The following is a 274,527-nucleotide window of genomic DNA, read 5'->3' on the forward strand; positions in this document are numbered from 1 at the left end:
TTTTGGGTACTTGCCTGTGAGATGGCCATGATCCTGCCAGTTAAAAATCTTTGAAAAATGTTAATTAGGCAGGGCAAGAACATTAGTCCTAGGCATATTATTAGGAGAGGGCCCAGGAATGGGTTTACCCATGCTATGATTTTGTTTTTAAACCAATAATGTATTTGGTTGCTTTGGTATTTCCTTAGCTCTTTAGCCCCCCTTTTATTATTATTATTTTTAGTTTTTCAGCAGCATGTTTTACTAGGCCCAACTGGTTGAGATAGAAACATTCCTCACCCAATGAGAGGCAGAGCCGCATGTTTGGAAAGGCCCGTGTGTTATTTTTTGTTAGTAACTGTTATTCCTGCTATGAGGCTAATAATTAAGGAAAATGCTACAGTAATTGAGATTTTCTGATATCCCACCCTGAGGGTGCTACAGCATATAGTCCTACTGCAAATAGTAGAGTGAGTAAAGCAATTCCCACAAGGGTGGCATAGTAAATACTTTCCATTAAAAAGGTTTTAATATTTGGCTTAAAAGGAGAGAAACGACAAAAAGTATTTGTAGGGGTGAGACTGAGTAAGATGAGTAATTCTCACTCAGTTACTTATTTTTTATGATTATCAGCTTAAGATTTCTTATTTCTTTACATTGATATTTAGGATGTTTCTCTGGGCTGTTAGGGGTTGCTTCCTTAGCTTTTTAGGCTTTGACTTGAGTGTGATGTAACCAGGAGTTGGTGGTTTTTTGTTTTTTTTTTTAATTTATTTTTTTTTTGAGACGGAGTCTCGCTCTGTGGCCCAGGCTGGAGTGCAGTGGCGCAATCTCGGCTCACTGCAAGCTCTGCCTCCCGGGTTCAAGCAATTCTCCTGCCTCAGCCTCTCCGAGTAGCTGGGACTACAGGCGCCCGCCACCACGCCCGGCTAATTTTTTGTATTTTTAGTAGAGATGGGGTTTCACAGTGTTAGCCAGGATGGTCTCGATCTCCTGACCTCGTGATCCACCTGCCTCGGCCTCCCAGAGTGCTGGGATTACAGGCGTGAGCCACTGCGCCCGGCCGGAGTTGGTTTTTGTAACGGATATAATTTAAACTGTAGCAAATGATAAAAATTGAAAAACATCGGGCAAGGCTAGAATTTAACAACAGGTGTGCTACAGTTTTTGAAACATAATTTTCATTGTCCAGTTTCCCATTTGTATTAAAAGGCAAGTTATAGTAGGACTGGTTTGCTTTATTATACTTGGCTTAATTATTTGTATACAGTGCAGCAAGAATAATTATTTGCTATACAGGCCTTTTAAATTGGCTTTGATGGAACTTTGTTTCACAGAAGGAATTCGGGATAAGACTTTTTAAAGCCGAGCCCAGCCATGGATTTGTACTATCAAATACCTATGAGTTGGGCAAATTCCTTTTCTCTTGAGGTTTTAAGATAACTTGCGGTTCCTGGCCTGTTAGAAAGTGACATTCTTTACTTACTACAGATCAGAAACCCTGTACAGGGACTGTGTACACAAAATATGAGGCCAGTTTTCCAAGGGCTTTATTGGTTCCATAAGTTAAGTTTGATTCCTTAAAGGAGAGCACACCATTCCAGTCAAAGCCTTGGTAAAATAACCAGTTTTTCCAATTGTGTTCTGTTACAAAAGAAAACAGATTCTTATTGCACTGATGCAAACAACTATACTGTTGTAATTTAAGAATACTTATAACTAGTTTTCAAATTGTAGAGGAACTAGGTAGAGAGAAACAAACACGCTTTAAATCCTGTTTACAAGACTATAATTTACTTAGTTGTTAAAGGCTGTAGCTAGCTTAAGACAAGTTTTCTTGACTTTGAAAAGTAAAATAAGGATTAGCAGTGTTCTAAGCAAAAGGTAAAAACTCGTTTTTGTTTTTATTAGTTTAGTCCATTTTATTAACTTTTGTTTTGCTTGATATCTTGATATTTATAAACATTTTAGCTTTTTATGAGTTCTGTACTTCTTTTGTGTGTGTGTGTGTGTGTGTTGTTGTTGGAAACCTGCATTTGAGAGCACCTGTTAAAGCCCCACAGCTTGAATATAAACCATGTTTTGAAGAGAATTAAAACAAAATAACAATTGTCTGTAAATAACAAAATGTCCAGTTTGGATACAGTTAGAAACACAATTGACAAAGAAATTTGGTTATTTTTGTGGTTTACAATAACCCAACATATACAACAAATACTCTATTGTGTTCTGTGTTGCCAGATAATTTTGCCCAACTGTAGGCTAATGTAAGTGTTCTGAGCGTATTTAAGGTAGGCTGGGCTAAGCTGTGATGTTCAGTAAGTTAGGAATGTTTAAGTGCATTTTTGACTTGTGATAGTTCAACTTATAGTGGGTTTATCAGGACATAACCCCATCATAAGTCAAGGAGAATCTGTATTTTGGGTATATACCTAGGAGTAGAATTAATGGGTCATATGATAATTCTACACATTTAATGACTGAGGAACCACCAAACTGTTTCCTCAGAGGCTGTACCATTTTACATTCCCACAAACAACGCATGAGAGTTCCAATTGCTCCACATCCTTGCCAACATTTCACAACATATAAACTCTTCCAGAAAAAAGAGGAGGGAACACTTCCCAATTCATTTTATTAGGCCAGCATTGCCCAAATACCACAACCAGAAAAAGATACGACAGGAAAAAAACCTGTAGACCAATATCCCTCATGAGCATGACATAAAAATCTTCCCCCAAATATTCTTTTTATACATAGATATATGTAAATATGATTTTATATATAGATATGAAGACATATCACGACAGAGGGGCTCATGCCTGGAATGCAAGGCTGTTTCAACATTTGAAAATCAATCATTGTAATTCACCATATTAACAGACTAAATACGACAAATCATGTAATTATCTCAGTAGATGCAGAGAAAGGATTTGACAAAACTGAATATCCATTCGTGATTTTTAAAAACTTATAGCAAACTAGGAATAGAATGCAAATTATTTAACCCAATAAGTGGCATCTACAAAAACCTACAAGTTACATCATACTGAATGAAGAGAAATTGCATGCATTCTTCCTAAGATCAGAAGCAAGGCAAAGGTGTCCTCTTTGATCATTCTTATCCAACATTATGCTACAAGTTCTAGACAGCGCACTAAGATAAGGAAGAGAAATAAAAGGCATTCAGATTGGAAAAGAAGAAATACAACTCTATTTCCAGACATTATTGTCTACGTAGAAAATAGTACAAATCTACAAAAAATTACCCACAACTAGTAAGTGAGCTAGCAAAGTTACAGGATACATTGTCATATACGAAAGTCAGTTGTATCCTATGTACTATCTATGAACAATCAGAATTTGAAATTTTAAAATATGACATCTACAATATTGCCAAAAATGAAGTACTTAGGTGTGTGTATGTGTGTGTGTGTATATATATATACATAAATATGTGTGAGATCTATATGCTGAAAAATTTAAAAAAGAAAAATAAAAGATCATTGAAATTAAGCTTGTCCAACCCACAGCCTGCAGGCCACATGCAGCCCAGGATGGCTTTCAATGTGGCCCAACACAAATTCGTAAACTTTCTTAAAACATTGTGAGATGTTTTTGTGATTTTTTTTTTTTTTTTTGGCTCATCGGCTATCATTACTGTTAGTGTATTTTATGTGTGGCCCAGTACAATTCTTCTTCCAATGTGGCCCAGGGAAGCCAAAAGATTGGACGGACACCCCTGATCTAAATAAATGGAAAGACAGACCATGCTCATGGAGTGAAAAAGGATGAGTTCATGTCCTTTGTAGGGACATGGATGAAACTGGAAAACATCATTCTCAGTAAACTATCGCAAGGACAAAAAACCAAACACCGCATGTTCTCACTCATAGGTGGGAATTGAACAATGAGAATTCATGGACACAGGAAGGGGAACATCACACTCCGGGGACTGTTGTGGGGTGGGGGGAGGGGGGAGGGATAGCATTAGGAGATATACCTAATGCTAAATGACGAGTTAATGGGTGCAGCACACCAACATGGCACATGTATACATATGTAACAAACCTGCACATTGTGCACATGTACCCTAAAACCTAAAGTATAATAAAACATATATATAGTTGAGATAGCAGTTCTCCCTAATTTGATCTATAGATGCAACATAATCTCAATCACATTCCCAGAAAGCCCTTTTGAGGTACCAACAAGCTGATTTTAAAATTAACATGATAAAATAAAGGAGCAAGAATAGCCAAAACAATTCTGAAAAGAGAAAACGAAGTTGGAGAACTCGAACTACCCAATTTCAAGACTCACTGTAGAGCTACAGTAATGAAAAAAGTGTGGTATTGACAAAAAGCCAGAAATAAAGATCAAAAGAACAGAATAGAGAACCCCCAAATAGGCCAACAGAAATGTAGTCAACTGTTTTTCTTTCCTAACTTATGGAGAAAGAAGTAAAATAAGCAAGGGCAGGGAGAAGGCTAGAAGGAACCCTGTAGTGCTGGGTTTGAGTTGGAGATGTCAGTATGAACTTATGTTTTATTTATTTATTTATTTATTTATTTATTTTGTTTTTTTGAGACAGAGTCTCGCTCTGTCGCCCAGGCTAGAGTGCAGTGGCATGATTTTGGCTTACTGCAACCTCTGCCTCCCAGGTTCAGGCGATTATCCTGCCTCAGCCTCCCGAGTAGCTGGGATTACAGGCGACCGCCACCACACCCGGCTAATTTTTGTATTTTTAGTAGAGATGGGGTTTCACCATGTTGGCCAGGCTGGTCTCTAACAACTGACCTCAGGTGATCCGCCCGCCTTGGCCTCCCAAAGTGCTGGGATTACAGGAGTGAGGCACCGCGCCCGACTATGTTTATATTTAAATGTATACAGATAAACAGCTAAAGAAATAAAAATAGGTATGTGTGCACACATGGATTAGAATACATACATGAATTTCCTAGCTCTGTGACGCTCCTAGCAGCGACACACCAGTAACAATGAACACACCTAATCTTAATAGCTTGATTTCCAAATGCCATTTTCCAGCAAAAGGAACCAGATCTCCTTGGAGAAATAAATAGCGGATTCTTTGTCTGGGACAAGGAAAATACAAGATGAGCGTGGACCACCTTATAGTTCCAGGAAGTAAGAAAGTGCCCCCCCAACTACCAATAAAAGGATGTGGTCATGTAAAAGGAACACAAGAACCAACCTGAAAGATCTAACAATAGCCAAACCTGTAACAATTTGTGCCACATAATTAATAATGTAGTATTCGATTATAATACAAAGAATAAAATAAATGTCCCTTTATCCATACTGACATAAGTAAATGTCTGAATAAACAAATAAGCAGGGGAGACAGGACATATCTTCCTTACAGAAGAATCCCAATTAACAATTGTGAAAGCAATGAAGGAAACAGAAAATCACTATTAGAAAAACACAGTAGTTGCTGAAGGCATGATTCACTGATGAATGCTGAAATTACTGGGCAAAACTTTAAGGAGAAACAGATTATCTGTGTAACATCAAAGCAATTCCCCTGTGGCAGTTTTAAGATATGACCGCAAAGTCTTTGATACCCCTCTGTCCAGAAGGTGGAGCTTAATGCCACTCCCCTTTAGTATGAGTGGGACTTTGGCTCACTTCTAATGAAAAGTATGGAAAGAGGAAAAGTAATAACTTTGCAACAGAAAAACTCAGGAGACAACACCATAACAAAGTGATCAAGATTAACATTACTAGTAATAAATCATGTTGATATAATCTTGTTTCCTGAAATAATTCAATAACAAGGACTAAGATTTGGTGATATCCATCCCTCAAATTCATAACCTCAATCTGCTCATGATAAAAAAAAAAATCAGACGAAACCAAACTGAGGAACATTCTACAATATTCATGACTATTCCTCAAAAGCATCAAGGTCATGAAAGAGAAAGACCAAGAGCTGTCACAGATTGGAAGAGACTAGGGAAACATGACAACTAAGTGCAATGTGATATCCTGGATCGGATCCTGGAACAGAAAAGGGTCAGTATGCAGTAAAGGATTAATCTTGCTCAAAGAAGGTTTGGCTTTTTGTTCCTGGCTCCTAGGAGGTAACCTCTAAGCCCTTGGCATGTCCTGCTTGATAAGAATATCCTTGGTTACCTGGGGGTCTTCAGCCATGCAGTATCGCTTAACCTCTGGAGGATCTGGAGAATTAAGGTCAGCAATGCAGGCACTCAGTCATGTCTATGTAACCAACTCCCAATAAAAACTCTAGACATGGCTCAGGTAATCTGCCTGGTTGGCAATATTCCATGTGTATTGTCACACATCATTGCTGGTAGAAATAAGCGCTATCTGCATTACTCTACTGGGAGAGTACAACTAGAAACTCTATGCCTGGTGTCTCTAGGACTCTGCCTGATGTGCCTCTTCCCCTTGTTGATTTCAGTGTGTATTCTTTCACTGTAATGAACTGTAACTGTCAGTATAGTGGCTTTTCAGAGTTCTATGAGTCTTTCTAGTGGATTATTGAATCTGAAGGTGGTCTTTGGGACCTCCAAACTCACAGTCAGTAATAAAATAACAAGGGAAATCTCAATGAAGTATGTAGTTTAATTAATACTATTATTAATTTTGAGAAAATCTATCAGGATTATATATAATGTTAACATTAGGGGAAGATGACTGATGGGTATATGGGAACACTCTGTTATCTTTATAACTTCTGTAAGTACAAAATCATTTTAAAATAAAAAGATATGTAGATAGGTACTGGAAAAATACATACTTGCTAAAACTGAGAAAAAGAAAAATGGAGTGCCTTTTGTAATACAAGAATTTTACCAGAATAGTGTCATTCCATAGTGATAAAAGTGTCTACTTAACAAGAGGACTTAACAATCCTAAATGCTTGTGTACTCAATAACACAGCTTCAAAATAGACAAAATATAAACTGGTATAACTAAAAGGAGAAATAGAAAAAATATAATTTTAGTTAGAAATTTCAATACCTCTCCTTCAATAATTGATAGAATAAATACAGTAGTCCCCCCTTATCTGTGATTTTGCTTTCCATAGTTTCAGTTACCCACAGTCAATTGCAGTCCAAAAATATCAAAGGGAAATTTCCAGAAATTAAAAATTCGTAAGTTTTAAGTTGTGCACAGTTCTCAGTAGCATGATAAAATCTTACACCATCCCACTCTGTCCTGCCTGGGAGTGAATCCTCCATTTTTCCAGCATCTTCATGCTGTATATGCTATCCACTTGTTAGTCACTTAGTAGCCATATTGGTTATCAGATCAGAAAAACATAGTATATAGGGTTCAGTACTACCCACGGTTTCAGGCATCCACTCGGAGTCTTGAAACATATCCCCCGTGGATAAGAGGGGGACTACTGTATAGGAAAATCTGTAAGTCTATAGAAAGCTTGAACCACACTATCAACAATCTTGACTTAATTCACATTTATCGATCATGCCATACAATGATAGTAGAATACATATTCTTTATAAGTATGCATGGAACTTTTTAACAATACAGACCATATTCAGGGCCATAGAGGAAATCTCAGTTAATTTGTAAGTATCCAAGTCCTATAAAGTACGTTCTCTGACCACAATGGAATCAAATTATAAATCACAGGGAAAGATAAGTAAAAAATACTCAAATATTTGCATACTGAATAATACACTTCTAAATAACCTATGGGACAAAGAAGAAATCGTAAGGTAAGTTAGGAAGTATTTTGAATGAATGAAAATGTAAAAACAATGTAAAAATATCATTACAATACAGTATCAATGTAAAAATGTAAAAACATCAAAATATATGAGTTGCTACTAAATGAGTGCTTAGAGGATAATTTATATCACTAAAAATTTATACTACAAAAGAAGGAAAATCTCAAAGCAGTGACTGCAGCTTCAACCATAGAAACTAGAAAATGAGCACTTTTTTTTTTTTTTTTGAGACAGAGTCTCACTCTGTTGCCCAGGCTGGAGTGCAGTGGCATGATCTCGGCTCAGTGCAACCTCTGCCTCCCGGGTTCAAGCAATTCTCTTGCCTCAGCCTCCCGAGTAGCTGGGATTACAGGCATGCGCCACCACACCCGGCTAATTTTTGTATTTTTAGTAGAGACAGGGTCTCACCATGTTGGCACAGCTGGTCTTGAACTCCTGACCTCAAATGATCCACCCACCTCGGCCTCCCAAAATGTTGGGATTACAGGTGTGAGCCACTGCGCCCGGCCGAAAATGAGCACATTTAAGTCAAATAAGCAGAAAAAGGAAATAATAAAGAAAAGAGCATAAATCAATAAAATCCAAAATAGAAAAACAATAGAGAAAATCAAGGACACTAAGAGCTTCTTGAGAAAATCAATAAAATTGAGAAACCACTAGCCAGACTGATCAGGAGAAAAAAAGTGAAGACACAAATTACCGATATCAAGAATGAGAGGAGACATCACTTTCAATTCTACAGATAAAAAGGGGATGTGACAAACAACTTCATGTTCCTAAATTAGACAACTTATGTAAAATAGATAAGTTCTTTGAAATATACAAACAAAGCTTAATGAAGAAGAATATGACAACCTGAATAGTTTCCTAACTATTAAGGAATTGAATTTGTAGTTAAAAGCCTTTTCACAAAAGAATTCTAGGACCAAATGACTTCACTGGAAAATTGTATCAAACATTAAAAGGAGCCATAATACCATCTCCACACTAACTCTTTCAGAGGAGGTACCACTTCCCAATTCATTCTGTGAGCCCAGCATTACCCTGATACCAAAAGCGGACAAAGAAAATACAAGAAAAGAAAACTATAGACCAGTTTCCCACATAAACATATATGCAAAAATTCTTAACAAAATTTTTAGCAAAGTGAATCTAGTGAAATATAAAAATGGTAGTACATCATGACCAAGAAGAGTTTAATTCCAGGAATACTAAATCTATCAATAGTAAATATAATTCAAAAAATTAACAAACTAAAAAAGAAAAACTATATGATAATCTCGATGGAGAAAAAACATTTGACAAAATCTAACACCTATTCCTGATAAACTATCAACAAACTAGGAGTAGAGGCAACTTCATCAACCTGATAAAGATCATGTAAGAAAAACATATAGCTAATATCATACTCAATAGTGAAAGAGTAAATGTTTTCTTCTGAAGCTCAAGAAAAGGGCAAAGATATACACTCTGACCACTTCTATTCAACATTATATTGTAGGTTTTAGTCAATGCAATAAGACAAAAAAAGAAAGAGCGCCTATAGTGGAAAGGAAGAAGTGAAACTATCACACTTCACAGATGACGTGATTGTGTAGAAAAGCTTACAGGATTTACAAAATTACTAGAAATAATAAGTGAGTTTAACAAGGTTATCATATACAAGATCAACACATAAAAGTGAATTATATTTCTATGTACTAGCAAAGAAATATTGGAAATTGAAATTTAAAAATAACTAGTACCATTCAAAAGCATAGATATGAATTATCTAGAGATGAATTTGACAAGATATGTCTAAGGCTTGTACACTTGAAAACTACAAAACACTTTTTTTTTTTTTTTGAGACGGAGTCTCGCTCTGTCGCCCAGGCTGGAGTGCAGTGGCACAATCTCTGCTCACTGCAAGCCCCACCTCCTGGGTTCACGCCATTCTCCTGCCTCAGCCTCCCGAGTAGCCAGGATAAATTAGCCAGTAAAAAATTAGCCAGGCACCCGCCACAACGCCCAGCTAATTTTTTGTATTTTTAGTAGAGATGGGGTTTCACCGTGCTAGCCAGGATGGTCTCGGTCTCCTGACCTCGTGATCCGCTCACCTTGGCCTCCCAAAGTGCTGAGATTACAGGCGTGAGCCACCGCGCCCAGCCACTACAAAGCACTTCTAAGAAAAATTAAAGACCTAAATAAAAGGAATGATATATCCTGTTTATGGATAGGAAAACAATGTAATTAAGATGTCAATTCTCTCCATATAGATCTATGAATTCAGTTCAGTCTCAAAATTCCAGCAGGCTTTTAATAGTAACTGACAAGGTGATTCTAAAATTTATATAGAAATTCAAAGAAAAACCAGAATAGCCAAAACATCTGTGAAAAAGAGGAATAAAGTTAGAGGATTTGCATGATCTGACTTCAAGACTTATGAAGCTACAGCAAAGAGTAATGCTACAGTAGTACAGAAGCTACAGTAATGGTGTAGTACTGGCAGTAGTGGTATTGGCATAATAGAAAACTAAAGCAGAAATAGAACCAACCAATTAATTTTTTGATAAATATATCAAGGCAATCCAATGCATTATCATTTTCAACAAATGGTTCTGGAACAACTGGACAGCCATATGCAAAACAAAATCAACCTAAATCCTTATCTTTGGAAAGGATTTACATCATATACAAAATTAAATAAAAATGGATTAGGTAACCAAATATAAGAGCCAATATTATAAAACTTCTAGAAGAAAGCATAAATCTTTTTAAAAACTTTTATCTTAATGACCTTGAGCTTTGCAAAAATTTATTAACCATGACCAAAAGAACATGAACTATAAAAGAAAACAAAAATGAATTGAACTTGTTAACATTAAAAACTTTTGGTCTTCTGTTATTTAGATGAAAAGGCAAACCTAGAAGAAACTGTTTGCAAAATATACATCCAACAAAGGACATATATCTAGGATATATAAAGACACTTACAACTCAATAATAAGACAAATAACTGAGTTTACAAATGGGCAAAATATTTAAAAAGATACATCAACCAAGATGGTGTACAGATGGTACATAAACACAAGGAAAGATGCTCAACAGCATTACTTATTAGGGAAGTGTAACTTAAAACCACGGTGAAATACCACTACACCCCCATTAAATGACTAAAATTAAAAATAATAATCATACCCAATGAAGCAACTGCAGCACTTATATACTGCTGGTTAAAATGTAACATAGTACAACCACTTTGGAAAGCAGTTTGACAATTTCTTAAATAATTAAGTATATACCTACCATATGACTAAGCCATTCACTCCTATGCATTTACTCAAGAGAAATGAAAACTATGTCCACTCAGACTTGTAAACAAATGTTCACATCAGTTTTATTTGTAATAGCCAAAAGCTGGAAATACAAATTTCCATCAAAACATGAATGGATAAACAAATTCTGGTATGTCCATATAAAGAAATAACACTTAGCAATAAAAAGGAATGAACATAGACGCATATAACAACATGAATGAATCTCAAACTTATTATGCTGAATGGAAGGAGCCAAACAAGAGTACCTATAGTATTATTCCATGTGTAGAAAATTGTAGGAAATGCAAACTAACCTATAACAATAAAAAACAGATCCATGATTGCCTGTGGATGTGGGAAGAATGTGGGGAAAGAGGGCTGAATGACAAAGAGGCATAAGGAAACTTTTTTGGGGTGATTGATATATTCATTATTTGTATTGTCATGATGGTTGGAAAGGTGCACGCGTCAAAACTCATCAAATTGTACACTTTAAACAAGTTCCACTTTTTGTATGCTAATTCTACCTCGTTAAAACTGTAAAATATGTTTTGGGGACAATGGGAGAAATTTGGAAATGGACTGGATATATCATAGAGTTAGATTGATAATGATATTCCAGGTATGTGGGAGAATGTCCTTATTTTTAGGAGATGAATGCTCAATTATTTATGGGTGTAATGTTGTATCTATAACTTACCACTGATATTTCAGGAAAAATTACATATAAATTGTTAAATCTAGATGGATGTTATATACGTTGTACTGTGTTTTCAATATGTCTACATGATTGAAAATACATATAATTAAGATGTGAGGGAAATAATGTTATATTGTTTTATTGTCCATCTTCTTCTTTGAGTATATATATATATATTCTTTATTAACCTGGAATGCAACCAAATCTCTGGGAAAGTCTCCAGGGAGGGAGACATTCTCTGTCTTTACTATCCTGGAATGTAAATAAATCTGAGCAAATTGCTTGTTAATGTCTAAACATGAAGAACATGAGATTCAAGAAGAATTGTCTCTGAAGACAGAGCTAGAGTCAATCACACAAAACTGAAAAGAATAATGATGTGAAATGAATGTTGATTGGTAGAAAATGAATGTAGAAGATGACAAAGACATCTTACATATGCATAATTGGTGTCCCTGAAGAAGAGAAGAAATGGGTCAGAAAAAATGTTAAGCAAAATAAAACTTCCTTGAAATGAATGATTGGAATGGCTCACTATAACTCAGGTAAAATTAATACACAAAGATCAGGACCAAAGCATATGCTTCCATAGATCCTTAACTTCAAGAATAAAAAAAGAATCATATGGCAGAAAGGCACATTATATACAAGAAAAAAGAGAGCAAGTTTGTCTAAGACTTCTCAATAACATCACTCAATTTTAGAAGAGCAGCATCTATCAAATTCTCAGGAAAAAAAAGTGTAAATATGTCAATCAGGGAAGCATAATAACTACGAGTATTATGGAATAAGGGATGCATGCACAATTTATAGAAGTAGCTGGGGAAGATTTAGAAGGGGGAGTTAGAAGACTAAAGAAATCACTAAACCAGCCCTTTTGAGACATTAGCATGGATGGATAAATCAGAGCTTTCAGGAAAATCTGAGAAGCCAGGCATATCTAGCTGCTGATGTGGGACTGCCAAGAGAAGCTGATGGAGAAGTCCATGAGAAGCTTTTGTGAGCCTGCAGCCAAGCATCTGGTGGTAGACCTGGGGCTACTATTGGTCAGCAGGGCTGGAAGATGGAAAGAAGGGCTGGATATAGAGTGGAAGATAGGAAAAATTGGAACCTGCTGGGTACCTCTGCATCTGTCCTTCACTGTCTCTAATTTCAAAGACTTTCACAGCAATAGTTGCTCCTTCCCTTTGACCTTCCAAATCTCATGTAATTTCTACTTTAGCCAACTCTTATTTCTCAGTATAACCCAAACAACAGAATAATCTAGTCCAATGGCTTGATATTTTTCTATGAGAAAAATTCCTTCATGGTGAAGTAACACTACCTGAATTCAGAAATTCCTCTGAGTTTGCTCAATTGCTTTGTTTAAATTTACTTCCAAAATAGCATTCCTCAAAGCCAACAACAACCTCTGTGTCATAAAATCAAGAACCAATTTTCCATCCTCATACGAATTGATGTCTAATTTGGACAAGTCCTCCATTAAAACACTCGTTGGAAACACTGTTCTCTATGAGCCCCTTGCTTACCTGGTATGTTTTTACCTCTCTGGCTGCTCCTTGTCATTATCTTCTATAGACATATCCTTCTCGACCCAAAGCACAAGCTTTGGTCTTAGGCCTGCTTTTCCTGTTACTCCCTACATTTTCTTTAGATAGTTGGATGACACTAAGATGCCGGAAACAAGCTCTCAAATCCCACCTCAGTGTCCCAAGCACAGAGAGTTGTAGGGGGACCTATGCGGGCTCAGGAAGTGAGGTGTATCTAATACCCTTTAAGAAATTCTCTCCATGCATAGTTCTAAGAGCTCTACACAATATGCATTAACTTCTTGTTAATGAACTGTGTACCTGCAAAAAAGATACGTGGAAATCCTAATCTCTAGAACCTCAGAATACAATTTTATTTGGAAATAGAGTACAGAGGTAATTAAGTTAAAATGGGGCCATTAAAGTGAACCCCAATCCAATATAACTAGTGTCCTTATAAAAGGCGAAATTTGGAAACATAGCCAGACACACAGAGGGAACATGATGTGAGGAAACACAGGGAGAAAACAGCCATCTGACAGGAATAATGCATCCATAAGCCAAATAACACCTGAGGCTCTCAAAAGCTAGGAGAGAGGCATGGAACAGTTCCTTCCCTAGCACCTTCAGAGGGAGCATGGCCCTGCTGACACCGTGATTCGGATCTCCAGCCTCAAGAACTGTGAGACAATTTCTGCTGTTTCAGGCTGCCCAATTTGTGGTATTTTGTTATAGCAGCCCTAGGAAAGAAATATGCTTCTTAGTCAAATCTATGATAGGTGCTAGTGTGTACCTCTTTTATAGATGAAAACCATCAGGACAGAGAGGTTAACTAACCTTCCTAAGGTCACATAAACTAGTAAATTGGTAGAGCCAGGATTGAAACCCTGGCAGATGGGTTCCTGAGCCTATCTACCTAACCACTATGCAAACTATCTTTTAGTATTTTTAACAGCATTGTTCCCAGTGACAAAAAAGGGTTGAAAATGGGAGTGAATAAATTTTAACAATGCAAATAGTTTAATACATTATTGTATATCCACCCCATAAACTATCATGCAACCATTCAAAAGAAATATTGTTGAATAATAATAAAGCAAGCTGCAGAGATGGTTGTATGTTATGATCCCATTTTTGAAAATCAAAGGAGGAAACAATCTTATATAACTTCTGATTACAAGCATGGGAACGTATGTATGTCTATATATGATTATGAGCACAGAGTAGAGATTAAAACATGAAAGTGTTCACAGTAGTTTATTAGTATTGGTCATCTGTTAGGGAAGAATAGTGGAGGAAGAAATGCAATAAATAATGAATATATCAGTTAGCTTTTTGCTGAGTTGTTATCATGCCGCCCAAAACTTAGTGACTTAAAACACTTAACGTTTTAATCCATTATTCTGGTAGTTGTTTGGGATGGCTGGGATGGATGGCAGAAACTTCCTAATCTGGGCCAGTGTATTATTAACCTATTACTGTGTAACAAATTACCCTAAAATTTAGCAGCTTAAAACAACATTTATTGTCTTGCAGTTTCTGTGGGTCAGGAATTCGTGTGGCTCAAAAGATGCCTCTGGCTGAAGGTCTCTCATGAGTCAAGCTATCTGGCTTACAGTCAAGCTATTTGGCTGTGGTCCTCATCTAAAGGTTAAACTGGGGGAGGTATGCTTCAAAGTTCACTCATGTGGGCCTTTCCACAGGGCTATCTCATGATGTAGCAGCAGGTTTCCCCTATGATGAGCCATCCGAGAGAGTAAGCAAGCACCCAAAATGGAAGCCACAGTCTTTTTGTAACTAATCTTGGACATGACGTCCCATTACCTCTGCCTCATTCTATTCACTAGAACCAAGTCACTAATTCCAGTCCAAACTCAAGAGGAGGGGATTATATAAGAGTGAGAATACCAGGAGGTGGGAATCATTCAGGGTCATCTCAGAGACTGCCAGCCAAAGTTGCCCTGACCAAGACTGGATGCCTAGGATAGCTTCATTCATATGTCCGGCGGTTGAAATCTGGTTGGTGTAGGGTATCTCAGCTGGGATGGCTGGTCTTTGCTCCATTACTGCTCCATGTGATCTCTCTCATTTTCCAACAGCACAGTTCAGGCTTTTCCACACATGGGTTCAGGATTCCAAAGAGCTGCAAAAGTGGGCAAGCCTCATTGTGCAGGCACTTCTCAAGCCTCTGCTTGTATCATATTTGTTAATGTCCCATTGGCCAACAAAATAGCCAAGCCCAGTTGCAGGGGTTGAGGAAATAGATTCTACCTCTTGATGGGCGAAGTGGCAAAGTCACACTGAAAAGGACACATATTCTGATAGTAGGAGACAATGGAGACCGTCCAGACTTCTAGTTTCTGCCTAGCATGTAGACATCTGGAAAGAACACTGCTCCCATCTTTATAACAAGAACAAAGCTGGGTAATCTGCAAAAACATAAGTTTTCTCGAACCCATTAGAGAGCTAAGATTACAGAGCAACCAACTAGTTTGAAATATAATAAAAGACAAGTGCCTCTCCTGGACCATCCGTGGTACAGCAGGAAGGAAGATGAGGCCACTATACAAGCAGTAAGAATTCAACAAGAATTTTTAATGAATTGCTAAAGGCTGAGTGTGGGAGACTCATGAGAACTGTAGACCTAAGGGTAGTTGGTCTCTACTCGCAGGCTCTTCTCCATAGTCATCCACTGAGTGCTCTCAAGAAACACGGGGAGAAGGAAGAAGACTGGAGAAAGCCTACCTCTGTGGGGTAGGCCTGCAAGGGGGCTGCTGCTAATATAGGAATGGCACAAAGCTCCAATGAAACCCTACTCCCCTAAAGAACAAAATCCTTAAGCCACTGAAAGAAGTGCAGCAAACCCTGTTGCCCTCAGGACACAGGTAAAGATTCACGGTGACTAGAGTGAGGGAAATGGAAAAAAAAAAAAAATTCCACCCATGATAAAAGGGCAGGAAACCATCCTGGGCCCAGATCATTAAAGGCCTTCTACCAGTGGAAGAGGGCAGGATCACTAAAAATCCCTCAAGACCCAGGGATTCAGGGCCTGACAAAAACTGAGGCTGGCCCAGGACAACCCTGCCCCCCAACTCACCAGGTCAGCAAGAACCAAGTAATAACAGTTGTCTGCTACTAACGTAGAGGCAACAACATGGAGAAAGACCCTCCCTGAGATGCAGGCACACAGGAAAGGCCTACAGGCCTAAAGGCAAGTGTGGTCTGGGAAAAATAAAAATTCTCTGGACAAACCAGTGCCTACCTCAAGCATAAGATAACATTAGAGGAATTTTAAGTCTATGGTACAGCAAAGGTAACACTGGCAACAAAGAAACACAAACTCAGCCCAACTCCTGATTAGATGGATTCAATCTCCCCATGTTAATGGCCTATCAGAAGGGCAACCATGGCTATTTCCAGGAATAATTACTATTTACCTCAGTTTCTACTATCCCACATACAACATCTGTGACATTCAGCCAAAAATTATTAGATGCAAAACAGCAAGAGAAAACAACAACAGACCTAGACTCAGTTGACCTAGTAGTTGGAACTATCCGACAGGGAGTTAAAAATAACTATGATTAATATGTTAGAGGGTATTATGGGCTGAATGTTTGCATCCCCCCCAAAATTCATATGTTAAAATCCTAATCCTCAATGTGATGGTATTAGGAGGTGGAGCCTTTGGGAGGTAGTTAGGTAATGTGGGTGGAGACCTCATGAATGGGATTGGTGCCCTTATAAAAGGGATCCCAAAGAGTTCTCTAGCTGTAGACATGGGAAAATACAAGGAGAAGTGAGCAGTTTGCAACCTTGAAGAGGGCCGTCACCAAGACCTAACCATGCTAGATTCTGATCTCAGTCTTCCAGGCTCCAGAACTGTGAGGAATAAATTTCTGTTGTTTATAAGCCACCAAGTCTATGGTGCTTTATTACAGCAGCTCAAACTGACTAAGACAAAGGGTAGAGGGGAAAACATGAACATGCATGAAAAGATGGGGAACTTCAGCAGATATACGAAAACTGTAAGAATCAAATGGAAATATTAGAAATAAAAATAAAACACAACTGAGTTGAAGAATGCCTTCAATGGGTTCATCAGTAGACTTGACAAAGCCAGGGTAAGGGAAAAAACATCAGTGAATTTGAAGATAGATCAATAGAAATTATCCTAACTGAAACACAAAGAGAAATAAAGACTGAAGGACACATATATGGGGATGAAGACATCTGTAGCATTTTTCTACCTAACACAGTGTGTCTTCTGGTCACAAATTATTCACATTACCACCCCATGCAAAATATGTTCACCCCTATTCCAGGACCTCCAAATTTCTCATCCAAAATTGTGGCATCAAGCTCCAATCCAGAATCTCAAGTCTTCTGTATCAGGTTCAGCTGTGGCTGAGGTTCCTTGGGTACAGTTTTTCAGTTTCTTGATCCAGATACCTGTGAGCTAAATGACAAGTTATATGCCCCCCAACACACATCCAATATATACAATGGTGGGATAGGTACAGGATAACTGTAATAGACACTCCCATTAAAAAAGAGGAGGACCACGAGGCACGTATCAGTCACTGTTCCATAACAATTCTGAAACCCCACAGAGCAAATGTTGTCAGTTCCCTTGGCTCCAGGGGCAGATAATGTTTCTTGATTAGGGCACAGTTCTCCCTGGGAATGGCTCCCCAGTCCATTTTAATATATTGTTCTTGGGTCTTCCCTCTGAGATGCCCTTCATTTTCCATAAGAAATGGACCATGTTTGCATCTGAGTAACTTTCTCAGCTTGTATCCTATTCACAGAAGTTAGGGAGGGGAATCCAGAGGCCACTTTTCATTTTGAACTGTTGAAGTCCAACCTGGAGGTAGTTTTACTAGTAAAACTCTATTAAAAACTTTGTGAGTTTCCTAGGAATCTGGTTTGGATCTACTCCTTTCCCCAAATGCCACATCAGCAATTCTTTTTAAGATAGGTCTCTCTCCACTTTGAGTAGTATGTCAGGCTTCTATGGGACAATGTCATGAAGATTTTTAGAAGCCCTTAAGTTTAGCTGAGACGGTCTCCTAAGCACCAACTGAACTATTTCACACACTGTAATAAAGAGTCTTACAGACACAACCATGATTTGATCTTTACCCTGAGGCCATTTTTTACCTTGAGAATAGTTAGATAGCTGGAGAGACTAGCGATGTGAAACCATTATTTTTCAACCCAGCAATCCTTGGCTTTTCCGTATTTCTTCTGAATTCTGCTTGCCAAATAAACAGTTATTTCCTTAGTTCATTTCTCTCTTTCTATATCTTATCATATGCAGCTAAAAGAAGCAAACTGAAACTTCCCATATTCTGCTGCAAATCTCCTTAGCCAGATCCACCAGTTCGTTTGGTCCATTCTCTATCTTCCCAGAGTATGGTGACGACTGTTTTTCTATATTTTCCCTACTAAATAACATGGGTTGCCATCTATTCAACCTTTGTCATTTGAGGAAAAACAGTTTTCCTCACTGTTTTTCCAGTTTCTACGTGCCACTCAGACCCAAAGCCAATGCCACATGTCACATTTTGGTCCACTATGCCCCCTCCCCCAAACATATACTTTCAAATATTACTTAGCATTTTCTGTACAACAAACTACCCCCAAAACTTATGTTGCTTAAAACTATAATCATTTTATTTATCTCACAATTCCGTAAATCAGCTGGAATAACTGGTATGCCTCTTCTGGGCTAGGCTGGCTCAGCTGGTGCTAGAGGTCTTGGAAAACCTCACTCCCAATTCTGACAATTGGCAGGCTACTTGGTCTAAGGGGCCTCAACAAGGCTGGCTCACCACTGCTCCATGTGGTGGCTCCTCTACCCCCCAGTAGGGCAATTTGAGATTCTTCAGGTTTGCAAAGAGCAGCAAGAGAGGGTAAGCTTCAAGGCAGGCTTTACACAGTTCTCCAGCTTCTTATTGATTCTCTGCTAATTTCCATTGGCCAAAGAAAGTCACATGGCCAAGTTCAAAGTCAAGTAGTAGACAAAGAGACGCTACTTGGGATGGGAGGAATCTGTGGCTACTTTGCATTGTACCACAATGAAAGAAAACAAGATGCTATGTCATGGAAACCAGTACGAATGATAGGATTATATTTGTGTGTTCTTATAAAATTATATCTGCAGATGTGTGTATATATAAAACCAAAGTGACTTTTAAATTGTGGACTCACTTGATAGAAATAATCAGTAAGAAACATATTTGATAGACACATTCAGTAAGAAACATTTGATGGACATAATTATTCTAAATTTGAAAAAAATTTAATATTCCTCCTGTTATGCACTGTGTTCTGCCACAAACACCCTATAGAACTGGCAGTAGGTCTACTCATCAGTTACATTATTTTGCTGCACTACCTTTCATTTTGTTATCACTTTAAATTGCTTAATATAACACAGTAAACCTGACCATCATTTACATAATTTTGCACTCTCCTTCCTATAAAGAATTTGGTAACAATTTAACTTATAATACTTTCTATAGGAAGGCTTTTCCTAACACACCAAACTGACAACATTTTTCCCAGTATGACTTTTACTATATTTCATGAGGTTGTGCAAATTCTCTCTCCTTCAATGCATTTTTAAGAGAGTTTCTTCTGAATAATTTTTTTCCATCTCAAGTGACATAGCCTGATGCTTTTCCTTATACAACATATTCATATAGGATCTGTCTTGGATGAATTTTATAATATATAGTTAGACCTGACTTTTGTCAGCCTTATAAGGCTCTCATTTTCAAGAAACAGGATTACTTTCATGTATGAATATTGCGATGCATACTGAGAACTGATTTCTGGGTGAACCCTTTTCCACAGTCACTGCATTTATACGGTTTATCTCCAGTATGAATTGTCTGATGTTTATTGAAATTTGACCTATCAGTGAAGGCTTTCCCACATTCTGCACATATATATGGTTTCTCCCCTGTGTGAATTCGTTGATGTACTTTGAGATGTGGTTTCTTGGAGAAGGATTTCTCACAGTCAGGACATTTATAAGGTTTCTCTGTAGTATGAATTCTCTGATGTGTAATCAACTCTGACTTCTGGATGAAGGCCCTCCCACAATCAGCACAAACATATGGTTTCTCTCCAGTGTGAATGGTCTGGTGTTTATTGAAATTTGACCTGTCGGTGAAGGCCTTCCCACATTCAGCACATATATAAGACTTCTCTCCAGTATGAGACTTCTGGTGAGTATTGAGATTTGACCTGTTGGTGAAAGCCTTCCCACATTCAGTGCATATATAGGGTTTCTCTCCTGTGTGAATTCTCTTATGCATCTGGAGTTGTGACTTAGAAGGGAAAGATTTCCCACAGTCACTGCATTCATAAGGCTTCTCTCCAGTGTGAATTCTTTGATGTGCAATCAAGTGTGCCTTCTGGATGAAGGCCTGCCCACATTGAGTACAGATATAGGACCTCTCTCCTGTATGAATTCTCTGATGCATCCTGAGTGTTGATTTTTGGGTAAAGGCTTTCCCACACTCACTGCATTTGTGATGTCTCTCTCCAGTGTGAATTTTCTGATGTATATTGAGGGCTGAGTTCAGGGAGAAGCCTTTACCACATTCACTGCATTCAAAGAGTTTTTCTCCAGTATGAGTTGTCTGATGCCTGAGTAGAGATGACACCTGGAAAAATGATTTCCCACATTCATTGCATTTATAGGGTTTCTCTCTAGTATGAGTTTTCTCATGCATAATTAATTCTGAATTCTGGATGAAGGCCTTCCCACATTTAGTACATATGTAGAGTTTTTCATCTCTATGAACTCTCAGATATATACTGAGTAGTGGCTTCTGTGTAAAAACATTTACACATTTGCTAAGCTCATGAGGTTTTTCTACAGTATGAATTTTCTGAGGAGCAAAGAAATGTGACCTCTGGGTGAAGATCTTCCCAAATTCAGTACATGTGTTTGCCTTCTCGCCAATGGGAAATTTCACATTTTGACTGAGTGAGTGTTTGAGGCTGAGGACTTTTCCACATTGATTACGTTCACAGAACTTCACTCCTGTATGTGTATTTTCGTGGTGACTATAAGAAGAGTTCTGGGTAAAAACTTGACCATGCCCAATAGTTTTATCCAGGTTCTTTGCTGCATTGCTTTTATTATGAATATGTAAGTCTAAATTATGCTTAAAACTCTTCCCAAATGAATCACGTTTATGGGGTCTTTTCTGTGAAAGAATGAGATTTGGGTTTGGGTGAACAAATTTTCCAATGTCTTTATATTCATAATCCCACTCTGTATTCAATATTTTCTTATTGAGGAAAGTGGTGCGACTCAGAAGTTTGTTGTGTTTTTCCTGACATCTCTTTATCTGTTCAGCATCTTGCCACAATTCTTCTAAAATAGAGTATAATGAATCATCTCTTGTATCTTCACCCTCCATTTCACTATGAAATGTAGATTTTCCAGAAATTCTCGTCTGGGAAGGCTTAATTCCAAATTTCCCATCTAAAAAGAGAAAGAAAAAGTAAAATTGACACAAATAATAGACTGCAAGAGATTAAAAGGTACACATAAGCTAATACAAACTGAACACATGGAAATCAGTAAATCCCATGATGACAATGATGGCAGGAAATACATATATAGCACTTTTATGTGCCAAACTCTTACATGACACTTACAATATTCCAGGCACCATTATAAGAAATATATGCAGTCATGCATTGCTTGACAACAGGGATACAGTCTGAGAAAGCTGTCATTAGGCAATTTCGTTGTTGTGTAAACATCATAGAGTATACAGTACTTATAAAAACCCAGATGGTATAACCTACTACACATCTAGGTTGTATGGTATAGAATATTGCTCTTACGCTACAAACCCATATAGCATGTGACTGTACTGAATACTGTAGGCAGCTATAATACAATAGTAAGTATTTGTGTATTTAAACATATCTAAACATAAAAAAGGTAATGCATTGCACTACAACGCAGCAATGGCCATGATGTAAGTAGGTGATAGACATTTTTCAATTTCGTTACAATCTTAAGTCACTCAATATCATTATGTGATACATGACTGTACATATGAACTCATTTAATCCTTTCAGAGGTCCTATGAGGTATCTACTATTACTATCCACCTTTTGTAGATAAGAAAAGTGAAGCTCATGACAATTACATCATTTGCCATAAAACATGGTTATTAAGTGTTGGAGGCTGGCATTTAACATAAGCAGTCTAGTTCTATTTTGGTAGGAAACTTGGCTATTAGGTAGGGTGGACAGAAGATTGATAATAAAAGAGTTTTCAGGGGAAAGATCTAGGAGGGCCTAGGCTTGGAGTTTAAGTCCTCATTAGCTTTCAATTCTTTTTTTTCCACTAATAGATGATACTTTATTGAATCCTGGTATGTGTACAAGTCCAAAAATGCATACACATGTATCTTCTTGCCTAAATATTAAATATAACCATCAGATTACTTCTGACATTGTGTTTAAGAGTGAGAACCCTGATTGACAAGGATGAGTGTTCACACTTTGAATCTTGCTCTCTACAACAACTCTTCTCGATGGGTTTCAATTCTTTCAATTCTGTGGGGCTTCTAATATAGGTAGGTCCTTTGCTATGTGCTTGAAGGTTTTCTTCATAGGGACTAGAGGTGCATATGTCTTACTTTGTTGACACCACACTGTTCTCCTAACAAGCAGTGCTTGTAAAAGATAACAAAAAATGTTTATTGAATTTAATAGAGGGGATGATAACTACAAATTTAAGTGGTCATATTACTGTCTTTCATGGAGCTGGCTCAATACATAGTGAAGAATGAATATGATCAGAATACAATAAATGAATGAATTTTACTTCACCTTGATGACAAAATTCTCCATATTTTTCTTTTCTTTATTCTTTTTGAAATAGGGTCTCACTCTGTTACCCAGGCTGCTGGACTGCAGGCTGCTCACGGCAGCCTTGTACTCTTGGGCTCAAATGATCCTCCTGCCTCAGCCTCCCAAGTGTCAGGGACCATGCCCCACCAAGCCAGCTAATTTTTACATAATTTGTTTTTCGACATGGGGTCTCATTATGTTTCCCAGACTGGTCTCAAACCCCTAGCCTCAAGCCATCCTCCTGCCTCAGCTTCCTGAGTAGCTGGGATTGCAGAATTTTTTTTCTTTTATAACAAATGCTCTGGTATTTATACTCATTTTCAATTCTAAATCCTCACTAATCTTGCTTATCAGCAAAAATCCAAAATTTATGTGATAAAAATAATTTATTCATGTCTATAAAAATATTGTAGTCATAGCCATCCTAACCTATACAAACAATAAATAGATGTCTATACTCCAACTCTACATCCAGGTGTGATTGTTTTCTTGGACATACATTGTATATATATATATCTAACAAAAAATAGCAGAAAAGACAAGTCATCTCTGGTAGAGACTGAAAGCTACCCACTAGAATCTGTTTCCCCATTCTTTTGCATTTAACAGAGTAGCATCCAGGCATACAGATGCCCAGCCATAGAGCATTTCTTAGCCTCCTTTGAAATTAGTGTGGCCATGTGACAATGTTCTCATCAAGAGAATTTGAGAGAAAATGATGGTGCCACTTTCAGATGGGAGCACTGAGACCATAGGCATGTTTTCTCCACACCCACTTCTACCTTCTTGCTTACTAAAACCTGGACTTGGCAGAAACACAGAGTCAAGCACACAGATCCCACAAAAATCCTAAGAGATGGTGGAGTAATGTGTGTTGGAAGGAGCTTGGATTCCTGAACAATCATGAGCAATGAGGTTTCCTATAAGAGGGAAATACAATTCCTTACTATTTTAGTCACTATATTTGACAATCTATTCCTACAAATTAGCATTAGCATAATTCATACATTATTCTTGCCCAGAGTGGGAATTACAGATGTTTCCATTCCTAGTACAGTGCGTGAGACATACTAGATTATTGATAAATAATTTTAACATGAATAAATTATACCACTGACTTTTTCAATGAGATTTTTAGATACTGAGAATGCTCTGAGTCATCAAATCCACTTGTCCCCTTTTAGTCAGTTTGATACTGTACTTCAGACACATGTCCCATCCAAAATCTCATCCTCCTATTCTTAGGTTGCATTTGTATTCTCACACATCTGGCTTTCATTTATTCTGGAGATACTAAGCACTGGATTCCTGGGCATGGTTTCAGAAGCAGTTCTACTTTTTACTTTATTTAAATTGTAAATCCCTTGCTGTACCAGACAATTATTTTTTATGTCACTAGTACCAATGTTCATCGTAAAACATTTGCTTCTGCAATAAAAAGCTTCTTTATACCTCTCCTGAGCCCCTGATTCTATGAACAGTACATAAATGAAGAGTCATCAGTCTAGAAAAAAGAGCTGCTCACGTGAGCTTACATTCTACTTGTCACACACAAAGATGCCTCAAAAGAGTCCAGTTTATTTTCAAATCAAAGGACATATTCATGTCCTCTTTCCCCATTAAGCCTGCTTAGCATTTTCTTTTATGCCATTAAAAAAGGTATGTGTGCTTCATCAAGCAGTTTAAGAATTTTTACTTAGAAAATTAATCTAATCATATTGCTAGCAAGTTTTTTCTTCTGAATGTCAAAAGCAGGCACTCTCTATGCTATTCATTTTGCTAATCCCTGTAATAGACTCCTAATTATAACAGAAACACAATGTGTAAGAGGGTAAACTTTTAAATATTTGGTGCCATTGTGTTTACTTTCCAATAACAATCTTTGCTGAATTCCTCTCAGTATAATTTTTTGAAATCCCTCTAAAACACAGCAAAATTCTATTCTTATCCCCCACAAATTCAATTAGTTAATATTGGTAAGTATTTTCTTCATGCTCAACATTTGAATGATGAAAATAAGATACGAGCTCTTATTTTCAGAGACTTTCAAAAATTACTGGGAGCAAAAGCATCTGGGACATGGGGAAACAGAAATGGGGAAGAATAATAAATAATGGAGTAGTAAATCTGGAGTAGGTAAGAGCCATTTCATGGAATAGATGAAAGCCTGAACACAAAAGGAAAATGTCTATTACCTGGACAGGCAGAGCACAAAATAATAAAAAGCCCAGATACACAGACACACTTCATATATGACAGGCATTAAAGACCAGGCGAACAATTTGAAGGAAGCGTAAATTAAGGAAACTGTACAGATAAAATTTTAAACTGGGAATAATGGTAATCTTATAGATGGCATTGAGAGAAAAGTTATTGGTCATGTGTTATATAATATGGAGCAACTGTAAGATTACTTCATGAAGCTAATGACAAAGATAAATGCAATGTCTTAGGTAATGAAATCTATCAGTAGCATTTCAAAGATTAACTAGAAACAAGAATGGAATCTGCAGCTTCCATTAGGAACAGAATAATCCAAGCATAAGAAAATACAGACCTGTTTTGGAGTGATGTTACTGGAACTAAGATGAGAGGCTAAGTAGTATTCTTTAAAAAAGAAAAAATAGGAATTGCAGAGTAATTAGTAAGAAAAGACAGCTAAGAGGGAAGAAACAAGAAACAGCAGAATCTGACAAAATTTGGAATGTGAGGATTCCTGATTTGGGTAATGATGACGCCAATTCCTCCCATAGTGAGGATGAATAAAGTAGAATATTCAATGGGAACTGTGTGGTATGCAGGTAAGTAAGTACTAGAGCACAATTATAATACGGCACCTAGTGGTGTCAACATGGAAGTCATCAGAATACAAATAAAAACCTTAAGTGTTCCAAATGGAAGACCCCTTTGAGTTAATTACTATTAGAACAGATATCCTGGACAGTAAATGGTACCCCTAGCTAGTGCATCTTAGTTGGAAAAAAGCCTCTATGAAAAGTACATGAGACAAAATAGGAACAAGCAATTAACAGAGGGGAAACCTAAATGGATAGCAGATACTAGAAAGGGGGGAAGACAACACAATACCACTTTACATCCATTATATTGGCCACAAGATAAGAAATCTGAACGATGCTGAGTGTTGGCATAAATGTGGTAAAATAGGCACACTTGTGGATTGCACATATACTCTAATGATCAACCAATACCAATTCTATATAAACATCCCTGAGGAATAATCTCACAGGCTAATTATTTTTTATTGAGGTATAATTTATATATACTTTATATAGTAAAGTGTAGATATTAACTGTAAAGCTCAATGAGTGTATGCAAAGCTATATAGTATAGATCTTAGCTATAAAGCTGAACTCCAATACTCATATGTATACACCCATGTAACCACAACTCAGATGAAAGTAGAAAACATTTTAATTATCCCAGAAAGTTCTCCGGTGGCCCTTTCAATAATTGACTCTCAGCGGTAACCACCATTCTGACCATAGATTGCCAATCATTTATCATCAATATTATCATAACCATAGATTAGTTTTGCTTATCCTTGCTTGAACTTTATGTAAATTGAATCATATAGCATATACCCATTTGCATGTCTGGCTTCTTTTGTTCAACAAATTTTTTGAGGTTCGCCCAAGTTCTTGTAACAGTAGTTCATTCTTTTCATTGTTGTGTAGTATCACATTGTAAGAATATAGCATAATGCTCATCTATTCTCCTACTGATGGACATTTGAGCGGTTTCAAATTTTGAGCAATTACGCTAAAGCTGGTATGAGCATTCTTGTACATTTCTTTTAGTGAATATATTTGCTTGTTTCTCTTAAATATATGCCTAGGAGTGGCACTACTGGGCCACAGAATTGGTATACATTTAGTGTTAGTAGGTAATGCCTATCTTCCAAAGTGGTTGAAAGAATTTACACTCCTATCATCAATGAATGTGAATTCCAGTTGCTCTAAATACTCAACAACATTTGATAATTGTCAGTCTTAAATTTTAGCCCTTTTTTTGTATGTATGTATGTGTGTAGGGCTGCCACATTGTGGTTTTAATTTACATTCTTCTGATGAGTAATGATCTTTAGCACCTTCTCATATATATAATGCCCATTTGAATACCTCTTTTTACAAGTGCCTGTGTCTTTTACCTATTTTTTCTCTCTTGATTTGTGAGAGTTCTTTATATATTCTGAATATAAAGTCATTTGTCAAATTTATGTATTGCAAATATCTTCTCCCAGCTTGTGGCTTCCCTATTAACTTTCTTAATGATATCTTTCAAAGAAGAGTAATTCTTTATTCTAATATAGTTCAATTTACTATCAAATGAGATATGAAGTATTCTCTCTTTATTTCCTTCAAAAGAACATAAATAATATTGGTATTATTTCTTCTCTAAAAGACCAGAGTTCACCAATGAAGCCATGTGGGTTGAGAGCTTTGTTTGTGGATAGGTTTTAAATTATATGTTCAATCTATTTAATAGATAGAAATACTACTAAGATTTTAACCTTTTTTCTTGTGACATTTCTGGTAATTTCTGTTTTTCTAAGACTGTTCATTTCATTTTGGTTATCAAATGTTGGGGGATAAAATTGGTCATAATATCTTCTTAGTATCCTTTTAAGGCCTGTAAGATTTGTAATGATGTTTCTTTTCTCATTCATGGCATTGATAATATGTGTTTTCTTTCTCCTCCTTGATTGATCTTGCTAAATTTATCAATTGTACTAATCTTTCAAAGAAGCAAATTTTGGCTTTGGTAGTTTTCACTTTTGTATGTCCTGAGGTGCAAACTTAGATGGCCAATTTTTAATCTTTTTAATTTTCTGGTAGATAGATATAAAACAAGAAACTTTCATCATAGTGCTTCAGTTTCATCTCACAAGTTTTTTTTTTTTTTTTTTTTTTGATGGAGTTTCACTTCATTGCCCAGCCTGGAGTGCAGTGGTGCCATCTTGGCTCACTGCAACTTCTGCCTCCTGGGTTCAAGTGATTCTCCTGTCTCAGCCTCCTGAGTAGCTGGGATTACAGGCACCCACCACCACACCCGGCTAATTTTTGTATCTTTAGTAGAGATGGGGTTCACCATGTTGGCCAGGCTGGTCTCAAACTCCTGGCCTTAGGTGATCCACCCACCTTGGCCTCCCAAAGTACTGATTACAGGTGTGAGCCACTGCGCCCGGCCCCACAAGTTCTGATGTGTCATATTTTCACTATCATTTCACTCAATACATTTTCATTGTAATATCTTTTTTTGATTTATGGGATATTTGGATGTGTGTTGCTTACTTTTCAAACATTTAGATTTTTTTAGTTGTTTTTCTGTTCAGAGTTTTAATTTAACAGTGGTTAGAGAACATACAGTCTATGACTTCAATCCTTTGAAATTTGATGCAGACAGCTTTATATCCCAAAATAGTCTATTCTGGTGAATGTGCCATGTATACTTGAAAAGAATGTGTATTCTGTAGTTGTTGGATGTAGTAACCTAAGTATGTCGATTACATCATATTGGTTTATCATGTTCTAGGCTTCTACCTCTTTAGAGATTCTTTTGTGTGCTTGTTACAACAGTTAGAGAAATAGGTATGTTAAAATCTCCAACTATGATTGTGCATTTTGCCTACTTCCCCTTTAAATACTGCCAATGTTTACTATATATTTTGAGGCTGTGTCAAGAAGTACATAGAAAATTAGGTTTATATATATATATATACCTGTTGAATTGAAATTTTATCAACTTCAGAGAAAGAGGGTACACTGGCGAAGATACAAGACATTAAAGTGACAATACAGAAGTATTAATGAAAAAAACTTATGCCAAAATGTTGACATCTTAGATGGAATACACAAACTCCTTGAAGGAACAAATTATTAAAACAAGAAGAAATAGAAAACCTGAATATTCCTATATTAAAGAAACTGAATTTGAAATTAAAGACAGTCCCACAAAGAAAACTTCAGATGACCCAGATGAGTTCACTGGTGAATTTTATCACATATTTAAGAAAAAGAAATTTAAAGTAATCTTATACAAAATCACAAGAGACGTGAACACTGAAAAATTCTAGCAAATATAGCAAGTTTACACAAACTCTTTCAGAAAATAGGGCAGGCATGAAATTTCCAAACTAATTTTATGAAGCTAGAATTAACATGATACCAAAATCAAAGATAATATAAGGGAACCCCCCCACACAAAACTAAAGACCAATCTCTCTCAAAGACATGGAGATTAAGATCCTTATCAAATATTAGTGAATCAAATCAGGAAATACATAAAAAGATAATACACCATGATGAAGTAAGGTTTATCTCAGGAATGTAAGTTTAGTTTGACATCTAAAAATCAATAAAAATTCACCATATTAGTAGAATAAAATGCACTTTTCAATAGATACATAAAAAGCATTTGGCATTTAGAAAATTCAGCATCAATTCATGTTTAAGACTCTCATCAAACTAGCAATAGAAAGAAATTGCCACAAATTAATAAAGAGCATCTAAGAAAAATCACAGCTAATAACACCTAATGGTGAAAGACTGAAAGTTTTTGCCTTCAGATTGGGAACAAGATAAAATAAAAATAAAGAGCATATAGACCAAAAAGGAAATGACAGAAAGGCATGATAATGTTTGCAGAAAGTTTTATGGTATTTATTCACAAAAAGACCCACTAGAATTAATAAGCAAAATTTAGCAAAGTCTCAGAATACAAGGTCAATGTACAAGAATCAATGGTAAGAGTTCTACTTCCAGTATGGAGAAGTAAGCTTCTGAAAAAGACCCTTCTACAGATAGTAAATGTAATCTCTAGAAAAACAAACAAAAATAAAAAACCAAACAAAAGCAGGCACATTTTGGAGGGGTGTCAAAAGTTAGAGGAAGTGACTAGCATGTAGTGAGTTCCCCCTTTTCTTAGGTTTCTGTTGAGAGTAGCTGCACTCCTAGCAGCAATGTGGAGCAGCTAAAATTCTCATAAAAGCTTGTAATCCTTTTGCAAGAGGAATCAGGGGAAGAAGGCCTGGGTACCCAGGACCACTAGAGATTAAGGGGGCAACTCAAAAAGAAAGAATCAAAAAAAGCAAATTCCTAATTCTGTGTATAAAATCTGCCTAAGTCTCTGGCTGACCCCTCAACTTTACATGGGTAGAGCAAACTGAAAGCAGGGCTGAAGTGCACCTGAGTTGCCACTCGCCTTAGGTGAGACAGCATTTCCAGTGTCAATCTAACCTAGTTAATTGCCTGCTGTGATAAGAACACTGACATTCTTCAGAACAATATAACAGAATACCATGTTACCATAAACATTGATAATGTTCAGGACACAATTCAAAATTACTCAAAATATGATGGAGCAGAAAAATGTTCTTTTGATCACCCTCCAGCATCCTCAGTAGCTAGTTTTAAAAATATGCTTTCCAGGATTAACAATTTTTTATCTGTCTGGCAGGTTATTTCAACATAAACAATTCTATAATACTAGAACTTGAGTTAATTTTTGTATAGGATGTGAAGTATGGGTCAAAGTGTGATTTTTTTCCCCCAATACTGACATCCATTTGTTCCAGCACAATTTGAAAAGACTTTCATTTCTCCCTTCAAATTACATTGGCACCTTTGTCAAAAATCAGTTGTCTGTATATTAATGGGTCTATTTTTAGTCTTTCCCTTCTGTTCCATTTATATATTAGTCTGTCTTTACACCAATTCCATACTGTCCAGATTGCTATAGCTTTAAAGTAAATCTTAACATTCGGTAGTGTCAATCCTCCATACTTTTTCTTCTTTCTCAAGACTGTGTTGGTCATTCTAGGTCTTTCGCATATCCATATAAATTTTAAAATCTCTTTGACAGTTTTAACCCCCCCAAATTACAAATAATTGAATGAACAAGTAAAAGACAAATTAGTAAGGCATTAGCAGATTTCAACAACATGCAACCACCCTGAGTTATAGATTATAGAACACTGTACCCATCAACAGCTGAACATACATTCTTTGCAGGGACACACAAAACATTCCCCTAGGTAGACCATATGCTGAAATCATAAAGGGTGTGCTCTCAGACCACAACAGGATTAAATTGGACAACATAGAGGAAATAGACAAAATTCCTTGAAAAGTACAACTTACTATGTCTAGCAAAAGATGAAACAAAAAATCTGAATAGCTCTATGTCTATTTAAAATATTAGGTTTGTCATTAAATCCTTCCTGTCAAGAAAACTCTAGGTCCAAATGGCTTCCTTGGTTAATTCCATGAAACATTAAAAGAAATAATAATCTCACACAAAGTATTTCAGAAAATAGAGAAGGGAACACATCATAACTCATTTTAGTAGCCAGTATAACCATAATATCAAAACATGACAAAGACATTGAAAAAAAAGAAAACCATGAACAAAATCACTCATGAAAAATGCAAACTTTTAAGTCAAATATCAGTAAGTAGAGTCCAACAATATATAATAAAGCTAATACGTCATAATCAACTAGTATTTATCTCAGAAATACAACGTTAATTCAACATTTAAAAATCAATGAATTCACCATAATAACAGAACAAAAAATGCTCATATATATAATATCACTCCAATAGATGCAGAAAAAGCATTTGACAAAATTCAACACTCAATCATGATTTAAAAAAAATACTATGAAATAAGCTAGGATTAGAAAGGAACTTACATAGCCTGTTAAAGGGCAGGTACAGAAAACCTACAGCTAATATCGTAACTTAATGGTGAAAGACTGAAGTTTTTGCCCACAATATCAGAACCAAGACAAACATGCCCACACTCACCCCTTCCATTCAACATTGAACTGAAAGTCTTAGACAGTAAAATAATGAAAAGAAATTAAAACATGAGTTTGGAAAGGAAGATGTAAAAGTGTCCCTATTTTTAGGTGATAATGATTACTTATATGAAAAATCCTGAGGAACTTACAAGAAAACTAATAGGTAGATTTAGCAGTGCCTCAGGATACAAAGTTAATGCACGAAAATCAATCACTAGCAACTTATACTAGCAATAAACAATCTAAAAATAAAATTTAAAAAACTTTATATTAGCAATGAAAATCAAAAAATAAAACTAAAACAATGCCATGTAAAACAGAATCAAAAATATCAAGTACTTAGGGATAAACTTAATGAAGGTTTCCTATGACCTCTATGCTGAAAACTATACAATTCTGCTAAATGAAATTAAAGAACTAAATAATTGCAGAAATATGCCATGTTCATGGGTTAGAAGGCTCAATATTGTTAAGATGTCAATTCTCCTAAAATTGATCTACAGAGTCAACTGAACTCCAAACAAAATCCCAGTAGGCTTTTTTGTAAAAATTACAAACTGATTATAAAATGTATATGAAAATGCAAATGACCTAGAAGAGCAAAGTAATTTTTAAAAAGCAAAGTTGAAGGACTTATACTACCTGATTGAAGATTTACTATAAAAACTACAGTAATAAAGATAGTATGGGTTTGCTAAAAGGATAATGTATTAACTATATTTTCTTATTTTCTGTACCCTTGATGTTCTGGCATCTGGGGCTTAACTGATCCTGGAGAGACTGCCCCCTCCCAGTGATAGCTAATTCTAGAGATTAGGAAATAACCTGACCTTGAGGATGCCTTTCATATGCAAAGCAGCCAATACATAGCCCATACCCACAACTGCCTCTTTTACTGAGCTCTCACAGGTTGAGCCACTATCCCCCTGCTCTACTCACCCCAGGGCCAGGTACCAAGCAACTGGGGAGAGTTCCTGTACCCTAGAGCCCAGTGGAATTATTCAAACTAGCCAATCTTAAATCTGCCTAGCCTTCTGACCTTGCCTAGTCCATTCCTTCCCACAAAACCTAAATAATGGCTCTGGCCCATGCTTTCCCCTCACTCCTTCTAGATCCCAACTGACCTTGGTGCTTCCACATGTGTGGTATGCATGGCCCTGTATGGTGTGGTATGCCCCCGCCTCTTGGGAACTGTAACAAACTATCTTTCCAATGGCAGTTGTCTCCTGATCTGTTGGCTTCATCAAACCTAAATAATAATAAAACCGATCTTTTAAAGCAGACAGACAAGTAGATTAATTGAATAGAAAAGAGAGACCAGATACAGGCTCATACACATAAAGTCAATTGATTTTGATAAACACACCAAGGAAATTCAATAGGAAAAGGAAAGCCCCTTCAACAAATGTTTCTGGAACAATTAGATATCAGTATTGAAAAATGAATCACAGACCTAACTGAAAAAGTTAAAATGATAAAACTTATAGAAGAAAGTATGAGAAAATCTGTGTGCCTTGTGGTAGGCAAAGATTTCTTAAACAGATCACAAAAGGTACTAACAATAAAACAGCTGATAAATTGGACTTCATCAAAATTAAAATGTTTGCTCTTTGATGGGCACCAAAAAGAAAATGAAATTTCAAGCCACAGATTGGAACAAAATATTAGCAATACATATATCTGGCAAAGGAGTTGTATCCAGTAAATATATTAAAACTCACTAATAAGAAGACAAACAACCTGATTAAAAAGTGAGAAAGATATCTGAGTAGATATTTCACCTCAAAAAATGTACAAATGGTCAATAAGCACATAAAAAGATGCTTAACATCATTATTCTCATAAGAGAAATGCAACTTTAAATTATAACATCTGCTACAATAGCAAAAATAAAAGAGTTTGATGATAACAAGTGTTGACGAGGATGTGGAGCAAGAGGAATCCTTATGTATTGCTGCTGGGAATGTAAAATGGTACAGCCAATTTGGAATACAGTTTGGCAATTTCTTACAAAGGTAAGTATACACTTATTATATGACCTAGCAGTTCCAATCTTAGGTATTTACCCAAGAAAAATGTAAACGTATGTTCACACAAAGACATATAAGAATGTTCACTGCAGCTTCATTCATAATAACCAAATATTAACCACCTATCCATCAATAGGTGTAGAGATTAACGAATAGTAATATATTCATTCCATGAAATACTATTTGTCATTCAAAAGGAATAAACCAGAGATATACTTAATAACATGGATGAATTGCAAAATGATTATGCTGAACAAATAAAGCCAGACCCAAAAGAGTATGTAAGGTATTATTCCATTTATATAAAACCCTAATAAAGACACATCTAATCTAGAATGACAAAAAGCATGTCAGTGGTTGCCTGGGGCTGTGTGTACTGACTGCAAGGGGCATGAGGGAGCATTCTGTGTGAAGGAATGGTATATATCACAATAGGGGTGGTGGTTACACTGGTGTATACCTTTATCAAAACTCATCAAACTGTCCACTTAAAATAGATACATTTCATTTTGTGTAAATTCTACCTTAATAAAATGGATTTTAAAAGAAGAAATGCTAAGTGATAGTGACCATAAAGTCAGAAGATGGGAGAGAGGTACTAGGCCATGGGAAGGTGGAGAGGAGTGAGGAATCTGAAGGTGATACTTACAAAAGCAACGGGAGGTGAGGCTGGTTGTAGATGAGAGTTTGTTGGTACCTTAGAGTGAGAAGGTGAGAACCAAAGAAAGAATAAAGTGCGAGAGTGCTAGGAAGAACAGAAGCGAGGCAACCAATGGATTTTCAAAAAGTCAAATCCAGTAAAACTGAAATGTATGTGATAAGAATCTAAGACTCTGGGGTGTGGTTTAAGGAATTACACATAAAAATGGGACGGAAGGAAGGAAAGAATATCTAAGAAAGCAAGACCTCTAGTGAGGAAGCCTGGCATATGATCCAGAGTATAGGAATTGGGGCAATTCTCCTGGAAGAAAGCCAAGCAAAGAAGACAGGTGATAACAGTAAGAGAAATAAAGGGAGAGAACAATTTGGCACCGGAGAGGCCAATGCTACCTATCCTCAAGCAATTTCTAAAGTTTCCAACCTTTAAGCAATAACAGCATTTTAAAGGCATCGGTCTTCCTTAGGGAAAAAAAAAATTACTTCGTGTCCCCATCTGCCTGGGTCACACCCACTCACCTGAACAGCTCTGATGTGGGGCTTCCCCTTCCAATGTCCATGGCCCCTCTCCTTGCTCCAACTTGAAGATGACCTCTGGTTTAGGAACTTTGAACCCTGTCAACAGGACATGATAGAGAATTGGGTCCAGCAAATTGCTTTCCATTTGTTCTTTGGAGAAGTAACCACATTTCATTGGGAACTGAGTAATAATCACAGAGGTGAAAAGGGACTGAAGAATCTCAGACAAATCAAGGAGGACATCATCATAGGGTTCGGATGTCCCAGATAGCTCAGTGGTGGTGAAGGGAAACACAACGAGGCTCTATATTGGTGTCCTAAGGCTGCTATAACACAGTACCAAAACCTGGTGGCTTACAACAACAGAAATTTATTGTCTCTTATGTCTAGAGGCTAGAAATCCAAAATCAAGGTGTCAACAGGGTCATGCTCTCTCTGATGGATCTAGGAGAGAACGCTTTCAGCATCTTCTAGCTTCTAGTGTTTGTCGGCACTCTTTGGCATTCCTTGGCTTGTGAATACATCACCCCAGTGACATGTCTGTCTTCTACCTGCATATCTTCTTATTGTCTTCCCTCTACGCATGCTTGTAGCAGCAATACCCCAATTTCTGCCTTCATCTTCATATGGCATTCTCCCCGTGTCCAAATTTCCCCTTTTTATAAGGACACCAGTCAGATTAGAGTAGGGCCCACCCTAATGACCTCACTTTAACTTGATTACCTCTGCAAAGACTCTATTTCCAAATATGGTCACATCCTGAAGTATCAAGGGGTAGGATTTCCACATAGTTTTTGGGGAAGACAAAATTCTACCCACAAGAGTCTGCCCTCTAGTCCCCCAAAATTCATGTCCTTCTCACATGCACAATACATTCACCCCATCCCAACATCCTCCAAAGCCTTAGTCATTCTAACATCAACTTGTAAGTCAAAAATCACATCTCGACATCGTCAACTAAAAGTCCCAAATCTCATCATCTAATTCATCCAAATAAGTTATGGATGAGACAGGATATAATTCATCCTGGGGAAAAATTCCTCTCTATCTGTGAACCTATGAAACCAGACCACAAGTTGTCTGCTTCCAAAATACAATGGTGGGACAGGCATAGGATAGATATTCCCACTCCAAAAGGGAGAAACTGGAATGAAAAAAGAGATAGTGGGACCCAAGTCTGAAACCTAGCAGGGAAAATTCAATTAGATTTTAAGGCTTGTGAATAATCTCATTGTCTCCATGATCTGTCCTCTGAGCCCACTGGGTGGCAGGTAGCCCTGGGCCAGGAATGATACCCCTCACTATTACCCCTAATGGTCCACTAGCAAAATTTTTGCTACCTGTCTCTGTGACCTTACGCTCTGCTGTTCTAGAGGTCTTAATTCCAAAGGCAGAAATACTTCCACCAGGAAACACGCAATGATTCCACTAAACTAAAAGTTAAAACTCCCACCCGACCACTTCGGGTCCCTCATGCTCCTGAATCAACTGGCAAACAAGGGAGCTACAGTTTTGGCTGGGGTAACTGATCATGATTACCAAGGGGAATCCTTGCATTGCCTAATTTTAGCAAGATTCCTGTTAAGTCAGTTTAGCTAGAATCCCCCAACCTCAATATCTGATCACCCTTGATATCTGATCAAATTCCTCATCTTCTACTATCCCCCACATAATATTTGATCACCCTCACCTGCCTTCAGCAAGAATCTTGCCAGGTCAGTTTAGTAACAATCCCCCTTTACCCCTGATGTTTCCTCTTATTAGTCATTTTCCATCTACTGGCCCCACTCTGCTCCTGGGCTATATTTATAAATCCCCACTTGTCCACGTTGTATTTGGAATTGAGCCCAGTTCTATACTGAAGTATCTTTTCCCCTACTGTAATAGTTCTGAATAAAATCTATTTTCACCGCTTTAACTATTGTCTAGCTCTGGTTTTCTTTGACAGTTTTGGTGCCACAACTCGGATAAGATCAGATTGATCACTGGACCCCAGACTTCTCACCCAGAATCTGAAGTATGCACCTTTGAAGCCTTTGTCTTCACTCCTGACTGATTGGGGACCCATTGATGAGTCTGACTCCTGAGCCTCTGGATGACAGTCCATTGAAGCACAGTAAGGACAGATTTTGATTTTTTTTTTTTTTTTTTGAGACAGAGTCTCACTCTGTCACCCAGGCTGGAGTGCAGTGGTACCATCTCAGCTCACTGCAACTTCTGCCTCCCGGGTTCAAGTGATTCTCATGCTAGAAGGTAGGTTAAAGTTCCAGGTAAGCAGCTGTTTATAAGAAAATAAGTTAGAGTCTCATGCAAGGAAAGGCTGGGTTAGTCTCCTAGGCTTCTCTCTTTGTAAGAGGCTGGGTTCTGTAAGGAATAGAAGCTGGGTCAGAGTCCCAAGTTTCTCTATTTATAACCATAAAAGTACTATAGTTAAAAAACATGGGAACTTCTCAGTCTACCAAAATATCCCCTTTTGAACCCCTGCTGGCTATATGCTCCACCAACTTTACCTGTTTCCTGTCTTGTTGGCATGATTTTACTAAGGATAATTTGGAACTTCAGGGGTTTCCTTGGGAAACTTTACATCTCCCCCAACTGTCTCCTCCAAAACCTCTCCCTTCCCATTGCTTCTGCTCCTCCTTCTTCCTTTTACCACCTTTGATCTTCTCTTTAGGCTCTCTTGAATCCTTTCATAGGTCCCTCTTCAAACCCCTACCTCTTCCACCCCTCTATCCATTCCTGCCAGACCTTTCCCTTCCTACTTCAGTCTCTTAACTCCCTACAGTCACTTGAACTTTGGGACCCCTCCTCCCATCAGGGGCTCTCAAGAGACTGAGGGAACCCTAAAAGCAACCACCTGAGACTAGAAGAGAAAAAAAAACTAATTAGAAATAGACTGGACATTGAACCTTTAAATTCTTGAGTCTCCTTTTCCAGTAGAGCCAGCCCTTCTACCCTATCTGAGAAGATTAACCCTACTTTGCCTGAAGCACTTTCCGTGGCTTCCCCTGAGGTACTTGCCTTGACAGGCATTGCCAATTCCCTTAAGAGCCTATGCTCACCACCCTTCTTTGCTTTTAGACATATAACTGGACTCAAGTCAAAGCAGGTCCCAAAAGGTGAAGTACAAAGAATGACCCATGAGGATGTGTGTACACCAAAACTGCACGATTCATTTAATTTATGCAGACAAATCTAAAGACTATACATGGATATGGATATCAAGGGTGTATGATAAAGGTGGAAGAAACAAAAAGTTGGATCAGGCTGAATTGATTGATATGGGCCCACTAAGCAGAGATTCTGAATTTGATATTGCTGCTGGAGGGGTTAGAAAGGGCTCTAACAGTTTGGTTGGCTGGTTGGCTAAACATGGACCAAAAGGTGGCCTACGCTAAATGAAGTTGAAATGCCAGAACTGCCTGGGTACTCTGCAGAGGAAGGTATCCAAAGAATTGGACTGTTGGAGGGGATTTATCATGTGAGACCTGTCCATCTACTCTGGGAGGGTCCAGAGGACACACCTGTCACCACTGTGAGAAACAAATTTTTAAGGGGAGCCCGAGCATCCTTGAAGAGCTCTGAGTGCTCTTGTCTGTAGGCTGGAACTTACAGTGGGAACTGCAGCCTCTGAGTAGGGAAACCAAAGTGCAATGGGGGTAGCTGGATCCTGGGGTGGCAGGGGTTAAAGGGAGGTACTTAATCGCCAAATGCAAGGTGAACATGGCTACCACAGTGGACAGCAGAGTCAAAGCAACAATCAGAATAGTCTGATTCACAGAGACCTATGGCACTGGCTAGTTGATCATGGTGTCCTGAGAAAAGAAACAGATAGGCAGTCTACACAATAATAAGTTGATCTGTATAAGTAGAGGAGTTCTAGGTCAAGTGAACAAAACTCTAACTCGAATCATAAAAGCACAAAGTCACAGCCCTTCAACCAATTCCCAGACTTGAGCCTATTTACAGACTCAGACCCAGAACCCCTTGAATGAAGGGGAAGCCAGGTTCCCTTAGGGAAGGACTCTGGTACACTGCCAAAAACGTATACTATGAAATCTTTCTCCCAGTGTTCCCCAAAGGGACCTACGGCCTTTTATCAAGATAACTATGTATTGGGAAAAAAGAATAATCAGACATTTTGGGAATTACTGGACACTGGCTCTGAACTGCCACTAATTCCAGGAGACCCCAAACACCATTATGGTCCACCAGTCAGCATAGGAGCTTACGAAGTGTAGTGGTTAATGGAGTTTTAGTTGAGGTCCATCTCACAGTGTGTCCAGTGGGTCCCTGAACCTGTCCTGTGGTTATTTCCCCAGTTCCTGAATACATAATTGGAAGGACATATTCAGCAACTGGCAGAATCCCCATATTAGTTCCCTGACCTGTGGAATGAGGGCTACTATGGTGGGAAAGGCCAAGTGGAAGCCACTAGAGCTGCCTCTGCCTAGGAAAATAGTAAACCAAAAGCAATACCACATTCCTGGAGGGATTGTGGAAATCAATGCTACCATCAGGGATATGAGGGATGCAGGGATGGTGATTCCCACCACATCCCCATTCACCTTGCCTATTTGGCCTGTGCAGAAAATAGATGGATTTTGAAGAGTGACAGATTACTGTAAACATCACCAAGTGGTGACTCTAATTACACTTGCTCTTCAAGATGTGGTTTCATTGCTTGAGCAAATTAACACATTCCCTGGTACCCTATGCAGCTATTGATCTGGCAAATGTTTTTTTGTGATACTTGTTAGTAAAGACCACTAGAAGCAGTTTGTTTTTGGCTGGCAAGGCCAGCTATACACCTGTACTGTCCTACCTCAGAGGTATATCAACTCTCCAAACCTATGTCATTATTTAGTCTGCAGGCATCTTGATCACCTTTCCTTTCCACAAGATATCACACTGGTCCATGACATTAATGAGATAATGCTGATTGGACCTAGTGAGCAAGAAGCAGCAACTACGCTAGACTTACGGGTAAGATATTTACATATCAGAGAGTGGGAAGTAAATCTGAAAAAAAATTTAAGGGCCTTACACCTCAGGGAAATTTCTAGGGGTCCAGTGGTATAGAGCATGTTGAGATATCCCTTCTAAGGTGAAGCAAAAATTGTTGTATCTGGCCCCTCCTATAAGAAAAAAAGAAAAGGCACAATGCTTACTGGGCCTCTTTGGATTTTGGAGGTAACACATTCCTGATTTGGGTAAAGCTACTCTGGCCCATTTATCAAGTTATCCAAAAAGTAGCTAGTTTTCAGTGGGGACCAGAACAAGAGAAGACTCTACAACAGATCCAGGCTGCTGTGCAAGCTGCTCTGCTGCTTGGACCGTATGATCCAGCAGATCCAATGGTGCCTGAAGTGACAATGGCAGACAGGATGCTGTTTGGAGCCTTTGGCAATCCCCTCTAGGTGAATCACAGTGCAGATCTTTAGGATTTGGGAGCAAAGTCCTGCCATCCTCTAGTAGTGGATAACTACTCTCTTTTCGAGAAATAATTTTTGGCTTGCTATTGGGCCAGAATTTACTCTCCCACTGAATTTAGGCATATTAGTTAGTGGAGAAGAAACTTAACAAGGATTCCCTCAGTAACAGCAAGAGAACATGGAAGAGCCCAGTGCTAAACCTCTGCCCCACAGTGGGGGTGCTGGAAATGTGGCATAGAGAAGACCCCAACTGCTGCTCATAGCACCCAAGTCCTTCTGATTGAGGCCCAGCCTGATGATGGTATGAGGCCAGCAGCAGGCTCTGGTGCACTGGGCCTGGGCGTTATTGGGGCCATGTTGCTTGAGAATGTACCCCAAAGTGGGTAGTAAACTTCATCTACTAAGGCTAAATACCTGCACAAAATTGATAGTTAACAAGAACCATAAGGGAAAGTTAAAAAGATATATATATTTGGTCTTCATCACCTGATATGGTTTGGATCTGTGTCCCCTATAAGTCTCATGTCAAATTGTAATCCCCAATGTTGGAGATGGGGCCTGGTGGGAGGTGACTGGATCATGGTGGTGGATTTCTCATGAATAGTTTAGCACCATCCCCTTGGTGCTGTTCTCATGATAGTGAGTGAGTTTTCATGAGATCTGGTTGTTTAAAGGTATGCAACATCTCCCCCTCACTCTTGCTCTTGCTCCCACCATGTAATATGCTTGCTTCCCCTTTGCCTTCCGCCATGATTGGAAGCTTCCTGAGGCCTCCTCAGAAGCAGGAGCCACTGTGCTTCCTTTACAGCCTGCAGAACCATGAGCGAATTAAATCTCTTTTCTTTATAAATTACCCAGTCTCAGGCATTTCTTTATAGCAATGTGAGAACAAACGGACTAATACATGGTGTAACTAATACGTGGTGTAACCTCAGATCAGACATGATAACCCTGCAATCTTGGCCCTGCCCCCTCAGCCCTGAAAACAAAGAGAAGGCCCTGTTCTCTGAAACTAATGAGGCAATGGGTCCCCCCATCTCCCCAGCCTGTGCCTTCAGGGCCTGTGGTGGCAGCTGCAGCCCTACTAGCTTCTGAACTATCCTCAAAGTCATTCTTCCCTTTTCTTGAAGGATGACACATGTTCACAGTCAAAATAGCTTTACCATCACATTTCCTGCTTATAGAATCCCAGAAGTCCAACAGCCTTCCTTCATTTTCTCCTGTCTCTGTCCCCTTCAGTCCAACCTGGAAGCATTTCTAGTGAGACAGTTGATTGGATTCACAAGTCACACACCTAATCTCTTTAGTAACTGGTTGTCCAGACACACCCTTGGTGTTCTTTCCAGAGTACACTTTCTGAATTTTTGCCATATGGATAGGCTGAAAATTTTCCACATCTTCAAGTTCTGGTACCTTTTTCCTAACAATTCTTTCTTCAATTTATCTCTTTCTTCTCACATTTTACTATAAGCAGCACAGAGAAACCAGGCTGTGCTTTCAACACTGCTTAGAAATCTCCTCAGCTAAATATTCACGTTCATCACATACGAGTTCTACTTTTCACCCAACAGAACGCAATTCAGCCATGTTCTCTGATACTTTATAACAAGGATCGCTTTTCTTCCAGTTTGCAATAATATGTTCCTTATTTCTATCTGAGATCTCACTAAAAGTACCTTTAACATTCGTGTTTCTACCAATAGTCTCGTTAAGGCAATCTAGGCTTTTTCTGTCAAGCATATCAAAACCTAGCCCTTAGCTCCAGCCTCTACCCGTTACCCAATTCCAAAGCCACTTTCACATTTTTAAGGTATTTATCACAGCCACACCCCATTTCCAAGTGTAAAACTCTGTATTAGTTTCCTAGGGCTGTTATAACAAAGTACCACAAACTAGGGGGCTCAAAACAACAGAAATTTATTGTCTCACAGTTCTGGAGGCCGGAACTCCAAAACCACGGTGTTAGCAGGGCCATACTCTCTTGAAGGTGCTAGGGAAGGAACTGTTCCAGGCCTCTCTTAGCTTCTGGTGGCCTCAAGTGTTTCTTGGCTTACAGATGTATCATTCTAGTCACATTCCATCTTCTCCCTGTGTATCTTCATATTGTCTTCCCTCTGTGTGTGTGTGTGTGTGTGTGTGTATACATGTGCACGCACGCGCGTATGTGTCTGTGTCCAGTTTTCTCCTTTTTATAAGGACACCAATTATATTAGATTAAAGCCCACCCTAATGATCTCATTTTAGCTTGATTACTTCTGTAAAGACTCTATTTCCAAATAAGGTCACATTCTGGGGGGCTGGGGTATTAGGATTTCAACATATTTTATTTGGGGGACACAATTTTACCCATAACAGGCTCCTCACAACTTCACAGGATGGTTGTCCTTACCCACTGAGAGCAGGTGGCTGTAGTTCTCCAACATTACATCCTGGTACAGGCGTCTTTGAGTAGAGTCCAGTTGCTGCCACTCCTCTCTACTGAAGTCCACAGTCACATCCTCAAATGACACTGATACCTGTAACAACACAATCTTGTTCAAGGCAACATGATCAACACTGGAGGATGGAGAGAAAACAGATAGGAAGTTCTTTTTGATACTTTTTCATCATAATATACGATATGGTATGCCCATTAAATACTTAGTTTATATATACACACATATGTAATATTGTGTAGAATATAAAAATCTAATCATAAATTTCTGCTATTTATTATGCATGACATTTACTCTTCCATTTATTAAAAATTATAATTTTTAGTAAGGATTTGACCTTGATCTTATTTTGTTGCTCATTTTTATGAGAAATTTGTGCTCTATAACTTGTAGAAGGAAGCACATATATCCCTTCCATCCCAATTTTTAAAAATTTCACATAGCTCCCTCTCCTGTTGCTTTCATTTACTCTTCAAAAATATGGCCTCTTTCTCTTGATGCCCTTTTATTGCTCATTTCTAATTTAATTCCGTCATGGTCAGAAAGTATACTCTGTATGATTTCAACATATGGTCTATCTAGGATAATGGTCCATGTCTCCCTGAAAAGAATATATATTTGGCTATTGATGGCTGTATTGTTCTGTAATATAAAAACAAGTTGGTTGAGTGTTGTTGAAATTTCCTGTTGCATCACTGATTTGTTTTCTACTTGTTTAATCACTTATTTGTCAAGATTTTGGTAAAAACTGACAAATGTTAAAGTTTATATGGCTATGCAAAGGACCCAGAATAGCCAAAAGCAAGAAAAAGTATGAAGGATTTATACCCCCTAATGTTAAGATTTACTGTAAAGCTACAGTAATACAGGCAGTATGGGACAATGTATGCACAGACAGATATACCATTAGAACAGAATAAAGTCCAGAAACAGACCCACACATGTACGGAAAATTGTTTTTTGACAAAAGTGCCAATGTGATTCAATGGGCAAAAGTGAAGTCTTTTCAACAAATTGTGTTGGAAGAGATAGATATCAGTATTAGGAAAAAAGCATAAACCTTGACCCACCCCTCACACCATATACAAAAATTAACAAAAATTAAGTTTCAGTATGACTGCATTGCTTTTATCAGACCAACCTTCATACACATAACAACTATAAACTCTGAACAAAAAATATTTTAAAAACTATCTAAAGATACTAAGGAGCAACCCAAGTCAGGCATCTATGGGAGGAGAGCTGACACTTAGAAGAGAGGCTGGCACTTTAGCTTGTGAATAGGCCCAGTCAGTGCCATGTGGGGTAACTAAAATTCCAAGAGAAGTGGTACATGCTTGTGGTGCCGACTACTTGGGAGGCTGAGGCGGGAAGACTGATTAAACCTGAGAGGTCAAGGCTCAGTGAGCTATGATTGTGCCACTGCACTCCAGCCCGGGTGACAGAATGAGACCCTGTCTCAAAAAAAAAAAAGAGAGAGACAGAAAAAAGAGAAGAAAACCACCAGTGTTATTGACTTGAAGAATTGAAGGGGAGTTCTGCAGTCATCACTACCATTGGAAAATCAAAGGGGAATCCAGAAAGGCATTAAAAGAGAGAAGGGTGCCTAAATTCTGTGAATGAACTCTGCCCAGATTCAGCTGATTGACCAGCTGAATGAACTGGAATTTGAGCTACCACATACCACAGAGAAAACATTTCCTAGTTTGAGTCTAGCCAAGTTAAGTGCTCCCTACACAAAGCAAAACAAAAATATCAACAATAGTCAGAGGAATTAAACAGAATCAAGCATCTCTAATATATGTTTCACAACAAAGATACAATCCAAAACAATTCAACAGAGAAAGAGACAGAAAGGTGTGGAGAGAAAGGGAAGAGGCTCAAGAGAAAATGCACTCAGAGACTGACCTGAAGTGATCCAGATGCTGGAATTAGCAGAAAAGCACTTTAAACCAGTTAGTTATAATTATGCTCAAAAATATACAAATATGTTCATAATGAATGATTAAATAGGATAGGCCAACTAAGAAATATAAACTATTGAAAAAAACTGAAAAATACAATCTGAAACCAAAAAGTTCACTGGATGGGCTTGACAGAAGAATAGAGGTAACTGAAGAAAGACGTAATTAACTTAAACATAGACCAACAGAAATTATCCAATCTGAAAAGCAGAGAGAACAAAATTGAAAATAAAAACAAACAGAGTCTCAGGGATAATGCTATGGTTTCAATGTTTGTTATCGCTCCAAAATTCATGTTGAAACTTAATCCCAACACAACAGTATTAAGAGGTATGGCCTTTGGGAGGTATTTAGGTCATGAGGGCTCTTGAATGGGTTAGTGTTCTTTTAAAAGGGCTGGAGGGAACTAGCTACATCCTTCCTTTTTGACCTTCCACACTTTCCACCATGTGAGGACACAGAATTCACCCCCTCTGGAGGACACAGCAACAAGGCGCCATCTTGGAAGCAGTGAGCAGCCCTCACTGGACACCTAAGCTGCTGGTGCCTTTATCTTGGACTTCTCAGCCTCCAGAACTGTGAGAAATAAATTTCTATTGTTTATAAGATACCAAATCTCAGGAATGTTGTTACAGTAGGACAAACAAATTAAAACAGATGAGTAAGACAAAAATCAAAAGAGCTAACATACATGCAATTTAAGACCCAGAAGGAGAGAAGGGCAGAAAAGGTATTTTTAAAAATAATGTGCAGAAATTCCTCAAATTTGGTGAAAGACATACACTTATAGATTCAATAAGTTTTGCAAATTCCAAACAGAATAATCCACATAAAACCATTCCTAGGAGCATCATAGTCAAACTATTGAGAACCAAAGAAGACAAGATTTTAAAAGCAGCCAGAAAAGCCAAAAACAAACAAAAAATCCCCCCAAATATTACATACAGAGAAATGGTGATTCAAGTGACCACTTATTGCTCAACAGAAGAAGTGGAGGCTAAAACACAGTTGGATGGTACTTTTAAAATGCTGAAGAAAGTAAAGTATTACCTGGCTGGTTAAATGTTAGGAGTTATTTGATTAGGTCTCAAGGCCTAGGAATAATTCTTCATGGCTTTTGACTCCACACAAGATGGTGGGTTCTTGGCACCACCATCTGAGTCATCCTTCCTTTTTCATGAAAGGCAACAAAAGAGTTTGCTCAACCTGCTTCCTGCCAGAAGAATTTTGGGGGGCCAACATATTTTTCCATTTTTTATTGTTTATATCCCTTTCAGTCCAAAGTGGTAGTATTTCTGCTAATATAGTTTGCTCTAAAATTTTATTTTCTGTGAATCTCACTGGGTTCACACCATTAGACAAAAGCTATACACTCATAGCTCTCTCTGAAATTTAAGATTTCTCTAACATTCTCCTTAAAATCTTTTCCAGCCTCCACCAACTTCTCAGTTTGAAGGACATTCCTACATTTTCAGGCTGCCCCATTCCCAGTACCAAAATCTGTGTTACTTATCTATTTGATGCATAGCAAATCACTCTAAAACTTAGTAAGTTAAAACAACTGAATCACTCAGCACAACAGCCTGCAAGAAACTGAATCTTACCAACAATCACTTGAGTAAGCTTGGAAGTGGATCCTTCCCTAGTCAGTCTTCAAGATGAATGCAGCCCCAGCCAACATGGACTGCAGCCTTGTGAGAGACCCTGAGTGAGAGGATCCATGTAAGCCACACCTGGATTCCTGACCTACAGAAACTGTGAGGTAATAGATGAGGGCAGCTCACAACATGGCAGCTTCCTTCATCAGAGCAAGCGAGAAGAGCCAGAGAGAGTATGCCAGCAAGGTATCTTACAATCTCTTTTTTTTTTTTTGATGAAGTCTCACTCTGTCGCCCAGGCTGGAGTGCAGTGGCATGATCTCAGCTCACTGCAACCTCCACCTCCCTGGTTTAGGCAATTCTCTGCCTCAGCCACCCGAGCAGCTGGGATTACAGGCGCCCACCACCACGCCTGGCTAATTTTTGTATTTTTAGTAGAGACAGGGTTTCTCCATCTTGGCCAGGCTGATCTTGAACTCCTGACCTCATGATCCACCTGCCTCGGCCTCCCAAAGTACTGAGATTACACCACGCCCAGCCACAATCTCTTATAACCTAACCTCAGAAGGGCCATCCCATCACTTTTGCCATATTCTATTTATTAGAAGCAAGTCACTAGGTCCAGCCCACACATAAAGGGAAGTGGATTACACAAGGGCGTGAATACTGAGTAGTGGGGATCACTGAGAGCCATTTTAGAAGGCTGCTTACTACAGTGTATCAAAATTTGTGAGAAGCAGATAAAAGACAAATTTAGAAGGAAAGTTATAGCTTTAAACACTTATATTACAAAAGTCTAAATCAGTGTCCTCAAATTTACCCTCAAGGAGCCATTAGCTAATAGAAAATGAAGGATCAAATAAACCTAAAGGAAGTAAAAGAAAGGAATTACTAAAGAACAGAAATAGAAAACAAATCATAGAAAAAGTTAACAAAAAATTAACTTGAGCTAGATTATAGACCTAAACATGAAAGCTGAAACTAAAAATGCCCTAGAAGGAAATGTAAGAGGTTATCTTTGCAACCTTGACGTAAGCATGGATTTCTTGACATAGTACAAAAAGCCCCAGCCATAAAAGAAAATCTTCAAAAACTGGACCTTATCAAAATTAAAACTTCTGCTCATCGAAAGACGCTATTGAGAAAATGAAAAGTCAAGCCACAGACTGGGAGAAAATATTTACAATACATATACAAAACACCCATATTAAGAATGTAGAAAGAACTCCTAGAAAGTAGTAAGAAAAAGACACACAGCCCAATTTTTTTTAATGAGCAAAATACTTGAGCAGACACAAAACAGATATACAAATGGCCAATAAAGCACATGAAAAGATGTTCACCATCATTAGTTGTAAGGGAAATGCAATTTAAGCTATATTGAGAAAGCACTAGACACTCACTAGAAAAGCTAAAATTAAAAAGAAACTCAAAAATTGCTGGTAGGAATGTAAAACCAAGCCATCACTTTGGAAACTTGTTTGACAATTTCTTTTTTTTTTTTTTTTGAGACAGAGTCTTGCTCTGTCACCCAGGCTGGAGGCAGTGGTGTGATCTTGGCTCACTGCAACCTCTGCCTCCCAGGTTCAAGGGATTCTCATGCCTCAGCCTCCCTAGTAGCTGGGATTACAGGCGTGTGCCACCACACCCGGCTAATTTTTGTATTTTTAGTAGAGACAGAGTTTCGCCATGTTGGCCAGGCTGGTTTTGAACTCCTGGCCTCAAGTGATCTGCCCACCTCAGCCTCCCAAAGTATTGGGATTACAGGCCTGAGCCACTGTGCCAGAACTTGTTTGACAGTTTCTAATAAAGTTAAACATATACCTACCATATAATTTAGCAATTCCATTTCTTAGTAGTTACTAAAAAGAAATGAAAACATACATCCTCAGAAAACTTCTATAAGAATGCCCATAGCAGGCTTGATTCATGATAATCAGAAACTAGACACATTCTAAATGTTCATCAACACATGAATGTCTACACAAATTGTGGTGTCTTCATACAATGGAATACTCAGCAACAAAAAAGGAAAAATCCACGGATAGACACAACAACCTGGAAAAATCTCAAAAGCATTATGCTATTTTACAAACAGAAGCCAAACACTGAAGTCAGACACAGATGGTTTGATTCCATTACAAAGACAGGACAATCAAGAATTTTAATCTACAGGGATTTAAAACCTTAACAATGGTTGTTGCCTCAAGGGGAGAATACTGACTGGTCAAGAGGGAACTTTCTATATTTTAATTTGTATGCTGGCCACATGGGTGTGTATATACACACACATATATGTATGTATATACACATACATATATGTGTGTATATGGGTGTGTATATATATGTATATATATATATACACACACATATACTTGTCAAAACTCATCAAACTATACATTTAAGATCTGGGCAATTCAGTATATTTCCAATATAACTCAATTTCAAAAACCACAAAAAACAAAAGGGCATGTTAGAAACATATTCAAGGGGCTGGGTGTGGTAGCTCATGCCTATAATCCCAGCACTTTGGGAGATCACTTGAGGCCAGAATCTCAAGACTAGGCTGGGCAACACAGTGAGACCCCATCTCTTTAAAAAAATTAAAAATTAGCCAGGCATGGTGGTATACACCTGTAGTCCCAGTTGCTTGGAAGGCTGAGGAGGGAGGATCGTTTGAGCCCAGGAGTTTGAGGTTACAGTGATCTATGGATGCACCACTGCACTCCAGCCTGAGTAACAGAGTGAGACCCTGACTCTAAAACTAAAATAAAATAAAATAAAATAAATATATTGAAATACATTCAGGGTACACTGTGGGCCCCAAATAGAAAACAGTCAATTCTACTGGGGATACAAGTTTAGGTTCCATATAGTTGGTGCAGTTTAAACTGACTCTTGGGGAAAAAAATTAATTGAAAAGATAAGTGGGGGAAATACTTTCCAGAAGAGACAAGGAAAATAGTGTGGAAACAGGAAAATACATGGTGAATTAAGTAAAGAGCAAACAGCTCTGTAAAAAAGAGAGAAGACTATTTATATGTCAGTCCTGTGGTTTGAATATTTGTCCCCTCTGTCACAGGTAAGCAGCAACTATGTGGGGATGGTAGCACAGGGGTAAGAAGAATTTACCAAGACAGTTGTAGGTGAAGAAAGGCAGATTTATTAGAGAAAGTGGAAAATATGTTGCAAGGGTGCAATGGGCAGACCAGCAAGAGAGGAGCTAACTGCAAGGAAAGAAAGGCTTGCTGGGGATTTTATAAAATGGTGTTTATGATGTATGCTGAAGAGGGCTTTGTGCAGTACTGATAACACCAGCTGAAGGTCTGGTGATAGTTGGGCATAGGAAAATTGTGAGCTATTTGTGCAGGAGGACTATGTGTCCTGGACCATGAAGAAAGGCAGACTTGTAGCTTATCTGCTTTCTCTTTTTGCTTTCCTTCAGTCCCACTAGCCCAACTCCTTTTCCCTAATTAGGACTCCACACCCTCCAAAATGGATTAGTCCATTCATAGATTAATAGGTTATCACAGGAATGGAACTTGTGGCTTTATAAGAAGAGGAAGAGAGACCTGAGCTAGCACACTCAGTCCCCTCACCATGTGATACCCTGCACCATCTCAGGACCCTGCAGAGTCCCCACCAATGAGAAGGCCCTCACCAGATGTGGTCCCTTGACCTAGGATTTCTCAACCTCCATAACTATAAGAAATAAATTCCTTTTCTTTATAAATTACCCAGTTTCAGGTATTCTGTTATAAGCAACAGAAAATGGAAGAAAGACAATTAGGGAGGTGATTATGAGAAAAACATTCAGGTAAGTATGCTGGAGTCTGATCATGGAAATAGCAGGAATTCTTTTAAGTAACAGTTTGCCAATGAAGTGTTTTATATATCAAGAAAGAGGTATTACTGAGTTTTGTATTAAAATTATTATCCCACCCACAATTACTTCATTTCAGGGTACACAAATAGTTGATTTTGGAAATTTATTCTTTACAGAAGAATTCCAGCTGAGAAATGCTAATAAAAGCAATGATCACGAGGCCAGGTGCAGTGACTCATGCCTATAATTCCAGCACTTTGGGAGGCCAAGGTGGGCAGATCGCTTCAGCCCAGGCATTTGAGACCAGCCTGGGCAACATGGAAAAACCCCGTCTGTACAAAAAATACAAAAAATTAACCACGCATGGTAGCGCACACCTGGGAGGCTGAGGTGGGAGAATAACCTGAGCTTGGGAGGTCGAGGCTGCAATGAGCTGTGATGCATCACTGCACTCCAGCCTGGATGACAGAGTGAGACCTTGTCTCAAAAGAAAGCACTGATCATCAATGGCTGCTGAAACCACGGAGTGAAAGACTGCAGAAATTTTATAATGTATGGACCAGGCTGAGAACCCCTGAACACACAGACATACTTAGGTATTATGTGCCTCCTGGAGGGATGAATTAGCAAGTGTGTTCAACACCACCTATGAAGTATTCTTGCCAAAAAAAATTAAATCTGAATTGATCAAGCCTCTAGATTCATCAGTTCATATTAAAATAAAGATACAAGAACACGTTAAATAGCACCACAAGAATACAATTAGCCAATTCCAAAATGTGGGACATAGCACAGGGCAAATGGCCCAGTTTCTTCAACAAATAAATAGCAAGGAGAAAAACGAGAGAGGAGAATCTGGGAGATTTGCCATAGATTAAAAGGGACTTGAGAGGCTGCTGGGAGATGGCTCTCCACAGGTCTCTGCACATATTGAAAGCAGACTCACTGACTGCCTTTTTTCCAACTTATCTTTTCAAGCCTGTTAATACAGCAAGCAGCCCTGGAAGATAGAGTCTCCCTCCAGAACAAAGAGCAGGTTATACTAGAAATTATATTAAACATAATTTCTCCCTTCAGGACAAAGGAGAGGCAGACTTATTGCCCATTATAAAAGAGCTGGAATCCATAAACTTAGGCTTTCTCTCCTATAATGGAACCCACTGTATGTGCAGGTATCATCTAGCCCTCTGCATTGCCTTGTGGAAACTGAGGCTTAGAGAAGCAGCACAACTGCTAACACTCAGGCTACCACAAGTATTATAAAGTCCTTTATCTCTTACTGAGGAGTCTCGTATTTTTTGCCAGCATCCATGGTACTGTGCTGGGTTTTTATCTTGCAAGTAGGGTAAAATCTCAGACCCTTCACAGTTCTTGGAAATTCTGGTGATTAGGATTGGCCAGTCACAGAGATGCAGCTTTCTGGAAAAGGAAAGATGAGGGCCTTGTGGACCCCTGGAAGGAAAAAATAATCCCCCGAACTCCCTGCCATGGATGTCCATCATCTAATCCCTGGAACCTGTGAATATATTATACTACATAGCAAAAGGAAATTAAGATTGCATATGGTATTAAGGTTTTAAATCAGCAGACCTAAAATACGGAAATTATCATGTATCATCTAGGTGGGGCCAATGTAACCACAAGGATCCTTAAAAGAAGAAGACTGAGGAAGAAGAGAAGGTTAGAGTGACCCAATGTGAGAAGAACTGGACTCACTGTTGCTGGCTTTGAAGATAGAGGAAGCAGCCACAAGCCAAGGAATATGGGCGGCCTCTAGAGGCTGGAAAGGGCAAAGAAATGGAATTTTCCTTAGAGCCTTGAGGAAGGAATCAGCCTTGCCATCTTGATTAATTTAGACCAGTGAGAATCATTTTGGACTTCTGAACTACAGAACTATAGGATAACAAACTTCTGTTATTTTAAGCCACCAAGTTCGTGGCAATTTGTTACAGCAGTGATAGAAAACTAATATATAGGGCAATTAAGAGAATTTAAGGTGAATCAACAGTGAATATGTTGACTAAATTGTATGGTCAACTGTGCAATAAATGGTCCTCCACTTTATTGCTGTCAATGAGGAGGAACTGGAGAAATTATTACACACTAAGTGCCAGGAAGTAGGTTTAAAGAGTCTCCTAGTTATTCCAAACTCTCATCCAGGTGGGGGACTTCCTCACCAATCTGATGGTCAGTCTCAGGTTCCCCCCAATGGGGGGATGTCATTGAGGGGAATGCTGCCTGATACAGAGGTCTGGGCATACTGAAAACATGAGAGGTTCACTAGGTTGAGTCCCGAGCAGCTGCTGCATTGCTTGAAACTGAAAGCAAATGGGAAGACTTGCTTACTGGCATGGCACCGTGCCCTCTCACTCCATGCCTGGTTCCTCTGTCCCCTTCTACCCTTAGTAACAACCAGTATTGAGAATCATTGGTGGGAGGGGAGGAGGTGCAGTTCCCAACCGCTTTGTAGACAATAGTTACAGAAAAGAGCATCTACACTCAAGACAAAAAGAGGAAAATTCATGACTGGTAGGCACAGAAACCAGGAAAATGGTCAGAACATTGGCTGCTCTGGTTGCACGACACGCAGGAGGGGATGTAAAGTTTGTTAAGGAAGAATGGCAACAGCTGGGATGTTCACAGCTCGGCCCCTCCTACGGTCTATCATGCCAACCTTAGAACCCTTCAGAAGCAACAGGAAAAGGTCTCAGAGGTTTTTTGCAGTAGATCCTGGCTGCTGTCATTAGGCCTATAGTTAGCCCTCTTGGTAAGCTGCCTGAGACGAACTCTTGTGGGAAATCACAGATGAGGCATTGACTAGCATTGGGCTCTTACTGCCCCGTATTGGATCTATAATGCTAGGAAATGAGAAACTGACCCAAAGAATTCAAGATGTTTTTTAGGTCAGCTCACACTGTCCTGGAAAACTCCCCTCGTTTTTATGTTTAAAACTAAGCAACAACTTAAGGTATGCTATCAGGAAAATGGGCAGCAAATGTGCCAGCTTAAAGTGGACATCTTAAAAATAAGAAGTTGCTACTGTGCTAGTAAAGCCTGAGTTCACCAGTGGGCATGACCAGAAACCAATGTGGCCATGGCTGTAGAACTGAGGCATCCCCAAAGTCGAAACAGATGGTGTCAGTAAGGCTGTCCTCGCCACCCAATACAGAGTTCTGGGCATACTAAAAACATGAGAGGTTCACTAGTTTGAGTCCTGAGCAGCTGCTGCATTGCTTGAAACTGAAAGTAAATGGGAAGACTTGCTTACTGGCATGGCACCACGTTCTCTCACTACATGCTTGGTCCCTCTGTCCCCTTCTACCCTGAAATCAGCTGTTTTTAAGAAATGATTAGAGAGGGGACAGAGGCCTCCCTTTTTCCAAGAGGGACCAAAGGCCACCATACACGCCCCTCTGAGTGTGCTGGAGAACTTCAGGGAAGGGAGGGACTCGGACTTCTAAGGCTTGGGTGGATACAGTCGCCCAAGGGACCATCCTACCTGATCTCAAGGTGTGGAGGGTGCACCTAAATTCAACTGATGGGGTTTAGGCAGGGATTACTGAGGAAGGTAAACTAAAGTGACCTTGTGGATAGGGCCCTTTGGGCCAATTCAGTGTATGGTTACTGGGGCTTCCATGGTTGAGTGTATCACTGGCATGATGTTTTACATGCTTGTGCTGTGAATGCTCATCCAGTCCAAAAGGGATTCTCCTGTTCAGGGACTCCCATATGTAGACACATGGTAGTGAGACATGCAAGCCACTCCCCAACCCATCTCCCTTCCTCTCCCAGGTGGTCCAACAAAAAGGAGAGAGAGAATCACTGGAGGTGAGGTGGAGCCAAGATGGCCGAATAGGAATAGCCCCGGTCTACAGCTTCCAGCATGAGCGATGCAGAAGATGGGTGATTTCTGCATTTCCATCTGAGGTACCGGGTTCATCTCACTAGGGAGTGCCAGACAGTGGATGCAGGACAGTGGGTGCAGCGTACCATGCATGAGCTGAAGCAGGCAAGGCATTGCCTCACTCAGGAAGTGCAAGGGGTCAGGGAGTTCCCTTTCCTAGTCAAAGAAAGGGGTGACAGACGGCACCTGGAAAATCGGGTCACTCCCACCCTAATACTGCCAATGGGCTTAAAAAACGGCACACCAGGAGATTATATCCCGCACCTGGCTCGGAGGGTCCTATGCCCATGGAGTCTCGCTGACTGCTAGCACAGCAGTCTGAGATCAAACTGCAAGGTGGCAGTGAGGCTGAGGGAGGGGTGCCTGCCATTGCCCAGGCTTGATTAGGTAAACAAAGCAGCCAGGAAGCTCAAACTGGGTGGAGCCCACCACAGCTCAAGGAGGCCTGCCTGCCTCTGTAGGCTCCACCTCTGGGGGGCAGGGCACAGACAAACAAAAAGACAGCAGTAACCTCTGCAGACTTAAATGTCCCTGTCTGACAGCGTTGAAGAGAGTAGTGGTTCTCCCAGCACGCAGCTGGAGATCTGAGAACGGGCAGACTGCCTCCTCAAGTGAGTCCCTGACCCCCGAGCAGCCTAACTGGGAGGCACCCCCAAGTAGGGGCAGACTGACACCTCACACGGCCGGGTACTCCTCTGAGACAAAACTTCCAGAGGAACGATCAGGCAGCAGCATTTGTGGTTCACCAAGATCTGCTGTTCTGCAGCCACCGCTGCTGATACCCAGGCAAGCAGGGTCTGGAGTGGACCTCTAGCAAACTCCAACAGACCTGCAGCTGAGGGTCCTGTCTGTTAGAAGGAAAACTAACAAACAGAAAGGACATCCACACCAAAAACGCATCTGACGTCACCATCATCAAAGACCAAAAGTAGATAAAATCACAAAGATGGGGAAAAAACAGAGCAGAAAAACTGAAAACTCTAAAAAGCAGAGCGCCTCTCCTCCTCCAAAGGAACGCAGCTCCTCACCAGCAATGGAACAAAGCTGGACGGAGAATGACTTTGACGAGTTGAGAGAAGAAGGCTTCAGACGATCAAACTACTCTGAGCTACAGGAGGAAATTCAAACCAAAGGCAAAGAAGTTAAAAACTTTGAAAAAAAATTAGACGAATGGATAACTAGAATAACCAGTGCAGAGAAGTCCTTAAAGGAGCTGATGGAGCTGAAAGCCACGGCTCGAGAACTACGTGAAGAATGCAGAAGCCTCAGGAGCCAATGCGATCAACTGGAAGAAAGGGTATCAGTGATGGAAGACGAAATGAATGAAATGAAGCGAGAAGGGAAGTTTAGAGAAAAAAAATAAAAAGAAACGAACAAAGCCTCCAAGAAATATGGGACTATGTGAAAAGACCAAATCTACGTCTGATTGGTGTACCTGAAAGTGACGGGGAGAATGGAACCAAGTTGGAAAGCACTCTGCAGGATATTATCCAGGAGAACTTCCCCAATCTAGCAAGGCAGGCCAACATTCAGATTCAGGAAATACAGAGGACGTCACAAAGCTACTCCTCGAGAAGAGCAACTACACAACACACAATTGTCAGATTCACCAAAGTTGAAATGAAGGAAAAAATGTTAAGGGCAGCCAGAGAGAAAGGTCAGGTTACCCACAAAGGGAAGCCCATCAGACTAACAGCTGATCTCTCAGCAGAAACTCTAGAAGCCAGAAGAGAGTGGGGGCCAATATTCAACATTCTTAAAGAAAAGAATTTTCAACCCAGAATTTCATATCCAGCCAAACTAAGCTTCATAAGTGAAGGAGAAATAAAATACTTTACAGACAAGCAAATGCTGAGAGATTTTGTCACCACCAGGCCTGCCCTAAAAGAGCTCCTGAAGGAAGCACTAAACATGGAAAGGAACAACCGGTACCAGCCACTGCAAAAACATGACAAAATGTAATGACCATCAAGGCTAGGAAGAAACTGCATCAACTAACGAGCAAAATACCTAGCTAACATCATAATGACAGGACCAAATTCACACGTAACAATATTAACTTTAAATGTAAATGGGCTAAATGCTCCAATTAAAAGACACAGACTGGCAAATTGGAAAAAGAGTCAAGACCCATCAGTGTGCTGTATTCAGGAAACCCATCTCACATGCAGAGACACGCATAGGCTCAAAATAAAGGGATAGAGGAAGATCTACCAAGCAAATGGAAAACAAAAAATGGCAGGGGTTGCAATCCTAGTCTCTGATAAAACAGACTTTAAACCAACGAAGATCAAAAGAGACAAAGAAGGCCATTACATAATGGTAAAGGGATCAATTCAACAAGAAGAGCTAACTATCCTAAATATATATACACCCAATACAGGAGCACCCAGATTCATAAAGCAAGTCCTTAGTGACCTACAAAGACACTTAGACTCCCACACAATAATAATGGGAGACTTTAACACCCCACTGTCAACATTAGATAGATCAACGAGACAGAAAGTTAACAAGGATACCCAGGAATTGAACTCAGCTCTGCACCAAGCAGACCTAATAGACATCTACAGAACTCTCCACCCCAAATCAACAGAATATACATTTATTTTCAGCACCACACCACACCTATTCCAAAATTGACCACATAGTTGGAAGTAAAGCTCTCCTCAGCAAATGTAAAAGAACAGAAATTATAACAAACTGTCTCTCAGACCACAGTGCAATCAAACTAGAACTCAGGATTAAGAAACTCACTCAAAACTGCCCAACTACATGGAAACTGAACAACCTGCTCCTGGATGACTACTGGGTACATAACGAAATGAAGGCAGAAATAAAGATGTTCTTTGAAACCAACGAGAACAAAGACACAACATACCAGACTCTCTGGGACACATTCAAAGCAGTGTGTAGAGGGAAATTTATAGCACTAAATGCCCACAAGAGAAAGCAGGAAAGATCCAAAATTGACACCCTAACATCACAATTAAAAGAACTAGAAAAGCAAGAGCAAACACATTCAAAAGCTAGCAGAAGGCAAGAAATAACTAAAATCAGAGCAGAACTGAAGGAAATAGAGACACAAAAAACCCTTCAAAAAATTAATGAATCCAGGAGTTGGTTTTTTGAAAAGATCAACAAAATTGATAGACCGCTAGCAAGACTAATAAAGAAGAAAAGAGAGAAGAATCAAATAGATGCAATAAAAAATGATAAAGGGGATATCACCACCGATCCCACAGAAATACAAACTACCATCAGACAATACTACAAACACCTCCACGCAAATAAACTAGAAAATCTAGAAGGAATGGATAAATTCCTCGACACATACACCCTCCCAAGACTAAACCAGGAAGAAGTTGAATCTCTGAATAGACCAATAACAGGCTCTGAAATTGTGGCAATAATCAATAGCTTACCAACCAAAAAAAGTCCAGGACCAGGTGGATTCACAGCCGAATTCTACCAGAGGTACAAGGAGGAGCCGGTACCATTCCTTCTGAAACTATTCCAATCAATAGAAAAAGAGGGAATCCTCCCTAACTCATTTTATGAGGCCAGCATCATCCTGATACCAAAGCCTGGCAGAGACACAACCAAAAAAGAGAATTTTAGACCAATATCCTTGATGAACATTGATGCAAAAATCCTCAATCAAATACTGTCAAACCGAATCCAGCAGCACATCAAAAAGCTTATCCACCAAGATCAAGTGGGCTTCATCCCTGGGATGCAAGGCTGGTTCAACATACACAAATCAATAAATGTAATCCAGCATATAAACAGAACCAAAGACAAAAACCACATGATTATCTCAATAGATGCAGAAAAGGCCTTTGACAAAATTCAACAACCCTTCATGCTAAAAACTCTCAATAAATTAGGTATTGATGGGACGTATCTCAAAATAATAAGAGCTGTCTATGACAAACCCACAGCCAATATCATACTGAATGGGCAAAAACTGGAAGCACTCCCTTTGAAAACTGGCACAAGACAGGGATGTCCTCTCTCACCACTCCTTTTCAACATAGTGTTGGAAGTTTTGGCCAGGGCAATCAGGCAGGAGAAGGAAATAAAGGGTATTCAATTAGGAAAAGAGGAAGTCAAATTGTCCCTGTTTTCAGATGACATGATTATGTATCTAGATAACCCCACTGTCTCAGCCCAAAATCTCCTTAAGCTGATAAGCAACTTCAGCAAAGTCTCAGGATATAAAATCAATGTACAAAAATCACAAGCATTCTTATACACCAATAACAGACAAACAGAGAGCCAAATCATGAGTGAACTCCCATTCACAATTGCTTCAAAGAGAATAAAACACCTAGGAATCCAACTTACAAGGGTTGTGAAGGACCTCTTCAAGGAGAACTACAAACCACTGCTCAATGAAATAAAAGAGGATACAAACAAATGGAAAAACATTCCATGCTCATGGGTAGGAAGAATCAATATCATGAAAATGGCCATACTGCCCAAGGTAATTTATAGATTCAATGCCATCCCCATCAAGCTACCAATGACTTTCTTCACAGAATTGGAAAAAACTACTTTGAAGTTCATATGGAACCAAAAAAGAGCCCGCATCGCCAAGTCAATCCTAAGCCAAAAGAACAAAGCCGGAGGCATCATGCTACCTGACTTCAAACTATACTACAAGGCTACAGTGACCAAAACAGCATGGTACTGGTACCAAAACAGAGATATAGATCAATGGAACACAACAGAGCCCTCAGAAATAGTGCCGCATATCTACAACCATCTGATCTTTGACAAACCTGACAAAAACAAGAAATGGGGAAAGGATTCCCTATTTAATAAATGGTGCTGGGAAAACTGGCTACCCATATGTAGAAAGCTGAAACTGGAACCCTTCCTTACACCTTATACAAAAATTACTTCAAGATGGACCAAAGACTTAAATGTTAGACCTAAAACCATAAAAACCCTAGAAGAAAACCTAGGCATTACCATTCAGGACATAGGCATGAGGAAGGACTTCATGTCTAAAACACCAAAAGCAATGGCAACAAAAGCCAAAATTGACAAATGGGATCTAATTAAACTAAAGAGCTTCTGCACAGCAAAAGAAACTACCATCAGAGTGAACAGGGAACCTACAGAATGGGAGAAAATTTTCGCAACCTACTCATCTGACAAAGGGCTAATATCCAGAATCTACAATGAACTCGAACAAATTTACAAGAAAAAAACAAATAACCCCATCAAAAAGTGGGCAAAGGATATGAACAGACACTTCTCAAAAGAAGACATTTATGCAGCCAAAAAACACATGAAAAAATGCTCATCATCACTGGCCATCAGAGAAATGCAAATCAAAACCACAATGAGATACCATCTCACACCAGCTAGAATGGCAATCATTAAAAAATCAGGAAACAACAGGTGCTGGAGAGGATGTGGAGAAATAGGAACAGTTTTACACTGTTGGTGGGACTGTAAACTAGTTCAACCATTGTGGAAGTCAGTGTGGCGATTCCTCAGGGATCTAGAACTAGAAATGCCATTTGACCCAGCCATCCCATTACTGGGTATATACCCAAAGGACTATAAATCATGCTGCTATAAAGACACATGCACACGTATGTTTATTGCGGCACTATTCACAATAGCAAAGACTTGGAACCAACCCAAATGTTCAACAACAACAGACTGGATTAAGAAAATGTGGCACATATACACCATGGAATACTATGCAGCCATAAAAAATGATGAGTTCATGTCCTTTGTAGGGACATGGATGAAACTGGAAACCATCATTCTCAGCAAACTATGGCAAGGCCAAAAAAGCAAACACCTTATGTTCTCACTCATAGGTGGGAATTGAACAATAAGAACACATGGACACAGGAAGGGGAACATCACACTCCGGGGACTGTTTTAGGGTGGGGGGAGGGGGGAGGGATAGCATTAGGAGATATACGTAATGCTAAATGACGAGTTAATTGGTGCAGCACACCAACATGGCACAAGTATACATATGTAACAAACCTGCACGTTGTGCACATGTACCCTAAAACTTAAAGTATAATAATAATAAAATTTAAAAAAAAATCTTATCTTACTCTGAGCAAAAGACAAAGTCCTCATTATGTATAAAGCCCTCAAGACAGGGCCCCCAGTACCTCTATGACTCATCCCCTGTCCTCTCCTTGCTTACTCTGTGCCAATCACGGTTTCCTTGATGTATCTGGGACCACTTGGCTTGCCCCAACTTCAGAGGGTCTCTGCATTGGTTCCCTTGCAGGGAACCTTCTTCCCTTCACTTCTCTCCAGTTTTTATCTAAATGTCAACTTCTCAACTAGACCTTCTCTGGCCACTCTCTCTAACTGTAATAACCTTTCCCTAGGACATTTTGTATTCCCCACTCCCTATTTTTTCTCCTTAGCAGTTGTTACTATCTAATATTAATTTGTATTTTGCTTGCTTGTTAATTGTCTCCCCCATTATAATGCACACTCAGTGAAGGAAGAGATTTTTGTCTGTTTCATTCTCTGCTGTTTTTCAGCACCTAGAATCACGTCTGTTACACAGAAGATGTTCAGTAGATATTCATTGAATTGATAACTTTTCTAAAATAAAGTAGCATGAGAGCCAAATTTTACCATCTGGCACATATAAAAATTTCAATAAATATTCATAAAAAAAAAGAATCCCTGCAGGACAAAGAGCAATCACAGCTTCAATTAAGGACAGAAAGGCAGCAGGTATCGTGAGATATATAAGATGTCAATACAACAGCCCTATATGGCCAGTGAAAAAGATTAGCAGGAGCTGGAGGCTGACGGGATTCCTGCCAACTGAATTCAGTTGTTGCTCCCATAGTCTTGGCTGTTTCAAACATAGTGACTATAACTGAATACACTGCACAAGCAAATGACACTTGGGACACTGTGTTGGACATTGCCTATGCTTTCTTTTCTACCCCACTGGAGTTGGAAGACACTTCCATGGGTCTCTTGTGCTCCTACACATCTTGCTGGGTATGACTAGACAGCAAGGCCTGGACTGCTCTTGACCTGGACACGTCTCAGGCTTATATCTGCATCACGCAAGTTTGAGCCTTGCCTACAGGTGGCTGTTCAGTAGCAGGTTCCCTGGGCTTGTTCATTTCCTGTAGTGCACCTCACTCACTGCATGTGCAGGCACTCATCAAGGACAATCTGAGCCACTCCTGTGGGAATTGGGATTTGGAGAACCCCTAGCCTATAAGGTTAAAAAAGTTGAATTTTCACTGTTGCCAAGAGGGAAAAATGCCTTTTCTCTTCTTCCCTTTTCTAGAGTATTTCCTTGAGAAGATTTATATTCTCTTCAATATGTACATAAGTCTTTTTAAAAGCTAAATAAGTTTTTTGTCAGCATTACAATGCAGGAATGTTTTTCTTAAGAGCTTATGAGCCATCTCTTTGAATACCGATATCAAGAATCCTATCTCCTATCTCCCTGTAACCCTGGAGTTTAGCCTAGGCACTAGGCTCTAAGCTGTAACTACCTGCTTATCGCAGAGAGAGAAGTTTGACTTTTGCCTTTGTATAAAGGCAATTAACTAGCATATGTGGCCACTCCAATTACCAGGTAAACAGAACGAACCATAAAAGAATGTATAACAAATGGTGCTGTCAACTCATCTCACGTGAGGATGAGTTATCGTTTATCCTGAGAACACGTATGTAACGGATTGTATCTGCTTGGCTATATAAAAGGGTGAGATTTCCTGCTACCTTTGCAATCTCATTAGCAGATTGCCTGTGATGCAAATCAGTGGGCTTAATGCTTATTCAATAATAAAACTGTTTTCTTTCTTCCCTACATTTGTAGTCAGGATTTCCTGGGTTGCCAGATTTTACTTTTAATTTTCCCCTAGCAATTGGCTGATGAGGATGGGATGGCCTGCAAGTTCCTGAATTGAGCAGACCAGCTGAAGGTGAATTATAAAATGTCTCCCTTCTAGCTCTGTGCTATTTTCAAATACTAGCCAGACAAATCATCTTTTCCAAATTCCAGATTTTATGATTGAGAAGCATGTGTAATGCAGAACCTACAACTCCATCAGGATCACCACTAGTTTTGATGGTAGAAAAATATGGGAAAGCCTGCAGGGCTTTCTCTTAAAGGGCTAACATATCTGTACATAACATTTGGAATGAAATCCATTGGAATGAGAATCCAGTCTTATAGTGTGACCTGAGGATGATTCCTTTTATTTGGGTGAATTAGCTTATTTGTGGTGATTCTCAGAAGGACCTCACTGCAAGCAAATGCATTACTCATGTTTATGGGATGAATGTCATTCTAAGAAGAAAGTTAAAAATTATTTGAAGGATTGAGGAAAACAGAAGAGCAAATGGGAGAATGAAAGGTACTTTCTCTTTCACCAAACCCTCTTGCTCCTCCTTGCTCTGCTGTCCCCATTCACTGTTCTCCTTGCATTGACCTCTTTATCTCTACCCGCCCCCACCCCCATGGCCTCAAATTGACTCCTGGTAAGAAGAAAGCCATAATCTTTGAGATGGGTGGTTCCCTTAGGGGGTTTCCCTGCAAAGAGGGACAAAAGCCCAACTGTTTTCACCAGTAATGAATTATCTGCCCTGTGTGAGGTTTGTGTGCCCTGATTCCATTTCATGCTTAGCCTAGATTGCACCTCCAACAGTCCTTTATTATCCACATACCACATAGCTAGGGAAGCAGAGGTAATAAAGCAACAGCATCAGGGAATAACTGAGATACAAGACTGTGTCCCCCTGTGCAGGTGACAAGATGGACAGCAGTTGCAGTAGCTACTTGGAAAAGACAAACAAAAAAGGTGTGTTAGGCTGATACATACCAATATGGAAAAGGAATCCCAAGTGCTATCTAATTCTACATCTTTCTTAACTCAATGAGAGAACAGCAGCCCTTCCTATCTGCATCACCAATAAGGCTGATGCCATTACAAAGCTACCCCAGACCTACACAAGGGGAACCTGAAATGGTAAGAATCTATATGCCTTCAACTCAGCCAGTATTACTCACACAAGGACTTCCTTTCCTGTGCCCAGGCAAGAGCTACAGAAGTTTGCACAAGAACTTGGCTGTGTGTTTCCAGTTTACAACCCTGAATATGGGGATGTACCCTGGCTCCTGCATGGAATTCTGCAACCAGCAGGCTGTGCTTATTTGATGGGACAGGCATGTTAGGGATTGGAAGATGACCTGTCACAATAGGAGGAATAGTGACCAAAAGACTGCTACTATCTGCCATCCCCCATGGCCATGGAAGAACAAGGGCTTTAGGGATCCATTAAAAAGGGTTGCTAATGCCCATACTTGAACCCCTTTCTGCTAAAAGTGAGCTGGCAGAAATTACAGCAGTGAACCTAGAAGATGAGTGTGTTCCTTGTTGATTTCTCTCAGCAGTTTGTTGAGGCTTTCTCAAAACTTACCAGTGCAAATCCAGGGACAGATCAAAACCACTCTCTGGTCCTGTCTGCCTTTGTCTCAGCCAAGGACAGATTATTACTCAAATCTTAGCAGCAGCTACTTAGTTTTGGGACAAGTTAGAGAAAGACGAAGAGGAGAAGCAATTAAAACCCACTGTGAGGCCAGGCATGGTGGCTCGCACCTGTAATCCCAGCACTTTGGGAGGCTGAGATGGGCAGATTGCTTGAGGCCAAAGAGTTCAAGATGAGCCTGAGCAACATGGCAACACCCTGTCTATACTAAAAATACAAAAATTAGCCAGGCATAGTGGCACATGCCTGTAGTCCCAGCTACTCGGGAAGCCAAGGCAGGAGAATCACTTGTACCCAGGAGGTGGAGGTTGCAGTGAGCCGAGAGTGCTGCTGCACTCCAGCCTGGGTGACACAGCAAGACTCTGTGTCAAAACAAAACAAAACAAACAAACAAAAAACAAACAAATTCCACTGTGTTAACTGTTCAGTTACAACTATTTTCCAAAGGAATCATGCTACCCTGGACAATATATAAAGGGAGCCAAGGACAATGAGAAAACTGTCTTTAGAGTAAGAAGGCAGGACATTGGAAGAGGGATTGTAGAGACCCCAGAGGATGCAGAAATTGCAGGAACAGAGAGACATCAGGAAAGCCCTGGAGAAAACCCTCCACTAAGGAACAACTGGCAATTGGCTCAAAACTGGCAGATTGAGGGAGTTTCAGGGGTGGAAACTAGTGAATGGCAAGTGTCAATAACTTTCCCTCAGGCTAACCTATGCTTGCCTTTTCTGGTAGATACTGGTGCTACTTATTCTGCAACTGCCTCAAATTTCTCACTTGCCATCTGGTGACAGGTTAATACAGGCTGTTGACATTTCAGGTCAGCCTTCTACTTGTTTCTTTCCCTCCACAGTTCCCATAAAGATAGGTCCTCTGATAACGAACATGCTTTCTTACTTTCTCCTGATCCTCCTGTAAAGCTGTTGAAGAAAGACTTCTTGTAGATTTGCTGTGCAAAATAAAGGCTACCATATTCTCTGCTCCAGATGGAGTGCTTGTGGAGATGCCTAGAGGAAAAGGCACCTGATCTGGTTACTAGGTGCCTTTAGAAAGAAAAGGGGATGGCAGAGGGTAGCAGTCTCACACTGTGGTGGAAAAGTACCCCAAACTGAAACAAATCAATGGGCCCCACAGAATAATGATACTGGTTTAATTCAAGATATAAAATCAATAAAATAGCTTACCAAAAAGATAAGCTATGGCCATGTATAACACAATAACCTTTGTTGAGAGCTCAATCAGAAGGAATAAAACCATGTATAAAAGAATTAGAAAAACCAGGAATAATTTTAAAAGGGCACTCACCCTGTAATAGTCCCATATGTCTAGTCAAGAAAGGTACATTTGATGAAGACGGACAACCACTATATAGATTTATACAAGACCTTAGGGAAGTAAATACATTTGTTGCTCCATTAACCCCATTAGTTCCTAACCCTGCAACTACTCTGACTTCAGTGCCATTGTCTGAAAATTTTTCCTGTGTAGTTTATCCGTGTTCTGCATTTTTTTCTGTTCCTCTAGCTAATGAGTCTAAATTCTAGTTTGGTTTTACTTATGATGAAGTTCAATATTTATGGCAAGTGGTCTCTCAAGGGTTTCCAGACTCTCCTACTCTTTTTCTCGAGCCACTCACAGGAAAACTTAGGGAAATCTATCTCACTGGAGGGATCTGTGATTATTCAATCTGTAGATTATTTGCTGGTAGCCTCTAAAACTGAAGAACAATACAAAACCGATACTTTGGCTTTGTTCCAATTCCTTGCTTGGCTGGGATATATGGCCTCACTAAACAAACTCTAATACTGCCAAACTGAAGTGAAATATTTAGGGAATCTGTTGTCAGGTAAAGGCTGTAATTTTGCAGATGAAAGGGCCTACTACAATAAAACAACTGAGACCATTTTGGGAACTGCTAGGGGACTATAGAACAGGGGATTCCAGCTTCTGCAAAGAGCAGAAAACCTCGGATGGAGCAACTGCATGGTAACTCTCCAAATGTTCTGATTTGGTCCCTAGAATCCGAAGAGGCTTTTGAATAACTAAGATTGGCTATGGTCTCTCCCCTAGCTTTGGGGATTCCAAAATTTTTAAAACCTTTCCACTTGTTTTATCATGAAAATAAAAGTGCTGCTAGTAGAATTTTAACTCACAAGGCAGGGTTAGGCTATAGACCGACAGCTCATTTCCCAGTTCTTCTGGATGCTGTTGGGAATGTCTGGATGCCCCCGAGCAGTAGCAACAGCTGCCACACTTAGTGAAAAGGCTCAAACCCTTACCTTGGGTCACCTGACTCTTCTGCATACCCTTCATGCTATGACAACTATCTTACAAGTGCATAAGACCCAGCATTTATTGGTGCACTATCTGATTAATTATGGATCAGCATTATTACCCAATCCTAATCTTGTGCTTGGAAGATGCAATCTTCAAAAACCAGCTACTCTTTTACCAGATCCTAGTCAAATAGATGATCATGAGTGTACAACAGTAATAGAAGATACTAGGCAGCAACCTGATTTTTCTGATATTCCCATTCGAAATGCATATTTGATAAGGTTTACTGAGGGGCATATACCTGGGATGAGAAGGGCCACCTTCAGGGTTCTTATGCTGTGGTGACTGCTCAGGAAATCTTGAACGCTTATGTTTTGCCTGGAATTAAATCAGCACAAGCAGCCAAGCTAATAGCAGCTACTAGGGATCTACAACTCTTGGTTCAGGACTTAAAGTGAATCTATATACTGACAATAAACATGTGTTTGGTGTCTGTCGTATAATAGGGGAAATTTGAAAAAATGGGGGATTCTTGACTTCATGGGAACTAAAATATCTCATGGAAAATTAATATCCGAGTTATGAGAGGCTTCACAACTGCTGAGTAAGATAGCAATAATCCACTGTAGAGACCACATAGTGCAGAAAAACAAAATTTCTAAAGGCAATGATTCTGCTGATAGGGCTGTAAAAACTACGGTTAACACACGGCTGACACCCAGCTCAGAAGCCCCAATTCCAATACAAGAAACTTTCATTTATTTTCAAAAATATGCATTCCAAAAGAAAATGGGCAAATGGATTAAGGAAAGGGCTGTACTATGGGAATTAGCTAACAATATTCCTACTCTTTGATCTTTATTTACTTGGTTAGTATTGTGTCAGCAACAAAATCAGCTACATAAAAGATGGATTTTAAAGGTATCAGATTCTCACTATGCCTACCAAAAAGATGAATTTATTCAAAACATAGTAAAGAGATGTGCTATTTGTCAGCAAAAGTCTTCACAGACCACTCCCAGGGTAAGCACAGGAAGTTTTCCCCAATCAACATACCAGGAACCTGGTGGCAGCTGGATTTCATAGAATCAATGCCCACAGAAGGTAAGAGACGTTTGTCTAGTTATGGTGTGTATGAATGCCCTGAAGTTTTGCCCTCTTCAAAAGTCATTGCTCAGGCAGTGGTAAAGTTTTCCTTAATAAACATAATTCTCACTTTGGGGATACAAAAGCAGATTGAATCAGAGTAAGACCTTTTATTTTCTGTTATTCAGGAATTATGCAAATGTTTGCAGAATCCTATAAACTATTATATGCTCTATCAATCATTTTCAGTCCTCTGGACAAGTGGAGCAAATGAATCAAAGTCTAAAAAAACTCATTGGCCAAGATTCACTGACTTTCTGAATTAAAATGGCCAATGGCTTTACCACTAGCCTTGTTAAAAATTAGAGCAACTCCTGCTAGCAAGCATGGTATCACTCCCTTTGAACTTATGTTTGGCAGACCTATGATGTGGGTCTGAGACCATGTCCTAACTTAATTGAATCTTCTTATAATCATATTCAATATTTAGAAGAGTTCCTCTCTTCCTTAGGAACCCTAAGATATAAAGTCATAAAGATCTGGATGGACCTGCTGGAAGAAGTCTTCCACCTTTTTCAACTAGGAGATTTCATCTACATGAAAGTGTTCCTGGGTAAAGACAGGCTGTTGCTGACCTTTTCAAGTGCTGCTGATCACCCACTCTGCTATCAAAGTAAAAGAAAAATGCAGTTGGGCCAGGTGTGGTGGCTCAGTCTTGTAATCCCAGCACTTTGGGAGGCCGAGGCAGGCAATCACTTGAGTCCAGGAGTTTCAGACCAGCCTGGACAACATGACAAAACCCTGTCTCTACTAAAAATACAAAAATTAGCCAGGTGCAGTGGTGCACATCCATAATTCCAGCTACTCAGGAGGCTGAAGCACAAGAATCACTTGAACCCAGGAGGCGGAGGTTGCAGTGAGCTGAGATCACACCACTGCATTTCAGCCTGGGCAACAGAGAGAGACTCCATCTCAAAAAAAGGGAAAACAAAACAAAACAAAACAAACAAACAAAAAAACGAAAAATACAGTTGGATCCATGCTTTTCTTGTGAAGCCAGCACTGACAAAAGACTTGAAACTTAAGTTTTCCAAACTAACTTACACTGGTATTGAGATTCGACTGAAAAGAGATATTCTGGAAAATGTATTACTACTATCCTCAGAGACTGCCTTGCTCTCCTGTTCTTAATAGGCTTATTTTGATTACTTAAGAATCTCATTTTACTAGAAAACAAATCTGTGATTTGTTATGCTGCTTTTTTTTTTGTACTCCCAGTAATGGTCTCCACAATTACACAGACCATATCCTGTGCCCGTGCCATGTCCTGTTTTTCCTGATGAACTCCATATTATATCCTCAGAATACACATGATCTGGACTTTTAAGTCCAACAGTCAAATTATTGGCAGAGTAAAGGTAGAGCCATCTTCACTAGTAATGTTTGATAACACTAAAGTAACTTATATGCATCCAGATACTCAAGCCCTAAATTTGATACAAAAATGTTTTGTTAACTGGTTTGACTAGAAGGATCCTTAGAGGAAAAAAAGGAATCTGTTAACTATATGACAATCAAAATACCTATAGGAGTAAGCCTTATGATTTATTCTCTCACCTTTACTATGGTAGAGGTTTTGTTCTATAAAACTACCGATAGTTGTAAAGACAGTGATGGTAAATTACATCCATACTGGTGGGAATCCTTTCAACAGACTCCTCAAGATGTATATAAGAGAGATCCCCCCATCCCCCGCCACTATGTTGGGAACATGGCAATGCCCTGAACCTATTTTAATAGCCCCCAGGATTATAGGTAGATGGTTTTTCTTGAACTATCTGAGGCTGCTATCAGTCTTCACAGCTAGACATGTATCCTTTGAGCCTTCCCAATATAAAATTTATTAACAGGCCTGTTTGGGGACAGCCAAGGGCAAAAGGAGACTTATTAGAATACAATCCTGGGAGGAATAGGGACAGGTACAGATATACCTAACTCTTTTGAGATTGAGACTTTGAATAATAAACATAGTACTTTGGGACAACTACAAAAACACATAATACAATCACAAACTGGATGAATCACATCATGTAAGATACTTTAAAGCAAGGGGAGCTCAATAGGAGTGGAAATGGAAAACAGTATAGAATTGAACTATTTGGAGTAATTTAATGACGGAACCAAAAATCACCACGAAGGTCTCAGAGGTTCATTTGCACAGTCCAAGGCAATTGGTTATAAAATAGTCCCAGATACCATCACTAGTTCAGAATCACAGGGCTGTTCACCTTTAAGGAAATAGATAGGCATTAGACTATGACTATACCAGAAGAGACAGAAGAATAGTATATTAAAAAAGCATCTACTTAATAGACAAACAAATCTGGCAGTCACAGATAGAGACTAAAGCAAACAGGTTTAATGTCATTGGATTAATTTAGGATGCAAATTCTCTCCAGTCCCAGAGATAAACTGGGACAGATAAACACAGGTGGATGCCTGTTACTCATGGGGACTGACATGCCTGGTGTTACTATTGATTTAGACTAATGCAAGCAATGACCCACAGATTGGGGTTTTCCTCAAGACTTAAAACAATTAGAGCCAAGCACATTAAACACTGGAAGTTCAATCTGTACCCTTCAAAGAATGCCTCATAATAATATACTCGATAATAGCTAGGGGTATCTTTGTGTTCTGCATCTTGGACATATTATTTGGGAAGATGGAACAAGTACTACAGGGCTACGTTTTGTAAATGTGGTGTTACTTATTGATTGACAGGAACTCAGGAGAAATTTATTGGGTGCTATAAAACTCTTAATTAAAAATTAGAATATCAGGTCCCTGGAAAGCTACTCCTTAGACTTGGATTGGGTAAGACTTCCTAAAGAACTACAAAACAATACTTAAACAATCATCCTAAAGAACAAGGAATAAGGACAACACCAGCAATCTGTAAAAGTAATATATCAGGAAATGAGAATTTTTGCACTTTGCTAATCAAGAATGTGCTTTAACCATTCACCACTGGTAAGACATACTTAAAGGATTTTCCCCCAATGCAAATGTTGCACTGACATTTTAAATTCATCCTATGGTAATTTTCATAATTGCTTGCTTTGCATTTTACTATGGATTTGCTGGATCTTTAGATGTCTAACTGCCCAGAGAAAGGTATAAATGGCGAGTGATGGAGAAAAATAGAAAACTGTAGTGTTATTACAAAAGAAGGGGAAATCGTAAGGAGAAAAAACATTTAAATTTTCCTTATTACCAAAAGGGAAAGAGACCTTCCTCCCTCTTCCCTTTTCTTAGAGCATTTCCTGAAAAAACTTGTATTTGTAAATCTCTCCTCTGCCCTTTTGATATGTATATGAATTTTTAAAAGCTAAACAAGTCTTCTGCCTGTATTACAATCCAAGAATGTTTTTATTTTAAGTTCCAGCATACCTGTGCAGGATGTGCAGGTTTGTTACATAGGGAAATGTGTGCCATGATGGTTTGCTGCACCTATCAACCCATCACCTAGGTATTAAGCCCAGCATGCATTAGCTATTTATTCTGATTCTCTTAGCCTCCCCCTAACCCCCCACAGGCTCCAGTATGTGTTGTTCCCTTCCCTGTGTCCATGTGTTCTCACTGTTCAGCTCCCACTTATAAATGGAAACATGTGGTGTTTCGTTTTCTGTTCCTGTGTTAGTTTGCTGAGGATAATGTCTTCCAGCTCCATCCATGTCCCTGCAAAGGACATGATCTCGTCCCTTTTTATGGCTGCATAGTATTCCATGGTGTATACATACCACATTTTCTTTATCTAGTCTATCATTGATGGGCATTTGGGTTTATTCCTTGTCTTTGCTGTTGTGAATAGTGCTGCCATGAACACACGTATGCATGTACCAAGAATGTTTTTCTTAAGAGCTCAGGAGCCATCTCTTTGATATATAAACATCAAGGATCCTATCTCCCTGTCACCCTGGGAGTTTAGCCTAGGTGCCTGGCTCTAGTCTGTAACTACCTGCATGTCACAGATAGAAGTTTGATTTTTGCCTTTGAATAAGGACAATTAACTAGCACAGATGACCACTCCAATTACCAGGTAAACTTAGGATGAATTATGAAAGAATATACAGCAAATGGTGCTATCAGTTCTTCTTACATGAGACAAGTTATTTATCTTGAGAACATGAATCTGCCCGGCTACATACAAGGGTGAGATTTCCTTCTGTCTTTGCAATTTCATTAGCAGATTTCTTGCGATGCACACTGCAGTGTGGTTTAGTGCATATTCAATAGTAAAACTCTTTTCTTTCTATTCTATATTTGTGGAGAGGATTTCCTGGGTTGCCAGGAAATTTTATTTTTAATCTTTTCTCCAACATGCAGCCAAGCTGACGCTGGCTACATCTTTTTCTCTGAGTAATGGTCTTTTATCACTCACTCAGGAATCTGGTGACTTCTGCCAGCACACTTGCAACTGTGGCAAGCCCAGTTATTAGCTTATAAGTAGGGTAAAATCTCAGGTCTTGACACCAAGGGCCAAGATCAATTTTCATGCATGTGGCAAAGGCCTTCAACACAGGTTTGCAGTACTCTCCCAGGGGCAATGAGTACCTTGTCATTTAACACCAGTGAGTAGGTTAGGCTTTAGTGTGAACACCTCTACCCTCTGATGGACAAAATTTTCACTATAGAGATCAGTCTTCTTGGTTGCCAAGTCAGAAGCTTCCATCTCGGTGGCTCTGACGGTGGTATTAGCACGCCTTTGCCATCAGAGGTGGCTGGTAAATTCTGACGAAGTTCAGGGGCCTGCTCATCAAGTAAAGCATCTGGGACCTCTGGATGGATTCACAATGTTCTGTCCCTCTTTCAGTCAAGGAAAAATTTCCATCTCTTTGAACCTCACACCTAAAAGGAAGCCCCAAAAGAGACTATTCTGGATGCTTTAGGTATGGCAGACATTATGTGCCTCACTTGGACATTCTACTAGATCCTTTATATTGGATAAACTGCAAACCAATGTCCTTTGAGCGGGGCCCAACCCAACAGGCAGTGGAGGATGCTGTCCAGCAAGCTGTGGCACATTCTCTGCTCCTTACCTTCAGGGTCCCCAAAGCCTAAATGACCCTGTTGAGCTACTGGTGTTTGTAACTCGTGATTTTGCCTATTGGGATCTCTAACAAAGGGAGGCAACCTCCACCCAGAAGAGCCCTTTGGGTTTTGGATTTTTCATTGTCCTTACAGAGTCACCAGCAACACCCCTTATGAAAGATAGCTATTAGCTTTCTACTGGGCCCTTGTCGAAACTGAACACCTGACCAGTGGAGGCCTTGTGACTCTCCAGCTTGACTGACATTCCCACTTTGGGGTCGGCTGATTCAGACTTGATGACTAACAAGGTAGGAAGGGCTCAATAGTATATTCAAGAGTATAACTGGCCTGTCCCCAGTGGCGTCTCGGTTTTACATGAAAATGGGACAACTATCCCTTTGGGGGTAAATTTATTTCTCACTCTGCCAACTAGAGTAAGGCTGCTGGGCTTAATGGGGCCCTCAATTCACAAAGGTTCCCCTAAAAGCCTGGACCTGATCCACTAATGATCCGGCTAAGCTGAAACCTGATGGTTTCCACTGGGCCTTGTGGCTGTTCAACCTCAGTAGAACTGAGAATGGATGTGGGTGCTCTGCTCAGCAGGCAGAATGCAAGGCCACTGTCGTAACTCTGCTCAATATTCTCTTTGATATTTCTTAACTCTTGAGCTATTGCCAATGGCATAGCTTTTCAGTCTCCCACTTGGAAGACTACAGACTGAGATCAGTCAGCTCTTTTTGGAACTATGGACTGTAGAAACAAATTGTAGCTACTAGTTGAGTGGTCTGGGTCACCCCATAGATGCCTATGGTAAGGGTCCACTCTCTGATGAAACTGAGTGAAATCAAGCTACTGATTCCATACTATTCATACTACAGCCACTGCTGCCTGGATCCATCATCCATTGATGATGGCAATGCATCCATTGTCACAGACTGGGCACAAATTACAAGATTCTTAAGTTTCTGATGCAGAAGCTACCACTGCATGCCAAACTTCTGACTCCTTCTAAAAGATCACCCATTGTGATAAGAAAGGTCACATCACATGAGGTGTGGCCCTGCTCACTCCTGGCAAATTGATGGCATCATTCCTCAAGCCCATTCCAAGAGCTTTCACTGAGGTTGCACCACTGTTGACGTCTTCTCAGGTAAAAGTGGTGCTGTTTCAATCTGCTCAGCCAGTTCTGGCCTCATAATTGTGGCTATTTTCAGTTTTCTGGACTATTTGCAGCCTGAAAATGGTGTGCCTTTTATTGCAAAATCCATGTGACAATGGGCTGATGTCAAGGTATTCGACAGATTTCCATATTCTCTACTGTCCACAGGCATCTGGTATCATTAAGCATTGGAAAAGTCTCCTCAAAAACTGACTCAAAAGGACTTCAGAGTCTACCTCCCTTGCCTCCTCCTGGTCCACAAACCTTAGTAAGGCAGTTTGGTCATGAATATGCCTGACCCCAGAAAGGGATCATTTTCTTTCAGCTTCTCCCTGGGTAATGATCAGAACAAAAAGTGTCGAGGGTCATATGAACATGTTTTGAAAATCTGAGATTCTGTCTTGAATATTTCTGGGTATTATCTTCTTTCTTTCCCCTAATAGCAACCCCTGACTAGAGTGTTTGGTAACCCTCTGGGTGGCAGCCTAGCCAGAAGGGAACCAAAGGGATTTAAGTTTAATTCCAGTTCAGCCACCTGGATTCTCTGGTTGGACTGACATTGTCTTAGATCATAAGGATAGGTACCATTGATTCAGTACACTGCTCACTGTGTCCCCCTACAGTAACCCACATGGGCCAAAGGGAAGAACATAATGGAATTCTGTGAATTTTAAAAAATGGTCTTTTCCCTCCTGCACCTGATCCATTCAGATGAAAGGTCTAGGAACTACTAGGGAATGACTGATAGCTACTAGAAAGGGCCACAAAGATTTTGCCTCAGTAGAGGGAGAGCAAGAACTCAGCATCTGAAGAGGAAACACCTTCGACCCCACGAGGCACAAGACAGGGAGGAACTGTAATGACCTTTGTCTTTTGGACCACCCCTAGAGCCTTCTTCAAAAAGGAAAATGCCCTCATAAATCTCTCCCAAACTGTTGCAAGAGCCTTCAATTTAACTGACTATTGGCTGGGCACGGTGGCTCCCGCCTTTAATCCCAGCACTTTGGGAGGCCAAGGCAGGTGGATTACTTGAGCCCAGGAGTTCAAGACCAGCCTAGGAAACATGGTGAAACCCATTTTTCTACAAAAATTATCTGGGTGTGGTGGCACATGCCTGTAATCCCAGTTACTCGGGAGGCTGAGGTGGGAGGATCACTTGAGCCCAGGAGGTCAAGGCTGCAGTGAACTGTGATTGCACCACTGCACTCCAGCCTGGGCAACAGTGAGATGCTGTCTCAAAAAAATTTTTAAAAACTTTTTAAAAATGAAAAAAAAAGTAACTGTCAGCTGAGGCCAATCCCCACCCTCCCTCCACCCAGCTCCTGCATCTCACATGCAGAACAACTATCAACATCTCCAAATGTCTTCCCCAAGCCCTTCCCCCAGCTGTCACTAAGTCATTCTGTGGGTAGAAGAATGCCATGGGGCTAGTGGCATGGGCATGTAGGACCAGTAGGAATGACTGCCGTCAGGCAGTCTCTCCAATAACAAGAACTGGACTCAAGTTTTCAAACAGAAGTGAGAACACTCAACAACACTGAACTTCACCTAAGCCCTGAAAACAGTGAGTTAAGAAATCCCCCCACCTGTTTAAGTTCCTTCTTGAGAAACAACTTACCACAAAGAGCCATTCTTCCCTATATACCTGAGCTAAGGCTTGCTGTCCACTCTCTGTCATAACTCCTGTAAGACTTGCAGATGACTCCATTGTTTACCTGTGATGAGGCCAAACACACACCTTTCCCCTTTTGCTTGAACCTGTGGACAAAGCCTGACACAGACCCTCTAACTCCCCATTCTTTTCTCATGAATGATCAACCAAACTGTTATCCTTCTGAAACTAGCTAGATACAAAGATCAACATTTCCTGGTCAGCTGACTGACTGAGACTTCCCCTCATGGCAAAAACAATCTCCCCTGGAAATCTCTCCACTTACAACTTGTCTATCCTCCCTACAAAAGTATAAGGTAAAACCACCCTGCTGAGACTCTACTATTTGGATCTAGGGTGCTCTCCCTATTGCAACAGATTGAATCAAATCCACTTTGTTACTTGCTCGGTTTTTGTCTTGGACAGTTTGGTGCCATGACTTGAAGAGGACTAGAAGCTCGCTTCCTGACCGCCTCCTCCACCCAGGTACCGAGGCCTCCAGCCTATTGTGCTCCTCCCTGACTGGTGATTCGGGGATCTGGGTAAGTCCAGACCCTGATCCCTGTGCTCTGGACACTGTCTGTGGTAGCACAGTAGGCATGTGGTTTTCATTCTTTGAGTGCTCTTTTGGTTTTGTGTTATTGCTGGCTTTTGTTTAACCTTGGTACTCACTGGAAACTCTTGACCCAATTATCAACGCCTTCAAAAAACTCTTGGCGATTAAATGCTTTGCTCCTATGGCAACAATTCAGTTTGTGATCTCAAAAAATGCCATAATTTTACTAAGGATAACTTAGAACTCCAATGGCCTTTTGAGGCCCTCAGGATCTCCCTAAACTTACTTATTTGTGAAATGTTCCCAAACCTTGGAGCTCTACTGTCTCTTCTCACCAGTGGTCAGCTTGTTTTGTTTTTTATGAGGAGGCTGAAAAATGAGAAAATGTCTTCAATGTATCTTAAACTGCATAATCCCTTAAGAACTATCTCTCAACTACCAGTCCACTCCTCCTGCTCCTCCTTCACCCCCAACTAAACCTCAAAACCTTCTTCTCATCTGGAACCCTTCATGTGTGCCACCGAGCCCTTTCCCTACTTCTGTGGATTCCCCCTACTCCTCCTCTCTGGGTCTATTAAACTCTCCTGCTACCACGTCCCCATCCTAACCTGTATTATTGGCCTTTCTCAACCTGTGATGGAAGGTCAATGACCTGAGCCCCCATGTGAACCAAGTATTCTTTCAGCCTTGGTCTTGCTCATATATACATGAGACTGTTAAGGACTTTCTAAACCCCTATAAGAATGAAGAATTCTGTAATCAATTCAGAGTGTTCCTTGGGGCATATTTTCCTGAGCTCTCTGACTCTTTTCAACTTGTGCTACAGATAGTGGCCCTGCAGGTGGACCTTCAAATAAATCAGAACACCTTGAAGCAATCTACAGCCATAACTCCCTGCAAGCCCTGTCTCATCTGATCTCAGAAACTAAGCAGGATCAGGCCTGGTTAGTACTTGGATGGGAAAATACCCTGAGGCTTACATGCAAGTTAAAACCATAGGGGAGAGGCTTTTAGAATCTACTCCCACTGCCGGGGGCGGTGGCTCACGCTTGTAATCCCAGCACTTTGGGAGGCCGAGGCAGGCGGATCACGAGGTCAGGAGATCAAGACCACGGTGAAACCCCGTCTCTACTAAAAATACAAAAAATTAGCCAGGCGTGGTGGCGGGCGCCTGCAGTTCCAGCTACTCGGAGAGGCTGAGGCAGGAGAATGGCGTGAACCCCGGAGGCGGAGCTTGCAGTGAGCCGAGATCACGCCACTGCACTCCAGCCTGGGTGACAGAGCGAGACTCCGTCTCAAAAAAAAAAAATAAATAAATAAATAAAAGAAAAGAATCTACTCCCACTGTCTTCCCTCTCAGAAATTAAGGCACAAGACTGTACACAACAAAGAGATAAATACATCTCTAACTAAAGAGAGAGATTAGAATGTGTTTGGAAGGACTACTCTGGTCTTGTTCTTGAAGATGAAACCACATCTGCCTTGGTCATTAACTTCGTTAATAGCTTACAACCAGAAATTAGAGACATGATTCAAAAACATAATGTAAATTGCTGAAATACTCTTCTCTCCTAAATACACACACTAGTTCAACACCATAAGGACTTCACTACAGAAAAGACCAAATCAACACAATGCAAACCCATGGCTTTACAACTCAAACATTAAGAAGGGAATGAGCCAGAGCAATCTGCTCTCCCTGCAACCCCCACAGATAGGGTGGGGACGTTGGACTTGGAATTCCAAGCTCTAAATCACAAAAGGGAACAAGAATCCAAAAATTCATCTCCCCAGTGACTTTCCTTGGAGGGACCCTTGCCCTTGTGCCCAGAACTGACTCAGTTTGCAAGGGGAGAAAATCATCCCCAGCATAGACATCCTACCACCTTCCCAGCAGACACAAGGCCAACACTTTCCACCATTAATGTCTCTTATTTTCCCACCATCCTCCCCCAGAGCATCCAAACCAACCTGTGGTGGAACTTGATAATGTACTACATGACCTGACTTCCTCTAGACCTTTCTGTCTCACTAGGACCTCTCAAAACCCAGCAGAGCTTTCTGCTCAGCTCCACTGCCCCAGTAAGCCCACTGGGAAGAGAACAGCTCTTATATGAACCAGTGAGCTATAAGCTCTCTATTTTTGTCTGTCTGTATGTTTATGTGTCTGTGAGTAAGTAATATTTTCCTACCTCTGAGAAAAAAATGAATATTCCTAAAATTCACCCCCAATAACTTGAACTTCTAATACTTTTAATATGCTTTTTTTTTCCTTCGAGATGGAGTCTTGCTCTGTCGCCCAGGCTGGAGTGCAGTGGCACAATCTCGGCTCACTACAACCTCTGCCTCCCAGGTTCAAGCAATTCTCCTGCCTCAGCCTCCCGAGTAGCTGGGATTATAGGCACACACCACCATGCCCAGCTAATTTTTATATTTTTAGTAGAGTTGGGGTTTCACCATGTCGGCCAGGCTGGTCTCGAACTCCTGACCTCGTGATCCACCCGCCTTGGCCTCCCAAAGTGCTGGGACTACAGGCATGAGCCACCATGCCTGGCCTTAATATGCTTTTTTAAAAGTACAGTAGTTCCCCCTTATCCACGAGAGATATGTTCCAAGAAAGACCCTCAGTGGATGCCTGAAATTGTAGACACTACCGAACATTGTATATACTAAGTTTTTTCCATCTGATAACCGAAATGGCTACTAAGCGACTAACAGGTGGGAAAGCAGACAGCATGGATGTGCTGGACGGAGGGATAACTCACATCCCACGTGGGACAGAATGGGATAGCACGAGACTTCATTATGCTACTCAGAACAGCATGTAATTTAAAACAGAAATTATTTCTGGAATTTTCCATTTAATATTTTCAGGCCCTGGTTCACTGCAGGTAAGTAAAACTGTAGAAAGCAAAACTGCAGATAAGGGGACATTACTTATAGAGACTAACTCAAATGTTTTTGGAATTCAAATTCACATAATTGAGGTAAATCTTTGCCAAACAAGACTAGTTTAATGTTGTTCGTTAATAAAAATAGCCATGTCTTTTGCATTATCAGTATGAAGTATAATACAAGCATTTTTTTATTGCAATCAGCATAAATTTGTAACAAAATAGGGTAGAGGAAAAGAAAATATCCCAGTATATTATTTGCGAAGAGTATTGCTTCTAAACTTTTTTTTCTATCGCATTTGTGTGTGTGTGTGCACACGCGTGCATGTGTGTGTGTGCATCTGCCTGCATATACGAATGCACAGTGGGGAGATTATATATATATATATATAACCAGTTCTTGATTATTCCAGGTAAGAGTAGACAGGGCTGTGGCATAAAAGACTGAAATCCATAAGTGATGCAAAAATGTCCTTTAGGGTGATTTTCTATATCAAAAATTGAAACTAAACAGAAACATACATTTCTATTCCAGTTGGATATATTCTTTCTATATTTATACAGGTTTACTGGTTGAATATGCTATCATTACATCTACTAGATGTTCAAGATTATGAAAAATGTAAATGTATATTTGACCAAATAGAATCATTATTCTGACAAACTTTATTTCTATAGTAATTATATGTCCGTATGTCAGTTTGAAGACAGGTGCCAATATTTTTAGGTAACTTAAAGCCTTAGATGTATGTCAAATTAAGTTAATCATTATTCACCAGATACCTAGTTATTTTTAAGTAAGAAAGAAAACTAAAACATTAAGCATAATTTTAAGTTTATGTAACCTTTGTGACTTTTTTTTTTTTGAGACGGAGTGTCACACTGTCGCCCAGGCTGGAGTGCAGTGGCACAATCTCAACTCACTGTAACCTCTTCCTCCTGGGTTCACATGATTCTCCTGCCTCAGCCTCCCAGTAGCTGGGATTACAGGCACACACCACCATGCCCAGCTAATTTTTTGGATTTTTAGGGGTTTCACTATGTTGGCCAGACTGGTCTCAAACTCCCGACCTGGTGATCCGCCTACCTCGGCCTCCCGAAGTGCTGGGATTACAGGTGTGAGCCACTGCGCCTGGTCTGTGTCTTATTTTTATATGGTACAGAGAGGCTATACGTATTTGGGTCTGTTAATGAACATGTTAAGCTTTGTCATTTTGAGAAGTTGTACTATAAAGGATGTGTATGGCTATAAAAAATTGGGAGATGTATATTCATAAGCTCTGCTAGTCTGCTACAAAATGCTGGTGTATGACAGACAATTCACATTTATTCACAGTTCATAGTTTTCTCTGTGAAATAGAAGTTACTGTGGTTAAAAGTTGTAATCTATATATGTGAATGAGACTACCAGGAGCAACAGTGGCGGAAAGGAATAACTCTGTATGTGAGCTACACAGGATATGTTTTTATTGAGGAAAAAGTAAGTAGTTTTGTCCTAAAGTAAAATGACTGGTTGTTCCAGAATGAGAAAGAGAAAAATAGAGGGCAAAACTTGAATGAATATAGAAAGTTGTAGAAGGTCCACAGAAATAATTTTATTTGTTGTGGACAAAGTTTGCTAAGGCTTAATGAGTTTATTTGTAAGATTTTCAAAATGAGTTTTCGTATCGAATATTATACTGATATGAAACTAGAATTTGGTTTTTGCTCTGTTAAAATTATTTAGCCCCTGCCATCTTGCTTCTTTGTCTGCTCTTTGCCATATTTTTCCTTCTTTTCCATTGACCTCTGACCCAACCGTCCCCTTATGATCCTGTACTCTAAGATGGCTTTGCCCCTCACAGTACCTTCTGTCCTCTCCCTCCTTTATATTCCCACTGTACAAACAAAGAGGGGATGATATTCCCTTGTTCGGTTTTATTTTATTTTTTGTTGTTGTTGAGACGGAATCCTGCCCTGTCGTGCAGGCTGGAGTGCAATGGTGCGATCTCGGCTCACTGCAACCTCCGCCTCCTGGGTTCAAGCGATTCTCCTGCCTCAGCCTCCCCAGTAGCTGGGATCACAGGTGCCCACCACCACACCCAGCTACTTTTTGTATTTTTTAAATAGAGACGGGGTTTCACCATGTTGGCCAGGTTGGTCTCGAACTCCTGACCTCAAGTAATCTGCCTGCCTCGGCCTCCCAAAGTGCTGAGATTATAGGTGTGAGCCACCTCACCTGGCCCCTTGTTTGGTTTTCAACTATTGCTACCACTCGCAGTCTCGCCAGTTGTTGGATGTGTCAACCCTCACTTGACTTTCAGCACTAACATTTAATCACCATTCCCCTCAGCACATCCCATTTCCCCTTAATGGTTCATATTGGTATTTAAACCATCTCACCTCACCAACCCCAACCTTTTAGCACATAGTAATGACACCATATCTCCTAACATAATTAATGCTTCTCTTGAAATCTCCAGCAATAATTTGTAAACAAATAGGGTAGGGGAAAGGAGAAAATATCCCAGTACATTATTTATAATGGACTCTACTTCCTCAGAATCAGTCAAAGGAAAAAAACAAACATAGCAGAGCTTTAATCTAACATTTTCTCCTCCACCACTTTTCAATCAGCCTCATAGACTTTGTTCAATTTTACACAAAGACTCTGCCCTCCTGAGGGGTCCACCCCTTGACTAACTGCAACCATTATGAAGAATTCCTAAACCACAAACACTGTCTGTGACCCCTATGGTACTACTTTGTATGTGGCCAGTCAGTCTACACCTGCCTTCCCAACATTAATCTTTTCAGTGTCTTTGGAATCCTTGTCCAAGACCTCCGAATATTGAAAACCACCACCTCACCTGTCAACCCACATGTCCCTCTGGAGACTTAATTATTCCAAAATGACGCAACTAAAGGGTATTCAGGAGAACACCCCAGGGGAATCAGCAATTTTCTCTTTATGCACACTATAAGGATCATTTTACCCACTCAAGGAATTATGCAATTAGAAAAAATAGCTCCAAATCTCTCCTAAACCCTTGCAGAAGTAATAAATGATATGATACCACCTCTGCCCTACAACATAGCAAATAAGTTGAAACTCACTGGCTCAAATTAGTACAATCATGTAGCTCTTGCCTTCCTCCTAGCTGGTCAAGGAGGTGTCTGCACCATAGCCAACACCTCTTGCTCTACTTGGATGAACACCACAGGCCTTGTAGAATAGTCAATCACTAAACTCCAGGGAAAGGCTACTTGCCTCTCTAAGGTTCACATGAACGGCCTATGGGGCATGTTCTCCTGGCCAGAATTTGGAAGCAGAAGATCTTAGCTTTCAGGTAGGTGGCAGGGATTCTAATCCTTCTCCTGTGTATAATCTTACACTTTGCAATTGGGGATACAGCCTGCCTAGAGTCTTAGTGCCACGCTGCAGCCAGTATCGACAAATGATTCAACATATCACAATCCAACAGACCTGACAACAACTGCACTGCCAACTGACTTCGTGCCCAGAGGCCAAATCTGAGCCAACAAAGTTACATGTGGAGATCAAATCTAGACTGACAATGGTGTCGACCTGGTATCCCCAGTAGCCTCATTTCCAGACAGTTGTTCAAGGACAACCTTATAGCTGCCTTGAACAAGAAGGGGTCTGACAATGTTGAATTCCACCTGAACTCTGAAAATAGCAACAGTTAAGAACCACCCTCCCCGTTTCATGTTTTGGAAACACTGACTGCAAAAGACCCCTCTCCCCCACCTGGCTTAGATAAGGCTTGCTGTCCACTCTTTCTCATGACTCCCGGGTTTACCTGTGAAAAAGTCAAACACAGACCACTCTCCTTTTGCCTGAACCTGCCAAAACGCCTGAGACAGACCCTCTAACGTCCTGTTCTGTGTCTCATGAATGATTAACTGAGATTGGAAGCTTGTTTTCCTGAAACTAGCTAGCCACAAAGATAAACATTTCCCTGTTCAGCTGACTAGGACTTCCCCTGAATGTAAAAACAACAACCCATCTCCACATTGGAACTCTCCCCACTCAAACCTGTCTACTCTTCCCTATAAAAGTAAGATTCAAAACCACCCCTCCCAGACACTCTGATCTCCAGATCTGAGGCACTCTCCTTTTGCAGTAGCCTGAATACATTCAATTTCTTACACGGCTTGGATTTTATCTTAAATAATTAAAGACTATCAGTGGGCTGTGAGATCACATTGGAGGTACTCTCACCCTGTGTCCCTGGACTGCTGTGGTTCCTACTTAGGGAGCCCCCTCAGTTTTAAACAACACTTTCTTCCCAGGGTCACCCTGAGATTGTAGTTTTCTTTTTTCTTTTCCTTTTTCTTTTTTTTTTTTTTTTTTTGAGACGGAGTCTCGCACTTGTTGCCTGGGCTGGAGTGCAATGGCATGATCTCGGCTCACTGCAACCTCTGCTTCCCAGGTTCATGTGATTCTACTGCCTCAGCCTTCCGGGTAGCTGGGATTACAGGCACCCGCCACCACGCCCGGCTAATTTTTTTTGGTATTTTTAGTAGAGACGGGGTTTCACTATGTTGGCCAGGCTGGTCTCGAACTCCTGATCTGCCTGCCTTGGACCTCCCAAAGTGCTGGGATTACAGGCATGAGCCACCGCGCCCGGCCAAGATTGTACTCTTTGTGTATAAGTCAGACATTAACTTGTTCCCTCCCAAAATATGGTGATTTGCACCTTGAGTGGGGCTCATTAGAGACCTGCAAGTGTGTAAGGAATCACTACCAGGGGTTCACCTAACCCTCAAATGACTCTTGAGACCTCACCAAAACAAGGCTACCCATTGTTGCTAGGAGGAACTTCCTAGAGAGATAAACTGGCTTGTTATTTATGTGTACCCTGCAAGCAGTTATTCCCATGATAGGAATCATCCAGTTAGAAAAGGTGGTAGCAAATCTGTCCGATTTTAGCTGAGGTGATTAATAATGCTACCTTGGCCCTGGAAACATTCTGGTCAGCCTCAACTTGCTGTCCAAGGTCGTTATGGATAATGAAATTGCCCTTTGGGGCCAAGATAGAATTTGTGCGATTGCTAATATTAATACATCATGTTACCTGGATTAGTGCCTGAGGCCAAGTAGAAAGGTCAAGCTAGAAAGTTAAGGAGAAAAACACCTGGTTTTATCAGGGAGACAGACCTTAATGGTTTATGGGATTTGTTCAGCTGGTCGGGCCTGGGACCCTAAGGGTTATGGTTGAGGAAAATACTGGGGATTGGCCCAGTATTGCGGTATTGGCCCAGTATTGGCCAGACTGCTGCTTGGAGCACCGCTGATTAACCCTTAATTAAGTGCTGCATGAGACAACTTGCACAGATTTGGCCCTAGCCTCTGACAGAATAATTAAACTAACCAGTGGAGTAGTGTACTCATGGGAACATGTGAAGAATCAAAGACAGTGTAGAAACAAGGGGGAGATGTGAGACAGTTCTCTACGGGGCTCTCACATTTCTGCAGATCTTGTGAGGACAGGTACTGATTGCCTGAAAAAGGGAAAAAAAACAACTGTTTTTCCTTCCACTCACACAGAACACTTCTGACACCAAATGTGTGGGGTTTTCTACACCAAGCAATTCTTTGCAGACTCTAACAGGTGTTCCACACTTTAATACTGAACTAACTACCCAGTGTTGGAACAGACACTAACAGGTTAAGGCCCAGCCACACAAGACTGTCCCCACTTCAGACACCAATCAGACGTCCAGGTCTCCTGTACTTCTCACTGATTGGCTATAAATTGGGGATTCCCACAAACTCCTCCTCGGGTTCAATAATTGCTAGAATAGCTCGTAGAACTCAGTAAAACACTTATTTACATTTACTGGTTTATTATAAAGAATATTACAAAAGACACAAATGAACAGCCAGATAAACAGCCTGATTAGGACAAAAGATGCTCCTATCACCCAGGAAACTGCATGGGATTAGGAGCTCTGTGTCAAGAACCAGGGTCAAAGACCAAATGTTAGAACAGCAGATGTTCCTAGCACCCCTATCCACATACATAGGGCAAGGTATGTGGGAAGGGGCACAGAGCTTCTACGTCCTCTCCAGGCGTGCCACCCACCTAGCACCTCCATGTTCACCAACCCTGAAGCTCTCCAAACCACATCTTTTGCAGACTCCAACAGGTGTTCTACAATTTAACATGCCCACAAGTTAAGGTTCAGTCCCACAAGACTGTCCTACTTCAGACACCAATCACAAGTCCAGGCCTCCGTACTTCTGGCCAATTGGCTATAAATTAGGGGTTGGTTTATAGGGATTTTTATGGATACATCATCACATAGGCATGATGATTATCTCAATCTGCAGCCCCTCTTCCCTCCCCAGAGGATGAGGGTGAGGCTGAAAGTTCCAAGCTTCTAATCACGGCTTGAACTTTCTGGTGATCAGCCCCGCTCCTGAAGCTATCCAGGAGCCCATCAAGAGTCATCTCATGGTCAGGAGATCAAGACCATCCTGACTAACATGGTGAAACCCAGTCTCTACTAAAAAAAAGTACAAAAAATTAGCCGGGAGTGGTGGTGGGCGCCTGCGGTCCCAGCTACTTGGGAGGCTGAGGCAGGAGAATGGCATGAACCCAGGAGCCAGAGCTTGCAGTGAGCCGAGATCGCGCCACTGCAATCCAGCCTGGGTGACAGAGTGAGACTCCGTCTCAAAAAAAAAAAAAAAAAGTCATCTCATTAGAACAAAAGATGCTCCTATCACCCAGGAAATTGCATGGGATTAAGAGCTCTGTGTCAACAACCAGGGTCAAAGACCAAATATTAGAACAACAGATATTCCTGGCACCCCTGTCCACTCAGGAAATTACAAGAGTTTTCAGAGCTCTGTGCCAGGAACCAGCAGCAGAGACCAAATATATATATTTTTATTATGCCACACTGCCTTTTGTTCCAGGCCACCTTTTTGAGGATGTTTGAGCAAACAGCCTTGGATATATATATTGTGTCTCCCTCCGGAGCAAAGGACAAGTTTGCTTACTACTCAGTATAAAAGACTCAGGATACCTAAGCGACCCACTGTGCATCACCTGGCTCTCTTTACGTCACCCTGTAGGAATCGGGACTTGGGGAGCTGGCACAAATGTTAAGACTGTAGCTACCACGACTGCCATGAGTAATAAAGTCCTTTTCTCTAGCCCAGAGTTTCATATCTCTTTTGCCAGCATCCAGGACACTGTCGCAGGCTAACTCATTAGCTCACAAGTAGGGTAAAAATCTCAGACTCTTCACAGTTCTTGACAGAGACATAGGAACAAATGTGTGGACCTTATCTGGATTCTGATTTGAAGTCATCAACTTTGAAAAGACATTGACATGACCATTTGAAGTGATTAAAAGACCAAAAAGTCAATACAGATATGAATGTCTTTAACAGTTCCTATCAAAACAGGTAGGAACAAAGAAAGGATTATGGCCAGTAAACAAAATGAAGTGGAAATCAACAAATACTTCAAAATATAATAGGAAAAAAATGACAGAAATATGGAAGAGAGGAAAATCAGTATATAATTTGTTCTTAAAAATTGACCCAGGAAAGTTGAACTGATAAGCCTTCAAATACAAGGCTGAAGGAAAACTAATAAAAGAATTATTGAAATAACATATACAAATCTTGTCACTACTCAAGGTGGACAGTTAATAGATAGTGTTATAATAATTAGAATATTAATTATAATTTATAAAATTAATGTTATAAAGGTAACCACTTAAAGAACCAAAAAAAGAATTTAAACCTTTCTTTTCCTTTCTTTTCTTTCTTGTTTTTTTTTTGAGACAGAGTTTGGCTCTTGTTGCCCAGGCTGGAGGGCAATGGTGCGATCTTGCCTCACCACAACTTCTGCCTCCTGGGTTCAAGCAATTCTCCTGCCTCAGCCTCCCAAGTAGCTGGGATTACAGGCATGTGCCACCACGCCTGGCTAATTTTGTATTTTTAGTAGAGACAGGGTTTCACCATCTTCATCAGGCTGGTCTTAAACTCCTGACCTCAGGTGATCTGCCTGCCTCGGCCTCCCAAAGTGCTAGGATTACAGGCGTGAGCCACCACGCCCAGCCGACCCTTTCAAATTATTAGAAAGAACAAAAAACAAAGCAAAATAGAGCATATAGTGAAACATATTAAAAAGAAACATTAAAATTAGAAGGTATAATATAAAACACATCTTTCACATATTATATAGAAAAATGAACAAAGATTCAGAATGATGGTAAAAGGATAAGCAAAGGTGTATCAGAAAAAGCCAAAAGAAGGGAAGCAAGGCCTCCATCTTAATATCAACCGGAGTAGAATTCCAGGGCAAAAGAATGAAACAAGACAAAGGAAGACACTTTATAAAGATAAAAGACTCAATCTAAAATAAAGGATTCTGAACATCATCAGTGTATAAGGAAGTCCCAAAAGAAAGGAGTCATGGTCTCCATCTTAATCAGCCAGAGACGAATTCTGGAAAAGTATAAGACAAGACAAAGGAAGATGACTTATAAGGGACTCAATCCCAAATGAAGAGTTCTGGATGTTCTTAATCAGCCTTCACTACTTCAGTGACAATCCCTAGGGTGAGTTTGGGGAAGGAACTGGAAGTGTGGGATGCTTGACTTTGATACTTTTTAAAATCAACAATGGATGTTGAATTTTGTGACATTGCTTTTCTCTGATGATATGTTAATATGGTGGATTATAGATTTTATAATGTTGGACCATGTGGTCAGAATGAGTGACTTTTAAAGGAATTGATGGATTCTGCTTGATGATATTTCATTTATAACAGTTCCATCACCATGAGTGAGGCTGATCTGTAATTGCTGATGTTCTCTTTGGCAGGCTGTTATACCACATTAGGTAAAAAGTATGAGACCCTTGGTAGTAAGAATGGCAGCTAACAGAATAAAAGGGGAAGAATTGAGGGTCAGGGTTTGGCATAACTGAGATTCCCAGGGCCTGCAAAGAAGTGTACCACAGAGATCATAGGGGAGTAACCCCCAGCCTCGCCCCAGTTTGAGGAAACGTGTCCCTGGCCCAAAACCCACCTAACAGGAGAAGACATTAAACTGTTTTGCAAGTCACAGGTTTTGTCAGTGAGCTTGCAGGAATTACTTATTCCTCTGGTGAAACACATTGGCTGGGAGTGGATGAGGGGTCAAGGGCAGATTTTTTTCAGATGGAAAATATTTCTGCATGTTGCATGCTTGTGAGAATGGCCCAGCATAGAAGGGGAAAAGTGATGTGATAGGAAAGAGAGGAGATAACTGGAAGGGAGGGGAAAGGGTTCAGTGGAAAGATCATTTCTAACAGGAAGGAAAGTTCATGGGTATAGGAAAGGAATAAATGGACATTCAAATCTATAATTTTCCGTCCACCTGTAAGTTGAGCTTTACTGCATAAACCTTAAAATGTGCCTCTTGATGTTTACTTGTATGTATTTTGTAAGATGATTTATGCTTTCTCTTTAAACATATTTATGTAAAATATTGTAATGTGTGTAGAGAATATTTATTTTTCACTAGCTGCTTACTTTTTAATTTCATGCTTTCATGCTCTGTGTGATGATCCATATTACAGCAAAGCTTTAAAATTTTTTTTTCTTTGCTTCATCATCTAGTTTCTGAAAAAGGCTGGGTTAAAGTGGCTAGTGGTACAATTAACTATTTCACCTAGTTTTAATTTTACATAGTTTAAGGATATATCATTAGCTATATATGTGTTGATAAATGTTATAATTCTTGGTATTTCACAGTTTGAAGAACCATCTACTTTCATACCTTGCGACGTTTTTCACCTTATATTCCCTCTGCTCAGGTTTTAAAATTGCAGCCACAGGCTTCTATTGGTGTTTTTTGGCCAAGTCTATCATTTTCTATCCCTTCATTTTCATGTTTTCTGGGTCTTTTAATTTTTTTTTTTTTTTCGAGAAAGAGTCTCGCTCTGTCACGCAGGCTGGAGTGCAGTGGCATGATTTCGGCTCACTGCAACCTCTGCCAACCTCTGCCTCCCAGGTTCAAGCAATTCTCCTGCCTCAGCCTCCCGAGTAGCTGGGATTACAGGTGAGCGCCATCTAATTTTTGTATTTTTAGTAGAGATGGGGTTTCGCCATGTTGGCCAGGCTGGTCTAGAAATCCTGACGTCAGGTGATCCACCTGCCTCGGCCTCCCAAAGTGCTGAGATTACAGGTATGAGCCACCGCGCCTGGCTGGGTCTTTTAATTTCAAATGTAACTCACATTTATAAAATAATGCTGGACCTTGGGGAATTTTTCAGTTGTTTTTTCCTATCTGCTGACGATGTTTTTCTTTTAATGAATGATTTTAACCCATATGTAATTATTGGAACAGTAGGATGGATTTCTGCTATTTAAATATTTCTTTTGGTTTCCTTTAATTTCCTTGGCACATAAAATTTTTGGTGTTTTCCCCCTTAATGCTCATTTGAAAATTACTATTCATTCTACGTTTAGTCTTATCACTCATCCCAACATAAGACCAGAATTATATGCATGTTTCTCTCCCAAAGTCGATCAATATCTATATTCTTCTGAAAAAGAATAAGAGAATCATAGGATTCTTTGCTTTTCCTTTCACTTACTTTCTTTCAACTATCTCTTCTGTGGGAATAATTGTAATTTTAGTTTCAATTTATAATGATATACATTCATATATATTTGCATTTTTTCCATTTAGAAAATAGAAACAAAAACTGATGTCAAAACATATTTGAAGGAAATGTTAACACATTAACGGGAAATGCAAAGATTACCTGAAAAAAAGCAAACATACTCAATTCTTTTTTTTTTTTTTTTTTTTTTTGAGGCAGAGTCTCACTATGTCATACAGGCTGGAGTGCAGTGGCGTGATCTCAGCTTACTGCAACCTCTACCTCCTGGATCTAAGTGATTCTTGTGCCTCAGCCTCCTGGGTAGCTGGGATTACAGGCGTGCACCATCACGTCTGGCTAATTTTTGTATTTTTAGTAGAGACAGAGTTTCACTGTGTTGGCCAGGCTGGTCTCAAACTCCTGACCTCAAGTGATCCACCTGCCTCGGCTTCTCTAAGTGCTGAGATTACAGGCATAAGCCACCACACCCAGCCCATACTCAATTCTTTAGTAGGAAATCTGAATTATCATAAAGAAGCAAATGGCCCTATCTTAGATATAGGTTTAATGCAAGTTTATTTACAATGGCAATATAATTATTTTTAAATTTGGTAAGCAAATTATAAATTGTGTACAAAAAAGAAAACAACCAAGAAAACAGTAAATTCCTGAAAAAAAGGGTAATCAGAGACAGCCCTACCATCTATTAGAAGAAATAACAAATATAGAGGAATTAGAATAATAAAGATTATGACTATTAGCTCAATGGAACAGGATAAGGTCCAGAAATATACCCAATATACTCAGAGTTATATCTTGGAATGTATGTATAGACATACATGGTTTCATTGCACTTTACTGCACTTCAGAGATACTGTGTTTTTTTGTAAACTGCAGGTTTGTGGCAACCCTGATAGAGCAAGTCTGTTGGGACCATTTGTACAACAGCATGTGCTCACTTCATGTCTCTGTGTCAGATTTTGGTAATCCTCACAATATTGTAAACATTTTCATTATTATTATATCTGTTTCTTCTCTTTTCTTAAGGTGGAAGATTTGGTTATTTTCTATTTTAATTTAATTTTTTTTATTATTTTTTTAATTTGAGACGGAGTCTCACTCTGTCGTCCATGCTGGAGTGCAGTGGCGTGATCTCGGCTCACTGCAACCTCTGCCTCCCGGGTTCAAGCAATTCTCTGCCTCAGCCTCCTGAGCAGCTGGGACTACAGGCACCTGCCACCATGCCCAGCTAATATTTTTGTATTTTTAGTAGAGACGGGGTTTCACCATCTTGGCCAGGCTGGTCTTGAACTCCTGATCTCATGATCTGCCCATCTTGCATGCCCAGCTAATATTTTTGTATTTTTAGTAGAGACAGGGTTTCATCATCTTGGCCAGGCTGGTCTTGAACTCCTGACCTCATGATCTGCCCACCTTGGCCTCCCAAAGTGCTGGGATTACAGGTGTGAGCCACCGCGCCCGGCCTATTATTATATCTGTTCTGGTAATCTGTGATCAGTGATCTTTTATGTTAGTATTGTCATTGTCTCAGGGCACCACGAACCATGCCCATAGAAGATGGTAAACTGAATTGATAAATGCTGTGTGTGATCTGACTGCTCCACCTACTGGCCCGTTCCTTGTCTCTCCCTCTCCTCGGGCCTCCCTATTCCCTGAGACACAACAATATTGAAATTAGGCCAATTAATAACCTTCAGCGGTCTCTAAGTGTTCAAGTGAAAGGAAGAGTCACATGTCTCTCCCTTTAAATCAAAAGCTAGACATGATTGAACTTATTGAGGAAGGCCTGTTGAAAGCCAAGCTAGGCTGAAAAGCTAGGCTTCTTGCACCAGTCAGAAAAGTTGTGAATGCAAAGGAAAAATTCTTAAAGGAAATTAAAAGTCCTACTCCAGTGAACACAAGAAAGATAAGAAAGTGAAACAGGCTTATTGCTGATATGGAGAAAGTTTGAGTGGTCTGGAAAGAAGACCAAACCAGCCACAGCATTCCCTTAATTAAACCAAAGCCTACTCAAAAGCACAAGAACTGAACTCTCTTCAATTCTGCAAAGGTTGAGAGAGGTGAGGAAGCTGCTGAAGCAAAGTTTGAAGCTAGCAGAGGTTGGTTCATGAGGCTTAAGGAAAGAAGCCATCTCCATAACATAAAAGTACAAGATGAAGTAGCAAGTGCTCAAGTGCTAACATAGAAGCTGTATGCAGCAAGTTATCCAGAAGATCTAGCCAAAATCATTGATGAAGATGGCTACACTAAACAACAGATTTTCAATGTAGATTAAACAGCCTTATATTGGAAGAACATGCCAGCTAGGACTTTCATAGCTAAAGAAGAGAAGTAAATGCCTGGCTTCAAACCTTCAAAGGACAGGCTGACTCTCTTGTTAGGGACTAATGCAGCTGGTTACTTTAAGTTGAAGCCGGCCAGCCATGGTGACTCACACCAGTAATCCCAGCACTTTGGGAGGCTGAGGTGGGAGGACTGCTTGAGGCCAGGAGTTTGAGATCAGTCCTGGCAACAGAGCAAGACCTCATCTCTCAAAAAAAAAATTTTAAAATTAGCCAGGCATGGTGGCACATGCCTGTAGTCCCAGCTACTCAGGAGGCTGAGGCAGGATTGCTTGAGCCCAGGAGCTCAAGGTTACAGTGAGCTATGATAATGTCACTGCACTCCAGCCTGACTGACAGAGTGAGACCCTGTCTCAAACAAACAAACAACAACAAAAAAGGTGAAGCCAATGCTCATTTACCACTCTGTAAATCCTAAGATCCTTAAGAATTATGCCAAATCGGCAGGGCGCGGTGGCTCACGCCTGTAACCCCAGCATTTTGGGGGGCCAAGGCAGGCAGATCACGAGGTTAAGAGATCGAGACCATCCTGGCCAACATGGTGAAACCCTGTCTCTACTAAAAATACAAAAATTAGCTGGGCATGGTGGTGTATGCCTGTAGTCCCGGCTACTCGGGAGGCTGAGGCAGGAGAATCACTCGAACCCAGGAGGCAGAGGCGAGGTTGCAGTGAGCCGAGATCGCACCACTGCACTCCAGCCTGGCAACAGAGCGAGACTCCATCTCAAAAAAAAAAAAAATTATGGAACAATGAAGCCTGGATGACAGCACATCTGTTTACAGCATAGTTTACTGACTATTTTAAGACCACTGTTGACACCTGTTGCTAGAAAAAAAGATTTTTTACAAAATATCACTGCTCACTGACAATGCACCTGGTCACCAAAGAGCTCTGATGAAGATGTACAAGGAGATTCATGTTGTTTTCATGCCTGTTAACACAACATGATTCTGGAGCCCATAGATCAAAGAGTAATTTCAACTTTCAAGTCTTATTTAAGAAATACGTTTTGTAAGACTATAGCTGCCACAGATGGTGATTCCTTGGATGAATCTGGGCAAAGTAAATTGAAAACCTCCTGTAAACGGTTCATCATTCTAGAAGCCATAAAGAACACTCATGATTCATGGGAGGAGGTTAAAATATCAGCAATAACAGAAGTCTGGAAAGATTTGATTCCAACCCTCATGGATGACTTACAGGGGTTCAAGACGTCACTAGAGGAAATAGCTACAGAGATGGTGGAAATAGCGAGAGAACTAGAAATGAAGCCTGAAGATGTGACTGAATTGCTGCCATCTCATGATAAAACTTTAACGGATGAGGAGTTTTTTCTTATGGATAAGCCAAGAACATGATTTCTTGAGACAGAATCTACTCCTAGTGAAGATGCGGTGGACAGTGTGGAAACGACAGCAAGTGATTTAGAATATTACATAAACTGAAAGAAAGCAGCGGCAGGGTTTGAGACGATTGACTCCAATTTTGAAAGGATTTCTATTGTGGGTAAAATGCTATCAAACAGTGTTGTATACTACAGAGAAATCTTTCAGGAAGGAAAGTGTTCATTGATGTGGCAAACTTCATTGTTGTCTTATTTTTAAAAATTGCTATAGCCACCCCAATGTTCAGCAACCACCACCCTGATCGGTCAACCGCCATCAGCATCAAGGCAAGACCTTTCATCAGCAAAAAGATTATGACCCACCAAAGGCTCACGTGATTGTTAGCATTTTGTAGTAGTATTTTTAAATTAAGGTATATACACTGTTTTTAGACATAATGCTATTGTACACTTAATAGACTATAGCATACTATAAACGTAACTTTTATGTGGGAAGCCACAAAATTTGTATGACTCTCTTTACTGAGATACTCACTTTATTGCAGTGGTCTGGAATCGAACCTGCAATATCTCCAAGGTATGCCTGTATATGCTAATGTAGTATTGCATGTTAGTGGGGAAAATATAGATTATTTAATAAATGGTATTGGGACAAATGTGTAGGCATCTTGAAGAAAAATTAAGACAGATCCCTGGCTAAGGCTTTACAACAATAGCAAAAAGAATCCAGCTAGTCGCAGCAGTACAAGTAAAAAATAAAAACAATTAAGTATTAAATAGAAAATGTAAGAGCTTTTTTTCCCAAATACAGCTGAGCAATGAGGAACAATGAGGAAGGCTTTTCTAGTTATGATACAAAACTTGGAGAACAGAAAAGATTGATAAACTCAATGCACAGAGAAAACACTAACATTTTCATTTAAAAGACAAATGGGAAGTTAGAAAAAATAACTGGGACACATGTAACATCCTTCCATAAATAGCAACACCCTAATAGAAAAATGGGAAAAGGAAATTTTAAAATGTCTTAGAAAAAAAATCATATAAATGGCTCTTTAAACACAGTCACATATATTCAACCTCGGCCATAAGAGAAATGCAAATTAAATCTATACCGAGATACTGTGTTGTAACCTATCAGACTGGCCAAAAAGAAAAAATGAATATGACAAGACACTGTGTTGCTTGGGTATGGTGAAAACAGACACTCATACAACTGACATAACCCACAAGGCAGGCAATTTTTCCATATCCATTAAGAATAAAAATGTGTAAACAAAACAAAACAAAAAGAGTAAAAATGTATATATCATCTGTCCTGGGAATTCTACTTGGAGAAATTTCTCTTTAAACATACTCTGTCTTGTGTTAACTAAGATTTGTATAAGGACATTCATTGCAGTGTTGTGTACAATTGCAAAAGATTAGAAACCCTTTAAATGTCTATTAATAGAAAACTTGTTAGCATATTTTGATATATTCATATAACAGAATAAGACATAGCCTTGTAAAGGAATGAGGTAACTCATTACATGTAGTGACACTGAATAATCACCAAGCTTTATTGTTAAGGGAGAAAAGCAAGTGCTGGAAATTTTGTATGCTAATATTTCAGTTTAAAAATGGATATGAGGTGTTGGGGTGTGTGTGTGTGTGTGTTTGTGTGTGTGCCTGTGAATGAGTGCACGTGTTTGTATGGACAGAGTATCTGTAGCTGCCTTGAGAAAGAATATATAGGCTACTGGGGTCAAAATTGGAGGGTACATTTTTTTCTTTTCAAAAGATTATTATTATTAAATATAATATTCATGCAGAAAAACATCTGAAACAAATATTCACCTTAACTAATCATTCGAAGCAAATACCAACCTAATTACCACCACAATCTGGAAATAGAACATGGCCAGCTCCCTGGCCGGAAGCCTTACTCATGCCTCTTTCTCTCCCTCCCTGCAACGCCCCTGGTCAAGGAAGCCACTATTCTGCCTCAGATGGTGAGCACTTCCTCACTTTGCTTTCAAGTTTTATCACCTACAAATATACCCCTCTATACTATATGCTTCTGCTTTTCCTGTCTTAAAACTTCATATAAATTGAAATAAACACAACAAATTCTTTGGTGTCTACCTTCTTTCACTCAATATTATGTTCAATTTATTTATCCATTCTATTTTTAAAATTTTTCCTTCTTTTTTTTTTTTTTTAAGAGATGGGTCTCATTATGTTGCCCAGGCTGGTCTTGAACTACTGGCCTCTAACGATCTTCCTGCCTCAGCCTCTCAAAGTGTTGGGATTATAAGTATGAGCTGTCACACCTGGCCCCACTCTATTATTGATGGTCATTTGCATTATTTCCAGTTTCTGGCTGTTACAAGTAATGCTACAGTGAGCATTTACACATGTGTCCTGGTACATCAGCCAAGGATTTCTGGTGGGTGTTTTCCTAGAACTGTTTCCTCATATGGTCTACATATGTATGGATTAATAAGGCTAAAAGGTCCCCAGAGATTGTGCCAATTTACATTCTCATCAGCAGTGCTTCTCCTCCTGACACTTGTCATTGTACTTGTCATTGTCAGTGTTGTAAATTATAGCCATTCTAGTGGTGGTAGTAAGGGGTAGTTGTATTACATTGTGGTTTAAATTTGCATTTCCCTGATGAACAATGAGATTGAGCACTGTCTCACGTGTCTATTAGCCATCTGAATATCTTCATCTGTTACATATATGTTCAAGAAGACCTCTGACTAGTGGGTATTCTGCTTTTTCTTGTCGTTTTGTTGTTCTTGATACATTCTGGGTATAAGTCCTCTGTTGTTTATATTTTCTCCTACTCTGTGGATTGCGATCTTCTTCTTCTTCTTCTTCTTCTTCTTCCTCTTCCTCTTCCTCTTCTTCTTCTTTTCTTCTTCTTCTTCTTTTTTTTTTGAGATGGAGTCTCGCTCTTGTCACCCAGACTGGAGTGCAGTGGCGCGATCTTAGCTCACTGCAACCTCCGCCTCCTGGGTTCAAATGATTCTCCTGCCTCAGCCTCCCAAGTAGCTGGGATTACAGGCATCTGCCACCATGCCTGGCGAATTTTTGTATTTTTAGTAGAGACAGGGTTTCACCACGTTGGACAGGCTAGTCTCGAACTCCTGACTGACCTCAGGTGACCCACCAGCCTCAGCCTCCTGAAGTGCTGGGATTACAGGTGTGAGCCACCACACCCAGCTGTGATTTTCTTCTTAAAGGAAGTGATTATCATAAAAGTCAGAGTAGCAGTTAGCTCTGGGAGTAGAGGGATTGTGGAATGCTAACTATGGACTCTTTCTAGGCCTATGGAAGGATAACTCACTCAGCCATACATGTCTGTTCTGTAGGCTTTTCTGTATGTATGTTATATTTCACAATAAAAATCTTTTTAAGATGTAACTATGACTGATTAACTTCACCCCCTTGTATATATTTAAGAGAGGGTGTACACATGTGCATGGAGACGAAGAATGTTCCTAGGAGCATTGCTTATAATTCATAGTATATTTCACTGAAATATTTTAAATTAACAAACATTGATAAAAATTTATTTAATTGGCTACCTTCTGTGACATAAAAAGGAGAAAATAAGAATGTGTTCTCAGCTGCTGTTATTTGCATAAAGAAACCCTAATCATACAGAGAAAAACTAACTAACCTGGTTATATGTATTAGAGAGAGCTGAGCAGACAGGAGAAAGATGGATAAGTGAATTTAGACCATGGAGCTTGAGTAGCCCTTATCTGAAATGCTTGGGATTAGAAGTATTTGGGATTTTGGACTTTTTTTCAGATTTTAGAATATCTGCATTATACTTAGGTTGGGCATCCCTAATCTGAAAATCCAAAATACAAATGAGCATTTCCTTTGAATGTCATGTCAGTGCTCAAAAAGTTTTGGATTTGGAAGCATTTTGGATTTTGGATTTTTGGATTAGGGATACTCAACCTGTATAGCTTTTTATATGTCTTTAATTTTTTGAGCCATTTTTTCTATATTACTATTCAAAAAATTAAGTTGTTAAAAAAACTACTACTAATATCTTTAGAATGATATGATGCTGTATCCATAAAACAAAAATAGCACAGGAATATTCTGAAGACAAAAAGAGCTACTTAAAAGAAAAAATATAACAGCATTAATGAGAGACACAAAAGAAGATTTGGAAGATAAAGTTTTTAAAAGGTACTACTAGAAGGGAGAACAAAAGAGACAGAAATGGAAATCAGTAAAGCAAATAACTTTTACAAAGGAGCATCAACAACCAAATAAAAAGAATTTTAGAAAAGCAGAGAAAATGTACGTGTGAGTAGAAAAGGCCTAGGAAGACTTTGGAAACAGGCTTTCAAATTGGGCATAAAAATGATTTCTAGGCCGGGCATCGTGGCTCATGCCTGTAATCCCAGCACTTTGGGAGGCCAAGGCGGGCAGATCACGAGGTCAGGAGATCGAGACCATCCTGGCTAACACGGTGAAACTCCGTCTCTACTAAAAATACAAAAAAATTGGCCTGGTGTGGTGGCGGGTGCCTGTAGTCCCAGCTACTCGGGAGGCTGAGGCAGCAGAATGGCGTGAACCCAGGAGGCAGAGCTTGCCGTGAGCCGAGATTGTGCTACTACACTCCAGCCTGGGCGACAGAGCAAGACTCTGTCTCAAAACAAAACAAAAAAATTATTTCTAATCTAGAATTCTATTCTCAGCTAAAAACACAAATTTAGTGTCAGGATCAAATAGGTATATTTCCATGGCATTCATATTTATATATCTACACATAAATTTATACAGTTATATGTGTTCAGTAAATATATTTCTGCATGACATTTTCAGACATGCAAACTTTCATAAAATGTACCTGTCATGCATCCATTTGCAAGGATATACTGAAGGATGTGCTCCCCACAAAATGAAGGGGTAAGCCAAGAAAGATGAAGACACAAGCTCCAGGAAACAGATCTGACCCAAGAGAGAAGTCAAGGGGATTTCCTGGGAGATGGTGAAGGGAAGACACCAAGGTAACAGCTCTGTATCAAACTGAGAAAGCCACCAGTCCAGACTTTAGCAAGTCAAGCTCCAGGAGAGATTTCTTCAAAGAGAAGACAATGATGCTCAGAAGTGAGAGCAGCCCCACCTATTACTGGCTATTTACTGTGTAAACCTGGGCCAAATGGTTTTCCCCTATGCCCCAGTTTTCCCCTCTATGACATGGGGATAATAATGGCACCTACTGGACATGGCAGTTTGGACCTGTAGTTGCAGCTACTTGGGAGGCTGAGGTAGGAGGATCACTTGAGCCCAGGAGTTCAAAGTTGCAGTGAGCTATGATCATGCCACTGTGCTTCAACCTGGGCAACAGAGTGAGACCCTGTCTCTAAAGATAATAATGGCACCTACTTCATGAGGTTGTTGTGAAGATGGGTGAACACATGTAGAGTACGTGTAACAGTGCTTGGCATGCAGTAAATGTTGTATGACTGCTTTTAATTATTATCACTGTGATTAATACCTAATGTGTTTGAATATATAGAAAGGAGATATAAACACCAGGGAAGAGTTTGGAGTTGAATGATTGATGTGTATATAGTAATGCAAACAAATGACTGAGACAGAAAATTGTTAATTCCAGGGAAAAGAAAAAAGTTGTGCAGAAATAGTCATCACAGCATAGATACCATGGGATTCAATGATCAACACTGACCATGAATCTCACCAAAACAATGATATACCTATCTTAGGGAGGTGGAGTTAGGAAATGTGTGTGTGAGTGGGGGTGTAAAGAAAAGCTCAATCTCTATCTTCCGTAGTGGAAAGCCAATAGATAACACCCAAAACATTCTTTAAAACTATTAAAAAGAGTAAGGGTGCTTGCTTCTGGGGAGCTGGAATCTGTCAGAAAACAGCATGGAAGAGCTTTTTTTTTTTTTTTAAACAAGACTTAGAGAACTATTTGATACCTTTATCACTTGTAAATGAAACTAAGAGCTAATTGCAAATTACGAAGTGACAACAAATATTCATAAAAATATGCAAGAATGATAAAGGACTATTAACCTGAATATTTTCAAAAGCCTCTTTTAAAATCCATAAGCTAAGATAAATAAATCAGCAATGGACAGGAGAAGGAAATTCACAAAAGGGAAATAAATGACCAATAAAAATGGGGGTGGGGGGAAATTTTCCTGCCTGGTAAAAAAAAGTACTAGAAATGAAAACTATGAGATAGTATCTTTCCTTCGGGGCTCTGGATGAATTCCAACCCCTGGGCACCTCTTCCTCCTCCTCACCTCACAGGCACTGCCATGTTCCCCTGGCTGGGGAGCGTCCTCGTTAGCTGGCATGTTCCCGACGGACTTGGACTTCAGCCCTGGGGCTTTGTTGCTGACAACTCTATAATTCCAGTGGGATCGGTGGACTCAATGGGGACTGCTGGGGTCAGAAGGAAGATCCTGCAGCCTTCACTATGAGATCTGGCCCAGGGACTCCGCAGAGACTCCAAGAACTCTGGAAAGACAGTGTCCATATGATCAGAGGCAGATAGCACTTACTACACAGACATCTCCTGGGGGAACCAAAGTACAGTTCACTGCACTGGACACTGTGAAGCAGATAAAGTCCAAGAAACATATATTCTGCTTATCAATTAAAATAGAATATATTTTATATTATAAATATAAAATAGAATATGAGATTTGGACTAAAATTAATAAAGGTTTAAATTCTAGCTCTGCCAACTTTCAGCTATGAGAACATGAAAAAGCTGCTTCAGGTTTATTTTTCAAAATGAATTTGAAATATTTATCTCAAGTGGTTATGAAAATTAGATGAGATTATGTTTCAATGGTACTTAGTGCTGAACTGGCCCCAGGTAAACACTTAATACATGTTACCAAGTATTGTTACAAGGAAGCATGTAATATGCAGAAGCAGGTAATTTACACAACAATCCTTTCATCTGTGTGTTGTTATAATCATTATTATTTCATTTTATGCATACAGAATTAGAGGTTTAGTGGTGTTAAGTCAAACCCAGTCTACCAAGGTTCCAAAGTTCACGCTGTCAAAGTTATATCATATGACACTTTTTCCATGGTAGGTTCAAAATAAATGTGGTTCTGTTTAACAGATATTGAAAATATGACCCTGAATTCAGAATAAAAAAGTTAAGTAAAATTTCTTGAAACAGAAGAGACATGCTATAAGAAAAATATTAATAGCCTGGGACTAAAGTTTTTTAATTAACTCAAAAATATCCAGAGGTAAAACTGTTTCCTCGTTGAGGGAACTAGGGAGGAGAGGGTGTCTCTATGTCCAAGTTGAGGTACAATTTTATTCTGATCAATTATTAGAGGCACTGCAGATTTAGTCATTCTTGTTAAGAAAGGAAAAATAATCTACTTAGAAAAGAGGAACTTAAGACAACGGAAGTAAGAATGGGATGAAGAGGAAAAGAGAAAGTAAAATAAATAAAGAGTAAAATAAAATAAAAGGCATGAACAAGTTAAATTTTAAAAACATAAAAAGGATGTTATACCAAAACAAGAGGGAAAATATACTTTCTTCTCTTACAGGAATGGAACTTTTACAAAATTCCTTCAAATAACTTGGCCACCAAAAAATCTGATAAATGTTTTAATGTTGGGAATTGACAGGTTTACATTCTCAGATCGTAACATAACACGTTCAACAACATCAGTCATTAGGAAAATGCAAATCAAAACCAAAATCTTTCATGTATTAGGAGACCATGTCACATCCACTAAAATGGCTAACACAAGAAGAAAAGAAAATAACAAGTGTTGGTGAGCTGTGAATAAATTGGGGCTCTCATACATTGCTGGTTGAATTGTAAACTGGTGCACTCATTCTGAAAAACAGTTTGGCAGTTTCTCAAAATATCAACCATAAAGTCACCATATAACCCAGAAATTCCACTCATAGGTATCTATGCAAGAGAAATTTTTAAAAACCCATGTCCATTCCAAAACTTGTATACAAATATTTACAGCAGCATTATTCATAGCAGCCAAAAAGTAGAAACAATCCAAATGTTTGATGTCAATTGATGAATGGATAAACAAAATTTGGCATATATACACAATGGAATATTAAAACATTTGGTAACACAAAAGAAGTACTAATACTTACTACAACATGGATGACCCCTGAAAACTCTACCCTAAGTGAAAGAAGCCGGTCACAAAAGACCACATGTTTTGTGATTCCACTCATGTGAAATATCCAGAATAGGCAAATCCACAGAGACAAATAGAATAGTGGTTGCCTAGAGCTGGGAGTATGAGGTGGCATGAATGGTAAATGTCTGCTAATGAGGACAGGATTTCTTTTGGGTGTGTTGAAAAGGTTCTAAAATTAGATTGTGGTGATGGCTGCACAACTCTGTTAATATACTAAAAACCACTGAGCTACATACTTTAAGTGGGTGAATTTTATGGTATTGGAATATACCTAAATAAATCTTATTTTTTAAAAGGGGAAGAAAACTTTTTCCTAAATAACCCAGGATCAAAGTGGGAAATCAATACGGAAGCTATACAAATTTTACCAGAAGTTACGGAATACAGCATTGTATTTGGGCCGAAATTTACTGCTTTAAATAGCTTTGGTTTTAATTAAAAATAAACACAACCCAAAAATGAGCTATATATTCAACCTAAAACATTAGAATTAGAGAAAACAAAATTAAGCAAAACAAAAACCAAAACCGGAAAGTAATTAATAAAAATAAAACCTTAGCTAAATCAAATAAATATAGGAGGTTTAAAGAAAAAAAAGAAATGACCAATGTAGCCAGGCGCAGCAGCTCATGCCTATAATCTCAGCACTTTGGGAGGCCAAGGTGGGAGGATCGCTTGAGCCCAGGAGTTTGAGCCCAACCTGGGCAACATGGTGAAACCTTATCTCTACAAAAAAATAGAAAAATTAGCCAGGCATGGTTGTGTGCACCTGTAGTTCCAGCTATTCAGGAAGACTGAGGTGGAAGGATTGCTTGAGCCTGGGAAGTCGAGGCTGCAGTGAGCCACAGTTGCATCGCTGCACTCCAGCCTGGATGACAGAGTGAGACCCTGTCTCAAAAAAATAAACAAATGGAAATGACCAATGTCATAAAAAAAACTCTCTAGCAAATCAGATAAAGGAGTCAAGAATGTGTGTGTGTGTGTGTGTGTGTGTGTGTGTGTGTGTGTGTGTGTGTGTAGATATAGGAATAACATAAGATAATTATCATCATCAGTCATTAGGAAAATACAAATCAAAACCCAAATCTTCCATTTGATTAGGAGACCATGTCTATGCAAGAGAAATTAAAACATATGTCCATTCCAAAACTTATACACAAATAGTAACAGCAGCATTATCCATAATAGCCAAAAAGTGGAAATAATCCAAATGTCCATCAAGTGATGAATGGATAAACAAAATTTGCCATATATATACAATAAAGTATTATTATTATTTTTTTTTGAGACGGAGTCTCGCTCTTTCACCCAGGCTGGAGTGCAGTGGCGCGATCTCGGCTCACTGCAGGCTCCGCCCCCGGGGTTCACGCCATTCTCCTGCCTCAGCCTCCCGTGTAGCTGGGACTACAGGCGCCTGCCACCTCGCCCGGCTAATTTTTTGTATTTTTAGTAGAGACGGGGTTTCACTGTGTTAGCCAGGATGGTCTCGATCTCCTGACCTCGTGATCCGCCCGCCACGGCCTCCCAAAGCGCTGGGATTACAGGCGTGAGCCACCGCGCCCGGCCACAATAGAGTATTATTTGATAATAAAAAAGAAGTACGGATACCTACTACAACATGGAAGAGCCTTGAAACCATAGAAACCACACACACATACGCATATACATATATTCAAAATGAGAGGAAAATCTTTCCCAGATAGGAAGGTGTTTAAAGCAGTTATTGCAGAACATTATGCATAACTGTATAGCAATGCATTTTAATACTGCCATAAAACAAGTGCTTCCCTAGTAAAATGCAAATTAACAAAGTTAATATAAGAAAAGAAAAGAGACTGGGTGCGGTGGCTCACACCTGTAATCCCAGAACTTTGGGAAGCCAAGGCTGGCAGATCAGTTGAGGCCAGGAGTTCAAGACCAGCTTGGCCAACATGGTGAAGCCCCGTCTCTACTAAAAGTACAAAAATTAGCTAGGCATGGTGGCACACACCTGTAATTCCAGCTACTCGGGAGGCTGAGGCAGGAGAATCGCTTGAACCCAGGAGGCAGAGGTTGCACTGAGTTGAGATCACACAAACTGCACTCCAGCCTGGGTGACAGAGTGAGACTCTATCAAAAAAACAAAACAAAAAAAAACAGAAAAGAAAGAAGAAGTACATGTAGAAGAGACCAGAAAAAAAATTAAAACAACAAACACAAATCGGAAGACTCTGAAAGGTAGAAAGGTAAGGAGGACAGCTTGCAGACCTCAGGAATTGAACAGCACAGTGGTTGAGTTCCCTGGGTTTTCCTTTATCCTCTCATATGTCATCAAAAGGTACTGGAGAAACTTACAACTCAGAACAATCAACAGGAACAGACTCCCCCCGCCAAAACAATATGGCTCCAAGAAAAGCCATTCCTGTTAAACGACCAGGAAAAAGGTGACTTCACTGAACAGAAAACCTTTTTGAAGATACCCAGCCTTCTCCAGCCAAACACTAATGGAATGCACATTCCTTTCAAGCACCTGTTGAACATTCTCCAAATAGATCATACCGGGGGTCATAAAACACCTCCACAAATTGAAGTCGTACAAAGTATGTTCTCTGATTATAATAGCATAGAACTATCAATCAACAACAGAAAGATAACAGGAGAATCTCCAGATACTTTAAAATTAAATAATATATTTCTATATGATCCATGGATCAAAGATGAAGTCCCAAAGGAAATTAAAATGTGATGAATGAAAACGAAAAATGTAACATATCAAAATCTGTGGGGTACAGATAAAGCACTGTTGAGAGGGAACATTATAGCACTAAATGTTTATATGAGAAAAGAGGAAAGGTCTTAAATCAATAATCTAAGCTCCCACCTCAAGAAACTAGAAAAAGAAAACTCAAACTAAGCGGAAGGAAGTAATAAATACAAGAGCAGAAATCAATGAAATTGAAAAGAGAAAAACAATAGAAAAAAATAAATAAATCCAATAGCTGGTCTTTTGAAAAGAAAAATAAAACTTGTAATCCTCCAGCGAGATTGACAAAGATAAAAAAGACACAACTAGAAAGATGGCAGAGCAAGAGCAAAGAAAAATCCCTTTGGTTCCAGAAAATCTCCTGAAAAAACAGGAAGGCTTATCAAGCCCTCAAAGCCACCCAAGCAAAGCAGGCACTTTTGGCAAAGAAGGAGCAGAGGAAAGGAAAAGGGCTCAGGTTTAAGTGACTGGAATCATTCCTACATGATTCCTGGCGGCAGAAACGGGACAAGGTGCGTCTCAGACGACTAGAAGTGAAACCTCATGCCTTGGAATTGCCAGATAAACATTCCTTGGCCTTTGTCGAACACATCGAAAGGATTGATGGCGTGAGTTTATTGGTGCAGAGAACCATTGCAAGACCACCTAAAGAAAATTTTTAGTGGTGTCTTTGTAAAAGTTACCTCCCAGAACCTAAAAATGCTGCGTATAGTGGAACCTTATGTGACCTGGGGATTTCCAAATCTGAAGTCTGTCCGGGAACTCATTTTTAAACGTAGACAAGCCAAGGTCAAGAATAAGACCATCCCTCTGACAGACAGCACAGTGATTGAGGAGCACCTGGGGAAGTTTGGTGTCATTTGCTTGGAAGACCTCATTCATGAAATTGCCTTCCCAGGGAAGCATTTCCAGGAGATCTCATGGTTCTTGAGCCCTTTCCACCTGTCAGTGGCCCGTCATGCTACCAAAAATAGAGTGGGCTTCCTCAAGGATATGGGCACACCTGGCTATCGGGGTGAACATATCAATCTTCTTATCCACCAGCTGAACTAGACCCAGGTGCCAAACTGCAGTAAATTTGTATCAATGAAGTGGAAGCATGTGTTTTTATTTTTCGGGGGAATTTTTATCAAGTATTTTCAGAGAAGTTTATTTCCTGCTTTATCTTCAAAAACTGGAAAGGAAGGGTCAAAGAAAAGACAGTAGCTCGCCGGGCACGGTGGCTCACGCCTGTAATCCCAGCACTTTGGGAGGCCAAGGTGGGCGGATCACCTGAGGTCGGGAGTTCAAGACCAGCCTGACCAACATGGAGAAACCCCGTCTCTACTAAAAATACAAAAATTAGCCAGGTGTCGTGGCGCATGCCTGTAATTCCAGCTACTCAGGAGGTTGAGGCAGGAGAATCACTTGAACCTGCCTGGGAGGCAGAGGTTGCGGTGAGCCGAGATCGCGCCGAGCCGAGATCGCGCCATTGCACTCCAGCCTGGACAACAACCGCAAAACTCCATCTCAAAAAAAAAAAAAAAAAGAAAAAGAAAAGAAAGAAAGAAAAGAAAAGACAGTAGCTTATGTTCATGGCAAGCACCTCTCATCACAGTCCAGTTCCAAGGAAAAATTCCAGCATTTTCTACATTGGCTGCGGCCTCATCTGAAATCAGCACATTCCACGGAGGAAGGAGTCCTGCTTTGCTGCATCTTCTATCCTAGGGTTTAATGTTGGTTAATGAGTAACTCTAGCATTTGTATAAGGCTTCCTAAGAATCCTGCAGCAGTCGACCAAGCCCAGGGACATAATTGAATCTGGAGATTCCTGGGGCCTTGTTTTGAAAAATACTTGAAATACACATAGGAAGAAAGGCACAAAAATAAATGTTCACTTGTCTCTGCAAAAAAAAAAAAAAGAGAGAGAGAGAAGACACGAAGACACAAATTACCAATATTAGAAATGAAACACAGAGATGTAACTGCAGATCCTGCAGCCATTAAAACAGGGGTATCTAATCTTTTGGCTTCCCTGGGCCCCACTGGAAGACAAATTGTCTTTCACCACACATAAAATACACTAACACTAACGATAGCTGATGAGCTTTAAAAAAAAATTGCAAAAAAAACTCACAATATTTTAAGAAAGTTTATGAATTTGTGTTGGGCTGCATTCCAAGCTGTCCGGAGCCACATGTGGCCCACAGACAGCGGGTTGGACAAGCTTGCATTAAAAGGATAGTAAGGGACTATCACAACAACTTTGTGCGCATAAATTCAACAACTTGGATGAAACAGTCCAATTCCTTGTAAAACGCAAAGTACCACAGTTCACCCACTATTAAATGCGGGCTGAATGTCTCTTATCCAAAATGCTTGGGAACAGAAGTGTTTCAGATTTCAGTTTTTTTTTTTTATTTTGGAATATATGCATATACATAATGAAGTATCTTGCAGAATGGGACCCAAGTATACACACAGAATTCATTTATGTTTCATGTACACTATGTTACCTTATAACATGGCCTGAAGGTAATTTTATGTAACATGTTTAATAATTTTGTGCATGAAACAAAGTTTTCACTGCATTTTGACTGTGACCTGTCACAAAATCAGGTGTGAAATTTTGCTTGTGGCATTATGTCAGCACTCAGAAAGTTTTTGATTTTGAAGCATTTTGGATTTCAGATTTTTGAATTAGGGATGCTTAACCTGTAGATAGTCTAAAATGATATTAAATAGATCATCTGAATAGTTACATAACTATTACAGACATTGAAGCCATAATCAAAAAGCTTCCAAATGGAAGTTTCCAGGCCCAGATGGCTTCACTGGAGAAGTCTACCAAATATTTAAATATTTAAATAAAAATTAGTACTTATTCTACACAATCTCTTCCAGAAAACAGAACAGGAGGAAATAGTCCCCAACTCATTCAATGAGGCCAGTATTACCCTAATACTAAAACCAGATAAGGCCAAGAGCAGTGGCTAACACCTGTAATCCCAGCACTTTGAGAGGCTGAGGCAGGAGGACTGTTTGAGCCCAGGAGATTGAGACCAGCCTGGGCAACATAGTGAGACCCCGTTTACAAAAAATAATAAAATTGGTTGAGTGTGGTGGCGTGTGCCTGCAGTCCCAGCTACTCAGGAGGCTGAGGTGGAAGAATCACTTGAGGCTGGGAGGTCAAGGCTGCAGTAAGCCGTGATCACACCACTGCACTCCAGCCTGAGGAAGAGAGTGAGAGCCTGTCTCAAAAATAAAAAATAAAACCAGACAAAGATAGTATAAAAAAAGAAAACTATAGACAACTATTTCCCATGAAGTTAGATGCAAAAATCCTCAAAAAAGCATTAGCTAATCAATTCCTTCAATATATCCAAAGAATTATACATCACAACCAAGTAGGGTTTATTCCAGGAATGTAAGATTAGTTCAATATTCAAAAATCAATCAGCATAACCCTCCATACTGACAAGCTAAAAAAGAAACAAAATCACAAGATCATAAAAATTCAGAGTGTTGATGAAATTCAACACCCATTCATGATAAAAACTACTTTTGAAATTAAAAATAGAGGGGAACTTCCTCAACTCAAAAAAGAGGGTCCAAAAAAAGAAAGCCCTACAGCTAAAATCATACTTAATGGTAAAAGGTTGAATATTTCCCCCTAAGACTGAAAACAATGCAAAGATGTCCACTCTCTTATTCAGCATAGTACTGGAACTTCTTGCCAGTGTAATAAGGGAAGAAAAGCAGAGGTATAAAGATTGGAAAGAAAGAAATAAAACTATCCCTGTTTGTATATGACATGATTGCTCATGCAGAAAACCCAAGGAATCTGCCAAAAAAGGTGTAAAACCTAATAATTGAGCTCAGCAAGATTGCAGGATACAAGACCAACAGACAAAACTCAATTGTATTCCTATATGTAAGCAGCAATTTAAAAGATAACACCATTTATGACCATTCCAAAAAAATTACTTGGGTATAAATTGAATAAAACATGTACAGAACTTGGGTGATGAAAGTTAAAATACACCATTTACAGAAATTTTAAAAGATCTAAATAAATAGAGAGACATACTATGTACATGGATTGGAAGACTTGGCACAGTTAAGACTTAACTTCTTCCCGAGTTGGTATACAGGTTTTATGCAATTCCTATCAAAATCCAAGCAAGATGCTTTGTAGATAGAGACAAGATTTTCTAAAATACATATAGGAAAGGCAAGGGAACCAGAGGCATTAAAACAATTTTGAAAAAGAATAAAGTGAGAGGAATCACTCTATCCAATTCAAGACAGCAAGGTAGTACTGGCAGAGGGATAGACACATAGACAATGAACTGAATAGCAAACCCAGAAAGAGTCCACACACAAGTATGGCCAACTTATTTTTGACAATGGTGAAAGACAGGTCAATGGAGGAAAGAGTCTTTTCAACAAATGGTGCTTCAGTCTGGACATCCATAAGCAAATTAATGCACCTCGACCTAAGTCTCATACTTTATACAAAAAGTAACTCACAGAGGATCACAGACAGCAGTAAGGAGACACAGACAAATCACCATCACAGTGGAGAATTTCTCTCTCCTCAAAGTAATAGAAGAAGCAGACAAAAAAGGATAGATTTTCTATGACACAATTGACGACTAAATAATTAAATATTATTTTCAAGTTGTATACAGAACGTTTCTAAAAATTCACCACGTACTAGGCCATAAGTCTCCTTATATTTCAAGGAATGAGCTTCACGTAGATATTTTTCTAACACAGAAAACTAAGGTTAGAGATCCATTACAGAGATAAACTTTTGCACACTGAAACCCCACTTTTGAATAACTCCTGCGTAAAAGACAAATGAATACAAGTTAACACTCTTAAAAAACATAATGTTCCAAACCCAATGGGGCTTAGAATGAACTTTAAGACCTTAACGGTGATATTAGAAAAGAGAAAAGCCTGCAAAATGATGAGCGAATCATCCAACTCAAGTTAGATAAACGATTCCATCACTGGCCACACGGAATCGCCCAGCACTCACCCTCCCCGGCCCCCCATCACCTCCACATCCCTGGGCACTGAACGTCGAATCCTCCTGACAACTATCAAACCCCGGCTGAGAACCGGCGAGAACGGCAGCCGCTTCCGGTCACTACCCCTAGCACCGCCCTTTTTCGGGGTTTGGGACTTCACATGAATGAGGGAAAGGGGGGGTCCGCGCGTGCGCAAAACCACCTTTGAGGCTGCTGTTAGCCAGGAGTCAACATGGAGAAGTTACGGAAGTGGGTGCTTTAGGACGTTCGGTGCCCCCTCGGCGGCGTGGTCAGGTGGGGAACATGGCCGCGCCCACGTCGCCCTTCCCCATGGGGTACACCATGTTGGAGGAGTGTCCATCCGTATTGAGGATGAGGACACCTCTAAACTCACAGAGCAGGCTGTGAGTTTAGAGCTGTCTGCTCTAAACTCAGGTGGAGCTGTCCCGCTGGTGGCGGGGAGCACGGGTGGGGACGTTTTTCTGGGCGGGCTAACTGGAGGAGGGGTCTTTGGATCTGTAGTCTATGGATCTATGTGATACCGCTCAGAGAAACTGAAGGGCCTCTCGGAAAGAATCAGGGGCGGCCGCGGCCATCTCCTGGCGGATACCACAGGATGAGAAGGGGGGAGATGTCAGGCTGGTTACAGGCTTCTCCTAGGACATACCACAAGGGAAGGAGGAGGAGAAATCAGGGTTATGCAAGCCCTCCTAGGATATGCCATGAGGTGGAAAAAAGGGAGAACTCAGTGCTGGGTTCCCCTCCTGCTGTGCCTGTGGGGCTTGGATGCGGGGTTTGAATGCTCCAGCAATCTACGTTGTTATCTCCCACTCCATCTACCCCAGCTAAAAAGGGACTATGTAGTACCAATACTAATAATTTTTAATGTGTCCTTAGTCCAATGCAATATGTCAATAAAAATCTTTAGGAAACTTTATTATTTTTATTTCCTTATGAAGTAAAATATATGTGGTCATGATGCCCTTACTTTGGAAATGTAGCTTTAATACAAGGCTCTGCTTCTACCCTTCAACCAGTTTGCTGCCCCATCTCACCTCCAATGTGTAAATTCTGGAGATGCTCCTGCCCTCTGGGAGATGTCACTGGAGCAGAAGGGGAAGAAGTCGTACAGTCCTTCACCTAAGAATGCCTATTCATCATTCAAAACCCAGTTCAGATATCTCCTCCTCCAGAGAATCTTCCTGGCAGAGCTAGAAGCCTGTGTGCCCTCCTGAAAGCCTTTCTGAATCCTCAGGTGAAAAAAATATTTTGAGAGGACCTGGTGTAAGCTGAAGTGTGGACTTGCTGGGGGCTCTCAATCCAGTCTTATCCCCTCTGGCCCTCGGTTTAACAATCTCGAAGGTTAAAGGTGTCCTAGTCCAATTAGTCTCAAACTAATTTTTAGTCTGACAGATCCAGCAATCAATAAGGGAGACTGCACACCAGGGGCACCATGGGCAGCTCACTAAGCAAAGGAAAAGATAGAGTTCTTATAGGATTTTGAGGAGTAGTGGAGTTCAGATGAAATTAAATGAAGCAGTGTTTTAGTGGGCTCAAAGGAAAGCAGGGCTGTATGTAAAGGGTCATTGTCAGGTCTGAACTGTGAAGTGAACCCGGAGTGCTGTTTCCTTGGAAACAATTTAGATGTAGAATTTTGTGTCCCCAGATAACTCTTGCCTAAAGCTTTGCACCTGGGTTGAAAATTGAATCTTGCTTCTCTGTCTGGAAGTGACTTAGAATCTCCCATGAGAATCAGATGTTTCCCTCTTACTGATATCATTTCAAACAGCAAAGTTTCTGATAGTCTATGACTGTAGAGAACAAAGTTTCTCATTGACTAAGAAAGCAATAGGCACTTAAAGTAGGGGTTCTTTATGGCATTACAACTGCAGCATGCCCTTAGAAGAAATAATGTTTCCTGTGAATTCTGCATTTGGCTTTTTATGTGCCTGTTCTTCCATCCTGATGAATAGCAAGGCAGATTTTTATAGTCTGATTTTCATTTTAATTTTCTTAGAGAGTATCTTTGTCCATTTTCTGCTACTATAACAGAATATCACAGATTGGGTAATTTATAAAGAAAATAAGCTTATTTGGCTCATAGTTCTGGAGATTGGGAAGTCCAACTTGGTGCCAGCATCTGGTGAGGGCCTTATTGCTGCATTATTCCATAGCAGAGGACAAGAGGGCAAGCAAGAGTATGAACAAAGAGAAAGCACAAGGGACTGGGCTCACTTTATAACAACCCACTCTTGAGGTGACTAACCCATTCCCTCAGTGACAGCATTAATCAGTTTATGAGAATGGAGCCTCCATGACCTATTCACTTTTTAAAGGCCCCACCTCCTAATACTGTTACAATGGCAATTTCAATATGAGTTTCAGAGGAGAGAAACATTTGAACCATAGCAGTTGAACTTTGATTATCCCAGCTTGTCATTCTGCCCCTGCATCCCTGGTCTGGGCAAATGTTTGTTGAATGAATAAATGAAAGAAGAATGGAATCAGTGGAAGCATATTTGGCATGCATACACTTCTAATAGAGTGCCAAGAATACCATTGTTAGTGTTCTTGGATGTCATAATAGTACCAAAAAAAAAAAAAGTTCTGTTAGATCACTTCAGAGAAGAAGGAACTATGGAGCCAGCAAACATATAAAGAGATGTTCAAAGTCATTTGTGATTAGGGAAATACAAATCAAGACATGATAAAAATGACATTTTATACCCATTCAAATTGCAAAAACGTTAAAGTCTGACAATACCAAGAGTTGGAGAGTATGTGAGCCAACAGGATCTTTTTGCCCTGTTGAAGGAATGTAAATCAGTGCAACCACTTTAGAAAATATTTTTGCGTTTTCTCCTACAGTGAATATATACACACCTTACAATCCAGTGAGTCCACTCTCATGAATATAGCCAAGAGAAACACTTGCACCAGAAACCTAGGATATGCATGTTTCTTAGTCTGCTTTCTGTTGCTTACAACAGAATACCTGAAACTGGGTAATTTCTAAAGAAAAGGAATTTATTTCTTACAGTTATGGAGGCTGAGAAGTCCAAGGTTGAAGGGCTGTAACTGGTGAGGGCCTTCTTTCTGGTAGGGACTCTCTGCAGAGTCCCAAGGTAGCACAGGGTATCGCACAGGGTATCACACAGTGAAGGGGATGAGCATGCTAGCTGAGGTCTCTCTTCCTCTTTTTTTTTTTTTTTTTGAGACGGATTCTTTCTCTGTCGCCTAGGCTAGAGTCCAGTGGTGCGATCTCGGCTGCCTGCAACCTCTGCCTCCCGGGTTCAAGCGATTCTCCTGCCTCAGCCTCCTGATTATAGGCGCGCACCACCACGCCCAGCTAATTTTTGTATTTTTAGTAGAGACGGGGTTTCACCATGTTGGTCAGGCTGGTCTCGAACTCCTGACCTTGTGCTGGGATTACAGGCATGAGCCATTGCACCTGGCCTCTCTTCCTCTTCTTATAAAGTCACTAGTTCCATGATAACCTATTAATCCATTAACTCATTAATGGAGTAATCCATTCATGAGGGCAGGGCAGAGACCTCAACACTCAATCACCTCTTGAAGGCCCCACCTCTCAATACTGCTACATTGGGGATAAATTTCAACATGAATTTTGGAGGGGACAAATATCCAAGCCATACCAGCATGGCATCCTGTTCACAACAGCAAAACCTGGAAACAAAAATGGATGCTCATCAACAGGAGTCATAATGAATCAACTAGAACAACACCCAACAATATGGATGAATATTAAGGGTGAGGAACTGTAATCCCAAAAGATTATATAAAGCATAACACACTTTTATAAACTTAAAAGCTACTAATATAGGCTGGGCACAGTGGCTCATGCCTGTAATCCCAGCACTTTGGGAGGCCAAGGTGGGATGATCTCTTGAAGCCAGGGGTTCAAGACTAGTGTGGGCAACAAAGTGAGATCCCCGTCCCTACAAAAAGTTTAAAAATTAGTCAGGTGTAGTGGTGTGTGCCTGTAATCCCAGCTACTCGGGAGGCTGAGGTGGGAGGATCCCTTGAGCCTCTTGAGGAGTTCAAGACTGCAGTGAGCTGTGATAGTGCCACTGCACTCCAACCTGGGTGACAGAGCAAAACCCTGTCTCTTTAAAAAAAAAAAAAAGCTACTAATGTAAAGGATATGAACTATTTAGGATTTGTGTAGTTGCAATAAAATTACATTAAAAAGAAATTTAAAAATGACGAACTTGGGATTCAGGATGATATTTACCTCAGTTGAGGGTGGGGACAAGGCAACGAACTGGGGGACTCCATGGATAGATGGAGGTTATCATCAAGTCCGTACCTTTTCTTTTGGGTGGTAGGTGCATATATTCATTCATTCATTCATTCATTTTAGAGACTGAGTCTCACTCTGTCGCCCAGGCTGGGGTGCAGTGGCATGATCATAGCTAATTATATTATTAAAAGTAAATATTTAAATTAATTGGGAAAATTTAGATGTTAGATAATGTGATAGTTAATACTGAGTGTCAACTTGATTGGATTGAAGGATGCAAAGTATTGATCCTGTGTGTGTCTGTGAGGGTGTTGTCAAAGGAGATTAACATTTGAGTCAGTGGGCTGGGAAAGGCAGATCCACCCTTAATCTGGGTGGGCACCATCTAATCAGCTGCCAGTGCAGCTAGGATATAAAGCAGGTAGAAAAACGTGAAAAAGGCTACACTGGCTTAGCTTCCTAGCCTACATCTTTCTCCCCTGCTGGATGCTTCCTGCCCTCAAACATCGGACTCCAAGTTCTTCAGCTTTGGGGACTCGGACTGGCTTCCTTGCTCCTCAGCTTGCAGACAGCCTATTGTGGGACCTTGTGATTGTGTGAGTTAATACTGCTTAATAAACTCATATATATATCACCTACTAGTTCTGTCCCTCTAGAGAACCCTGACTAATACAGATAAATATCTAACTGATAAAAAGAAAAAATCTGTATGGAGAAAAGTGGCATCTCTTCCTTTAATGGGGCAAGAAAATATTTGGCTCCAGCCCAGAGATGCCACCTAGTGGTGGGATGAACAGGGAGGCAGGTGCTCAATGGCCTTGACATTTACTGCTGCCCCTGGCTCCATGGGTCACTCTATCGAGTCACTTACCTGCTCAAATGTCTCTTCTTCAGAGGTCTTTCTTCCCTGATCTATCCCAACACTCGAGCTTTTCGCCAGGCTTCAGTTCTCTTCATAGCCTTCCTTTGTATCAGAAATTATTGTATTTGTTTACTGTTTGCTCATTTACGTGTTCATGCTGATACTGCAGTGATTTCTGCTTCTTACTTATATGGAGTAATCAACTGCTTTATTTCTAGTATCTTTATTATACAATGTAGAGGGCAGCAAAATACACACATCAGAGTCATTTTCTTAAAATATTAATGATTTCCCCAAAAGACTCTGCAGGCATTTCTGGACGACATGACTGCTATAATAAAATTAATTTGGTATAAGTAATGCATGAAATACCAAAGAGATGGAGAACTTATAAATACTTGATGAATTGACCATCCGGCACCGTTCTTGGTACTTGATGTTTGGTGCAACAAAACAGCCCCCAAATCCCTAACTTCATGGAGTTAACATCCTAGCAGGGAATAGAAGCAATAAGCATTTTAAAAGAGCAAATTACAAAGGTGACAACTGCTAAAGAGGGGATGTTATAGGGGAGTGATATGAGTTGGAAATGCTGGGAGAACTGCCACTTTATGTTTTTAGTTTTTATTTAAAAAAAATAATTTTGGCTGTGCACAGTGGCTCACACCTGTAATCCCAGCACTTTGAGAGGCCGAGGTGGGTGGATCACGAGGTCAGGAGTTCAAGACCAGCCTGGCCAAGATGGTGAAACCCTGTCTCTACTAAAAATACAAAAATTAGCCGGGTGTGGTGGCAGGCTTCTGTAATCCCAGCTACTTGGGAAGCTGAGGCAGAGAATTGCTTGAACCCGGGAAGTGGAGGTTGTACTAAGCCAAGATCGTGCCACTGCACTCCAGCCTGGGTGACAGAGCGAGACTCCATCTCAAAAAAAATTATGTTTTAAATTGTTGTGGGTACATAGTAGGTGTATATATTTATAGGGCACACAAGATATTTTGATACAGGCATGCAATGTGACATAAGCACATCATGGGGAATGGGATATCCATCCCATGAAGCATTTATCCTTTGAGTTACAAACAATCCAATACACTCTTTATTTTAAAATGTACAATTCAGTTATTATTGACTATAGTCACCCTATCGTGCCATCAAATAGTAGATCTTATTCATTTTTTCTAACTATATTTCTTGTACCCGCTAACCATCCCCACCAGCCCCCCATTATCCTTCCCAGCCTCTGGTAACCATCCTTCTATTCTCTATCTCCATAATTGTTTTGATTTATAGCTCCCACAAATAAGTGAGAACATGCAATGTTTGTCTTTCTGTGCCTCGCTTATTTCACTTAACAATGATCTCCAGTTCCATCCATGTTGTTGCAAATGACTGGTCTCATTCTTTTTATGGCTAAATTGTATTCCATTATGTATAAGTACAATGTTTTCTTTATCCATTCATCTGTTGATGGACCTTTAGGTGGGTTCCAAATCTTAGCTATTGTAAACAGTGCTGCAACAAACATAGGAGTGCAGATGTTTCTTCCATATACTGATTTCCAAAACTGCCACTTTAAATAGAGAGGTCAGTCGGGATTCTTTACATTTATATGGGTACCCAGTTGAAAACCAAGAAGAATGCAAAGTCCGAGTATTTTTATATCTGCAGCTAAGGACATAATGATGAGCACCTGTGTCCTAGAGCAGATGCAAAAATTAATCCACAGCCAAGGTCTCCTGGTCACTCCTGTCTTGTGTGCCTCCCTTTAGTAGGGGAAAACATTTTACAAAGTCTTCCACTGACAGAAGTCAAAGAAAACTTTGTGAAAAGTATCAGGTTCAATGGCTGAGCAGGGACCTCAGGACCAATAACCACAACCATTTACATACTTCAGTAGATAGCAAGCAATAATACCTTATTTATTTTACACCCAGCTTTTTAATGGAAAATTTTCACACCTACACAAAAGTTGACAGAACTGCAGTATGAATATTCAAATACCTTCCACCTAGAAGTAACAATTGTTAATCTATGTCACATTTGCCTTATATTTCTGTTTGCATATATACAGGACCCATCATTTAAAAACAGAGTCAAAAGAAAATGATTGAAGTGACTGCTATAGAGCTTAAAGGCTTTATTCAGCTGAGGTGCATCAGGTAATGTCCTGATTGAAGCAGGGTCAGGGTTTTTATGAGGGAAAGTGGAGTATGTGTTCTTGCTTTTGGCTTAGGTAGCTGTATGTGTGTACACACACACACACACACACACACTAGAGAGAGACAGGGTCTCGCTATGTTGCCCAGGCTGGTACCAAACTCCTGTCCTCAAGCAATCCTCCTCCTCAGCCTCCCAAAGTGCTGGGATTATAGTTGTGAGCTACCATGCCTGGCCTGGGTAGCAGTTTTTGGCTTTGAGTGAAACTTGTAGTTGGTGGCAGGGTCGTTCCTGTTTTTGTGCCCCTTGCTCAATCAGAACCCTTCAGGACGGTATTTTCAGAGGATTACTTTTGCAAACATTGTGGCTTATCTGCTAGTCAGAGCTCACGGGGGCAGGGGAGAGATAGCAAAAAAGGATGAAAGGTGCAAGGTAGAAGGCAACAGAGAAACTGAGGACTCCACCGTGTTTGTTTTACAATACCTTTGTACAGTAAGCCGCAGACATCATGCTCTTTATACTCAGCAGGATATATACTCAGCATGTATCTCCTGAGGGACTGAATATACAAACAGACAATGGCCAGACCATATACAACAATAGAATCCTGACCTACAACCTCTACAGCAATAAGCGTGGGAAGCCAAACCACAACCGCAGTAGCAATCAGCCCAGATGGTCAGGATTTAGTTGATGACATCTAGCTTCTCAATTTTTTTAACCCAATTTCCAATTCAGGGCCAACCAGAAAAAGCCGAATCTACTTCCCAAATCAATCGCATAGGATGCCCCACTTCAGTTAGTCCACCTCCAGCTTGTGCACTCCAACACCCTCCAATCAGGACACACCTGAAGCCTTCCCCTTTTTCTACTGCATATAAAGCTTTCCCATTCTTCTGCCTGCCTTTGAGTCTTTGACAAACGCCAAGTGGTAATGGCCCAATACCTTACTATAGTAAGCTCTGAAAAGTCTCTGCTTTTTCTCATTGGATCATCTGTGTATATTTCCACTCTCCTAAGAACAAGGACATTTTCTTGCATAGCCACAGCCCATTCTCACCCCTAAGAAATTTGAGAGGTTTTTTTAAACGATTTAAAATTTTATGTTTAAATTATCATATAGTAACATTGACTTTTTGGTGTACAGTTTAATTAATTAATTACCTTATTTATTTATTTTTGAGATGGAGTCTCGCTCTGTCACCCAGGCTGTAGTGCAGTGGCCTGATCTCAGCTCACTGCAACCTCCGCCTCCCAGGTTCAAGCCATTCTCCTGCCTCAGCCACCTGAGTAGCTGGGATTACAGGTGCCCACCACCATGCCCAGCTAATTTTTGTATTTTTTTAGTAGAGATAGAGTTTCACCATGTTGGCCAGGCTGGTCATTAACTCCTAACCTCAAGTGATCCTCCTGCCTCAGCCTCCCAAAGTACTAGGATTACAGGTGTAAACCACCATGCCCAGCCTAATTAATTTATTTTTAAGTGGAGGTCTTGCTCTGTTGCCCAGGCTGGAGTTCAGTAGCTTGATCATGGCTCACTGCAGCCTCAAACTCCTGGCCTCAAGCAATCCTTCTGCCTTGGCCTCGCAAAGTGCTGGGATTACAGGCATGAGCCACCACACCCAGCCCAGTGTCATAAATTTTAATTCATGTGTAGATTTGTGTAACCACTGCCACCATCAGCATACAGAACAGTTCCATGACACCTCCCCCCAAAAAAAATCTCATCACACCTAAGAAATTTAACAATGATACAAAAATATTATGCAGTCCAAATTCCATATGTTTCTAGTTAGCTCCAATTTTTTTTTTTTTTACAACTTAAAAAAAAATCCTGTATCCAAACAGGTTCATGCATTGCATTTGGTTGTCATATCTCCTTAGTCTCTAATCTCTTCTTTAGTCTTAATCTATAATAGTTTCCCGGCCTTTTTTGTCTGTCACGATGTTAATATTTTTGAAGGGCTTATGTCAATTGTTACACATGGTTACAGTTACAGATGGTTCTGCATTTCTAACTGTTTTCTCAAAAACGGATTCAGGCCAAACGACTTGGAAAAGAAACCTACATGGGTGATGTGTCCCTCTTGGTAAGTCATATCTGGAGGCATGTGTCAGTTCACTCTGTTGGTAATATACTAAGTTTGACTTCTTGGTTAAGGGATGGACCACCAAATCTCTCCATTGCAAAAAAAGCCACCTCTGCCCTTTGTATTTAGCTGTGGGGTCATTCTTTGGGAACCCTGTGAATAATCTCTTCCCCAAGAAGCATTCACAAAAATGGTTTTAGCACTTATAACTGACAGGTCACATTTAGCAGGCTTCCAAATTAACCCACCCAGGAAAGTCTTAGAATTCATGGCTTACTTCCTGTCCCTGGAGTAAAAAATCTTATGAGTTCTTCAAACTATTGACAAACTGATTAATACATAACCTACTGACACTAAAAAGGACACTAATTTGTTTCTAAATCATGATGTTTTACAAATTTTTTGCTGAGTCATAAAGTTTTACCGATTGTCTTATGTGTAGAACATTTTAGCCTATGTGTTATAATCTGTAGTTAATGATTATAACCTCTATATTATACCCTCCAATAAAAAGGACAACTCTGACATGAAGAGTCCTTCTCCCTTCTTCTAAATTTTCCCATAAATGCCTTTCAGCCTATGGCAAACTTGAACATGATCAACTTCGTTCGTGTGTCTTCCTGGGTTGATCCTCACATTTGGCTTCCAGTAAAACTTTTCCAAATTATTTCTACCTCAACAACCTTAATTTGGGTCCATTGATGATCTTTGCCTAAAATAATTATTAACTTTAGGGTGGCAAAATGTGCTTCTCTAATTCTATTATTTTTCTGTATTAGCTGGCATTTTTTGTTAAAGAATTTTCCCTCCCTGTGCATGTAGGGTTTTTTTTGAGAATAATTATGTCCCAGCATCAGATTTACTGCCTTTCTGATTGCAGATACATTGCATAACACATAATTCGTGCTTAAGAAATATCAGTGCAATGAATAAATGATCAGTACTGCTATAATATTCTACTAGAACTCCTGGACACACAATCTGTACTCATCAATTCCAGTTTTCTTTCCCAATTGCAGTATGTCAGATATACTGGTCCTCAGATCTTTGTCTTGGCTCTGAAACCACATTTTTTTCTTATTTCTAATCTAATATCTTCATGCTTCTTGATTCTAGTGACTGGAATCATGCTGATGACTTGATTTCATTGATTTATTTGAGCTCTACTGAGAAACAACTGAACTATTGAATATTGCCATATTCATCTCCATAGGATTGTATTGTTTTTACTTACCCCAGCAATAGATGAGAGTATTAGTTTTCTCATAATTTCACCAAAAGTATGGGTTGTTAAGCTTTTAGATTTTGCCAATCTGGGAGGTGGGAAATGATATCTCAAGTGTAGTTTTAATTTACTTTTGTCTTAGTATGAGGGTGGTTGAGCAAGCTTTCATGTTATTAAAATCCTGTGTATTGGTTTTTCTCTCAATGAATTTTGCCTATGTTTAATTCAGTTAATATGACATTAATATACTGCCAAATTTTAAAACTTCCCTTTAACTGTAATATAGTCCTACTTAGTTATGATGTACTATTCTTTAAAAAAATTATTGATATATAATAGATGTACAGATATATTATTATTATTTTAATGTACTATTGGATTCTATTTGCTAATATTTTATTTAGTAATGTTTTTGTTTAATGTTCCTAAATTAGAATGCTCTAAACTTAGTGTTAGCATGATATACCTTTCTTTATCCCCTTTGCTTTTAAACTATCTGTATATTTATATGTAAAGTGGGCTTCTTACAGATTGGCATATAGTTGGGTCTTGGTTTTTTATGCACTCTGACACTCCTTGTTTTTTAATTGGTGTATTTATATGATTCACATTTGATATGGTTTGGCTGTGTCCCCCACCCAAAATCTCATCTTGAATTGTAGTCCCCATAATCCCCACATGTCTAGGGAGAGACCAGGTGGAGGCAATTGAATCATGGGGGTGGTTCCCCCGATGCTGTTCTCTTGATAGTGAGTGAGTTCTCACGAGATCTGATGATTTTATAAGTGTGTGGTAGTTCCTCCTGTGTTCATTCTCCTTCCTGCCGCCTTGTAAAGAAGGTTCCTTGCTTCCCCTTTGCCTTCTGCCATGACGGTAAGTTTCCTGAGGCCTCCCCAACCATGCTGAACTGTGAATCAATTAAACCTCTTTCCTTTATAAATTACCCAGTGTTGGGCAGTTTTTTATAGCAGTGTGAAAACAGGCTAATACAACATTTAAGGTGATGATTTATGTAGTTTATAATTATCTACCATCTTTTAAACTGTTTTCTATTTATTGTACTTGTACTTTTTCCTTTTTTATCTTCCCCTTTTTTCTGCCTTCTGTGGTTTTAATTAATCATTTTATATGATTCCATTTTCTCTCCTCTCTTCTCTATCAATTACGCTTTTTAAAAATTTTTTTTAGCAGTTGCCGTAGACTTTTCAATATACATTTACAACTAATCTAAGTCCACTTTCAACTAACACTATACTGCTTCATGGGTAGTACAGGTACTTTATAGCTGAGTATTCCCAATTCCTTCCTCTCATCCTTTATAACGTTGCTGTCATTTATTTCACTTATAAATATGCTATAATCATATAATACATTACTTTGAACAGTTGTCTATTAGATCAATTAAGAATAAGAAAAATAAAATATTTTAACTTTAATTATTCTTTCTCTTCCTTCCTAGTAGATCTGAGTTTCTGACCTAGATTATTTTCCTTCTTTCTGAGGAACCCCTTTCAACATTTCTTGCAAGGCAGATCTACTGGCAATGAATTTCTTCAGTGTTTCTTTATCTGAGAAAGTCTTTATTTCTCCTTCATTTTCGAAGGATAATTTCACTGGATCTAGAATTTAGGTTGTTGGGTTTTTTTCTTTTGACACTTTGAATGTGCCTCTCCACTCTCTTACTGTTTTCATGGTTTCCAACGAGTAGTCCAATGTAATTCTTAATCTTGTTCTTCCAGTGGTAAGATGCCCCCTCCTCTGGATTCTTTCAATATTTTCTCTGTTGTTGGTTTTCTTCAGTGCGACTATCATATGACTAGTGTAGAACGTTTTGGTATTTATCCTGTGCTATGGTTTGGATGTTTGTTCCCTCCAAACCTCGTGTTGAAATTTGATCCCCAATGTTGGGGGAGGGGCCTAATGGGAGGTGTTTGGGTTATGGAGGTGGATCCCTCATGAATAGATTAATGCTCTCAGCGATGAGTGAATTTACACTCTATTAGTTCCCAGGAGAGCTGGTTGTTAAAAAGAGTCTGGCACCTACCCACTCTCCCTTGCTTCTTCTCTCACCATGTGATCTCTGCACATGCCAGCTTTCCACTATGAGTGGAGGCACCCTGAGACCGTCACCAGATGCAGATGCCCAATCTTGAACTTTCCAATCATCCAAATCATGAGCCAAATAAATCTTTTTTTCTTTATAAATAACCCGGCCTCAGGTATTCCTTTATAACAACACTAAGTGGACTAAGACATCCTGCTTACTGGATCTGCAGTTTGGTGTCTGCCATTAATTTTGTAGAATTCTTGCCATTATTTCTTCAAATATTTCTCTTCTGCTCTTTCCTCTCTTCTCTTTTTGCTTTCCAATTATGCGTATTTTACACTCTTTGTAATTATCCCACAGTTCTTGGAAATTCTGTTGTGCTTTTTTTTCATTTTTTCTTATCCTTGCTTTGCAGTCTGAGACATTTCTATTGACCTTTCTTCAAGCTCACTGATTCTTTCCTCTGCTATGTCCAGGCTACTTACGAGCCCACGAAAGCCATTCTTTCATTTCTGTTATAGTGTTTTTTTATTTGTAGCATTTCCTCTTGATTTCCTTAGAGTTCCTATCTCTCTCCTTAAATTACCCATTTGTTTTCACATGTTGTCCACATTTTACATTAGAGCCTCTAACATATTAATCATAGTTCTCTTAAATGCCCTACATGATAATTTCAAAATCTGTGTCATATCTGAGTCTGGTTCTGATGCTTGCTTTGCCTCTTCAGACTGTATTTTTTCTTGCCTTTTAGCATGGTTTTATAATTTTTTGTTGAATGCTGGACATGATGTATCAGGTATCTAACAAATACAGATCTTTAGTATGAGATTTTATGTTAATCTAGGAGCTGGTGTGTGTTTAATATTTGCTGTAGTTCTAGATGCCAGAGGTTTCATGTTTCTCCACTGTTCTTATTTTTTCCCTTCCTTGGTGTCTTTGAGTTTCCCTAAGAACTCCTTCATTAAATAGGGCCTGTGTCTTGCAGCTCTTTCAGTTTTAATTTACTGTTATTATACTGCAGTAGTAAGGAGTGAAAGAGAGGAAATATTCCACTATCTTATGATTAAATCTCACTCTTTTTGTGGGCCTTAGTCTCTGGGCTGTGACCTTCAAAAGTATTTCTTAGCCTTTTTTTCTCCCCTTAGATTATACAGGACGTTTTTGACTGGGTGCCCTTCACCCAGGTAGACAAGTCTCTGGAAAAATTTCTTCTCCTAGAGAGCAGTCCTTCGTTATAGAGAAAGCTCTGAGTGTGTTTCAAAATGGCAACTTGAACCCTCTTACCCTCCTACCCCCCTACCCCCCTCTTGCCAGAAACCTGAGGGGATTGTCTTTAGATCTTCACCTGAGGACCTTCTTGGCTTCCTGGAGGTAAAACCCAGGAAAGCGTGAGACCTCCATAAGAGGTTTCTCATTCTCAAGCTATTCATACTCAGCCTCCAGCAATTTGTCAAAATCACCAGTGAAGTGTTCCTATCTGCTTAGGGATCCAGCAGCTTCTGCTCCAGGTAAAGTAAGCTGATCTCAGCTGTGGTTCTCTGTATTTGTCTGTCTCTTCAGATTTGGGGCTGGCAGTTTGCCTTGTGACCTAAACTCTCTGAGGGCCTATGAAAAGTCATTGAGTTTCAGTTTGTTCAGCCTTTATTATTGTTGCAAGGATGGGAGTGATTACTTCCAAGCTCTTAACATGTCAGAGCTGAAACTAGAAGTCTGTGTTCACTTGTTAAATCTCATCAAATAGTGCACATAAGATTTGTGTGTTTTACTGTATGTAAATTTTGCCTTAGAATATAGACAAATACTAAACTCTAGTTTATGATATGCATGTTGAAATTTTAGGGGTGATGTGCACTGATGACTGTAACATAATTCGAAATGCATTAAAAAAAGAAGATGGGTTGATCAATGAAAAGAAAGATATGTATATGAATAGATATGAGATAAAGCAAATATACTGAAATATTGGTTATAGATTTTTAGGTTGTGGTTTTGTGCATACTCACTTTAAAATTCTTTTAGGTTTTCTTTATGTCGCAAAATGTTCATAATAAAATGTTGTAATGAATGTATCATACTTTATATAATCTTTGGCAATTTACACTTTTTCACTTAGCATCCCTTCGTGTTGTTAAATATTACTGTAGTTTGTTCATTTTTACTCCTTTGGTGAGCATCTGGTTTGTGTCCAGGTTTTTATAACATGAATAGGCTTTCATGAATGTCCTTTTACATATTTTGTGGGGCACCTGGGCAAGAGCTTCTCTTGGGGCTATTTCTGGGAGTGGACTTGCTGTGTGATGAGGTGTGTGAATGTCCAATTATAGAAGGAAATGCTAAACTTCTTTCCAAAGTGGTTTCCCTAATTTACATTCCCACCAAAAGTGTATAAGAGATCCTTACCAACATTTAATCTTGCCCAACTGCTTTATTTTTACCAAATGAATGGATATAAGAGAGTATTTCAGTATGTTCTCAATAGGCAATTCCCTGATTAGTAATGTTTTGTTGATTATTTTATTAATTTCTGTTTTTAACATTTACTTACCTCCTTTGTGGATATTTAATTTTCCTTTCCTACAGTGTGTACTAGAAGTTTAGCTAATTCATCTTCAGAATTTCTTGTTTACTAATAAATGCATTTTATGATATAAATAATCTTAAGTATATTAATTTTCCCAGCCCATATATGTTATATGTAGTGCTCTCATAATAGTAGGTAGTTGGTAATCCATTTTAATTTCCTCCTTAACCCGAGTATTAATTGTATGTGAGTGTTTTTAATGTCCAGGTATTTGAAATATTTGTTGTCTCTTTGCTTTTATCTCCATTTTTATTTCATTGTGGGTTATGAATATTGCCTTGTGATATCATTTTAAAGATTTATTATTTTGTTTGTAGTCTAGTGCAAGGATTTTTAAGGGTGTCTCATTCATGTTTAAAACGTGCATTCTCTTGAGTACAAAATAAAGATTGAATATAGCTATATCAAATACCAAGTTTATTGATTGTATTATTCGTCTTTGTGTCTTACATATTTCATCTATTTGATCTTGTCAGTTTCTGTGAGATATATTATTCTTCCTTTGTAACTGAATACTTGCAAAATTTTCCCCATTGTGTCAGTTTTTGTTTTATGTATTTCAAAAGTACACACACACACACACACACATTCACACACATATAAATGCTCACGATTGGTGCATCTTCTTGGTGGCTTGCATGGTTTTAAATTAAGAACTCCCTCTGTTTATCCCTTTTTAAATTCTATACTTTAAAATATATTTTGTCTAATGTTAATATTGTTACTTGTGAATATTTCCATCCATTTCTTTTCTTCATTTAAAACCTTTTCACTGTAAACTTTATGTGTATATACACCAAAGTAGATCAAGTAGAATAGTGACTTCCTATGTACCCAAAATTCAGCTGCAACAGTTATCAACATTCTATTTTATTTCCTCACTTCTCCACCCCTAGTTAAATAGCCCCATTGGTTGAGTATTTTAAAGCCAATACCAGACTTCATATCATTTCATCCATACACTTCAGTATAAACCTCTAACATAACACTAGGACACTTTCCTTTTCTTTTTCTCCTCTTCCTCTCCTGTGCCTGAAACATTTTTAGATATGTATACGTGTGCTAGCAAGCTTCCACTGATTCAATTTCTTCTTTTATTTGTTCACTCTATTAGTCTGTTTTCATGCTGCTGATAAAGACATAACTGAGACTGGGTAATTTATAAAGAAAAAGAGGTTTCATGAACTCACAGTTCCATGTGGCTGGGGAGGCCTCACAATCATGGTGGAAAGCGGAATGCAAAAGGCACTTCTTACATGGTGGCAGACAAGAGAGAATGAAAGACAAGTGAAAGGGGAAACCCCTTATAAAATCATCAGCTCTCGTGAGACTTATTCACTACCATGAGAACCATATGGGAGAAACTGCCCCTGTGATTCAATTATCTCCCACCAGGTCCTTCCACAACACGGGAATGGGAGCTATAATTCAAGATGAGATTTGGGAGGGGGCACAGTCAAACCATATCATTCACCAAACAAAAAATTATCCAATCCGGGGCTGTAGGAAAGACAGAGAACTATGTGATAATTAGACTCTAACCCTCTAATGTCTAGAATGTTGAACTGGGCTCCAAAAATGGTGTGACTGATCTGAGGGCACAAAGATAGAGGACACCAGAGCTTAGGAACAAGCCCTTTAAAAAAGTCTTCCCTACTTGCTGGGTCAAAAGATTCTTCAGCTAGCATAGAGTCTCCTACCACAGTCAGGGAGGGCTTCTCATAGGAGGTACTTGAACTGGGTGTTGCAGAATGTGTGGCAGTTCATCCACTGAGGGGATATATGGATTCTTATTACCTCTGCCCCTCTGACATCTCCCAGAGGGGCACTGGCATCTCCATAATTTTCTGTTTGAGGTGCTAAGAGGCAGCAAACTGGTTGTGGGGCAGGGTCAGAAATGTGTCTTAATGCTATGCTTCTATAGGAATTATGAACAATAAAATTTTCTAAAAGATGTTTTTGTTGACACATATTAAAGAAAACAACTAGTAGCCATATCAACTTAAGACTTATTTAATTGATACCTATTATTATTTCAGTTGAGATGGCTTGTGGAGGAGCTGATGGAGATTATGAGGATGTTTACGTTCTTACTCCAACCCCGTCCCTCTCCTCCCATCACCAACACAGTGGGACAGGACAGTACCACTCTGATTTATCTCCCCTCTCTCCTCATGGTATCTCCTAGATGGGGACTGTACCACTCCCACTGCATCCTTTCACATCCAGTAGTATCACCGAGGAGAGGATAAGTCTGTCCACCAGGAAGTCTACCCAAAGAAGTGTTACTGGCAGTGAGTCTGGGCAGGGTCTACAGTCCTCAATTCTTGTCTTCTTGAGAGAAAGAATTCAGCCGAGAGACAGAAGTAGATTTAAGGCAGAAATGAGAGTTTATTGAAGCAAAGTACACTTGAAAGGAACCAAGCAAGCAACTCAAAAGATGGAATGCCCCACCTGATTGTTGGCTCAGGGCTCTTATATAATAATTATAATATAGAGTTACTATTTCCTGATTCTTCCCAGTCTCATCCTTCCTCTTGGACAGGCTGTTGGCTAATCACCACAGGCACAGTGACTTGCCAGTATCTGGGAGGGGCGGCATGAGCCATTTGATGATTGAAGTTATGTGCATGCTGTCTTAGGGCAATTTTCACTTACTGGTCTAGTGCCCCTGGAGGAAGATCATATACAGGTCAGACTCCACCATTTTGCCTCTTACTGTGCATGCCTGGACATGTTCCCAGAGGAAGATCAAAGTTTGCCATTTTAAGTTCTTATTGGGAAATTGTTGCCAACAAGCTCAAAATGTCTCTTGTTTGTTAGGAAATTTTCCCCTCCCTGTCACCAGCCACCTGACAACCACCTGACGGTCAACTGAGAATCACTTGACATTCTTTAGGGCCCTATCCTCTTGTGCTCATATCTGCCTATCTACCTACTCTAACAGCAGTGCTGGCCATTTCTTCCCAGGGAAGCACCACTGTTCTGCTCTGTGAGGTGGGAAGCCACAATTTATTTCACTGTATAGCATGAACACCCTTCCAATGATATCATCTGCAAATAAAAATGATTATCTCTCCTTTCTTAATATATAATCAGTTTATTTTATCTTCATATTTCATCGCATTAGCTAGAGCTTTTTTCAAAACACTGTTGTGATAGGGACAACTGTATGTCGTTACTAGTTTTATTGGTAGCAACTTCAGCATTTTACCTTTTAGTAATAGGCTTCCTGGTGATTTTGAGCCTGTAATCTTTTCTGAATTTTCATATTCCCATTTTAGTCTGGTTTTAGTTTGAGAATACTGCCAAATTGTGTCAAATGCTTTTCTAGTATCCATTGATGTGATTTTGTCATTTTCTCCTTTATTTCTTGAGGTAGTGAAATAAACAGATAGATGTACTAACATTAACCATCTTTACCTTGAAGTTGAAGCAGGAAACGTAGTCAAGAAAGTAGCCGTATCTATCAGGATGTGTTAACACAATGCTTGCTTTGTGGTCATGCTCCTCTGGCTTAGGCAAGAATTAACTTCAGTGGGGACTTCAGCCTGTAGAAAGCATGCACTTTAATTTTACTTGTCCGTGGACTGACTTTTTGCTCATTATACTAGTGAAAAACACACTACTGGGTGGATATTTAAGATGCTAATGAGATGTGGTGTATGACAAACATGTACAGTTACCGAACATGTGCACCTAGAGGACCACCCATAACATACTTACTAGCGATGCCCTTTCCCACCCTTTTATGAATAATCATGTAAAACTCCCATAAAAGGAGCTTCCCTAGTGTCAGCCAGGGCTGTCTCACTCTTGAGCAGCCCACTCTGACTCAGCTCTCAGAGTGCTCTTTCAATTTTGTAATAAACTGGTTTATGGCTGTATCTCTCTTGCTGTGTGTCTCTTGCTTAAATTCTTTAAACCAAGAAGACAAGAACTGAGGACTCACAATCACCATCAACAGCCTTACTGGAAAATCCAGTTTGGTCATGGGGTAAATTTTTCTTTCCATACTTGCTGGATTCAAATTGCTAAAATTTTATTTAAGATCTTTCCATCCATAAGACAAAAAAAAAACCTCCAGATGTTAGAGTAGATAGATATATAGATGATAGATAGACAGACAGACAGACAGAAGGGACAGACAGACAGACAGACATGAGCAGGAAAGGCAGCCTCAAAGTAAGGAAGCCCTGGAAACCTTACCCCACTAGCAATCAGAAAAAACAATGGCCATATCTGGATTTGCAGTTAGGCTTATCTGGCCCTAACTGGGACTTATCTGGCCCTGGCAGGACATAACTTCAGTAGGGACTTTCCCCAGCAGTAAGCATGTACACTTCAACTTGGCTTGCCCTAAAGGTAATGTTTTGCTCATTTTAATAGTAAAAAAAAAATATATATATATATATATATATATATATATACACACACACCCCTGGGTGGAGATGTAAGACATGTAACATATATACTAGCATGTACAGCCACAACGTATGCACACCTGGGGACCACCCAAAGGTGAGCATATGTTGCATCCCATTTTTTATTGTAACATCCCATTTTTTATTGTAAAAAATGCATAACATAAAATTTACCATCTTAACCATTTCTAGGTTTATAGTTCAGTAGTGTTAAGTATATTCACATTGTTGTGCAACTGTAGCCACCTGAGGGGTTCTTCCTGCCCACTGCACAAAGAAAGACCACAGTATTGCAGTAAAGAAAGAGTTTAGGCCAGGCGTGGTGACTCACACCTGTAATCCCAGCACTTTGGGGGGCCGACATGGGCAGATCACGAGGTCAGGAGATCGAGACCATCCTGGCCAACATGGTGAAACCCCATCTCTACTAAAAATACAAAAATCAGCTGGGCATGGTGGCCCGTGCCTGTAGTCCCAGCTACTCGGGAGGCTGAGGCAGGGGAATCGCTTCAACCTGGGAGGCGGAGGTTGCAGTGAACCGAGATCACGCCATTGCACTCCAGCCTAGGCGACAGAGCGAGACTCAGTCTCGATTTAAAAAAAAAAAAAAAGAAAGAGTTTAATAGTCACAAGGCCGGCCACGACATATGATAGAGTTATTATAGTACTCAAATCAATCTCCAAAGCTTGTAGGTTGGGGGTTTTTCAAAGGCAGTTTGGGGGAAGCAGTGGGGGTGGCTAGGCTTGCTGCTAATTGGTTGGGGCAGAGATGAAATCATAGGAGGTGAAAGCTGTCCTCCTGCATGCTGAATTGCCTCAGGGTGGGGCCACAGGAGTGGGATTGGTGAGTCTAGGTGGAGCCATGGTTGTCAGACATGCAAAAAACCTGAAAAGATATCTCAAAAGGCCAATCTACAGTAGTGGTGTTATCTGCAGGAATGGCTGGCAATCTATGTCTAAACCTTAGCAGAATCAGGTTCCTCTCTAACCCCTAGCCTGATGGCCTTCCATTAGCTTTACAATGATTGAGTTTTGGGGAAGAGCTATTAACATTTAAACCATAACCTAAATATCTTCCAAAGTTAGTTCAGCCCCAAAGCCCGGGAATAATTAAGGAAAAGGCAAGATGGGTGGTGGGCTAGATCAGATCTCTTTCACTGTCATAATTTGCTCACTGATATAATTTTTGCAAAGGCAGTTTCACAGCTGTAACTGAGTACTCCTGTTTTCCTAAGCAACAGTTTTTTTCTCTTTTCTCCTTTCCCCTTTCCTCCTACTTCCCATTTAGCCCTTTTTCAAGTGCAAAATAACCTCTCACCTCCCCCTCTCCAGACATTTCCTACAGGGCAAGTTCATCTATGTGTTCCAAGAGGGAACTCCCACCTCCAGGGTGTTGCCTCACGAGGACATGCCCAAAGCATGCCCACTTAGCCACTTTTACAACTTACTTCTGCCCAGGAAGGTGGCAACACAACTGCCCAGTAGATAAGGTACAGATAAGGCTAGCAGAAGAGCCCTGCCCTTGCTCATTTCCTCCCCTACATCATATAAATGCCCACTTTTTGCTCCAAAGGTGAAGCAGTACATTTAAAGCTGGACACTCTGTGCACTCCCCCAAGCTAGCTTTGGAAATAAAATCACTTTTCTGGAAAGCACCAGTACTCACTCTTGTTAACTGGACTCTACATGCAGCAAGCGACTAACCCACATTTTGGTTACAATTTTTGGTGACCCATACAGGGACATGCTCTGTGCTCCAGGTAGGCCTGTGCCTGACTACCCAGTTTCGCTATTGGAAGAGACATGGGGTCACCTGTAAGTGCCAGCTGCTCATGGCTATCAGATCCCATGATGAGAGCATTAGGGAGCTTCCCAGCAGCTGCAAAAAGTGCTTTCTTTTGGGGAAATTTCCCTTTTGCTCCCCACTCCCAGCACATTTGCTGCCTTCAACGCATTGCCTGTGCAAGGGAAGTGAATTCTGGGGGAAAAAGAGAAAGAGCTGACAAACTTTGGAACTGGGTAATTTGGTTGGCAGTGCACCTGACCACCCTCTGTCTCTTTTGGGGTGTCACTGAAGCCCTGCTCTACTTAAGACCTGGCTGTTAGTGACACCATTTGAGCATTTTAATGCATTTGTATTTATTTGTATGTGTGGCACTATGGGACCTGTGCTCGGACTGGACTTAACAGCCCATGGAGTCATTTGGAACTGGGGAGAGGGATTCAGGACCTCACCCAGCCCCCTTGGTTGGGGACTCGTTTGGAAGCATGCTGTCTGTTTGCATATATGAATATATGGCTTTGTGTATGGGCGCTGATTTCTTTCCTCTCTACCTCCAACTTCACCCTTCTATCTTTGGAGAACCGCTTACAGCTTTACTCTTCTCAGCTGCAGGCAGCTCTAGCTCCCTCTGGCTGGAAACAGTTTGCCTGATCAGTGACTTGCAGAAGCAGGAGGAACCCGTCCCACACCGTGCAGACTTAGGGTGCTGAGGCTCTCCCTGATGGGAGATAAATGACGGTGGTGGAGGTGTCAACCTCACACCACTCAGTGTCTGCAGGAGGGCTCTTGAGCTCCCTTTCCATCACTTTATTCTCTTATCTCTTTCTTCCCCTCTCTCCCCCTACCTCATGCCACCCTTGCAGAAGGCAGCCAGGTGATATCTTCCTCTGTTTATTTTCAGCCTGCTTTATATGAGTGTGTATGTGTGTGTTTATGCATATGTACATGTATTTTGTTACGTATTGTGGTCACAAGGAACCAAATCCCTTGGAGTTAAGACGTACTCATAAATTAAGTAAAATCTTTAATAAATAAGCTGGCTTTACATTATTGTTAAAATAATATTATAAATATCTTAAGAATTGTCAACATACATTTTCATTTGAGTTTATTGATCAAGCAGTTTCATATTTATCTCTGCCAGATATCATTAGGTGCCAAAATTTGGCATAAGAGTTATAAAACTATAAACCCAGCCCAAGACAGAATGGTCTTTGTGTAATTTTTGATAAATAAGACATTTAATATTGAGGAAAATAGCTAAACCTTCTGAGTTATCAACAAAATACCTATGTGTTTTAACTTTAAGGTTCTTACTTAGATGAACACCTGATGTTCACAAGCTTTAAAATGGTTAACAGGGAATTAACTTTCAATAATGACTACCTCTGTGGTAAGATGTCAGTTTTCAGAAGTAATCTAAGTAAACGGTTAAAAATGGGAGAATTATATGCATATAAATGAGATAAACGCTTCTAAGTAAAACTTTTTTGTATGATTTAAGATCTTAAAATCATTGTAGATGCTTGTTGAATGTCTGGGTCATTTCCAACTAAGAAAGGGTTATTATATAGGAAACATGTTCCAAAATTATGGACTGGTTCTCATCTATAAAGTGGTAATATCTGATAGGCAGTTCAGAACTTCTTGCTTCTGGCTGCTGTGCCAATGGAGTAGCCATTCTTTATCCCTTTATTTTCTCAATAAAATTTCACTTTACTCTGTGGACTTGCCCTGAATTCTTTCTTGTGTGAGATCCAAGAACCCTCTTTTGGGGTCTGGATTGGGACCCCTTTCCACTAACATCTTCCTGGTGAACCACAAAGGGACTATACTGAGGAGACCCCATGATCCAAAGGAAATAGACTGCAGCACCAACTGGCTGATTTTGGGTAAGTGGTTGGGTATATTTTACCTGGGTAAAGGGTGGGATTGAGTTAGAGGCTGAACTTAGGATAGTCTCTCCTAAGATAGAGTTAAAGGCCCATCTTAATAAAAGGCAAGGCTTCTTGACCAAACTTGGGTCTCAGGCCCAACTTAGGAAAGTTAGAGTGCTTCCTAAGATTTAGAGGGTTAAAGGCCCCTCTCAGTAAAGTCCCTCTTGGTTAAAAATGAATTTGGCATTATGGGATGTTAACCGCTATTCTCTTTGGATTAATCTGTCTTATACTCTTTGCTGACGACTGTGGGTGACAGGATTAGGCACATACAAGACCGTGGAACATGGGGAACTTTTTCCTTCCCAAAAGGGGAAACTTGAGAGCTGATGGGACTGCTGGAAAAGATCCCTTCACAGCTGACAAGTGGCCATTTGAACTTTTGATTCAGTGTTGCTGCAATGAGTAGGTCTTTCTCTGGCCTCCCTGAGCTCTTCACCTTCCCCACCGCAGGGAATGCTTTCTCTCTCTCTCTCTCTCTCTCTCTCTTTTGAGACGAGTCTCGCTCTGTTGCCAGGCTGGAGTGCAATGGTGCAATCTCGGCTCACTGCAACCTCTGCCTCCCGGGTTCAAGTGATTCTCCTGCCTCAGCCTCCCGAGTAGCTGGGACTACAGGTGTGCGCATCATGCTCAGCTAGTTTTTTTGTATTTTTAATAGAGACAGAGTTTCATCATGTTGGCCAGGATGGTCTCGATCTCTTCCTCGTGATCCACCCGCCTCGGCCTCCCAAAGTGCTGGGATTACAGGCATGAGCCACTGCGCCCAGCCCTCTCTCTCTTTCTCTCCTTTCCCTTTCCTGTATTTTCTGTTACTCAGAGCAACCATCTTGCCCAAAGACCACATGGTGAAACTCCTGGTTGGAGACCTCTGAAACAAACAAAAAAAGCTGGATGAAGTTTCCCTCTCATCTTGTTTTATGTCCTTGGGAGCTTGACTTTGTAACCAGGTGGGTGGTACTTTCTCTTGGTCTCCACCATCCAGGGAACAGGAATTTTGGAGTTCATGTTATAGTTAGCCTTAAAAATTATCCGGAGCAGTTAAAAACCTTTGGAAGCTCAAAATTGGCTGACTCTAGACTCCTAGGAAGAGCAATGAAAACTGCTCAGTACTGTAGCTCAGTAGCTAAGGCTTTGCCATTTTACAGTGGTAGCCCAGGCTCTCAATTCTCGGTGTAGGGAATGAGTACTTTTTGGTTGATATGCGTGTGACCTTTGCCATTTGTTGATTCTCTTCCTCTCCATGAACAACTTCTGACTTCCCTCTTGAATTTTCCCTTCTCTGAGCACCTGGGAAGTTACCTTTGGTAAAGTTCAAAAGCCAGAAATATTGACCATTTTACTTGGCTAAAAGTTGGATAATAAGAAATTTTAAAAGACTTTTTTAAAAAGAGCACTATGGTTAAAAGTCAGCTTAATTAAAAGTGGATATTCAAGCTATGGGTATATTAAAAAGGCCTTTATGTTTTTTTCTCAAATCTTGTTTTTCTTGAGAAAAAGTTTTTCTTTTCAGTCAACTGAAAAGTCATTTTTCCCCATTTTGTTTTCTTGCCACTCTTGATGCATACATGAGAGGACCTAAGAAAATTTCTAACAGCCTGGGACTCCTTGGGGAAAACAGAGGAGGTGCCACACACCCTGTTTGGGGAAAAACCTCTGTTTTCCTCAAGAAACCCCAGGAATTGAAAGTGGATAGATCTCTCTCAAAATCTAAGGCTCTGTTCTGTTTTACATTGTGTTATCTGATGTTTCTGACATTTGGGGGCATCAGAAATTACTTCGCATTATGAGAGAACTTTGGTGTCTAATTACTAAGTAGGAAATATACTTTTAGGGCTGGCTAATGGCAGTTATGGGCTTTTATGGGAGATGGGCTGATACCCTCCTCTTTGGGATCTAAGATCTGGTATAAAAATGGGACCCTTAATTTTGGGGGATCTGTTTTGCCTTCCAGCTGTGCCTGCTTATTAGACCCTAGAAACTGAATGGTTTCCTGGCCCTGTTCCTCAAAGGGCTCTACCCTGAAGCCAGTAATCCAATTAAGAAACAAAAACTGGCAAATGAAAAATCTTACAACTACAGAATCTTCTGACTGTTTGTGTATTTATATGTGTTGTGTGTGTGTGTGATGTGTGATCAAATATTTTGTCAGAAAAATAAAAACTGTAATGCCTTTTAGTTCACATAACTTTAGTAATCTTTGAGAAATAAAGATAGTTTTAAAGATTATTGGTAAAATAAAAATGTCTTCAAAATTTAGACATTTGGTCTAAATTAGGCAGGTCAGATATTGGGTTTGATAAATGCTTTAAGGTCATAAGTTATTTCTTTGACTTTTGAAAATTGTTCAACTTACCTGCTTTAGAGCCATTAGATTCTACATAAGGCCTGGGGACACGTGGAGTTAGCCGTAACCCCTAGCAATGCTGAAAAGAGTCAGACTTTATCTGCACTTCTGTCTGGTGTTGTAAGCCCCACACCTAGTACATAATTAAAATTGCCTACTTACTAAGTTTTTCACCAAAAATAAAAGTTACTAAGAGTTAATATTGTAACATGTAATTGAAACTACTGAGGAAACAGTTTTACATGCAAGGTGTGTAAGGAAAGTAAAATGTGTTTTTGGTAAAAGATTATAAGAAGGCATGGGAATGTGGATTTTTTTTTTGCCTTGATTAAAGGGTTAAAGTCTTGTTTTAAGTTTGATAGGAAAAAGCTAAACTTTTGAGCAATTTATGGAAGGTTTATGAAAGATTAATCTTGTAAAAGAAATTCTATGTGTGAACACTGGCTACAGTTAAAGGGGTATTCAGTTTTTTCATAAGTTGAACATTGGAATAAAAGCACAATAGGCTTTTCTTAGAGCACAGATCTGTTCTTTAACAAAAATCTGTAAAGGGTTATAAAAAGTTTATGAGAATCTTACCTTATGGTCAGGCATGAAAATTGGATAGATTTGTCTATAAGGTTTTATTAAGAATTGGGGTTGACATTAATAGCACACCAATGCAAAGGGTGAAATTTGGCTTTCTCTGTTGAACAAGATTTTCATGTTATATTAAAAATATTGAAAGATTTTTGTTTACCTTTTGAATAAATTATAGTAAAAAGAGGGGAAAGAAAAGAAACAGATTGTTTGGAAAACTAAGTCTTCCCTGTATTAATGAGTAAAGGTTTTTTTATTTATTTATAATAAATATGTTATTGATATGTGTTCCGAAATTATGGAACCTCAAGAGGAGAGGAATTTACCTGACTCGTATAGGCATTTGACAGTACAAACCCATGGCTGGGGCTCAGCTTTAAGAAAGGTCTTATCTAAGATTCTTTATGGAACGAAGTTTCATCAAAGCCAATTTTAAAAAGGCCTATATGAAAATAATTATTCTTGCTGCACTTTGTACAAATAAACAGGCCAAGTATAAGACTAAAGCTTATTTTATAAACAAATTAGCCCTATTATGATTTGTTTTTAATAAAAATGAGGACTGGAAAGAGAAAAATTATGTTTCAAGAACTATGGCACACCTGTTATTAGATTCTAGTCTCATCAGTTGTTTTTGTTTTTTTTTTCTGTAATTTAGACTAACCCTACTTATTCCTGTGAATCAACCAGTGATCTTTGACTGGAGCTCAGAAGAAACAAGAGGGATGGGTACTGTAGAAATCTGGATCAATATTCTAATTCTGGTCACATATTGGAATTGGCTAGCAACCCCATATCAGTTTGGTCCCAACAGTTGCCCAGTTCATTGAATGCTTTATTTTTTTCACTTACTTAGAATAATTTTGCTTATTTTACTTTACTGTTGTGGAATATATTCCTGCTGTACTCTGTGTAGAAATACTGGGTAGGTAAGCTTACTCAATGTTTTCTTAAATTGAACACATACCAATCTTCCAGATATCACCTTTGGTCAGAACTCGGAGTTATGAATGGCCTTCAGTGTAATGATGTTTTCTCACTGAGCTCCTCTCTACCCTGGATACAAGACACCCCAGTAGTTAGGCGGGAATATCATCGCCCTATTTGGCCTGGAAATTACGGAAGATGGATCTTTGTCCCTCTACAATGCTAGGATTAAGGGTTCCCTTGTAAAAGGGAGGGGGGAAATATGTCAGAGGCGTTCGAACCAGAGTAACTCCATCTTGAATAGGGGCTGGGTAACATAAGGCTGAGACCTACTGGGCTGCATTCCCAGGAGGTTAGGCATTCTTATCTCACAGGATGAGATAAAATGCCCACCCAAGATTCAGATCACAAAGACCCTGCTGATAAAACAGCATACGGTAAAGAAGCCAGTCAAAACCCACCAAAACCAAGATGGCAGCGAAAGTGACCTCTGGTAATCCTCAGTGCTCATTATATGCTAATTATAATCATTAGCATGCTAAAAAACACTTCCACCTGTGCCTTGGCAGTTTACAAATGCCATGGCAATGTCTGGAAGTTACCCTATATGGTCTAAAAAGAGGAGGACCCCTCAGTTCTGGGATCTCCACCCCTTTCCCAGAAAACTCATGAATAATCCACCCGTTGTTTAGCATGTGATATGGTTTGGCTCTGTGTCCTCACCCAAATTTTATCTTGAATTGTAATCCCCATAATCCCCACCTGTCAAGGGAGGGACCTGGTGGGAGAGGACAGCATCATGGGGGGCAGTTTCCCCCGTGCTGTTCTCGTGATAGTGAGTGAGTTCTCACAAGATCTGATGGTTCTATCAGTGACGGTTTTCCCTGCTCTTTTCTCCCATGCCATCTTGTGAAGAAGTTGCCTGCTTCCCCTTTTGCCACAATTATACATTTCCTGAGGCCTCTCTAGCCATGCAAAACTGAGTCAATTAAACCTCTTTCCTTTATGAATCACCCAGTCTCAGGGAAGTTCTTTTATAGCAGTGTGAAAACGAATTAATACAGCATATAATCAAGAAATAACTATAAATATACTCAGTCGAGCAGCCCATGCCACTGCTCTACCCATGAAGTAGCCATTCTTTATTCCTTTACTTTTTTTTTGTGGCTACAAAGACCTTATCAAATTATTTAAAATGTTAGCATTTAAGTATTCATGTGTATACAGTTACATGGAACCTTCAGGTCAGTGGGGCACAAATGTGGTATACACACAATGAGCCTGGCAGGGAAGCAAATGAGACCAGGCTTGGAGCTACAGGGCTTTAAAAAAATTGGATGTATTTCTGAGGGTCTGAGAATAGGGCAGAGGAGGAAAGGGTCACTTTAGGGGTCTGGCTTAACCCACTGCCCAGATCTCCAACTGAAGAGCTCCTTTCCCATCCTCAGAGGAAGAGGGCCTGTTTTCAAACGGCATCCCTACTACACATACATCCCTTCCCTAAAATCTTGATGTGGTAAACACACCCAAGAACCCACTGGAATATGTCCTTATAAATATGTTTGTATCAGAGAAAACAAGGCACTTTGGGAGCATTATGGCTTACTCTACTACATGTACATAATTCTAGACAGAAAGTAAAAATTGCTTAGTTCCTCAAGTGAATTAACTGAATAAACTTAATACAATGACAAAATTGTTCCCTAACCCACACTGAGGCACAGTTAAAGTGAACACGGCAGGAGGCACAGAATGAGGCACATCTCTGCGCCTGGTGACACCTGGTGCCAGGTCAGCTGGACCCCAGCAGGGCTCAAAGCCTGATGCCCCCAGGAAGCCTGACATCTCTCATGAGCAAAGCCCCCTGGCCTTGGGGCACTGGCTCCCTCCCTCCCCATGCCCTGAGGTCAGGTGAGGGGCCGCAGTGGGAGGCAGTCCTAGAGCAGAGCTGGGACATGGTGGGAATGCTTAAGCAGGGTCAGCAAAGCCACAGAGACCTCAATCTGTCCAAGCTGGCCCTGCAGAGTCGGAGGATGGGCGCAACGGGAAGAGATTTCACATTAGCCTTGACAACACCGCCTCGGCTCTGCCGTGACATTGGCCAGGGTAGTTTCTGACGGCGCTCGAGCTTCCACTGGAGGCGAGCTGGAACCTGAGCCAGCTGCTCTGAGCCTCCAAGGGTTGGCTGAGCCTGCCCCCTCCCCCAGGCTGCTCCTTTAGAATGTACCCATCTCACAACCAAGGCAAAGCCACAAGTCACTTCTTACACTATTGGAAGCTGGGACCCAAGGCCACAGGAATGGGGGCAGGTCCCCTGGGCGGGGTGAACCAGGAAGGGAGGAGGCTCCTTGGCTTCAGCGCTTAGGAGTCATTATGCGCCATTGTTCCATACTCTCACTAGCTTAGACCCAGATTAAATAATTACTAAACTTTGCATTCTACACTACGTGAGTCCCAAAACAGGATTACCTGCATTGGGTCGTTTATCATCTTAAAGGGCTCTGGGTCTAAAGAAGCCTTTTTTTTTTTTTTTGGTGCATATGCGTAAGTGGAGCCCAGAGGGCCTCCCGGCTCACTGGGTCCCCGGCCACCCGAGCTGAGGAGGCTTCGCAAGGCCGGCTGCGACAAAGTGCTGAGCTTGGCTGCACAGATTTTAATGAGAGCGTCAGGCAGAGCTTTGCTGTTGCTCTCCGGGACTTGCAGATCATTACCAAACCAGCTATAGGATGAGAACACAGCACATCGAAACCCTAGGAGGTCACTGAGCTAATGATCTAATCCTACCTTCCGCAGGCAGTGCCCCTCCCCACCTCCTCCTGCCCCCAGCCCTTTCCACAATGGACTCAGTCCATTCCAGAAGCCAGGCCAACACCGCCCCCTTCAAGGTCAGAGCAGAATGACAGTGAGTGGCTCTAGCTCTCCCCTTTCCGGAAAGGAGGAGGATGGGGGTAATTCAGTCAAAGCCATTAGGCCCAAACCCTGGCCTGGCCAGGCCCCAGGTCTCCTATTTGGGAGAACCACTGCCCTCTGCCTGCCTCTCCAGCTACTGCTGGGCTGCAGCCCAGGCGCCTTCAACGGCCATTTTAGGATTCTGACGAAAGCACCTTCGGCTTCTAAGGTACAGGCTGGGAAACAAGGTGGGGGCCCACATAGCCTGGTGTCTCAGCATGGAGCTTGGTGCCAAGTCCTGTGCTAGAGACACCTGATCTGGAGAGAGGGAAGAGGGCACACTTGGGAGTGGCCACAGCAGGAGGGCATGCTGGCCTCTACAGGCTCAGTCCCTACACCCTGAGTTCCAGGAAAGAAGGCAAAGGGGAAGCGGCCAGCAAGGGCACAGAGGCAGAACTCATGACTATACACTCTCTCCTCAAGCTGGAGGGCTTTACGAGGGCTTTGGCAATCACTACAACCATTCGCTGTGCTGAGTAGGGACAGATCCTGTTTCTCTTTGTTTCAAGGCTCTGAAAGCCAGAGAAGCCAGCAGAAGCCGATTTCAGCATAAGAGGCTACACAATAGTTAGGGCAGAAGAGAATAAACCTCACTGTTGGTTAGAGCTGACCAGTTTTTTTCTGAATAATAGCACCTGTGTATTAGCTCTGGGAAAAGTGGGGAGGGAGGGAGGGAGGGAGCTTCACCATGTGCAGTGAGGGGACCTGGAAAAAGGACCTGGAGCCCCTCTGCCTTTCAGCCTGCTTCACGGCTGCCAGGCCCTCCCAGGCAGGTACCGGCACAGCTGCCATCCTGAGGGACTGAAGTTTCCACAGTTGGCAGAATCTTTGTTTAAATTGGGGAAATAAAAGAGGGAGGAGTTGCAGAGGAATTGAAAACAGCACCTGTCAAAGCTGCCTATCCCCTTCCTTCTCTCACTACTTCTGGTCCCCAAGAGGGGCTGGTCCCAAGGCTATGTGGTTGGTTGGTGACAGAAAAGGGGCAACAAAGAATGACAAGAGAGGCTATGAAGGTCTGAGAAGCACTGACAAGGCTGGCACAGACCCTGAGCCCTCCTATTGGGACCCCAACCCATGGTGAGGTCTGGAGTAGCAACACAGCCAAGAAAGCTCTGCCCAGACTCCAGCAGATGCCCATTCTTTGGTCCCAGAAAGCACAGGTGACTTGGAATCAGGAACTCTGGGCTCTAGCTATGTCACTATCCAATTGTGTGACCTTGAGCAAGTCACTTCCCATCTCTAGGCCTCAGCATCCTTAAAGGGTGGGACCTACGGGGCTCCACTGTTCTTCCAGTCGTGCAGCTCCAAGTCTTCAGGCTTTGCTCCTGACAGCCAGAAGAGGTCCCTGTCCTTATGTGTCAGGGATAGTTTGGTCATGGATACTAGAGGTTAAAACTGGGCTGTGTTGCCTGAAGGCATGTAGAGGTGGTGGTGGTGCATCCTGAGCACCATACTCACCAAAGGGATCCTGGGAGGGAAGCAACAACACCAGCCTACAGAAGGGCATCATTTTTGGGCAGAGGAGGTGAGACATTCTTTAGAGGCTTGATGCCTCCTGGAATAAAGGGCATCCCAGGCATAGAGATCGCTAAGCAAAAGGCAGGCCCACCCTGCTGATTAGGGCAGAAGGTGAGGCAGTTTCGCCGTTGCAGCCTTCGGCCTGCTCTGCCCTTTCAGTGCACGGGAAATGGGCCAGCTGTGTCCATTCAAGCCACTCCCCCTGCTTTAGAACCAGAAGGTGGCTGGCATTATTCGAAGTGGCTGAGGGCACAGGTTTCAGAAGACTGTAATTGAATATGGCTCCTAAGGGAAGGCCCCATCTCCAACGGAAACCCAATCAAAGGAATCTGCTTTGGGATTTCTCCTTTCTTTAAATATGCAACAGGCACTTGAAGGAAAGAGGGAACATCCCAGCTACTGAACCTCAGGAGCCCCACAGGGCCTGATAATGGGAAGAGGAAATACATGTTGACTTGGAGACAGCACTTGGATATATCTTTGGTTGCTTCAGGGAAAGCTTTGGCCCCTTAAAATTATGTTTTTCCTCCCTTTTCTCCCCTATGGGTCTGTTGGGGTTGGCATCAAAGAAGGCAGGTAGGAAGGAAAGAAAAAGAAGGTGGGCAGCAGGCAGAAAGAGTTAATCGGACCAGTCGTCCTCATCAAATTCAGAGGAGTCATCTTCTAAGTCACTGTACTCAACAGCAATGCGACGAGACAAGATGGTGGCCACGTCATTGCCCACGACATCCCGCTTCTCTTGTTCCCGCTGCTCCTCAACCCTGCGCAGCTGAAAACCTTGACGGATGGCTGAAAGCAGGTCGCTACGGGCATCGCTTACGGCAGGCAAGGAGGACTTGGGCTTGGTGGTATCAGAAAGCGGTGGTGGTACAGCAGGCTGGCCATCTGCACCAGTGAAAGGGGGGAGGAGAGGCCCCGGAGGAGAAGGAGGGGGAGAGGAGGTGCTCCTCCTGTTGGCTGGGACAAGGGAGGTGGTGGCAGAGTTGGGTAGTCAGCTGCCGGTGGTGGGGAGGAGGTGGAGGGGCAGCAAAATCAGGGTGAGGTGGGAAAGATGGGGGTGAGGGTGGTGGAGGCGTCCCTGGAGACCCAAATCCTAAGGCAGTGGTGGAGGTGGGATGCCTATCATTGGAGGCGGAGGTGGTGGAGGGGCAGGTGGTGGAGCAAAACCGGGTTTAGGGCCTGGTGGAGAGCCTAGCGGAGGAGCTGGTGGTGGATGGCTTGGGCTGACCACACTGGATCTTTTGGGTCCTGCCAAACCAGATCCTCTTTGGTTGTCCACTGGGTAACTGAATTCTGCTGGTGGAGGAGGCAAGTTGTCCTCGGAGAAGGAAGGAGAAGGTGAAGAAGCAGAGTCTGACTGTGATGTTGGTGGATAGCTACTTGCATCCACGTTTTCAACACAGCCAATGCTGCCATTCTGGTACACCAAGGTGGGTGGATACCCAGAAGGCCCCAGCTTTTCTTTGGACTCCACAAATTCTTGCCCCATCTTAATTTTCTCCCACTCTTCCTTATGTGTCTTGATTTTACGTGGGTTTACATTCCCTCGATTTGGATTATCTTTCTTTTCTTTCCTATGCTTTCTCTTCTCTTTCATGATATCCTTGGTGTCCTGCAGCATCTTCTTCTTCCAAAGATCAAAGAAGTATGAAGGGTCTGTGTAGAATTTGAGTGCCTCTTTTCCATCGTCCCTGTAAGGGGTAAGATTGTTGAGAGGGGGAGGAGTATCACAGGTATTGTATGTTTCTAAGACAGGCACTGGGAGAGAGTTTCTGTCAAAAAGCTTCTGGTCTTGAATGGTGAAGCTTCTGAAGGCTTTTCAGGTGTTGATTCCTTGCAGTGACACGTCTTCTTCCTTGGGATCCAGCTGAGTGACTTTAACTTGTAGTCCGTAGACCCTCTCAGCAAGGGAGCTTACCCGAGACGCAAAGATATTTGCCTGAGTAAAGAGCTCTCCAAAAATGTCCTCTGCATATTTACTCAGGCTGCCCAGCTGTCGGATGACATTTGCCAGGGTGATGTTGGTCACGCATTCCAGCTCGCTTCTAACACTAGGCAACGTCTGACAGCACAGGTGCCTTGGCTCGATATTCCTCGTTACTAACGGCATGGTGGACCTGCTTCAGGCAATGTTCTGAATGATGAAAAACAACCTGGCCTCCCGCAGTCGCCGTCAGCGACAGGAAGGGCAGGCCGGCCGCCAAGTCTCCGCACAGAGTGTGCTCCCGCGGACGGCCTCGCGGGCTGCCACACGGCCGGCTATTCCTTTACTTTCTTAATAAAATTGCTTTCACTTTTTCAAAAAAAAGAATTTCTTGCTTCCTAGTTTTATAGAAAATGTGACAAGGAAAATATGTTCTTATTGCCAATAAAAAATTTTGTCTAATTCAAAAGTTATTTAAAAGCTAATTCAAATTGTGGACTTAAAAAGGTTATTGTATCCATGTAAGTTTCTGTATTGTCTTTAAAGTCCTTGCGCCGTTGAGTTACGGGGCTTTGACTCTTGACACTAAAAAGGACACATGATTGTGTTATATCTAGTCTTAATTTTCTTGAATAGTTAAAATCATTTGCAAGCTCAAAAATGACTGCTCTAGACTCCTGGGAAGAAGCAGTAGTGGTCACCTTGTGCAATAGTTCAGTAGCTAAGATTTTTGCTCTTTCACACTGGCAGCCTGGGTTCAATTCCCAGCTTAGGTAATTAGTCCTTTCCCATTCGTTATGTGTGTGACTTTTTGCCATTTATTGGTTCTTTTCCCTTCCATGGACAGCTTCTGATTTCCTGTCGTGAAATTTTCTTTTCTCTGAGCTACCTTTGGAGCAATTCTAGATCTTGTAAAAACCACTTGCTGTCTCATTGAAGATACTTCATGCACCTATGGTAAAGTCATACCGTTAGTTAAGGCTTATTGATTTCATGTAGGAGGTAAAAGAATTCAAAAGCCAGAAATATTGGCCATTTCTCTTGGCTAAAATCTAGTAATAAAATATTTTAAAATGATTTTCCTTTGGAGAGCTCTGTAGTTCGGAATCAACTTAATTAAGGCTGATATTTGCACTATATGTGCGTGGATATTGTTTTAAAGCCCCTGCTCTGCCTCTAAAACCTCCTCAGTTGATGGATATCTGTCTAATTCTGCACCTGCTCCTGTCTGTTCCTCCTTCCTCTTGCATCTAATCTTTTGTCACCCTACCAAATCGTCTCCATGTCTGTGTATTTATATATGATGTGTGTGATGTTTTGCTACCAGAATATACGATAGTGGTCTAATTTATTGGCTTAAGAATGATAAGCACTTAAATAAAATATTTTGTCAGAAAAATAGAGACTTTAATGCCTTTTAAGTCACAATGTCTCTAGCAATCTTTGAAAAATAAAGACAGCTTAAAGATTATTGGTAAAGTAAAATAAAAATATCTTCAAAATTTAGATATTTGGTCTAAATTGGGGGGATAGGATACTGTTTGCTAGATGTTTTAAGGTCATAAACTGCTTCTATGACTTTTAGTAATTGTTTGACTTGCCTGTTTTACAGCAATTAGATCCTAGGTAGGGTCTGGGGACATATGGAGTTAGCCAGGCCCCCTGGCTAGGCTGGGAAGTCATGTGTTCTGCAATCTTATACATGGTTAAAATTGCTTACTCGCCAGGTTTTCACCAACAATAAAAGTTGCTAAGAGTTAACATTGTAATATGTACTTGCGACTACTGGAAAAATAGTTTTACATGCAAGGTGTATAAGGAAAGTAGAATGTGTTTTTGGTAAAAGATTATAAGAAGGCATGAAATAATGGTTTTTGTTAAAGGGAATGTAATTTTGTCTTGTTCAGAGGTTAAGATTGTCCTAACCTAAAGGAGTAATGGGACGAAACTGAAAGTTTAAGCAAGTTGTGAAGAATTTGTGAAGGGTGGATCTTATAAACGAAGTTCAGTGGGTATAAGCAAGTTGCCTAAGATTTGAAAGGGATGATTTAGTTTTTTTGTGGGTTGAACATTGAAATAAAAGCACACTGATGCAGGGCCAGAATCTGGGCCCCTGTGTCTGAGTAACAGGGTTTTCTTAGAGAATTGATCTGCTGTTTAACAGAAAGCTGTAAAGGATTATAAAAGGTTTCTGGAAATTTTACCTTATAGTCAAACTAATTAAGATTGGATAGATTTTGTTTATAAGGTTTTATTAAGAATTGGGTTTAACATTAATAGTACACTAATGCAAACAAAGGTGAAATTTAGCTTTCTCTTTTGAGCAAGATTTGCATGTAATATTAAAAAATAGTGAAATATTTTTGTTTACCTTTGGAATAAATGACAGAAAAAAAGCGAGGGGAGAGGAGACAGATTCAATTGGCCTCATGCATCTTTATTGGGTCCTGTGTGGAAAGCTGTTTCCCCTCTATTAATGAGTACAGATTTTTCCCTTTTATTAATGATGACCTAGAATTTTATTTTATAATACTAAGTGTTTAAACCTTTGATATTTGACAAACTTTCCACAGTCAGATTTTAAATTAAGCCCCCTTTTTTGATCTGGTTAACACTTTTAGATATTGGGTCCCCTAAAGTCCAATAGGGACATATTCAGCTTGTTCTGTATATTAAAATCATACAGGAAGTATTGTCGAGTACAAAATGGTTTTCAGATCTCTTTGGGCTGTAATTGTATAAATGTGTTATTGGTGTGTGTTCCAAAATTGTATAAGATTCTTACAATTCTGATATGTCTCAGTATATATTATAAGTAATAATTATAATTGTTATATTAAATTGCTGCATGCCACAGAGATGTTCAGACTTTAATCATGGTTATTCTAAGACTTTTGTCATCCACAGTTGTTTTACTTTGATTATTTTCAAACGATTTTATAATCAGCTATAGGACTCTGAGAGCTGCTCTTGAATGCAGGTTTCTGATAACTTCGGAGATTGTGGCATCAGAATAGAGGAAAAACTTCCAAGACTCCCATAGAGAGCTAATGTGCTCATGAATATTGAGTGGAACAGGAGTTAATTACATGACTGAACCAACAGAAGACCAAAATCTTTCTATAGCATTTCGTTTAAAACATTGCTAACTCTTGTTTTTCAGAGTCCAGAAAAACTTTTTCTTTTGAGCTATTTGCAGCTTTTAGCAATTGCATAAAGTACACTCCTGTGAGCAAAACTTGAAACACATTTCTTTCTCTCTACTTGCTTTCTCCAGAATTTTAAAACCATTTGTTAGTATACTTATTTGCATAAGTTCAATAAGAATCTGTTTTCTTTTCTAACAAGACTCAACTGGAGATACTGGTTACTTTACCAAGGCTTTGGTTGGAATGGCACATTTTCATACTACTTTAAGGAATCAAAGTTGACTTATAAAGCCCATAAAATCCCCTTGGAAAAACTGGTCTCATACATTGTCTATGCAGTCCCTGTATAGGGTTTTTGACCTGTGGTAAGTAAAGAATGTCATTCTCTGACAGGCCTAGGAGCCCCAAGTTATCTTGGGACCTGAAGTGAGGAATTCACCCAAATCGTACAAGTATTGCAGGCACAGATGAATCCATGGCTGGGCTCAAGGCTTTGAAAGTCTAATCCAAGATTCCTTATAGAATACAGTTCCAGCAAAGCCAATTTTCGAAACAGCCTGTATGACAAATAATTATTCTTGCTGACTTTATGCAAACACTCAGGCCAAGAATACTAAGACTAACATTTATTTTGCAAATACATTTGTCCTACTATGATTTGTCTTTAGTAAAAACAGGGACTGGAGAGAGAAAAAGTATGTTTTGGAAAAAAATGTAGTACACTTATTGTTAGATTCTAGTTTTGTTCACTGTTGTTGAGTTTTTATTATTTTCTACAATTTGGAGTGAATCCTAAATTATTTCCGGGCTATGAGTCCCCAGACTAATGTTTTCCAATTTTTTCTTTTACTTTTCTGACTTGCATTCAATGAAATTGCTACTACCTTTTTCCTGAAGCCCTGCAAACTGAAGCTTATTCCTTGTAACATAGGTGAGAAAAAAGTGTCAGATTGCCTCTTCCTTCCTCCTCTATAACTAAAGATACTGGAGTCTAACATCTGAATAAATTGTGCCCAACATTAATCTTGTTTTTCTTCTGTTTCCTTAGAAATGCCTCTTATTAAAAATTTGTTTGTCTCCATCAGAGGCAGAGGCCTAGCCCATCTGTAATGCCGCCTCCTGGATGAGACACAGCTATTTAAGCTGATCCAGTCTCAAGAACTGGACAGGGCTTATCACTACTTTCATGAGTATTCATAGCTCTCTCTGTAGCCTGTTAAATATATATACTTAGCCAACCTATCATCATATCTGGTTGTGATTGGCAGTGGGGAAACTGCTTTATAATTAAGAATTCAGGAAATGCCTCAGATAGCCCTGCAAGACATGCACCAACAAATCAAAGCTATGTCTGGCCACACATTGTCTCTAGACTAATGCTTAGCATCCTGATTCAGGTCAGGACAATTCTAGTGGCAAAAGTTGCTTATAACATTGACCCCGACCGCAGGGATGGGCATATCCCTCTGTTGTGGAGTTTACTGCTGTTGTACCCTCTGTGTGGGAATATAAGGCAGGCTTTCCCAGAGACCTTATGGATGTTGCACCATAATGCTCCAAACAATATCATCTGTAAGTCTGGGTACTCATGAATATTTCCAAATCCAAATAGATCAGTTCCATTCTGACTTCCAATGTCTATGTCCCCTTTCAGCAGCTTATCCAGAGAACTGCATGTTTCAGTGGACTGTGTAATGTAGTCGATGGAGGAGAGGGGGGATGTGGAGGGTTCAGCCCCATGGCCTAGAGGAGAAGGGAGGCAGCTCCCTGCTGATTCTAGACTCTGCAAGGTATCCCCTCACTTGTACCTCCTCACTTCCCCAACTCTGACTTCATAGATCCCTTTTCTTCTCTACAAAATAACCAGAAAAGACCTGGTCTCTGCTAAATCATCATTTGTTTCTTTGTTTAGTTACTGCTTCCATTTACCATTGGATTTAGGAGGTTTATAATAATCAGAATAGTAACATGAATATATGTTAATCTATAATATGATCAGGGAAAACATAGACAATGTTGACACAGTCAACAACAGAGCATCAGTGGACTGTAAATATTCATGCAGTGTTGGATGAATTTTAGTAACATAGATATGAAACAGGTTCACTGTGCACTGACTGCCAACTCCTTTGAGTCCAGTGGGACAGAACATCCACACACACAACAAGTTACATGAATCAGGTTTATTACTTACAGACAGGCAGCAAGGGACAATGGAAGCCTAGGAATCATTATGAGTGGGTCGCCTGAGGCTCAGAAAAGCTGCCAGAGAAGGAAGGAGTTTTGTCTGTGTATGCCTCACTTGCCCCACAGCTGAGGGATCCCAGAAAGCAACTCACCCTGGGTTTTGTACCCTGGGGGATACATGACTTGCTGTCCTGGAGAACTGAAGGACATCTTGTTTCTAAGCATGACTGGAACAGAGCCCCGGCTGTTCCAGCCAGTCCCTGCCTATTTCAAGATGTTGCCTTCCCAGAATGTTCTACAGTTATCTTGAGAACTGCAAGTGAGAAAAGAGGGAGAACCGGATCAGTCCAAGGCCACCCAGAGAACTGTCCTGCAATAGTTATTAAAATTAAACTATAAAGTTGTGTTCTTTGTGGCAGATATAGAATGAAAGAAATATAAGCAGTTATATAATTTACATTTAATTGTCACAAGGACAATGTGACAATTCCTCTATAGTAAAGACTCTCTGGATGGAGTTTTCAAAAGATTTTTGATAGATCTTCATATAAATTGATACATGGGGGTTCTGTTCATAATTATGCTATAACAACTAGTCACAGAACCCTATTATTAGGCTGACTATATGTTCAATATATGACTATATATTGACTAATATATAATGCTGTTATTTATAACAATATAATAACTCTGGGTGGCCTTAGACTGACCCAGTTCTCCCTCTTTTCTCACTTGCAGTTCTCAAGATAACTGTAGAACATTCTGGGAAGGCAACATCTTGAAATGGGCAGGGACTGGCTGGAACACTGGGGCTCTGTTCCAGTCATGCCTAGAAACAAGATGTCCTTCAATTCTCCAGGACAGCAAGTCATGTATCCCCCAGGGTATAAATAACACTGTTATTTACAGCAACTCCGTCACGTGTATAGTAGTAGTATGGCAGTCCCCCCTTATCTGCTGGGGATATGTTCCAAGGCCCCCAGTAAATGCTTGAAACCATGGATAGTACTGATTCCTACATATCCTATGCATGAATGTCCTTTTCCTTCTTCACAATTTCATGGAAAATTCATTCTTACTGTAGATCTTAACAACCTCAGCATACAAGTTTTTTCTTTTATTAAGTCAAGAACTTTCACTTTTTCACTTACAAGAAGTACTTTATGGCTTCTCTTTGGCATATCCAAATTGATACCATCACTACTTTTGCACTTCAGGGCCATTATAAAGTAAAATAAGGGTGACTTGAAAACAAGCACTGTGATTCCACGGGAGATGATTTGATAACTGACATGGCTACTAAGTGACTAACAGGCAGATAGGATATACAGCATGGATGCACTGGACACAGGGATGATTCATGTCCCAGGCAGGATGGAGTGGGATGGTATAAGATTTCATCAACGTACTCAGAACAGTGCATAATTTAAAACTTATGAATTGTTTATATTTGGAATGTTCCATTTAATATTTTTGGACAGTGATTGGCCATGGGTAACTGAAACCATAGCAAATGAAACCATGGATTAGGGGAGACTACCGTATTGTGTTTGCTTTGGCTATCTTCTAGAGCAGGACTTGGCAAGCTTTGTCTGCAGGGCCAGATAGTAAATATTTTAGGCTTTGTGTGTCATATGGTCTCTGTAGCAACTACTCAGTTCCGCTATTGTAGCATGAGAGCAGCCATAGACTGTGTGTAAACAAATGAGGGTGGCTGCCTACCTCTGTTCTGGAGCATTCTTCAGAGGCAGCAAAAGGTCTAGGGTCAAAGCAAATCTCAGCAAATGTATTATAACAAGCAACCAAGAGTATTTGAGGACACACCTTTCTAATGGCCTGATTTCATACAAAGAGAAAAAGTTCAATTATATGTTCAGTGGATGGACCGAATGCATTTCAGTGACATGTAATAGTTTTCTTGGGCAGCTGTCTTAGTTCAGGCTGCCGTAACAAAATGCCATAGACTGATGGCTTAAATAACAAACATTTATTTATCACAGTTCTGGAGGCTAGGAAGTTCAAGATCAAGGTGCTGGCAAATCTTTGGCTGGTGAGGGTCCTCTTCCTGGTTTGCAGATGGTCATCTTGTTGTATCCTCACATGGCTGAGAGAGAGAAAGAGATCATCTCTCTCGTGTCTTTTCTTATATGGGCAGTAATCCCATTTATAAGGGCTCTGACCTTATGACATAATTACCTCCAAAAGGACCCACCTTCTAATACCATCACATTGGGGGTTAAGATTTCAACATATGAATTTTGGGGGAACAAACTTTCAGTCTATAACAGCAGTCTTTTGACACTGCTTGAGCCACAGATAGATCAAAATTATAAGGGGAATTAGTTATATATATAATTTTTAGTACAATTTTAGACTGTATGGGAGCCCATTCTGTGTTCATTTCCTCCTTTTTTCTTAAAAATTGTCTATTTCTTTATATTACAGAACTTATCCATGTGTAATTTATAATATTCAAGCTACTCAGAAACACAAAAATAGTATAATGAACCTCCTTGTATCCATCATCAATAAACAACAGTTATCAATAGTTATGGGCATATGACCAATCTTGTTTTATCTACTACTGCTGGGTTATTTTAAAGAAAATCACTGAAGTAATATCATTTCTTCCTTACTTTCTTTAGTATGTATCCCTGCTTAACTACAATGCCATTATCACACTGAAAATATTAACAATATTAAGAAAATAATTTCTTAATATTATCTGTTCCTACACTGTGTATAAATTTCCTCTCAGACCACTTTGTATTGCTGTAACAGAAAACCACAGACTGGATAATTTATAAAGAAAAGAAAATAAATTTACTTCTTACAGTTCTAGAGGCTGAGAAGTCCAAGGTCTGGCTGGGCACGGTGGCTCATGCCTGTAATCCCAGCAATTTGGGAGGCCGAGGTGGGTGGATCACCTGAGGTCAGGAGTTCAAGATCAGCCTGGCTAACATGGCGAAACCCCATCTCTACTAAAAATACAGAAATTAGCTGGGCGTGGTGGTGGGCACCTATAATCCCAGCTACTCGGGAGGCTGAGGTGAGACAATCACTGGAACCTGGGAGGCAGAGGTTGCAGCGAGCCAAGATCACGCCATTACACTCCAGCCTGGGCACCAAAAGGGGAACTCTGTCTCAAAAAAAAAAAAAAAAAAAAGAAGTCCAAGGTCAAGGGGCCACATCTGCTGAGAGACTTCCGCTGCGTCATAACATGGCAGAAGGCATCGCATGGTGAAAGAGCATGTGTGTGTGAGAGAGGAAGGGGACCAAACTCATCCTTTTTATTAGGAACCCACTCCCACAATAACAACATTAATCCATTCATGAAGGCAGAGCTGTTATGACCTAATCACCTCTTAAAAGCCCTACCTCTCAACACTTTTGCACTGGAGATTAAGTTTCTAACATATGAACTTTGGGGGACACATTCAAACCATAGCATTTCCTTAATAGTCTCATAAGTGTCCTTTCAATTTAAATTTGTTTAAATTTAAATAAGAATATTGATGTTGATACTATATACTGTTCTTTTTCAGATTTCCTGTTTTACTTGTACTTATTTGTGTATTTAGTTTCGTACAATTTTATCACATGTATAACTTTTTATATCCACCACCACAGTGAAGATACAGAACAGTTCTGTCACCATAACGATTCTCATTCTTGCGATTTTATAACCATAACTATCTTCTCTTCTTACCCCTTTGTCTTAAAACCCCTGGCAACAACTAATCTAGTCTCTATTTCTAAAATTTTATCGTTTCAAAAATGTTATATAAATGGAATCATGTGCAGATGGTCTCTGGCCTACAATGTTTTGACTTAAAATTATTTAACTTTTCCATGGTGCAAAAGTGATACACATGCAGTAGAAACTGTACTTCAAGTATCCATACAACCATTCCGTTTTTTCACATTCAGTTCAGTATTCAATAAATTACATGAAATATTCAATGCTTTATTATAAAATAAGCTTCTTGCTAGATTATGTTGTCCAACTGTGCTAATATAAGTATTATACGCACATTTAAGGTAGGCTAGGCTAAGCTATGATGTTCAGTAGGTTAGGTGTGTTAAATGCATTTTTGAATTATGGTATTTTCAACTTACTATGAGTTTATCGGGATGTATGTCGAGTAGAATCTGTAGTATGTAATCTTTTGGGATTGGCTCTTTTCACCTAGCATAATTCCCTGGAGATTCATTCATTCATTGAATGAATGAATGAATGAAAAGCTGTTGCAGGTATCAATAGTTCATTTCTTTTCATTGCTCAGTAGTATTCCATAGTATGGATGTACATGTTTGTTTAACCATTCATCTGTTGAAGGATAACTGGTTGATTCCAGTTTGGAGCTATTACAAATAAAGTTGATATGACCATTTGTGTACAGGTTTTTGTGTGAACACAAGTTTCATTTATTTTTCTGAGAGAAACACCCAAGAGTGCAGTTGCTGGGTTTATGGTAATTTCATGTTTAGTTTTATAAGAACTGCCAAATTATTTTCTAGACTGACTGTGGTACTTTACAGTTTACACTGCCACCAGCAATGCTTGAATAATCCAGTTTTTCCACACCCTCGCCAGCATTTGACATTGTCACCACTTTTCATTTTGCCATTCTGATAGGTGTCTCACTGTGTTTTTAATTTGCATTTCCCTAATGTCTACTGATGTTGAACATCTTTTCATGTGCTTGTCATCTCTATATGCTCTTTAGCAAAATGTCTATTCATATATTTTGCTCATTTTCTAATGGATTGTCTGGATTTTTACCATGGAGTTTTGAGGTTCTTTATATATTCTAGATGTCAGTCTTTTGTCAGATATGTGGTTTCCAAATATTTTCTCCCTGTCTGTAGCTTGTCTTTCATTCTCTTCACATGATCTTTCACAGAGCAAAAGTTTTTAACTTTGATGAAGTCCAATAAAAGTTTTATTGTTTTATATTTTATATTTAAGTTCATGATCCATTTTGAATTATATTTTGTATAAGGTGTGAGGTTTATGTTGAGGTTATTTACTTGCTTACAATGTCTAATTGCACCAACACCACTTGTTGAAAAGCCTATACTTCTTCCATTGAACTATTTTTACATCTTCCTCAAAAATCAGTTGAGGCTGGGTGCAGTGGCTTATGCCTGTAATCCCAGCACTTTGGGAGACTGAGGCAGGAGGGGATCATTTGAGCCCAGGAGGGCAAGGCTGCAGTGGGCTATGATCATGGCACTGCAATCCAGCCTGGGCGACAGAGTGAGACCCTGTCTCAAAAAAAAAAAAAAAAGTCAGTTGGGCATATTTGATGAATGCCTTTTTAAAAAATGAATTGGGATTCAAACAAGGGCCACACATTGCATTTGTGAGATATAGTTCTTAAATTTATGTTACTCTATAAAAGATTAGCTTCACATTTTCCCTTGCTATTTATTTGTTAAAGAAACTGGGTCATTTTTTCTGTAGAATGTCCCATATTCTGGATTTGGCTGACGACATCATTGTGATATCACTGAAGATATTCCTTGATCCTCCATATTTAATGTAAGCTGTTAGCTTTAGAGGCTTGAACATATTCAGGTTTAATTTTTTGGCAAAATACTTCATAAGTTGTGTTTCATACATATTCTTGCATCTCACTGGGAGGTGCATAATTCCTCAATATCTTTCTTTATGTGCTAAGATTAATCAGTGGGTTCAGGTGTTATTGAACCTGATCCATAGATTATAAAGCTCCCTGCAGCCTTTCACTTAAATGTTTAGCATCCATTGATAATCATTGCCTAGGTCCATTATTTCATTAGGATTTTCAAAATAGTGATATTTTAATGCTGTCCCTCCCTCTTTGTTTATTAGCTGGAATACTTCTATAAAGAACAACTTTAGGCTAGGCACAGTGGCTCACACCTGTAATCTCAATGTTTTGGGAGGCCAAGGGGGAGGATTGCTTGAGCCCAGGAGTTCGTAGACATGCCTGGACAACACAGTAAGACCCTAAATCCACATTTAAAAAAATAGGTGGGCATGGTGGCACACACCTATAGTCCCAACTATTCAGGAGGCTGAAGCAGGAGGATCACTTCAGCCCAAGAGTTCAAGCCTGCAGTGAGCTATGACCGTGCCACTGTACTCAAGCAAAACCCTGCATCCAAAAAAAAAAGAACTTAAAACTAAGACCTTAAAGGATTGAACTGTTTTCAAGTAACCTAACTGCATCCCAGAGCAAAGCTCAATAATGTTTATGGAATACAAAAATATTCAGGGCCCAAAAAGATAAATTTCACAATGTCTGGCATCCAGTAATTACCAGGCATGCAAAAAAGCAGGAAAATATGGCCTATAATGAAGAGAAAAATCAATCAAAATTGACCCGGAAGGGACACAGATGATAGAATTAGTAGATAAAGACATTTGAGCAGTTATTATAACTGTATTCTCTATGTTCAAGAAACTAAAAGAAGGCTTGAGATTAAGTAGAGACATGATTTGCTGATTGAATTTAATACACAATGAGTGGGAGAAATTTACATTAGATATTTTTATCCTACACAATGTTAAGTATAACTAGGTATTTAAAAGACATATCATATGGGATATCATGGAGAAAATGCATTAAAAACAATTTCCGACCTTCTTCCATCCCCAGTGCTGACCATGCTACCTAGAATAGGATTGTGTTGCTACAGGTATCAGTGTCATTTGAGGATATGACTGTGGACTTCAGCAGGGAGGAGTGGCAGCACTTGGACCCTGCTCAGAGATGCCTGTACTGGGATATGACACTAGAGAACTACAGCCACCTGCTCTCAGTGGTTAAGCACTGCTGCCCTTGCATCTTTGAGGCCCCAGTGGATATTTCTAATCTCAGCTGTTGAGTGCTGCCTGACATCTCATATGTGATGACCCTTGATTTGTCTGAGATTCAGTTCTATTCATTTTTGTGATTATTACTCTGTTCCCAGTGAAATGTGTTTACTTTTCTGGAAATCCCCTGAAACCCAATCAGCTGGACCCAATCCTGTATCATGTCCCGTTAACAGGGTACCAAGTCCCCAGTCAGAGGCCACCTTCAAGTTGGAGCAAGGAGAGGGGCCATGGACGCTAGAGGGGGAAGCCCCACATAACAGCTATTCAGGTGAGTGAGCGTGACCCAGGCAGATGGGGACATGGAAGTCAGTCTCACTTTCCCTAGGAGAACCTGATGTCTTGGAAACACTTTGAAGATAACCCATCTTGAAAGTTCTAAACTTTTGGGGTTAACTGAATATAGACAGTATTAATTCCTCAGATACCTAAATGTCATCTCCGAGTATGACCCTTGCCAATATCCATTGTCTTCTTTACTTGGCCTTTTAACAGGAGAGTGATCTGCCTCCTCTTCCCCATCCTTGCACTCTGGATCACATATCAAGCTGCCCCTCAAGGACCTCTCTTTCTTGGTTGTTTTCCCCTTCTCTTACATTTTCTTCCCTGCCTTCTCCAGTGGTCTTAGATTCAGTCCTTATGTATTCAGGTTTTTATGGATCTGCTTCCTTTCAAAATCACTGCATCCCACTCTTGCTTCTGCTTAATCTCCTTTCATTTCATTTCCTCTCCAGCTTCTCAGAACTGCCATCTACAACTATCCTCATGCCATTTCTGGTCTGTCAACACTTCCATCAGAATCTATACTCTTCCTCACCACCCTATGCCTCAGCCTCAACTGCTCACTTTGTGGTGTTCATACTTTCATTCCATTTCTCTTATAATTAGCTACTTGGAACGTTTAATTATATTTGTTATCCATGTGGGATTCCTCTCTGTGTATTGCTTGTTCCTATTGTTATATCTATTTCTAACCACAGATCTTTCTGTCTTTTACTTGTTGATTTGTACTTTGTTTGTTTTCTTATCTTTACAGACTTTTCTTCCTCCACTCCCTGTAGCTGAGGTGCCCTTAACTAGGGCCCTGTATACTGTCCTCTGTTCTTTCCTTTGTAGAATATCTTCCTTAAAGGAGTCTTTCATCTATTCTGAACTCATGTTTTGTTTTCCTGTTCTATTGACTTATATACAGTCACCCCTCGTTATCTCTGGGGGATTGGTTCTAGAACCCCCTTTGGATGCCAAAATCCACAGATGCTCAAGTCCCTGAAATAAAATGGCATAGTATTTGCATATAACCTATGCACAGCCTCCCTTATACTTTAAATCATCTCTAGATTACTTATAATACCTAATATAATGTAAATGACATGTAAATAGTTGTTATACTGTATTGTTTAGGAAATAATGACAAGAAAAGAGTCTGTACATGTTCACTACTGATGCAACCATCCTCTTTTTAAAAATATTTTTGATCTGCCGTTGGTTGAATTCATGGATGCAGAACCCACGGATACAGAGGACCCACTGTACCTTTAGTCTTTGCATTATAACTGTGCTGTAGTACCATATTTACCTGTGTAAAATAAGATTTCTCACAGCTATTTAATTTCTTCACTTTAATATATTAGTAAGTGGAATTTTCATTGCCTGAATCAGAAAATGTTCTTACCTCCTAAAATCTTCTGGATTCTAATATATTTCCTGGCTCTTCGCTCTGGAACTCCTACCTTTTTTTCTGTTTTTGGAAATATTTAGATGTCCTTTCTTTTCAAATCCCACTTATTTCACCTAAAACTAAGTCCAGTTTTTTAATCATGTTTGGATTATACTGTTCTTTTTATATTATTTATTTTTTTTAACTTTTATTTTAGGTTCAGGGGTACATGTGCAGGTTTGTTGTATAGGTACATGGGCAGGTTTGTTGTGCAGGTTTGTTGCATGTCCTGGGGGTTTGGTGTACAGGTTATTTCATCATTCGGGTAAGAAGCATAGTACTCTATAGGTTTTTCTGCTCCTCTCCCTCTTCCCACCCTCAACCCTCAAGTATGTCTCAGTGTGTATTGTTCCTCTTTTGTCCATGAGTTCTCATCATTTAGCTCTCACTTATAAGTGAGAATATGTGATATTTGGTTTTCTGTTCCTGTGTTAGTTTGCTTAGGATAATGGCCTCGAGCTCCATCCATGCTACTGCAAAGGACATGATCTTGTTCTTTTTTATGGCTGCATAGTATTTCGTGGTATATATTACCACATTTTCTTTAGCCAGTCTATCAATGATGGGCATTTAGGTCAATTCCATGTCTTTACTATTGTGAATAGTGCTGTGATGAATGTATGTGTGCACGTGTCTTTATGGTAGAAAGATTTATATTTCCTTGGGTATATACCCAGTAATGAGATTGCTGAGTCAAATGGTAATTCTGTTTTAGGTTATTTGAGGAATTGCCACACTGCTTTCCACAATGGCTGAATTAACTTACACCCCCACTAGCAGTGTATAAGCAATTTGCTTTTCTCCGCAACCTTACCAGCATCTGTTATTTTTTCTTTTTAATAATAGCCATTCTGACTGGTGTGAGATGGTATCTTATTATGGTTTTGATTTGCATTTCTCTAATGATTAGTAATGTTGAGCATTTTTTCATGTACTTGTTGGCTGCATGTATGTCTTCAGTGTTTATGTCCTTTGCACACTTTTTAATGGTGTTGTTCACTTTTTGGTTGTAGAATTGTTTAAGTTCCTTATAGATACTGAATATTAGACCTCTGCAAATATTTTCTCCCATTCTGTTCGTTGTCTGTTTACTCTCTTGATAGTTTCTTTTGCTGTGCAGAAGCTCTTTAGTTTAATTAGATCCCATTTGTCAATTTTTGCTTTTGTTGCAATTGCTTTTGGCATTTCCATCATGAAATCTTTGCCCATTCCTATGACCTGAATGGTATTGCCTAGGTTTTCTTCCAGGATTTTATAGTTTTGGGTTTTACATTTAAGTCTTCAATCCATCTTGAGTTAATTTTTGTATATGGTGTAAGGAAGGGGTCCAGTTTCAATCTTCTGCATATGGCTAGCTAGTTATCCCAGCACCATTTATTGAATGTGGAATCCTTTCCCCATTGCTTGTTTTTGTCAGCTTTGTCAAAGATCAGATGGTTGTAGGTGTGTGACTTTATTTCTGGGCCCTCTATTCTGTTCATTGATCTATGTGTCTGTTTTTGTACCAGTACCATGCTGGTTTGCTTACTGTAGCCCTGGAGTATAGTTTGAAGTCACGTAATGTGATGCCTCCAGCTTTGTTCTTTTTACTTAAGATTGTCTTGATTATTTGGGCTCTTTTCTGATTCCATATAAATTTTAAAATAGTTTTTTCTAATTCTGTGAAGAATTTCAGTGGTAGTTTAATGGGAATAGCATTGAATCTATAAACTACTTTGGGCAGTATGGCCCTTTTCACTATCTTGATTCTTCTATCCATGAGCATGGAATGTTTTTACATTTGTTTGTCTCTTCTCTTATTTCCTTGAGCAGTGATTTGTAGTTCTCCTTGAAGAGGTCCTTCACTTCCCTTGTTAGGTGTATTCCTAGGTATTTTATTCTCTTTGTAGCAATTATGAATGGGAGTTCATTCCTGATCTGACTCGTTGCTTGTCTATTGTTGGTGTATAGGAATGCTTGTGATTTTTGCACATTGATTTTGTATCCTGAGACTGCTGAAGTTGCTTATCAGCTTAAGAAGCTTTTAGGCTGAGATGATGGAGTTTTCTAAATACACAATCATGTCATCCGCAAACAGAGACAGTTTGACTTCCTCTCTTCCTGTTTGAATACCCTTTATTTCTTTCTCTTGCCTGATTGCCCTGGCCAGAAATTCCAATACTATGTTGAATAAGAGTGGTGACAGAGGGCATCCTTGTCTTGTGCCAGTTTTCAAGGGGAATGCTTCCAGCTTTTGCCCATTCAGTATGATATTGGCTATGGGTTTGTCATAAGTGGCTCTTATTATTTTGAAGTATGTTCCGTCAGTATGTAGTTTATTGAGACTTTTTAACAGGAAGGGATGTTGAATTTTATTGAAGGCCTTTTCTGTATCTATTGAGATAATCATGGGCTTTTTGTCTTTAGTTCTGTTTATGTGATGAATTATGTTTATTGATTTGCATATGTGGAACCAGACTTGCATCCTGGGGGTGAAGCCAACTTGATTGTGGTAGATAAGCTTTTTGATGTACTGCTGAATTCAGTTTGCCAGTATTTTATTGAGGATTTTTGCATCAGTGTTCATCAGGGATATTGGCCTGATGTGTTTTTGTTGTCGTTGTTATATCTTCTTCCAATCCATGAATATGTGATATCTTTCTATTTATTTGTGTTTTCTTCTACTTCATTCTACAGCACATTAAAAGAATTAGTCACTATGATCAAGTGGGATTTAATCCCTGGATATAAGGATGGTTCAACAATTATGATTCACCACAGTAACAAAATGAAGAATAAAAATCATATCATCATCTCTATAGATGCAGAAAAAGCATTTGACAAAATTCAACCGTTTCATGATAAAAACTCTTAACAGAATAGGTATAAAGGGAACTTATCTCAATACAATAAAGGTTGTATATGACAAGCCCATAGCTAATATCATTCTCAATGGTGAAAAATTGAAAGCTTTCCCTCTAACTAAGATCAGAGACAAGACAAGGATGTCCTTCTCATCACTTCTTTTCAACATAGTTCTGAAAGTCCTGAACTAAGTCCTTTCTATTAGGATGCCTTTTCTTTCTTTCTGTTGACTAATTGGCTATTAGCTAAGAAAAAGAAATAAAAGGCATCCTAATAGAAAAGGAAAAAGTGAAATTGTCTATTTGCTAATGACATGATTTTATATAGAGAGAATCCTGAAAATTCCACCAAAAAACTGTTAGAACTGGTAAATGAGCTCAGTAAAATTGCTGTATTATTCTTTTCTTAATGGGATTAGCTAATTCCCTTGTTTTTTTACAAGTTTATTTTAAGTACTACTGACAGATTTTATTATCTAAACCATGACATCTACTTTATGCTCACTTTATGAAATAAAATGGAAGTTACTCCCTATTATGTAGAAAATGATCATTAAACTCTTCTCAGTGACAACAGGCCACAAATTTCTAGTTGAACGTTGTATATATTCTATAACTCATGTTCTATTCCATTTTTCTCATTTTCCTTAATGTTTCCTACATATGAAATTCCTCTCTGCATCTTGGCTGTTGATTATTTAAGGCTGTTTCTCTCCAGATACAGGTTTCACTAGTTCTATTAAATTTGGTATTTAATTACTCTAGCATTGAATATCTTTCCCTTTCTTCACCTCCCATGCCTCAGAATTTCAAAAGTAATAACTTTTCCCCTTTATTTTAGTTTTTAATTTAAATTTTTGGGAGAGATAATATATTTACAAGGTTTGAAATTCAAAAATATGAAAGAGTACACAGTGAAAAATCTCACTCCCATCTCTTTCCTCCCATATCCCTCCCCAGGGACTACCAATATTAATGGTTTCCTTCCAGAAATATTTATATGCAAATTATATATTTTCAAATTGTGTGACAGATGATGATTTCCCTCCTAGAGCTTTTCTAAAATCCTTAAGAATAAAAGTAATAGCAATATTTTATTCTTAATTTTTTAGTGGAAAAAGGGATAAACCAGTTCAAGTACTAAAATTTTTGGTTTTGTGGAGATAGGTAAATGAGGGTGTTTTGTTTCAGTGGGATTGTTTTCAGTGTGTTGAAAAGTGTTCAAAGAAACAGATTGTTAGTGGGAAGGGAAAACATGACTTGAAAACAAAAAGAATTCAGCCTTTGTTCATTAATCATTCCAGCAATGTGGACAACTATTATTTAAAAAGCATAAAAGTGGGTAACATAGATAGTGTCTGCTCTTAAAATTCAGAGAAAATCATGTCTCCCTAGAAATGTACTTAGATCATGAGATTAATTTTCAGAGCATAGGACTCTTAACTGATCTATGAATCACATATACATTTTGAATCGTCACAAAACAGAAAAAGCAAACTTAATGAGAGAATATGTGAATAATGATTGGATTTAGGAATACACTGGATTTTTGAGTAAATATTGCTTACTAATGGAATGCAAACTTACATATACTATCTATTTTTTCAGACCAATGACTGTATGTGTGGCCTATGAAGTTGGTGGGCTCAAGAGTGTTAAAGATAACATTTTCAGCACAGGCATGAACTTTTTACATTGAAGAGTAGTAGCTGTAACTAAATATTTTTGGCTCCAGTAAAAGGTTTGTGTGTGTGTGTATATGTGTGTGTGTGCATGTATGTGTGTTTGTGTGTGTATGCTAAATGAAGTACAAAGTTCAAAAAAGTTGCTCATCTGTGCCTATGAATTGACATGCTTAAGAATAAATGAAAGGAGATTTATGGATATAAGAGTACAGCATAAGAGTGAAAGTATAGTGGAGTTTGGGGGACAAGGTTCTGGATGCCAGTATTTTAGCCTGGCTACAAGAGGAAAACAAACGGGATTTTATGATCAGGTCATGCTCAGTATCTTCAAACTTGGTAGAATAGAATGATGGTATAATTCAGGGGTCCCCAACCTCCAGATCACAGACTTGTGCCAGTGGAAGATAGTCCGTGGCCTGCGAGGAACCAGGCGGCACAAAAGGAGGTGAGCAGTGGGGCCAGAAAGCGAAGCTTCATTTGTATTTACAGCTGCTCCCTATCACTCACATTACCACCTGAGCTCCCCCTCCTGTCAGATCAGTGGGAGTATTAGATTCTCATAGGAGTGCAAACTCTATTGTGAACTGAGAATGCGAGGGATCTAGGTTGTGCACTCCTTATGAGAATCTAATGCCTGATGATCTGTCACTGTCTCCCATCACTCCCAGATGGAACCATCTAGTTTCAGGAAAACAAGCTCAGGGCTCCCACTGCATTATGGTGAATTGTATAATTATTTCATTATATATGACAATGTAATAATAATAGAATAGAAATAAAGTGCACAATGAATGTAATGCACTCAAATCATCCCGAAACCATCCCCCCTCCCTGGTCCATGGAAAAATTGTCTTCCACAAAACTAGTCCCTGCTGCCAAAAAGGTTGGGGACCGCTGGTGCAATTTATGCATTTTATAAATATTGAAAACCTGCTATATTTCATATTCTGTAAAAATAATTGAAATATTAGTGATTTCCTCTTCTTGGTAAGTTGATTTATTTATTACTTAGGGTAAAACTGAGCTGCTATAAGAACTAACTGGGTACTAGATAGTCTATGTAAACGGAGACAGGCTGGCTTGGTTTAAATCCAGTCTACTTGACACAGGACCCATATCATCTTGGGCAAATTATTTACCCATTCTGAGCTTCAGCTGTTTCTTCTGAAAGCATGTATAATAATATCTACCTCAGAGGGTTGCTATGAAAGTTAAATGAGTTTAAATATATGTATTATGTATTAATACTTTTATATCACTTAGAAAAGTACCTGGCATGTTCTAAGTGCTGTTTAAGTGTACAGCATATGATAAGAATCATCATTATCATCATCATGTGATTTCTCTGTGTTCAGTCTGGATAAGTTGCATATGGCTCCTCCATACTAAGCTAACTGTTCTATGTTACAATTTCACCTTCTTTTTCTCCTTTTAGGAGGGAAGTGTGGGATTGAAATTCTATGATAGTAAATTTCTGTTAAAAGCTTTATTTCACAATAAGAGAGTAGGTGAATTCAAGAGGGACAATTCATTGTTTCCATTTTTAATGAAAACTGTGGCAAGATGATGAACAGATAGAGATGTAAGGAAAACCAAAATAGACCTTTGAGTCATTTGCTTTCATCAACAGTAACGTATTGAATAATGAAAAAGATTATGAATATAAGTACATTGGAAAAACAATTCACATGAGCCTATATCTAATTAGTTCACAGAAGCCGTCCCTTAAGTATGATTCATTTGGAAAGGATTTGAAACATAATTAAAACTTACAAGTCCCAATAGAAGCAATGCAAGAAAAACGAGATTATTAATTATAGTCAAATTTTACTTACAGCTTCTTATACTATTCTCATACAGGTGAGAAATTTTGTGAACCTAATCAATGTAGAAAAGTCCTCAGTGACAAATTTGGATGAAGAATGGACACATTCTTCATCCGAAATTTCTCACCGGGAGGATAGCCTATGTAGGCACCGAATGTGGAAAAGTCTTCCCTCAGAAGTCACACATCTTCACATATCAGACTTTTCATTCTGGGGAAAAGCCCAACGAATGCAGAGAAAATGAGAACGCTTTCACCCAGTAGTCAATATTCAGTTTGCAACAGAGAATTCACACCAAAGAGAAACCCTATATATGCACTGACTGTGGGCAGGCCTTCATCCAAAAGACACACTTGATTGCACATCAGAGAATATATAGTGGAGAGAAGCCTTTTGAATGCTGTTACTGTGGGAAAGCCTTTCATTCCAAATCCCAAGTGCATGAGCATAGGAAAACCCACACAGGAGAAAAAACCTATACAGGCACAAAATGTGTGAAGGTATTCACCAAAAGATCCAATCTCCTTGCACACCAGAAGACTCATACTGGAGAGAGCTTATGTCTGTACTGAATGTGGAAAGGCCTTTACTTACAAATTGGGCTTGATTACACATCAAAGATGAGAAACTTTATGAATGTGGCAACTGTGGGAAAACCTTTACCCAGAAGTCTCACCTCAACATACATCTGAATTTTCACACTGGAGAGAAATCCAGTGTATGTACTGAACATGGAAAAGCCTTCAACCATAAGTCAAACTTAATCACACATTAAAAAGTTCATGTTGGGGAAAAACTCAATGAATGCAGTGATTGTGGGAATTCTTTCAAGTCACAGCTCTGTGAGAATCAACAAAGTCATGCAGGAGAGAGACCCTATGCATGCACTAAATGTGGGAAGGCCTTCAAAAAATCACATCTCCTTGCACTTCAGAAAACTCATATTGGATCGAAATCCCATGATCTGGTTTGGATCTGTGTCCCCACCCAAATATCATGTTGAATTGTAATCCCCACTGTTAGAAGAGGGGCCTGGTAGGAGGTGATTGGATCATTGGGGGCAGAGTTCTCATGAATAGTTATCACCATCCCTGCTGGGTACTGTCTAGTGAGTGAGTTCTCATGAGATCTGGTTATTTAAAAGTGTGTAGCTCCTCCCCACTTGTTCTTTCTTCCTCCTGCTCTGGCCATGTAAGACATGCCTGCTTCCCCTTACCTTCCACCATGATTGAAAGTTTCCTGAGGCCTCTTTAGAAGCTGAGTTGATGCCAGAATTATGCTTCCTCTACAGCTGGCAGAACTGTGAGCCAATTAAACCTCTTTTCTTTATAAATTACCCAGTCTCATGTATTTCTTTATAGCAATGTGAGAATGGACTAATACATCCCATATATGTATGTCCTGAGTGTGAGAAGGCCTTCACATGCAAGTCAGTTTTGATTACATATCAAAGAGAATTTACACTGGAGAGAAGCCTTATGAGTGCAGTGACTGTGGGAAAGCCTTCACACACCACACACACACACACACACACACACACACACACACACACACACCACTAGCTTCAGCAGCAGCAGTGAATTCACTCAGGAGAAAAGGCCTATGTATATACCAAGTGTGACAAGGCCTTCACCAACAAGTCAAGTTTGAATAAGCACCAGATTACTCATTCTCCAGCTAAACCTTATAAATGCAGTGACTGTGGGAAAGGCTGCACCCAGAGATCAGCTTTCAATATGCATCCAAGTATTCCTACCTAAAAGAAAATCTGTATGTTTCTTGAATATGAGAAAGCCTTCTCAGAGAAGTTGGATCTAAGTGTATGCTATAGAATGCCTGCAGCAGAGAAACCATGTGAATATATTCATGAGCCAAGTTAAGAGGAGAAGCCCTAAGAATGCATCAGAGCAGCATCTTTCCATATTTGCACGTCCTCACTATGTGGAGGTGGTGCCTCACCCTGATCCCCTTGACTGGCCAGGGCATCCATTTTCTAACTGCTGCAAGTGCTGTAGCAAACAGCTTATACCTGTAACTTTTTCCAGAGCATTGCCTTTGGTTTTCCATAGTGCCAACATGCCTGGAGATGGTTATACTACCCTCCTAGGGAGTAGCCAGTGAGTGATGTATAAAAGGATACAAGGGCCCAAGTTCCTCCCTGAAGGCAGAACAACTTTGCATTGAAATTTACAATCCAGAGGCTCCTCCCCCTCTCCACACTCCTCTGCCCTGCATGGGGCCAAGGCTTGACTCAACATGAAACCACATCCTTGTGATGACTCCTCTTTCCCTATCCTTCTCTTATTCCCTTACAGGTTCACCATAAAGAACACATAAATCATATGCTTCCAGATGCCTTTCTTAGCCTCTGTGTATAGAAGGGAACCTGACCTGAGACAGTATCATAGAATTCATAGAACCCAACTGAGGAGAAATTGTTCAAGTTTAATCCTTTAGGAAAAGACTTCCCACAAAAAGCGCTATAACATAAATTGATTCCAAACTCCTTATAAAAAAGGAATATGGAAAATCATGTAAATGCTTTTCCTGTTTTCTGTGAAATTTTAAATATTTTATAGTGTCAACAAACTAAGTTGTAGGACAACTAACTTATATATCTGATATGGACATACCCTGAATTCAAGAGAATATGTTTCATGATACACTGTACAACAGAAGGTATAGTATGTGTTTTAAATATTTTTGTAATATGATATAATTGTACCTGTCAAATATGTTCCCTGGTGTGTATTTCTAGCAAGAGATTCCACAATAAAACCATGATTTTGATTCCTTTATATATATAGCATTCTGTTTTTCTGTAAAGTGTAAATATAATCCTATCATACTAGCTTTTATTTCACAATACTTTTTCTCTTCTTTCTGTAGACATTCATGTGAATGCCTAAACACAATGCTATTATTCTTTCTTATTACTAGTACATAATAATTGGATATATTTATGGAGTACGTGTGATACTCTGATACATGCATACAACACATAATGATCAAATCAGGGTAATTGGTATATCCATCACCTCAAACATTTATCTTCTCTTTGTGTTTGGAATCTTGCAAGTCTTTTCTTCTTAATATTTTGAAATATAAAGTAAATGATTAACTGTAGTCACTTTATTGTGCTATTGAACACTAGAACTTACTCCTATCTAACTGTATGTTTGTATCCATTAACCAACCTCTATTTATCCCCCTTACCCTTCCCAGCCTCTGATATCTATAATTTTACTCTTTACCTCTAGGAGATCAACTTTTTTAGCTACCACATGAGTGAGAACATGGGATATTTGTCTTTCTGTGCCTGGCTTATTTCATTTTCTTTTTTGAGATGGAGTGTCACTCTGTCACTCAGACTGGAGTGCAGTGGCACAATCTTGGCTCACTGCAACCTCTGCCTTCCAGGTTCAAGCAATTCTCCTGCCTCAGCCTCCCAAGTAGCTGGGACTACAGGTGCACGCCACCACGCCAAGCTAATTTTTGTATTTTTAGTAGAGACAGCATTTCACCATATTGGTCAGGCTGATCTTGAACTCCTGGCCTCAGGCAGTCCACCTGCCTCGGCCTCCCAAAGTGCTGGGATTACAGGCGTGAGCCACCACGCCCGGCCCAACTTATTTCATTTAACATGAAGACCTCCATTTTCATTCATGTTGCTACAAATGACAGGATTTCATTCTTTTATGGCTGAATAGCATTCCACAATACTATCATTCTTATTAGATTTCAATATGCAGTACTTTTAATCTTTTTATTTGCTCAACTTCCTCATCCTTTTATTCTACCTTCACTAATACCTGCAATCCTCCCTACAGATCACCAGTGCAAACAGTCATGTATGAACCATTTCACTCTTATTTTCATGTTTGTAATACACACACGTACACACACTTCTATATTACACACATACATTCTTTTTGGATGTTTTACAAAAGTGAGATTATATTATGCTCAATTCTCTGCAACTTGATTTTTTCACTCAATAATACTTTTTAAATAGTGACAGAAAACTCCAACATGGTAGAATTTTTCCATTCCCTGCAATCATTTATCTTTTGGGTAAGTGCCAAATTTATTCTCCGGTATCTAGAGAACTGAATGAGATTTGTCTAATCTAAGTTGGGCCCCACTGTTGGTACTGCAGCTGGGGCAACTATGCTTTCTTTACATGTCTCCCATTCTGGAGCTGAGACTGGGAGGCAGCAATTACCTGTGTATCCTCTTATAGTGGTGCAAAGGGGCAAGAAGGCAAGCCAGTACAGGCAAAGCCTTGTAAGGCCTAGCCTCAGAAATGACATATTACTTCTACCCATATGCCATTAAGCAAAGCAAATCACATGAGCAACCACAAAGTCAAGGGGGAAAGGGTATGGACACAGGGAGGAGGGAAAAATTGGGACCAATCATTCAATCTCCCAAAACTCAATGAATGGTCACTCACCCCTTTCCCTGACTTTTTTCTAATAAATATCCTAGAAAGTTAGCATAGCATAATAATTAAATGCATCAACTCAGAAACCAAATTGCCTAAGATGTATAAGGGAAAATAAACATGAAGGAATAGCTATAAGCCACCCCCCAAAAAACGTAATGATGGTGATTAACCCCACCAGGTATTAAAACATACTATAAAGCCTCTATAATTAAAACTATGTGGTAATGTCACATGAGTACACAAACCAGTGAAATAGGGTAAAAGGTCCAGAAATAGATCCAAATACAGAATAAATTTTTATATATTATTGAAACGGCATCTCAAATCTTAAGAGGCAAAGATGAACTTTTACATAAATGGTGTTGTTTCCTAGGATTGCAGTAACAAATTACCACAAACTGGGTGGCTTAAAACAACAGAAATTTATTCTCTCACAGCTCTGGAGGCTAGAAGCCAAAAATCAAGATGTCATCAGAGCTGATTCCTTTTAGAGGCTCTGGGGGAGAATCTATTCTATGCCTCTCTCCTATTCTATGCCTCTCCTAGCTTCTGGTAGCTCCAGCGATCTTTGCCATTCCTTGATTTGTAGATGCAGAACTCCAATCTCTGCCTCTGTCTTTACATCACCCTCTCTGTTTCTTTTTCCTCTTCTGTTATAAGAACACTTGTTATTGGATTTAGGGCCCACTGGCTTAATCCAGGATGATCTCATCTCAAGATCCTTAAGTTCATTACATTTGCAAAGATCCTTTTCTCAGGTTCTGGGGACACATCTTTTAGGGAGACAACAACCCACTAGACATGGCCATTTAGAAACAGATTAAATTGGATACACACCTTACACCATGCAAGAGAACAAACTCCATATGGATCAGAGATTTAAATGTAAAAATGAAATAATATACAAGTATTAGAAAAAAAACTTGGGTGTATTCCTTTCTAGCCCAGATTAGCTGTGCCTTAAAGTTCAGATATCTCAGAGAAATAAATTAGTTAATAGATGTAAAGCATTTAGAACAATGCATGCAATCAGTCAATGCTTGATGAATGGTGGACATGTCCCTAAGATTCTCAGAGGTTGTTTGCTTCTCCTTCACCTTGACTTCTCCTTCCATCTCCCTGTGGTAGCACTTGGGTGGAACTTTACCATCTTGACTTCTCCCCTCTCTCCCCCAGTGGTAACACCCACATGGGGACTGTATTACCCTGAACTCACTCATAACCACGAGGATTATTTACCTAGAGGGATATATATCACCCTGACATCTCCCCCATCTTCTCCAGTGGTATTTCCCAGTAGTTTACTGTACCTCCCTGACATCCCCATTCTCTCCAGTGATATCATTCAGAAGAGGATGGCTCTATCCCGAATTTTTACCTCTGTAAAAGGAGATCATTTATCTGCCTTGCCCCATGCCATAAACTGAGGGGGCACTTAAGCTTCTAATAAATACCCCAGATCCCTATAGCTCAGATCTAAACACTCCTACTCCAGGAATCCTGCCTAGAGAAGGCCAACACCTCTAATCCCTGAACCCTTTGTTAAAACAAGCAAGGCAGCTTCCTTCTCTCTATGTAATGGATACCTTTCCAAGAAGGCAGCCCCCATGGGGGAGCTCACCATAAACTCTACCATGTTCCCTGCCCACAAACACCACTTATGGAGACCAAACACAGACTGTACCATACTGACTGTTGGCCAACTGTGGTGTCAATGTTCCTAAGTATGTGCAAAACCACAGCTTCAGAAGGTGTGGTGCTAGGGGTGAGCTCCCAAAGTAACAGCGGCTTTCAGTGTAGGAGTTAGTGCTACTGCATGGAAGATATCCAAGGTTTCAAAGGTTTAGCACCTAAGGAGTATTGAGATGACTTGAGGCATGGGGGGATAAAAGGGATTTGTGGGGCAGTAATAAATCTCAAAAAAAATTTATAGGACTTCCAGTTTCAGCTTGGAGTCATATAAAGCTGAAAAGACATTACTGCCATTCTTACAACAAGAAAAAAACTGGACAAGTTGGAAATTAATAACCCATTAGAAACCATCAGAAGACTGAAGTCATGGGACAAGCAACTATTGTATTATAAAATCTTGAGAGAGACAGGCACCTTCAGGGGAAAACAGAACACAAACATTTGCTTACCTGGGGCAGATGCCAACTGAATGCCGTATAAACTAGTAGGAAATTTAACTAGAACTTTCAATGAATTGCTAAGGGCCAAGTGTGGGCTAGTGTAAGGTTGTGAAGTTCCTGGGGGAAGTGCTACAAACGTGGTGGGGTTTCTACCCTTTTGCAGGCTTTTCCTCCAGAAGCTCCATAAGAAAGAATCCAGTGAAATACAATAAAAAAAAAAAGGAGCGTAACAGAAATAAAGAATGCCTTCAATGAGTTCATCAGTAGACTTGACACAGTTAAGGAAAGAAATCAGTGAACTTGAAGATAGGTCAATAGAAATTATCCAAATTGAAACACAAAGAGAAGAGTGTATGAAGAAAACAGAACAGAGAGTCCAAGAGCTGTAAGACAACATCAAATGATGCAATATATGTGTAATTTTAATTCCAGAGGAAAAGAAAGACAGAATGGAGCTGAAGAAAATTTGGAAGAACATAATGGCCATAATATTTTCAAAAGTATTAGCAGACACCAAACCACAGACCCAAGAAGCTCAGAGAACACCAAGCAGGACAAACAAACAAACAAACCCACACCTAGATATATGATATTTGAACTGCTGAAAACCAGACAATGAGAAAACATTGAAGGCAATGAGAAGAAAAAAACACCTTACTATGGGAAAACAAAGATAAGAATTAGAGCAGGCTTCTTGTGAGGACCACACAGCCAAAAACCAATAAGGTGACACCTTTAAATTCTTTAAAGAAAAATGTTAATTTAGAATTTTCCAGTGGAAATATCCAATGGAAGGAGAAATAAATATTTTTTTCAGGAAAACATAAACTGACACAATTCATTGCCAGCAAGATTAACCTATGATAAATATCAGAGGAATTTTTTTAAAGTTTTATTTTGGGTTCAGGGGTACATGTGAAGGTTTGTTACATAGGTAAACTCATGTAACAGGGGTTTGTTGTTCAGATTATTTCATCACCCAGGTATTAAGCCCAGTATCCAACAGTTATCTTTTCTGCTCCTCTCCCCCCTCTCACCTTACACCCTCAAGTAGACCCCAGTGTGTATTGTTTTCTTCTTTGTGTTCATACGTTCTCAACATTTAGCTCCCACTTATAAATGAGAACATGCGGTGTTTGGTTTTCTGTTCCTGTGTTAATTTGCTAAGGATAATGGTCTGCAGCTCCATCCATGTTCCTGCAAAAGACATGATCTCATTCTCGTTTATGGCTGCATGGTTTTCCATGGTGTATATGTACCACCTTTTCTTTATCCAGTCTACCATTGATGGGAATTTAGGTTGATTCCATGTCTTTGCTATTGTGAATAGTGCTGCAGTGAACATTCACGTGCATGTATCTTTATGGTAGAATTATTTATATTCCTTTGGGTATATACCCAGTAATGGGATTGCTGGGTCAAATGGGAGTTCCTCTTTTTGCTTTTTGAGGAATCACCATACTGTTTTCCACAATGGTTGAACTAATTTACACTCCCACCAACAGTGTATAAGCAAGCATTCCCTTTTCTCTGCAACCTCAGCAACATCTGTTATTTTTGACTTTTCAATAATAGTCATTCTGACTGATGTGAGATGGTATCTCGTCGTGGTTTTGATTTGCATTTCTCTAATGATCAGAGATACTGAGCTTTTTCCATATGCTTGTTGGCTGCATGTATGTCTTCTTTTGAAAAGTGTCTGTTCATGTCCTTTGCCCACTTTTTAATGGGGTTGTTTGTTTTCCTCCTGTAAATTTCTTTAAATTCCTTATAGAAACTGAAGATTAGACCTTTGTCAGATGCATAGCTTGCAAATATTTTCTCCCATTCTGTAGATTGTCTGTTTACTCTGTTGATAGTTTATTTTGCTGCACAGAAGCTCTTTAGTTAAATTTGATCCCATTTGTCAATTTTTGCTTTTGTTGCAATTGTTTCTGGTGTCTTTATCATGAAATCTTTGCCCATGCCTATGTCTTGAATGGTATTGCCTAGGTTTTCTTCTGGGGTTTTTATAGTTTAGGGTTTACATTTAAGTCTTTAATCCATCTTGAGTTAATTTTTGTATATGATGTAAGGAAGGGGTCCAGTTTCAATCTTCCGCATATGGCTAACCAGTTATTTCTTGTATTCTGCTAGTTTGGGGATTGATTTGTTATTGCTTCTCTAATTCTTTCAGTTGTAATGATAGATTGTTAATTTAAGATCTTTCTAACTTTTTGATGTGGGCATTTAGTGCTATGAATTTCCCTCTTAACACTGCCTTAGCTGTGTCCCAGAGATTCTGGTATGTTGTATCTTTGTTCTAATTAGTTTCAAAGAACTTCCTGATTTCTGCCTTAATTTCATTATTTACCCAAAAGTCATTCAGGAACATGTTGTTTAATTTCCATGTCGTTTCATGGTTTTGAGTGATTTTCTTAGTTTTGACTTCTATTTTTATTTCACTGTGGTCTGAGAGTGTGTTTGGTATTATTTTGGTTCTTTTGCATTTGTTGAGAATTGTTTTATGTCCAATTATGTGGTCAATTATAGAGTATGTGCCACGTGGTGATAAGAAGAATGTATATGCTGTTGTTCTGGAGTGGAGAGTTCTGTAGAGGTCTATCAGATCCATTTGGTCCAATGTTGAGGGTCTCTGCTCCTTCATTAGTCCAAGGTTAGCAAGGGCAGTTCTACTGCAGAGGCAGTGGCAGAGAAGCTTTCAGTTGTGCCTGGAGGCTCTGTCCAGGGAGTTGCCCAGCTGCTACTGGCTCAATAGCTCTGGCAGGAAGTGGCTGGAAGCCCAGGCCTAGAGGATCTGCCTGGTGAGGAGATACGGGAACAGGCACCCATATAACAATCTGGCCACTTTTTCATAGGGCTGCTGCAGTTTTCTGGGGGCCTGCTCCAGTGCCTTGTTGCCTCGGATTTTCTGGTATCTGGAAGTATCATCAGTGAAGGCTGCAAAACAGCAAAGATGGTGGCCTGCCCCTCCCTCTGGGAGGTCTGTCTCAGGGAGGTACCAACCTGCTGCCAGCCCGAATGCACCTGTAGGAGGTGGCTGGAGACCCTGATTGGGAGGTCCCACTCAGTGAGGAGGAACAGGATTTGGGACCCACTTAAAAAAACAGGCTGGCCACGTTTTTGTAGAGCAGCTGTGCTGTGCTGGGGGTCCACTTCAGCACCTGGTTGCCTCAGGCACCCCAAAACCCGAAGGCTGGAACAGCTAAGTCACCCAAACAGCAAAGATGGTGGCCCATCCCTCCCTCTGGGAGCTCCATCCCAGGGATTTTTCAAATTTCTGTCCACTGGAGAACACCGGGTGGGTGGGGGTGGGGGTGAGGGGGAGGGGGGCAGGGTGACTGGAGGCCCCGGTTGGGAGATCCTGCCCAATGAAGAAAAATAGGATTGGGGACCCGCTTAAAAAAGCAGTCTGGCCACATTTTCATAGAGCAGCTGTGCTGTTCTGGGGGATCTCTTCCACCCCTGGTCAGCTTGGAGCCTCCAAAGTTGGAAGGCTGGAATGGCTAAGGTACCCGAACAGCAAAGATGTTAGCCTGCCCCTCCCGCTAGGAGCTCTGTCCCCTACTGCTACTGGTGGCTTGCTGGAATTCTAAGCCAGTGGGTCTTATTCTATGAGGTGCCATGAGGTGGGGCCTGTGGACTGTCACTGCTCAACCCCCTGGATTCAGCCTCTTTCCTAGGAGTATTTATGGGGGTCTAACCTCCTGCTTTTGCCAGGAAGCCCAGAAAGCCCGAGTATCTATGGCTTCCAGGTCTCTGCATGTGCCTGAGTGGCTGCTCTGCTGAGACTCCACATAGCTCTGTGTGTCAGAGTGAAGGCCCTGGTGGGGTGGGTTCACAAGGGGATCTCCTGGCCAGAAGGTTGCACATTCACTCATGGCTTACCTGGGCAGGGGAGGTTGCCCTGGCTCCATGTCTCTCCTGGGTGGGCTTGCTTTTCTCCATTCTCCGTGGGTCAAGTTGTTTCCTTGATTAGTCCCAATGCATGTACCTGGATGTTTCAGTTGTAGGTGCTGTGTTTACTCGCCCCTTCCGTTCCTCTCAGTGGCAGCCATGCACACTAGCTGCTTCTAGTTGGCCACCTTGTCAAAGGAAATTTTTAAGTGGGAAGCAATATGCTATAGGTCAGAAACTTGGATCTACATAAATAAATGAAGTGTCAGAGCACACATGGACATAAATATGGGAACAATAGACACTGTGGACCACTAGAGGATGGAGGGGAGATGGTTAAAAAGGTATCTTTTGGGTACTATGCTCACTACCTGGGTGATGGGATTCATACTCCAAACCTCAGCATCATGCAATATTCCCATGTAACAAATCTGCACATGTACCCCTGTATCTAAAATAAAAGTTGAAAAATTTTAACAAGAAATGAAATAAATGAAGGTAAAATACGATATTATTTTCCGTATTTGTAATTGATCTAAAATAGGATTGGTCATTAAGCAATAAAGTAACAGTGTATTGAATATTTATAGCATCTGTAAATGTGAAATGTACTGTCATAAGGTCCTTATACTACATGTGAAGCATTACGGTAGGGACCCAGATTATATTAAAATATATATATTAGGAAACATTTCAAGGTTTACTGTCATACAGTGAAAGTAAGTACAGATCACGGTGGAAGACTTCCAGCCAAGTGGTAAGATACTGCCTTACTGCAGTCGCAGCACAGATACAGCAGAAAAGAGCAAGTATTTTGATCTATTTCATCATTGGCTGTTATACATTAGCATTCTTTTTAGGGCAAGTAGAGCTGTGTAAGCTGACTCGTGTATAGCTGATTGGTTTCATTTCTTTGAATCACACTAACAAGGATGTCCAAAAGCTTACATTTTGTATTTTGTTGATGATTAGAGTCCGTGTTGTGGGGAAACAAAGATGACTTACATTTTGGTTAAGTGATTATGGGTGGTTGGTCTTGGGGAATATTTATACTGTAGCCTCCATTTTAATTTTATAAAACATATATTTTAAACCCTAGGACAACCACTTTAAAAGTGTTTAAAGCCAAGCTTGGTGGCTCACGCCTGTAATCCCAGCACTGTGGGAGGCCGAGCCAGATGGATCACCTGAGGTCAGGAGTTCAAGACCAGCCTGGCCAACATGGTGAAACCCCGTCTCCATTAAAAACACAAAAAAATTAGCCAGGCGTGGTGGCGGGCACGTGTAATCCCAGCTACTTGGGAGGCTGAGGCAGGAGAATCGCTTGAACCTGGGAGGCGAAGGCTGCAGTGAGCCAAGATCGCACCATTGCACTCCAGCCTAGGCAACAAGAGTGAAATTCCATCTCAAAAAAAAAAGCGTTTAAAATAAGCATAAGTAGTAAGTCAATGGAATCATAGACAATAGTCAATTAAAAATAGAGAAGGCGGAAAAAGAGGAAAAAAGAAACAAAGAATAAATGCAACAAAGAAAAAATAACTAGTGTGATGGTAGATTTTAATCTAACTATACCAATATTACATTAAATGTGAAGAGGTTAAACATACCACTTAAGAGGCAGATATTTTCAGACTGGATAAAGAAGCTAGATCCAACTGTATACTGTCTATAAGAAAAACACTTTAAACATGAAGGTTTAGATAGTTTAAAAGTAAAGACATGGAGAAAGATATATTATGCAAACACTGAACAAGAGAAAGTTGGAGGGGCTATATTAATTTCAAAGTAAACTTCAGAACAAGGAAGATTATCAGGGATAAAGAGGAATATTGCATAATGATAAAGGGATCAAGTCTTCAAGAAGACAAAACAATCTTAAATGTGTATGCAACTAACAACAGAGATGCAAAATACATGAGAGAAAAACTGATGGAAATGAAAGGAGAAATAGATAAATACACAGTTAAAGTTAGAGAGTTAACATTCCTCTCTCAGTAATTGACAGAGCACATAAGAAGAAAATAAGTAAGCCTATAACTAACCCAAACAGCACTATCAACCAACTTGGCTGAATTGACACATATGGAATACTCCACCAAATAACAACAAATTACACATCTTCTCAAGTTCCTATGGAATATGCACTAAGATTGACCATATTGTGGGCCATAAAACAAGCCTTAACAAATTAAAAAATAAAAACCATACAAAGAATATTCTCAGATCACAGCAGAGCTAAAATAAAAATCAATAACAGAAATATATCTGGACAAATCTCCCAAATATTTGGAAATTAAACAATATACTTCAAAATAAATTTGAAATTTCAAGAGAAATTTAAACTATGTTGAATTGAGTGAACATGAAAATACAACTTACCAAGATTTGTGGAATGAAGAGAAAGCAGAGAGTAAAGGGAAATTTATAATATTAAATGCATATATTAGAAAATGGGAATTACCTTAACTAGTAACAGACATTTATACATTAGAAAATAAGAAAAAAGAGCAAAGTAAGCCTTAAGCAAAAGGAAAGAAATAATAAAAAATTAGAGCTGAAACCAACAAAATTAAAACAGGAAATATAAAAAGAAATCAATACAACAAAAAGGTGACTGAAAATATAAAATTCATAGACTTTTAGCCAAGCTAACAAAAAAAAAAAACAGAAGACACTAACTACCAATATCAGAAATAAAAGGGTACATCACTACTAACATAACAGATATCAAAAGGATAATAGAGACTACCACAGACAATGGTAGGTCTATAAATGTAATAACTTAGATGAAATAGACCAATTCTTTAAAAGGCAAAATCTACCAAAACTCACTGAAGAAGACATAGGTAACTTGAATAGCCCAATATCTATCAAACAAATTAAATTTGTAGCTAGAAACCTTCAAAGAAAAAAAAACTGTAAGCCCAGATAGCTTTAGTGGTGAATTCTATCAAATATTAAGAAAGAAATAATACTAAATCTACACAATGTCTTCAGAGAAAAGGAGGAAACACTTCCCAACTCACTTTATTAGATAATTTTTACGTGAATACCAAAACCAAATAAAGGCATTACAAAAAAGGAAAACTACACACCAATATCTTTCATGAATATAGATACAAAAGTCCTTAGCAAAATATTAGTACATTGAATCCAGCAATATATCAAAAAAGATAATACATCAAAAACAGTGAGATTCATTCCAGGAATGCAAGACTTGTTCAACATTCAAAAATCAATCAATATGGGCCCAGCACGGTGGCTCACGCCTGTAATCCCAGCACTTTGGGAGGCCGAGGCGGGCGGATGACCCGAGGTTGGGAGTTTGAGACCAGCCTGACCAATATGGAGAAACCCCATCTCTACTAAAGATACAAAAATTAGCCAGGCGTGGTGGCACATACCTGTAATCCCAGCTACTTGGGAGGCTGAGGCAGGAGAATCGCTTGAACCTGGGAGGCGGAGGTTGTGGTGAGCTGAGATCGTGCCATTGCACTCCAGCCTGGGCAATAAGAGTGAAACTTCATCTAAAAAAAAAAAAAAAACCAATCAATGTAATTCACAGACTAGATAAGAAAAACCATATTATCACATTAGTAGATGAAGAAAAAGCATTTGACAACCTTTCATGATTAAATCTCTTAGCAAACTAGGAATAGAAGGAATTTTCCTTAACCTAATAAAGGATATCTAAAAATAAAACCCAGAGCTAACATCATATTTAATGGTGAGAGACTAAATGTTTCTCGCTATGACTCGAAACAAAGCAAGGACATGGTCTCTTACCACTTCCTATTTAATAGTGTACTGGAAGTTCTACCTAGTGCAATAAGGCAAGGATAGAAAACACATACGATTGCAAAGAAATAAGTAAAACTTTCCTTATTCACAGACGGCATGGCTTTCTATGTAGACAATCCCAAAGAATCTATAAAGAAAATGTCCTGAAGTAATACGTGATTTTAGCAAGTTGCAAGTTACAAGATCAATATACAACATTCAGTTGTGTTCCTATACCAGCAATAAACAATTGGAATTTGAGATTTTAAAACAATAACCATAATAGTACCAAAAATAATCAAGTACTAATGAAAATATATCCCATGTTTATGAATTGAAATAATTAATATTGTTAAAATAAAAATATTCCCAGGCTGTTTTGATTACTGTAGCCTTATAGTTTAGTTTGAAGTCAGGTAATGTAATGCCTCCAGCTTTGTCCCTTTTGCTTAACATTGCTTTGGCTATTTGGGCTCTTTTTTGGTTCTGTGTAAAGTTTAGAACAGTTTTTTTCTAATTCTGTGAAAAATGACGTTGGTAGTTTGATAGGAACACATTTGAATCTGTAGATTGCTTTTGATAGTATGGTCATTTTAATGATATTGATTCTTCCAATCCATGAGCATGGAATGTTTTTTCCATTTGTTTGTGTCATCTAATATTTCTTTCATCAATGTCTTGTACTTCTTGTAGAGATCTTTCACCTCCATAGTTAGATGTATTCCTAGATATTTTGGGGGTTTTGTGGCTATTGTAAAAGCAAAAGAAACTATCAACAGAGTAAACAGACAACCTACAGAGTGGTAGAAAATTTTTGCAAACTATGTATCTGACAAAGGTCTAATATCCAGCATCTATAAAGAACTGAAACAAATTTACAAGAGAAAAACAACCCCATTAAAAAGTGGGCAAAGGACATGAACAGACACTTCTCAAAAGAAGACATACATGTGGCCAACAATCATATATAAAAAAAAAGCTCAGTATCACTGATCATTAGAGAAATGCAAATCAAAACCACGATGAGATACCATCTCACACCAGTCAGCATGGCTATTACTAAAAAGTCAAAAAATAACAGATGCTGACAAGGTTGTGGAGAAAAAGGAATGCTTATACACTGTTGGTGGGAATGCAAATTAGTTCAACCATTGTGGAAGACAGTGTGGCAATTCCTCAGAGACCTAAAGACAGAACTCCCATTTTACCCAGCAATCCTATTACTGAGTATATGCCCAAATGAATATAAATCATTGTATTATAAAGACACATGCATGCATATGTTCATTGCAGCACTGTTCACAATAACAAAGACATGGAATCAACCCAAATGCCCATCAGTGATAGACTGCATAAAAAAATGTGGTACGCATACATCATGGAATACTATGCAGCTATGAAAAAGAATGAGATCATGTCTGTTGCAGGGATATGGATAGAGCTGGAGGCCATTATCCTTAGCAAACTAACACAGGAACAGAAAACCAAATACTGCATATTCTCACTTACATGGGAGCTAAATGATGAGAACACATGGGCTCATAGAGGGGAACAACATACACTGGGGCCTTTTGGAGAGTGGAGAGTGGGAAGAGGGAGACGATCAGGAAAAATAACTAATGGGTACTAGGCTTAATACCTGAGTGATGAAATAATCTGTACAACAAACCCCCGTGACACAAGTTTACCTATGTAACAAACCTCCAAATGTACCCCTGAATTTTAAATAAAAGTTTTAAAAAATAATAAATTAAATAAATATTATCGTACTTGATTTTATTATCCTGATTTCATATCTATATCTTCTCATAGAATAATTCAGCCTATTCGATGGAATGTAATGATGAAATAACTAATTTTATGCCTTTGATTTTACTGTTACCATTCATTTTTCTTTGTTTTTCTCTTTCTTTTTCTTCACTTTACTGGCTTAATCAAGTTTCTGTTCATGTTCTTCTTCCACCCACCTTGTTCATTCAGCAATTTTTAATTCTGTAAATTGTTCAAGTGGATATGTTCCATTCTTAATAAGTACAACTAAGGCTGTCATGTTTCTATAAACTTGTAACTCCACCTGCACAGACAGATGCCTCCTCATTCCCATTTTTTCTCAGCAAGTTAAACAATTTTAGCTCTGAATATTTCAAATATTATTTTAAAATGTTAATTCTCAGCTATTTATATTTTACTTATGGCATGTTTCTTCTGCTTCAAGAGTCCTTATGTAACAGTTTTTATTTCAGATTCACAATCACATTTTCTTCCTTACAATTTAATTACACATATATACATTGAATATATATATATGTGTGTAATTAATATATATGGATGTGTGTGTGTGTTCACAAGAGTGATTGACTACCTGCTTGGAGATCTCTCTGCTGATTCAGTTTTCACTTACTTAAAATTCTTCCTTGAGTTTTTTCTCTAATATAGTATGGTATGCTCCTTACTAATATAGACTCTAATCATCTCTGCCTCTTGCTATTCACACCCTTGTTTAATCTTCTCCTCTTGCATGTAGACTGGCCCTAGGGGCTTGCTTCTAATGAATAAAATAAGGCAGAAGTGACAAGATATCACTTCCAAGATCATATTATAAAATCTTGGGTGTGCCCTTGCTTACTCTATCTTGGATCACTTGTCTTGGGGGAAGCCAGCTGCCATGTCAGGAGGCACCCTTGTGAAGAGGCCTTCATGGGTGAGCTTGGAAGCAGATCTTCTGAGGCTCACCAGTAGCCATGTGAGTGAGCCTAGAAGTGAATCCTTCAGCCTCAGTCAAGCCTTCAGATAAGATTGTGGCCTTCATGAGAGACACTGACCCAGACACACTCAGCTAGCTAATGCCTGGATTCCTGACCCACAGAAACTATGTAAAATAATAAATATGAGTTATTTTAAGCTGCTGCTAAGTCTTGGGATAATTTGTTATACAGCAATAGATAACTAATATATATGATAAGTTGGAAAAATATTATTTAAATATTTTTATGTCTAAAACTGTCTTCTAGTGAATTTTGAGTCAAAGAGGAATTTTAAGCTGAAATGAGTTTAGAAATCAATGATAATAAGAACACCACTTATAAAAACCTCTGGGACCCAATTAAGGCCATACTAAGAAGAAGATTCTGGGCCTTAAATGATTTTTATATTACTAAACAAGAAAAACTTAAAAGAAAAGGAACCAAGATTTCAACTTATTTCACATGTCCCACCCACTGCACAAATGTAATAACCTTGCAAGTGCATAATTTACAGAGAAATAACAAATCTTAGCAATTTGGTGGATATCCCTTGAGAATATTTTTTTGATAGGATACCTTCATTATGTTTTTTGTTTTTTTCTAATTAAACAAGGAAAATATGTGTGTTCCAGAAATATCTTTTAAATGATGAGCAAGATGGAGAAGGATGAATTACCAGTAATTTTATCATCTGCATATAACATTTCTATGTTTGTAGATGTAAAGGTAGATACATTTTACCAATATGAATTTATACTATATGCAAAGGTTTGAATCTTTTTTGATTACTTAAAAATAATTTTCATATTAAAATTTTATGTCAATAATAATGATTCTTTGTCCGCTATTTAAATGGTATTCCATTACATAGATTTTTTTTTTTTTTTTTGAGACAGAGTCTCACTCTGTTGCCCAAGCTGGAGTGCAGTGGCACGATCTCAGCTCACTGCAACCTCTGCCTCCCAGGTTCAAGCAATTGTCCTACCTCAGCCTCCTGAATAGCTGGGATTACAGGCACGTGCCATCATGCCCAGCTAATTTTTCTATTTTTAGCAGAGATGGGGTTTCACCATGCTGGCCAGGCTGATCTCAAACTCCTGACCTCAGGTGATCTGCCTGCCTCGGCCTCCCAAAGTGCTGGGATTACAGGCGTGAGCCACTGCATCTGGCCCTTAGATGTTACATATTTTATTTTGACCAAGATCTTACTGTTGGTTATTTAAGTTTTTCATTATTTCCTGCCTTGATTAACAGAATTGTGCTGACTATGCTTGTGATTTTTAAATTACTCTCTTTGGTTATTTCCTTAGCATGTATTTCTAGATTATAACTTTTGAGAAAAGGACATAGCCCATTATTAAGCTTTTTTACATTCTTTGCCAAATTGCCCCTACACTGTTGTACGCTACTATAAGCAGTGCCCATTAGCCCACACTCTGACCAACCCTAGATGTTATTATGTTTTACCTTTCTTAATTTGATCTATGATAGATAGCATCCCATTTTTATTTAATTTCCATTACTTTTAAAAATGAAATATACCTTTAAAACTCTTAAACTGTTCATTATTTTTTAAAAATTTCTTTTCCTTTCCCTTCATGATATATTTTTCTATTGATTGACTTAGCTTATCTTTTTTTTCTTTTTTTTTTGAGACAGAGTTTCACTCTGTCACCAGGCTGGAGTGAAGTGGTGCTATCTCGGCTCACTGCAACCTCCACCTCCCAGGTTCAAGAGATTCTCTTGCCTCAGCCTCCTGAGTAGCTGGGACTACAGGTGCGTGCCACCACACCCAGCTAATTTTTTGTATTTTTAGTAGAGACGGGGTTTCACCATGTTGGCCAGGATGGTCTCGATCTCTTGACCTCATGATCTGCCTGCCTTGGCATCTGAAAGTGCTGGGATTACAGGCTTGAGCCACCACGCCCTGCCGGTTTATCTATTTTTAAAGAGATTTGTATATATTAAGGATAGCAACCTTAATAAGATTGATAATAGTTTCTCTTATGTATAAATTTGTGACTATTTCTTGCTTCTTGCTTCTTTGTCATTTGGATTTTTTTTTGAGACAGAGTCTCACTCTGTTGCCCAGGCTGGAGTGCAGTGGCGTGATCTTGGCGCACTGCAACCTCCGCCTCCCGGGTTCAAGCGATTCTCCTGCCTCAGCCTCCTGAGTAGCTGGGATTACAGGCACGCACCACCATGCCTGGCTAATTTTTTGTGTCTTTAGTAGAGACAGGGTTTCACCATATTTGCCAGGCTGGTCTTGAACTCCTGAACTCAAGTGATCCACCCGCCTCGGCCTCTGAAAGTGGTGAAATTACAGGCATGAGCCACCACACCCTGCCATCATTTGCATTTTAATTAAGATAGATTTTTGAGAAAATTATAGACTTATCAAAATTATATGTGCATATCATAAAAATAATCAAGTAGTTTTACAAGAATTGTTACAAAAAATAGTTGTCTCCTGCTCTGCCCCACCTCTCATCCCATTCTCTTATCCCAGAGGCAACCACTTTTTACCCTTTTCCTGGATTCTATTGGTATTTACCTTCATAACTGTCAGAAACATAATTAGATTGCTCCTTGATTTTTTCAATATTAAGTATTCTCTACTGACTGAATTCCTACTGGAAGAAGATGTAACTCTCTATCTCATCCCATATGCACATCACTCGCATATATAATTCTACTGCCTCCATCCTCCTAGTATAGATGCATTATAATTGTGGTCAGACTTAGGGCCAGTGATAATTATCATTATGGCTTTGTAAACTGTAGTCACAATTGAGTTTAATAATATAGATACTGTGATCGCTATTCCTTTTCTGTTTCTCTCTTTGTCTTCCCTGGAGTTAACAACTGTCTGGCTTAGTTGTTTATTCAATTTTCTATATGTTTATTATTAGTCCATCTCCAAATTTCCCCTCTGATAGATTGAAATATATGGCTGCATTATGTTGCAATTCCTCCCATCAAGAGATGGAATCAATTTCCCCATCCCTTGTATGTGGGCTTCCTTGTGACTTATTTTGACTAATAGAATACAGTGGAAATATTGTATCAGTTCCAGAGCCTGAGCTTCAAGTGGCATTGTAGCTTCTGTTCTCATCTTTTTGCTGCCTTGAGACTACTATGAAAGGAAACCTGGGCAAGACTATTGAATGAGGCAAGATCAAGTGGAGAGAAGTACCAGCCTTCCAGCTATCCCCACCAAGACCCCAGACCTGTGAGTGAGCCCATCTTAGAACATTTAGTCCCAGTCAAGCTGCCAGATGACTGCAGCCCCACTAATGATATTAGACAAGACTAGCAGAACCACTCTGCCCTCCAAATGAGCCAAGTTAAAGCTGCTGTCCTATAAAATCATGAACAAATAAAATGGTTGTCGTTTTTAGCCACTAAGTTTTGGGGTAATTTATTTTGTAGCAACAAATAACTGAGATACTTTCCAAGTGTGTAAACCTCCTCTCTATAATCTCAAATGTATTAGGTAGTAACATTAGCAATTATACTTGCAAATGTTCATATAATATTCATGTTCCAGGCAAGTCTAAGGGCTCTACCTGGATTAACTCATTTCATCCTCACTGAGGAACATAGAACAAGTAACCAGTCCAATGTCATATAGCTAATAAATTCTGGGGGTGTGATTAAAATTTGAGTTGTCATATTAATATAATTCACTATTTTTAATGATCCTAAAAAGAAAACTTGTATGATTATTTCCATAGATACTGAAAAGATCTTTATAAAATTCAACATCCATTCATGATAGATTACATACTATATGATCTCATTTATATAACATTGTGGAAATGACAAAACTATAGGGATGAGGACCGATCAGTCATTATCAGGAACTGGTGGGGAGGAAGAATCTGGCTACAAAGAGGTAGTATGAGGGATCTTTTAGAGGTTATGAAACTGTTCTGTATCCTTACTGTGATGCAGACCCAAAAAAGGTCAATTTTACTGTATGAACATTTAAAAACCTTCAAGAAAAGTGGAAATGATGGATACTTTCTTAACATTTAAAAATTTATATATCTCAATCCAAAAGCCAGGATCTGTGTGTGTGTGTGTGTGTGTGTGTGTGTATGATAACTTTTTCTTTCTTCCATTATTTTATTTTGTAGTATCTTTGTGGGTCAGGAACAAAGATACTCCTCGAGAAGAGCAACCCCAAGACATATAATTGTCAGATTCACCAAAGTTGAAATGAAGGAAAAAATGTTAAGGGCAGCCAGAGAGAAAGGTCGGGTTACCCACAAAGGGAAGCCCATCAGACTAACAGCTGATCTCTTGGCAGAAACTCTACAAGCCAGAAGAGAGTGGGGGCCGATATTCAACATTCTTAAAGAAAAGAATTTTCAACCCAAAATTTCATATCCAGCCAAACTAAGCTTCATAAGTGAAGGAGAAATAAAATACTTTACAGACAAGCAAACGCTGAGTGATTTTGTCACCACCAGGCCTGCCCTAAAAGAGCTCCTGAAGGAAGCACTAAACATGGAAAGGAACAACCGGTACCAGCCACTGCAAAAACACACCAAATTGTAAAGACCATCGAGGCTAGGAAGAAACTACAGCAACTAACGAGCAAAATAACCAACTAACATCATAATGACAGGATCAGATTCACACATAACAATATTAACGTTAAATGTAAATGGGCTAAATGCTCCAATTAAAAGACACAGACTGGCAAACTGGATAAGGAGTCAGGACCCATCAGTGTGCTGTATTCAGGAAACCCATCTCACGTGCAGAGACACACATAGACTCAAAATAAAGGGATGGAGGAAGATCTATCAAGCAAATGGAAAACAAAAAACGGCAGGGGTTGCAATCCTAGTCTCTGATAAAATAGACTTTAAACCAACAAAGATCAAAAGAGACAAAGAAGGCCATTACATAATGGTAAAGGGATCAATTCAACAAGAAGAGCTAACTATCCTAAATATATATGCACCCAACACAGGAGCACCCAGATTCATAAAGCAAGTCCTGAGTGACCTACAAAGAGACTTAAACTCCCATGCAATAATAATGGGAGATTTTAACACCCCACTGTCAACATTAGACAGATCAACGAGACAGAAAGTTAACAAGGATATCCAGGAATTGAACAATTGTTATTATCATCACAATTATTATTAATCTTTAAATGAAGAGATTTCTTCCTAGGCAAACTGATTGCAGAAAATGTAAAGCTGTGTTCCAGATTAATATTGCAGCTTCCTCATTCAAAGTGAAAGCCCTGATGACATAATATTGTATATGTGTGTGTATAATTTGAATGTGTGAGTGTGTAAAAGGGAGAAAAGTGGAATTATATATCTTTAGTAGTGATGCCTAGTGTGGCCACCAGAGAAGTCTGCTTCCAGTGGTCATCTGAAGTCCCAGAACTATCGTACAGAATAGCTGCACAGTAATCAAACATATATGTATTACAGTGGCTTCTCAGAGCTGAATCATTGTTAGATGCACATGACAATATGACATAATATGTAATAGTACTGATATGGTTTGAATATTTGTGTACTCCAAATCTCATGTTGAAATGTGACCTCCAATGTTGGAGGTGGGACCTGGTGGGAGGAGTTTGGGTCACGGAGGTGGATTCCTCGTGAACGGTTTGGTGCTCTCCTCATTGGTAGAATGAGTTCTCACTCTGAGTTCACGCGAGACCTGGTTGTAAAAGAGTATGGCATTTCCATCCTCCCCCTTTCCTGCGCCTGCTCTCATCGTGTGATGCGCTTGCTCCCCTTTTGTCTTCTGCTATAATTGGAAGCTTCCTGAGGCCCTCACCAGGAGCAAATGCTGGCGCCATGCTTCCTGTACAGCCTGCAGAACTGTAAGCCAATTAAATCTCTTTCCTTTATAAATTACCCGGCCTGAGGTATTCCTTTATAGCAATGCAAATGGATTAACACAAGTATACACGCACTTGTTAGTTGATAAAACCTAGCCAGGGCTTTAAGAAATGTTCTCCTCCCATGAAACTTCTGCTTGGGACACTTAGGGAAATTAATTTGTGGCTGGGAAGATAAGAAGAGCAGCTCTTCATGGAGATCCTCACTCAGTATCACTGGAATTCTGATTCTCTTCAATGTTTTTTCCATAATTTTCTGTTGAACAAACCACATATTACAGAACGTTTTCAAATTATGTTAATGTCTTGCAACACTTTGATGCAGAATTTCCAATTGATCTTGCAGCATGGCTTGCTACATGGAAGAGATGGGATGATCGGGGTAAGGGTAAAAGCATTCTGGGATTGCCTGAAAGGAAAAGAATGTGCCCCCTAACCAGGGGCCTTATTGGTACAGTACAAGGAGTCCATATGATGGGACAGAGATTTATTAACAATGTTCCCAGGGCAGTTAGTTAAATGGGTATACTGGGAAGAAGAAGTGGAGGTGGAGAGTCTAAAGTTCTACTCACAGTGTCTTACATAGTATTTACCCTCTTAGGTACTTGCTGGAGTCAAGTCCAGCAAAGAGAATTAATAAAATGTCAGGGATGTGGGCTATTTCAGGACAAGTTAAGGAGTGAGTTCAGATTGATGAAGAGAAAGTAGATGCTATAGAGGAAAGAGTGGTTGCTCACCTGCGCCCCTTTTCCAGTGAAGGGAACAGCAGATTAGTTTGCAAATGACTCAGCCTCAGAGAATAATCTACCTTACCTGTCTTTGTTGTTCATAGTGTTCCTAAGGATAAGAGGGAGGTATACATTGCCGAGTACTAAGCCCATGTCCCCCTCATACCTACCTCTTGACAGAGACCAATTAATTCTGAAGTAATTTACAACAGTCTTCCCTCCCGCAGACTCAATACAACTCTGAGAATCTTCCCATCTCATAGGCACAACCAGCTGTTTCTCACTGGTTCAACCTATTGTTTCTCATCCATGTAGTTTGACTTTCCAAGTTTCTTGAGGGGAATATGCCAGACTACCTACTTTGCTTCTTGCAATCCCATGATTAAATCCCAGATGAGAAAACCAATGGAAAATTCAGGAAAAGCAAGAATTTTTAACCAAAGAGTTACAAGATATCAATGCCCTCCAGTCAAAGATCACCAAGAACACAGCTATACTTGAGTAAGCTGTGTTATTACTCATTGTAGCAGGGGAGAGTGCACATCATGGGGAACCATGGAGCATCTCAATAAGAGGATATTAAAAGGACATATTATAGGACTTGAGCTTTGGTTGGGCAATTTTCTGAAAGCTTCAAAGAAGTGGAGACCAGCTCTAATTGGGAGTTGTCAGAAAGTAGAACAATTCTATGATTGAGTATCTCAACAAATCTTGTCTATAGAGAAGGCCAACTAGATAGAGTGAAGATAAGGCTAAAACTGATAAAGAAGCAGAAGTCATTCATTTTAGCCAAGAAAAGGGGGATATTTAGTATTCTGGGGGTTGTGCAGTGACTTTGTCTTTGTGCTTAAAGAGAGAGCTTCTTTAAAAAAAAAAATCCCAGTTTGGTCCTCAGCAGGGATATTTCACTGTCACTCTACTCTGTGGAGGTGTGGATTTTGGTAGCAGAAGCCATCATCTAATCAGGAGTCTAACTATGACTGAATGATTACATAACCCTATGGTAGAAGAGACAATGCAAGCCCTGTATGGGGTCTGGTGGTATTTTAAATGGCACCACCAAACCCCAGTGTCAGGCAGCCAAACCAAAACTGAACACATGTTATGCAGTGAAGTAGTTCAATTCCTGTGACAAATTAGAAAAGAGTCCTCATTGGGCTCACACCTGTAATCCCAGCACTTTGAGAGGCCTGGCAGGAGGATCACTTGTGCCCAGGAGTTCAAGACCAACCTGGGCAACATAGCGAGACCTCGTCTCTACAAAAAATAAAAATAAAAATATTAACTGGGCATGATGGTGCATACCTGTAGTCCTAGATACTTGAGAGATTGAGGCGGGAGGATCGCTTGTGCCCAGGAGATTGAGGCTGCAGTGAGCCGTGATTGTGCCTGGGTGACAGAGTGAGACCCTGTCTAAAAAAAAAAAAAAAAAAAAAAAAACCCTGGCCCTGATGTTGCCGTTGCCAACAAGAGCAGCTATTTGGGTTGAGGCCTTAATGAGATCATAACATGGTCAGAAAAATTCAAACAAGTCCAAAGGCAAAGGAATACAGACAGGTGAGAGAATAAACCTAAACAGAAAACAGATTTATGTGGTTACTATACAAGGAGTGAAAAGGGCAAATCAGAAAAACTTTTTTGGCAGTACCCATCCTACTCCAGTCAAACACCAATAGAAAAACCTGACCCCACCTATTTCAGCTAGATGAGTGGGGACCTGATCCCCACCCCACCACCTTGCAGAAAGCACAGGGCAGTGCTCTCATCCCCTGCTGGGGTAGTGTCAATGGGACAGAGCAGGGAGTTAATATTTCATCCTCTGCCCAGTAGAAGCATGTGGCACTCTTGACTCTCCTGCCAGGTTAGTGTCACCAAGGTGGGGTGCAGATCTGATCTTACGTACATCCCCCTGCCTGGAAAAAGCAGGCAGTCCTCCAATTTTTCCACAATGGTAGTATCAGGGAGGTCCAGTGTGAGCTGGGTCTCCACTCTACCTGGTATCAAAAAGACTGAACAATGCAGCAAAAGTCAGGGCCAGTTGCCTCCCTTGCCTCCCACCCCTTGGGTCAGTGGGGCCCAGTGGGGCCCATCTAGAAGGAATGAGACTGAACAAGGCCACCACTTGGGTGTCAGTGGATCCCAGTTAGAACCTGAGAATCAAGCCACACATGGCATCAGTGAGGCAGAATGAAGTGGGGGGAAACAGCTAGAGGACACACTGTTTTCCTCCACCCTTGCCATCAGCAGGGCCCAATAGGGAGCTGAGCTTCTGCTCCCACCCTGCAGCAACAGGCAGTGTGTCAGATCCTGCTTTTCCTCTCCCTCGCATCAGCAAGGCTCAGTGGAGATGACCTTATACGTTGACATGTACTCAATGAGGTGGTGCAGATGTCCCCAGAGTCAAGGTGAAGTTGTATTTCTGTGCATTGGCACATCTCTTTGCCGGGGTGGTGAAAGCAGGAACCAGCAGGAAGCTAAGAGTACATAGCCAACTAATCCTTGTGCTACAACTCAACAAGGTGTTACTCATACGAGTAGGTTTGATTGCTTGGTAGTGACAGTCCAGTGACCACAACCAAGGAGGATTTAACAAGAGGATTTTATTACTTATAACAAGGAGGATACTGGGGATAATTCCTCAAAGCAGCACCTCCTGGAACGAAGATGAAAACAAGGGCTTTGGTGGGGCTGGTTAGCTGAGTCATTGTACGTAGAGGTGGAGTAAAGGCAGCACAGGTGCAGTCATGAACATGCTTCCACATAGAAGGTAGCAAATAAGCTCCTCCCTGAGCAGGGTTTTAAGTATGCCAATGAGGAGAGTTGCCAAAGTCATCTCTAACTCAGGCATCTCTGGATCCAACTGTTTTTGTTTGTTTGTTTGTTTTGCTGGGGCTGATCTTCTTCCTGGAACTTTTTGAAATAAGAGCCCAAGGTGCAACAGTTAAAAATGGATACTTTTTCACAGTACTGACTCCATGTTGACAAAAGTTTATTTGTTTGAATATAATTATTACTTTGCTTGAGTTTGTAGATTATTCAGGAAAAACAGCCTCAGGAAACATGACCTTCAATAGAGATAAAAGAAAAGACGCTGACCAACAACTCTGGGACAGGCTGACCAGCCTGATAAGAATATACGCTGATAGCGCCTGCAGAAGGCCACAAAACATTGACCAAGAAAGCAATGATTAACTGCCCACCCGAGACTGCACGTGTGCAAATGTTTTGATCATCATTTCCCCTAATTTCCCTTAAACCTCCCTGATCCAGAGATCCAACTCGGTAAGGTGGTCTTTGAATCTTTGAATGCTAGTTCACTGCCTCCCCTAGGTTGCTGGCTTCTCAAGTAAAGCTAACTCTCCTTTTACCAAAGCTTGCCTTTTGAGCTTTTGGCTTTCAAATAACTAGTGGCCCAGGCCTGAGTTCGATTACATGCTCCAAAACCCAGGGACCCTGGGTTGCAAAGAGAGTGCCTGCTGAAAAAGAAGATTAAAACTCAAAACGGAACAGCTGTGACTGAACTGTGGCCTAGTGAAGTCACTGGACACTGTGATTTAGGCTATTTGGATGTCAGAAGACACGGATCAGGGCCAGGTAGAATAGAAAATGCTGTTCTAGGGGGTGCTGATGGAGTCAGTAGACGTTGCCCTGGGTGTTGTTGGTAATTCACAGATACTGTGCTGGGGTCCAGTAGGGAGTCACAGAATAATAACGTGATGGAGGCTAATGATGATAGCGACAGGAGGCAGCCAAACGCCTAGGAAGATAGGGGTGGGTCCCTGGTGAAACCCCACCTTCAAGCTGAGGACAGTCCCAGGTAAAAACCTCGGACCAGAGTGCAAACGTCTGTTCCTGTTTGCCTGCGCCTCCCCTATTCTGAGCCCATGAAAGCCCCAGACTCAGACACATTGCAGCGGAGGGTGGGGGTTTGGAGGGCTTTCCTGCCTTCAGGTAGGGGGACCACCAACATGTCCCCTCTCCACAGAAAGCTGTTTCATCACTCATCCCTCAGTAAAACCCCCTGCCTTGCTCGCTCTTTGATAGCACATCCTCATTCTTCTTGGATGCTGAACAAGAGCTCAGGACCCACCTAGTGCAGGTACCCATAAAGGTTGTTGCACTGGCCCTTTGCCCTCGCCAGCAGAGGGCAGCCACCCCACACGACGGGGCCAGGAGCTAACTGAGCTGCTAACACGCCGCTGTTCATCGGGCTGTGGACAGAAGAACTAAAAGAGCTTATCCCACACTCACTTGCTCATGTGCTCCCTCCCACAAGGGGTTGAGTGGCACGGGCTGAGTAGAGAGGGTGCCCTTGCTGCGAGTCTGGCAAAGGGGCTGAGAGAAAATTCCTGTGTCAATGAATTCATCATTAGCCCCCATCACACTATTGTTCTGTAACAATAAGGCTAGTGACAATAAGGCTAAAAGTATTGGGTGCATCTGCTGAGCGCAATTGACAATCTAGAAAATGATAATAAAAGGCAGAGAGTTATTAACAGGCAATGAAACCAAAGTGTTTCAGGGGTTATGTTGGGGGAAAATTGAAGAGGTGCAGAGGGTGTTGGGAGGTCATATAATGTCCTCAAATCCCTATTGTCCCCTGAACAGCATCTATTGTTTCCCCATTTTCTCCCAGCAGTCTGCTCTCCCGCTATTTCCTTCAGCACACTATTTGCTGAACTTCCCATTTTCCTCCATCACGGTGTTTGTGGAAAACCTCTTAAGGTCCTTTCACTGGGCCTCACTGTTATTAGAAAAGAGGGTCCCAATCCAGATTTCAATAGCAGGTTCTTGGATCTTGCACAGGAAAGAATTAGAGGCAATTCACAGAGCACGGTGAAAGAAGCGAGTTTAGTGGAAACTATTCTGTTACAGAGTAGGGTATCCTCAGAAAGCAAGAGGAGGAAAGCACTGTCCTTTGTTAGTGTCCCTACTTATAAGAAACTATAAGGAGCTAGAATTAAACTTGGAAAGTGCAGATGTGTTCACTATGGGTAGGAGCAATTGGTGTTATTAATGACCATTAATTCTTCAACCTAAACTTGCTCATTAATGTTATCTTTAAGCAAAGTGGGCTGCATGCTTAGGACATCTGGACATTCTGCTGGCTTGGTGGGAGATGCTCTGTATGGCCGTAAATATTCTGTATTTATAATTGATGGTCAACTTAGAATGTGGCTATTTTCAGATCATAAGTATTAACCCTATAGGTGCTTTGTAAGTGCCTAGTTACTCACTCCAAAATGGACTCACTCTAGTCACATTTTATTAAACCAGAGGCCCAGTAAGCAGGGATTCCTGTAACATCAGGATACCCTATTTGCTTTCAGCCCAGTGTCTGTTGAACAACTCCCATGGTCACCGTGACATACCACCCAGATCTCTCTTCAAGGAAAGATGGTTTCCCAGTTATCAGCTGACAGTATTCAGGACTGTAAACCCCTTCAGGAATTGCCTGAGATGTACGGAGCTACCATGCCCAAGATCATGCCCTTTCCTGGGGCAGTCCCCATCCAATGTCTGATCAAGTCTAGGGAATAAAAACTCAGCACAGCAAAGAGCCATTCTAGCTCCAAAGCTCCCTGCAGGATTGGCTAAGGCTGTCATTTGGTCTGCAGCACAGCTCAGCTTCTTCTGTTCACTCCAGCTTCCATCCACTCTTTCCCACAGGTGTTTCTCCCAAGGGCCCCCCCTAATAAACATCCTGTACTCTAAACTCTTTCTCAGAGTCTGCTTCCTAGGGAACTCAACACATAACAATTAGTATCAGAAGTGCTCTGAGAAAGCAAGCTGTGGATGAAATGGAGTTCTGGAACTACATCACCCACTGCCCATCTGAGAAAGAAGTCATCATTAGCAGCAGGTGGAGTGCAAACAGCTCCTGGAATAAATAAACAATTCAATTGTTAAAACTCTCACAGGTGGTGAACTGGGCTGGCTACTGGTGGAGGGGGATGCACATGGGGGAAATAGTAACAATCAGGCTAAAAGTTTTTGGTGCCTTTGCTGAGCTCAATTGACAATCTAGAAAACGACAATAAAAGGCAGAGAGTGGTTAACAGGCAATGAAACAAAGTGTAAAAGCCTCAAGGGGCTTCCTTGGCAGCAGCATATGAAGAAGCTTTCATGTCCTGAAGTGGAAGGGCAAAGGACACTAAGGACAAGTCTCGGGACTTGGTCAGAGCAGCAGAGTACAAGGAAAGCGACACTCCCAACTAAGGCAATTCTTTTATGCCGAGGTCAAGGCTCTGACTGGGAAAGGAAGCAAACTTGACACAGGGTACATCTGGGTTGATGACCTCCAAAATCCTGAATCTCCAGATTCCTTTTATTCCAGTTATTATGGCTATGTTGCAAATTTCTCCAAAACTTAGTGATGTAAAACAACCATTTATTATGCCTACAGATTCTGTGGGTCAGAAATTCAAGGACTTGCCTCGGCAGTTCTTGCTTAGGGTTTCTCTTGTGGCTGCATTAGATATTGGCTGAGGCTAAAGTCATCTATCTGTAAGGCCATCTGGTCCTGGAGTGTCCACTTCCAAGTTAGCTCACTCACATGGCTAGCAAGTTGGTACTGGCTGTTTCTTGGCCAGGAGCCTCAGTTCTTCCCCACATGGCTCTCTCCACAGGGCTGTTCTCACAGTGTGGCAGCTGGCTTCCCCCAGAGTGAATGATCTGAGAGGTCAAGGAAACAACTGCAGTGGTTTCTATGACGTAGACTCAAGTGTACTGAATTGGTCATACAGGACCAAGTCCTTAACCAGTGTGAGAAGGGACTATACTAGGGCATGAATACCAGAAGGCAAGGGTTATTAGGGTCCATCTTGGACGCTGGTTACCACATCTGTGAACGCTGTAAGCCTGCAGAAGTGGCCCATCCCTCCCTGTTAAGGAGTATCACAGCCCTATGCTGAAGTACAGTGCAGCCCCTCCACTGTGCCCCCATCAGGATCTACCCTCACTTTCCCTCTTTGCCACTATACCCATAAATAAGGTTAAGCCACAGCATAACCCACAGATATGTGCTGGACATGAAAAGGGAGGAAAGAGACTATACTGCAAAGGCGATGCAAGGCCTGGGCTGCATGTACCAACAAGAGCTGGAGGAGTACATATGGGGCAGAATTTTGAGGGTGCTTGATCAAGAGGGATTCTGAGGATCACGAGGTGGTGGATGGGAAGAACACAAGAATGGGTAAAAGAAAAACACAGGATTTAACATCTTGGCAAGGACTTCAGGAAATGATGTAATTCACCACTGAGATGGTTCCTTGCAATATGGGGAAAGCAATAATCTGTGCTAAGTGATGTTGAAATGCCAGATTTGCCATGGCAGTTAGTGGGAGAAGGGATGAAAAGTCTCAGGGAAGTGGACCTGCTGGATACACTACTAGAAACTGGATAATTACACTCCACGAGAAGTCCTATTTACAAAGGCCATTAAGAATTTTCAGGTGAGAGGGACACCAACATCACTAAGTTCAGTGGTGTCTCTCCTTTCTAGGTCAGGGCTGGAAATAGCAAAAGCTGTTACAGACTTTTGCTAACTGATTGCTTTGAGGATGATAGGACTGCAATGCAACAGAGGCGAGTTTCCAGACCTGAGCCACTTTCAGACCCAGAGCGCATTAATGGAAGAGGAGGTTGGTCCCGAGGAGAAAGGACGCTATAGTACCACAGCAAGTATACATGATCCCTAGGGGAACACATGATTATATCAATGGATATGCAGTAGGCACTGGGCACAAATTGGCAGTCATTCTCAATCAAAATTCAAACCAAAGCAGGAATATTAAAACCCTAAATACAATAGAGATCATTTACTGAAAGTCATCAAGAAACATAACACTGAATTGAAAAATACTGAAGACGTCTCCACTGAAGAAACCAACAAGATAGGCTCCATAATCACCATTACTTAGTATTATTTTGACAGCTTTCACTACTGCAATAGAAATGAAAAGGTGTCTGCAGTGCTGTATGGCAGGGAATATGGCTGTGCCCACTTGGCTCTTCACTGTGGGCATCATTATCTGGGGAAGGTGTCCATTCCATACAGAAGACAAAGGCACCTCCTGCCTCACAGAGCAGAGTTGTGAACTTATACCAGAGCAGCAGGCAGCAAGGGTGGGGTCCTCCTCTGGACAGGTTTTCTGGAGGGAAGTGTCTTTGGAGCTGGTACCTAGAGCTTGCTGCAATATTTAGAGAAGCAAAGGTGCCCCTCAGTGCATAGCATGGTGTCAAGGGACCATTTGCTAAGAAGAGGACGGGAAAGAGCCAGGAATGAGAGCCTAAGAGATAACATTGGGGTAATTGTCAAGCTGCTACATGCTGTTCTGGGATGAGAATACTGGGGAAAATGAGGAGAAGATATTATGACAGCACAGCCCACTCCAACTGTACTGGTGGCAAGTGGAGGCAGGGTTCTAAAAGCCCCTCTTAATAACTATCAGAACACACCCCAACCTCCACAGGAAAATAGAAGCAATTATCATTAATATCTAATATGGACAACTGGTGTTTTCTTAGTCTCTGTTTTTCCTTGGATTCTGCTCTTGTAGATACTGGAAATGAATCAGCATGCAAAAATGACAACACAAGAAAACGAAAAAAAACAAAACAGATGAGGCATGGTAGCTCACACCTGTAATTCCCACACTTTAGGAGGCCAAGGCAGGAGGATCACTTGAGCCCAGGAGTTCGAGATCAGCCTGGGCAACATAGTGAGCCCCCATCTCTACAAAAAATAAAAATTAAAATAAATTAGCTGGGTGTGCTGGTATGCACCTGTGGTCCCAGCTCCTCAGGAGGCTGAGGCAAGAAGATTGCTTGAGCCCTGGAGGTCGAGACTGCAGTAAATCATGATCATATCACTGGACTCCAGCCTGGGTGACAGAGCAAGACCCTGTCTCAAAAAACAAACAAACAAAACAAAAACTCTGGCATGAAGGATCAGGTGTACTATTCATGGAGCACTTACTAACTCCACTTCCAAGTGCTTTATGTGGATTAATTCAGTTTTTTTCTTACATCGAATCTATGAGGTATCTGGATTTGGGTCATTTAGAAGGCCTTTCCTCACAACTGTTAGAAAGGAATTCATGTATATTATATTCTAGTACCTGTATAATTTCATTATTTTTACATTTAGATCTCTCATCCATTTACAGCATATTCTATGTAAAAACTTTCAAATCTGAGACTGAGCTGAAAAGTATAAGAAATGCTTTATTCAAACTGCTCCACAGCAGGGAGCCCCTGATCTAAATCAGCGACTTGCTGAGCAAAAGGTAACACTGTGCCAGACACTTCCTAAGTTGTAGAGAAAGGAGAGACTTAGAGTTAGCACATCTGGAGTTCTTTTTTGTTTTGTCTGTGGTCCACTGTGCTGACAGGGTGGTCCTGTTTTTATCTCTTGTACTGGGAAATTGTTTATGTTCAACAGCAGAACATCAAAGCCTAGCTGTCAGGAGAAGGCTAGTTCCCAGCTGAAAGAAATCAGAGGCTGTTTTATCTTCTAAGCCCCACTTCTTCCCCAACCACATACTTTGCAGTTTTAGTTTAAGACAAAGGTTAGGGTCTACCTGGGGTATATTACTGGGCTCTTACAATTCTCATGTATTGTGCGAGGTATAGATCCAATTTAATCTTTTTTCTAAATGGCTATCCAGTTATTTAAAACTACGTCGTTGCCCCGGTGTCTTTTTTTTAACTTAAATTTAAAAAAATAGAGAAGGGGTTTTGCTATGTCAGCCAGGGTGGTCTCAAACTCCTGGCCTCAAGTGATCTGCCCTCCTCAGTGTCCCAAAGTGCTGGGATTACAGGTGTGAGCCACCGTGCCCAGCCTGCCCCAGTGTCTTGAACTCTTTTCTCATACACAGTACTATAATTTCTAGGTATACTTCGGTCTATGCTTGGAATTTTTATTTCTAGTCTATGGTCTGTCTGCCCATTCCTGTGTCAGTATCCCATTGCTTTAATTATAGGGGGGAATGTAGTAGAATCTAAAGTTGGGCAGTGCTAGCCTCTCTCATTTCTCCTCTTTTTCTTGCATGTGTGTTTTTACCATATGGATTTTAGAAAGTCTGGCTCCTGAGCTGAAACACCTACTTATGCTCTACTCCCTCTCTCTGTGATATTTATTGACAACATTCTTTTGGGTGGAAGAAAAGTACAGAAATTGTTAAAAGAAAATAAAAAGCATTGTTTTGTGATAGATGAAGTCATTGGCCCCAACCTTTCAGCGCTTCCTGCATCTACATCCTTGCCTTGCCCTCACATAAGCAGAGTATACTTCCCTGCCTCTTCAACTTGGACTTGCACATGTGACTTACTTTGGCCAAGAACATGTGAGAGTGAGTGTGTCAGCTCTAGGTCTAGGCTTTAAGAGATACAGAACCCCATCACTGATCCCAAAGATCCTCAGTTATTAACTCCACAGACTTCCTCATCACTGACCACACAGAATCCCTCCATAACCCGTACCACAGACCCTCATTAGTCACCCCATAGTTTTCCCATGTGCCCTTATGTTTCTGCCATAGCTGTGAGAAGAATATTCCCATGGGGAACCTCTGCCCCTAAAACTTAAGCCCCACACTGAGAGAGTTGAAGAGTAGAGATGCCACAGCTAACACAACCTTAAATAGAGCCACCCAACCAAGCCTAGCTTGGATGAGCAGAACCCCAGCTGAACTGTAAATCTGTGAGAATGAACACTTATAGGTACATGCCTATGAGCTCTTGTGTTGATTACCCGGTAACTAACTGACACATGAGTAATGGTTGGGAAAATTCAATACCATTAAAAGAGGTGTTAAGCAAAAAACGAATATGCAGGGATGTGGGAATAACAATGTTACTTTTCTAAAACAGAGAAGAAATGAATTCCTATACAAGTATAAGTATGTAGAGATAATTTATGTGTGTATATATAATTATAAGCACAGGGACAAAAATAAAACAGATCACACTAGATGGATATCTCTAGGGGGTTGCTGATGTGGGTGAAGATGCAATGAAATGGGAAAGAGGGGGTGGAAAAGTAAACAAGGAGGATAAAAGATATATTACATAAGCCAGTATCTATGATTAGATCATGTTCATGCACTTACTAAAAACTATACATACACTATTGTGTATGTATAAATGAATAAATTAGTGTCATGATTTTTTATTTTAGAATATGTTGTTAGAGTAGAGAATGCGAAATGCACAGTTACTTTAGATTTTAAAAATAACGATACATTTATACTTCCTGTTACTCCTTTTACTTTGCAACATTATCTTTATGGATTTAAGAGCATGTTTCCCTCAGAGCTATATTGTGAACCTATCATTCATTTTCTTCACACTTTAAAATGCATAACTTTCCACAGTATATAGCATTATTATTTACATAATTTCCCACAAACTTTTCTACTAAAAATCTGTTTTGAAAAATTTTACAAGAAAGCTTTCCTAATGCATTAAATTGTCAACATGAAGATTGTGATTATCAATAAGGCTGGTGCAAATAAGAAATTTCCTGGCCGGGCATGGTGGCTCACACCTGTAATCCCAGTGCTTGGGAGGCCGACGCAGAACGATTGCTTTAGCCCAGGCATTCAAGACCAGCCTGATCAACATAGGGAGACCCTTCTCTACCAAAAAATAAAATAAAAAATATTTTTAAAAGGAATTTCCCCCCTTTCTGCCATGCATTCTTAAAGTTTCCCTTGAGAATTATTTCCCACATGTACAGTAAGGAACAACTTCTCACTTAAGGCTTTTCCACATAAATCAATCAGATCTGATTCCTGAGAAAGCTGTATCGTTTTTCAAAAACAAACAGGTTTTCTCGAAAGTATAAATAGTTCCACACATAATGGGAACAGACTTCTGAATGGAGCCTTAGCAAAGTCACTATACTTGTAGGGTTTATCTTAAATGCAAGTTTTGTAGCATTTCTCCAGTGTGGAAATGTTGGTGAAGGCCTTCCCACATTCAGAACATATATAGGGTTTCTCTCCTGTGTGAATTTGCTGACGCAGTTGGAGGCATGATTTCCTAGCAAAAGATTTCCTACAGACACTACATTAATAAGGCTTTTCTGCAGAATGAATTTTCTGATGTATAATCAACTCTGGCCTCTGTCTGAAGGTCCTCTCTCAGTCAGTACAGAGTTTCTCTCCAGTATGAGTTTTCCGGTGTGTGAGAAGGCTTAATTTTTTGGTGAAAGCACTTCTACATTCGGTACATAAATATAGCTTGGCTTCACTGTGAACTTGCTGACTGCCATAAGAGTTGTGGCTTGGAAGTTAAGAATTTCCCACAAGATTGCATCCTAAGGTTCTCTCCAGCATGAATCATCTGGTGGGTAATGAAGTTTGACTTCCAGTTGAAGGCCTCGCCACATTCATTACATACATAAAGTTTCTCTCCTTGTGAGTTTTTTGATGCATATTTAGTATTGATTTCTGATTGAATGTCGTACCACATTCACAATATTCTTTTTTTAAGATATGGGGTCTCACTATGTGGCCCAGGCTGGAGTGCAGTGGCTGTTCACAGGCATGATCATATCATGGCACACTGCAGTCTTGAACTCCTGACTCAAGCGATCCTCTTGCCTCAGCTTCCCAAGTAGCTAGGACTATAGGCGCACACCACTGCACTTGACTATCGTATTCACATTGCCTCTCTTCAGTATGAATCATCTGGTGTTTCCTGAAACGTGAAATCCCAGTGAAGGCTTTTCTACAGCCACTGCACTTGTCAGGTTTCTGTCCAGTGTGAATTCTTTGTTGGACCTTGAGTGTTGCCTTCTGGATGGAGCCTTTGTGTATTCACCACATTCACAGAGTGCTTTGTAGCACCGTAGAGCACTCTATGAGTTTTGTGAATACGCACTCTACATGGATTTCATTTCCATGGATTGCATTTTAAATTTTCTCTCCTGCATAAATATTTTCATGTTTATTACAGAATGAACTACACACGAAAACAGTCAATAGTTAATCTTGCCAAGGTTCTTTGTGGTTCTATTATCATTCTGTGAGTCTACATTTTGTTTCCAATCCTTTACAAATGAATCAAATTAATGGGGTCTGTTTGTTAGAGGACAATGTTTGGAACCACTTGAAATACTTTTACAACATTGTAATAATCATAATCTCTCTTGTATTTAATGTTTTCTTTTTGATGAAAGAAATATGACTTCAAGGTTTGTTTGGATGTTCCTGATATTTCTCCATCTGGTCATCATAATTTTTTCTAACAGGAAGCATCTCACTGTGAAGTCAAGTTTTTTCAGAATTTACTGCTGTGCGACTTCAAGCCCAAATTCCCCTTCTGAAATGTAAAAGAGAGAGTAATTATAACTGAAAGAATAGTTAGAGGATGGAGGAGAAAGCATATATTGTTCACCCAATTGGAACACAGGGAAATATGAGTCATATGACAATGATGATTATCATGATGATCATTATTACTATAAATATCTATGTGGCAATTACTATTTGCTGTGTATTTATCTGGGACTTATAATCTACCAGGTACTGTTATTTAATGCTCTCTGGGCATGGTGGCTCATGCCTGTAATCCCAGCATTTTGGTAAGCTGAGGCAGGAGGATCACTCTAGCCTAGGAGTTCGAGGTTGCACTCAGCAGCAATTAATCCACTGCACACGAGCCTGGGTAACAGAGAAAAACCCTGTCTCTAATTTTATAAAGACTTTTTAAAGAAAGACTTAATGCTTGCTTTGCTGGGTTTTGGACTGGCATGGAGCCTGTTACCCATTTCTCCCTTTTGGAATGGGAATGTTTACCCAGTGCCTGTACCAGCATTGTATATTGGAAGTAAATAACTTGTTTCTTATTTTTATTTTATTATTATTTTTTTTTGAGACAGAGCCTTGCTCTGTCACCCAGGCTGGAGTGCAGTGGCCCAATCTTGGCTCACTGCAACCTCTGCCTCCCGGGTTCAAGCGATTCTCCTGCCTCAGCCTCCTGAGTAGCTGGGATTACAGGTATGCACCACCAGGCACGGATAATTTTTGTATTTTTAGTAGAGACAGGGTTTCACCGTGTTGGCCAGGCTGGTCTCGAACTCCTGACCTCAGGTGATCCTCCTGCCTCAGCCTTCCAAAGTGCTGGCATTACAGGCGTGAGCCAACATGCCTGGCCTTTTATTTTATAGGCTCACAACTGTAATTAACTTGCCTTAAGTCTCAGATGAGATTTTGAACTTTGAACTTTTGAGTTGATGGTAGAACGAGTTAAGATTCTTGGGAACTGTTGGGAAGGGATGATCATATTTTGCAACATGAGAAGAATGTGAGATTTGTGGGGCCAGGGGCAGAATGCTATAGTTTGGATATTTGACCCATCCAAATCTCATGTTGAAGTTTGATCCCCGGTGTTAAAGGTGGGGCCTAGTGGGAGGTGTTTGGGTCATGAGGATGGATCTCTCATGAATGGCTTGGTACTGTCCTGGCAACAATGAGTGAGTTCTCACTCTGTTAGTTGCCACCAGAGCTGGTTGTTAAAAAGGGTCTGGCACTTCCTCCTCTCTCTCTCACTTTCTCTCCCACTGTGTGATCTCTGCACAGACTTGCTTTCATTCACTTTCTGCCATGAGTGGAACAGTGATGGAGGCCCTCACCAGAAGCAGATGCTGGCACCATGCTTCCTGTACAGCCTGCAGAATACATGGGCAAAAATAAACCTCTTTTCTTTATAAATTAAAAAATAAAATTTTTAAATGCCTAGCACTAAACTAGAAAAATGAAGATATCCATAAGCTGATGAATGGACAAACAAAATGTGGTATATTCATAAAATGGAATATTATTCAGCCACAAAAAAGAATGAAGTACTGTTACAAGCTACAACATGGATGAACCTTGAAAACATTATGTTAAGTGAAAGAATCTAGACACAAAAGGCCACATAGTGCATGATTCCATGTTTATGAAATGTCCATAGGGCAAATCCAGAGACAGAAAGTAGATTACCGGTTGTCAAGGGGTGGAAGCAGGGAAAAATTGAGACTTCTTTTTTTTGTCAACAAACGATTTATTAAATTTTCAGATTTCCTGTAATTTTCCATTACTATCCATCATACATTTCTCTGCATGGTCACGCTAAAGATATAAATTCATCACATCCATTCGATAAATCAAGAAACTCAAAACTCACAAATATAGGGCCGGGCACAGTGGCTCACGCCTGTAATCCCAGCATTTTGGGAGGCCGAGACAGGTGGTTCATGAGGTCAGGAGATCGAGACCATCCTGGCTAAGACGGTGAAACCCCGTCTCTACTAAAAATACAAAAAAAATTAGCCAGGCATGGTGGCGGGCACCTGTAGTCCCAGCTACTCGGAGAGGCTGACGCAGGAGAATGGCGTGAACCCCGGAGGCAGAGCTTGCAGTGAGCCGAGATTGCGCCACCACACTCCAGCCTGGGCGACAGAGCCAGACTCCGTCAAAAAAAAAAAAAAAAACTCCCAAGTACAATCTTCAACTTTGTAGAATGCTACCAAGAAGTAAAATAAGATGAAGGTAGAAAGATTCACTTTGAAATGCTGCGTGCAATGATATAGCAACACATTGGAAAATCTAGAGAAAATGGATAATTTTCTAGAAAAACATAAATGAGCAAAACTAACCCAAGAAGAAATTTAAAATGTTAATAGACCAGTTACAAAGAAGAGAGTGTAAAGTGATTTTTTAAATCCATAATTTAAAAAGTACTAGGGTTGCACGAAGGATAATTCCAATGTTATTTAAAGTATCCCAATTAAAAAAAACTCACCAATCATTTCATATAGCCAGTGCAGCATTGATATGAAAACCTGATAAACACAAGACAAAACAAAACTATAGGCCAGGCACAGTAGCTCACACCTGTAATCCCAGCACTTTGGGAGGCCAAGATGGGTAGATCACCTGAGGTCAGGAGTTCGAGACCAGCCTGGACAACGTGGCAAAACCCCGTCTCTACTAAAAATACAAAAATTAGCCCAGGTGGGGCGTGGTGGCTCACGCTTGTAATCCCAGCACTTTGGGAGGCCGAGGCGGGCGGATCAAGAGATCAGGAGATGGAGACCATCCTGGCTAACACAGTGAAACCCTGTCTCTACTAAAAATATAAAAAAACTAGCTGGGCATAGTGGTGGGCGCCTGTAGTCCCAGCTACTCAGGAGGCTGAAGCAGGAGAATGGCATGAACCCAGGAGGCAGAGCTTGCAGTGAGCTGAGATCGCACCATTGCACTCCAGCCTGGGCGACAGAGTGAGACTCCATCTCAAAAAAAAAAAAAAAAAAATTAACCCAGCGTGGTGGTGCATGCTTGTAATCCCAGCTTGAACCCAGGAGGTGGAGTTGCAGTGAGCCGAGATCATGCCACTGCACTCCAGCCTGGGCAACAGAGCGAGACTCTGTCTCAAAACAAAAGAAAAAAACCAAAACTATAGACCAATCTTACTTATACATATGAATGAATATTCTAAATAAAAACCCAGCACTGTTATTAATAATTGCAACAACAAAAAAGAGTAATACACTATGGCAAAGAGCATTGTATTTCAGGAATTCAAGGGTATTTCAATATCAGTTAAGTATATATATATTTTTAATTTTTATTTCTTTAATATTTCTTTTTTTATTATACTTTAAGTTCTGGGATACATGTGCAGAACGTGCAGGTTTGTTACATATGTATACACATGCCATGGTGGTTTGCTGCACCCATCAACCCGTCATCTACATTAGGTATTTCTCCTAATGCTATCCCTCCCGTAGCACCCCACCCCCCCCATAATCCCCAGTGTGTGATGTTCCACTCCCTGTGTCCATGTGTTCTCATTGTTCATTTCCCACTTATGAGTGAGAACGTGCAATGTTTGGTTTTCTGTTCCTGTGTTAGTTTGCTGAGAATGATGGTTTCCAGCTTTATCCACGTCCCTGCAAAGGACATGAACTCATCCTTTTTTATGGCTGCATAGTATTCCATGGTGTATATGTGCCACATTTTCTTTATCCAGTCTATCATTGATGGGCATCTGGGTTGGTTCCAAGTCTTTGCTGTTGTGAACAGTGCTGCAATAAACATACGTGTACATGTGAGACTAACTTCTAATAGGTTTGGGGTTTCCCTTTGAGATGATGGATATTTTCTGGAATTAGATAGTGGTGACAGTTGCACAACATAGTGAAGTGTATGCTTGAAAATGGTGAATTTATGTGATAAATAAAAATATGCTATAAAGGGAAAAAAAATGGAGGGCTGATGTCTTGGAAGAAATTTGGGTCCCTGAAGGAACACAAGAAGCAAGTATTATTAAAAGAAGTACATACGAAATTCTGGGTTGAAAATTCTTTTCTTTAAGAATGTTGAATATTGGCCCCCACTCTCTTTTGGCTTGTAGAGTTTCTGCCGAGAGATCAGCTGTTAGTCCGATGGGCTTCCCTTTGTGGGTAACCCGACCTTTCTCTCTGGCTGCCCTTAACATTTTTTCCTTCATTTCAACTTTGGTGAATCTGAAAATTATGGGTCTTGAACCAACTCAAACGTCCAACAATGATAGACTGGATTAAGAAAATGTGGCACATATACACCATGGAATACTATGCAGCCATAAAAAATGATGAGTTCATGTCCTTTGTAGGGACATGGATGAAGCTGCAAACCATCATTCTCAGTACACTATCGCAAGGACAAAAAACCAAACACCACATGTTCTCACTCATAGGTGGGAATTGAACAATGAGAACACATGGACACAGGAAGGGGAACATCACACTCCAGGACTGTTGTGGGGTGGGGGTAGGGGGGAGGGATAGCATTAGGAGATATACCTAATGCTAAATGACAAGTTAATTGGTGCAGCACACCAACATGGCACATGGATACATATGTAACAAACCTGCACGTTGTGCACATGTATCCTAAAACTTAAAGTATAATAATAATAAAAATAAATAAAAAATAAATAAAAGAAGTACATAAAAGAGCAACACAATTCTACTTATTTAAGTATTTATCTTGGAGTCTGTTTGGTATAGCAGCTTAGAATTACCATAATTCATATATCATCCTTGCCCAGAATGGGAAACAGTGATGTTCTGACAGAACATGTGACATAGTCCTAAGTTTTCACAAAATATTTATAGAATGAGTAAATTACGCCATTTTCATATTCCACCATGAATTTTAGATATTGAACATAATCTGATTAAATGCATTTATTTTCCCTTTTTTGGTGAGCCTGATATACTAGATGTTAGTTAGCTCTGTCCTGTGTAAAAGCCTCTCTTCTTTCACCTTTATATTTTTACTCCTACATGTTATGATTTTTAGTTATTCTAGAGAACATAAGCATTGGATTCCTAAAAATTGATTTGGCATTTTTTCCACTTTCAATTTTCCATTTAACCTGTGTTGCACCTTTCATCATTGAGATTATTGCCACAATGTCCATTGCAAAGAATTTACTCTTGGGCTGAAAAACTCATCTGTAAGTCCCTTGTCCTACAGAGTCAATAACATACATAAATGAAGAGATCAAGAGTCGTCAGTCTTTAAAATGACTGTGTAGGTGATTTTGCATTCCACAAATTATTCATGCAATTGCCTTTAAAATCCAGTTTATTTGCGATTCCAATCTTAACTTCATGTTCTTCTCCAGAAAGCTTAATTTTCATGCCTATTTCCACCAATACAAAATTTATATGGGCTCAAGAATAAATTAAGTGTCCACTGTGCTGAAAATTACTCTCAATCTTCCATATCTTAATTCAGGGAACATATTTTTTTGCACTCCAAAAGCAGATACACTCTGCCACTTGTTTTTAAACAATTGTTTTTACTAGATTTCCATTATATTGGAGGGGATTATTGTAGAAAGCCTAATAATTTTGGCTTTAAAGCCATTGTTTTCTCTTCTCAGGTATAATTTATGTTCCTTTGAGTTTCTCTCACCAGACATTTTAAAAATAACACAAAATATTCTCCTCTGACTACCTCCATATATTTAATATCTTCAATATTCTAAATAGGTTCTATGTCCTTAGCGCTGCAGTAATGAAAAGCAAAATATCCCTTATTACCAAGGATTTACTTAAAATAAGAGGACAAAAGCGTCAAATACCATATGGTTTAAAACTCTCTAGTTTGAAGAATTTGCAGACTAGGGAATCAAACAAGTGAAAAAATACACTAGAGTAGTTAAGAACTATTTCATGGAACAGAAGCAACTGAATGAAAAATGAAAATACGCATATTGTCCACATATGCAGTACACAAAATAATCAGAAGCCCAGATACACAATGGAACTTTATACGGTAGACATTGAGGAAAATGTGAAACAATGAAATAGAGCATGAGATATCCTATTAGTTTTTCATTGCTGCATAACAAATTCCCACGAACTTAGTAGCTTAAGACAACACACTTTTATTATTTCACAGTTTCTGTGTGTCAAAAGTTCACACATAGCTTAACTAAGTCCTCTGTTCAGGATCTCACAAGGTGTCAGCCAGGCTATATTTTCATCTGGAAACTTGACTGGGGAAGAATCCACTTCCAAGATCATTCACATCATTGGCAGATTTTATTTTCTTGCAGCTACGTGACTGAGGGCCCTGGCTTCTTACTGGTTGTCAGCTAGAAGCTACCTTCAAATCGAAGAGGCCACCCATGGTTTCTAGAGGCTGCCTGCAGTTTCTTGCCATGTGGGTTTCCTCAATATAGATGCTTACCTCATTAAGCCAGTAAGGAGAATCTTGTGCCAGTCTACTAAAGCAGAGTGTTAGATAATGTAATGAAATCATGGGAGTTACATCATATCATCTTTGACTGTAATATAACCTGATCAAGGGAGTGATATCCCATCACCTTTGCCATATTCTATTTGTTAGAAACAAGTCACAGAGATTCTACCTGCACCCAAGGAGAGGAAATTATACAAGACTGTGTGACTCACTATGGATCACCTTAGTGTGTGTCCACCAGAGTCTTCCCTCTGACCACCAATGCTTTATATTCCTCTCACATGCAAAATACATTCACCCCATTCCAAGGTCCCAAAAGGCTCACCTCATTACAGTATCAGCTCCAAGCCTAAAATTTTATCACCATATTAGGTCCAGGTGCAGATGAGGCTCCTGGGTGTCATCCATTAAGTACAGCTTCTGAGGCATAATTCCTCTCTTTCTGTATGTGGACCTGTGAAAACAGAAGAGACAGGTTATCTTCCCCCAAAACACTGAACATACAATGGTTGGGCAGACATATAATAACAGTCATAGACATTCCAATTCAAGATGGAGAAAAATCGAAGTTATAAACCCTCTTTTAGAGAAGAAGTGAGTTAAGGGAGTTTACAACTTTCAAGATGAGTTACCTTCTGTGACGGTTAATTTTATATCAACTCAACTGGGCTAAGATGCCCAGATAGCTGGTAAAACATTATTGCTAGGTGTGACTGTGAGGGTGTTTCCAGAAAACATTAACATTTGAATCAGCAGACTGTGTAAAGATTTGTCCTCACCAGTGTGGGCAGGCATCATCTAATCCATTGAGGGACTGAATAGAACAAAAAAAATGGAGGAAGGGCAAATTCACCCTCTCTGCTTGAGCTGTAGACATCCATCTTCTCTTGCCCTCAGACATTGAGGCTATTGGTTTTTGGGCCTTCAGATTCCAGGGCTTACACCAACACCATCCCCTCACCCCATACCCCATTTTTCAAGCCTTTGGCCTGGGACTGATAGTTGTACCATCAACTCCCCTGGTTCTCAGGCCTTCAGACTCAAACTGAATTATATTATCAGCTTCAGCTTTTCTAGTTCTCCAGCCTGCAGAAAGAAGATGGTGGGGACTTCTTGGCTTCCATAATCGTGTGAGCAAATTCCCATAATAAATCCCCTCTTATATCTATATACCCTATTGGCTCTGTGTCTCTGGAGAACACTGACAAATACACCTTCAGGGCATTTCAAAGGCATCAAGCTCTCCCAGAAAACACGAGATTGACTTCCTAAATGGAAGTCAATGGTGGCTCACACCTGTAATCCCAGCACTTTGGGAGGCCAAGGCAGGTGGATCACTTGAGGCCAGGAGTTCGAGACCAGCCTGGCCAACATGGCAAAACCCCATCTCTACTAAAAATACAAAACTACAAAAATTAGCCAGGCATGGTGGCACATGCCTATAATCCCAGCTACTTCAGAGGCTGAGGCTGGAGAGTAGCTGGAACCTGGGAGGCAGAGGTTGCAGTGAGCCAAGATCACGCTACTACACTCCAGCCTGGGAGATAGAGTGAGACTCTGTCTCAAAAAAAAAAAAAAAAAGTTTACTAAGATGATTAAAACAAAAAATTCCAAGGCTTAAGTACATGTAGGAAACATGGAGAGCACAAAAGAGGGAAAGATAAATTCTCCATGGGGAAGTAGGTTTGCCTGCCAGTGTTGGGGAAGCTTAACATGGAAAGTGAGACATGTGAGGCAAAGTGCAAAAGCATGGGGGTAAAAAATAAAATAAAATAAAAAATAAAATAAAATAAAAAGTATCTGACATCATGGAAGTGCAAATAGCTCTATGCAAAAGGACAGGAGTCTATGTCTCATGTTAGGGAAGTAAAATAAGTTTAAAAATCTAAGGACAGACTGGGCGCAGTAGCTCAGGCCTGTAATCCCAGCACTTTGGGAGGCCAAGGCGGTTGGATAATGTGAGGTCAGGAGATAGAGATCAGCCTGGCCAACATGGCGAAACCCCATCTCTACCAAAAATACAAAAATTAGCCAGGCATGTTAGCACACACCTGTAATCCCAGTTACTCGGGAGGCTGAGGCACGAGAATCAGGAGGTTAGAAACCCGGGATGTGGAGGTTGCAGTGAGCCCAGATCATGCTACTGCACTCCAGCCTGGGTGACAGAGCGAGGCAAAAGTAATAATAAATAAATAAATAAATAGATAGATAGATAGATAAATAAATAAAAACTAAGGACAAATGCTGGACTACAATCATGGGAAAAGCATGGACTTTTTACTTGAACTAGTGGATCACCACTAAGGGATTCTATATATAGGAAATAAACACAAACTAACTTTTGTATCTTGAAAGAATAAATTCCACGTTACCATTGTGTTTTGTACTTCAGGATAACATGTTAAAAATAGAGACTTTTTTTTTTTTGAGGAACCGACCACAAGCTGGGCCATCACACAGAGTTTTAAGTCCAGACCGAAAACACATATTGTATGATCCAATATTCCTTTAATTTTGAACTATTTAAGGCATAAGAAGTGTCAAAAGGCTTCAGAGGAATATAAAAATGTAGGATAGTTTGTACCTAGATAAAACAAGATAATTAGAGAGGTGTGCACATGAAGAGCCCGAGGGGCTGAGTTCTGCACTGGCCCTGTGCCTTTGATTTATTTGGAAGACAGCTCTAAATCAGTGGTTCTCAACATTGAGCGTGTATCAGAATCACCCAGAGGGCTTGTCAGCACACAGACTGCTGAGCCTCACACCCAAAAGTTAGATATTCAGTAGGTCTGGCATAGGGTCCAAGAATTTGCATCTCTAACAATATCTCAGGTGCTGTTGCTGGTGGTCCAGGGAACACACTGAAAGAACCACTGCTCCAGAAGATGGCCATGGCAAACTCTATTGCGCATTTATCATTAGGTTGAACACCTGTCCAGTTTACACCTGCTGTTCCAGCATGATTATTAATGATGCCTCTTTCACTTTCCAAAGTTTCTGAATTTGGATGATAAAGTATAAGGTCACCTCACCTATAATCCATAATGAGATCAAAAAGGGGTTTTGGAGCCGAGCACAGTTCCTCACGCCTGTAATCCCTGCACTTTGGGAGGCCAAGGCCAGTGGATCACTTGAGGTCAGAAGTTCAAGACCAGCCTGGCCAACATGGTGAAACCCTGTCTCTACAAAAAAATACAAAAATTAGCTGGGTGTGGTGGTGCATGCAGGTAATCCCAGCTACTTGGGAGGTTGAGGCTGGAGAATCCCTTGAGCCCAGGAGGCGGAGTTTGCGGTGAGCTGAAATGGTGCCACTGCACTCCAGCCTGGGTGACAGAGCCAGACTCTGTCTCCAATAAATAAATAAATAATACAAAAATTAGCCAGGCATGGTGGCACGTGCCTGTAATCCCGGCTACTCAGGAGGCTGAGGCTGGAGAATGGCTTGAGCCTGGGAGGCGGAGTTTGCAGTGAGCCGAGATCGAGCCACTGCACTCCAGCCTGGACAACAGAGCAGGACTCTGTCTCAAAAATAAGAGGGGTGGGAGATGGTTTACATTCAATTATCAGGAAATCTTTACCCTGGAAAAATTTTTCTTCACCCTTGTAGTCATTTTTCTCCCTGAGGCCAAGGTAAATCCTACAAATAACTGCATTTTCTTTCCAGCTATGTCTGATAGGAAGCTCAGAAGGAAACTTGCAGTTTAATTTTACTCTGCAGAACCGTAGGGCCCAAATGCCTACAGCCCAAATCAATTCTGGTCCTTATATTTTTTCTATATTTTCTCTGATCTAATTTTTATGGAGCTATACTTGTACATTTTACTACAGGGATTCTTAAAAGCTCACAAAAGCTGCTGAACTGCAACGGGTGCAACAAACAAATACATGAATTAACGATAACTCATGAGAAACGTGGTTATTTCCTGACTTTCTTGGGAAGGGATGTAGGTCTGTGAAGTCAAGGTTGTATTGCTCAGATTAAGTAGGCTGGAAATCTCCACACTTCCGCTGGGCAAGAGGCTGTACCCCATGGGAAGCCAGAGAACTCCATGCCTCTGTGATCACAAGCTGCATATGTGTGACTGATTTGATCATGTGGCACTTGGAAAAAGGCAGATTTCTCTTTGGGACTAAGTGTGCAATTGTCCCCTCCCAATTCATTTATTATTATGATTATTATTATTATTATTTGAGACACAGTTTCGCTCTGTCGCCCAGGCTGGAGTGCAGTGACACAGCTTACTGCAACCTCTACCTCCCGGGTTCCAGCAATTCTCATGCCTCAGCCTCTGGAGTAGCTGGGATTACAGGTGTGTGCCACCATGCCCAGCTAATTTTTGTATTTTTATTTATTTTTGAGGCAGAGTCTCGTTCTGTCGCCCAGGCTGGAGTGCAGTGGCACGAGCTCAGCTCACTGCAACCTCCGCCTCCCTGGTGCCAGTGATTCTACTGTCTCAGCCTCCGAAGTAGCTGGGATTATAAGTGCGTGCCACCATGCCTGGCTAATTTTTGTATTTTTATTTATTTATTGAGACAAGAGTCTTGCTCTGTCGCCCAGGCTGGAGTGCAGTGGCGCGATCTGAGCTCACTGCAACCTCTGCCTCCTGGGTTCCAGAGATTCTCCAGTCTCAGCCTCTCAAGTAGCTGGGATTATAGGTGTGTGCCGCCACACCCAGCTAATTTTTGCATTTTTAGTAGAGACATGGTTTCACCATGTTGACCAGGCTGGTCTGCAACTCCTGACCTCAACTGATCCACCCACCTCTGCCTCCCAAAGTGCTGAGATTACAGGCGTAGCCACAGCGTCCAGCCCATTTATTATTAACACCTGTCCTTACACCCTGACCCAAGAGTACAATTTCTAAAACTACATCTGTAGAAAATAATCACGTATGTGCACAAAGTTTTAAATGTAGGAATTTTACCACTGTGATGTTCATAACAGTTAAAACCAAAACCAACTTTCATAAATATTTATTAACAGCATATTGGTTATATAAATTATGATATATTCAAAAATACGCTATTTGCAGCTGTTACAATTGTTTAGAAAAATATATGCTGCCATGGTAAAATATTTAAGTTAAAATACAACGTAAAAAAACAAGGTAACCAAACAACGTGATTCCAGTTTTCATTTAAACTAAAAGTGCACATATGAATATACTGATCACTTGCAAACATAAGCACCAAAGCACATACCCAGAAAAAAATATATGGAAGCAAATAAATCAAATTGTTGATAGAATTTATATTTAGGAGATGGCAGAGTTAGAGGTCATTTTTACTTTCTTCTTTGTATTTATTCATAATGCATAACTTAATATTAGGAATATAATTATTTATATAATAAACGAAACTAAAGCAACAGAGTTTCAGAATATATACGGGCTTACTGACTGCATGACCCTGAGCCCTGAGAGGATGAACCCTTCCAGAGCCGACAGCATCCACAGGCAGGTCTGAAAGGAGGGAGCTGTCAGCCAGGGCCTGGCTCACTCATCGTCCTCCTCGGTTTACAGAATCTCAACGGGAACTCTGAGTGGGAAAATTGATCTCAGCTGTGGTGGGTGGCGATAGAAGACACAGTCAGGAGACCTGGCTCCACTCTAGTGCTGTCACTGCCAACCTGAGAGGTCTGGGCAAGTCACTTGCCTTCTGGGGCCATTTTATTCATCTTTGAAGGGAGGAGGGAGAGCTGGAAGGACCCTGGAGACTGTGGTGGCCCTACTACCCTGTCAGTCTCTAAGTTCCAAAGAAAAAAGGGTTTTTCTATACCTAAATCAGGATAGAGGAGAAATTGGCACATCCCCAGAGGAAGGGGGAAAGGGAGTGCTGGTGAGAATCAGCTGACATCTGTAAAGAATCAATGGAGAAGGAAGGATCCGTGCTGGGGTGGGGGATAGCATCTCCCTGACTATGGCTGGTGGCTGCTGCCACTCGGATCTCCCCCTAGACACCCTGCAGGGAGCTGCCTCCCTCTCTCCCCTAGGCCATGAGGATGAACCCTCCACATCCCCCCCTCTTCCATCTCAACTCCACAGAAGATTATGATGTACAGTAAAAGGTGATCACTACATCACTGATCCTCCCCCACAAAGCTGCTAAAAATAATTAATCACCACAGGAACCCTTGCAATGACCAAATTTGGTTACAATCTTTTTTAAAATCTCTCTCTGCTTTGCAGATAAAGGTTACAGTCTTATAGTCCAAAGATGAGGAGAAATTCTTAAACACTTCCATGCAGGAACAAGTTTTATGCAAGGGAGAGGAATAAGACCAGCAGCAGACATCTCATTGACAAAAATTGAATTCAGATGTCATTTAACATCTACAGACCATGTATTAGTTATCTATTGCTGTATTATAAATTACCACAAACTTGATGGCCTTAAAAACACACACATCTCATGGTTTCTGTAGGTTAAGAATCTGGGTATGGCTTAGCTGGGTCCTCTGTTTCAGAGTCTCTCATAGGGCTACAATCAAGGTGTCATCCAGGGGTTGTGGCCTCATCTGAAGGCTGAACTGGGGAAATACTTCCAAGCTCACTTACGTGGTTGTTCACAGGATTCTATCCCTTTTGGGATGTTGGGATGTACTGAAAGCCTCAGTTTCTGATAGTTGGAGGCTATCCTTAGTCTCTTGCTACATGGGCCTTCCCAACATGGCATGTTGCTTTGCCAAAACCAACAAGGGAAAGAGCCTGTCACCAAGACAGAAGCTATGATCTCTTGTAATCTAACCACAAAGGTGGCATCCTCTCAATGTTAAGGTGTTGTATTGGTTAGAAGCAAGTTACTCGAATGGAGGGAATTACACAGGGTGATGAATTCCAGGAGGCAGGGATCACTGAGGGTTATTGTAGGAGCTACTTCCCATAGACCAAGCTTGTCCAATCTGCGGCCCATGGGCCACATGTAGCCCAGGACGTCTTTGAATGCAGCCCAACACAAATTGGTAAACTTTCTTAAAATATTTTGAGATTTGTTTTGCTATTTTTTTTTAGCTCATCAGCTATTGCTAGTATTATTATATTTTATGTGTGGTCCAAGACAATTCTTCTTCCAGTGTGACCCAAGGAAGCCAAAAGATTGGACACCCCTACCATAGGCCATGGAGAGATAAGAATTCCAATCCTGTACCCCATCCCAAGAAACCATTCCTTGGTCAGGGCAAAAGAATGACAGTTTCAGACATGAAATAATTTGAAGAGTGTTTCACTGATTTATTCTGCTTAAAGAAAACACTTAGGGATGTATTCTAAATAAATGAATATGAAATCCTAAGAGAGATCTCAAAATAAGAGAGCAAAACAATGGTTCACAATTACTGTTGAGGTAAAATACACACCCCTGAGCACACACTCCTACAGTTAAATTACAATAGATGAAGTCACTGGGGATTTTGAATAAAAATGTTAAGTGAGATTTCTTGAAGCAGGATTAACTCAACCTATAAGAAAAATATAGTCTTTAAATACACAGCTTAAATTTTTCTAGAAAAATAAGAAAGTAATACTATTCATCTTCTTCTATAAAATAAGGTCCAGTTATATTCGGATAAAATAGTAAAGGAAATAAATCATGCCTGTTGGAAATGGGAAAAGTATATAATGGGACAATTAATAAAAGTAAAACTTTCCAAACTAATGAGGAAAACAGTAGGGAAAAAATGAACAGAAACTGGCCGGGCACAGTGACTCACACCTGTAATCCCAGCACTTTGGAAGGCTGAGGCAGGCAGATCACTAGAGGTCAGGAGTTTGAGACCAGCCTGGCCAATTTGGCGAAACCACATCTCTACTAAAAATACAAAAACTAGCCAGGTGTGGTGGCACATACCTGTAATCCCAGCTACTTAGGAGGCTGAGGCAGGAGAATTGCTTGAACCTGGGAGGCAGAGGTTGCAGTGAGCCAAGATCAGGTCACTGCACTCCAGCCTGTGTGACAGAGCGGGACTCCATTTCAAAAGAAAAAAAAAAAAAGAAAATACGTGACACAGTGTGGAATGGTCTAAGATATATACTTTAGGATTCATCTCTCCCCAAAAAACACAGAACCACAGGAGAAGTTTGTTTTAAAAGGTAGATTTATTCTACCTTTTGATAATATAACAGCTGAAGTAGACAGAAAGACAAAAAATAAATCATCCAACTAGATTGAAAAGTCCCCACCAAGTCCTAATATCTAACAGAGAATATAGTTTCTTCTCTTATATCCATGAAAGTTTTACAAAATTATGTCACGTACCTAGGCCACAGAGAAAATATTGAATAACATTTACAAATTCATATTCTACAGGCTACATTCTCTGACCATAATAAAAAACATAATTACATAAAAATGAAAAAAAGACAACCAAACTACCTTAACCACTGAGAACCTAAGAAGCTTTCTTCAATACCTAGGATCAAAATGAGAAGTCAATTCTGTAGTTTCACCTTCCATACCAGAGTATTTGAAACGTAGCTACATGTAGAGGAAAGTGTATAATCTCAAATACTTTACTATTTAAAAAAAAAAAAAAAAGACTGGAAGCCCCAAAATGATTGAGTTGGGAACATGACTTAGGAAATTAGAAAAAGAACAGCAAAATTAAACAAAAAAAACATAAAATAAAAACACAGAACAAAGAGTCAAGAAGTGATAAATAATACAAATAGAAGTTTATATAAATAAAATAAATATAAAATTAGGACGTATAAATAAATAAAAAGCTGATCTGGGAAATCTGATCAAATTGAAAAAAAAGAAAGAAACACAATATTAGTAATGAGAAAGGAGATATTGTACCAGACAAGTAGTAATGTAAAGTAGTTGTACTGGAATATGAGGTATAAAGTCTAGAGCAACACACTTAAACATTTAGAACTATATGAGTTCCTGGGAGGAGAGTAATTATAAAAGCAGATTTTAAAAAAATCATAAGGGCTGGGTGTGGTGGCTCACGCCTGTAATCCCAACACTTTGGGAGGCCGAGGCAGTCGGATCACCTGAGGTCAGGAGTTCGAGACCAGCCTGGCCAACATGGTAAAACCCCATCTCTACTAAAAATACAAAAAAATGCCAGGTGCCCACCTGTAATCCCAGCTACTCAGGAGGCTGAGGCAGGAGAATCACTTGAACCCTGGAGGCAGAGGTTGCAGTGAGCCAAGATCGGGCCACCACACTCCAGCCTGGGCAACAGGGCAAGACTCCGTCTCAAAAAAAAAAAAAAAAAATCACAAGGAATCAGTGAGCGTAGGAAAAAAAACAGGAAAGGTCGTTCAGGTCTGTCATTGGAGACATACCAGCACCCACAAGCAACACTACTGGACACATCTCCAATGGCACAGAAGGCCTGGCTGGGGGCTGGCAAAGGCAGATGTGGCAGAAGTCACCTTCTGGCAAAGCTACAGGTGTGAAACAGGTGTGACAGGACAGGCTGGAAAAGACAGGGCACACTCAGAGCAGGGTGGTGGGGGGAGGGGGCCCAGAAGTGAAAGGCAGGACAGACTAGGGTTGGACTGAGGTGGGCCAAGGCTGACAGGGCAAGGACCTCGTGGGATGGTCAGGAATGGGACAAGATGGGTGCGGGTGGGGGCATGACGGTCATGACAGGCGGGGCCTGTCACCCACCGACTATTGGAGGTTTGGAATTGGGTTTGCAGCCAGAGAGACAGGTTTAGGAAATATCATGAGATATCAAAATCCTTGTTCTTCCAAAGTCGGTGAAGAAAACTCTAGACAGTGGATGTAACAGCAGGGCAGATCCCTTGGCCTCACCCAGGTTCAGGGAAGAAAGGGACAGGGATGGAGGAATGGATGGGAATGGGGAATTTTTAGACAATCCCCCCGACCACCACCAAGGAGGGGTAGACAGACAGACAGGAGACCAAGTAGTGGACAGAGAAGCACAGAGAGAAACTCCAAGATGCCCTAAGAAAAAGGTGCATGGAGGCCGGGGGCGGTGGCTCACGCCGGTAATCCCAGCACTTTGCGAGGCCGAGGTGGGCGGATCACGAGGTCAGGAGATCGAGACCATCCTGGCTAACACAGTGAAACTCCGTCTCTACTAAAAATACAAAAAATTAGCCAGGCGTGGTGGTGAGCGCCTATAGTCCCAGCTATTCGGGAGGCTGAGGCAGGAGAATGGCGTGAACCCGGGAGGCGGAGCTTGCAGTGAGCCGAGATCGCGCCACTGCTCTCCAGCCTGGGCGACAGAGCGAGACTCCGTCTCAAAAAAAAAAAAAAAGAAAGAAAGAAAAAGGTGGATGAAGCAACAGATGTGGGAGGAGAGATTCGTGAGGTGTCACCTTTACACAGAGTGCGGAATATGGGACCTAGGTCCAGCAAGGCTTAGATATCCACTCTGGAGCACAGGTCACTGGTGAACGGGTCGTGCTGGATCGTCCCGTGCAGCATCAGAGCCAGCAGCCCCACCCGGTTCCTCATAGACATGTGCACCTTCTGCTCCTGCTCAAACAGCTGTTCCAGCTTGTGCAACTGTGGGACCTGAATATGCGAGAGGGAGTCCAGGATCCTACCCAATCCCTCAGCCCCCTCGGCATGGCACCTGCCGCCTGCATGCACTCCAGGTCCATGGCACGCCTCAGCTTCTCCCAGCTGTAGTGGCGGTTGCACAGGCATTTGGGGAGGCAACAGAAATTACCCGTGAACTCAAAGACGTGCACTAGCGGACAACGGCCCACCTCATCCTTTGACACCTATGGTGAAGAATAAAGGAGGATGAGTTATGAAGGAGTGAAGCCCTGGGGAATGATCAGGCACAGGGGAACAATAGGGGGACGGAGGACAGAGAGGAGAGGGATGGGGAGTGATCAGGCAGGGGGAAGAGAGGAATTCAGAGACGAGAGGACAAATAGTGGGTGATCAGGCATAGAGGATAGAGGAATGAGGTAGACTAAGCAGGGATGGAAGAATGCAGGTGATCAGGCAGAAAGAACAGAAGCACAGAAAGAGATCCAACAGAAGGAGGGATGGCTGGAGGGCAGGTGGGCCAGGGAGAGCTGGAGAGCTGGAAAGCAGTCTGGCAGTAGGAGGGAAGGGTTGAGGGTGGTCCGAGGAGGAGAAGTAGATGAGTGGGGCTTGTTGAGGCAGAGGGGAGGTGAGGGCTGAGGTGAAGGAGAGGAGGGTGGAGGGAGAGAATTGGGAGCAGTCAAACTGGGAGGAAGAAAGGATGTAGATGACAGGCAGAAAATAGAATCGGGGACAGTCAGGCAGGGAGAATGATCAGAATGGAGGAAAGTCAGAAAGTGAGGAAGAGAAGTTGAGGGCACCACACAAGGAGGAGGGAAGAGTTGGCCAGGCAGGGGGTGCGGCAGGAAGGGAGGATGGTTGAGCAAGAAGAGGAGCAGAATTAGGGGGTGCTTATGCAGTGAGAAGGGGCAGGACCACCCAGAAGGTGGTTGGGCAAGGAGGGCATGAATACAGACAGCCAGGTAGAGAGAAAAGGAAGAAGAGAGGGTGAGAGGCAGCAGGGAGCATGGAACGTGAGTTTGTCGGGAAGGGAAGGAGGACACACAGGTGTTGCTGAGGAGATGCGGAGGGCAGTCAGGCAGGGAGGATTGGAGGAATGGAGGGTGATGAGGTAAGGAAGGGTCTCACCTTGGGGTCCCAAGAGTGCTCAGGACACAGCACCTGGAGGTGCTTACAGTACCTCTTACTCTTCAGATTGTAGACATCACAGAAGAGCCATGTGGCCCTGGAGGGGGGTGGAAAAGTGAGGTGCTAAGAGTCAGGAGGAGCGAGGTCCCACCCCAGAACCCTACCTGTATCGGGTCCCAGACCCCGCCCATACCATGCTTCTAACTACATCTGCCTCTGCCTCTGAGCCCACCCACATCCTGCCCCTGACCTTGCTCAACCTTGCTTCTGACCCTGTCCACGTAATGCCTTCGACCCTTACTAGCCCCCACATTCACCTTTCAATGCAAGTAGAGTACAGGGACCCAACGGACAATTGGCACTCATACTGGAGAAGAAAGAGCACAAATGGGAGGAATTGTCGACATATGCTGCACGTCTTCCTACAATAAAGCTCCAAACACCAGGTCTGTTGTCCCCTGCAGACCCTATGCTCCCATCTGCACAGCCAGTGTCCCCCTCACCACTGGTTAATGCCCTGACTTTGGCTTCCATACTGGGCACGGGGGAAGAGCACACACAGGGGAAGCCATGGATGTGTGTTGCATTCCTCCTATAACAAATATCCAGGCACCAAATCTGCCCCCACCACATGGACCCCACCCATGTGCCACCCCACCCAACCAAAAACACCCTTGTCCCATCTGACTCCCAGCCAGTGTTCCAACCTTGGCAAAGCAGTGCTCCATGTGGCGCAAGGCAACGCGCTTAGAGATGGGCCGCCCACAGGAGACACAAAAGATCTGCAGGTCTTTGCTGCCCTTTTCACCTTTGTCGCTCTGCACAGGACAATGGAGGGACCAGGGAAGCAGTACAGGATGGGGAGGACAGGACTAGAGGCCAGGTACCTTCAAGCTCTACCTCGCCAATGCCCTCTCGCCTAGTAATCCGTGCACACAGCCTGCTGTTTGCCATGCAGAATGATGGCCTCAAGTTCATGGAAATGGCACTCCATGTCCTTCAGGCGAGTATAGGTGTTCTGCTGCTCATGGTGGATGTGCTCGAGCATTTTCTTGCCATGCTCATTGGCAATACAGGGGCTCCTTTGCCACTGCTGGATGCACTGGGGAAGGATGTTATTGATGTGGCTGGAAGAAGAGAGAGCAAGAAATGAAATGGGTAGATGGGGACATCAGAGGAATGAGAAAGATGAGCTACCAAATGGTGACTCTATAGGGTACTGAGTGGTGGATGAGTGCATGTTGGTGAATGGGTGGTTGAACAGTGGGTGGGTGGGTGGATGGGTGGAGGGGCAGGTGAGTGAGTGGCTATAAGGGTGGATGAGCAGGTGGGTGAGTGGCTATAAGAGTGAATGAGCAGGTGGATGAGTGGCTATAAGGGTGGATGAGCATCCTGGTGGATGTAATGTGGATGGGCAGTTCAGTGAGTGGGTGACTATGATGGTGGATGGGTGGGTGGCTGAGTGGAATTACAGATGGCATAGATCACACCTTACTTTGCCTTTGTACCTTAACCTCGAGATGCACTCACTCACCTGCCAGCCTCATGCCACAATCATCCGAACAGTACTTGGAGCCTGGCCAGGTGGGATACACACAGCCGGGTCCCAGGCACTGCCGTGGTGAGGCTTGGTCCTTGACATGCTCCGGATGCTTCCACTTGACTGTGTGCTTCCTTTTCTGTGTCTGCTGCTTCTCCTTCTTCAGGACAAGAGTGGTCAGAGCAGGATCAAGAGGGTCGATATCAACCCCCAACTCCTGCCCCCCTGCCCTGCATTCCACCCCCGACCTGCCTTCATGCTCCCCATTCAGTTCGTCACCTTCTGCTCTACCTTTTTCTTCAAACTCTTCATGTGCTTCACATTCACTGCCTGCTTCTGCCTGTGGGATCCATGAGCTGGAGCTTCTTGATGTCACTCACCCAAGGCTGCAGATCAGGAAATACTGACACACTCCACACAACTGGTTTCTCAAAGTGGTCTTTGGATACTCCCTGCCTCCTGTCACCTCACTGCTGAACCTCACTGCCTTCATTGTCCCCATCCTTCTACCCCAGGGCCCTCCCTCACACTTGCCAGGCTTTGATTGCCAAAAATCCCCTCTGCAAGTGTCTTGTTACAGGTCACAGTGCCAAGGCAGGTCCTCTTCAGACAACAGCTGAGGTGTGGCTGTTGCCCAGGTGCCTCCCTTACTGCCAGTGGCACCACTGCCATCTGGTACTTCTGGGCTAGCCTGGACTTCTGCGTTTGAGGCAGCTGTCAAGTGGCCAGTGGCCAGTGGGACCACAGCAAGGTCTCTGGGGGTGTTACAGGCAAGGTCTGAGGGGCAGACTCTCAGCATCAGCTCAAGTCCCTGTCTACCCTGTATCCTGGACTCACCAGGGGCCAGAGATTACTAGTAGGATTCCCATGCTCATGGAAAGAGTGCTGTTGGTCAGCCCTAAGTGGGTAGGGAAAGACCACCCTGCCCCAACACTCCTGGCCTCACCGTCAGGCCAATCTAGCCTAGGGCAACCGCACCTGCTGGACACACTAGGCCCTGCCTGCCTGGGAATGACTGATACCACCTGGTCCTGCCTGCCCACCTTATCCCTTATCCAGACACACTTGGTTGGTCCACCTGGACACATCTGCCCCCAACTTGCCTACCTCCATGCATAATGGCCTGCCTGTCCGCCCAGAAAATCTGGGTGCCACCCCTTCAGATTTGCTCTGCTCAGCCTGATCCACCCCTCCCTCCAAGACACACACACTACCCTGCTTACCCAACACGATGGACCCAGACAAGTCCACCTCTGCCTGCCCAAACACACTTGGCCCCGCCCCTCAGGCAAATTCAGTCTGCCCCACTGCCTGGCCTCCTCTGCTAGTCTCCCCAGCTTCCGCCTACCCACTCCTGCGCGCCTGGGGCAAGAGTGAATGGGTGATCGAATGGTGGATGGATGGGCGGATGGATTGAGGGATGATCAAACGGTGGATGGGTGGGCAGACGGGTTTAGGGATGCTCAGACTCACCTTACCCTTCATGCCCTGTGGGCGTCACACATGGCGTTCGGTCATACCCAGCCCCGCCCCTTGCCAGGCTCCGCCCCCTTCCCAGATTCTCTCACAGCACCACAGGCCCCTCCGCATTCTGGGACAGAAAGGACGCGGCCTCACCTCACAGCCCTACCGGCCCTGACCCACCCACCTAGCGAAATTTTACAATCTTTATTCTGAAAAGTACTCCTACCTGTGCCCAATATTGCCACATAAAATGCATAAATATACGAATATACTTTTGCGGCCCAGGAGATCGAGACCAGCCTGAGGCAACATCGCGAGACCTCATCTCTAGAAAAAAATTTAAAAAAATATTAGCCGGTTGCGGTGGCGCAAGCCTGTGGTCCTAGCTACTCAGTAAGCCAAGGCAGGAGGATCTCTTGAGCCCAGGAGGTAGAGGCTGCAGTGAGCCAAGATCGCGCCACTGCACTCCAGGCGAGATTGCACCACCTCATTCCAGCCTGGGCGACACAGTGAGATTCCATCTCAAAATATATACGTACACATTTCTGTGTGCATCATATATATCCACACATGCAAACAAGTCACTACTCTCAGCAATTAAGGAAACAAGAACACACACAGGACCAATACGCATCTTGAACAAAACAGTATCAGTTGGAGAACTCATACTATCTTCAAGCTAGAGATACAATATTAATAAAAATGGACCTTGGACTTAGTCTTAAAGGGACTCTAAACACATTCCGATGAATAAGCACCACACAGCACACAGATAAGGTGCATTAGAAATCAATAAAAGGCTTAGCTTTTGTTAATTGGAAACACACATATAAATAACTCTTGGTAAAAAGAAATTAGAAAACACTTAACTATTATGAAAACAATAATACTCAACTCATTGTCTTAGATGGAACTTTAAGCCATCTTAAAGTTCTTTTCTCATCTTAATATAAGAAAAGAAGAAAAATGGAAATAAATTACCCATCAGAGGATCTGACTGGGAGCATTCAACTCAACTTACAGCAAGTCCCTATTGTGATTCCAAAAACCTCCATTATCAACCCCCAAATTCCCTTCGAAGATCCTACATCCACCCTCCAATCACAAAACTCAGTCTGTCATCAAAGCTCTTGCAAAATACCTCAGCGTCAAGTAGGTGCTGAACCACGGAGCCTCCTGTGAGGTGCAGCCAAAAAGCTGCAAAAGAGAAGCTTCAGGAAGCACCCTTGTCCCACCCCTTTCTAAATGGGTCCAATTCGGGCTTGCTCAACACCTGGACGGAGCTGCTGTACCACCCAAGTTCAAGAGCATAGTTACAGAGAAACAATACAGCCATGTGTGCACAGTTGCTACATTTTGTTTTGGCTTATTTTTATTTTTTTTCTTCCAACTTTTATTTTAGGTTCAGGGGTCCAAGTGCAGATTTGTTATATGGGTAAATTGAGAGTTGCTGGGGTTTGGAGTACAAAAGATTTCATCATCCAGGTAGTGATTATAGTACCCGACAGGGAGTTTTTCAATCCTCACCCTCCTCCCACCCTCCACCATCAAGTAGACCCCAATGTCTATTGCTCCGCTCTTTGGGTCCTGTTGGACTCGTGCATTACATTTTGTAGGTGATTGATCATTGCAGTATCATATATAACAAGAAAATTGCTCCTCTTATAATTTCCAATTATTTTGAATAATTTAATATTATCACTATTTTACTATTTATATTATTATTATTATTATTATTATTATTATTATTATTATTTTGAGATGGAGTCTCACTCTGTCGCCCAGGCTGGAGTGCATTGGCGCGATCTCGGCTCACTGCAAGCTCTGCCTCCCGGGTTCACGCCATTCTCCTGCCTCAGCCTCCCTAGTAGCTGGGACTACAGGTGCCCACCACCACGCCTGGCTAATTTTTTGTATTTTTAGTAGAGACGGGGTTTCATCGTGTTAGCCAGGATGGTCTCGATCTCCTGACCTCGTGATCTGCCCGCCTCAGCCTCCCAAAGTGCTGGGATTACAGGCGTGAGCCACCGCGCCCGGCCTATTATTATTATTTTTAGAGACGGAGTCTCACTCTGTCACCCAGGCTGGATGGCAGTGGTGCAATCACAGCTCACTGCAGCCTCGAGCTCCTGGGCTCAAGCGATTCTTTCACCTCAGCCTCCCAAGTAGCTGGGATTACAGACTATCTGCTATTATTTTAATTATAAGGTAGGCAATGAGAAAAAACAAACAAAAATCACATCATTTTTAAAAGTCAGGAAACTAGGAAAAGATTTATAAAAAGTACAGGAAAATAGCGAAATGTATGAAGGTAGGAATAAATTCACATTTGAAGTTCATCCTTTATTACATGATCAGTAACTTTTTAAAAAGTTGTTAATGGGGCGGAAGCCTGACACACTGCGCGGCCCCTCAGTCTCCCGCGGCCGCCTTCCCCAGGCATGGCTCAGGGTCTCACCTCACTATGACAGCGGCATGGCACAGCACACTCGACTTCATGCTCAGCGCCAAAGCTGATGGCGAGACCATTCCAAAAGGGCTCCAGTCCATTTTCCAGGAGCAGGGGATGGCAGAACCGGTGGACACCTGGCAGGACCACACCGCTATTTGGCAACCTGCACAAAAACGGCAGCTTTGCCAATTTAAGAATTTACTCACGTGGACTGGAGTTACTGGACCTTCAGAGTTATGATGGTGATGCACAAGGCAAAGAAGAGATAGACAGTCTTTTGAACAAAGGAGAAGAAAGAAAGAAAGAATTGAGTCAAGAAAGTAGTTGGCAGATGAGGCAATTACCACCTGTAGTTCCAGGAGGAGCCATCAACAGATATTGGCCCACCGCAGATGGACTCCTGGTTGAACACAACATAGATGAAGTGGTATATGATGAAGATTCACCTTATCAGAACATTAAAATTCTACACTCGAAGCAATTTGGAAATATTCCCATCCTTAGTGGGAATGTTAATTTGGCAGAGAGTGATTTGACATATACCTGGGCCATCATGGGCAGTGGCAAAGATTATATCGGCAAATATGTACTCATTCTGGGAGGCCGAGATGGGGGCATATTGTGTGAAATAGTCGAACTAAAACTAAAGATGGTCACTATGATAGAGATTGACAAAATGGTGATTGATGGACGTAGGAAATATATGTGGAAAACTTGTGGTGATGTCTTAGATAATCTTAAAGGAGACTGCTGTATGAGGTTCAGTACTGCATTCCAGTACTGAAAAGGTATGCCAAAGAACGGAGATAATTTGATTATGTGATTAATGATTTGATAGCTGTTCCAATCTCCATGTCTCCAGAAGATTCCACATGGGAGTTTCTCAGACTGATTCCTGACCTCTCAATGAAAGTATTGAAACAGGATGTGAAATATTTTACACAAGGGGAACTCTGTCAATCTGACGGAAGCCCTGTCTCTCTATGAAGAACAGCTAGGGTGCCTGTATTGTCCTTTGGAATTCTCAAAGGAAATAGTCTGTGTCTCTTCATACTTGGAATTGTGGGTATTTTACACCATTTGGAAGAAAGCTAAACCTCGAAGACAAATATCCTCTAATCCTGTGTGCTGCAAATAGCCTTCCTGACCTCCGTATGCTGTACATGACATCAAAATGAGTCACGCAACTAATTGTGACTTCCTTAAAGTTTTCCTTTTTCAATTATTATTTCTAATTTTAAAACAGCAAATGGAAAATGTATATTTTGATGAGTATAGGGTGTTTTATTTTGAAAGTCAGTTGAAGGATGGTTGGACAGCACAGCTAAGACTGCTAAATGCACTAACCCCCTGGAATGTGATTTGTGTTCCTTTTTATTTCTCTGTGGACTTTTTTTGTTTTCATTTTGGTACACCTTCAATTTGGATGTTTGAAGGAATGAACATTGTTGTTTTGTTTCAGAAGGAAGTTCTTGATGATGTTTCCTCCCCCCAAAATTGACTTATGTATTAAAATTTGGTGCTTATCATCACGATAAATAGCTAATGCTCATGAGGCTTAATACCTAGGTGATGGGTTGATAGGTGCAGCAAACCACCATGACACATGTTTACCTATGTAACAAACCTGCACATCCTTCATGTGTATCCTGGAACTTAAAATAAAACAAAAAAATTTTAAAGTATTTTTTTTAAACAAATAATAAGAGCCAGGCGTGGTGGCTCACCTCTGTAATCCCAGCACTTTGGGAGGCCGAGGTGGGTGGATCACCTGAGGTCAGGAGTTTGAGACCAGCCTGGCCAACATTGTGAAACACCATCTCTACTAAAAATACAAAAAAAAAAAAAAATTAGCCTGGTGTGGTGGTGGGCGCCTGTAATCCCAGCTACTCGGGGTGGGAAACTGAGGCAGGAGAATTGCTAGAACCCGGGAGGCAGAGGTTGCAGTGAGTCGAGATCACACCATTGCACTCCAGCCTGGGTGGCAGAGGGAGACTCCGTCTCAAAAAATAAAAAATAAAAATAAATAAATAAGTAAAATTTGGTGCTTATAAGAGAGAGTTAAAAAATGAACAGCAATTGCTTTAATTCAAATTACAAAACAGACCCCATCATATTAATGTTAATGTTAATTAACATTAATTAATGGAGTTAATGGAGTAAATACTCCAGTTAATGGTTGTCATTTTGTATAAAAATTGACAAATCCAGTCATATACTGTTTATGTCAAACCTAGCAAATCATAAGAATACAGAAAAGTTTGAAATAAAGGGATAGAAGAAAATTTGCCAGGCCCATGCTAATCAAAATAAAGCAAGGTCAGTGATATTACTAGTAAAATGAAAAGACTAAGACAAAAAGTATTCATTGGAATTGAGAGGGCCCTTCCACAATGATTCAATTCACAATGAATATAAAAATTCTAATCTTATATACACTTAAGAAAATGGTGTAAAATAAACACAAAGAAAATATATTAGAACAAATGGTAAAATAGCAAAAATATATTATCATTGTGGAAGATTATAACCATACTGCTCCACTAATTCCCACTGACCCTTCAAGCCGCTGCCTTGGTATCTCTGTCTGGGAAGCTCTCTTTGCTTCTTTTCCATCTGGGTGTCTGGCCTCTCTTCTGAATGAACTTATGGATTAACTATAATATAGCAAGGGCTGTTCATTTTATTTTAATCTTGAAATTAAGAAGAAACTATGGGTGTTGCCTGAACCTCTTACAACTGTCTTGTGTCTGTCTTCCCCACTAGAAATGAGGGAAGGGACAATATCGTCCTTCATCACTGTCAGATGCCTGGTGCCCGGTTTACTGCCTGGCACACAGGAGGTGTCCAGTAGCAATTGGTGATTAAAGAAATATATCAGGGACTCTGACCTTCTGGTGTTTTTGCAAAATGGCAAATTACTGTAATCTATGTAGCTCCATATTATTTCTTAGAGATAAAAGCAAATAAATGCTATAATTTACACTAAAATTACATTTAACTAACCATGGACAAAGTCAACACTCAAAAAATGTTAAGATCTTTGTTAAGAAGCTATTTTCCCTCATTCAAGCCTGGTGACTAATGACAGCGTCTCCAGCTAAATCTAAATCTTCACAGCTTGTATCAAACTCAGTTTAGGGATTGGAGCATGAAGTGAGAAACCCAAGCTGAACTCAGAAGTACACTGTGAGCTCTATGTAAGAATTAAAGAAAGAGGAAAGAAACATGAAAAGCGGCTCAGCAGTTAAAGACAGGTTTACTTTGGAAAATAAACCTGAGAGGGGCTTCTGGCTGAGTTAGGACAGAGGTACTCTCCCTTACAGACTGAGAGTTTTTTTACTTATTTTTTATTTTTTCATTTTGTTTTTTGTTCAGGAACTAAGACAACAAGGCCATACATAGGACAATTTTCTTTCAATGCTTATGATAAAAGTCTACATGCTTACAAAGAAAGGTTCATCATGGCCTTTACAAAAAACAAATAGAAAAGAATTGCTTTTTTTTTTTTTACTTTAAGTTCTGGGGTACATGTGCAGGACATGCAGGTTTGTTACATAGGTATACATGTGCCACGGTGGTTTACTGCACCTATCAACCCATCATCTAGGTTTTAAGCCCTGCAGGCATTAGGTATCTGTCGTAATGCTCTCCCTTCCCTTACCCCCCACCCCCGATAGGCCCCGGTGTGTGATGTTCCCCTCCCTGTGTCCATGTGTTCTTGTTGTTCAACTCCCACTTATTAGTAAGACTACGCAGTGTTTGGTTTTCTGTTCTTGTTGTAGTTTGCTGAGAATGATGGTTCCAGCTTCATCCATGTGACTGCAAAGGACATGAACTCATTCTTTTTTATGGCTGCATAGTATTCCATGGTGCATATGTGCCACATTTTCTTTATCCAGTCTATCATTGATGGGCATTTGGGTTGGTTCCAAGTCTTCGCTATTGTAAATAGTGCTGCAATAAACATACGCGTGCATGTGTCTTTATAGTAGAATGATTTATAATCCTTTGGATATATACCCCGTAATGGGATTGCTAGGTCAAGTGGTATTTCTGGTTCTAGACCTTGAGGAATCACCAAACTGTCTTCCACAATGGTTGAACTAATTTACACTCCCACCAACAGTGTAAAAGCATTCCTATTTCTCCACATCCTCGCCAGCATCTATTGTTTCCTGATTTTTTAATGATCGTCATTCTAACTGGCATAAGATGGTATCTCATTGTGGTTTTGATTTGCATTTCTCTAATGACCAGTGGTGATGAGCTTTTTTTCATGTTTGTTGGCCGCATAAATGTCTTCTTTTGAGAAGTGTCTGTTCATATCCTTTGCCCACTTTTTGATGGGGTTGTTTGTTTGTTTCTTGTAAATTTGTTTAAGTTCCTTATAGATTCTGGATATTAGACCTTTGTCAGATGGATAGATTGCAAAAAGTTTCTCCCATTCTGTAGGTTGCTTTTTCACTCTGATAATAGTTTCTTTTGCTGTGCAGAACCTCTTTAGTTTAATTAGATCCCATTTGTCAACTTTAGCATTTTTTTTGCAATTGCTTTTGGTGTTTTGGTCATGAAGTCTTTGCCCATGTCTATGTCCTGAATGGTATTGCCTAGGTCTTCTTCTAGGGTTTTTATGGTTTTAAGTCTTACATTTAAGTCTTTAATCCTCCTTGAGTTAATTTTTGCATAAGGTGTAAGGAAGGAGTCCAGTTTCTGTTTTCTGCGTATGGCTAGCCAGTTTTTCCAGCGCCATTTATTAAATCTTTTCCCCGTTGCTTGTTTTTGTCAGGTTTGTCAAAGATCAGATGGTTGTAGATGTGTGGTGTTATTTCTGAGGCCTCTGTTTTGTTCCATTTGTCTATATATCTGTTTTGATGCAAGTACCATGCTGTTTTGGTTACTGTAAACTTGTAGTATAGTTTGAAGTCAGGGAGTGTGATGCCTCCAGCTTTGCTCTTTTTGCTTAGGATAGTCTTGGCTCTACTGGCTCTTTTTTGGTTCCATATGAAATTTAAACTAGTTTTTTCCAGTTCTGTGAAGAATGTCAATAGTAATTTGATGGGAATAGCATTGGATCTATAAATTACTTTGGGCAGTATGACCATTTTCATGATATTGATTCTTCCTATCCATGAGCATGGAATTTTTTTCCATTTGTTTGTGTCCTCTCTTATTTCCTTGAGCAGTGGTTTGTAGTTCTCCTTGAAGAGGTCCTTCACGTCCCTTGTAAGTTGTATTCCTAGGTATTACATTCTCTTTGTGGCAATTGTGAATGGGGTTCACTCATGGTTTGGCTCTCTGCTTGTCTATTGTTGGTGTATAGGAATGCTTGTGATTTTTGCACACTGATTTTGTATCCTGAGACTTTGCTGAAGTTGCTTATCAGCTTAAGGAGTTTTTAAGCTGAGATGATGGGGTTTTCTAAATATACAATCATGTCATCTGCAAACAGAGACAATTTGACTTCTTTTCATCCTATTTGGATACCCTTTATTTCTTTCTCTTGCCTAATTGCTCTGGCCAGAGCTTCCAATACTATGTTGAATAGGAGCAGTGAGAGAGGGCGTCCTTGTCTTGTGCCAGTTTCCAAAGGGAATGCTTCCAGCTTTTGCCCATTCAGTATGATATTGGCTATGGGTTTGTCATAAATAGCTCCTATTATTTTGAGACATGTTCCATCAATACCTAGTTTATTGAGAGTTTCTGGCATGGAGGGGTGTTGAATTCTGTCAAAGACCTTTTCTGCATCTATTGAGATAATCATGTGGTTTTTGTCATTGGTTCAGTTTATGTGATGGATTACGTTTATTGATTTGCGTATGTTGAACCAGATTTGCATCCCAAGGATGAAGCTGACTTGATCATGGTTGATAAGCTTTTTGATGTGCTGCTGGATTTGGTTTGCCAGTATTTTATTGAGGATTTTTGCATTGATGTTCATCAGGGATACTGGCCTGAAATTTTCTCTTTTTGTTGTTGTCAGACGAAGAGTTTTAAGGATTCAGGGTGGGAGAGTTTATCAGAGGCTTGGATTGTCTGTGTCTCTTTGTTGTGCTTATCTGGGAGGGAGAGTTTTGTGTCTGTTCCCATACATCTTACTGCAGCCGCGGGCACACACCACCCCCGCCTGCCCGCCCGCCCCCGGTCTGCTTTTAGCTTCCTTATCTTAGTGCACCTGAAGGGAAAGGAATGTGCTTATTAAGGCCCACTGTTTTACTGGGGCCCATTGTATGAGGGTGAAGTTTGGCAGTTACTCAAGAGACTTCCCCCGCTCCTCCCTCTGTGCCCAAGCTGTCTTATCTGTGTTTTACTGTCTGCTCTTTCTGGCTGCTTGTTGTTAGAAGAGAAATTATTTCCTTGAAATGCACGAAGCTGGAAAGGCAGCTGGAACTTAAAGTGGCAGTGTTTGTCCAAGATGACGGTGCTCCTACTGTGTCACTCTAAAGAAAGTGTTACCACTCTGTGGCTGTGAAAGTTGATAAATAGTACTTGCAGTATCCAAGCTAAGGTGTATTTTAACTTTCCTTTGAATTATTTTCCTTTGAATTGTTCCAATATGAGGGATCTGTGCTACTATCACTGACCACTGCTTCTGATCATGAAGTTTCAGAAAATGAAGCAGCAGCCATTGTTGTGGCCCTCTCAGATGCATCATCAATAACTTTTTGATCCTCTTCGCTTCTGACTTCAAACCTACTTCTCTAATGTCTCCTGTCTCTTTACTGCTGTTTTTCTTTCACTCAGGTTTCTCATACTTTACATCATGATGAACTCCTGTCTCTGAGATGTGGATGGCTAATGCAGTTTGCCTCCAAGGTCATCTTCCCAGAGGGCCATGGATTAAGAAATATGTCACCATCAGCCAGGCACAGTGGCTCACATCTTTAATCCCAGCACTGTGGGAGGCTGAGATGGGTGGATCGCTTGAACCCAGGAGTTCGAGACCAGCCTGGGCAGCATAGTGAGTTCCTGTCTCTACAAAAAATACAAAAAATTAGTGGACATGGTGGTGCACACCTGTGGTCCCAGCTACTCAGGAGGCTGAGGCGGGAGAATGGCTTGAGCCTGAGAGACTGAGGTGGCAGTGAACCATGATCGTGCTACTGCACTCCAGCCCAAGCAACAGAGAAAGACCCTGTTGAAAGAAAGAAAGAAAAAAATGTCACCATCCTCCTTAGGAATCTTTCCTGGATCTCCAAGATGTTCAGGATCAGGGCTCCACTCTATAGTGTGTCTTTCCAAGTTCTCTATGACAGGCCCCCACTTGCCTGTACCAAACAAGTCCTGTTCCCAGCCTCTCTAAACGTCGAGCAATCAGGGAGTATTCGCTCTCTTGTTGATCCAGCATGGGCTTCCGAGTTCAGGGTCTTTACTGAGGCTTGCCTTTCCTTTACTTTTGCTAATTCCTGCTTACCCTGCAAGACTAAGCTTTGGCATCGCCATCTAGAAAACTCTATTTCCTTTCCAACTGGGTGATCTGCCCCTCTTCTGAATGCACTTGTGAGCATAATTATAACAGTGATGGGTATTCCTTTTATTTTCTTGGAATTATAACGGGTGGGAGAGTGTTGCCTGAACCTCTCGCATCTGTTTGTGTTTGTCTATTTTTGCCTATCAACATTCAGCTTCTCTTTCAAGACTCACCTCAGATGCCTGCCCCACTGGGAAGCCTTTCTCAGATCCCTTGCTCCTCCTTCCTCAGTTTTCCCACAGCATTTCTGTCATTCTGCTCAGTGTTGTTGTATATTTTACAGGTTTCTCTCTTCCCAGCACAGTGCTCCTACAACAGTTGCTGGTGATTACTGACTTACAGCTTTGGTCTCTTCTGACTGCCCAGATACACTAGATGTTAAGGGCTTTGTTGGCAGACTGGCACGTCCTTAGAGGCAAACACTAGATTGTCCATCCGGATTGGATGGAACAAGAACATGAACCATTCCAGGAGCAGTTACTCTGAATTTAACCTTTTTCTGCAGACTGTTTCTGTACTTGTAATTGATTGTTATAATGTCCAATGTATCAGTATTTTCTGTTATGGATCATGCTTTGCGTATCATGCCTAAAATTCTTTGCCTAACCTAAGGTCACAAAGATTTCCTCCTACGTTTTCTTCTAGAAGTTTTATAAGTTTATATTTTACCAATAGGTCTATGATCTGTTTGAATTGATTTTCATGTAAAGTGTTACATTAAGTTGAAGTTTGCCTTGTTTTTTGTTTTGTTTTTTTATATGGATAGTCCATTGTTCAAGCATCATTTATTTTTATTTTATGCTATTTTAAGTTCCAGGATACATGCGCAGGCTGTGCAGGCTTGTTACATAGGTAAATGTGTGCCATGGTAGTTTGATGCACCTATCAACCCATCACCTAGGTATTAAGCCCAGCATGCATTAGCTATTTTTCCTGATGCTCTCCCTCTCCCCGCATCCCCCAGCACAGGCCCCAGTGTATGCTGTTTCCCTCACCGTGTCCACGTATCCTCATTGTCCAGCTCCCACTTACAAGTGAGAACATCCAGCATCCTTTATTAAAAAGACGATACTTTCTCCATTGAAATGGCTTTGTACTTCATAAAAAAAAAAAATTAGTTGACTAAGGCCAGGCATGGTGACTCCCACTTGTAATCTCAGTACTTTGCAAGGCCAAGGCAGGAGGATCACTCGACACCAGCCTGGGAAGCATAGTGAGACCCTGTCTCTACAAAAAATAAAAAATTAGCCGGGTGTGGTGGCATTTGCCTGTAGTCCCAGCTACTCAGGAAGCTGAGGTGGGAGGATCACTTGAGCCCAGGAGTTGCAGGCTGCAATGAGCTATAATTGAACCACTGCACTCCATCTTGGGCAACAGAGTGAAACTCTGTGAAAAACAAAAATGTTGACTAGAGGAGGATTCTGGGAAGGTGGTGGAGTAGGAAGCACCAGGAATCCACCTTCCCACAGAAATAACAGTTACGCTGACATAATCTGTCCGACATAACTATTTTGGAACTCTGGAGTCTGTCAAAGGCTTGCAATTTCCAGGGGAAGCCTAAATGGTGAGTTGCAGTTAATTTCAGTCAATTTAAGCTCTTAGCACAGTAGCAGTTCCCCACCCGACTTTTCAGCCCTATGGCAAACAGCTGTGCGCATGTTCCCGGAGCAGCTTGCACACAGCTTGCAGGAGCAGAGTAGGCAAAAAGAACTCTATCTTCCAGTATCAGGGATCTGTGGTTGGATCACTAATCACTGCTTCCGATCACAGAATTGCAGAAAATGAATTAGCAGCCATTTTGTTACACCTCCCACTACTGTTGAAAGCCTCACCTCCTGGAGGTTGCAGTGAGCCAAGATCACGCCACTGCACTCCAGCCTGGGCGATAGAGCGAGACTCTGTCTCAAAAAACAAACAAACAAACAAACAAGCAAAAAACTTCACCTCCCATCCACCCACCCCCACTGATGTGATTTCCAGGAGATTTAAAGGGTCAGTGCCTTTCTCTCTCATTTTTCTCTTTTTCCCTTTTTTGGGAGCCAGCCATAGTACACTCAAAAGCAACCATACATATGGGGGAAATTAGAAAGTCACCACACATGCCCAGGGGAAGGGACTCAGGCTTAGTAAAGACCTGAGAAAACTGTGTTTACACTTCAGGCTGATTCTCAGCACAGAGACAGCCTACAACAATTAAATAAACAAGTAAATAAATAATAGCCTTGAGGAAAGGGGAGCATCTGATATACAGAGTTATTACATTACTACATTTGAATGTCCAGTTTTCAACAAGAAATCAGAAGGCATACAAAGAAACAGGAAAGTATGGCCCATTCAAGGGAAAAAATAAACTAACAGAAACCATCCCTGAAAAAGACCTGTCAGCCATGGTCTGGGAGCAGTCATGCCCATACAGGAACCCAGCAGGAGGCACACCTATCCATATTTCCAGAGGCAGAACTGCAGATGTCAGTCCCAGCTGTGGACCCTGAAGCAGCCCTGTGACTTGGTTCTAGCCTCTCTCAGCCACATTCCGGAGCCAATCCTGCCTTTCTAGTGACCTACCCAGTAACCCAGCAGGAGATGGCCCAGGGAACTGGTGGGAGTCATGTGCATTCACACTCCTGGTAACAGGGCTGCTGTCTGTGTACTCAACTGCAGACTTGAAGTGGATCCTTGTCCCAACACCAGTCCCACTGACCAAGGTCCTGGAAGCAATCCTATTGGCCCAGACACCATGCAGGATCCACACCCACCTAGGACTCTGGTACTGGAACCACCAACTGCAGACCCCACTGCATATCCAGCTAGCAACCGTGTGGCCCAGCTAAATCTCTACTTCACTGCAATCCCAGGAGCAATCCCATCAGCCCAGAGACCCTTAACCGCCTGTAGCCACAAAATTCTTTGTTTTCTTTTTTCTTTTTTAAAACTTATTAAAAATTTATTTATTTTGTAATCATTTTCTTCCTTTGAGACAAGGTCTCACTCTGTAGTACAGGCTGGAGAGCGGTGGCATGATCACAGCTTACTGCAGCCTCAACTTCCCAGGCTCAAGTGATCCTCCACCTCAGCCTCTCAAGTACCTGAGACTACGAGCGTACCATGACATCCAGCTAATTTTTACATTTTTTATAGAGACGGGAATCTCATTATGTTGCCCAGGCTGTCCTCAAACTCCTGGGCTCAAACAATCCTCTGGCCTTGGCCTCCCAAAATGCTGGGGTTACAAGCATGAGCCACTGCACCAGCCAAGGTCTTTGCTTTCTTAATCTATCTCTGAGAATGAATTTTTGAATCATGGGGGCTGCATCTTCTGCACCCACTCCAGGAACACTCCTTGCATCCCTAGTAAAGATTTCTCCTAAGCCTGGAAAGTTACCACGTGGTCTTTCCATAAAAGGCTTATTGAATTAAGTCGCAATTGGAATCCATACACCAATGAAGATCCTAATTGTCAATGACCAGAAGACAGATCCTTTGAATTAGAAAGAAAAATTTTATTTGAAATTTATTTGAAAACAATTTTAGAGAACGCTTATTCTAAACTATTTGCTTATTGTATTTATGGGAAGATCAGACAGAACAAAGAACTCAGAAAAGTGTTATGACTAGCCCTAAAAAATTCCTTAACAAAATTAAAGAACAAAAGCAGACCTAGAACAAGTTGAAATCTGCTCCCACTATAAATCCCCCTTCCCACTATAAATCCCCCTTCTCCACTCACCCCCCAACTCCATGTCCCTGACCCACCAGAAGATCTATTCACTCTCTGGGCCCCTGATCTGAGCCCCCTTCCTCAAGATCCAGCCCCATATCATCAGCCTCTCCCTCCTCCTCTATCTTCTCAACAAATTCCCTCCGCTCCTCCAAACCCCGGAAAACCTCCTTAGACATCCAGCTGCCTTCTTTTATCTCTCTTTCCCTGGATGATTTACAAAAACCCTCCTGATCTTAAAAGCCCAAATCAGGCCTGGTCTTAAAACCTGAAGCTTAGAGGTCATTTATGTAAGAACTGACTACCATGAAATAAATCTGGCACAGGCTCCAAGGACACTCAACAAGACTTGTTTTTCTGTGCCTTGAAACCTCTCTTATTTCCCAAGGCTTTGTAATCAGACTCCATCAGCTCCAGACCTCTCTATGCAGTGCCGTCTGTAAATGTATCCTGGACTCCCTTCTCAAAGAATTCATGTCTCCTGGACAGCAACAGATATTTTAAATTATAAAGCTATTTTGCCCCCACTTTCAGAAGGACCTACCAAGTTCAGAGAATAGTTGGAGAGATCATTGGCCATCTGTAACCCCATACGTAGAGACCTTGACTGGCTGCTAAGGGATGTATTTCCCTCTTTTGATCATACTGCAGTTATTAGACAGGCCAGACGGCCTCCTGGGGAAAACTCCCTCCACAGAGTGAACAGATGGCCGGAGCCCCTTCCTGGCCCTCCTGCAAATGAGGAGATCGCCCAGCTAGTTGCTGATATTCAGGGGCCTGATAGGGACAATATCAGAGGCTCTCCTCCCAAGGTAAATTTGTCTAATGTTGAATTATGTATTCAGAACGAGGGAGAGCACCCCAAGGCATTTGTCAAGAGATGTATACAAGGTTTTCAAAGGCATGCGGCATTAGATCCTGAAGCTCCAGAGTATAGAAATATTCCAGTTTCTTCTCTGGTCGGAAATCTTCTTGATACAAAAAGGCAAATCCAAACTAGTATAGTGGTTGGGATGGTCAGTCTGTAAGCATTATAATGGAAGCAGGCACTCAATTATTTGAAAACAGCTTGCAAGAAAATAAAGGGAAAAAAGAACTAAAATCAAGTCATCTTGCAGCTTGAATTGTTACAGAAACAAAGGCGTGCCTCTAAGAATGACTCAAAGTTCTTTCATATCTTTGGTCAGCCACAAGGTTTTTCTAGTTTGCCTTCTGAAATTTGCAGATATTGCAAAAAGCAGAGGCATTGGAAAAATCGCTGTCTTGTACAAAACAAACAAAAAAAAAAAAGGGGAAGAAACTCTCCCTAGAATCCAACACCTTTAGAAGGCTCATTATTCCCCTCCTTTGGGACAATACTACATTGATTGATGGGGTCAGCTGATCCTCAGTTGCACCTCAAAGCCCACCATTGAACTTAAAGTAGAGGATTAAGAACTGGATTTAATTGACACTGATAGGACTTCCTCTACCATTCACTCAGAAGAATTATCTCTACCTGTTACCTCTGCCTCTATTCAAGCTATTGGAATCTCTGGGCAACCTATTTCATCGCCCATATCTCAGGACACCCCAACATCCTTTTCCCTCTCAACACCTGCCATGCCTTTCTAGTTTCTGACTCCTCACTTAGCAAACTTTTTAGGTAGGGATTTATTATGTAGGTTTAATGCTGCCATACAATGTAATAAGGAAGGCGTTTTTATGTCTCTGCCTTCAGCCCAAACTTCAAACTTTCTATTAACCTTGGTAAACAGTTAACACGCTCTCTCATGGAAACCCCCTTTGATTTAAATTCCTCTAAAGAGGATGCAATCTTAAAAGATGTCCCAGCTTGTCTCTGGGCTTAATGTGCAAGTGAGATTGGACTACTACTGAGTGCAGAACTGGTACACATTGCATGAAAAAGGAACAAACATTTCCCATCAGTAGTCGCTCAGTACCCCTTCTCACGAGATGCAGAGAGAGGAATTGAACCTATCATAGACTCCCTTTTGCAGCAAGGTGTACTTATTTTCACCACTTCACCCTGTAACACCCCAATCTTACCAGTAAAGAAAGAAGGAAAAATTGCTTCCAATGCAGATCAAATCTACTTGTACAAGATTTGTAAGTTGTACAAGATTTGTAATTCCCCGCCACCCTGTTATCCCCAGTGCAGCTACTATCCCTACCTCAATTCCTGGTGATGTAGTTGACCTCTGCTCAGCTTTCTTTTCCTTTCCGTTGCACCCTGACTCAGTTTCTCTTTTCATTTACATTTAGAGGGAGGCAATTAACATGGACTCGCATGCTTCAGGGATATTGTGAGTCACTCTCAAAACTCTCTCTAATCCTTAAAGCCTACTTGGATTCTGTAGCCTTCACCCAAGACTCCATTCCTGTGCAATATATTGATGACCTTGCCCTTTTGCTTTGTAACCAAACTAAATAGGATACCCTTAAAGACGCTCCCTCACTCTCCTAAAGGCACTAGCTGACTGAAGCCATAAAGCCTCTAGATCTAAACTTCAGTTAGTGCAAACAACTGTTACTTACTTAGAACATGAAATACCTCAGGGCACTCAGAAGTTCACCCCAAAATACCTCAAGTCAGTTTTATCCATTCCTCTCCCTAAAATGAAAAAGCAGCTGTGTAAATTTCTAGGGGCAGCTGGCTATTGACCACCATGGAGTCCTAATTTTGTGGCTATTGCCAACCCACTATATGCCCTCCTTCCAGATACCACTCCAGAGACCATTCTCTGGCCTTCAGAGGCATTAACTTCTTTTGAAGCCTCAAAATTAGCATTGTCCTACCCCCTGCTCTTGGCTTACCTAATTTTGATAAACGTTTTCACCTCTATTGTCACGAAAATAGTGAGATTGCTGCAGGTATTCTAGGGCAACCCTTTGCCTCTCAGATACAACCTGTAGCATATTTCTCATGCCAATGGAATACTGTGGCAGCAGACACGCCCCCATGCCTGCATGCAGTAGCATCAGCTGCCGCCCTAATTACTGTATTACCTAATGTATGGGTGTCAGCACCCATACATTAGGCTCCCCCATCCACCTCGATGTTTCCCATGCTGTGTCCACTCTCTTCCAAGTTCTTAAGATGCAGCACCTCTCTACACATGGACAGAGCACCTAGGAGCAAGCCCTGTGAACCAATCCCTCCATCATCTTACGCCTTTGTGACACTAAATCCTGCTACACTCCTACCCCTCCCTGATGATGAAGAGCCTCATTCCATTCCACTTGATTGCCTAGCAGCTATAGAAATGAATTCAAAGCCATAAAGGGATCTCTCAGACTCTCCTTTAGACAACCTAGCCGTGCTGCTATTTCGTAATGGTTCTTGCAAATTTAATTTTAAGGGAAACATAATAACTGGCTATGCCATAGTTTCCCCACATGAAATGCTTGAGGCATACTCTTTGCTGACTATAAAGTCAGCCCAGGCTTCTGAACTTATAGCTCTTATTAGAGTTTGCACATTGGTAAAAGGAAAAACTGCCACTATTTACACTGATTCCGATATGCTCTTGGAGTCTGTCATGCTGTTGGCACAATCTGGAAATCCCGTGGATTCTGAACCTCTGCTGGTACTCCTATTGCTAATGGACATATAATCGCTGCTTTATCACAGGCTGTTCACCTTCATACTAAAATTGCTATTGTTCATTGTCCATCCCACACTAAGGAGACTGATACCATATCTTTAGGAATGATAGGAGAGAAAAGGCTGCTAAGCACACAGCCAAAAACTGACCCCCTTTTTATTTTTCCACCCAATTTATAAACTTACATTTATCCCTAATTGATATTATTCATTTTCAGGCAAATGCTCCGAAATATGAAAAAGATAAATGGGTACAAAAGGGTGCCAAGTAATTATCAGATGGATTGTATATTGGGCCAAATGGACTTCCTGTGGACCCTTTTCATTTAACCTTTTGGCTTGTACTTATGTCTCATCAGATGGGACATATGTGCATATGGGGGATAGTTGAGGAACTAAAGAATAATTGATTTTACCCTGGGATCTACAAAATTTCTGTCCAAATTATTTCCCAGTGCATTACTTGTAAATCTCATCACATTTTTTGGAGGAAACCAACACTCCTCAGGCAGTCTTCCAAGGCCCATGCTTCTCCTTGCAGCACTCCAGATACATTTCATAGATTTACTTCCAGCCTTGGCTTTTCCTGCTTTTTGGCTATAGTCTGCAGGTTTCATGGACGGATTAGAGGTCCTAATGGCAAAACAATGGTGAAGAAATTGATAACTGAGATTATACCTCACTTTGGCATCCCTTTATGGATCGAGTCAGACAAAGAAACTCATTTTACATCAGAGATAAACCTCTTGCTTGCAAAATCTCTGGAGTACTCATTAAAATTTCATGCCCCATACCATCTCCAATCCTCAGGGCAAGTGGAACATAAAAATCTAGTTATTAAATGGACTTGGGAAAAATCTATCAAGAAACAAAAGTATTACTCCTGGCCCTTATAAAAATTCTGAATATGGCTGGGCGGGGTGGCTCACACCTGTAATCCCAGTACTTTGGGAGGCTGAGGCGGGTGGATCACAAGGTCAGGAGTTCGAGATCAGCCTGGGCAAGATGGTGAAACCCCGTCTCTACTAAAAATACAAAAAAAAATTAGCCGGGCGCCTGTAATCCCAGCTACTGGGGAGGCTGAGGCAGAGAATCGCTTAAACCAGGGAGGCTGAGGTTGCAGTGAGCTGAGATCGCACCATTGCCCTCCAGCCTGGGCGGCAGAGCAAGACTCCGTCTCAAAACAAAAACAAACAAACAATAAAACAACAGTGATCTCAGTGGCTAACAACCAGGAAAGGTCAATATCAGAGACATTCTGAGGTCTTGATACTGACTGGGGTAAGTAATAAATCAACAGTTCAGTAATAAATTTAACAGGAAGATACAGGGAATGAGACAGACAAAAAAGGCCTCGATAAGATCCTACTTATCCCAAGTGGTCTGGAAGACTGCACATGAGCAAATCTGCATGCCTGTTCAGGAGAAAATGGAGAGGGCCTGCTATGGTCTGAATGTGTCTCCCAACCTTCGTAGGTTGGAACTTAATCCTTAATGTGGCAGTATTAAGAGGTGTGGCTTTTGGAAGGTGATTAGTTCATGAGGGCTCTGCCATCATAAAATTTCCAAATGAAAATTTTAGAACTGAAAAATACTGTCAACTGAAGAAAAAAAGTCAGGCTTTTAAAGAATTAAAGTTAATTTTTTTTTTTTTTTTTTTTTTTGAGACAGGGTCTCTGTCGCCCAGGCTGTAGTGCGGTGGCACAATCTCGGCTCACTACAGACTCCATCTCCTGGGCTCAAGCGATCCTCCCACCTCAGCCTTCCAAGTAGCTGGGACTGTATGTACTTATTTTCTGTCTACTTATTCTATTAATTATTAAGATAGGAGTGTTGAAATATTTGACTGTAATTGTAAATTTATGTATTTCTCCTTGCAGTTCTATCAGGTTTTATTTGACATATTTTGAAGCTCTGTTTGTTATTAGATCCCTTAACATTCAAGATTGTTATATCCTGTTGCTTAATTAACCCCTTAATTACCACAACATGACCCTATCAAGAGGGAAAAAAAAGTCACTCAAATAGTGTTTAAATATTTTATTCAACTGATGTGCATCAGTGAAAAACTTAAGAACAAGAAGCCTCCTGTACTGAAGCAGAATTAGTTTACGTTAGGCAAGAAGAACAGAGGGGTATATGACTGCAGTCTGGTCCCAGTTGCAATTTTTTTTATCTGTACCTGCTGAAAATTTCTGGTTGGAACCACTGAGAAATTGATCCAGTTTTTCATGCCTTTTGCTCAGGATTATTGGTGCAATCCCATGCCTGCAACTTTCAGAACAGTTCTTTGAGAGCTGTTTTTTTAATCCTCACAGTTTTTTAAGGTTCAAGGGGGAAGGAGATAGTTTTTAAAAAGTGGGCGTGGAGTGGAGAATGAGAAAACAAGGGAAAGGAGGCAAAGGTTGAAACAAGAAAAACTGAGGTTTGTTTTCATTCTTTTATAACTCTTCCTCTTGGCCAAAATAAACTCCTTTCTTCACTGGCCAAATCTATAGAGAGATAAAACAAAAGTACAGGAATGTATAAAATTCAAGAACTAAGTAAAGAAGGCTCCCACAATGAGCAGTGGAGGAGCAGTTTGTTCTTTGATCTTTTGTTCCTTAATTGTAGTTTGGATCATCTGTTTGGACAGGACAGTACTGGTGGTCTGAATTAAACATGATAGAATGCATTTGATTAGAGATACTCCTATCAGGAAAAATAGTAAAAGCTCCCGAGCCTTTGGAGAAAAGTATATCCTCAGAATGATGTCCTTGTTCAGAATATCCAGGGAAACATTTCCCATCCCTAGCTACCTGATGGCAACCCATAGGTCCTAGGAATCAGAACTCTGTTGCTTACCTGATAAATGTTTTGGTTGGCTTCACAGATGTGTTGATTCACCAAAAAGACATCAGAAAGGTTTTTGGAATCTGTATATGTCAATCATCCTCAACAGCAGTGCATACACCTCCCGTAGATGCCAGGATGATCTATAATGCCAGTCAGTGATGAGCACCAGCCTTCTGGAGTTCCTGAATTTCTTGAGTCTGTTAATATTTTTGGTAACATGGTTAGTGGCTTGGGTGGCTTCACAAATGAAAGCATGGAAAACTAGGCATTGTGTAGAACTTGAATAGTTCACAGGGCTAATCTCTTAAGGGATGGATGCAACATAGAACATTCCCTGAGTGTAGAGATCTCACTTCGATTGATTCCAAGTCTTTCAGCTTCTTCACACAGTCCCTTTCATCACCTACTAAGAATGGGCATTTTTTCAGAGGGTGGATTGTTCTTCTGGCTTGGGAACTAGGATTAACTTCTGAACTAAAAATGTGATAAACTGTTCAAACTCAGTCCAATTGTATAGTCAGAAAGAGGAAAGAGATGGGAAAGGCAACATGACCCCGTCCAATTTGCTGGCAAAAATCAGCAATCCTTAGACCTCAAAACAAAATACGAATCACTTGGGGGTTCTCTCCAGCATCTAAAAAACACTCATACTTTTATCATTGTGGTTTGCCTGGGTGAAGATAGTGTTGAGGCCAGACCAACAACATCCACCTGCTTCAGCCTTTCCAGAAAAACAAGTTCTACCTCTTCAGAATATAATTTGTTAATCTTGGAGATTTGTCAGAGACCCAGTTTGGGGACTATGCCCTAAACAACAGCAATAATGGTTGGAGAGAGTTCTCTCAGGGTCAAGAACAAGTCAGGAACGAGTAGTATTTGTGAAGGTACAATGGAACTGACAGAAAAAAAAATGAGCAAAAGCAAAAATCATAGGTGACATTAGCTTCATAATCATAAATCTTAAAAAAATCCAAGAACTTTGGGCATTAAGGAAAGGAGAGAAGAGAAATGAAATGTAGCAGAGAAATAAGGAGAGGGTGCAGTGGCTCATGCCTGTAATCCTAGCCCTTTGGGATGCCAAGGCAGGAGGACTGCTTGAGGCCAGGAGTTCAAGACCAGCCTGGGCAACATAGTGCGAACCCATCTCTACAAAAAAAAATTAAAAATTAGCCGGGCATGGTGTTGTGCCTAGAGTCCCAGCTACTTGGGAGGCTGAGGCAGAAGGATTGCTTGAGCCTGAAAAATCAAGGCTGCAGTGAGCTATAATTGTGCCACTGCATTCCAGTCTGGGTGACAGAGCAAGACCCTATCTCAAAAAAAAAAAAAAAAACAAAACAAAAGGAAACGGCATTTTTATGCCCAGCACTTAGAGATACAATAGTCTCCCTTTATCTGCAATTTTATTTTTCATGATTTTAGTTACCTGTAATCAACTGTGGTCTGAAAACTGAAAATAGACGAGTACAGTACAATAAGATATTTAGGGAGAGACAAAGAGAGACCACATTCACATAACTTTTATTATAGTGTATTGTTATAATTGTTCTACTTTATTATTGTTGTTATTAATCTCTTATTGTGCCTAATTTACAAATTAAACTTTATCATAGATATGTATATATAGGGAAGAACATAGTATATATAGGGTTTGATACTATCTGTGGTTTCAGGCATCCACTTGGGGTCTTGAAATGCATCTCTCATGGATAAGGAAGAACTACTGTAATTCTATAGAGATGCACAAATTCAGAAATTAAAAGGTAAAGGATAAGAAACAAAGCTAGGAAGAAAAGGAAAATAATAAAGATCAAAAAGATATTTTGTTCCATCATCTTGAGCAGAAGCTGTGCACTGTTCAAGGTCATCTGCTTATTCCTATATCCTTGGGGAAATGTCTCCTTCATGCCATTGTCTGCCTCAGAAGTGTTACAAGGGATCTCTCAGTTTCCAGCGAAAGTAGAAGTCCAGTCCATCAAAGGTCAATGTCTCTTTATCTAGGAGACATAGACCCAATTATCTATTCCTTATAACTTAGCTGTGGTAAGGAGGACCTGGTAGAGGCCCTTCCAGTGGAGCTCCAGAGCAGTTTTTCATTCGTGTCTCTTCCATTAGAATAAACCTTCTAGTTGTAAGTCATGCAGAGGCTTAGAAGGTGGCTCCTTTGAAAAGGCAATTTGAACCTGTTGATGATGAATCTGAGTATATACCATTAGTCCTTTATATTATTGAGCCATATCTGCTTGCAACAAAGTAGAGTCTAAAATAAGAGATGTAATGTCCAATTTCATTGGTCTGGCTGTAACAAGTTCATAAGATAACAATCTACGTTTGCCAGAAGAACACCAGATGGTCAATTGGGCCAATTGGAGAACCTTAGGCCAAGGTAATTATAAGTCTTCAGAGAGTTTAGCAAGTTTTAATTTTAAAGTACCTCTTTCAGTTTTTTCTGAGGATTAGGGATGGTAAGGAAAGTGTAATCTTTGGCTAATAGGCAGCACCTTACAAAATTCCTTAATTATGGTCCCCATAAATTTAGTACCTCAGCCAGTAAGAGAAGTAAGTAGGGAATTCCCAAGTAGGAAAGCAAAACCTACTGTTTTTAGCCACAGAGCCACTGCTTTTCAACCAGGGGAAGCTTTTGGCCAACCAAAGAAAAGGCAGAAAACAGTAAATATGTATCCAGATCCACACGATGTAGTGATGCAGGAATTCTCTCGACCCCTTCATTGGACTTGTGATGGGGGTGCCCCACTTACTCAGCCCACCACACTCAACCCTTTATGAGAGGGAGAATGCTAGCGAGTGAGTGTGGGATCTGGCCAGCTGCTTTGGGCACCAGCAGGAACAAGCTCCAGGTGGGCCCCGTGGCAGCACCCAGGGGGATGCCTGCAACCCCTGAAGCCCCAGAGGGCATATTATAATGCTCTCTTAGCCCCATCATCCATGGACAGCAGTGTGTTATCAGCTCAGTGGTACCATCATATGGGGTGGCTGCCCTCTGCCAGCGAGAGCAAAGGACCATTCTGACAGCCTTTTTTAGGTACCTGCACTCGGTGAGTCCCAAGCTTCTGTCCAGTGCCCAAAAAGAATGAGGTCACACGGACAAATTGAGGGACAGTGAATGCAGAGAACTGCATTGAGTGATGAAAGTGGCTCTCAGTGGGAGCTGAAAAAGGGATGAGACAGACAGGTAATCTTCCCCCATAGTCTGGCTGTCTCTGGCCAGCTCTTCTCCAAAGTCCAGCCATCCCTCTGAAGTCAGGTTGCCTCTCTCTGAAATCAAATTGTCTCTCTCTCTTCTACCAACTGAGTCTGGGGCCTTTATAGGCACAGGACTGGGGCGGTGGGGCGGGCCATGGGTGATCTTGGTAAAAACAACATTTGATTTGTAAAAAGGCATTATTCAGAAAGAACCAATTGGGAGAGAGTGGGCGAACAGGGATAGAAGTTTTCACTTTAGGCCATGGGTTTCAAGCTTTTCAGCTCAAAGGTGAGGTTTTTGGCAGGGACCCTACCTTGCCAGCCTCTATCAGTAGGAAGTTATATAAAATCCATTTGTCAATGTTCAAAAAGTCCTCAAGACTGTAGTTCCTATGTCCCATTTTTATAGTTTTTCCAGGGCTGTGAGTCTGGCAGGTGGAATGTTCATTGGAGACCTCGTCTACTACCTGATTAAAATCTCCCCACCAATGTTGTCCCAGAATAGTTTTACATTTTCTTGACTATGATGGGCCACAGTGTGCAAATTTTTACCAATGCCCATCCCAGAGAATGGATAATTTCTGAAGAAATCAAGCAACTGTTTTGCTGTCTCCATAAAGAGCACATCCAGTTCTCTCCCAATATCTTTTTTTCTGAATCTGTTACTTACTTGTGACTGCAATTTGCTGAAGATTTCTTAGAAGTAATCTAGAGTTACCAAGTCATCTTTAATTTGGTGAACTAATTGAATTCAGGTGAAATGAATTCCATAGGGAGGAGAAAGACATCTAGAAATGCTCAAATGTGCTCACTATGCTTAAGAGTACCAGCAGCAGTTAGGAAATCCTGTTGTTGCCATATCATGTGGCAATCATAAACCGCACCACATGTATACCTGCAATCTGTGTATGTGTTAGCTCTTTTACCCCTTGCTCACTTCCAGACTGAAGTCCAGCCTGTAAGTTCACTTCCTTTTGCTGACTTGACTTCAGGAAGGGGATTGAATTTAATAGGATCTTAGGAAGTGGTTACAGCATATCCAGCTTGAAATTATCCTTATTCAGTCTCAGATATGACCCATCTATAAAGAATTCTAAGTCTGAGTTCTGTAGAGTAGTCTCAAGGAGGTCAGAGTGAGGCATGAAAAGTTATTTGGTAAAAGTCATAATGTTCTCCTAACTTTGGTGGAGGGAGTAAGGTAGCTATACCTATATATGGTAAAATAAGCTGGGAATAGAGCCACCAATTCATAGAAAGTGAGGCCAAATTAAAATATAGAGAAAATATTTGAACACACATTTCACCAAAGAAAATATACAGATGGCAAATAAGTACATGAAAAGGTGTTCAATATCGTTAGTCACTAGGAAAATGCAAATTAAAACCACAATGAGATAACACTATACCTGTTTGAATGGCTAAAATTAAAAAGACCAACCATACCAAGTCTTGACAAGGATGCAGAGGAGGTGGAAGTCTCCTACACTGCTGGTGGGAATGTAAAATAGTACAACTTTGGAAAACAGTATAGCAATTTCTTTAAAGGTTTAACATGTACCTACCACATCACTTAGCCATTCCACTCCCAAGTATTAACCCAAAAGGAAAGGAAATATGTATGCATACAAAAGCATGCATGCAAATGTTCATAGTAGTTTTATTTAGAACAGCAAAAACTGGAAACAACCCAAATGCCCATCAACAGGTAAATGGATAAACAAATTCTGGTATATCCATAAGATGGACTACTACTCAGCAATAAAGGAATGACTTCTTGATGTACACAAGTTTGATGAATTTTAAAATAATTATGCTAAGTGGAAGAAGTCAGACTCAAAAGACTACATATTGTATAACTCCCTTTATATACACATCTAGAAAATGCAAACTAATCCATGGTGACAGAAAGCAGGGCAGTGGTTGCCTAAATATGGGGAGATAGGAAAAATCTCAAAGGCATATGAGAAAACTTTTTGTGTTGATGGATATGCTCTTATTTTTACTGTTATGGTTCCACAGATATATACACATGAAAAAATATATTGAACGTACTTTACATATGTGAAGTTTATTATATGTCAATTATATCTTTAAAAGATACAGAGGTAGAAATCTATTCATTCCAAGAGGATGATAGGCCCCTAAAGAAAACTACACCAAGGCCCACCATAATTAAAGTGTAGAAACAAGTGATTGAAAATAGGAAATATTTAAGGAAATCAAAGCAAAAAGATACACTATCTACAGAGAAACATAGATAAGAAAAACAATAGGCTATTTATCAGAAATAAAGCAAGACAGAGGACATCTTGAAAGTATTAAAACTCTCAACCTAGAATTCTATGCCCCATAAAAATATCTGTCATAAATTAAGATGACCAGCATTACAAGAAATATTAAGTGAAATCAGAAGGCAGAAGGAAAATGTCAAATGGATATGTTAAATAGGTGGGTGTCTTCACTTGGGCTGCTATAACAAAATACCATAGACTGGGTGGATTAAAAAAACAAACATTTAATTCCCAATTTCTGGAGGCTGGGAAGTCCAAGATGAAGGCACCAGCAGATTCAGTGTCTGGTGAGGAATCTCTGTCTGATGGCTGCCTTCTTGCTGTATTTGTGGTGGAGAAGGAGGAGAGGAGGAGAGGAAGAGGAGCTCTCTTCTTATAAGGGTGTTAATTTCAGCATGAGATCTCTACCCTCATGACCTAATTACCTCCCGAAGGCCCCACCTCCAAGTACCAACATACTGGAGGTTAGGGCTTCAACATGACTTTTAGGGGGACACAGTTCATTCCATAGGTAAATATAAAAGACATCTTTAAATCCTTTTAAAATAATTGTTTAAAGCAAAAATAGTAACAACATTTTATGCAAAAATTACACTCCTCAGTTAAAAAATGTATCTATGTCTCTTGTCTCAGATTCGATAAGCAACACATAAATGTAGAAATGAAGAGTCATCAATCTGTAAAAATAATTGTGTATATGAGCTTGAAGCCACAAATTACCGAAAAAATTGTCTTTAAAAATCTAGTTTTGGCCAGGTGCGGTGGCTCACGCCTGTAATCCCAACAATTTGGGAGGTTGAGGCGAGGGGGATCACTTGAGGTCAGAAGTTCAAGACCAGCATGGCCAACATGGTAAAACCCCATCTCTACTAAAAATACAAAAATTAGCCAGGCATGCTGGCATATGCCTATAGTCCCAGCTACTCGGGAGGCTGAGGCAGGAGAATTGCTTGAATCCAGGAGGCAGAGGTTGCAGTGAGCTGAGATCATGCCACTGCACTCCAGCCTGGGTGACAGAGCCAGATTCTGTCTCAAAGAAAAAAAAAAATCTAGTTCATAACCAAATTCAGTACAGATGGTCCCCAGCTTAGAATGGTTCAACTTATGATTTTTTTTACCTCACAATAGTGCAAAAATGATATGCATTCAATAGAAATCATATTTTGAATACCTATACAACCATTCTGTTTTTTCACTTTTAGTATTCAATAAATTACAAGAGCTATTCAACACTTTATTATAAAATAGGCTTTATGTTAGATGATTTTGCCTAACTGTAGGCTAATGTAAGTGTTCTGAGCACATTTAAGGTAGATTAGGCTAAGCTACAATGTTCAGCAGGTTAAATGCATTTTCAACTAGTGATATTTTCAACTTATGACAGGTTTATAGGGATGTAACCTCCATCATAAATGGAGAAACATCTGTATCAAGTACACATCCTCTTTCCCCATGAAGCTTGCATTTTTCCTATTATGTGTTAATACAACATTTATATGTGCTTCACGGAGCACAGAAGTGTCCATTGCTCTAAAAACTAAATTCCAACCTCACTACCTGTCTAGGGAGATATAATTTGTGCATTATGGAAAAGTAACAATTATAGCATACAAAACTTACAATACATTCTTTACCAAACTTACCAATAATTTACATTTTACCCCATTTGCTATACGTATAATTTTTTCTGAACCATGAAAAAGGGAACATTGTTCCCTTTTATTCATAAATATTTGAGTGTGTATCTCCTAATAACAAGAATATTCTCTTAAGATAAATGCAGTAAAATTATCAAAAGCAGGAAATTTAACATTGATACAACACTATTACCGAATCCATACTCCATAATGAAATTTTGCAATTGTCCCAAACTGTCCTTTATACCTACTTTTTTCATACCATTAAATTAGGCCTATTGTTAAATACCCAATGCCATAAAAGGAGGCAAGAGAAGGCCGGGCGCGGTGGCTCACACCTGTAATCCCAGCACTTTGGGAGGCCGAGGTGGGCAGATCACGAGGTCAGGAGATCGAGACCATCCTGGCTAACACAGTGAAACCCCGTCTCTACTAAAAAAAAAAAAATAGATAGATAGATAGATAGATAGATAGATAGATAGATAGATAGCCAGGCGTGGTGGTGGGCTCCTGTAGTCCCAGCTACTAGGAAGGCTGAGAGGCAGGAGAATGGCATGAACCCGGGAGGTGGAGCTTGCAGTGAGCCGAGATTGCACCACTGCACTCCAGCCTGGGCAACAGAGCGAGACTCCGTCTCAAAAAAACAAAAAACAAACAAACAAAAAGGCAAGAGAAAAATCCAGTCCAAAGAGAGCTGTTGCAGAAAATCAGGAAATGAAATTTCATACATAACTAAGGAAAGTTCTTCCCAACAATCATTAAGCGGAAGGAAATTCTAAATCAACATCCCAAACAGAATGAAACCATGGCTTTCAAGTCATCATGAGAAAGTATCTAACTATGACTCAAAATCCACAGGCAATCAAAGATGAATATATTTGACTACATTAAAAATTGTTTAGTGTGCACAGCAAAGTATAAACAAAGTCAAAAGACAACTGACAAACTGGGAGAAAATACTTGAAATATATACTACAGACAAGGGCTAATCTCTAATGTATGAAGGAGGGGTCAACAAACTTTTCCTGTAAAGGGCCTTTTGTAATGGTCTAAATGTTCCCCAAAATGTATGTGTTGTAACTTAATCTCCATTGTGGTGGTATTAAGAGGTGGGGCCTTTTGGGAACTGATTAAAGTAATGGATTCATGACTCATGACTTATAAAAGGGCTGGAGGGAAGTAGCTTAGGCCCTTTTCTGCCCTTCTACCTTCCCCACTGCATCTGGGGGATGCAGCAACAAGTCACCATCTTGGAAGCAGAGACTGGGCCTTCACCTTGATCTTGGACTTCTGGCCTCTAGAACTGCGAAAAATAAATTTCTGTTGTTTATACATTACCCAGTCTGGGGTATTCTGTTATAGCAGCCCAAACAGACTAAGACAGGGCCTGATAGTAAATATTTCTGGTTTTGTGAATCATATGATCTCTGTCATACCCAATCAACTCTGCAGTTATAATGTAAAAACAGTATAGACAATATGCAAACAAATGAGTGTGTGTGTGTGCAACAATAAAACTTTATTTATAAAAACTGGTGGGTGGGCCAGGAGTGGTGGCTCACGCCTGTAATTCCAGCACTTTGGGAGGCTGAGGTGGGCGGATCACGAGGTCAGGAGATCGAGACCATCCTGGTTAACACAGTGAAACCCCATCTCTACTAAAAATACAAAAAATTAGCCGGGTGTGGTGGCATGCGCCTGTAGTCCCAGCTACTCAGGAGGCTGAGGCAGGAGGATTGCTTGAACCCGGGAGGCACAGGTTGCAGTGAGCAAAGATCATGCCACTGGACTCCAGCCTGGGCGACAAGAGTGAAACTCTGTCTCAAAAATAAAAAAATAAAATAAATAAAAAAATAAAAAAAAACTGGTGGTGGGCCACATTTAGCCTATGGTCCCTCATTTGCTAATCCCTGATATAAAGGGCTATTAAAATTGAGAGACAAGGGCCTAAAAACCTTATAGACAAGCGGGAAGAAGACATGAACAGGCAATTTGCAAAAAAAGATATACGATGGTCACCAAACATACTTTTTATTTTTAAAATAAATTTCATTGTGTATATTTGAGGTTTACAACATGATGTTATGAGATACATATAAATAGTAAAATGGTTACTGTAGTGAAGCAAATTAACATATCCATCATCTCATGTAGTTACTTTTTAGTGACAATAGCAACTAAAATCTACTTATTTAACAAAAATCCCTATTACAGCACAGTTTTATTGCCTATAGTCCTCATGTTGTACATTAGATCTCTAGACTTGTTCATCCCACATATCTGCTTCTTTGTGTCCTTTAAGCTACATCTCCCCATTTCCTCCCCACCCAACCCCATCCCTGGTGATATGGTTAGGCTTCGTGTCCCCACCCAAATCTCATCTCCAGTTGTAATCCCCATAATCCCCATGTGTCAAGGGTGGGACCAGGTGGAGGTAATTGGATCATGGGGGCGGTTTCCCCCATGCTGTTCTCGTAATAGTGAGTGAGTTCTCATGAGACCTGATGGTTTTATAAGCATCTGGCATTTCCCCTGCTTGCACTCATTCCGTCCTGCCTCCCTGTGAAGAAGGTGCCTGCAACTCTTTGCTTTCTGCCACAATTGTAAGTTTCCTGAGGCCTCCCCAACAATGCGGAACTGTGAGTCTATTAAACCTCTTTCCTTTATAAATCATCCAGAGTCAGGCATATTAAACCTCTTTCCTTTATAAATCATCCAGAGTCAGGCATTTCTTCACAGCAGTGTGAGAACGGACTAATACACCTGGTAACCACTGTTTTATTCTCTATATCTGGATATTTTAAGTTTTGTTTGTTAGATTTCACACATAAGTGAAATCGTGCAATATTTTTCTTTCTGTATCTAACTTATTTCACTTAGCATAATGTCCTGCAGGTCCATCTATGTTGTGGCAAATGGCAGGATCTCCTCCTTTCATATGGCTGAATAATACTTCACCACCTAGTGAAAATATCTGCACTCCCATGTTCATTGTAGCGTTTTTCACAATAGCCAAGATATAGAAACTACCTACGTGTCCATTAATGGACAAATGGATCAAGAAAATGTGATACATATATATATATACACACACAATGGAATATTATTCAACCAAACATATTTTTAAAGTTCAAACTCATCTATAATTAGAGAAATGCACATTAAAACAACATTGAGATTTCATTTCTCATCTTTTGGACTGGTAAATATTAAAAGTATGACAAGATATTATGTTGGTGAAGCTGTAGGGGAACAGTCACTCTTGTATATTTCTGTTGGGAATGCAAACTGGTACAGTCCTTCTGGAGGGGAACTGGAGAATACTTAACAATATCCTGAAGATACATCTCCAACAATAGCAAAATATAGTGCACAAAGTTATTCATTACAGCACTGTAATTACAAAATATAAATGTCTATACATAGGAGAGTAGTTGAACAAACTAAGGTATATACACACGATGGAGTACTAGGTAACTGTTAAAAAGAGGAATGTCATGAATTAATACAGAATAATTTCTAGGACATATCTTTAAGTGAAAAAGCAAAGCTCTAAAGAATATCTACTGTATGCTATCCTTCATAGAAAGAAGGGATATAAGAAGACATACATGTACCTGCTCATTTGTGCAAAAGAAATACAGGTGAATAAACCAGAATAGGAACTAAAGAGATTACTTACTTATAAGGGGATGGTGGGAAAGGGACAGGATAGTAGGGATGAGATAAGTGGCACTTCTTTGAAGAGACCTTTTGTGCAGCTTTGTCTCTTGGAACCATACTGTTTCACATACCCTAAGAAAATCAAATTCAAAATGGACTATGATGTGGGGGAAACTCTAAATTGCATACAAACTAACAAATGAACATACGTGTATTAAAAATGAATAGCATAGTGACACTGAAGAACACGGGAAACAGAAAAATTCACCTAAATGTTCCAATTATCAGTAGAGGGTACTAGAAAGACTTTGGAAGAGGGAGAGATTTCTCTTCCTGGTTCTCACGAGCTGGCCTCATCAGGCTCCTGCAGCACCTGCGGCTTACACAGTGCATCTCTAGGTGGCCAGCAGTGCCCAGTGGCCAGCAGCATGTGGCACATCCCTATGAACAGCTTCCCCCGGCAGCCCTCGAGTGACTTTGCTGTGAGTTCCAAAGCACGACTCCTGCCCATGGACAGCTTCCTTCTGCATTACAGAAGGCAGATTTCCAAAGCACCCCAGCAATCTTCTCTGCCATCCAGTAGGTCACAACGTTGCCCTTTCCAGTGAGATCTGGTTCTGAGAGGGGGTGGAGAGATGGAGAGTGGCCTCTTTCTTAGGCACTGGGGACAATGGCTACTCCCTAAATCTGCTATTCCTCCTTTGTTTTGGGAGCGGTTAAGGTTCTTCTTACCTCTTACTAGTCAGTCCCCCATTTCTTCAATCTCCTGTTATAGTTAATAGTTATATTAAACATTCTCTATTTAAACTACCATGTGGTTTCTATCTCTTGATTGGATTCCAGGGATACATTAAAGTAACAGTGGAACACAAGTTGAACACTTTGTCCCCAGATCTTGGCTTCTCAATACCATTCTCTAAGAAAAAGAATCAGAGGTTCTTGGAGAAGTGGCTGAGTCCAGGACTGGAGCAGGGAAACTACAAGATGAGCCTGAAATATCTTGTGGGGTCAGAAAGTAAGACAGTGCTCACAGAAGGACAGGGCATGTCTGAAGGATGCAGAAGCCAACATGAAGGAGCTCCCCATGGCCAAAGCTGGAATCTGAGGAACAAAATAAACAATGGTAGTACTGGCTTATAACCCACAGAGTAAAATAAATGTCCAAGAGTCCGTGCTGTTGTAAACACAAGATTGAATAAATTAATAAACAGGAGAGATGAGACAAATCCTTTGGAAAATTCCAAATAACTTGTGTAAATAGATAACCCCCCTTCCAGGAGGTGGTAGTTAACCTCCCACTCCTCCCCCAGATACGTGTGTGCTTAGTGACTTGCTTCCAAGGAGCAAAGTATGAAAAAGGGAGAACAAGGAACGTTCAGTGGAGAAATCTGGCAAATGCCTGACAGGTGATCAGGGTTAATATTGTCAGTGCTAAGTCATGTTGATGGCATGTACCCCTGATGTGAAGTGATGAGAAGGGTACTTCACTTCTGTGGTATTCTTCCCAAAATCCAAAGCCCCAGTCCAGTAATGAGGGAAATAGCAGACAAATCTAAATTGAAGAATATTCCATCAAACACCTGACCAGTACTCCTCAAAACTTTCAAGTTCATCAAAAACAAGAAAAGTATAAGCAATTGTCACAGTCTAAAGGAGATTGTGGAGACCGAAGAGATGTGACAACTAAATGTAATGTGGCATCCTGGATGAGATCCTGGAACACAAAAAGGACATTATTTTAAAACTAGTGAAATCCAAAGGATGTGTGTAGTTTAGTCCACAGTAATGTACCAATGATGGTTCCTTACTTGTGATAAATATACCATAGCAATATGGAAGGTTAACAATAGGGAAAACTGGGTGAGGGGTATATGAAAACTCTCTGTACTATCTTTGGAACTTTTCTATACATCTAAAACTCTTCTAAATTAAAAGTTTATTGAAATATTTTAAAAGGACACGGGAGTCAACCTTAAGGAGCTCCCAATGACCACAGATGGAATAATTTGAGTAACACAATAAATAATGATAGTATTGAAGAATAATCTGTACAATAAAATAGCCACACGTTTATACTGATGTAAATTTAAAAGTTGAATAAATAAATCAGAGAGAAAGAGAAGGGGTAGCTTTTTTTTTTTTTTTTTTGAGACAGGGTCTTGCTCTGGCACCCAGGCTGGAGTGCAGTGGCACAATCTTAGCTCACTGCAGTCTTGAACTCCTGGGCTCAAGAGATCCTCCCCCTCAGCCTCTTGAGTAGCTGGAACCACAGGTGTGTACGACCATGCCTGGCTAATTTTTGTATTTTTTTTTTTTGTAGAGACAGGGTTTCACCATGTTGCCCAGGCTGCTCTTGAACTCCTGGGTTCAAGCGATCGACCTGCCTCAGCCTCCCAAAGTGGTCAGATTATAGGTGTGAGTCATGGCACCCAGCCAGGATAGCTTTCTCTTATAGAGGAATTCCAATTAATAAATGTAGAAGGAATGAGAAAACATAAAATTTCTATTGGGCAAGCATCACGGTAATAATTGTTGCAAGCATGATCTACCAATGGATGCTAAAATTTGCAGGCAAAAGTTTGAATAGAAACAGGATACTTGCACAATTTCAAAGTATCTCTTCCAAGATATTTATTAAATACAACAGGAAAAATAGGAACTTTACAGTGGAGAAACTGGCAGACATTACTTTAACCAAATGACCAAGGTTAACATCAACATCACATACCTCCCAGTAAGATGCCCTAAGAACACTTCTGCAGCATTCTTGCTAAAACGCGTAACCTCAGTGTAATCATGGGAAACATCAGACAAACCTAAACTGAGAGACATTCTACAAAATACCTAAATTGTATTCTTCAAAAGTGTCAGGTCATGAAAGACAAGGAAGGACTGAGAAACAAAACATGGGAGGAATTCCTGAAACAGAAAAAAGATTAGTGGAAAAACTGGTGAAATTTGAATTAAGTCTATAGTTTATTTAACAGTACTGTGCCGGGGAGCGGGAACGGGGCTCTGGGGGGATCAGCTGATGTCTGTAAAGAACCGATGAAAGAGAAGGGTCCCTGTTGGGGTGGGGGATAGCATCTCCTTGGCTGTGGCCAGTGGCTGCTCCCACCCGGACCTCCGCCTCAGACAACCTGCAGGGAGCTGCCTTTTCCTTCCTCCCTAGGCCATGGAGCTAGACCCTCCACATTCCCTCTTCTCCACCAGCTGAGTCACACAGTCCACTGAAACACGCAGGGCCCTGGATGTGGCAGCATCAGCCATGTGGGGCTCACTCTCGGTGGGAGGATCCTAATCTGTCTCCAAGGCAGCAGGTCCAGAATCTGCTGCTTCCTCTGACTCACCTGCTCCTGCCCTGAGGCTCTGGGGACAGACGCCGGGTACCTCATTTAATTTAATCACAGTAACTCTGTCAGCTGGATAACAATGATTATCATTTGGCCCATTATATAATAGTAGCAGCTGAAACGCCATATGGAACCCCATACAGAGTCGGCTCCCAATAAATGGTATTTCTATTTTCCACTGTCTTCTAAGCAAGCGTTCCAGCTGAGGGATGATGATATCTCGTGCACACAAACAGATTTTTCGCATATTTCAGTGCACATTCAGGGCAACCTACACAGCTCTCTCTGACAAAGACGAAAAACTCAAACTTACCTTCCCCATCCCCTTCTTTTGGTGATGGACACCAAACATCAGGTGAGCATCAGGTCCACCTATAGCTGACCAACTTAGGACTGTTGATCTTTGGTAACCTCAGGTCCCAAATCCCTGGAACCATGACCCTGATTCCTCTGGCTGCCAATCATTGACCAGCAGAAGCCACCCATGGCTGAACTACAGGGACTGCAGTGGACATTTTAAGGTCCCCCAATCACTGGCATGGCCCAGGTTCCTCCTAACATTTATCCACAGTAATAACCAATTACTATGTCCCAGAGTGGGCCATTAGCAACCTTTCATGAGAAGCTTGAATAGTGTACAACACAGGCTCCCTAATGCCATGCCCCCAGCAGGTCTTCAACCACTGATCTTTCAGACTGCCAATTACTAATCCATATAGTGTCTGAAACTGACTCATGGAGAAGTGAAACACTGACCACTCCTGAAGCAAGTTATGGCTTCCATTCCAGGAATCAACCCAGTGGCCCTCATGAATGTTCATAGCAACTTTATTCATAATAATCCCAAACTAACCATTGGCAGGTGATTGGATAAAGAACCTGAGGAACATCCATACAATGGAATAGTATTCAGAATAAAAAGGAACAAAAAATTGATACATGCAACAGCATGGAGGAATCTCAAAAGCAACATGCCCAATAAGGCCGGGTGTGGTAGCTTACACCTGTAATCCCAGCACTTTGGAAGGCGGAGGCAGGAGGATCACTTGAGCCCAGGAGTGTGAGACCAGCCTAGGCAACACAGCAAGACCCTGTCTGTACAAAAATAAAAATACAAAAATTACCAGGGCTTGGTGGTGCACCTGTAGTCCTAGCTACTTGGGAGGCTGAGGTTGGAGGATCGCTTCAGCCCAGGAGGTTGAGGCTGCAGTGAGCTATGATGGCACCACTGAACTCCAGCCTGGATAACAGAGCGACACCCTGTCCCTCTAATATGTATAATTTATTCAGTATATATATATATATATATATATATATATATGTATGTATGTATATGTGTGGTGGGTGTGTGTGTGTGTGTTTGTATTGAATAAAAGAAACCAGAAAGAAAATGATACATATTGTATGGATTCCATTTACATGAAGTTTTAGGACTGGTGAAGAGGACTGACTGGGAAGAGACTATGATGGAACTTTCTGAGGTAATAGAAGTATCTTGGTAGAGATGAAGGTTATTTACATGGGTCTATACATTCGTAAAAACTCAACGTGCTATATACCCAAGATGGAAGCATTTTGTTGCATATAAATTATACTCCAATAAAAGAAACAATCAGAAATACTGTGGGAATGTGTGTTTCAGATCAGTTTGTACCAGCAAGATAGTTACTTGTATGCTTGTCTATGTGAAATGCCCAAGGACACTGACTCTTGGCAAAGGTCCACTAGGAACCAGATAAAGATGGAAATTAAGGGAGCAGAGCAACAAACAGCTCCTACTGCTCCACCCTATTGCAGCCCTCCCTCCCTGAGAAAGGATTTTTCTTGCACATAAACCAAATAAGTCATAAAGAGCCATGCACCTCAAAAAAAGTCCAGGAGATGAAATGACTTCTTGGAAGCTGAGGGAGACCTACCTTCATACATTTGGCACATATTTATGGCACTAACCTCGATCCAGGCATTGTAGTATGGAGAGAGCATCAAACAAAATTTATCAGTCCTCTGTACCAAGGCAGCTGCTGCTATGTCCCCAAGCCTTTCGGGTGGGACTTCAAGCAGGGAGAGGGCCACAAGGGAGGATCCCTGCAGGTGCTAAGGTTAGAAAAGTAGAAAGAATCTGTGAAAACATTGATAAGTTTGGGAAAAAACACATCTATGTTTCTTTGCAAAGGCATGGGCTGGTATTTTTCTGAGGTAAATCCTGTGTTCCACGTTTCTTGTTTTTTGTTTTTTAGTGCCACGATTCTCAAACTTTAGTGTGTATCAGAATAACCCGATGGGTTTGGTAAAACACAGATTGCTGAGTTCAAACCCTAGAGTTTCTGATTCAGCCTGTCTTAACTGGAGTCCAATATTTTCTTTTTTTAATTTATTTTAAGTTCTGGGATACATGTGCAGCATATGCAGGTTTTTTACATAGGTAAACATGTGCCATGGTGGTTTGCTGCACCTGTCAACCCATCACCATCTAGGTAGTAAGCCCCACATGCATTAGCTATTTATCCTGATGCTGTCCCTCCCCCCACCCCCACCCCCAACAGGCCCCAGTGTATGTTGTTCTCCTCCCCACGTCCATGTGTATTGTTCAGCTTGCACTTATAAGTGAGAACATGCAGTGTTTGGTATTCTGTTCCTGCATTAGTTTGCTGAGGATAATGGCTTCCAGCTCCATCCATGTCCCTGCAAAAGACATGATCTCATTCCTTTATATGGCTGCATAGTATTCCATGGTATATCTGTACGTTTTTTATTTTAACTTTTCTCTTATTGGGAGATAAAATTCACAGTAAAGTATACAGTGTGCTCAAACATTATAAGTGTAATGCCTGGTTTTTGACAACTCATTCAAATCCGCATATAGAATACTCCCCCAGAAGGCTCCCTCATGCCCCTTCTCAGTCTATGTACTGTCTCCCATCACAGGTAACCAATGACCTTCTTTCTGCCCCTAGAGACTAGATTTGCCTGTTCTAGGGTTTTGAATAATCATACAGTACAGAGCTATGCATATGGACTCACATAATCACACAAAATAGAGTATTTTTGTGTGGCTTCTTTCACTCAGCATAATGCTTTTTAAATTCATCCATATTGTATTAGTCAGTAATTTTGTTTCTTTTTATGGCTGTGTAATAAATAAGTCCATTGTATGGATGAATCACAATGTGCTGACCCATTCACAAGTTGAGAGATATTTGGATTGTTTCCTGATTTTCCCAATTATGAATGAATCATAAGATTTACCAGACACATTACAACCCCATTCCCAACTTCTTTCTTATATTACAGATGGTCAAGAAGGGAAAACAAGAAGCCCCAAAGCCACTGAAAGAGAAAGAAAAGTGCAACTTGGAAAGGGGTATGGTTGTGAAACTGGCTGTGATCCTCGTGGCTAACACAGCCAAGCTAGCAAAACAAACAAACAAACAAACAAACAAACAAACAAACCACATGGCTTAACGGTTTATTTTACCAGCCTCAGGAGGGCAGAGTGGGGACTTTCCAGAACAGTCTCCCCCAAACCAAGGGCCAATGTGAAGGGATTTCTACACCCCACAGAGCAAGGCTGTAGTGAATTCCTAGAATTTTATGACATCCAGTCTGAATATAAGTTGGACTTTCTCATACAAGAAAGAAGCAGGGCTTAGTTACCCTTCACACCGTCCTCAGTTCTCCACCTGTTCCTCAATGTGGTCGACCCAGATATCTGCTTATACAATCACCTGCTGGTGACCACCTCCCCCAAAGGACAGCTAGACACAACCCACTTGACTCACCCTTCTGATCCCCACACCCCGCATGGACTGCACAGATATGCCGCAGTGACCACCTCCCAGTGACGGGGTGACTCCATGGAACTTGCGCCTGCTTGCTCTAAACCCACCAATTAGAACTCTCCATGGGAAAGCTGCTCGGGTAACGTCCTAGACCCCCAAAAAGGCTTCACCCCACAGGTCCGTCCCCCGTACCCTTCTCTGTCCCTACTCGCTGGCTGAGCATGTGTGTCGTGGACAGCTCTCTGCATCCCCTTGGCCCTGTGAGGTGTGCTGCCCTCTTCCGTCTGGACCTGAAATGAATGCGCTGCCTCCATGACTTCATGTGTTCTGTTGAGTGGCCTCCTCTGTGTCTCACCTGCCCCACACACCCAAACCTAACTTCTCTCCCGGTCAGAGCTCTCCTAGAGAGTGGCTATCTTGGTAGGAATAAGCTGGACTCAGGTCAGACAAGAGCCACAAGGGCGTCTGCCAGAATGAACAGGTTTTCTGGGAGAGGGACACCTGGTCATGGGTCAGACACAGGCACTAAGCCGCCCACCAGGACAAAGAATTCTCTGGAAGGCACATTGTAAACACCCACAACCACATTCCCTGGAGCCCCAACAGGATGGGGTTAGAATTTATGGCCACTCTCAGGAGAGAGACCTCAAGACCAAATTAGAAAAATAAAAAGAATGGCTTTTAGGTAGGTGATACATTATGGTTGGGTTGGGCAGGGAGAAATGTTAGGTCCAGATTCTTGTTCAGTTGATGAGAATAGAAAATGTTTAGAAATGGCTTCATGACCAGCTTGAGCAGCAATAGCAAGACCTCATCTCTACAAAAAAAAAAAAAAAGGAAGAGGAAGAAGAGGAAGGAAGGAGGAGAAGGGAGAAGGTGGATGGGAGAAGGAAGAAGGGAAAAGGAGAATAAAAGAAGAAGAAAAAAAGAAAAACAAAAAGAAGAAAGAAGAGAAGGAAAGAAAGAAGGAGGAAAGAGGAGGATGAAGAGGGGGAGGAGAAGAAAGAAGAAGAGAAGGAGAAGGAAGAGGAGGAGGAGGAAGGAAGAAGAAGGAAGAAGGAGAAGGAGAAGAAAAGAAGAAAAAAGAAAAGAAAGAAAGAAAGAAAGAGGAAGGAGGAGGAGGAGAAAAAGAAGAAAGGAGAAGAAGAGGAGGAGGAGGAAGAAGAAATGGCAAAGGGGCTGAGAACCTAGGTGTGAGGGCTGAGGTCCCAATGAGGGCATGTTCATATCCAGTTTTTCCCAGGGTTTATGGAGCATAGCTCATGGAGGTGACAATGAGGAGACATTTGGAGCATCTCATCCTACATAGTTGGCCACAAGTGAATATAGTATTAAAATTCTGCAAAAACAAATATGTCATTCCGCTGCACATATTGTAAAAACTTCATGTGAAAACCCTATTTTCAATGGCCCAAAACTCTCGTAAATCCCTTATAGAAGAACAGTTACCTTCTGGGCACCTAGAAGGGAATGACACTTTGGAAGGAAAATCACCCTGAACCTTGTCATCTGGTCCAGACAGAGCCAGCTAGGGAAACAGTAGGGGAGGGGATCTTTCTACCACATGCACTATATGATTTATTCCTCACCACATCTCAAAGGGGTAGGTATTTTTATTGCCATTTTACTGATTAGAAAACTGTGACTTAAAGAGTTTAGGTTACAATGCCTGGATTTGTATAAAGTCTGTGGTAGAGTTCATACCAAGTTTACAACCTGGATTTTTTGGCCCCAACTCTACTCTTTTGTCCTTGATTGGAAAATGATATCTGTAAGTGGTGTAGTGATACCTGAAGGTACTCACTAGCAACATAAAATCTGAGTTGTCCTCCTACCTCCCAGCAAGTATAAGTGCTCTGTGGTATCATAATAGATTTCTCATTTTTAATTCTAGAAGTTCTATCAACTTTTGTCTTGTATGTTTTGAGATCATTATATATTAAGTGCATATGATTTTTGCATTAAAACTTCTTAGTGCAATGAATTTTTTATCATTATGTAGTTATTTTTAGTATTTTTGGCCTTAAGATCTATTTTGTCTGCTATTAATATAACTACACCATCCTTTGACTTTCAACCTTTCTGACCTTATCCTTTAGATGCCTCCTAAAAACAGACTATAACTTGCATTTTTTAATCCAGTGACAATATTTATCTTTTAGCTGATGAGCTTAATCCATTGCATTTATTATGATTATTAACATATTTGAATTTATTTCTCCCATCTTATTGAATGTATTCTATTTGTCCTGCCTTTTCTATTTTTATTTTTTTCTTCCTTTCTTGCCTTTTTCTCTGTCAAATTTTTTGTTTTTAATTTTCTCTCATTCCATTTTCTCCCTGCTCTAATTCGTTTGTTCTGTATCTATTCTTGTAAAGGCTATTTGAGCTTTTAAGCATCCAAAACTACATAAATATTTGTAACTATTTTTACCCATAGTGCAAAGGACTAGAGCATTTTAAATCCTGTCCTGAGTTTTCACCTGTTTACAAAAGGCACAAACAAAAACCGAAGTTCCCAGAAGGTTAAAAATAAAAGAATGGAAAAGTAAACATGGTTAAAATTGTAAATTTTATGTTATGTATATTTTACCACAATAAAAAAAAATTGAAAAAGACATACCAGGCCAGGTGCAGTGCCTCACGCCTGTAATCCCAGCACTTTGGTAGGCCAAGGTGGGTGGATCACTTGAGGCCAGGAGTTCGAAACCAGCCTGGCCAACATGGCGAAACCCATCTCTACCAAAAATACAAAAAATTAGCTGGGCCTGGTGGTGCATGCCTGTAGTCCCAACTACTGAGGAGGCTGAGGTGGGAGAATCGCTTGAACCCAGGAGACAGAGATTGCAGTGAGCTGAGATCATGCCACTGCACTCCAGCCTGGGCAACAGAGCAAGAACCTGTCTAAAAAAAAAAAAAAAAAAGAAAGAAAGAAAAGGAAAGAGATATACCAAATAAATACTGACCCAAAAAAGGCTGGTATAGTTATATTAATATTAGATAAAATAGGCTGTAAGGGCAAAAAGAAATGCTGTCTATCCTTGCTGTCTCCAATTATTATCCTTCCACTTTCTCTCTGCCCCACTCCAATGAAGATTCTGCCCCTTTCACTATTCAATCGGTTTTTGACAATCACCAATGACCTTCATGGTGTGAAATCCAATGGTAATTCCTCATCTTACCCGACCTGTCAGCATTTGATAGAATTGATCCCTCTCTTCTTAAAACATACTAATCACTTGCCTTCCTAGATTCGCTTCTCTTCTTTCTCCTACCTCACACGCCACTCTCACAAACCCATTTGCTGGTTGCTCCTGATCTCTGCCACCTGGAAAAGAGGGAGTGTCGCAGAGGTGAGTTCTCAGCCTCTTCTTTTTGCTCCCTCTATGCGCTCCCTAGGTGACAGTATCCAGTCTTGTGACTTTAAGTACGATTTACATATCCAATCCCTGCGGATTTATATCTGCAGCTATACCTCTACATCCAGATTCATGGAAAACAGCACACAGACATTTTCCACTTAGATGCCATGCAGGCAATGTCTAACTTAATATGTCAACAACCAAATTCCTCTCCCCACCACCAGCCAAGTCTCCTCCTTCCTCGGTGTTTCTACCTAAGGCAATGGAAACTATGATGTTTTCATTGCTCATGTCAGAAACACTTGGCCCCTTTCTTTTGTGTCATTATTATTATTTTGAGAGACATGGTCTTGCTCTGTCACCCAGGCTGTAGTGCAGTGGCATGATCAAGACTCACTACAGCCTCAACCAGCCAGGATCAAGCCATTCTCCCACCTCAGCCTCCTGAGGAGCTGGGACCACAAGCATGCGCCACCATACCCTGCTAATTGTTTTATTTGTTGTAGAGATGGTATCTGTCTATGTTGCCCAGGCTGGTCTTGAACTCCTGGCCTCAAGTGATCCTCCTGCCTCAGCCTCCCAAAGTGTTGGAATTACAGGCATAAGCCACCATGCCCAGCCTTGTCTCATTCTTCACTTCTTTTTTTTCCCCCTTATATACCAGCCAACCCATCAGAAAATACTGTCAGTTCTCTCTTGAAATTATATCCAGAATCTGACAACTTATTGCTCCCTCCATTGCTGCCACCCTGGTCCAAACCAGTATTATCTTTCATCTGGATTTCCTAGCAGTCTCCTAACTGGCCTTCCTGCTTCTGCCCTCATCCCTCTATAGTCAATTTTAAATATGATAGCCATAAGGATTCCTCAAAAGCATAAGTGATATCACTGATATCTCTGATCAAAGCCCTCTAATGTATCCTACCTCATTGGTAGAAAAAGGCAAAGTCCTTACAATGACTTATAAGGCCTTATCAGATCAAGACCTGCTACATCTCTGATTTCACCTTCTTCCATTCTTGCCTTTATGTGTTCAACTTTGAACTCACTGATGCCCTTGCAGTTGCTGGAAGATCCCACACACAGCTTCAGAGCCTTTGCTCTTTCTCAACTCACATGGCTCTCTTTTCACCTATTCCTTAACTGAGAGGTTTTCGTTGCCCACCTGTACAGAATAGAAACTCCAACCTCCACACTTTTCTGTCTCCCTCTACATGCTCTTCCGTTGCACTTGCTTGTTGGTTTATCATCAATCTCCCACCCCACCCCCACCACTCCTGCTACTAGAATGTAAGCACCATGAGGTCAAGGACTTTGTCTTATTCACTACTGTAGATCCATTGCTTTGAATAGTGCCTAGCACAAAGGAATTGCTCAACAAGTTGCACATTAGTGAAGAGCATGGACTATGAGGCTAGAAACCCAGCTCAAATCTGGGCTCTATCACTTAGTAGAGTAGCCTCAGTCAAGTTGCCTCATTTTTCTCTGCCTAATCTTCCTCATCTGTAAAATGGGGATCATAATTGGGTTTTTGAGGGGATTCAATGAAATAATACATGGAAAGCCCTTGAAACAGTGCCTGGCAAATACTTTCTTACTACGAATGATTGAAAAGTTATTGTTAGTGCAAAAATATGATTGCTACATAAGAATAAAAGGAACAAACAAAAAATGGAAAAAAGAATAAAAAGAACAATTAACCAGAAAGAAATAAAATGTCTAAACTTTTATTTATTTAGTCACATTGCCTCAATAAAATAAAGAAAAAGATATCAGGATTATCTAGAGAATTATTTTTAAAATTTAACAACTCATAGTCATTAGAGAAGATTCTAACATGTCTAGCAGTAAATTACACGTATGTCTTAAACCATGTGGTCATTATACTGTATGTTCTGGGTTCTAAATAATCCTATTTGTATTATCCATAAGCAAATTTGCTTTCGAAGAACATTTGCCAGTAATCTGAAATATTTTACTTTATAAAGTCAAATAATTGCTATTTTTGTGTTTGCGCAAAAACTAAATTTTAAAAGTCATTTGGCAAAATCAAATTTTCAAACGAGTGCACTGGCAGACTTCTTTTTTTAAAAGCAATTTTTTGATGAATTAGCCAAGTGCTTAGTTTCAAACATAACAAAAACATAAATAAAAATAATAAATCAAAAAAGGATTTGTATGTAACCATTACAGATGGCAACATTTTAAAAAGGAAACAAATTATAAATCATTTATAAGGCCATAAATTGAGACATTTGTATACAATTAATGTCCATCAAGGCATTTTCAGAACTTAAACATGTTGAATAGACTATTTAATGAAAACAGAACTAAGATTCTAAAATTCATTAGCTATGAATTTTAAATATTATAAGATAGATAAGGAAAACCTGAGCCAGATATTTGTGGTGACAGGGATTACATTTGGCTGAGTGCAGTGGCTCATGTCTGTAACCCCAACACTCTGGGAGGCTGAGGCGGGAGGATTGCTTGAGGCCAGGAGTTCAAGACCAGCCTGGGCAACATGGCAAAATCCTGTCTCTAAAAAACATTATTTTTTTAATTAGCCAGGCATGGTGGCATACACTTTTAGTCCTAGCTAACTGAAAGGTAGAGGCAGGAGACTCGCTTGAATCCAGGAGGTAGAGGCTGCAGTAAGCTATGATCATGCCACTGCACTCCAGCCCAGGTAACAGAGCAAATCCTTGTCTCAAAAAAAAGGGAATATTTAACTTCTATAAAAACAAAAAAAAATCACGTATGTTAGTAGGAGAATCATTTTAGACAAAATCATTTTAGAAATAACTACTTTTTAAAAATTAACTGAGTGTGATGGTACGTGCCTATGGCCCAAGCTACTTGGGAGGCTGAGGTGGGAGGATTGCTTGATCCCAGGAGGTCAAGGCTGCAGTAAGCGGAGATAGCACCACTGCACTCTAGCCTGGGCAACAGAGGGAGACCCTGTCTCTAAAAACGAGAAAAGAAAAGAAAAGGAATGACAACTTTTAACATCAAAGCCTTAAAAAATTTCAGAACATACTAGAATGGGATTTGACTTATTCTTTCAGTTGGTTATAGAAAAATAAAACAAAAAAAAATATTCCTGTTACGTAATCTAAGGTAACTAAGAAATAAGTAGTGCAGTAAGCTTAAAGTGATGTCTATTTATGTAAGTGTGAATATATTTTAAACACCATCTGACTATGTTTGTCAAGTTACACCAATGGATTAACCACAGATGTCCATGGTAAGGATGCAATATTTCATCTGCTATGAGGGATATTGTATTAGTCCATTTTCACGCTGCTATAAAGAACTGCCTGAGACTGAGTGATTTATAAAGGAAAGAGGCTTAAATAACTCACAGCTCAGCATGGCTGGGAAGGCCTCAGGAAACTTGCAATTATGGCAGAAGGCAAAGGGGAAGCAAGGCACTGTCTTCACGAGGCGGCAGGAAGGAGAAGTGCCAAGTGAAAGGGGAAGAGCCCCTTGTAAAACCATCAGATCTCGTGAGAACTCACTCGCTAACATGAAAACCGCATGGAGGAAACTGCCTCCATGATTCAATTCAATTACCTCCACCTGGTCTCTCCCTTGACACGTGGGGATTATGGGGATTACAATTCAAGATAAGATTTGGGTGGGGAACACAAAGCCTAACTAAGAATTAATGAAAGAGGAAAGAAACATGAAAGGTGGCTCAACAGTCAAGGACAGGTTTATTTTAGAGAAAACAAACCTGACAGAGAATTCTGGCCAAGTTAGATCAGAGCCCACTCTCTTACAGACTAAGAGTTTTTAAGGATTTAGGGTGGGAGAGTTTATCAGAGGCTTGGACTGCTTCTGTGTCTCTTCGTTTTGCTTATCTGGGAGGGAGAGTTTTGTGTCTGTTCCCATACATCTTCCTAGTCTACTTTTAGCTTCCCTATCTTAGTGCACCTGAAGGGAAAGGAATGTGCTTAGTAAGGCCCACTGTTTTACTGGGGTCCATTGTATGAGGGTGAAGTTCGGCAGTTACCCAGGAGACTTCCTCCCCGCCTCCCTCTGTGTCTGAGCTGTCTTATCTGTGTTTTACTGTCTGCTCTTTTCTGGCTGCTTGTAGTTAGAAAAGAAGTGATTTCCTTGAAATGCATGAGGCTAGAAAGGGAGCTGGAATTTAGAGTGGCGGTGTTTGTCCAAGATGACGGTGCTCCTGCTCTGTCATTAACCATATCAGATATTAAAGAAGAAACACATTTTTTTCTAGAAGTGAGGAAAGAATATTAAACAAAAGTGATGGGCAAAAAAGACAGAGAATGTCATCACTGAAATAAGGGCACCATAAATAAGGAAAGCAATAATAGTACTCACTTATTGCTGCTTCAAACCATTATCTTCTATTGTTGGGAATAATGCAATAACCATTCTTACGTGTCACAATCATCACATATATACAAATACACATGTGAAAATACACATACTGCGTGGTGACTAAGCATGTTTGGAATAAATCAAGAGTCTAAGTCACAACATACATAAATCATTTATATCTAAACTGCTAATTCAAGACAGGCAGCGTGGTGTAATGGTTAAGAACATGAATGCTGGAGCCAGATATGTATTCAAATCCTGCCCCTTGATGGTTTCTCAGATATGGCACAAAAAGCACACATAAAGAACTCTTACACTTTGCTAAAACAAAATAAATAAATAACCCAACTAAAAAATGGGCAAAGGCTGGGAGCAGTGGCTCACGCCTGTAATCCCAGCAATTTGGGAGGCCAAGGCGGGCAGATTACCTGAGGTCAGGAGTTTGAAACCAGCCTGGCCAACATGGCGAAACCCCACCTCTACTAAAAATAAAAAAATTACCCAGGCGTGGTGGTGCATGCCTGTAATCCCAGCTACTTGGGAGGCTGAGGCCGGAGGATGGCTTGAACCAGGGAGGCGGAGGTTGCAGTGAGCCAAGATTGCGCCACTGCACTCCAGCCTGAGCAACAGAGCAAGACTCCATCTTTAAAAATAAACAAACAAACAAATAAATAAATAAATAAACTGCTAATTCATACTGGTACACATTTTTGTGAAACATACTAACACTTTTTAAGTGATGCAGTCAAAATTCTAGTTACAAGGAAGGGAGAGACATCTGGAAAGGTTGACTAAGGAGCTTGGCAATCCTCTCCACAAAACGCAGTAACAAAAGTGGACAAAATTGCCAAAAACAACCAGTTAAAGACTCTGGAAATTTACCAAGGTAATATAACAAATCGAGAAGTGGTTATTCAAGAAAATCTACTGAGGCTTGGAAGCAGAGCAAGATGGCCAACTAGAAGCCTCCACTGATTGTCCCCTGACCGGAACACCAAATTGAACAACTATACACACAGAAAAGCACCTTCATAAGAACCAAAAAGCAGGTAAGCAGTCACAGTACTTGGTTTTAATATTATTTTAAGGAAAGAGGCACTAAAGAAGGTAGGAAAGACAGTCTTGAATCACCTACACTACCCCTCCCTCACCATCTGGCAGTGGCCACGTGGTGCACAGAGAGAATCTGTGTGCTTGAGGAAGGGAGAACACAGTGAATGTGGGACTTTGCATTGGAAATCAGCGCTGCCCTGTCACAGCGAAAAGCAACATGGGGCAGAACTCAGCCGGCGTCTATGGAGGGAGCATTTAGATGAGCCCTAACCAGAAGACATCCATCCCAGCAATCAAAACCTGAGTTCCAGCAAGCTCTGCCATCACTGGCTAAAATACTCTGGGGTTCCTATTTCTCCACAGCCTCACCAGCATCTATTGTTTCTTGACTTTTTAATAATCACCATTCTGACTGGCATGAGATGGCATCTCATGGTTTTGATTTGCATTTCTCTAATGAGGACATTGATGTGGAGCTTTTTTTCATATTTTTGTTGGCCACGTAAATGTCTTCTTTTGAGAAGCGTCTGTTCATATCCTTTGCCCACTTTTTGATGGGGTTATTTGTTTTTTCTTGTAAATTTGTTTAAGTTCCTTGTAAATTCTGGATATTAGACCATTGTCACGTGGGTAGATTGCAAAAATTTTCTCCCATTCTGTAGGTTACCTGTTCACTCTGATGATAGTTTCTTTTGCTGTGCAGAAGCTCTTTAGTTTAATTAGATCCCATTTCTTTGCTTTTGTTGCAATTGCTTTTGGTGTATTAGTCATGAAGTCTTTGCCCATGCCTATGTCGTGAATGGTATTGCCTAGGTTTTCTTCTAGGGTTTTTATGGTTTGGGGTTTTACATTTAAGTCTTTAATCCATCTTGAGTTAATTTTTGTATAAAGTGTAAGGAAGAGGTCTAGTTTCAGTTTTCTACATATGGCTAGGCAGTTTTCCCAGCACCATTTATCAAATAAGAGATCCTTTCCCCATTGCTTGTTTTTGTCAGGTTTGTCGAAGATCAGATGGTTGTAGATGTGTGGTGTTATTTTACACTGTTGGTGGGAATATAAATTAGTTCAACCATTGTGGAAGACAGTATGGCGATTCCTCAAGGATCTAGAACCAGAAATACCATTTGACCCAGCAATCTCATTACTGGGTAGATACCCAAAGGAATATAAATCATTCTACTATAAAGACACATGCATGCATATGTTTATTGCAGCACTATTCACAATAGCCAAGTCATGGAACCAACCCAAATGCCCATCAATGATAGACCGGATAAAGGAAATGTGGTACACATACACCATGGAATACTATGCAGCCATAAAAAGGAATGAAATCATGTCCTTTGCAGGGACATGGATGAAGCTGGAAGCCATCATCCTCAGCAAACTAACACAGGAACAGAAAACCAAACACTGCATGTTCTCACTCATAAGTGGGAGTTAAACAATAAGAACACATGGACACAAGGAGGGGAACATCACACACCAGGGCCTGTCAGGGGGTAGGGGGCAAGGGGAGGGAACTTAGATGACAGGTCAATAGGTGCAGCAAACCACCATGGCACATGTATACCTATGTAACAAACCTGCACGTTCTGTACGTGCATCTTGGAACTTAAAGCAAAATAAAAAATATAAATAAAAACTCTGGGGTTTTAAATAAACTTGAAAGGCAGTCTAGGCCACAAGGACTGCAATTCCTAGGCAAGTCCTGGTGCTGTGCTGAGCTTAGAGCCAATGGACTTGGGGTGCATGTGACCTAGTGAGACAGCAGCTGGGGTGGCCAAGGGAGTACTTGTGTCACCCCTCTCCTAACCCCAGGCAGCACAGCTTGGAGCTCTGGGAGAGACTCTTACCCTCTGCCTGGGGAGAGGAGAGGGAAGAGTTAAAGTCTTGCAACTTGGATACCAGCTCGGCCACAGTAGAATAGGATACCAGGCAGAATTCTGAGGCCCCCATTCCAGGCCCTAGCTCCCAGGCATTTTAGACACACCCTAGGCCAGAAAGGAACCTGCTGCCTTGAAGGGAAGGATCCAGTCCTGGAAGGAGTCATCACCTACTGACTAAAGAGCCATTAGGCCCTGAATACTTAGAGGTGATAGCCAGGCACTACTCACCATGGGCATTGGGTGAGATTCAGAACCATGCTGGCATCAGGTGTGACCCGGCACATTCCCAGCTGTGGTGGCTATGGGGAGCGACTCCTTCTGCTTGAGGAAAGAAGAGAGAAGAGTGAAGGGGACTTTGTCTTGCAGCTTGGGTACCAGCTTAGCCACAGTGGGGTAGAGCAGCAACTAGGCTCCTGGGGTCCCTGATTCCAGGCCTTGGCTCCTTGACCTGCCTTGGGCCAGAGGGGAGTCCATTGCCCTGAAGGAAGAGACTCAGGACTGGCAGCATTCACCACAAGCTGACTGACAAGCTCTTGGGCCTCGAATGAACATCAACAGTAGCCAGGCAATACCTTCTGCAAGCCTAGAGTGGTGGTAGCCACAGGGAGAGACGTCCTTGCTTGAAGAAAGGGGAAGCATGAGTAGGAAGGACTTTGTCTTACAACTTGGGTGCCAGCTCCACCACAGTAGAATAGAGCACTAGGTCGATTCCTAAGGTTCCTGACTCCAGGCCATGGCTCCTGGATGGCATCTCTGAACCTGCCTGGGGCCTGGGGGAACTCACCGCCCAAAAGGAAATACACAAGCCTGGCTGGATTCACCACCTGCTGACTATAGAGTCCTTGGGCCTTGGGTGAACATAGGCGGTACCCAGGCAATGGACACCACGGACCTTGGGCAAGACCCAGTGCTGTGCTGGCTTTGGGTCTGACCCAGCAAAGTCCTAGTTGTTGTAAACACAGAGGTGCTTGTGTCACCCCTCCTCCAGCTACAGGCAGCTCAGCACAGACAGAGAGACTTCATTTGTTTGGGGAAAAGTAAGGGAAGAGAGCAAGAGTCTCTGCCTGGCAATACAGGGAATTATCTTGGGTCTTACCCAAGATCACCAAAGAGCTACCTCTACCATTCTGCAAAAGTCACAGCATTACTCAGCTCAGGGTGCTCTCTAATGCAGATATGACTGCAGTGGCCAAAGACTTAGATCACAAAACTCAAGTTCTTTCGAATACTTGCAAAGCCTTCCCAAAAAGGACAGGTATAAACAAGTCCAGGCTGCAAAGACTACAATAAATACCTAACTTTTCAATGTCCAGACACCAATGAACATCCTCAAGCATTAAGGCCATCCAGGAAAACGTGACCTCACCAAATGAACTAAATAAGGCACCAGGAACCAATCCTGGAGAGGCAGAGATACGTGACCTTTCAGATAGAGAATTCAAAATAGCTGTTTTGAGGAAGCTCAACAAAATTCAAGGTAACCCAGGGAAGGAATTTGAAATTCTATCAGATAAATTTAACAAAGAGATTGAAATAAAAAGAATCAAGCAGAAATTCTGGAGATGAAAAATGCAATTAATATACTGAAGAATTCATCAGAGTCACTTAAGAGCAGAATTGATCAAGCAGAAAAAGAATTAGTGAGCTTGAACACAGGCTATTTGAAAATATACAGTCAGAGGAGACAAAAAACCTTACAGGCCAGGAAACAGTGGCATGACATATTTAAAGTGTTGAAGGAAAAACATCTTTTACCCTATAATAGTATATTCAGTAAAAATATCCTTCAAACATGAAGGTGCAAAACTCACTGGTACTAATAAGTACACAGAAAACACAGAATAGTGTAACAATGTAACAGCAGTATGTAAACTACTCCTATCTTGAGTAGAAAGACTAAAAGATGAACCTATCAAAAATAATAATACCACAACTTTTCAAGATACAGACAGTATAATAAGCTATAAATAGAAACAACAAAAAGTTTAATAGCTGGGGAATGAAGTTAAAGTGTAGCATTTTATTAGTTTTCGCTTCAATTGTTGGTTATGACAAAAACCAAATGATCATTTCAACTGATGCTAAAAAGCATTTGATAAAATTCAACATCCCTTCATGACAAAAACCTTCAAAAAACTGGGTATAGAAGGAACACACCTCAACATAATAAAAGCCATATGTGGCAGACCCACAGCTAGTATCATACCAAATGGAGAAAAACTGAAAGCTTTTCCTCTAAGATCTGGAACAAGACAAGGATGCCCACTTTCACCACTGTTATTCAACATAGTCCTGGGAGTCCTAGCTAGAGCAATCAGACAAGAAAAAGAAATAAAGGGCATCTGAATTGGAAAGGAAAAAGTCAAATTATCCTTGTTTGCAGATGATATGTTCTTACAGTTAGAAAAGCCTAAAGACTCCACCAAAAAACTACTAGAATAAACAAATTCAGTCAAGTTGCAGAATACAAAATCAACATACAAAAATCAATAACATTTCTATATGCCAACAACAAAGCATCTGAAAAAGAAGTCAGCAAAGTAATCCCATTTACAATACCTACAAATAAAATAAAATACCTAGGAATAAACTTAGCCAAAGAAGTGAAATATCTCCACAATAAAACTGTGAAACAAAGAAATTGAAGAGGACACAAAAAATGGAGACATATTCCATATTCATGGATTGGAAGAATCAATATTGTTAAAATGACCATACTACCAAAAGCAATCTACAGATTCAATGCAACCCCTGTCAAAATACCAATGACATTATTCACAGAAATAGAAAACATAATCCTAAGCCTGGGCAACATGATGAAACCCGTCTCTAATATATATATTAGATATATGTATCTATAAATTAGCCTGGCATGGTGGCACATGCCTGTAGTCCCAGCTACTCAAGAAGCTGAGGCGGGAGGATTGTTTGAGCTTAGGAGGTCAAGGCTGCAGCAAGCCAAGATCAAGCCATTGCACTCCAACCTGGGTGACAGAGTGAGACCCTGTATGAAAGAAAGAAAAGAAAAAAAGAAAGAGAGAGAGAAAGAAAGAAAGAAAATCTGTATACTGAAGAGATATCTGCACTTCAATGTTTATTGCAGTACTGTTCACAATAGCCAAGATTTGGAAGGAGCCTAAGTGTCTGTCAACAGATGAATGGATAAAGGAAATGTGGTACATATGCACAATGGAGTGCTATTCAGCCACAAAAAAAGAATGAGATCCTGTCATTTGCAACAACATGCATGGAACTGGAAGATATTAAGTGAAATAAGCCAGGCACAAAAAGACACACTTCACATGTTCTCACTTATTTGTGGGAGCTAAAAATTAATGCGATTGGACTCATGGAGATAAAGAATAGAATGATGGTTACCAGAGGCCAGGAAGGGTGGTGGGGTTGCAGGAGAAGTGGGGATGGCTAATGTGTACAAAAATATAATTAGATAGAATGAATAAGATCTAGTATTTGATAGCACAACAGGGTGACTACAGTCAACAATAATTTATTGTACATTTCAAAATAACTGAGACTATAATTGGATTGTTTGTACACAAAGAAAGGCTAAATGATTGAGGTGATGGATACTCCATTTACCCTGATGTGATTTTTATACATTGTATGCCTGTATCAAAATATGTCATGTACCCCATAAATATATACACCTGTGTACCCACAAAAAATAAAATATTTTTAAAAATCAATATATTAAGTGTTCTGACAAGCTCTGATAGGAAAAAGTAAAAGAAAATCTACTGAAGCTCAGATCTCAGTAAGAACAGTAGGTGCCTGTGGTGTTTTAATCTAGAGCTGTTACTATCTCCTCCAGCTCTGAGGCACAGAAGCTCCACCAAGAAAGGGCAGACCCAAAGAACCAGCAGCTCTGCTGCAGGAGAGGGCTGACTTTATTTAGAGCAGTGAGGAAAATTCTATGCACAGGAGCAAAACTTAAAACAACAGTGATCTCAGGCTGAGGCAGGAGAATCGCTTGAGCCTGGGAGGCAGAGGTTGCAGTGAGCCGAGACTTAATCTCAAAATAAAATAAATAAAATAATAATAAAATAAAATAAAATAAAACAAAACAAAACAACACAACACAACAGTGATCTCAGGCAGGGTGCAGTGGCTCACACCTGTAATCCCAGCACTTTGGGAGGCCAAGCGGGGGTGGATCACTTGAGGTCAAGAGTTCAAGATCAGCCTGGCCAACATGGTAAAACGCTGTCTGTACTAAAAATACAAAAATTAGCCAGGCATGGAGGAGCACGCCTGTAATCCAGGCTACTCAGGAGGCTGAGGCACGAGAATTGCTTGAACCCGGGAGGCTGAGGTTGCAGTGAGCCAAGATTGCACCACTGCACTCCAGCCCAGGCAACAGAGTCAGACTCTGTCTTAAAACAAACAAACAAACAATAAAACAACAGTGATCTCAGTGGCTAACAACCAGGAAAGGTCAATATCAGAGACATTCGGAGGTCTTGATACTGACTGGGGTAAGTAATAAATCAACGGTTCAGTAATAAATTTAACAGGGAGATACAGGGAATGAGACAGGCAAAAAAGGCCTTAATAAGATCCCACTTATCCCAAGTGGTCTGGAAAGACTGCACATGAGCAAATCTGCATGCATGTTCAGGAGAAAATGGAGGGGGCCTGCTATAGTCTGAACGTATTTCCCAATATTAGTAGATCGGAACTTAATCCCTAATGTAGCAGTATTAAGAGGTGTGGCCTTTGGAAGGTGATTAGTTCATGAGGGCTCTGCCATCATAAAATTTCCAAATGAAAATTTTAGAACTGAAAAATACTGTCAACTAAAGAAAAAAATCAGGCTTTTAAAGAATTAAAGTTATTATTATTATTATTATTATTATTTTGAGACAGGGTTTCTGTCACCCAGGCTGGAGTGCAGCGGCACAATGTCGGCTCACTGCAGACAGACTCCATCTCTTGGGCTCAAGCAAGCCTCCCACCTCAGCCTTCTGAGTAGCTGGGACTAGAGGTATGCGCCACTGTACCCGGCCAATTTTTGTATTTTTGTGGAGACGGGGTTTGGCTATGTTGCCTAGGCTGGTCTTGAACTTCTGAACTCAAGAGATCCGCTCGCCTCAGCCTCCC

At 40.5% G+C, this 274,527-nt stretch overlaps 1 protein-coding gene and 4 pseudogenes across 3 annotated transcripts; 3 read left to right on the top strand and 2 right to left on the bottom strand.

The window, feature by feature from the left end:
- Positions 1-11,078: 11,078 nt before the first annotated feature.
- On the bottom strand, positions 11,079-108,954 carry ZNF81 (zinc finger protein 81). 3 transcript variants are annotated; one of them, XM_030807341.1, is made up of 5 exons: positions 108,885-108,954; positions 99,202-99,418; positions 43,004-43,130; positions 35,180-35,275; positions 11,079-21,761 (listed from the first exon to the last, which is right to left on the bottom strand). In XM_030807341.1, exons 2-5 carry the CDS (start codon positions 99,253-99,255, stop codon positions 20,053-20,055), a joined length of 1,986 nt encoding a protein of 661 aa, XP_030663201.1. In that variant the 5' UTR covers positions 99,256-99,418; positions 108,885-108,954; the 3' UTR covers positions 11,079-20,052. The 3 variants fall into 3 exon arrangements, with proteins under 3 accessions (XP_030663201.1, XP_030663202.1, XP_030663203.1); XM_030807342.1 differs by lacking the exon at positions 108,885-108,954 and having other exon boundaries at positions 99,202-99,566; XM_030807343.1 differs by lacking the exons at positions 99,202-99,418; positions 108,885-108,954 and adding an exon at positions 46,618-46,684.
- Positions 104,117-105,072, top strand: LOC100605682 (annotated as a pseudogene).
- A 154-nt stretch (positions 108,955-109,108) lies between the features above and the next one.
- Positions 109,109-109,838, top strand: LOC100604013 (annotated as a pseudogene).
- A 31,331-nt stretch (positions 109,839-141,169) lies between these two features.
- On the bottom strand, positions 141,170-148,048 carry LOC115833269 (annotated as a pseudogene).
- A 75,161-nt stretch (positions 148,049-223,209) lies between these two features.
- Positions 223,210-224,335, top strand: LOC100596335 (annotated as a pseudogene).
- Positions 224,336-274,527: the final 50,192 nt, after the last annotated feature.

The sequence above is a fragment of the Nomascus leucogenys genome, chromosome X, assembly GCF_006542625.1.
Source record: "Nomascus leucogenys isolate Asia chromosome X, Asia_NLE_v1, whole genome shotgun sequence".
Lineage (NCBI taxonomy): Eukaryota > Metazoa > Chordata > Mammalia > Primates > Hylobatidae > Nomascus > Nomascus leucogenys.

Coding starts and splice junctions, on each gene's coding strand:
- ZNF81 (XM_030807341.1), bottom strand. CDS start 99,255: ATGCCAGCTAACGAGGACGCTCCCCAGCCAGGGGAACATGGCAGTGCC. Junction 43,131..99,201: donor AACATGGCAGTGCCTGTGAG/GTGAGGAGGAGG, acceptor GTGTTGTTACAG/GTATCAGTGTCATTTGAGGA. Junction 21,762..35,179: donor CCCACATCAGAGCTGTTCAG/GTGAGTGGGTGT, acceptor TTCTCTTTTTAG/ATGGGAAATTTGGAATTAAG.